General features: G+C 49.2%; 9 protein-coding genes across 14 annotated transcripts; 6 read left to right on the top strand and 3 right to left on the bottom strand.

The window, feature by feature from the left end:
- The first annotated feature begins 2,627 nt into the window (after positions 1-2,627).
- On the top strand, positions 2,628-25,587 carry LOC144949473 (epithelial splicing regulatory protein 1-like). The gene is made up of 15 exons (XM_078879393.1): positions 2,628-2,871; positions 6,633-6,761; positions 12,844-12,984; positions 13,264-13,369; positions 14,697-14,792; positions 16,054-16,108; positions 16,537-16,647; positions 17,093-17,225; positions 17,399-17,441; positions 17,674-17,975; positions 18,975-19,229; positions 19,842-20,028; positions 21,476-21,662; positions 21,966-22,113; positions 24,855-25,587. The coding sequence occupies exons 1-15, from the start codon at positions 2,749-2,751 to the stop codon at positions 25,011-25,013; spliced, it is 2,175 nt and encodes a 724-aa protein (XP_078735519.1). The 5' UTR covers positions 2,628-2,748; the 3' UTR covers positions 25,014-25,587.
- Positions 25,588-30,273: 4,686 nt separating this feature from the next.
- On the top strand, positions 30,274-47,836 carry LOC144949548 (solute carrier family 52, riboflavin transporter, member 2-like). The gene is made up of 8 exons (XM_078879475.1): positions 30,274-30,296; positions 35,797-35,928; positions 37,040-37,167; positions 38,708-39,128; positions 39,527-39,717; positions 40,073-40,266; positions 40,963-41,086; positions 41,332-47,836. Exons 2-8 carry the CDS (start codon positions 35,811-35,813, stop codon positions 41,542-41,544), a joined length of 1,389 nt encoding a protein of 462 aa, XP_078735601.1. The 5' UTR covers positions 30,274-30,296; positions 35,797-35,810; the 3' UTR covers positions 41,545-47,836.
- Positions 47,837-49,676: 1,840 nt separating this feature from the next.
- Positions 49,677-54,999, top strand: LOC144949472 (riboflavin transporter 2-like). Of its 2 annotated transcripts, none has more exons than XM_078879392.1 (4): positions 49,677-51,046; positions 52,930-53,145; positions 53,243-53,366; positions 54,466-54,999. In XM_078879392.1, exons 1-4 carry the CDS (start codon positions 50,184-50,186, stop codon positions 54,682-54,684), a joined length of 1,422 nt encoding a protein of 473 aa, XP_078735518.1. In that variant the 5' UTR covers positions 49,677-50,183; the 3' UTR covers positions 54,685-54,999. The 2 variants fall into 2 exon arrangements, with proteins under 2 accessions (XP_078735518.1, XP_078735517.1); XM_078879391.1 differs by having other exon boundaries at positions 52,915-53,145.
- A 4,490-nt stretch (positions 55,000-59,489) lies between these two features.
- BOP1 (BOP1 ribosomal biogenesis factor) lies at positions 59,490-117,318 on the bottom strand. Its single transcript, XM_078879474.1, has 17 exons — positions 117,155-117,318; positions 115,176-115,266; positions 114,231-114,370; positions 105,209-105,322; positions 70,229-70,383; positions 68,719-68,836; positions 68,075-68,176; positions 67,102-67,314; positions 66,325-66,486; positions 65,937-66,017; positions 65,020-65,089; positions 64,394-64,526; positions 63,390-63,570; positions 62,284-62,572; positions 61,456-61,540; positions 60,420-60,527; positions 59,490-59,877 (listed from the first exon to the last, which is right to left on the bottom strand). The coding sequence occupies exons 1-17, from the start codon at positions 117,272-117,274 to the stop codon at positions 59,724-59,726; spliced, it is 2,316 nt and encodes a 771-aa protein (XP_078735600.1). The 5' UTR covers positions 117,275-117,318; the 3' UTR covers positions 59,490-59,723.
- On the top strand, positions 82,149-87,795 carry SCX (scleraxis bHLH transcription factor). The gene is made up of 3 exons (XM_078879390.1): positions 82,149-82,302; positions 86,061-86,527; positions 87,268-87,795. Exons 1-3 carry the CDS (start codon positions 82,149-82,151, stop codon positions 87,304-87,306), a joined length of 660 nt encoding a protein of 219 aa, XP_078735516.1. The 3' UTR covers positions 87,307-87,795.
- Positions 117,319-120,954: 3,636 nt separating the features above from the next.
- Positions 120,955-191,184, top strand: HSF1 (heat shock transcription factor 1). 3 transcript variants are annotated; one of them, XM_078879469.1, is made up of 14 exons: positions 120,955-122,102; positions 124,429-124,537; positions 125,763-125,890; positions 135,865-135,989; positions 146,607-146,682; positions 147,648-147,709; positions 148,203-148,290; positions 152,677-152,804; positions 153,599-153,913; positions 175,492-175,572; positions 178,031-178,136; positions 188,778-188,837; positions 189,563-189,617; positions 190,746-191,184. In XM_078879469.1, exons 1-14 carry the CDS (start codon positions 121,983-121,985, stop codon positions 191,012-191,014), a joined length of 1,722 nt encoding a protein of 573 aa, XP_078735595.1. In that variant the 5' UTR covers positions 120,955-121,982; the 3' UTR covers positions 191,015-191,184. The 3 variants fall into 3 exon arrangements, with proteins under 3 accessions (XP_078735595.1, XP_078735597.1, XP_078735596.1); XM_078879471.1 differs by having other exon boundaries at positions 190,754-190,961; XM_078879470.1 differs by lacking the exon at positions 175,492-175,572.
- Positions 191,185-202,995: 11,811 nt separating this feature from the next.
- On the bottom strand, positions 202,996-208,417 carry LOC144949511 (uncharacterized). The gene is made up of 3 exons (XM_078879435.1): positions 208,336-208,417; positions 207,122-207,681; positions 202,996-203,313 (listed from the first exon to the last, which is right to left on the bottom strand). The coding sequence occupies exons 1-3, from the start codon at positions 208,415-208,417 to the stop codon at positions 203,299-203,301; spliced, it is 657 nt and encodes a 218-aa protein (XP_078735561.1). The 3' UTR covers positions 202,996-203,298.
- Positions 208,418-211,993: 3,576 nt separating this feature from the next.
- DGAT1 (diacylglycerol O-acyltransferase 1) lies at positions 211,994-255,258 on the bottom strand. Its single transcript, XM_078879467.1, has 17 exons — positions 254,891-255,258; positions 244,154-244,241; positions 243,604-243,644; positions 240,493-240,578; positions 237,242-237,294; positions 230,660-230,765; positions 227,811-227,945; positions 227,125-227,202; positions 224,878-224,981; positions 224,371-224,409; positions 223,114-223,155; positions 222,581-222,625; positions 221,811-221,923; positions 221,054-221,119; positions 219,209-219,296; positions 218,409-218,471; positions 211,994-218,232 (listed from the first exon to the last, which is right to left on the bottom strand). The coding sequence occupies exons 1-17, from the start codon at positions 255,073-255,075 to the stop codon at positions 218,083-218,085; spliced, it is 1,482 nt and encodes a 493-aa protein (XP_078735593.1). The 5' UTR covers positions 255,076-255,258; the 3' UTR covers positions 211,994-218,082.
- Positions 255,259-261,533: 6,275 nt separating this feature from the next.
- Positions 261,534-273,275, top strand: TBC1D20 (TBC1 domain family member 20). Of its 3 annotated transcripts, none has more exons than XM_078879465.1 (8): positions 261,534-262,010; positions 262,932-263,117; positions 264,268-264,348; positions 267,117-267,303; positions 268,246-268,347; positions 268,615-268,756; positions 270,151-270,260; positions 270,877-273,275. In XM_078879465.1, the coding sequence occupies exons 1-8, from the start codon at positions 261,947-261,949 to the stop codon at positions 271,145-271,147; spliced, it is 1,143 nt and encodes a 380-aa protein (XP_078735591.1). In that variant the 5' UTR covers positions 261,534-261,946; the 3' UTR covers positions 271,148-273,275. The 3 variants fall into 3 exon arrangements, with proteins under 3 accessions (XP_078735591.1, XP_078735592.1, XP_078735590.1); XM_078879464.1 differs by having other exon boundaries at positions 261,535-262,010; positions 270,076-270,260; positions 270,877-273,273; XM_078879466.1 differs by lacking the exon at positions 262,932-263,117 and having other exon boundaries at positions 270,076-270,260.
- Positions 273,276-276,537: the final 3,262 nt, after the last annotated feature.

The raw sequence follows: 276,537 nt of genomic DNA, 5'->3' as shown, positions 1-276,537 counted from the left end.
CGGCATTACCCACAGTGGCATCCGCGATGTCACTACATGTGTAATACAGTACATTGTGCGTGTACTCTAATCGTTGTCACGCAGCGGGTCACCCCTGCAGCCGCTAGAATCCGCTACACTCACCGTCACGTTGACGAAATCGAATCTTAAATGAATCACGGCCCTGAATCACTACAATTAATCGAATCGATTGGAAGAGTAATCGTTTCACCCCTTCGTCACGATCTATATTCACTGCTGAATGAAAGCCTTTGAAGTTGCCACCATCTCAAGATTTCTGCGATGCAGCAGTCCAGCTGATACCTGCACGCGAGATGATTTCGTCGCTCCGTCTCTACGGTGGACGTCCTTTTGGCCGCGTTCCCTACTTTGGGCTGCCACTCCACCATTCATCTCGACCACCGTCCGTGTCCTGCCCAACCGCATTTGCACATGATGACTCTCATTTGCGTCTGTCCTCTCGTCCGTGTGTCCCCGTGTCTCGCTGTTATTGCCAGCTTGTGCCTCTCCCTGCTTCCTGCGCCCGAGTCAGTTTTTGCTCCACCTGACCGTTCCGTGTCCCTGTTTTCTGACCCGTGTCATTGCGGTGTGGTGGTTATGGTGGATCACGCAAATGTCGTCTAACTCCTTTCCCGTGGGCGTCGAGGAGGGGCTTACACCCTGGCTCGCCAGCAGGAGGCAATACATCAAGTGGCATAATCGCCATCGGTTTCCATCTGTTCGGGGATAGAGCGTTGCCCCCTCGTGCGCGTGGGCTTTCTCCGGGTGCTCTGGCTTCCTCCCACCCACGTGCATTGTAACATTATTCACTGGCTGACAGCATTTTAGGACTCTCCTGAAAAAGAGTCCTACGACTCAGTGTGGCTGTCCTGGACAAATAAGTAAAGTTGTTGCTTTTCGTCAAAGGATATGGAATCTGTTCTCGTTCGCCTATTTGTTTCATCATTGGTAACCCTCTCCACCTTCATCACCTGCCACAGGTAACACTTTGCGGCTACTGCTGCTGTCGTTTTGCCAGCGTGTGATGATGGCACACAGGTGTGCGCGTGTTGACGTCACGCGCGTGTGTGGGCGATGACGTCGCCAGATGTTTGTGGTGACGTTGGACAGGTGTGGTGACGTCACGCGTGTTTGTGCGTGGTGACGTCCCGCAGGTGAGATCCTCCAGCGGGCGGGCAGGCTGAGGGGCGGGGCTGCTCCCCCCCCCTCAACCAGCGCAGGTGCGGAGGGGAGGGGCGGTGACCCCCCCCCCCCCCGACTGCGAGCAGCGCAAAGTCCCCTCCCTCCCTATTCCCTCCCTCATCCCCTCCCCCCTCCCCTCCCCCCTCCCTCCCTCCCCCCTCCCTGTCCCCTCCCTGTTCCCTACCTGCCCCCTTCCCCCACGGGCTCCGAGTCCACGCCGCCGTCTCCACTGGCGCCGCGGCTCGCGCGAGAGCCCCGCGGCTGCGATCGCCCCCGCCGCTCTCAGCTGAACGCCCCCTGGGGTGGCGGTGCGAGGCGCCGCTTAGTGAGGGTAGAGCTCAGCCTCGCGTGGAGAGGAGGAGGAGGAGGTTGTGGGGGGGGGGCTCTGGGGGTCTTCACGGGGTGGGGGGCGCCACGAGTCAGGGCAGTGCCACGGTGGCGAGGGGGTCCGAGGGGGTGAGCGTGCTGGTGGGTGAGTGAGCCTGGCATCACTGGGCACAGAGCGTGGTGAGTGTGGCCGAGGGGTGAGCGTGCTGGTGGGTGAGTGAGCTGGTGGGTGAGTGAGCTGGTGGTGGGTGAGTTGGTGGGTGAGTGAGCTGGTGGGTGAGTGAGCCTGGCATCACTGGGCACAGAGCGTGGTGAGTGAGCTGGTGGGTGAGTGAGTGAGTGAGCTGGTGGGTGAGCGTGCTGGTGGGTGAGTGTGCTGGTGGTCGGTGAGTGAGTGAGCCTGGCGTCACTGGGCACAGAGCGTGGTGAGTGTGGCCGAGGGGTGAGCGTGCTGGTGGGTGAGTGAGCTGGTGAGTGAGTGAGCCTGACATCACTGGGCACAGAGCGTGGTGAGTGTGCGCAGCGGGTGGATGAGGCGAGGGTGATTAGGCGGGGTGAGTAGGGCGAGGGTTAGATTGAGGTGAGTGTCAGGAGGTGGTGAGTCGTGGCGAGAGTGGACGAGGGTGGTGGATTTGAGGTGAGGACGAGGAGAGTGATTATGGGTTGAGTGTGGTGAGGCGAGTCGAGCGTGAGCCGAGGTATGGGTGAGTGTGAGTAGGGGGTACATTGATGAGGGGTGCGTTTGGACTAACCTAGATTATAAGAGTTTAGCGTTTATAGATGTACTTACTAGGTGGTGAAGTTGAGGTGTGAGTAGGGGTGAGGTGAGTGTGGGTCGGGGGGAGGTGACGCGGTTGAGAGGTGAGTGGTGAGGTTGAGGGGTGAGTAGTGGTGAGGTTGAGGGGTGAGTAGTGGTGAGGTTGAGGGGTGAGTAGTGGTGAGGTTGAGGGGTGAGGTTGAGTGGTGAGTAGTGGTGAGGGTGAGTAGTGGTGAGGTTGAGGGGTGAGGTTGAGTGGTGAGTAGTGGTGAGGGTGAGTAGTGGTGAGGTTGAGGGGTGAGTAGTGGTGAGGGTGAGTAGTGGTGAGTAGTGGTGAGGTTGAGGGGTGAGTAGTGGTTGGTGAGGGTGAGTAGGGGTGAGTAGTGGTGAGGTTTAGGGGTGAGTAGTGGTGAGGGTGAGTAGTGGTGAGTAGTGGTGAGGGTGAGTAGTGGTGAGTCGTGGTGAGGAGGACGCAGCAGCCCATGGCGGCGACTCTGGTGACGCTGTTCGGCGTCACTGGCGGCGCGGGCGGCGAGGCGCGGGGCTCGGACGAGGCGGACGCGGCGCTCGTGGCGTGGCGCTGCGTGCGGCCACAGTGCGGACAGGTGAGGCCCCACAACACGCGTGTGTGTGTGTGTCAACACGTGTGTGTGTGTCAGTGTGTGTGTCAACACGTGTGTGTGTCAACGCGTGTGTGTGTGTGTGTCAACGCGTGTGTGTTTGTGTGTCAACGCGTGTGTGTGTGTGTGTCAACGCGTGTGTGTGTGTCAACACGTGTGTGTGTATGCGTCAACACGTGTGTGTGTGTGTCAACACGTGTGTGTGTGTATGTGTGTCAACACGTGTGTGTGTGTCTGTGTGCGTCAACACGTGTGTGTGTGTGTGTCAACACGTGTGTGTGTGTCTGTGTGCGTCAACACGTGTGTGTGTGTCTGTGTGCGTCAACACGTGTGTGTGTGTCTGTGTGCGTCAACACGTGTGTGTGTGTGCGTCAACACGTGTGTGTGTATGTGTGTCAACACGTGTGTGTGTGTGCGTCAACACGTGTGTGTGTGTATGTGTGCGTCAACACGTGTGTGTGTGTATGTGTGTCAACACGTGTGTGTGTGCGTCAACACGTGTGTGTGTGTATGTGTGCGTCAACACGTGGAGGAGCTGTCGTATCGCGGATAGCGCGCTGCGTTACGAACGCGGCGACCCGGGTTCGATTCCCGCTCACGGCCAACAGTGACGATTATCTGAACCGGTACTGGGCCTCCTCCTAGATCGACTCAACCTCAAATGAGTACCTGGTGCGGAGTGTAGTAAACATCGCCACTGGGGAGACAAAGGCGGTCGGGCGTGGTGCTGGCCACCCACCCCCTCGTGTACTATTCCGGCCTTCGTATGTGCTCGCTAACAGCACTTTCCCAAAATATGTTAAGGCTACACGGGGGGTCTGCGTCAACACGTGGGGAGCGGTAGTGCAGCGGTTATCGCGCTGCACTACGAACCCGGCGACCCGAATTCGATTCAAATATTCATCACCGATCAACACCGAGGACGAATATTTGGAGCCGCATTCTTCTTAGTCGTGGCGCGGCCTCGCACGGCTCGGCTCAGGCTCAGCTCCATGGGAACTCTGAGCGCGACTGCGACCACCATGCTCAGAGCTGGCTCAAGTTGAGCACCGTCTTGAGCCATGGGCTCACTTGACCCAGAGCCGAGGCGTGACTCCAGATTACGGCCCTAAGAGTGACGTGAGTGTTGGGGTTCAGTGTTGGGGGTGAGTGTCGGGGTGAGTGTCGGGGTGAGCGTGAGTGTTGGGGTGAGTGTTTGGGTGAGTGTTTGGGTGAGTGTTGGGGTTGAGTGTTGGGGTGAGTGTTGGGGTGAGTGTTGGGGTGAGTGTTGGGGTGAGTGTTTGGGTGAGCGTTGGGGTGAGCGTTGGGGTGAGCGTGAGTGTTGGGGTGAGTGTTGGGGTGAGTGTTTGGGTGAGTGTTTGGGTGAGTGTTTGGGTGAGTGTTTGGGTGAGTGTTTGGGTGAGTGTTGGGGTGAGTGTTTGGGTGAGCGTTACTCGCTGGATGGAAACGAGGTCTGTGTAGTGATCTTCACTGTCGGGGGTCCTTCGACCCGTGCTGGAAATTCCACATTCCTATGGTGTGGACAAGCCCCAACCGCTGTTGTGGAGAGGGCCTTGTCTTTGTGTGCGTGCGTGACGGTTACCCAGGGCAGTGAGCAAGTGGTGTAATCGCCGTTTGTTTCTATCTGTACGGCGATAGAGACTGTGGATCCCCCGCCCCTCTGGTATAGACACTTATCATTAATTGAGGCTGACAAAATTAAATGAAATCCCAATGCAAGACGCCCATTGAAAGGGCAGTCGTCTGACTCACTGTGGCTCTCCTGGATAAGGAGGTAAAGTTATTTGTTTTAAGTGTGCGATGTGATCAGTGCGTGAGAGCACTATTGTTATGCTTACGATCAACCCCTGGCGCTCCACCATAGCCCTGCTTGCTTGGCACCGTCACTGTTTAAACGCACACCGGTGTACATAGTACACCGCGACGTGCAGCGAGTGCTTTTATCGGATGATCTCAATGTTTAACTGCAGGCCATGCCACAATGTCAATATTGAATTACGCTCACAATGAGATTGTACGTTGGGTTGGAGAAATAGAATACTTGTGTATAGTGAACATGAAGATGCAGTGGCTCGTGTCAGGTTGTCTTGTATTATTTTCCATGAACATTGAGGGGCAGCCAGCCTTGTATCCCGGCGAATCCCCGCATCACCTAAACTCCACACGATGGAGAAGGGGGGACAAATAAAGGCGGAAGAAGTCTGCGACGTAATCTTTCGGCCAAAATTATTTGAGAGCTTAGGATCCATGACAGTGAGGCGTTTGTGTGCAGGTCATCGATCTTCGTTTCAGAAATTATTCAGAATTTCGGTGGAGGTGACTTAAATAGGCAGCACATTCTCTCATCTGCAAAGTACAGTCATGGCCGACTAAGTAATGGCGTCGCCCAGCCACGGGGAGACTCGTCTGGCACACGGCGACAACCACGTGTCGCCTGTGGGCCTCGCGTCTCTCTTCCCCGTGGGTGGCAGGGTGGTGCTGCTGGTGCCGCGGTCACGCTCACACCGCGCGGCAGGAGGGGCCTGGATTCGATTTCGGACTCGGGTGCCTTTCTGTCTGGAGTTTCTATTCCATCCCTCTGTTCTGCCGTTGGTTTCCTGTAGTTTCTCCAGTTTCCTCCCATACCTAAAACATTTTTACCTGATGTTGACCAATAATCCCAAAGCTGTAAATGATCCGCAAATTACTAATTTGGGATTACACAAAGCAGCAGCAACATCGCCCCCCTACTGCTGAAAACCCTGGCTTTGTGGTTGACTAAGTTCACCATCCCTCTGAGCTTCATAAATGAGTAACACTGTGGTGGAAACCAACAATGGATGCCTAGTGAATGGACTGCTCCCTACCACAGGAATGTGGAGTTTCCACCCCTGCAAATGCTCATGTATGCAAGAAGGTGCTTGACTCATTTGACTTGTGGGGGAGCAATGGATCTCTGTTGCTGAAATCATTCTCGGACCACTTCTCTGGAGCCCCTTCTGTCACGCCAGCAGGTGCCCACGTGGTTCTCGTTTGTCCCTGCGTCCAGGCCCGGTGTGGTGCCGTACTGGCCTTCATAGGTGCTACTCGCTAACAGCAGTTGCTCCTACAGCCTGTTCAGGTGCTACTGGCTAACGGCACTTGCTCCTACAGCCTGTTCAGGTGCTACTGGCTAACGGCACTTGCTCCTACAGCCTGTTCAGGTGCTACTGGCTAACAGCAGTTGCTCCTACAGCCTGTCCAGGTGCTACTCGCTAACAGCACTTGCTCCTACAGCCTGTTCAGGTGCTACTCGCTAACAGCACTTGCTCCTACAGCCTGTTCAGGTGCTACTCGCTAACAGCAGTTGCTCCTACAGCCTGTTCAGGTGCTACTGGCTAACAGCACTTGCTCCTACAGCCTGTTCAGGTGCTACTCGCTAACAGCAGTTGCTCCTACAGCCTGTCCAGGTGCTACTCGCTAACAGCAGTTGCTCCTACAGCCTGTTCAGGTGCTACTCGCTAACAGCAGTTGCTCCTACAGCCTGTTCAGGTGCTACTCGCTAACAGCACTTGCTCCTACAGCCTGTTCAGGTGCTACTCGCTAACAGCACTTGCTCCTACAGCCTGTTCAGGTGCTACTCGCTAACAGCACTTGCTCCTACAGCCTGTTCAGGCTATACGGAGGAACTTTGTCTTTGGTGTTCCCACGCGTGTGTTGGTGTGTTGCAGGTCAATGAGATGCACGTCGAGTGTGTCACGCGTGTGTCACGCGTGTGCGTGTCGCAGGTGGGTGAGGTGCACCGCCTGCTCGTGCGCCCCTCCGACGTGGAGCTGGGCGAGCAGCGCCGCGAGCAGACGGGACTCTCCCCGCACGACCTCGAGCGCGCCCCCCTCTTCGGTGACGTCATACAGCAGGTGCAGGCCCTCGGCAGCGCCCCCCCCCCCGCCCTCTTCTCATTCTTCCCTTTCCCTGCTCAGGCGGCTTCGAGTGCTTGCTTATTGATCGTGAGCCACTGCGTTTTACTTCATTGTTACGATGTTGTCTTCCGTTTCCCAGAAACTCTGTGGTGAAACTCCTGAGATCCGTCCTGATGTTGTTGTTATCATCGCGCTTGTTTACCTGGGAAAGCTTCACTGAATTTTAAGACTTTTTTCAGGAGAGTCCTGCCAATTGTTTTCAGTATGGGGCGATTTTGCTGCAGGTAATATTTCAGCATTGGGATGTTGTTTTGCCAATACCAGTTGCATGATGCGGTTGTTTTAGCTTTGGGAGGAAAGCAGAGAACCTGGAGAAAACCCAAACAAAGAGAGCAAGGGAGAACATGCAAACTGTGCACAGAGAGACGCCCCGGTGTGGAATCGATCCCACGTACTTGTTACTGCGAGGCACGTTGTGACCACTGCAGCGTCTCCCCTAGTTCTAGTGCCCACTGCAAAAAGCCCCTGCGGTGGTGTGCTGTGAGTTTCTTGGCCTCTGTCCACTCAAAAGTCCTGAAGTTGAGCTCTCCACCGGTGGCGTTGCCTCTGAGGGCCCGCTGCAGGCTGTGGTCTCGACTGCTCCAGAAGATGCGCGTCGTGCTAGAGCCCAGGTAGCCTCCAAAGCAGTGTGCTGTGAGGTTGCGCCTCTATCAGTGTGCCACTTATGTGCTATGAAGAAGGGCCGTTGCCTGCTTATTATGTATATTCGTTTATTTTAAGGCCACAGTGTTATTGACACATTTGTTGTGTTTTTTTATCTACCAGGAGTTTTTTTTAATGAAATCTCATTCCACAAGCACAATTACACGCAATTGATGATATTAAAAAGTGCGTACAATCTAAATGTCACACTGCTATGTGTGCAGTTGAAATTGTCAATTGTTGAGGTCTGTGTCTGCCAGTGCTTCTGTGCTGGTGTGCATGTTTGCCTGTTTGAATGGGGAGCAGTGGCGCAGTGGTTAGCGCACTGCTACAAACCCGGCGGCCCGACTTAAATTCCCGCTCATGACCAATAACAGTGGCAGCGAATATGTCCACAGGTCCTGGGCCTCCCCTCGGTCGACTCAACCTCATATGAGTACCTGGTGCGGTGGGTAAACATCACCAGGAGGGAGATAAAGGTGACCGGGTGTGGTGTTGCCTGGCCACCCACCACCTCGTGTGCTGTGCCAGCCTGCAAAGGTGCTTGCTAACTGCACATTCTCCAACAACGTGTTGCAGGCTATAGGGGGGATCTTTGTCTTTGTTTGAATGCTTGTGAAGCCAGGTGCATGGGAGCAGCTGTGTGGTTGTGGTGGTTGTGCTGCTGCTGCTGCTGCTGCTGCGATGTTGTGTTGTTGGCTCATGGTGACAATTGCTGTGGCCGCCCGCTCCCCTGGAGGATGTAAACGACCCCTGTAGCTCCGTCTCATGTTGACATTGCCTCTCACCAGCAAAGTATGGTGTATTCACACAGACAATCTAAAGAAACGAGCCTCTTTTACCAAATATTTAATCTGCTTCCACGGAGTAAATATGTTGGCCAAATACACGGTTTCATCATCACATGGGTTTCCTCCAGGTTCTCCAGTTTTTCCCATAGCTAAACAATATACTACCGTGTAACACACACGGAGCCATGCGAGCGCCGCATGGAATAGGCGTGTAACACGATGCCTGCACTCAAGCAGAATGTCTCGGATCCTGTGGCTGGGTGCGGACACTTTCTTTTTAAAAGCAAATCCCCATTATTATGCCTGTTCTTGGCAGATCCCAGAAGCTAAGCAGTCGGTTAGCCTGGTCAAGTCGTTTATAGGAGACTGCCTGAGAATACCAGGCATTGTCGGCTCGAGCTGTGCAGGAGCCAGGAGATGACGGTCTTATCTGAGTGGAGCTTGGAGCAGGACCGGCGCTTGGGTGGTAATGGCGTGGCTCGGCACACCAGTACCAATTCAGGTGGTGGTGGTGGCCCCCACACAACGGCTCCACAGCCCCCCCCCCCCCCCCCCATGCGAGAGGAACCTTAGTACCTGCTCATATCTGGGTTTTCTCCAGCTTCTCTGTTTAATTCCCACCGGAATCCAATGCCTAATTTAATGGAATGGGCCAAACATCTCAAATACTGAACCCTCCTGAAAAAGTCTTGAGAATCGGCGAGGTTCTTGTGGGGAAGTAATTGGTGTTGTTGTTATTATTGGTGTTGTTGTTATTTGTGTTGTTGTTGTTATTGGTGTTGTTGTTATTGGTGTTATTGGTGTTGTTGTTATTGGTCTTGTTGTTGTTGTTATTGGTGTTGTTGTTATTATTGGTATTGTTGTTATTGGTGTTGTTGTTATTGATGTTATTGGTGTTGTTATTGGTCTTGTTGTTGTTGTTCGAATTCGCACTGGGGAGCCCATGGCCACTGGGCGTCCGCTCTGCCGCTTCTCGCGTCCCTTGAGCCACCAGCACTCGGCTCAACATCCTTGAAGGACACTTGTGCGGCGATTCGCCCCATCGCGTTTCAACTGATCGTCACAACCCATGGTCACAATATAATTCATGAATGTAGCAGCCGCTAGTGGCTGGAGGGTTCGTGCGATCGCAGTTTACATAACAGAGTGCACATTTAAAAAGTTGACTTTCCCGCATGCAATTGGATGCACCGATCTTCAAGGGCGATAAACAATGTTAATTGATGGATTCATGCATTGCGGCACCACTTTCCTAAGCATTCGAGCGAGAATGTTTGCGAGTGGCGCTGTCTTTGTGGGTTCCGCGTTTACGAGGCCAGGTCGCCACAGGGCTGGTGTGCCAGCCGCACAATGGGCTGTTTCGTGTTGCACGCCGCTCTGCCTTCATCACAAAGGCTGCATCGCGTGTGGTGTTTTTCTCCGGTTAAACAAACAGGTCGAGTATTTCAGTTATTTAGTCGTGTAGCTCACAGTGCCGAAACCTGCGGCTGCTGCTACTGTGTTTTCGACAACGTTAAAACACGTGTAGCTGCCTTTTCAAAACATGATTTTGTCAGTTTATGTTTTCACCATCAAATAAGTATTTAGAGAGGTCTTTGCGAGGCAGGTATGTTGTCTTTCATACTGGCTGATGGGTTTTACTTGTTTAGCTGCTCTACGGGGGCCATAAGGGACTGTGTGTGGGTTTAGCGACCTGGGTGCCTGGGCTCGCAGTGGCTGGGCCCTTGGGGGCTATGCCTGCAGTGGCTGGGCCTACATTGCCTCGGCCCTCAGTGGCTGAGAATTCAGGGGGTAGGCGCACAGTGGCTGGGACAACAACAGTGGCTGGACCCTCCGTGGTTGCACCTGCGGTGCCTGGCCCTGAGTGGCCGGGCCCTGAGTGGCCGGGCCCTGAGTGGCCGGGCCCTGAGTGGCCGGGCCCTGAGTGGCCGGGCCCTGAGTGGCCGGGCCCTGAGTGGCCGGGCCCTGAGTGGCCGGGCCCTGAGTGGCCGGGCCCTGAGTGGCCGGGCCCTGAGTGGCCGGGCCCTGAGTGGCCGGGCCCTGAGTGGCCGGGCCCTGAGTGGCCGGGCCCTGAGTGGCCGGGCCCTGAGTGGCCGGGCCCTGAGTGGCCGGGCCCTGAGTGGCCGGGCCCTGAGTGGCCGGGCCCTGAGTGGCCGGGCCCTGAGTGGCCGGGCCCTGAGTGGCCGGGCCCTGAGTGGCCGGGCCCTGAGTGGCCGGGCCCTGAGTGGCCGGGCCCTGAGTGGCCGGGCCCTGAGTGGCCGGGCCCTGAGTGGCCGGGCCCTGAGTGGCCGGGCCCTGAGTGGCCGGGCCCTGAGTGGCCGGGCCCTGAGTGGCCGGGCCCTGAGTGGCCGGGCCCTGAGTGGCCGGGCGTTTGCAACATCCATGTTCTTTATTGTTGGAGGGCCACAACTCGCTCATTCAACCGTCAACCCCAAGCTCCCACAGAACTGTGTTACTTGAAGTCACAGTCCCCCGTGTAAGCTGGCGACACCCTGTGTTTTTTTAGGGAAAATTATGATGCGCAGTGTGCGTTGTGATGGTTATACTGTGTCTTGGGATTCACGAGTGTAAGTTTCATATTGTGTGATTAAAATGTTATGATGCAATGCACACAGCCTTGCTAGAAATCTTACATCGAGCTGTAAATGAATGTGATCTCTCGCTCCTTCACGGTGCGAGTGACCACTCCAGCCGACTTTAGAATCGCAGTGGAGCTCCGATGCGTTCACGAACATCGGCGGTTAACGCATCACGGCCGCTGAGTATAGAAGACAGGCATTTAACAGATGTACAATGATTTATTACTTTGTATTAAAGTTTGCATTTATGTATTAAATTTGATTCTCTTTTATGAATGAAAGTTCTGTAGCATAGAATTGAATGTTAAAAATATATTTATATAGAAATTATTGGCAAATTTAAAATATATATTCCGGAGGCACAAAATTATAAAATGTTCTTTGAGTTGCAACGCCTCTCGTGATTCTGGTAGTGCCTGACGAAGGGCCATTGTCTAAAGCATTAACTCATGATTTGTGCTTTTTAGGCAGTGCGCTTGTTGGGTAGCAAGTTGGTAATGCTCGCACCTCAGCAAGAAGGGCCTGGGTTCGACTCCTGGCTCGGGTGACTTTCCGTATGGACTTCGTGTGTTCTCCTCCTGTTGCATGGGTTTCCTCCAGGTTCTCCAGTTTTTTTCCCAAAACTAAAAAATATATAAATATGTACCGCTATTGCTTTAAACATTCCAATGCTGAAAAAATGCCTGCAAATGACTTAATTGGTATTATACACGGCAGCAGCCACATCGCCCACGTACTGTGAAATGGTCTTGGGACTCGGTGAAACTTTCCTGGGCAAACAAGCGGAATAATAAAAATAAATGACGGTGCTGGCCATATAGTGGCCATACATTCATCTTAAAATTGCCTATTTGGTTACTTCTTAATAGCAGGTGGCTCGCCCGGGCACGTCCTCGCACAGATTAACTAGGATCGAGCGACACAGAAACTGGCTCAGAGGGTGAGCGCGGTGTCCACGTAGCCATGCAAACCTGAGCAAGCAACCGTATAAGAAACAATGCCGATGACGATGATTGCTTCGGCTTGTAGTGTGTGTGTGCAGTGCATCTTAGGTTAATAGCATAACGTATTGAGTGCCTATAGTTAATGTGTTTAATCATTGAACACAATGATGTAAGCTAACACTGCGTTGTGTGCGGGGGTCGTGGGGGTCGCGGGGGTCGCGAGGGTCACGGGAGTCGGGCTCTGTGCCACTATCCCTGTGAGCTGCACTGGCTTCCTACCCAAACGCAAGTGGTAAACTCACCATGGCCCTGATGTTTCGCTATGGTCGACTCCACAATGAATACTTTGTGCGTTGTATCCCCCGGGTGGACAAAGGAGGAGATCGGTCGCAGTGCTTTCTACGCCACTCTTAATCGATGCTTGCCATGTACAAGCTCGACGGCGACGGTCTGCAGACTAAACGGCCAGTCAAATAACGGTGCTCATCATTTCTATTGTGTCTTGAGCTCGTGGTGGAAATTCCACAACAATCGCCACTGAATCATCATCCATTGTTACCTATTTAATTACCCTGGAGGGATGCTATCGATAACTAAGTTATATGCATGTTAGATTCATACCCTTGACGCTGTTATGTACCGAGGCAGCGCATTTACTCCGAGTGATGTGCCGGCATGGGGACGTCAGTGTTCTGTCGAGTCCATGGCAACTAAGTTTGTTGCAAAGGGTTTTTGATGAAGAATTATTTGTCTAGAGAGCACATAGAATCGGCTGTCATGTGAACTTTGACTGCGATCAATCATATGACAGAAGTCACGGTGACCCTTGCTTGTCATTTATTTGATTGATTTTTCCCATCCCAGATGTCTGTTATAGGGAGCAGTGATCAGATTTGTCCGGATTTTGGCTATAAAATTTCTCTACATTGAGAAACGGTGCTGCGACCATTGCCAGTGACGTTTGCCGTTAGTGATTCCCACACTACCACAGGCTTGAGGCAATGGCTCCATTTCTGTGCTGAGTCAATGATCCCCAATGCTGTCTGTCTGTCTGTGTCTGCAGTTCCAGGAAAGTGTGAGCAGGGAGCTGCAGCTGGAGAAGGATGCATCCTTCTGCCTCTGCGTGGACGGGCCTTTGTTTCTGCGGCAAGTGTGCCATCCAGAGGCCTCTAGAAAGGTGTGGCGCCCGCCGTGCAGGGAAATGGTGAACACACACGTCTCACAACAACAACAATGACTGCCGCTCACCACTAAGTGGCGTCGACGTCACCACGGCACTTGTGCCTGACTAGGTGCAACTTGAGGCCACGCGAAGTGTCGAAGGTTTGCTGCCAAAAAGAGCAGGAAACACGTGTCGAGCACGTCACGGTTTCTCCTTTTGGGGAGCATCTGCACAAATGCACGCACCACCATAGCACAACAGCTCGAGCGGCGCTCGCCACCAGACACGAAGCATTCTGAGCGGGCCCCTGTGTTCATGCAGGGCGTCTCTCTCCCACACTGCTTCAACTCCTACTACGACCTCCGCAAAGAGTTCGCAAAATGCTGCTCCACCAGCCAAGAGATCAACATCTGGACCATGGCTGATGGTATCCTTCACCTTGGGAGGCGCTCTGCATGTGCTGATTTTAAAGCGAAGTTGATCTGTAACGATAATTTTCCAGGTGCTCGTATCAAGGTTTGGGTGGCCACGTGGCGGCAGTGCAGTGGTGGCACTCGTGCCTCACAGCAAGAAGGTGCTGGGTTTGATTCCCAACCCGGGCGACTTTCTGTGTGGAGTGTGTCTTCTCTCCTCCTGTTTGGCATGGGTCTCCTCCACGTTCTCCCATTTTCTCCCATAGCTAAACACACACAATGTAGCCGGTATTGGCAAAACATTCCATTAGCAAAATAATTTACCTGCAAATTACTCATTTGGGATCACACACAGGAGCAACATGGCCCCCTACTGCGAAAGCTTGACAGGATCCTCCTGACAGAGTCTTGAGACTCAATGACGCTTATAATCAAAAGTGATGACAATAATGTTCGTAAACAATTTTAATTTAACTACGAACTGACAAACGATTTGCATGCGGACGACTTCAAGATTTGCGTGTGAATATAGGTGATCATGTGATAAGCATTGCAGTTGCATATCCAAATACTTTACCATCATCATTTATAATTAATGTTCTAGGAAATGTAAATGCGATAGTGGTGGGATAGTGATGAACACTAGTGCCACCTGAATTCAATTCCCGGCCGCGGCTTGCATCAGTGGCGAGCGACATCTGAATGGGTCCTAGGCTCTTGTGAGGTATCGTCATACAGCCCCAGTGGTCGACACAGCATGGGGAGAGGCATTCATCCAGCAGTGGATTGAGGGAAGGCAGAATATTTTAGTTTTTACTGCGTATCAATTTGTAACTTAACCCCTAGGCATGTCTGCACCCCTTTTTAAGACTGGGGCGTCGCTTTCATGAAAGGTCATGGAAGTAGTTTTTGTCTGGCATTACCTTTTATAAAATAATGAAGCTCATCTTGTGGAGCTGGCTGGGTGCTCAAAGGCCAAAGCACTGGGCTGGCACTGCTGAAGATTTGAGTTCCGTATCGGCACAACCGCCCGTGGTTCAAGTGGGCTCTAACTTGGAGAGTTGATCGTCTCTGCCCTGTTTCTAAACACGAAGCTAAAATCTTGATTTGAAGCTTTCCTGACTGCAGGAATCCATACTCTTTGGTTCTTTCGGTAACGTAGCTAAAGCCACACGTCCAATGTAATTGGTATCGGCCATAAGAGCTGAATAACTACCGCAATCAAAGTTCGCGGCGATGGTAGCGCCCGAGGGTACCTCAGCAGCCACCCCGGGTTGTGGCGCCGGTCTCTGTGCCGGGGTGGCAGCCGTTGGCACTCGCGTCCTTGACGCCTCGTGCCAGCGCTGGGGGTGACGTGCGACGCCGACGCCGAGTTCGGCGCAGCGGAGGCGGCCGCCATGAGCAACATCGTCCTGGCGCTGGCCGCGTCCCCCTACGGTGAGTTCATCTTAAATTTTGACTTAACTTCTGTGACTGCAGGAATTCGTATTCTTTGGTTCTTTCGGTAAAGTCACATAGATAGGAAAATAATAATAAAAATAAAGTGAATACATTTTTTTAAAAATAAAATCTAAATAATAAAAAACTAAAACCACTACTGTAGACTGTAGCCTGGTTATTAAGTTTGGTGAGTATACTGGTAGTCTATAATGTAGACTGTAGTCTGGTTATTAAGTTTGGTGAGTGTACTGGCAGTCTCTAATGTAGACTGTAGTCTGGTTATTAAGTTTGGTGAGTGTACTGGCAGTCTATAATGTAGACTGTAGCCTGGTTCTTAACCTCGGTGAGCGTACTGGCAGGTTAAGAACCAGGCTACAGTGTACATTATAGACTGTCAGTACACTCACCAAACTTAATAACCAGGCTACAGTCTAAATTCGTGTTTTTTTTATAATTATGTAGTATTTTATTATTTTTTATTCACTTTATTTGTATTTTTCTATCTACGTGACTTTACCGAAATAACCAAAGAATATGAGTTCATCTTGGCCGCTTGACCCTGACCGTGTGCTCCTCACATTTGAACCCTGAGATGTTATTATTGAAACCATGTGCTCTAGTTTGCTTTACAGTGCACATGAGAGAACGTGTTCTCTCTGGTCACGGTGATGTCTTGGCTGACGGCCGTGGAGGTCTCCCTCCATTCGTAGGCCTCGACTCTTGGGGGTGCTCGGTGGGACTTGTGAAATAATCGCCGAATCGTTTTACATGTTTAAAACAACAAAACACACATCTCTACAAATGCACATACAGAATGACTGACGATTTACACATGGTGCCATAGATAACTCCGTTTATTTTACATGAATTTTAGACTCAATTCTTTAATTAAAATAAAAAAAGTTCAGTCTCCAACAATGGAATCTTGGTAAATTTAACTCATTGATAATTACATCCATCCTGAAATTAGTTCTAAGAGTAAACATCAGTGGCTAAACCACACTCGGATCCTCGTGATATAACCATAAATATCTCAATTTGAGGCACTTCTGTGACCTGATGGAAGTTCAAAGAGAATATCTCTTGAGCCACCAAATATAAATCACTCCCCTTACCGTTCCACTGCCCACAGCAGGCCCGGGCTCAGGAGCTGCTGGCGTGGGGCTAACGCCGACAAACGTGTCCCACCCCATCCGAGAGGAGCTGGAGCCAGGCCTGGCTGCTACTCGTTGATATTTCACTTTCTTTGTTTTCATAGATCACAAGTTCTCTAACCCAGAGGAAGTGATGAGTCAATTTGAGTCGGGAAATTGGTAAGTCCCGTGAACGCATTTCCACCTTGATTTGTTGCGTTGATTCCTGACCCCACCAGGCCAGGTGTTTTCCTGACCTTGTGCCACGCCGTGGGCCGTCACTGTGCGTGCGTGTGGTGAGCGATGGCGTAGTGGTTCGCGTGCTGCGCTATGAACTTGGCGATCCAAGTTCGATTCCTGCTCCTGGTCAACACCTGTGACGATTATCTGAACCGGTCCTGGGCCTCCCCTACGTCGACTCGGCCTCAAATGAATAAATGGTGTGGTGTGTAAACATCGTCACTGGGGAGACAAAGGCAGCCAGGGCATGAGCAGGCCACCCCCTCGTGTGCTGTGCCGACCTTCATCGGTGCTGTTCGCTAACAGCACTTGCACCAACAGTCTGTTAAGGCTATACAGGGGATCTTTGTTTTTGTGTGCGTGTTTAGCAGCCATTACAACAGTGTGCATGGCGACACGGTGGTGCGTGTGCGGGGGCTGCCCTGGCAGTCGTCCGAGCAGGACATAGCTCTGTTCTTCAAGGGCCTTAACATCGCCAAGTGAGTTCCCGTCCAGCAGTGTGCACCGCGCGATCGGGATGCGCTCCCATTATTTGGATTCGTTCATAAATGAGGCCCAGATACAAACATTTTGACGAGCCTTCAAAAATCAATCATAGCTTTGGATGCTGGAGGCCTTGAGGCACAGTCCCCTGCAGAGTGCCTTCTCCATGAGTGACAAGAACGTGGGCCCGTAGTGGGTGGGGCCCTCCCGCCCTCCCGCCCTCCCGCCCTCCCTAGTGTAAGGACAAATTCCCCCTGCTGCCCCTTCCCCCTCTGGGCAGCCCGGTCAGCGTGGGACACGGAGACGGCGACCGTGCCGTTGAAAATTTGAGCGGCAGGGCAGAGGACAAGAGTTGTCGATGGACTCCGTGCACAGTTGTGGGCCGTGCCGGAGACAATGTTCTTCACCGCCTGCTCTCCCCCTCTCCACTCCTGCCACTAGGGGAGGAATCGCCCTGTGCTTGAACCCGCTGGGCCGGCGCAACGGCGAGGCGCTGGTCATGCTGCAGGACGAGCAGCAGAGAGACTTGGCGCTCAGCCGGCACAAGCACCACATGGGCTCGCGCTACATCGAGGTGACGCGCACCGTGGCCCCCCGCCTCCCACCCTCCGACAGCGTCGAGTGAGCTGGGCCGAGCCACGCACTCACCTCCTCTCCACCCTCTCGCACTCTCACCCTACATCCTGACGAGGTTTGTCGGATGATGTGCGAGACGATGCGAGTGATGGCAACTATGCTGTTTTGCAGGTCTATAGATCTTCTGCAGAGGAATTCTCAAAGATAGCAGTTGGTAAGTTGTTTCTCTGATGGTCCCGGAGCTTGCTTGTTCATGTTTCCTCGCGGTTGGTCACCTGCAATCAGTTGCTCACTTATCCACATACGCGTGTGACCAGTCGCGCTTGACCAGCCATCATCCTCGTGACAATTCCTCAATGAGAATGCTTATCCGTGCGTCACTGTGTCCGTTCATTCGTCTGACCTGGTGTCGGCATTGCGCTTGGCCCGCTATCGCACGTCCCCAGGCGTGTCGAGTGAGGTCTCGCAGTTCCTGGCGCGCGAGGGTCAGGTGATCGTGCGCATGCGGGGGCTACCCTTCGCGGCCGCGCCCGACGATGTGCTGGCCTTCTTCGGCGCGGCGTGCCCCGTGACGGCCGGCCGCCAGGGCCTGCTCTTCGTGCGCCACCCCGACGGGCGGCCCACGGGCGACGCCTTCGTGCTGTTCGCCGGCGAGGAGTGCGCGGCCGCCGCGCTCGCCAAGCACCGCCACATGCTGGGCAAGCGCTACATCGAGCTCTTCCGCAGCACGGCCGCCGAGCTGCAGCAGGTGCCTCCCGCGCACCCGGAGCCACCGCCTCGACGCGCTGGCGCTGGACGCTCCGTCGTTGCGCTCGCCGTTTCTCGTCGTTTAGCCGGGTGGTGCCGGCGGTGGGTACGCTGTGCGTGGTCCGTGATCTGGCGCTGCGGAGGCAGCAGCGAGGGTTGGTGGATCTCACACCGATGTTGTGAAGCTCCCTTCCTGTGGGTGTCGAGGAGGAGCTGGCTCGCCAGCAGAAAGGCGGTTAAGCAGAAATCTTCCGTCTGTATGGGATAGAGTGTTTCCCCCTCGCAAGCGTGGATTTTCTCCAGGTAATCTGGTTTCCTCCGACATGTAATCACTCAATAACTATCTGATAACACCTTAATACATAGAAGACGACAGAGCTTGAGCCACAGTTGGCACCAACTCACAGCGTGGCTGACTTCCCGTTGTTGAGTTTACTCTGCACAATGATGCTATGTCTTGTCTAATGGAAGAGAAGTGAATATCGATGCCAATTTCGAATTATTTGTATCTCACTGTTCTATTCAAGGGGTGGCAAGGGAATTGGTGGCGAGTTATTCTTAATCGTTGGTCAGTGTTGGGCGATGCTGGCGATACTGATGAGTCCATAATGATTCTCGTGATCTATCGAGATCCTGATGTGTTAGCACAAGCCCCTTGGTCAGGTCCGATTGTTCGAGGCGTTCATAGATATTACGGGTCCTCCCTTCAGCGGGCTCTGCCAGCGGTTGTGGCTGCAGTCGACAAATCATTTGGCTCTCACATGCACATACCACTTGCGTTTGGCCAGGGGAGGAAGTAGAAATGGATTGGGCACGGGCTCCAGGACAGTTGGGATGCTCTGCAAGAGAGGGACTTGGAGCTTGGTGGATTTTGTTCTGGCTGGCACAAGCAGCGTCCGGCTCTTTGAAGACGATGGGTGATGGGTGATGCTACCAGGCAGACAAGGGCCACAGCTGGCCGTGCCCGCTCACGGAATGACCACTGCCGCCTCCTTCCCAGGTGCTGAACCGCGTGATGTCGACGCCTCTGCTGCCTGTGGTCCCCGCGCTGCCGTCGCCATTCCCCGGAGGGCCGCTGTGCCCCAGCAGGCCGCTGACGCCGGGAGGGCCGCTGACCCCCGGCGGGGCCCAGCGCGACTGCGTACGCCTGCGCGGCCTCCCCTATTCCGCCTCCATCGAGGAGATCCTCGACTTCCTTGGGGAGTTCGCCGGCGATATCCGACCCCAGGGCGTGCACATGGTGTTCAACCAGCAGGTGGGATCGTGGGTGCAGTCTCGGCCTAACACCACCCAATAGCAGAGCTCAGCTCTGGCTCCGAGGGCCCGCGTGTGAAGTTGAGAAGCCGACCAGCATGGCGAAGTATGGTCAAACAACCTCTGTGACTGAAACAAAAAAATACGTGTTTTTAGAACTGAACTTATAGATAAAGCAGAGCAGTACACACACCGTGCATTATGGGAGCATGTATTTTAATTGATTTTGGTCGACCCATTTAATTATCTGGCCGGATGGCGCACAGGTAAAGCGCTCGGCTCATGACTGCAAGGTCGAGAGTTTGAATCCAAACTGGGGGTCAGCCTTTCATCTCTCCGGAGTCGATACAACGAGTACCACCTGAGGGGGTGTGTACGCACCTGTACGCTGGTCCGCCCGGCAAGGAAGCAGCACCCCCTCGGCTGTGGACAGCGGTGCGGAGAGAGCGCCCCTCAACTTGGTGCTGGTCCACTCGTCTGATTCACACTGGGGCTGCCACCCAAGTAGCCGACGAGTTGAATCAATGTCATTGTCTTCGTGCAGATGCGCCATCACCTCGGTGCGCCTCCACGTGCCTCGCTCTCACCCCCCGTGTCCCCCCCACCCCGGCAGGGCCGCCCGTCGGGCGATGCGTTCATCCAGATGCGTGGTGCGGAGCGCGCGGCGCTCGCGGCCCAGCGCTGCCACCGGCGTTCGCTGAGGGAGCGCTACGTTGAGGTGTTCGCCTGCTCCGCAGACGAGATGAGCGTCGTGTTGCTGGGCGGCTCGCTCAACAGCAACGGCCTCTCCCCACCGCCGTGTACGCATGAACAAATGCACGCACGAACAAATGCACTTACGCGCACGCACGGACACACATGCATGCACACGCACTGTGTCCTCCTGTCTGTCACATGGAGAAATATATTGTACATCGAGACCTTGGGAAACCACATGACAGAGATGTTAGGGGCCAACCGGCCTTCCTGAATGAACTGGACTTGGGAAAGGGTTTTTATTTTAACATTGACCTCATACTGTCACTCACATCCTGGAAAAGACAAATCAGCATCAAGAAGCACAATGTTAGTAACACTGTTGACAAGGAGGTTAAAACTGAGCTGTAATAATTATACAGATTGGTCCAAACCCATTGGCTGATCGCTGCACCGGGATGATCCCGATTGGTCAGGTGGAACAGCCACAAACAATCGACGGTCTGCTCGACCAGCGAATATTTGATTGGCCAAGGGATTCAAAAGGAATTTATTCTGGAGTCTGGTTAACATTGTAATGGCTGAAAGCAGGTTCTAGAAGTATGGGTCGTGAGAGGTATGAGGGATGGTAGAGGAGAGAGCACGAGGTGCGTTCAAGATCTCCTTGAATTAAGCCGACCTTAAGTGTGCGCCGAACTCTTCGGCGCAGAAGTAACAACGATACTCCACCGGCTGGAGACCACACGTTGCCGTGGCACTGTGTTTACTGACGTGCAGCACGGGAAGGACCGAGGTCGAAGGTGGAACACCGATGGCGTTCGGTGGAAGAATGAGCCTTGCCATGAACATGCGACACAAGACGTGCGGTCGCTGATTAAACAAATTATCCTTATGGTGGTACCCCAGGGTACCAAATAATACAAAATGGCCAAGGCAATTTATTTCTGGGACACATTTTTTTCCAGGGGTGTACTTAACTCCGCGACATCCACGATGTCGAAACGCAGCGAGGACGATTGTGCCGAAACCCTGAATGCTCGTACGCACCATAGTGCATCATGTACAGCTCGTCGACAGACTCGAAATGACTGTATCACGGACATTATGCGAGAGCGGGACTACGATGGTACCCCGGGGTACTGCCATAAGTTTCAAATCCTGACTGGGCAGCAGCCAGGAGCTGTGCGCCACTGCTCCTTCTGCATAGATCCCTGTGAGTGAGTGTGTGTGTGTGCTCACTCAGCGACTGTACCGTCCCTAAGGCTGGCAATAGCTTATTTGTGTGTGTGGGAGGAGGAGATGGGAAGGAGAAATTTTACCCAAGTTCGATCCTGGTCATGCACAACATAATTTGCGGTTGATATCTAAACCAATCCAAGTTGTCCTTGGGATTTAGTGACCTATGCCTCGTTGTTGGGGAGATGAAGGGACCCTGCCTGTTGTTGTGTTGGCCATATTACGCTTTGCCTTATAGAATGTGCCCCTCGTGATGCAAGGCTGAGCGAAGCAGCTTGTGTGCACGTCCGCGTGTTTGTGCGCGTGCGAGGACAGGCCTATCGCCGCCGGGCATGCTCACCTTCCCACCGCAGGGGCCCATGTTCGGGCCCGAGGCTGCCCTCTTCCCGCACCCGATGCTGCTGGGACCGCCGCGCCCCCCTCCGTGCACCCCGACGGGCGGCTTCTATCAGCCGGCTACGAGCACGCAGCTCTTCATGAACTACACGGCCTACTACCCCAGGTGGGCACCGCGCCCGGGCCGCACGCACCGTGCTGAGGCCAACGACGCATTCGCCGGGCGGATGTGTCACTGTCTTGTGGAACTGGGAGATGATGCACTATCTCAACTCGTCATTGTGAGGCTTATTGTCTGTGTGTGTGTGTTGGGAGCAGTGGTGTAGCGGTTAGCGCGCTGCGCTACGCTACATACCTGGCGACCCGGGTTCGATAATAGCACTTGCCCCAAGTCTGTTAAGGCTATATGGGGGATCTTTGTATTTTTAGGTGTGTGTGTGAGACACTTGTCCCTGTGTGTGGCGAGCAGCCCCCCGGTGTCGCCGAGCACCATGGGCTTTTTCCCGTCGCCCCCCGGCATGGCGCTGCCCCCACAGCCTGGCGCTGTGGTGCGTATGCAGGGGCTGCCCCATGGGGTTGGGGTCAAGGATGTCCTGGGTTTCTTCCATGGGTACCAGGTGTGTGGCCACTCCACTTTCATCCCTCCTGTGTGTAGCAACGTCATCGTGCTCCTCCACGGTGCCCCTCCATTGCTGCCATGCCACTCTATCGCCTGTCAACAAATTGTCACGATTTGGGTCAGAATCCCAGTGGCTGCTAGTGCTACGGGAACCTTTTACATGCAGCATTTCTGAATTAAATCATTCCACTCGCTCCCAATCCATTCCTGGATACATTTTAAGATCACACTCACCAACTTCAAGATCCTTCATTGACTCTCCTCTGCCTATCTCCCCTTTCATCTCACCATACTTCCCTCCACATACTTCTGCTCCAGCTACGAAGGCTATCTGCCAATGCCGCCAATTAACCTTTGCTCCTTCTCATTCTCCATTGTTGCCCCAAAGTCGGGGACTCCCACACCATCCGTGCATCAACTGCCTGCCCCTGTTCAAGTTCTGGCTCAGGGCCTTCCTCTTTGCTTCTCTCTCTAAAATAAACATGCTCTGTTCCTGTGCAGGGTTTTGACTTGTGGTTACATTTAGACCGTCTGTAGAATCAAAGAACATTGTCTTGCAATGAATCTGGTCTGCAGATTTCTGCTGCTGGATAACATTTGTCTGCAAGGCCCCCATAGCATACTGGACGAGAGTAATATGTGTTTGTTGTGTCGAGAGACGAGTGAAAGCTGAGTTACGAAAATGCTGATGTGGGGATGGTGTAAGCGCGAGTGATGGCGGTGTGTCCCTGTGGGAGAATCTAAACGTGGGCGTCCGCTTGCCGGCACGCCAGGTAATGGCCGGGGAGAGTGCGGGCCACGTGGCGATGTGCGGCCCACCGCGCTCCACCAAAGAGTGGCTCTGTATCTAGGCAAGGGCAGGCCTCGGCAGGTAAGGCGCCAGCTTCTCCCATGCTCTGCTTGGTGGAGTCTCCCCGTCGCGGCTGCGGTGGTGGTGGTGGTGGTGTTGGTGGCGGCGTGTCGTAGGTGTGGCGTTGTAGCTGTGGTGGTGCTCGTGGCGTGGTGTGGCAATTTGCGGGTGTGGCGTTACGGCTGTGGTGGCGGTGCTGGTGGCGCGTGGTGGGCCGAATCCTCGTAGGTGGGGCTGTGATGGAGGTACAGGTGTTTTTTCCATTGGCGAAGCCGCAGGAATCAATACTTTTTTAGCTGATTCAGTAACGCTGCGTCCTTGCAGCGTACTGGCCCTGAGACAGATTTGAACGCTTTGTGAGAGCAGCGCATTACAGGTTGTTTCTGGCTCGACACGGCAAATAACCAGTGGAAGCCACCCATGTTTCAAAGGCCCGTCGCTGCCTTTGCTCGAATGTGCCAGTAGAAAATGGGTATTGGTAAGCTGGGAGTGAACGAGGCCAAAGATTATTTTAATTCTGAATGTTATGATCACTGCTATTTTAATGCAAATCTTTGTTGGACTGTGTTTCGTCCTATGATCATAGACGAGTTGGTGGAGGAATTCGTGTCATGTGAATTGATACAATGGGCTGGGACATGGATGAGAACAATTAAAAGAATTGAAAAAACATCCAAATTCTGTAAACACGAGGTATTGATATTAATATTTTTAAATTGTGCTCATAACTTCCACGCAAAACATTCCAGCCTCATGAAATATGATTGTTTTGTTGGTGTCGAGGCAGAAACACGACCGCATTGGTGTCATCGTCTGGAGATGCATGCAGCCTCTCACCACTGAAAATCGGGGAAAGTACTTTCCACAAACTTGATTCGAAGCTTTCGTGACTGCAGGAATTACTCTTTGGTTCTTTCGGTAAAGTCACGTAGAAAATAAAATCAAATAAGAATAGAATACGACGTTTCGGTTGCAACACAAACAACCATCATCAGGTAAGAATTAATGATGAAAACACAGACACGGGAACAGCATAGGCACACATGCAGAGAGAGACGCACACAAAGACACACCGAGCGAGACACACCATGCATGTGTGGCTGCCTATACTGTTCCCGGGTCTGTGTTTTATCATTCATTCTTACCTGATGATGGTTGTTTGTGTTGCAACCGAAACGTCGTATTCTATTATTATTTTATTTTCTATGTGACTTTACCGAAAGAACCAAAGAGTACTTTCCACAAACAACAGTAAAGACAATCGAGCTTTCAGGCATTAGTATTGAGTGAACATCAGAAATATATTATTCAAAAACATGTATGAATTATCGTTAGTTATCTATTTTACTATTGTGCTTCGGGTGGCGCTAGGAATTTTAATGTGAATGTTTTTTTTAATGTGTTCATCCATTGGTGAATGGACCGAGACCATCCACTTATTCTTCTTCAGTGCCCGGTTATCGCACAGGCATCTATCTGCCTGCATTTGAATCCCAGTTCTCAGCGGCACCAGCCAAGTGCTCCGACGCTCGACCCCCGAGTTGTCACCCAGCCACCTCCACGTGCCGTGCCTTTGGTTGTCGGACATTCAATTTCTCGTGTGTATTCCCCCTCCACTTACCCAAGTGCTGTGCCCGTCTCCACAGCTTCGTGTGTTTTTGTGCCCATCAACTCGAGGGTACGCGCGTTGGCGTGTGGCTGGCGTTTCTGCGTCTTTGAACAAACGTAGCCCTTGTGTCGTGGCGTGCGCCGACTCATTTGTGACCTCTGGCCCTTGCCCTTCCGTCCTCTGCCCTGTCCCACCTCCCCTCTTGCCTTGCGCGGCTTCGGCCTTCCCCGCCGCGACCATGGTGTTCCCTGCCTCGCGCCTCCCGCCCCACGCGAGATAGGTGAGCGCGGACTCGGTGCTGCTGCTGTACGGGCTGGGCGGGCAGCTGAGCGGCGAGGCGCTGGTGTCGTTCCCATCAGCAGACTCGGCACGCCAAGCGGTCGCTCTTCTGCAGCACCATCGAATGGCTGGCCAGGCCATCCAGCTGCACCTCGCCTGAGCCTGCCGCGGCTTCATTGCTTCAGCTCTGTCTCTGTTAAACTAAAGAAATTGGAAAGCTCTGCCTCATCTCCTGTCATGGTGTAGTCTTCTGTAAGCTGCCGGACCTGCCATGGGACTCCACTGTAGGTCTAATCTTCACAGGATGATGGGCCACTTTTGCTTCCATAGGTTGTTTTGCTGATGTGCGCACATTACTGCTCCCTTGTGTTCATGCTACATTTTAAACACCCATCGTTTTAGAATCCTGGTTCATGTATGGCCTGGCAGCACTCATAGTTCGGTGCTCCTGGGCTATGCATTCATATTCCTCAATTACAACAACCTGAGATTTGGATTTGACTAATTTGCCGTCATGTCAGCAATTGGCTGCTATCTGCAGCCGACCAGCTGTGCTCCGCTGCTGCGACTGGAACACTAACAGATGGCAGAGTAGTCCATTGTGTTCAGGCTCTCAAGCCCTTCTCAACATGGCCAGCACTTTCGGACATACACGTGTCATCCTCGCTAAATTTCAGTGATTGAAACCTCCTTTTCCACACCCAAAACTCATCAATTGTCCTCGGTTATGAACTCGCTTTTTCAGTCCCAAGTCCCACTCAAATGCAGAACATAAAACTTTCATCAGCCTTAATGCAGTCCATTCGCCTCCATTTTTATTTGTTTCCCTACAGATTTTAATGCCGCCACCAGAGGGGGTATGGGAAGCCAGCCTCCTTGTTCATCCTCGCGACACTGCCAGGGCCGCCTACTTGACTGGTTTCATTGGGCGAGCTTCTGATTGTCCTCCTCTGCTTATTGGATAGTTTTCACGTGCTGTGAACACGAACACGAACAAAAACTGGTTTAGGGCAATCATCGATTAAAACGTTACAGAAATCCAAAGCACCTAATTCTTTGTGGGTTATAATTCGCAACGCTTTGAGAAAAATCACGAATTTAATATTTCAGGGATAATTTTTAAAATGTTGCTATTCACTTTACTTCACAAGGACACCAAGCGTCATCTCTAAATTTATTGAAATTAAGTATGCAAGGAAAAGACTTAACATTTCCTAAAAAACCCCACCAATTTGATTGCTCTGACTGGTGCATGAATACTGCAAGGTGAAATGTACCGCTGATGTGTGAATTCGGAAACTCCTTTCCTCTGCCACTTTAGCCATCGATATTGCATTTACACAAACATGGCGATGTACAGTGAGTGATGTGCCCTGGTACAGTTTGTTCAAATGCAAGTAGGTATCAATAAAGCATCTTAAAAGCAAAAAAAAGTTAAATGATTTAGAAGCATATGACACCTAATTGTTACGACTTAATTTTCCCCAAAACTATGGCAACGGCGATAGAAAGTGCTGCAGAGCATTGGGCAGCAGCCGCGTGTTTCGGTGCAACAGTGGAGCCTGGAGGTCGCAGGCGTTGCCTGGCTGTGTTACTAGGAAAAGAACTCGTGACCCGGCAAGATCATTCCAGTCGTCCTCCCTTAAGTCCACTTTTGTTTTGCAACGTAAATGTTGACTTAAGAAGTAAATAGTTACAGTGGACTGATAGTCATATATATTTAGACCAGCAACTAATAATGATTTATATAATTAGTTGTATTTGGTCGTGAATTAATGGTATTGAAAGGATATTTTGTTCGTATTTGTAAAGTTACTGATTCATCAAAGTTGGCTTGACACTTTGTGTAACAAAGGTACGCTTGCAGTTTCTATAGCGGCACGGCTTACAATTCGGATCTGAACAATTGGACACTGTTTCATGAGGAACCCTTCACCACCGGATAGACAAACATATAGTTTACTGGTGAGCTGAATCAATAATGGCCCATAAAGGCTTATACACATGATAATTTTGTCCTTAGGTGATGAATTCCTATTGAAGGTTAGATCATTATATGGCACACGCCAAAAATGTATTATGAATCATAAAATTGTCTGTGGAAATCTACACGTTAACCAAGTGCTATGATGTGAATTGCTTAGTAATTTGTAGCTCCGATTTATGTACAGTTGATCGAAAAAGAAGAGCAGGTGTGTTAAATGATTGAAGATGGCTTTTCTAATGGTATCTGTTTATTGGCTGCCATGTTGGAATTTGCTGCTCTGGATGTGAATGACGAGCCAATTGTGGAAATCATGGAAGTTGCACAGCCTTCTCTCCACTTCTCAACAGCTGCCGCATTCAGTTTCTGATGAGGGATGCAATATAACCTTTCTTATGGAGTGTGCCTTCTTGTGAATATTAGGTTATATAAACACTTAACAGTTTTTTTTCTCATTGGATTAAGGTTGAGCGTATGATTCAAGAATGTATCCTGGGGCAACTTGCTCACCTTTTTGACAAATTGTCACTTAATGTGAATGTTTTAATTATTAATTAATTAAAGTGCAGTGTTGCATATTTAATAATTTATAGGCCTCCAATGTCAATGCAAAGGCCTCATTTATTTAATGCAATTGCCAAATTGTCTTATTTTTTTGTAAGAAACTGAAAGTAGGGGGGAAAAGCAACGTACAAGTTTGTAAACGGAAAGTACCACAAATGTATATGTTGTAAGATTATGCAAGTTTATTATACAGGATGGATGTATTTTGCTCTTGAGAACAACATTGGCCAATGTCGTACCCTGCACGTGAATGGATTGTGGACTGAACGCTACACATTGTGAAATGTAGCCACAATGTATTTCGTCCAAACTATATTCTTGGCAAAATGCAAGCCCAGTAGTGCTGGACTGTGCACAGAAACCTGGTGCAGCCAATCTGCCTTCACTGGCTGTACACGCTCTTTTAAATGCGTGTACAAGACAAATCTGCACCTTAGTTTATTGCAGATTGTAATTCATGGGTGCGCTATAGCCATAATACACGACTGCCTCTATTGTGCCTGCTACACAGCAGCTTGCTCTTGCAAACTCTGTTGGGGCCTCTTGATAATGGCGGTGTTAAAGGAAATGTCTTGTGCAAGTGTAATAAAGGACTCCTCGCATTACACAAGAACAGCACCAAGTTGACCAAAAGGCGTTCGTTGTAATTTTGGTGCGATGGATTGTATGATGTAGCCGACTGGCTCAGAAGGCCGATGCTCAGGTTGTTGAGCACTACATCTGCACTCGTGTCCTGGGCTGCTACTCAGAATTTAATTAATAAAATTAGGTCCCTAGGTGAAGTGTGATGAAATGGCTCAGTCCAACCACCCATTACTGCACCAACTCCATCATGTGAAGTAGCTTTTGGTTTAAATGTGTAAAGCTTTGCACGCTTTACTCAGAAGATTTGATGTGTGCACATGAACCACTAGAGTGCAGTCTGATGCTTGTGTAAAACAGACCCTTTAAGGGATATTCGTTGAAACTTGATGATGTTTACCTCCAGGTTATTCCATACCATGATGGCTGGTTCTGCTATGGTGTAGGCATCAGGAATGGAATGTTTCACTATGAAAGCAAATTCTGGGTGAATGAAAATTACAATGCTTTTCTCCGAGGTGACTGCTTGGATCCATCGGCTACAAGCAGGCCTCACAGTCCTTCTGCAGCGTCCTTCGTGCCAAAATCGCATTGTGTGGGCTTGGGTGCATGTTCTCCAGAATAGACAAAACATTCCCCAGAGCAAACATATACGATTTGTAATTTGGTTACAAGAAATATCATAGTTCTGAACTGTTACTTTTTACTTATTAAAAAATATGATGGCAATGTCGATGCGTTTGTTTTCTCCTGGACGTTTGGATAGCATGTGATTAAAAGCGAGTATTCTGAGCTCTAGGAATCGATATTTTACGTGACACGATGAATCGTTTCCATAATTCTTATATCGGATAAATATTTGGTGTATCCTAGGTTTAAGAATAAATGTTAGGCCATTAATAGATGATCTCAAACTCTGAATAGGACCGCTCAGCAGGCCACTCCAAGAGCCACACGTCACCTATGGGCTCGAATTACAGGAAACACATTCTTACGTGAATACTGGATACAATTACCTAATTAGATTATAATAAACCTGGAGTAGGATGATGCAGCTATTGTCAAGAACAGAAATTAAAATTTTGTTTAACCAGGTGAGAACTAAAGAGACCATGATGAGTCTCATTTGCAAGTTTGACTTGGGGTACGCAAAAACGACGAAATAAACAAGTACAGTATAACAAGATATTCATCGAGAACATCCCTAATGCTCAACACCGAAGTACAGGTGAACCGGGCCTGCGTCCTTAGCACCCTCCTCTGAGTCCTGGGCAACATACGCCCATCAAGAACATCGACTAAACACATTCCACCTCCGCTGTCTGGCGTATCCTCGGCATCAGATAGCAAGATCGCGTTCCCAACACCTCAGTCTTCAACTTGGCCAACATTCCCAGCATGTACTCTCTGCTCAGTCAGGCGCCTGAGATGGTTTGGACACCCAAGGACGTCTTGTACGGCGAGCTGGCATCAGGCACGCGGGCCACTGGTCGCCCGGTCCTGCGCTTCAAAGATGTCTGCAAATGGGACACAAAGAGCTGCGAAATCAACCCAAATGACTGGGAGAAAACAGCCGGTGACCGACTCAGCTGGCAGCAGGCTGTGAAAACAGGCCTCAGGGAAAGGCGAGGAGAAAACCCGCACCGCTTGGCAGACCAAGAAAACGCAACAAACACCTCTGGAGCTGCCACCGCATTCACTTGCAATTGCTGTGGCAAGAATTGCCACTCAAGGATTGGCCTACTAAGTCATTCTAGGCGCTGCAAAACCGACAGCTGACCTGCTCAGGCGCTAAATAATGTTCTCGAGACACAAGCCGATTGTAAGAATCGGTGTAAAAGCGACGATGGAGAAATATCATCAAATGAAATACATTTCTTGTGACAATGTTGCTCCAAATATAGTTCGTAAAAAGGGTGTAAAGTAAATATGAACAGTTCCCATTGTTGCGCAATATAGTTGTATAGCGCTCTCCACGCGGTAAGCGCCTTGAATCTCGACGCGGCCATTGCGAGGGCACCCCCAGCGGCAGCTGTCCCCGTGTGGCACTGGGCGACGACGCAGCTGGCTGAGTTCTTTGTGAATTTGGCCAAATTTCGACCACAATGTTAAGTGCGGTGCTGTCCACGTTGGCCGAGTCTCAAGACTCGTGTGTCATTGACGAGGAGGTTCCTGCCCAGACTGTGGCGGCAGGGGGCGATGCTGCTGCCGCTGGCGCCCGGCCGAGGACTCCGCAGGTCACGAGGCCGCGTGACGTCACGTCCGCGCGTGACGTCACGCGGCTCCAGCGTTTGCGCGGAGACGCGAGTCGAGGTGAGAGCGGCGCCGTCGTGCGGGACGCGCGCACACAGAGGACGAACATTACAACACCACTCACTCACCATACACACTCACCATACTCACTCACCACTCACTCAACCCACACACAACACACACAGAGGACGAACATTACAACACCACTCACTCACCATACACACTCACCATACTCACTCACCACTCACTCAACCCACACACAACACACACAGAGGACGAACATTACAACACCACTCACTCACCATACACACTCACCATACTCACTCACCACTCACTCAACCCACACACAACACACACAGAGGACGAACATTACAACACCACTCACTCACCATACACACTCACCATACTCACTCACCACTCACTCAACCCACACACAACACACACAGAGGACGAACATTACAACACCACTCACTCACCATACACACTCACCATACTCACTCACCACTCACTCAACCCACACACAACACACACAGAGGACGAACATTACAACACCACTCACTCACCATACTCACTCACCACTCACTCAACCCACACACAACACACACAGAGGACGAACATTACAACACCACTCACTCACCATACACACTCACCATACTCACTCACCACTCACTCAACCCACACACAACACACACAGAGGACGAACATTACAACACCACTCACTCACCATACACACTCACCATACTCACTCACCACTCACTCAACCCACACACAACACACACAGAGGACGAACATTACAACACCACTCACTCACCATACTCACTCACCACTCACTCAACCCACACACAACACACACAGAGGACGAACATTACAACACCACTCACTCACCATACACACTCACCATACTCACTCACCACTCACTCAACCCACACACAACACACACAGAGGACGAACATTACAACACCACTCACTCACCATACTCACTCACCACTCACTCAACCCACACACAACACACACAGAGGACGAACATTACAACACCACTCACTCACCATACACACTCACCATACTCACTCACCACTCACTCAACCCACACACAACACACACAGAGGACGAACATTACAACACCACTCACTCACCATACTCACTCACCACTCACTCAACCCACACACAACACACACAGAGGACGAACATTACAACACCACTCACTCACCATACACACTCACCATACTCACTCACCACTCACTCAACCCACACACAACACACACAGAGGACGAACATTACAACACCACTCACTCACCATACTCACTCACCACTCACTCAACCCACACACAACACACACAGAGGACGAACATTACAACACCACTCACTCACCATACACACTCACCATACTCACTCACCACTCACTCAACCCACACACAACACACACAGAGGACGAACATTACAACACCACTCACTCACCATACACACTCACCATACTCACTCACCACTCACTCAACCCACACACAACACACACAGAGGACGAACATTACAACACCACTCACTCACCATACACACTCACCATACTCACTCACCACTCACTCAACCCACACACAACACACACAGAGGACGAACATTACAACACCACTCACTCACCATACTCACTCACCACTCACTCAACCCACACACAACACACACAGAGGACGAGCATTACAACACCACTCACTCACCATACACACTCACCATACTCACTCACCACTCACTCAACCCACACACAACACACACAGAGGACGAACATTACAACACCACTCACTCACCACACACACTCACCATACTCACTCACCACTCACTCAACCCACACACAACACACTCAGCACACTCACACTCACCACACTCAGCACACTCACACTCACCACACTCAGCACACACACTCACCACACACTCACCATACACTCACCACACTCAGCACACTCACCACACACTCACCACACTCAGCACACACCGCGCCCGACGGGACCTGCCCAGCACGAGCAGCACAGACGCCATCGTCTGACCGCTCTGCTGCTGCTGCTGTGAATGTCGCCGGTAGACGCAGCAGCAGTGACGAGCTGTCACTGTTGTGAGTGACAACATCAGCAGCCACCTACCATTTGTGTGATTGATAAGTCAGACACGTGTCACTGCGGTGGGTGGCTGCGATGTCGGTGATAGCGATTCAGAAATATGCGTTGAGAGAATTCGGCTACTATACATGTTCGCCACTTCGTTGAGCTATCCTTTATGGCCAGTCAAGAGTTGTGTAGCCCAGTGGGCCTTACCTGGTCAAATAAAACAGTGACACGTCAGTGAGTGACAAATCAGGCCCCGGTCACGAAGGTCCTCTCGTGGAATGGCCGAACCGTGTGGCACGGCCCTGCCGGGTGGTCAGAGCGAGCGGACAGCACAACCACCTGGAATGGCGTCGCATTCGGAGACTACGGGTTTACAATCTGATGGTCTGGAAACACTGGGAAATTGGAACGCAGAGGATCTACGAATCATTTTCTCTTCCTCGATACGAATACGTGAGGCGCATCTGCCCCTCGTTGCCCTCTATGGCTGTGGTCCGTGACACGCGATGGGGATGGTGGTGGTGGTGATGGTGGTGGTTATGGTGGTGGTGATGGTGGTGGTGATGGTAGTGGTGGTGGTGGTGATGATGATGATGGTGGTGGTGGTGGTGATGATGATGATGATGGTGATGATGATGGTGGTGGTGATGGTGGTGATGATGGTGGTGATGATGGTGGTGGTGGTGATGATGATGATGGTGGTGGTGATGATGGTGGTGGTGATGGTGGTGGTGATGATGATGGTGGTGCGCAATCCCCGCCCGGGCTCTCGGCCTGTCCCAACGAAGTGCGCTGCGCACCCGGCTGGCGGTGTCCACCAAGCTGTCGGTGTCCACCCGGCTGGCGGTGTCCACCCGGCTGGTGGTGTCTATTTTGTCTGTCGGAAAGATAAAATGTGTGTTAGCAAGTGTTGGCGGTGCAGTGTTTGTCGTTGTGTCCTTTCGGTTGACCAGTTTAATGTAGAAACGATGGACACACAAAAACATGTACATTAACAGCAGCGTGTCGATTCGAGAGGTGTCATTGAGGACCGCAGCCCCTTGCCGTGGGAATTTGGAGCTGGCAGCAGCAGCAGCAGCAGCTCCTCCTGCGTGAGGACCTGCGGGCGTGTTACTGTCAACTCTGCTCTCTTCGTGCACTGCCTCACCGCCTTGCACTGCCTGCGCTTCTGAGCGCTGTGTTCGTGCTGGCCTCTGTACAGTGTTTTTATTCGTTGTCTTTCATTCGTCCTTGCTTTATTTCCGTCCTGTTTCGTCCTTTCCCCGTCACGTTGCCATACCTCAGTGTCGTGTCATTCTCGGCACAGGAGCGTAATATTTGCACGTATTTGATCAAATTTAAAATAAATAGAATACTTGGCAAGCAATTATATAGATGCCCGTATCGCCAGGGTCAAGGATCGGTTTTCATACAGACATCGTTCCTGCCCAAGGAATAATGGGGCAGGAGCGTGAGCGCTTCCACCGTGACGGGACAGCACCGTCACCTTTGCCCCAGTTGAGGCCTTCGTGCTGGACATGCGGTACCACGGCCGCGCTGGGACCGGCACGGACGCTGGTCACGGGACAGGCTGCCAGACCGGTGCTTCTCAACGCCTCTCAGTCCACGGCACGCTCACTTACGAGCTTGCTCCATGTTTGTGGCATACCGAACCAAAACAATCACTGCGGGCCCTGCCATCCAGGAGTGGATTGATCATGGCCAGTTATGATGCCTGTTAGTCCAGATAATTCGAAGCAAGTTAAAGCCTTGTCATTTGTGCAACACAAATGTAGTTCTCCTAACATCTGCATTTTCAGCTTGTGGCATTAGGGGATTGTTCTGAAGTATTGGGAGTGAAGGGAATCTGTTCTGTACAACATTCCGTAGCAACGCTTCAGATTTCTCCCCCTGCTTTTCACTTGCAAGTTTCAGATTTACTGCAATGCACCCGTCCTTGGACGGGCAAAAGGCGAGTTTTAAAGGTGCGCCTAGAGTCTCCACGACAAGCTCTGTCAAGGAAGTTCAAACTAGTTTACAGCTGAGTTTCAAACATTCAACAGCATCTTTTATCTCCAAGCCCTTTACTAAATACCAGTGAGATAACATTAACCTTTATGAGCCCTAAATCTTGCTCTGAACGGAATCTTTGCACAATATAATTTACCACCTTTTGTGACTGTCTTTGAAAATTCTGCAGCCGAAGCATGCGTTGGCCTTTGGCTCTATTATTGACACTTCTGTAAACTGATACCAAACTGTATTCTTTTTAAATCAAATTTAGGTTATTTTAAAGAAATCACATTTTACTCACTTCCAACTTGTTCTCTCTAACTCTACGCCAATTATGAGTCAAAACGAACGGCATAGATTAGCTCCCGCACCTCCGATTAACACGGTTGGCTACGTACGGTGCGAACAAAGTTCAACATACATATACACAAGTCTGTGGTGTTCACAAGCACAACCCATTTGCCCCGAAGGCTTCCCAGTTCTCTGTCGATATTCATCGTATATTTTGTATTCTCCAAGAGGCAGAGACCTCTACCCGGTTCGCAGAGTGCCATGGTCTTGACCTGCCCACACGTGACTCCACGGGAGCCTTTAGAGCAAACTCGTGGGTGCCCTCTTACCTTTGCCACCAGTAGCAGGTGCCCGGGCGCCCAGACGCGTGACTCTGCGTGGGCCGGCCACTGCGACGCGGTGCAGAAGGCTGCGGGGATTGTGTGCGGGCACCGGTTCCCAGTCTTGTTCTTTGTCAAGGGAAGTGGCATGTGCTGCCCACTCTGACTCCCCAGAGCAAGAGCGTGTAGCAGTAGAAGTAGTGCCAAGCCTTGACGATTCTCGTTAGACTGCTTTCGTAAGAAAGTGAAGAACTTGAAGGAAGCCCATGCAGAACAGGGGGGGACATACAAACGCCACTCTCTCTCACACATTCACCATCTCACTCACACACTCTGCAGAACAGGGGGAGACATACAAACTGCACACAGAAACGTGCCCAATTCGGCAATCATTTTTAAAGCTGGACCTATGCAAGTTTGCTTGTTGAAGTTTTAAGGGGTGCTAAATATTCATTATTTAGTGCAGTAGCAAAAAGGGGCCTGGGTTCGATTCCCTTTCTGTGTAATTTGTATGTTCTCCCCCTGTTCTGCAGAGTGTGTGTGAGTGCGCTGGTGATTGTGTATGCGTGAGAGAGTAAGAGTGGAGTTTGTAAGTTCTCCCCCTGTTCTCTAGAGTGTGTAAGTGAGATGGTGAGTGTGTATGTGAGAGAGAGTGAGAATGGAGTTTTTAAGTTCTTCCCGTATTCTTACAGTATTCCCCCATTACTAAAGAGGCAGTAGGAGATGGGATTGTATAAACTCGCCCCGTTGTCTCAGCTGCCGTGCCGGGAGATGGAATCGCAGACACTCCAATACAAGTTGGCACACGGACTCACCGTTCCACCCCCTACTAGACACTGACTGCGCGCTGCGTGCCGTGGCGCCCGTGTGCAGGAGGAGGCGGCACCATGCGGGGCCGCGGCGTGCTGGAGCACTCGCTAGTGGCGCTCTTCGGCATGGGCTCCTGGGTGGCCGTCAACGCCCTGTGGGTGGAGCTGCCCGTAATGGTCAAGGTGCTCCCAGAAAGTACGTGGTGGTGGCGTCGGCGGCGCCACCTTCTTGCCCTTCTTACCGCAGTGGTGGTGACCGATCGCCCGTCCGCTTGCCACCTCGACGGCTTCCCCGCTCTTGTTGTTTAATCTCGGGGCGGTCACAGTTGCTGCACCGTTGCTTTGAATCCGTTCCCTAATGAGTTAAAGGGCGCTTGTTTAAAACAATCCATTTTATTTAGTGGCATCAACGAAAGATTTAATTCTTCAAGCAAATGACCTGACAGGATATATCCACAAAGTTTATATATTTAGTGACAATTGGTAAGATATCTTCATGGAACGGATTATAACTCTTTCATTCCAGGTAAGATAAATTAAAGGCACTGGTATCTTACACAATTACCCGCAGCATATTAGCATATTGATAGCAATTCAAAGTTGTAAAATAACCCCCACTGTGCCTGAGTATGAACGAAATCCGTGGGCAAGATGTGTGAGTGGACATGAACATTTTAATGCCAATCATAGAACACATGGTCCATTACATTGCTTGTTTATTCAGGAAAGACTCGCAGAGTCGCAATACTTTTTCAGGAGGGTTCTACACGTTTTCGCAGTAGGCAGCGATGTTGCTGCTGTTTGCAATCCCAAATGAGTAATTTGTGGGTAATTTTTTAGCACTGGGATGTTTGGCCAATACCTATGAAAGGAAATAGGAGGACCCGGAGGAAACCGGTGCAGAACAGGGGGAGAACATTCAAACTCCACACAGAGAGAGGCCCGAGTCGTGCTGAGGCACGAGTGTTACGACTGCGAGAAGACGCAGAGCAGACGTCCCACTCAGACACTCGGCAAACGCATCCACTCTAGACGTCGGAGCAAAATACAGTCGGGGAAAACTTTAAAATGCATAACACAAATTAATCGGTGTTTTGCTTGGTGTTGAATCCATGGCGTTGAAATAGGCACTCGAAAAATTCGTGTAGCCGATGGAATCTGCAAAAGGACTCGTGTATTTCTACGTGGAGGTGTGTGAAGGAGGCGTTTAGTCTACTGATTCACCGAGCAGTGGCGGTGTTCGCCGCGTGCGCTGCTTTGTTGCGGAGTTTCACCGCTGGGTGGCGGCGGCTCCGCTCGCTCCGCAGGTTGGGACCTCGCCTCCTACCTCACCGTCATGGTGGCCCTGGCCAACGTGGGCCCCATCGCCGTAACCATCACGCAGCGCTTCGCCCCGGGCCGGCTCAACGAGCGCGTCCTCATCCACGTCATCCAGGTCTCCATGGCAACGCCACCAGCCATGGCATGCACATCACCGTCGTCATCACCACCATCATCCACGTGTCATCATCCACATCACAATCATCTTATCATCTACATGCATCATCATTCACATCCATCATCCATGTCATCCAGGTATCAGCCGGAGGACGAGTGACCAATTGCCTCCCATCCACCGCCTGGGTGTGGATCTCAGGCTTCCACCCAGTGTTACTCATTGGCCCTCTCTCATGTGTTCTTGTTGCATGCGCAGCACACCCTCTGGCTGGCTTCAGAGATATCTTTCTCAAGCCTCGTTTATCGCTCCATTTTTTATTCATTGGATGAGCAGGCACCATTCCTTGCCCAGATCCCTCGCCAGGCCTCCTTGGGCTGGGCTGGTCAGGCAGGAGGGAGGGCTGGCTTCGGGCCTCCCAGCCTGTACTTTATTATACATGGTATCATTATAACAAAGATCCCTCTTGTAGCCTGTAACAGGCTGTTGGAGCAAGTGCTTTTAGCATTGACCTATGAAGGCCAGCACTGCGTGGTGAGCGCCACGCCCGATTGCCTTTGTCTCCCCAGTGTTGATGCTCATACACTAATTTAAGGCAGAGTCTACCTATGGAAAGTGTAATATAGGATCAGATACCCCTTGCCAATACTGTAGCCATGGCCAGGACTAGATCTTGGATGGTTGGGTAAGACACAGCCATGTTTGTGGCTAAAACACAGCAAGTTTACACTGCCAGCAGCGTGAAAGTGCACTGTGCGCTGGTGGCATCACCACCACTTCTTGGCAAATGACGGTCGTTGTTTTGTGTGTGTGTCCGTGTGTGTGGTTGGGGAGCGGTAGTGTAGCGGTTAGTGCACTGCGCTACGAGCCCGAACACCCGAGTTCGAGTCCCGCTCATGGCCAACACCAGTGACGATTATTTTACCAGTCCTGGGCCTCCCCTAAGTCAACTCAGCCTCAAATGAGTGCCTGGTGTGGTGTGTAAACATCACCACTAGGGAGACAAAGGCGGTCGGGCGTGGTGCTGGCCACCCACCCCCTCGTGTACCATTCCGGCCTTCATAGGGGCTCGCTAACAGGACTTGCCTCAACAGTCTTTTAAGGCTATAGGGTGAATCTTTGCCTTTTTGTGTTTGGGAGTGGCAGTGTCGTGGTGCTATGAACCTGGTGACCCCAGTTCAATTCCTACTCACAGCTAATATCTGAACCGGCCATTTGCCTCCCGTAGATCGACTGAACCTCAAATGAGTACCTGGAGCGATGTATAAGCATCGCCACTGGGGATTCCAAGGTCGTTGGGTGTGGTGCTGGCCATCCATGCCCTTCGTGTGACGTACCGGCCTTCATTGGTGCTCGCTTACAGAACTTACCCCACCAGTGACTTACAGGCTACACATCGTGCGTACACACACACATACAGTGCGCACCTGTGTTGCAAAACAAAAGCAGGAAGTGTAAATCACGCGGTGCCGTGTGACTTGCGACAAGAGGGGCTGCGTGCGGGCGGTGGCGCCGCGTGACGCGGCTGCTCTCCCCGCAGGTGCTGGCGGTGGTGGCATGCGCCTGCCTCGCCGTCACGTGGTCCGTGACGGCGCCCGTGTCGGGCCGCACGCACAGCGTCCCCTACCTGGTGCTCGCCTTCGCGCTCTCGTTCGTGTGCTGCACCTCCAACGTCACCTTCCTCCCGCACATGTACCGCTTCTCCACGGAGCACGTCAAGACCTTCTTCGTGGGCCAGGGCCTGAGCGCGCTGCTGCCTTCTGTGGCCGCGCTGGCGCAGGGCGTGGGCGCCGCCGAGTGCGTGAACGGGACGGGGAACGCCTCGGCCCCGGCGTTGCACGTTCGCTACCTGGAGGAGCGCTTCTCCGTGTCGGCCTTCTTCTCGGTCGTGTGTGCCCTGCTACTCGCCTCGGCCTGCGCCTTCGCTGCCCTCGTGCGCCTGCGGCCCGGGGCCCCCGCCGGTACCGTCCCCTCACCTCCGCGTTCCCTCCCTCACCTCCTTCCCTCCACCTCATTCCCTCACCTCTCCTTTGTTTCCTTACCTCGCCATTCCCTTCCTCACCTCATTCCCCTCCCTCACCTCTCCCTCGTTCCCTTCCTCACCTCCTCTGTCCCTCCCTCACCTATTGCATCTGATAGACACAACACCTAGAATCGTTGAAGAGAAGAGATACCATGGGAATTTGTTTACTGATTAAAAAATCGCGTGCATTGAGTCAATCTTGCTGGAAATTCTGATTGTGTAGGTGAACGCGCTGTTGTCTGCTTGCGGCCGGCGTTCCCCTGTCTCGACTGGGGCACGAAACTTGGGCGGCCGAGGCCTGCTTGAACATGGCAGCCTGCGTGTTGCGTGGCTCAGGTGAGGACCTGAACCCGGGGCAGAATGAGAACGCAATCCTGGACGATCGCGAGGAGGAGTCGCAGCTCAAGAGCGACGCGTTGTCCGTCGCGTCTCCCGAGTCGCCCGCCTCCAACGGGGACGTGCTCATGCTGCCCGACCGCGACAGGGGCCGAGCGGTGCTCGCCAAGAGGCAGCAGGAGGAGGGGGAGGTGAGCCTCGCTGCCCGGCGACGGCGCCCTCGGAGTTCACACGTCCAGGGCCGCCCAGCTTTTGCGACGTGACCTCGGAAAGTTGTTTCGGTTGAAAGAGTCTAGACGAAGATAAACTTGGAGTCACCCTGTCACTCACCCTGACCTCTTTTAGTGTGCCACAGAGTGCATCTTTCAAACTGGGACATTACCACTGAAATATTATGATGCTTTATGATGTCTTGGTATGGTATTCTGATGCTTGAGTATTAACATCATCGTCGTAAGTAGCGTTAAAAAAGAGCGAGATGTATTGATTTATGTCCCCTCGTGTGCGATGGCGTGGTGTCGCCACTGCCGCGTGCGTGCCCCGCAGAGCCTGTGCGTGGGCAGCGTGCTGTACCTGCTGACACTGCTGCTGCTGTCCAACGCGCTCGCCAATGGCGTGCTGCCCTCCGTGCAGACGTACGCCTGCCTACCGTACGGCGGCAGCGTGTTCCACCTGAGCGCCGTGCTCAGTAGCATTGCCAACCCGCTCGCCTGCTTCCTCACCATGGGCCTGCCCTGCCGGTGAGGCCTCGTGCCCAGGGGCAGCCCCCACCAGGATGCGCTAGTGGAACTCCGTTTGTGTAATGTATATATGCATAATTTAAACACAGTTGCTAAGCACGGGCGCAAAGGGCCAGGAATTCAAGCGACCAGCAATAAACAATGTTAACAAAGTTGTAACAGTTAAGTGTTCAACATGTATCTCTAATTGAGCAAGGTGATTATAAGAGGTTGAGCAAAGAGATGACGATGGGAAGAGGGAATTCCAGAGTGGACCAGTGCGAGGGAAGAAGCAGAAAGAGAAGTGAGGTGACCTGCAGTGTGGTGAGCGAGTGGGTGAGTAGATGAGTTCGAGAGTGGGTGGGCGAGTGAGAGGATGGATGAATGAGTGTGTTGTTGTGACGAGCAGTGTGTTAGTCGACAAGTCTGGTAGACCATAAACACGGGTGGAGGAATCATTGAGTGAAATTCATGGAAGCTGTAACCGTGGTAGTGATGATAGAAGAGGAGGCGACTGACCACCAGTGAGTGAGTGAGCGAGCGAGTTCTGGATCATCAGTCACCTTGGCTGCTGCTTCGCTCTTGAGTTCTTAAACCCATGGTCTGGACGGTGCTGTTTCAGTGCCCTGATAGCATGCACAGTATCAGCTGCCACTTGCAGAGTGGCCACCTCCTGTCTGTACGTGGTAACATGGAACGAATGACCGGCGCCTGCAGGTCGAGCCCCGTGCTGGGCCTGCTGTTTTTGCTGGGCGTGCTGGTGGGCAGCTACATCATGACGCTGGCCGTACTGAGCCCGTGCCCCCTGCTGCTGGGCAAGCCGAGCGGCAGCGTCCTAGTGGTGAGCGTCGACAGCGCCCCGCCGTGTGCCGCAATTCACACGCGCCGTGCGCCCGCGGGCAGCGTCACATTTTCGATATTCTGCTAATTCCAGTCTGCACCTCGCCTTGCATCGTATGCCTGTATTTCATGATCCAATCTTCATCATCACCATCATCTGCTTATCATGCCGATCGTGATCGCTGCGTATCGGTGACACCGGAGAGAGTGCTTCCCGCTGAGCCGTGAACCTCGCGTGTCTGCCAGGTGTTGGCGTGGGTGCTCTTCGTGGGCCTCTTCTCGTACCTCAAGGTGATGATCGGCACGGTGCTGCACCAGCGCGGCCACGCGGCGCTCCTGTGGTGCGGCGCCGCCATCCAGGCCGGCTCGGCGCTGGGCGCCCTCGCCGTGTTCCCCCTCGTCAACGTCTACCACCTCTTCACGCCCGGCGACCCCTGCTCCGGCTCCTGCCCCGCGTAGCCCCGCGAAGCCTCGGGTTACCCCTCGCGACTCTTTGTGACCCCGCATGACCCCGCGTGACCCCGCGCTGCCCCCGCCCTGACCCCGCGCTGCCCGTGGCACGGCCGCGAGGCTGTAGCGTGGGCGACCAGGCACGGCAGCGCCGGCCCGCATCGCGGTGCTGCTGTTGTTGCCGCGAGGATTTTGGTTCAGAACCCCGTCATGGGTTCTCAGTGCGGCCTGCAGCTCAGGGTGCGACTGTGTCGCTGTAATTTTGTATGTAGTTGCTGAGCACAGGCCCAAAATGTTAAGCCGCCAGGAACAAACTGCACTATCGGAATTGTGGTAGGCAAGAGTTGACATGTTTCTTAAATTGAGCAAGGCAGGAAGAGCTTAAGAATAGAGACAATGGGATGGAATTACAAAGCTGGGCAGGGTGTTATGGCCTGCCGTGTAGCGAGCGAGTAGGTGAGTCTGCGAATAGCTGGGTGAATGGATGAGTGGGTGAGTGTTTTTGTGAGCTGTAGTTTGGTGGTGGAACAGTGTGGATGAGACGAAACAGTCACTCGTGGGTGGAGGAGTCAATGAGTGAAGTTCACAGGAACAGTAGCCATGGTAGTAAGGATAGCAGAGTGATAGGGAGATAACAGACCACTGATGACCGAGTGACTTGAGTGCATCCGAGTTCTGGATCATCAATCACCCTGTGACTGATTTGCGTTGATTTCTATCAAGCGCTGCGAGGTAGGAACTGTCCTCCACTCCAGATGTGACAGCAGCAGGATTACAACTTTGTCCATATTGTGCTTTGTACAGTAGCAGCAGCCATGCTGTAATTGTTCAGAGTTAAAGACGAAGGCCTTTGCACGAAGGAGAAAAGTAGCCATGGAATCGTGGCTAAGAGTGTGAGATGTGGTGGTTCGGGCCCAATGTGGATGGGGAGGGTTACAACAGCATGGCTGTCAAAATGCCGGCCTGGAGGGGAGATGTGACAGGGCTGTTTGCAGGGACGATAGCTGCCCAATTTGAGACCACAGCTCAGATATGCGCTTGTTGTGTGCAGTAAGATGCTTTATAACTCCCTTACCACTGTTGATCTAATGGACCTACTGCCACTCGTCAAACTGAGACGTTATTTCAGAAAATGTTCTTCTCGTTTTTTAACAACAGGTGCAATGTGACAAACCTGTTATCGCTTGATATTCAAAATTGTAATATTTGTTGTTCCAACTAGTAATTTATTTGTACAAACAACAACTAGGCCGGAAGCATGTTGTCAATGTGTGCTGCTGGTTTGCTCGCACGCAGCTGATGTTGGTAATCACGGACGGCTGCGCCATGGCATGAAGGAGGTCGTGCCAACTGGCATTGTAAACGCAGTTTCTCTGTAAAACCTGTTCCCAACTTGAAGCATCTAGGTCAAAGTTCATCCGGCTAATCTTAAATAGTAGCAGCAAGTCTGTTCCTTAAAGATACCCCTAAATTTAAAAATACGTAAAAATATATAAAACATTGTAAAACATGTATGTTAAAATGCCCCGTGAGATGGTATGCTTTTACTCTGAATAGTTATGAAGAAACCAAGTGGACAGTTGTGTAGAGTGCTGGTAGTTTATTTGATGTGCTTGAGGCAACAGACTGCACGTTTAAGGCTCGATTCCACTCAACGGGGTTGGAGACATCCCTCAACATTGATCCTGATAATACACCTCATCACTCATCCACAGCACACATTCGGTAAGAAGGAGACACCAGTTCGAGATATGGTACAAAGTGTCACCTGAAACCTCCAACGATCCGTCAAATTGAATAGCATTGCAGACCAAAAGCAACTTTCAGAAAGCGGATGACAGGATTTCGAGTGGTTATGAAGCGGCTGAGTGCCAGCCACTGTTGGGGTCACGGAGTGGCCGTTGGCTTCCTGTCACCACGCGCGATTCCTGCAGAGAATACCAAATCAGGTGCCCTGGTGACAAGTGGGCTGTGGTGAACCTGTGTGTGACACCACTGGCAGGAGTAGGCCAGCGTAATAACCATTTTTTTTTTGTTATTCGGTGCACCCACAAAAAGAACTCCCACGTGCATGCGCAGTTGTGTCAGACCTCTCTCGCAAGACGGGTCGACAGATGTGGCTGGACGTCTCTGGAGAGCTAATACCCATATCAATGGAGCGAGACCTGGGTTGCATCCCGGATTGAGGGAGAATGGTTATCTTGTTCAAAGGGAGTTTGATGTTTGCATAAAAGTCACAGATAGTAACACAAAAGTTCACACCATGACATTAGCGTTGGCCTTTAATATTTGACCACTTCACCGGCACTTAATCAGATACCTCTTTACATTTCCCATCATAGTATTTATTTGCTTGTGAGTTTGGTGATGTTTTTGGGAGTGTTCTGATGGAGCCGTGACACATATGTACAGACATTAACATATGGTTCAACACACGCTCCTAACCTCAATTCACGTGTTATCAGACCTCCAGTATTGTTATCAAGTTAATCGTCTGTTATTTATACACTGATGGATGAAAGTCTTACGTTGGCATTGCCACAGTTATTATCACTCAACTCGTTACATTTGAAAGTTTTATCTCTCGGTCTACTTAGAAGGCAAATGTCCTGCTGGGTGCCACAAATCTCGGCTTGTCTCAGTGCTCAGTGCCCAAGGTCACGCTTGCAAATGAGACTCTCCTGGTCTCATGGGTAATGCCAGGGCCTGCTTGGTGTAGTTGTGTGGCAGGGAGATGGCATTGCTGAGTGTTGCCCCCATGTATGTGCGAGTATTCCCTGGGCACTGTGGTTTTTAAGATGCTGCCGTGCTGTAATGGGCAGCACATTGAACTTAATTACATTCTGTGAATGATGAGATACCCCCGCACAAAAGTACATGTATGCAGGCCTAGAAAAAAAATCTGATTTAACGACACATGCATGTGTGCAGCATTGCAGGTACACATTCTCTGGGCCTTATCCAGACCACCGGCTCTTAAGAACTGAATGTGTGGCCGTTTTGTCGGTGAGACCACCGACTAATTGAGTTGAGAAAGTCTGGGCATCCCAACAAACGTGTATGATCGTGGGTACACCCATCTCTTCAAAGACATCTGGCCAGCATGGAAGAGTAGGAGGCTCTTACACCAGCAATAGCCTGAGCAAGAGATTACAGGGCTTTACCTTCGGCTGCCTGACGCGTACCAAACACTCATTAGTGACACTGGTCAAACATCCAAATGCAAAATTCTGATAGCAGAGTCTTCAAACTCGGCGAGGCTTTTTTGAATAAATGCCATTTTTGGTTGGCTGAGCATGCACCCTCTAGGCCAGGGGTCGGCAACCAAAATAACAAGAAGAGCCATTTCTTTCCAATTCGGTACAAAATTCAGTATTTCAAGAGCCGCAATGCATCTATGTACATACGTACATATCGTCAAGAAGCAGCTCGTAAAGAGCCGCATGCGGCTCCGGAGCCGTAGGTTGCCGACCCCTGCTCTAGGCAGTGTTCTTGCCAGAGCCTAAGCGTTGACCCATAGCCCGTTCATCAGTCTGCTCACTGTTACCAGGAATTGCAATTCCATTATTAATCAAATACAATTCCGAGCGGGATCGTGGCAAGTTCAGCGGACGTGGAACCGTGCAGGGTGGATTCGAAGGAATGGAATGCGATTCCTGCAAGAATCGCTTGGTCTGCTCGCTCTGCTGAGCTCCAAGTTCCCTCCACAGTGAGAAGGGCCCTTTTGTTTGCGACGTGAATCCGAACTGGAAAGGGTTTCTGGGACCTGTTGAAGTGTAACTGATTAATCCAAAACACTGAAAAAGCTTAACGTTCCTTAAGCATGCGTTTGCCATCAGGTAAAATATATCTTGTTTGTGATAAGTTTTCAAAAATTTAATCGTTTCCTTGAATTCAGCCAGGTATGTATGTTAAACTTCTTTCGCACCGTATGTAGCCAACCGTTGCAATTGAGATTGAGACTCGGCGTTTGCTTTTGAAGGCAGACGCGTGCCAGGAGACTACTGTACGAGAATCAAAGGCAACTTTACAGAAGTGAAGGCGAATTAAGTTGTAAGTGTTTAACTTTGCGAGGGGCAAGACAAAAGGTGTCGTGACACGAGTCTATGTTTGGTTGTCAAAAGGTGAGAGGTAGTACATCCATGTAGTTGCAGGAGCTATTCCGAGGACGGTTGTGAAACACTGCAGGTTGTGACCTCGTGCGCGGTTGCTGAATGGGATGTATATCGTTTTCTGTACTGTTGTCAATTTCAGAGTCACTGCTGTTGAGCCCGTATTCTTAGTTCAAGCGTGGGCTTGGCTCTGGTTAAAGTGAGCCAGCTCAAAGCCGTGCTAAACTCGAGCCAGCTCAAAGCACGGTCTCAGCCACGCTCAGGATTTCCATGGAGCCGAGCCCGAGCGGAGCCAGGATTGAACCACTCATCCGTCTTTGCATGAAGCTGAGCGACTCGAGCGTGAGCCAATCCGTGTGAGAGGCCAAGCCACCGCTAACATTGCGGGCCTACATTTGCTGTCAAATGGGAGCGCGACCTGCAGATGCAATTTATCCCTGGGCCGTCAGTATCCGTAGCTCACGGCCAGGCTTCACAGTGCAGGCTTCACAGTACAGGCTTCACAGTGCAGGCTTCACAGTGCAGGCTTCACAGTGCAGGCTTCACAGTACAGGCTTCACAGTGCAGGCTTCACAGTACAGGCTTCACAGTGCAGGCTTCACAGTGCAGGCTTCACAGTGCAGGCTTCACAGTGCAGGCTTCACAGTGCAGGCTTCACAGTGCAGGCTTCACAGTACAGCTACTGATTAGCAGCTGCCAAGCCACCAAACAGCTCCACAAGCCATGCGTGACACCGCTGCTCCCTGGGTATGCGGCCTCGTTCACCCCACCACACGGGATATGGAATGAGCTCAGCGGATCATCCCCTGCACGTCGACCCCTGCCATCCCCATATCTGTGCTGCACCCCCCCCACCCCCTGCCCCGTGCATCTTGCCTGGGCAGGAATCGTGGCAGGGTCCAGATGGGTGGTCGGGAGGGCATTGTTTCAGAGAGGAAGATGTATCCATAAGAGGTGATGGGGTTAGATCGCGTAAATATATAAATGTGTCGTTAAAACCCGCCACCACCCAACACAGCCAACTAGTAAGGGTTGTCACGTCAACAGAACGTGGCCAATTCGTCACTAGTACAGCACATCGGTGTGTTGGAGAGCCAAGCCACAACATTTACAATCTAAGTACGCCGTTTCACCAGTAATTACAACTAGCTGCATCAAGCGACAGCCAGATTTGTGGAGAAGCCTTACTGTTTAGTTCCTTATATATAGGCGTAGATGTGTTGTGCTGGACTAGTGACGAATTGGCATGTTCTGTTTATGTGACAACTCTTACGAGTTGGTGGTGGCGGGTTTAAACGACACCTTTACGTAGTCTAACCCAAAACCCTTTCATGGATGATATTGGTCGCGAAAGCCTCCATGTTAAACTGAGTAAAATGTAGTTGTGGGCCAGGCAAGGCTCTCTTCAGGTCAAAAATTTAATTTGTAATTTCGAGCTGTGTAATTTTGAAAATGAAAAAGGACGGGGTGGTTGAGCGAGGTGTGTGCCGATGCGAGGAAATCGTTACTTATTGTCAAATGATTTGTTTTAAGACATCAAAGAAAAATCCATACACGTATGTCGATATTGTTCGTCGTGTCCTGTTTCCGGTGTACTGTATTTTGGCTTTGTATTAAGTGTGTCAGTGTAGATTGGCTGGCAGGAAATTGCAGCCTATTAGTTTATGAGAAGAGCCGTCGTCCCGAGCGAGCGAGTGGCCCGATTGCCGTGCAGAGGGAACAGCGCTGCTCGTCTAAGAGAAGACGGCTCCTGGTTGCCCTGCCGCCTGATGGGGGGCAGGGCCTCTCTCCTCTCTCTCCCGGCTGGGGGGGGGAGCTGGGCTGGCAACGTCCCAACGGGAGCTCTGAGATTCCACTCCCGTTGGGCGCGCAGCAATTTGCCTTCTGCTTGACCTATAATTCAATGGACCATGCACTTGAATATTGTAATATTCACCGCCTATTTGCCTTGTTTTTATGATGATGATTGTTGTAGTTTTATTGTTTTTGAAAATAGTTGGAAAGGTTTGTTTAGCGATATCAAAATGATCATTATAGAAAGAATAAAATATTATACAACGGACTCATCAGTGCTTGCGCCTGTTTATCTGCTGTATCCGTTTAATATACCAATAATTCCTGTATAGTAGCAGTACTCTACATTGCCGATGATCTCCAATTGACATGAAACAAGTTTACAGATACTCTACCACAAATACACGTTCACAAATCCAACATCTAATGCCTGTGTGCGACATTGATGCTTTTGACACCCAAGTGGTGTGCATGGCAATGCTCACCAGCTGCAGTTCCATGATGAACAGTTTCGCGATTTGCAGGTTGATTTCACCTGAGCGTCTATCGTGTCTTGCTGTACAATATGGATGATTTTCTGGTTATACAAACACATATCGGATCTCTTTCGGATTGTTGGATCACACACGTTACGTAACGTATCGGTTTGTCGGTGTCGCCCACTGCCAATCGACTCCATTTTTTGGTTGGAAAAAGCACAGAGGCGATGTCAACTTAACGACCTCAATTCTTGGGTTTGGATCATTCCAAAGCCAAATAAATTCGTATCGTCTGAACTTTCATATCGAGCCTTGATATTGGAATGAGTCCTAGAGACGGAGCGCGTCCTGGTCGTGTGTGCACGCTGTCGATGTGAAGCTGTCGATGTGAAGCTGTCGATGTGAAGCTGCCGCGCTATAATCGCGCCGGGGGTGCGATCGCGGTCGCACGTAACAGGGCTCGCGGGGAGCTCGGATCGTGAGGTTTGGCGTGCGAGCAGACGGCTGGGGTGTGGGCGCTGGTAAAATGATTAGTGATGTGCGTGACCCATAGAGCAGTGTCCTTTGACCCTGAATAACAAGTGTTCATCACCCTGATTGGCAGCACACAAACATAGGTTGTGCACATGACAAATACCCAGCAGCGTAGAGTTGACTTGGGGACTGATGTCCATGTCAATGCATGGAGACATCATGAAGGTTGAGTTTTTATTTGGGCAGTTTCCTCGGATAAATCAGCTTCTTAAGTGCGGAAGTTGTTGACTCGGCAGGTCACCTACAAGACGTAAAAAAAAAACAAGAATGTGAACTCGGAAGTTTTCTACAGCTCGACGACACAGAGTAATCATTTGAAGTTTCAATGCAACTCTGGGTATCCCTGGAATGAGAGACTGTGTAAGTGTTGTAGGATACTCTCACACGGTCAAGTTAAGGCCAATGATATGCATGCTGTGGCGCATGAGTGTGCTGCCCCTAATAAGAACATTATTCAGCTGAACAAGATTAGTGAATACTTCACATTCCCCAGTCAAATGACTGAGTTTGAAGAAGGGCTTCTGTGTGTTGTGGCTGTGTGTGCGCCTGTGAGCTCACATACAGTATGTCTATGCTAGGGGACGGCGTGCTTTTTGAACCCAATGATCCAGATGATATTTCTGGTCATGCAAACCAAGAGGTAGCGATTTGGTATCTGAATCCGGCGCAGGTCACTGCCAGGAGGCTGACTACCGAGTGCGGTGGGTCGATGCTACTCTGGCGCGTAATGCGAGAGGGCTTCAGGAGACAGCTCGTGCGCTTTTGCAACTCCTGCGGGCCACGATGTTTATTCTGCAGAATGCACAGACAGTCAAACAAACCCGGTCAGCGAGCACCTCTAAGAAGCCCCAGCGCAATGATTGCCAGGCGCAGGTGGGAGATGGGAGGAAGTCCATCCACTTTTGTCTCCCCCATTGGGGATGGTGTTAAAATTGTGGGTGGCCAAGTTTTAATTCACCAGGGTCATGAAATGATTTTATGACCACTACTCTCTCACTCTTATCTCGCACACAAAGTTTCTCCATATAACCTATAACAGCCTGTTCGGGTAAATGCTGTTAGCGAGCACCTATACTGCGCACGCATGTACGTGCGTGCACGCACATATAGCCGCATGCACACACGCACGCAGCTAACAATCTACACGCAGAGTGCGGCATATCATTCTATCAATTACCATAAACATTAACTAGAGGCGACTTGTGCCAACAAAGTGAGGTGTACCTTTAGTCAGACGATGGCTCCAGGGGCGTTCCCTTCGCCAGTCGCTTGCGAAAGTTCGTGTTTGGCACCGACTGCGCACAATCGTGGCAGGCAGCATGGCCACAGGATCACCGTGGCCGCAGCGAGGAGGCATGTGACCAGACTGGTCGAGTGCTGCAACTGAGACGCGCTTTGTCCATGGCGAGAACCAAGGCATGTGATACCCGCCTTTACAGCGAAGGGTGCCTTCCCTCCAGGAGGAGTGTCTTGAGGGCCTGGCCGGGAGCGGTTGCCTGCGACAGTCTCGTCTGTGACCCTGGGCCTCCCTTCATCATCTTGTCTGCCTCTCAGTCTCTCATCTCATGGTCAGGTTAGTCCACATTTTTCTAACTTCACCTGCCTCTACTGCCACATTCATCCCCTTACCGAGTTCATCTCTCGCCAAGTAAAAACATTCTCCCTAGTTTATCCATATGACCATTTCATCCAACGTTCTCTCCAAGCTCGTCGTAACCGTACAAGTGCCATGGCCTGGCCTGTGCATGCTCTCACGTGCGTCTTTGGCGTGGCGTCGTGGGTCGCCATCAACGGGATGTGGGTGGAGCTGCCCGTCATCGTGCCGCAGATCCCTGAGGGATGGTACCTGCCCTCCTACCTCACGGTGCTCATCCAGCTCGCCAACGTGGGCCCACTCGCCATCACGCTCGCGCACCGCTTCCGGCCGGGCTGCCTGGACGAGGTACCCCTCATCTACGCAATTTTGGCGTTAGGTGCCGTAGCTTGCCTCCTGTTGGCGTTCCTCTGGGACCGCACGACGGTGATCGCCGGCGCGGATCGGAGCACGGCGCTGCTGGCGCTCACCTTCTTCCTGAGCCTCGTCGACTGCACCAGCTCCGTCACCTTCCTGCCTTTCATGATGCGCCTGCAGCCGGGCTACATGACGTCCTACTATGTGGGCGAGGGCCTCAGCGGTCTGCTGCCGGGCCTCGTGGCCCTCGGGCAGGGCGCCGGCTTCTCGACCTGCGTCAATGTTTCCATCGCCGACGCCAACGGAACGGCGGGCGACAACGGAACCTCGATTTACGAGGTGCAGACGGAGTACCGGGCAGCCAACTTCTCTCCGCGGATCTTCTTCCTCATTTTGTGCGGCATGATGGCTGCCTCCATGGCCGCCTTCGTGATGCTCAACCACCTCCCGTTGGCTCGGCGCGAGTACTCACACGAGGGACTCCAGAAGCTGGGCAGCCTAAGGCACGGCGAGGTAACCGTCGCAGGCCCCAGAGAACCATCTCAGCGGGAGTCCAACGGCGCGAGCCTGGAGCCGAGCGCGCTGGAGGCGACGCACACCTTCGACGTTCTTGATTCGCCGTCCATCGCGGAGTACATGGGGTAAGTCGGTCGGTCCCTGTGGCAGATTCCGAGAGCTTTGATATAAATTACGAAAAACAGATTCAGCGTGATCTGATCATTTATTGCAATTACACAAGAAGGCTGTTTTGTGTCCCATCATCCAAATTGATCCACATTTTCTGCCAAAAATGAGAATGCAATTCTGGATTAAACCGATGTAGCTCCCCTTGTGATGACCTTTGGCATAGAGCATCTGTGATCGCTGTGGCCGGTGGAATATGACTGATGTGAGCGCTGCCACATTGAAACCTAGCCTGGGGGCGCAAGGTGATTTACAAGCGCTCAAAACCTTCATTCGAGAATCCTAACCCTCAACACAAGCATCGTTTAAGCGAGAGATTACATATTAACCTTATGATAAAAAATTTCAGTCATTCATCCATAAATAGCATCACACGTTCTTTATCTTCAGAAGTCGTTTCCAAAGAGATTACTGTATAAAGATGTTATAGGTCAGCAAGTCTGAGCTGGGAGTCAGTCTTGTTACATTTGCACTTTGACCTTTGTCATGTACTCTGGCAAAACCTTGCCCTGCAGTGAGTGCCATTTCTTTCCACGAGTGGGTTGTCAAATGTGGAGCCGGTGCAGAGCAAATGTCAATATTTGTATGTCATCATTACGCTTGTTTATCCAGCAAGGCCTCACTGCGTCTCAACATTTTCAGGTTTAAATACATTATTTGGTGATGCCGCTGCATTGGCAGTGGTGCACAAACACAATTAGCAGTTAGCTAAGCACCTACGATTAGCATGGTTGGCCACGTACAGTGTGAAAGAGGTTCAACATGTGTACAATTATCAAACTTAGCACATTCGTCAATAACTGGCCTTAAAATAAAATATATATTAGGCAACATTTTTGACAATGACCTCTCTTCATATCATGTGTTTATCATGTGCGATGAAGTCTATAATGTTTCTTTTAAGGCCACAGTGTGATTACCGAATGTGTTGTCTTTTACCGGAGGGTCCTGTCTAGTTTTCACAGTAGGGGCAACGTTGCTGCTGTGCGTAATCCCAATTGAATAAATTGCAGGTGAAATTTCAGCATTAGGATGTGTGGCCAATAACCATTTACATTGCATGTTGTTTAAGTCATGGGAAGAAACCAGAAACTCCAGAGGAATTTCCTGCAGAACAAGGGGAACACATACAAACTCGGCACATAAAGGCACAAACCTAGTTGAGAATCGAACCTAGAACGTCTTGCTCTGAGGCACGAGTGCTCGCACTGCTCCAACCTGTCACATACCCTGTGATGGTATATTGGTACATGAGCTCAAAGTGTTGTTTTACTCTTCATAAGCACCAAGTCAACACTGCTGAGGTGTGGTGTTGTAAATTGGAGAGCTACCCTCGGTGAGGCACTGCTGCCATCTGTCAGAAATCGAGCACAACAGGGGGTCCCCGCTACTGGCAGATTATATTATCCTCACCTATCCACGAAAACAACCGTTATCCCCACGGTTATCGGTGAATAAATGTCAATAACAGGATACATTTTAGACCATTTCCAGTTCACTCCCCTTACTCATGTGAGCACACGGTGCAATGAGTTTGGGTCTTGCAGCCGGACACTTCTGTGTGATCTTTACCTGCAGCTAAACATGGATGATTGGATGAATTTAACTCCTTATATGTGAAATACACGCTTAATATGAATAATTACCCGTGAATAATTGGGTGTTTTTCAAATCGATCGAAAATAGGGGTTGCAGATAAGTGGCCCGCGGAAAAGAGTCTGACGATAACGAGAAGGAGTCGGGGGACAGTTGTGTCCGCTGAGAGGGCACACACGAGGCACGAGGTCTCGGCCAGTCGAGTGAAACGGCCGAGTGACGCCGCCAGGTTGTGCGTTGGCAGGACGGACGCGAGCTCCTGTCGGTCGCTCTCTCGTCTCGAGTTCGTCGCCATCTTCCTCATCCTGGCCTGGGCCAACGGGCTGACCAACGGAGTGCTGCCCTCCGTGCAGTCCTACTCGTGCCTGCCCTACGGCAACACGGCCTACCACCTGAGCGCCACGCTGGCCGCCCTGGCCAACCCCATCGCCTGCTTCGTCGCCGTCTTCAAACCCAGCCGGTCGGTCTCATGTCAGCACCTTGGCACTCGCTCCACATTCACGGCACCTCGTGAATGGTGATGTTGGCAATGAATGCGTGGCTCTCATTGTGTGCAGGTCACAGCTGGTCCTGTCCATGCTGACCCTGCTGGGCTCTGTCTTTGGTGCTTACATCCTGGCCATGGCCGTCATGAGTCCGTGTCCTCTGCTGCTCGGCACAGACGCGGGCACCATCCTCATAGTAAGGGCCACTGACATCGACCCACAAGTCTCCCTGCTCCGCCGTCTCCCCCTCACACTCGCCATCACTCGGACCGTCGCCATCACTCGGACCGTCGCCATCACTCGGGAATACATATCAAAGTCGGGGTCATTTCACATGGACGGTGGAGGAACTTGTTCGACATTTGACCTTCCAACCTCTACTCCCAACCTGATCGGCGAGGGAATGGGCCAATGCACGTTTGAGCCCACGTGGCTGATTGGATACTTTTGTGTTCACGTGAAAAAACAAACCTAAGGTGAAGTCTCCCCTTGAAATACGGAGCGCTCCCATATCCCCTGCAGAACACAGCATGTAACCTGATGGACACACAACCCCTCGGCTAAAATAATCATGAACTGTAACCGGTAGTGACCAAACATTCCGATTCCGAGTGAGTACCTGCCAGTGGCTCCGCGCACACAGCGGCAGCAGCAGCAGCAGCGACGCCTCCTGCTGCTGCGAAACGTCGGCAGCGCCCCGCGGGGACAGAACAGCGCCGAGATTCAGCGACGCTTTTTCGAAGTAATCGAGTGGCGATCGTCACGATTCCTGGCGACTCGCGATGGAAAACGACGCAAACGACGCAAACGACGCCGCAGGACGCGGAGTTTGTGAGAAGCGGCTTCGTTATTAGCGGAGCTGCCGACTGACTCGATTCAGCAGTAAAAGTACAGCCACAGTCTACAGAGGTCATGTCCTTACTGTTACTGTAACGTGTAACAATACATTGACGTGTACTAATGTAACGTGTAACAATGTAACGTGTACTAATGCAACGTGTAAACAATGTAACGTATAAACAATGTAACGTGTAGTAAAGTAACGCCGCGCCACCCCGCGGGGCGGGGGTTGAACTCGCGCCTCGGCACCTCGCGTGCTGCCCCCCCACCCATCTCCACCCCCCCCTCTCCCCCCCCCCATCTCCACCCCCCCCTCCCCCCTCATCTCCACCCCCCCCTCTCCCCCCCCCATCTCCACCCCCCCCTCCCCCCCCATCTCCACCCCCCCCTCTCCCCCCCCCCATCTCCCCCCCCCCCTCTCCCCCCCCCATCTCTCCGCCCCCTCCCCCCCCCAGGTGTTGGCCTGGGTGCTGTTCACGGGCGCGCTCTCCTACGTGAAGGTCATGGTGGGGGTCGTGCTGCGCGACCAGGGGCACTCGGCGCTGCTCTTCTGCGGCGCCGTGGAGCAGCTCGGCTCGGCCGTGGGCGCCCTCGCCATGTTCCCCCTCGTCAACGTCTACGGCGTCTTCACGTCCGGGGAGCCCTGCGGGGGGGCGCCGTGCGGCGGGGCCTGACCACTCGTCACCCACCTCCTCACCTGCTCACCCACCCACCTCACCCACCCCGCTCACCTCACCTCCTCACCCACCCCGCTCACCTCGCTCACCCACCTCACCTGCTCACCCACCTCCTCACCCACCTCACCCACCCCACTCACCTTCTCACCCACCTCCTCACCCACTCCGCTCACCCACCTCCTCACCCACCTCCTCACCTCCTCACCCTCTGCCACTTCCTCACCTATCCCACATACTACCAGACTTTAAACAAACGAGTTTACTTTTTTAAATGTTTTTTAAAAATTCACATTTGCGATGCGTGGAACATTCCGAAAATAAACATTCACTGTGCTGCCCGGCGTTTACCGGTGGTGCGCATTCTTATTCAGAGCTCATTGTTGGGATCGTGCAGGCTTGTGTAGGATCGTGTAGGGTTGTGTAGGATCGTGTAGGGTTGTGTAGGATCGTGTATGATTGTGCAGGGCCGTGTAGGATCGTGTATGGTTGTAATCTTCAAGACACCTCTGCCTATGGAAGTGATCTTGTGACGCTGCGTCACCGCCGCCGTGTTGGCTCGTGGAGCCCCTTGACGAGGAGCTCCCCCAGGCGAGGGGAGCGATACAGGCGGCCGGCGAGGCGCCGTCGGCCGATTCGAGGCGCGTGTGGATCCGTGGCAGGAGACGGAGCACCCGGAGTGGGGGGTGAGGGGGGGCACCTCGACCCCTGTGGGCACACGGAGCAGCTCGAGTCCACAGGGTTGCCGAGCTTCGCGACTTGTGGTGTCATCCACCACCCACCCACCCTCACTCCCTCCAGACTGCTGCGTGCGCAGCCACCACCGCCTCTGTAATGAGTTGTTGTTGTTGTTTATGATTCGTGCAACTCAACCTCGAGGTGATCTTAGATTCTGGGCAATGACAAGTAGCCACATTTCAACACGAAGATCTGGGAAACAAGAGACGTGATCCCTTTCCGTTTCGAGACGTCGGCATTGCGACCTCACAACGTGACAATTCCCTGCATTGTCATGTGAGTGGGAGGATTGATTTAGTTATAAATCGAGTACAGTATTATTCGCGGGCATGTTTTCTAGGTACCGCGTGTCGGAGATTGCACCTTCGTGTAAGTTACATTTGTATGAACTGTGCACTCTGACTGAATCATTCCAGAGTTGACGGACACGGGCCCACAACCATCCACCCCTCCGCCCCACGTCAGTCTCCCCCCAACACCCTATAACATGCTTATTGTTTAACTTGTATAGCATCGGGGTGGTCAACTAAGATTGTGTTCATATTCTTGGTTCTTTCGGTTAAGTCACGTAGACCGAAAATAAAAATATAATAAATATGAATTCCTACAGTCACGAAAGTTAAGTCAACATTTAGATTGTGTTATCTATTGTTCGTGTCTTTGTCAACTAAACTCCGGGCAGAGTGGATCTCGCTTCGAACCGAAGTAGAACATCGACTCCTCGTCCTGCCAGGAAGCCTTGTGCTTCCAGGGGGCGGCGCTCTGCGGGCAGCGGAGCTCTGCGCGTTAACTGACCAGGGACACCCACGGGACGAGACTTATTTTTTTTTAAGTTAGGAAATACATTTATCTCGGAAAGCCACACCAACACATGGGAATCTTTATCATGAGGGTCCTGCAATAATTGTTTTAAAGATTTTTTTCAGACAATTCATGTTTATTCAAGTGGAAGGAAATTGGAGCACCCAGATAAAACCGACACGCACGACGGACCAACACTGTCCCCCTACATATGGAAAAGGATTGAGATTAGTCCACCATAATTACTTGCCTTCTCCTGACAAGCCAGGTGATGGAACCTAAACGCTCATTCGTGCGACGATCCACGTGACCTGCCATCCAGCACTGGGGGCAGCAGCGAGGGCTGGATGACAGACCACGTGCAGAAATGCCACCACCCCCCCCCCCCCCGACATCCACCGTTGCCATTGTCGAGTCATGCTGCCGGTGCAGACGGGCCCTCTTCATCAAGCACGCATCAGCCCCCACCCCTCAGCGCAAGGGGAATGTCCTACGAGGAGAGTCCCTTCCTCATCTTGCGTCCCTACCCCCACCAGATTTCTTCCGCCTCCCCTCTGTATGATGAACTGGAGCTGTCGATGGTCACTGACAGAGCATCCTCGGTGTACCTGCTCTAATCTGTCCTTTGTGCACCGTTGCACATGTCCTGTCGATGGCTCCAACCACTGCGCCTGCAGTGGTCCGCACTGCTCACTCGTTCAAGATTAACACTTTGCGCTACTCAATGAACTGGGGCTGACAACCAAAATAACAAGATCAGCCATTTTTTTCGAATTCGGTAAAAAATGTACCTAAATATTTCAGGAGCCGTAATGAATTTGAATACGAAACGGTCCTTAATAACGTCATGAAGCAATCCTTAAAGAGCCGCAGGTTGTTAACCCCCGTCCATGAATTACTACTTTCCCCATCTACGTCTGTCCCATCCTTCCTGCATTGCAGCCTTCTCCGTCGCGTATGATGGAGACGGGGAGAAGGGCGGGCACCCAGTGGCTGGTAGCTGACGTGAAATTATAAAGCCAGATGTTTTTTTGCATTGAGATTTTTGACCAATCCTAGCTTTTTAAGCTATGGGAAGAAACCAAACCCAGATGAAATCCATTAACAGAAAATAAAAACTCCACACAGAAAGGTGCCCAAGTCAGGATTCGAACCCAGACCCTTTTGTTGGCAGACACGAGTATTATCACTGCGCCACCCTCAGATGAAATTTCGATTAAGAAGATGCCATGTGAGAAAGCTTGACATGTTTATTGACATCAAATGAAATGTTAACCCATTTTTTTACAACCACACTGGCGTCTTCGTGTAGATTCATGTCTGGCAAAAATGTGCCTTGCAGTTACCACATTCAATGGTTTCCAGAATCTGCAAATGATGAGAAACTCCAACAAGACAGATTAATGCAGGCTGGAAACAAATGAAAGTAAACACGCACAGGTGTGCAGTATTGCATGTGTAGTGACGTAGTAAGGGTGTCACCATGGTGGTAGCACCAGGCACTGTCACAAGAGTGCTCCTGTGCGTCTGGAACCTCTCCCTGGCGCCAGAGTGAGCACTGTAGGCAAACGGGCCCTAAGGGGCATAGTCCTGGTGGCGGCCTGATAAGAGGAAATTCAGGACATGGGGGTTTGGGTGAACCGAGTGGGCACGTGACCAGGACAGGGGAGTGAGGGGGCCCCGAGGGGGGCTTGAGGGACACGTGACGCTCCGTCGAGATCCTTCGGGAAAGGTCTCGCCGGGGGGCGTGGCCGAAGGCGGAGCGAGGCCACGCTCAGGAGCATAAAGGGGCAGTTCGGAGAGCGTTCGTGGCTCGTCAGTGGAATCATCCCGGGGTTCCGCCTCTCGTCGTCCTCTCCGGGTCTTCGCTCGGCATCGTGGGTCAGACGCTGACTGACCCGTTCGTGCAGTTAATCCGCGACTCACATAGTTAACCTTATCACTTAAGATACTGGACCAGTTTATGTAGTTAGCCCTGTTGGGGGTGTTGAAATCAACGTGTTGCCTCCAACTCCAGTGTGTGCCTCCGTACAACGCACGACACAAGTACACAAGCTCTCAGCCTTATCCAGACCACTAGCTCAGAATAACTGAAAAATGTGTGGCCATTTGGTCATTTAGAATGACCGACCCAGAGAGAAAATGTGGCCCATCCCAACAACAGGCAACAGCAGTGAAACGGACACAACTGTAGATCAGCTTCGCCTTCACGAGGACTCTTCAGTATAGAAATATTAATGTTCACCACTGCCATCTACCTCTGGGAGGTTACTGGGAAGTGGGTATGTACAGATGTCGTAGGAGCACATCAGAACTAAAGGAAGACAATGAGGCTGTTTTAGCTGTTTGACTGGGAATGTAAAGAACAGTGGTGAATGCACTGTCAAATGAGCTATCTTGCACTGGTGAACTTCTGTTCGTCGTTTCAGCAGTGTATTATCTGCCCAAATGTGGTGTCATTTGTCCAAGGAAACATTTGTGTGCTGGCATTAGCCCCCATATTCCAAATTTTTTAAGGTGAAAAGGCATTTAACTATTGCTACACGAACAACAATTGGACTAAAATGTTTCTTATTGTAGTATTCTAGTCGGTGTTCATCAGGTGGAGAGACGTTAAACGCAACCATTAGCTCATCACGTCACGCCACTAGCGTAGCGTATCACATGTCTCCAGGAGATGACCTATGTACACGATTTATGATACAGCCTGTCGATAGGAAGTATAAGAAACTCTTACCACACATGACATTTTAACACCCTTTTAAAGTGGGTAATCAATTATTTATTTAAATGTTATCCATTGAAACCCACTGTAGCATTACTTTAAGGGGATGAAGTAGTTTATTAAACATTTTTTATTCCACTTAATTATCCAAGAAAGCCTCACCGCGTCTCGAGACTTTTTTCAGGTGGGTCCTGCTGAGTTGTCGCAGTAGATGGTGCTCCGACTGCGTGTCATCCCAATAGGGGCCATCCATTTAGAGCGTACGCATGGAGGGGGGAGGGGGGTTAACCCGAATGCGTACACTTGCGTATGGGAGGGGGGGGGGGGTCTACTGACAATGTACGCATAGGAAACGGGGGTGGGGGGGGGGGTGAAGCCTCGACAATAATTTGCCTACATCGGCCTTCAAATGAGTTAGATAATCCGGCAGTGGACTAGCGATTTGCTTAAACACGTTAATATTATTAATCCTTGATCGTTTCTGCGCAGATTAAATATCAGCCATTCTATATGATTCGGGGGGGGGGGGGGGGGTGCGTCAGGCGAATGTACACAGGTGGGGGGGGGGGTGTAAAAAGTACGCGTGCGTACAGGGACGGGGGGAGAGGTGAAGTTTTGACAGATTTTTGCGTACGTACTAAATGGATGGCCCCATGAGTAATTTGCAGGTCACTTTTCAGCAATGCAACATTTCAGAACAATGGAAGATGGTCAGTTCAATAACTTGACATTGAAAAACAATGTGGGAGGTGTAGGTTAGCAACGCAGTTGTTGTCTAGGACCAGAGACGGATCGTGGCATCCGAGCCGGCTGAGAAGACCCACGGCTGGCTGGGATGAAAGACGACATCCAGAACGCCAAGGTCTCGCATTACCTGGTGCCCCTTGAGAACCTTCACTGGCACAATCAGCGGGTTCTGCAGCAAGTCACTGGACAGAATAAAACACGGCTTACATTAGTGGAAAGCAATAACATAATAAATCTAATTAATGAGCACACTTGATATCCGTGCCATTCCTATAGGGCAAGGCAATAACGAGGGTACAAAGTATTCACAGACGCATTCTTCACAGCTCGGGGGTGATGTCACGTGTACGCTAAATTGAGTAATTTGCAAGACATGTTTTTTAATATAAGTTTGGACCATGATGTTGACACACAATGGGCTACTCTTGCCGAATGACATCACGGAATCTTCAATGTCCACTGTTAAGCAGACGGCATGAAATTCATGATGAATACAATTGCAGTAATAACCAGGGCGCCTTGATCCAGACATGGCCTTCAGATCTGAATCGTATTTCAAGTCCACAGGCCTGAACAATTTCCATGTTTTGAATGTATAGTTATACCTAGAGGGCGGTTGTGGGGGTTAGAATAAGTTCAGATACTAAGTTGGTGTGCTGACTGGGAATTGAACCCAAGCTACCAGGATGATAGCGCTGAGCACAGACCACGGGCCCACACTTACTTGTAAACCATGCCGTGGCAGACGATGACTCCGCCGTCGTCCGAGGCCGAAGCAAACAATGGGTACCGCTTGTGAAAGCAAACGGCTCGCACGGCCTTCTTGTGGTGTCTGCACAACACAGCAGTGTCGAGGGAAAGAGGGACGATGTTACCACCACGGCAATTTCTGAGAAGCAAACTGTTACAACTACACTTGTTTATCCAAGAAGCCTCAGAGTCTCAGAACTTTTTCAGGAGGATCCTGCCTAATATTTACAGGGGGAAATGTTGCTATATGCAGTTCCAATTGGATAATGCGCAGGTAATTTTACAAGACAGGCAGTCTCCGGATTCCGACAGTCCAATGTACCACGATGCACAGGTACGGCAATGCCACCATGGATCGATTTACGACGCAGAAACTTGATCTACGACTTTTCTGACATGACTCTGAACACATGAACAGTCAGACTGGTTTCCAATATGAATTGGCTTTTGTTATTCTCAAGTGGTTTTATGGATTTTTACCTATTAAATTCTATTAAATATGGCTATGGGAAAACAGGGTCCGATTTATGACAATCCGATTTACGATGGAGTTTCCAGGAAGGCATGGTGTCGTAACAGCGGGGACTGCCCATAAGTGAACCTTATGGAAGTACCCTGGCTCTCGCATAATGTCCGTGATGCAGTCATTTCTAGGTTGTTGATGGTGGGCGATGTGTCAATCGACTCATCTGGACGAGCTGTACACGATGCACTATGGTGCATACGAGCGTTCAGGGTTTCGCGCAATCGTCCTCGCTGCGTTTCACATCGCGGAGTAGCACTGATTTCAGATTGATTGGTACCCCAGTCGCGGAGTGAAGTAGACCCCTGGAAAATATTGTCTCAGAAACAAAATATTTAACTACCTCGGTCATTTTGTATTATTTGGTACCCCGTGGTACTGCCATAAGGATAATTTGGATGCTGGAGAATGAATTTACATAGTGTGTGTTTAATTATGTAAGAAACACATTAATGTATTGTGTGTGTGTGTACAAGTCATTTCTAACCTCAGAACTTTGTATGGCTTTGTAGAGAGATCCAGGTCAAACCAGGCCAGTCGGCGATCGTAGCTGCCGCAGATCACGTTATCGCCTTAAAGGCACACAAAGACACAAAGTTCAGATTAAACTTCGTAGATGACTGGGACTGTTGGCTCACATCACACAAAAGAGTCATAGTATTGCACAAATAGGGTTCACAGCTCTTTAAGCACCACACAGCACTATACGAGCAGCGAACTAGGTTGCCCTTGCCAAAATGTGGTTTAAGTAGGGAGACACTGGCGTGTTCCTCGCGCTCTTCAACACCATCCAGTGCACGACGCACCGTCAGAAATCGACATCCACAGATCTTTCTGGCAGCCTGCAGCAGCCACACAATGCTGGGGCCCTGGTGTCAAATTAGCTCAAGAACAAATTCTCGTTTACCCAAGAAAACCAGAGTCTCAAGGCTCCTCGTGAGGAGGACCCTACCAGTTGTCACAGTAGGGGGTGATATTGCTGCTGTGGGTAATTCCAGCTGAGTAATTTTGGAGGTTACCCTTCAGCATTTGGATGGTTTAGGCCAGTATCAATCACATCAAATGTTGACGTTCGCTAGAGGTGGAAACCGGAGAATCCGGAGGAAACCCATGCAGGACTGGGGGAGAACATACAATCTCCTCACATAAAGGCACCCGAGGCAGAAATCGAACCCAGACCCCCCCCCCTCTGAATGCGAGACACGAGTGTTGCCACTACGCCACTCTGCCGCCCAAAATAAGCAGTCTCTCGCACTACGACAATGCTCCCTGCTGCAAATGCAACTCAATGAAGGTGGTGAAACGTGGAACTCACCTCCCGGGTGCACGGCCACGCTCGACACCCACTTGCAGTTGGTCATGAGCTTCTTGGCGAGAGTCTGTGACGCCAGGTTGTAAACGCGCACGTAGCGCTGCGTGGCCACCAACAGGAAGGGCCGCAGCGGGTGGAACACCGCCGCCTGCACCAGGCCCTTGCTGCGGCGAAACGGGCTTTGCGAGCGGCGCCGCGTCACCTGGTGCAACATCACTTGCTGCGAGCCGTTGTCCGGAACGACGGACACCAGGTAGTCACCACGGCCGTGCCACGACAGCTGACGGACCGACTTTGGGTGCGTGGGAGAACACAAGATAAATTACCAAGTGAGATGCGGTGAGATGCAAGACCTGGCCAAGACCAGCTTAACACTCAAAGGCACCAGTCATCTGTGCAGGGTCAATGGCACAACCCCCATGTGTGGGACAGGTATTGGCACAAAGCATTTTCCCTCATGCCAGGGCATCTCAGAGAGCTTTACACGCAATAAGCAAACTTACAGCACATCTCATCTCAATGATATGTAAAGTGCACCCCATGTGGCCAGTGTCCCTGTGAGTACATTGAGACTCAGCCACCTGGCCCTCAATCAGGCATTAACCTTCCAGTAGGGGGCGATGTTGCTGCTATGCATCATAACAATCGAGTTATTTGCAAGTAATCTTTTCACATTGGGATATTTGGCCAATATCAGACACTTGCAGCGTACAACCACGCGCACACACCCTCCCACGCCGAGTGGTAATGCCGTTGAGCGAGGCTACCCCGAGGGCCATACTCTCGGTCGTGGCTTGGCCTTGGCTTGACTTCTGGCTTGGCACCGGCTCGGCTCTTGCTAACCTGTGCCAGAGCAAAGCCGTACTCGCATTGAGCCGCAGTTCTGAGCATCAACTTCTTTTATAGCGGGGCATCAGCCATGCTCAGGCTTTCCATGCAGCCGAGCCAGAGCCGAGCCATGGCCGAGTCATGGCCGAGCCACGTCCGAGCTGTTCCTGAGTTTTTGAAAGCAACCGAGCGGTTCCGGCCTGAGCCACTTTAGAGGCCTAGCCAGAGCTGAGGCGCGAGCGATAGCTGCGGCGCCGAGAGCTCGTGGAGGAGGCAGCCACCTTGGGGTGCTGGATGAGGAGGCGCACGCCGCGCTCGTGCTCCTCTGCCGTGGCCGCCACCCACACGGTGGGCTGCTTGCGTGCCTCCTCGGGGGACTCGAACCCAGACAGTAGCAGGTCCGTGGCTCCGTACACGAGTTTGTCACCCAGCATGGGGTTCACGATCTTTACCACATTGTTGCTGAGGATAGACAAAATCAATCAAAATAAATCAATAACATAGGAGCAAAACAGAATTTGGTACGAAATAAGGTACCTGTGTAAAGAAATTTGGAATTCCGTTCAGAGGCAGAAAGAGGAACGCACAGATCACAGAACGAACACAACTAGGAGACAAATTGACTGCCAAGGGCGGTAAGCAAGATCTTGCAGTCATTGGTGACTGTACTACACTTCATATCCTAGTTTAACGTACAGCGCGCGTTTGACTTGAGAAATTGGTGACCGCGCTACGCCTTGAACTACTCTTAGTGTCTTGGTTAAGACTCGCGCAGCAGCGCGGTCAGGGACGTGAGTGGGCTTGGACAGAGCACATCACTTGCAGGGATGAAGGCCGATTGACAAGACTGGTGACAGAACAGAAGCCAAGAGGACGATTGCTTTGGAGATGGAGCAAAGAGATCAGTTCGTGTCGACAATCGTTTGTGATTTAACGTGTAGACTTTCACAGCCAATATCATGATTCGTGTTCGACATTCTGGTTCTAGGCCACAATGATCTGACAAAATCTGTAATTAAGAACTCTCCACCACCTGAAACGGCCACGTAAATTATAATAATCAAATTTCGCAATTAAGATGAAATAAGGTATCTATCAGCTACATTTGCTTGTGAGGACCGTTCTTCAACTCACGGTGAGATAAAACAATCAAAATCGGAGTGTCGCTAAACGCGTTCTTGTCAGGTGGTGGAGTGCTCTGAAAACAAATTCAGTCAGATCATTGCGTGGCTGAACGCAAAACCGAGTTGTTACGATCAGTGGGCACCGGCGATGGGGGACGTACACAGTGAAGGCGACGAGGCAGAGAGAAGGGTTCGGGTTCCACGCGATGCTCTTCACGGCTCCTTCCACCTCCATCACCTTGACACAACGGGCCGTGCACACCTCCCAGAAGCGGACACTGCAGTCGTCCGAGCCTGCATTCCCACGCACAGCCAAGATGGAGGCGCCAGCAGTCGTCTCTCTGGGGTACTGGAGTCAACGCTAATCGCACACAGACGACACGATGACCTCTCAACAAAAGCCACAAAATGTGTTGGCCACCTGAGGGACTAATCCCCCAGGTTGGGCGATATTATTATTATTATTATTGCTCTGCCAAGTTTTCACGGTCGACGGTGATATTGCTGTGCGTAATCCCAAAGGAGTGATTTCCAGGCATTTTAAAAAATTTGGCCTGCTTTTTTTATGGATGTCACAGGATGCTTAACGTCCACTGTGAAGCTGATGGCACGTTGTATATTACAATTCATACACCACAGTAATAACCAGGGCGGCTTGTTGAACTCGAAACCATAAACCTCCGATGGCGAACGCGCTACGTCCAGGTCTATATGAACAATAGATGTTTCTGCACACGTGTGTTCATGTTCTCGTGCCTTGCGTTGTTCAATTATCAAAAGCACTTACCCGATACCAACCACTGACCAGTGGGGTCGGTACTGATGCACCGCACCAAGTTCGTATGACCTTTGTAAATCTGTGAAGTCACAAGTGAGAACAAGGGTAAACGTCCGTGCGCGCATGCAAGAGCGGCCCACACACATGCTGCATAATACCACCTTCAAATGACATACTCATCGCCATTTTGGGTATTGTCTATCCAATGCTGGATGAAGGCCTCCCTACTCCATCTCTATCCTTCATGGTCATGCGATGCCACAATCCATCTCGCTCTTGGACACGAGCTGATCTCATTGCTCTGCGTCTGTGGTGGTGGCCCACTCAGGGATGTTCACTCCTTGGGCTGACATTCAGTCGCAAATCTCACCCATCGTCCATCAATCAAGCCCACTTACTTTCCTTTACAAATGCCCTCCGCCTGAAGTTAAACTAAGTTATTAAGTGTGGTTCGCCAATGTTCGTACACCCAGTGATGGATTCCTACGCAAAAACGCCAAACTTACAAAGATTGGTTTTGCATTGAATGTTCTTTTCAGCTATGGGAGGAAATCTGAGAAAACGGGGGAAACCCATGCACAACAGGGAGAGAACATACAAACTCCAAACATGCCATATAGGCTTCATGTTCTTAACATACAAACTCCACACACTCACTAACATGTACTCATTCACGGACTCACTCACATAGCCATAGGAGAATGTACAAACTCAACACAGAAAGGTGCCCGAGGGGGGGAATCTGCGCCACCCTTGTGGCCCATTCACTTGCACAGAAAACACTGCAGCCGAAGGAAGGCAGCCATTGGAGGGTGCGATGCAGTAGCTCATGTTTGGAAGTGATCTCAGGCTCACAAATGTTGTGTGGCGACAAGGGCATAGAGAGAGCAAATGGTGAGGCGAGGCCTGTAGAGAGAGGCTCTTACAAGGGACTGCACAGTCGGGAAGGGCTGAAGGTCCTTGGGCTTGGGCAACTTCGGGATCAACTCATCTGGGTCAACGTTCACCTGGAAACACACACATACACACATACACACACAGACACACAGACACACACAAACACACACAAACACACACACATACACGCACACACACACACGCACATACACGCGCACACACAGGCAGCGGTGAGCACACAGGTCAAGAGGCCATGCAGCTGCTGATTGAACTCGTATTACGCCGGCCTAAAAAATTACACAAATTTGTAACGCCGCACGCAGTTTACGTTCGATTCAGAGGCGCGGGAAACCACAAACAACCAGGAAGGCAGCCAAAACTGGCGCCAACAACCGCCCACGGGAAGGTGCCACCCACCCGCAGGCGCCGCTGCCGCGGGCACAGGTAGAGGTCGAGACAGCGCTCGAAGCGCTCCTGGATGAAGCGAGGGTAGGCGGGCACCGTGCGCAGGTTCGGGTAGCTTGCCGGCAGGAAGGGCAGCTTCCGCTCCTCGGGCTCCTGCTGCTCCCAGGCCAGTTTCTGTCAGGACACGGGGGTGAGCGCGCTGCACGCACCGAGTGTAACAACACGCGCTTCTCACACCCAACATTGCGATTGAGTTTTTAATTTGCACCGGGGCGTCTCAGGGCGCTTCACACGCGATGAGCGACCTGCATCGCGTGTCATCTTAACGCACTGGACAGGGCACCCATGGTGGCAGTTCTCCCTGTGTGGTGCAAGGTTAACGAGCACCTGGCCTGCAATTTGTAAAATTTGGACTATGATGCAGGCAGACAGTAATTTGGGCAAGAGGTGGGCGGTGGTAACACTCGCAACTCACAGTTCAAAGAGCCTGGGTTTGATTCCTGACTCGGGTGCATTTCTGTGTGTAGGTCTCCCCCTGTTCTGCATAGGCTTCCTCCAGATTCTCCAGTTTCCTCCCAAAACGAAAAAAAAGTGTAAACAGTATTGGCCAAAACCACATCCCAATGCTGTCAAATTACCTGCAAATTACTCAATTGGGATCACACACAACTGCAGCATCGCCCCGTACTGAGAAAACTTGGCAGGACCTTCTCAAAAAAGTCTAGGGAGACTTCTTGGGGTAAAAAAGCAACAACAAAAAACCGATGCGACTCCGTGGTGCGGTGGCACCTCCTCCTCGGTGAGCAGGTACTCCGGCGGGGGGTTGTAGGACTCGGCGTGGCCGGGCAGGCGCATCTTTGGAGCCGGGACGTGCATGGAGTGGCGGCCCAGCACGGCGTTCGGGTCCTCGGTGGCCCAAAGGTCAAAGAAGACCGGGCCCCGTTCCCGCGGCCGCCGGGGTTTGATCCAGCCCATCTTGATAGCGTGCACCAGCTTGGACACCTGCACACGCACGGCACAGAGGCATCTTTGCCATCAATCACTTGACCCTGTTACAGAAAAAAAAATTACGTAAAATATGAAAGATGATGGGACAGAGAGAGAACACCGACAGCAGTAGGAGAGAGAATGTGATCCCTTCAAAGCGCACACAGGATCTGGACAAAGTCCAGGCAGGAAAGCACGAGATAATCCCTGCGGCGGATACACGATTACTCTTCCTCGTGAAGCTTGGGTGGCTGCTCGATTTGGAACGCGATTCCAGACGCAGGGGGCCCTGGCTCAGTGAGGAGACGTCACGGCACGAGGTCCCTGCCGGAAGCAGCCGTCTTCAATGGTGCCGCTTCCTCAGGGTTACGATTCGTTTTATTATTCTACTATTACGCTTGTTTACCAATGAGAGTCTCGCTGTGGAGGCTCCTGCCAAAATTTTGTATAAGGGGGTGATGTTGCTGCTCTGTGTGATCCCAATTGAGCCATCTGCTGGTAAATCTTCAGTGTTGGGATGTTTTGCTAAGTACCGGTTCCACTGTGTGTGTATAGATTTAGGAGCAAACAGGAGAAGCCAGAGGAAACCGATGCAGAACAGGGGGAGACACACAAACTCCACAGAGACCAGGCGAGCCTGGGGCGCTTCTCGCCGTGAGGTGCGAGCATCACCGCTGCGCCACCGCGCTGCCACCCATCTCGGTGTTACGAGGAAATGCAATCCACAAGCGGCGTCACAAATATCCGTGGCGGTGCTCATCACGCGGCCACTCACCTTCTCCTTCTCGATGAGCGAAGGGATGAAGCTGCGCTTGTCTGCGGGCCGGTTCGTCACCGGGTGGATCATTTTCTCGTGCGTGAAGAAGTCCACGGCGGGCTGCAAGCAGGAGGCACAGAGGGCGTCACGCACCGCTGCTGAGCAGCAACCGGGCTCGGGCGGGAGGGGAGGCAAGGGGCAATGTTGGCGCTCTCATCGCTCCACAATTATTGGTACCGCCAAAATGTCGTAGGGAAAAACAATCGCGTGCGATGTGCATTTCACAGAGTGGCCTCCTTTACTCCAAGCGACTCGCATCTCACCAACACATTGGAAAGGTGACTCAGCCGCAGGCCTGCAATCGGGCATTAGTCTGCTGCCAGTAGAGGGCAATGTTGCTGCTCTGTGTAATGGCAATTTGAGACATTTGCAGCCAATTTTTGAGAATTGGGATGTTTTGACCGATTCTGGTCACATTGCAAGGTCATTTAGTGAGTGGAGGAAAGCGGAGAACCTGGAGGAAACTCATGCAGAACACCGGGAGGTCATAAAAACTCCACACAGAAAGGAGCCGAGTCGGGAATTGAACCCAGGCCCCTCTTGCTGTGAGACACGAGTGTTACCACTGCACTGCCAGCCTGCAGAACTCCTCGAGCAAGCACCTCATAAGGGTCGTAGTTCACATCGGCCAGCTGGCCTCGCTGCAGACGATGGATCAGCTGCACTTGCTCGTCCGTCAAGATCACGTCCGTCCCGGTCATCTTGTCACGGACTGTTCGCCTGGAGAGGGGAACAAGGGGATGAGGAGAGAGGGCTCAGCGAGGAGGAGTCTCTATTTAGGCCATCGCCCGTATTCTTAATTCCCGGCTCAGGCTCCACTCTGCTGACGTGAGCCTGCTCTGGCTGCACTCAGGATTTCCATAGAGCCGAGCCGGAGCCGCTCGTAAAGTCTTTGGAAGCAATTGAGTGGCTCAAGCCTGAGCCAAGCCACAATGTACAGTGCGCAAGAAGTTCAACGTGCGTACAACCAAGACTACGGCTGTGAATGCTCCCAAGGCAGACTCCATGCGGCACCGTGTGCTCAGTCGGTGCATGCACAGTGTAGATGATGATTATTAATGACCGTTTTTGAACAGTCATCAATAATCATCATCTACACTGTGCATGCACCGACTGAGCACACGGTGCCGCCTGGATTCTGCCTTGGGAGCATTCACAGCCGTAGTCTTGGTTGTACGCATGTTGAACTTAACAATCAAATTTGTTAATGTCATCAGTAGTGTCATAAGCCATCATCTATCCACTGCTGGGTGAAGGCCTCCACAAACAGTCACAATCCCTCACGATAGCCCAATGCAATGATCCATCCAGATCTTTCACACGAGCCGATCTCATCACTCCATCTCCGCGCTTCCCTGCTTTGGCTGCCACTCCATTATCATGTTTAACCACCCACCATCATCCCTTCTCGTGATGTCTCCTGCCCATTGCTCTAATAGCATCAAGCTCATTTGGTTTCAACAGTGCTATTGGGGTCAGGTCACCAGATTAAAATGTATTCAGATCTCTCAAAGCAGTGCAAATGGGCCACAAGTGCATATCCCAGAGCTACCTTTGAAATTCCTTCCAGTGAACTCGTGTCCAAGCAGTAGGGAGCAGTACACTCTCCGTCAAATTTATATTTAATTATCAGAGCTGGATTCGAATCCAGGATCTCAGCGGTGGCAGCCCAGCACTCCGGCGATCTCACACAGTAACTTTTATGAATCATCAGATACTTATTTATCCAGAGAGGCCAGACTTTTTTTCAGGAGGGTCTTGCATTGGGTTTTCATTTTATGATGTTTTCAGCCAATCAATTATTTGAGTGTTATTATACAAGTAGGAGGAAACTGAAAGGTGCCCGAGTCAGGAATTGAACCCAGGGGTCCTTCTTACTGTGAGGCATGAGCATTACATTTCCTACGTGGAAAAGTGAACTATGTAAACATCGGCACCGAGACAAAGGTGGCCGGGCATGGTGCCGGCCACCCACACCCTCGTGTGCCACAGTGCCGGGCTTCATAAGTGCTCGCTAACAGCACTTGCCCCCAGTCTGTTACAGGCCATACGGGGGATCTTTGTCTTTGTATGTGTGTGTGTGTGTACGCGTGTGTGCGTTTGCTGGCTCACCAGTAATCAGGATTGTCCATCTTGTCGAGGAACTCGTCCAGCTCGTCCTTCGAGCGGATGGGTTTGATGATCTTCTTGCCGTCCAGGTCGTAGCCAATGTGAGGGTAATCTTCGTACCACTCCAGGGGGATGTTTCCCACAGTGTTCCGTATGTCCTGAAGTGCGCGCACACACACATTGCAATCACAGTAACATGCAGAGTGTAGCTTTTACGGTGAAAGTCTGGAACACAGCAGGCAACGCTTGCGTACTTGGTGGCTGCACAAAGTGGGGGATTGAAGAAACTTGCCGCATTGTTTCAACTGCCGCATCGGGAGATCAGATCGAACCTACGACCTCTGGATTGCAAGTCCAGTGTGCTGCTGAACGTTACCCCACTGTGGCAGCTGCCTTAGCTTCTCGGTTAAAAGATAAAGATTTCACGTTCATTGCCGAGTCTGTGTGTACGGCAACCCGTTGACCGGTGTTACTGTTTGTTTTCTATGTGGTGACCTGGTAATGCACTAAAATGTAGGGCGACAACCCTAGCGGACCCAACTACTCGCTGCAGAGTCAGCACTGCCTACGTCCTCGGTGCCCAGCCAATGACTCTCTGTTGTAAACAAAAACCATCACAGAAATGTAGTCCAGTCACTTTTTAAGTATAAATTATTGTATTAAGAAGAATGCTTCTCAACAGCCAAGTTGGAAAATAACTTAATGAGTTGGAACATTTTGAGTATTGGCTCCACTTGTCTTCCCAGCACTGTACATATGTTGGTTTAAAAGTGTTAAGAATTATGAGGCTTTAAACACTGACAGAAGTCACGCAAAAGCCACAAAACCTCAATGCCTGAGAATATCAATAATACCTTCCTCTCCCTCACCATCTCCTCATTGTTTTACATAATTCTTGTTTTGATATAATGCTTCCAACATTTGATTTAGGGGCCATCCATTGAGTACATTCGCATGGAGGGGAGAGGGGGGCTTTACCCAAATGCGTTCCCTTGCGTATGGGGGGTATACTGACAATGTTCGCATAGGAAATGGGGGGGGGGGGGGTGATGCCTCGATAATAATTTAATTTGTCTACATTGGCCTTCAAATGAGTTAAATAGTCCGGTGTTGGACTATCTGTTTGCTTTAACACGTTAATATTATTAATCCTTGATCGTTTCTGCGTGGATTAAATATCGGCCGTTCTATAGGATTCGGGGGGGGGGTGCGTCAAGCGTACGTACGCAGGTCGGGGGGGGGGGTGTAAAAAGTACGCGTGCGTACAGGGAGTGGGGGAGTGGTCAAGTTTGACAGATTTTTGCGTATGTACTAAATGGATGGCCCCTTAGTGCAAACCGATGCACTGCTTTCTAAACTTGGCCCACGCCTCCCGAGTCTCCTCAGTCAGCACATCGTGCCGTGCAGTCAACACGGCCCCCAGCTGGTTATGGCCAACTCTCGGTAGCGACGACGCTTGTGTTAGCCTTTAGAGGAGCTTGCTTATATCCCTTGCCCTTACAGCATCTGAGGCTAAATGGAAGATGTTTCTCTTTTGATGATGAAGGCCTTCTTAATAGGCTTGGCTAACAGGGCATACGGCTCAAACGACAGTAGGAGATCATGTTACGGCGCTGGGCCCATGGGCCAGCACCTGCCCACACATCCATAACGCATTCGTCATGCATTGCCCCTCCTCCCCGCCTCCGCTCGGCGCTCGTATTCCTCCACGAAGGCCCAGAGCACACACTCGCAGAGACACGCGCCGACACGCCGACGCAGCACAGGGCTCGCATGGTCGATGCTGACATTAGCGAGCGTGGGTTCACAGCTTTCTTGACTGTATCGACCTTTGCATCTGTATCAACTCAGGTTGTTAAACTGCTGAACCGGTCACCGATAACCGGCACTGCAAGTCAGGAACCGGTCACCGATTCCCTTGCAGTTTTGGTCACGAACCCACTGATTGCCACGCGTATAAATGACACTGAGAAAGAGGTGGGCGAACTCACGCTTTACCCCACCTCTCCGATATCGACTGTGGGGTTACCACACTGCCGGCTGGACAGGATGGGGGGCCTGCCCCCATCATTTCCACTGCCACGCCGGGAGATGATTTGAGCTTACCCTGAACTAAAGACACAGTGTGAAAGTTAGAAATGTCTGAGACATCTCTCTCTACACTGTCGATTTGCTTTATACAACCAAAACTTTTGAGCATGAGATGAGCGGGATTTTACTGGATTTCTCGTGCCCCATACACTGATGAAATGATCCCATTTGGGGTCGCGATTCAAAGTTTGGGAGCTGCCGGTGTAAGGACGGAGGAAAAACACTCGGGCCTTAGAAGCCACTTGTAAAACTAATAGCAACTTTTACAACGAGGTGATTACCCATTGAAGCTAAACACCTCTTTTGCAAGGGACACATGGACCAATTCCTGAAACGGGCACCCTTTTGTGAGTAGAGTTTGTACGTTCTCCCACTATTCTGTGTGGGACCCTTCTGGGTTCTCTGGCTTCCTCCCATAGCCATGGATTGGCAAAAGGTTTGCAAATGTTGACCAACCGGTTGCTTCTGGAGGAAGCATGTGACTGTTACGATCGAGGTAGATTTAACAATACACAAAAGTCTGCAGAAAGGCAGGTACAATGTTCTCAGCCTTATCCTGGTCACTCACCCAAAATCAATGTCTGGCCGTAGTCATTTGGACCACCAACTCGCAGAGTTGAGAGAGAATGTGGCCATGCCTACGGGCAGCAGTGAAGTACAACTCGAGACAGAGTTAGTCCCCATGAGAACTCATCACTACAGTCCAGTGCAGTGGTCAATGTCCGCTGTTGCCATCTACCTCTGGGAGCGCCATGAAGGGAGCGGGGATTTCACATTACACTGCGGGGACTCCGTTAGAAGCGGCATCTCCAGGTGTGCATTGTCTTAGAGGTCCTCATCGGAAATGCTACCTGCATATGGACAGTGCGGTGGAGACGCAAGCGGTGGAAGTGTAAGGAACAATATCCGTTGCCCAAGCATTATTGATGAAACTACAAAATGTAAATAATATTTTAAGATGTTTTCAGCCAATTCATAACACGAGTGTTTATTATGCACGTGTCGGAGGGAACCGGAGCACCTGGAGAAAACCCGCACGTAGCGCTCAGCACATTCTACACAGTCCCAAAAAAGCATTTCTGAGTTTTGTCTCGGTCGGAGCTCGATGCAAATACCCTCGGATGCGGTCCCTAAACTGGTACACAAGTCGCTGGCCAGTGGTATTATTATTTTACAGAGGAACATTCTTGGCCGTTTTTCACTCTAGGCTGCAAACATTTACCGCGTCTTCAGGGACGACTTGAGCTTTTTCTAGTTTTAGACGTTTATAGCTACGGAGAACAAACTTTTCTAAGACATTCAGTGGTTTACAGTCAGTGCTTTGTATTAGCAGGTTTTTCATATACACACATACACGTATATTTGCCCTGTTTTCATGAAGTCGACAACCATTATAAAAGCAGTAAGAACTATCGTGTGTCAGAAGGGGTTGGTTGTGTCTGGGATCGAAGCACTGGGCCGGCACAACTGGGATTCGTGGTCCCAGCCACCGCCGATTAAACAACAAAACTAACGACCTCCGTCAGTAACACTGCATGGAAATGTAACACATGAGCAACGTTTAGTGCAATGGCCCCGATTAAACCGGGTTCTCAGGTAGCGAGATGATCGTCTCAGCACGATCACCGATGACTGCAAGACGAAGCCCATGAGGAACTTTGGTTTTTAGTTCAATGGGAAAATTCCAGCTCTGAAAATAAAAAAACAGTTTGGCTGCCATGCAATTAGGGTTTCTATAGCGGGACACGTGGGAGAGTGAAGTGTGTTGAAGAAGTTGATGTAGTTCTGTGAAATCACCTTCCGTGGACTTTTCATGAAGATGGGATATTTTCCCATGTCGAGACCGGTAGCACAAATTGCATAAAATTGTGCAAAATAGTTTTTTTATTAAATAGGGTATAAAGATTGATCAGTTGCACGACTAAAAACAAGACGTGAAGTGTAAGGACACAGATCCAGAGATATTGTTACATCGAGACATATAGCCAGAGACACAGATAAAATCAACAAATTCACAAAGAAACTTGAGAGAGGATTATTACGCTTGTTCTCAAGACTCTTTTTCAGGAGGGTCCTGCCCAGTTTTCGCAGGTTATGTTATCGTGTGTGCAATTCCAATGGAGTAAATTTCTTCAGCATTGAGATGTTTAGCTAAGGGACAAAAGCGGAGAAACCAGAGGAAGCCAATACAGAATAGGGGGAGAGAGCATACAAACTCCATAAAGAAAGGTAACCAAGTTGGGAATTTAACCCAGGGCTTTCTTGCTGCGAGGTAGGAGTGCTATACCACTGTGCCACAACGAGCGCGAGCTGGAGCCAGACAAACTGAAACAAAGACCAAAACGGATGTTGGCAGAGAGAGCGGGATGGAAAATAAAAATGAAGAGACAAAGTAAGACAGGAACAATCCGCAGAATCGAGAGCAGGAGTGGGAGCAAGAGGGAGCGAGCGATCTGCTGGGGCCGAAGGCATGCACCTCCCCAGTGGCCAGGTCTGGCTGCAAACATCTGCCGCACGGCAAACAACGCGGCAGCCCCATGCGCACAGCCCCACACTCGCCATACGTGCACCACACACCCACGACGCACCGCCCTCAACGCACACCGCCCCACACCCCCCAAACACCCCTCCCCCCCCTCACGATGGGCGCTCCACCGTGAGAGTGCACGCCGCGCGTCTACCGCGTGCTTGATCCTCTCCACATTTGTGCGGTGACGCAGTGGCCCAGCCGTGACGCGTTCTCCGCTTGTCGCAGAGTTTTTAAATTCGACACCAGCAGGCCGCCCTGGTTAATGCTGCGGATGTATTAGTATTATGTTTGTTTACTCAGGAAAGTCTGAGTCTCACGACTCTTTGTGCGTTTTGTCTCCCTAGTGGCAATATTCACACCTCGCACCGGTACTCATTTACTGCGAAATCGACTGAGCGGAGACCCAGGACCAGTTCAGATAATTGTCACTGGGTATTGGCCATGAGTGGGAATCAAACTCAGGCTACCCAGTTCATAGCACAGCGCGCTAACCGCTGCACTAACCGCTCCTCGCCACACTCCATGGTATTCACAGCAACACGCGCTGCACGGCTGCCACTAAACAGGCTAACAATTCACGAATTGCCAGGCAAGGAGGGTACAAAAACACAAGTTTGAAAGGAAAAAATTACAACAAAAACTACAATCGAAAAATAAAAGTGTTTAGTTTGAACATGATGAGAGTACCATGAAACACCACTCGTGGTGTGACGATGTCTCAAATGCTCACGAAATCAATTTATAAATGTCATCAAACTGCTAGGAAAGGTGAAAGTCGTTTAATGTTTCAGTAAATAAAAATTTACTCCTATTCAGACGAATTCACTTGAAATAATGTTAAGCATCAACTTCCCCTTGTGTGACGAGTTACATAACCCCCAGGTGTTCAACAGTCACCCATCAGAGGCCGTCAGGGGCCCAGGTGGTCAGAGCCCTGAGCCAGCACCATCAAGATCCCGGATTCTATCATTATCATTACTGCGCTTGTTTACCCAGGAAATCCTCACGAGCCTCAAGAATCGTTTTCAGCAGGGTCCTGCCATGTTTTTGGCAGTAGTGGCCATGTTGCTGCTCTGTGTAATCCCAATTGAGACATTTGCTGGTAAATTTCAGCATAGAGATATTGATTTGACCAATATCGGTGCTATTTGTAGGGAGTGTGTGTAGTTTATCTTTTGAAGAAAACTGGAAAACCTGCAGGAAACCCATCCAGAACAGGGGAAGAACATACAAACACACAAACACTACACAGACGTGTGCCCAAGTCCGGAATCAAACCCAGGTTCTTTGTGCTACGAATAACGAGTATTACCCACTGGGCCATAATACAAACAAGAGTGGACATGAAAAAAAAACATTCTTGAATAACATGACAACCCCCAATCAAAACAAATCACCGAATCGCAGTGGCGGTGAATGGACGTACGGCTTTGACCGCGCGACTCGCTCGACCGTGGAGGCCACTCCAGGCTGGCGGACCGCGCCGCCCTGGAAGAGCGAATGGAAAATCCGGACAGTGCTCTCCGCTCGGCTTCAATGGCGCTTGGCCAGCTATGAATTACGCTCGCTGTCCCAATGGGCTCTCAACCGATCTCTATGAAAAATAAACTCCATCGGTGGGACGCTGAGATAAAAACTTCGGTCATCGTTAATAGTTCACCATCTATACCAATGCCAAGGTATTATTATTATTTGCACAAAATCGCATATCCACATATGTCTGAGAACACTGCTGCTGCACATCGAGGACTCCGCTGGCACGAGGGTGCAAGCTGCTAGCAACGCGGCTCCAATGGGACCACCAAAAAGAGTTTGCACATAATCCAGACAGAGCACTTCCATGTTGCATGTAAAGAGCAGATATGCATTGTGCACTCTCACCAAGCCGAAGACAAACAGTTGACTGGCAGAACAGAAGGCTGAATTATGGATTGGACTGGCCTTTTCATTCCATCTTGTTGTTGGCCATTTTCCTTGGCCCTCCTCACTTCTCTGGCCTCTGATGGCTGCCGCGCCCATTTTGTGCACACCGAGCTGGGCGCTGGGCTGGGCGCTGGGCTGGGCGCTGGGCTGGGCGCTGGGTTCTAACCCGTCCCCTATGTCAAGCGAGTGTCTTTGCCAGCTCGCAACCAGCAGTCTGGTGACGTATGATCACACATCCCCCAACGCTCGTTGCAACTTCAAACCCGGTGCTCAGCCATTTACTATATTCCTGATTTTATCATCCATGGGTAAGAACGCGACCCCTTTGTGATTTCCACATTACCACATTGGATGTGACTTAATAGCATGGAGGGGAATAAAAGTGGATGCAGACGACACAAGAAGAAGAGTAGCAGGTGCTGTAGGATGGGGCTGATTGTGAGATGGCCAGGAGATGGAAGCACAGCAAAGGATTCTTAAATCCGTCTGTCCAGAACGTTGAGGCTCACCCCCTCCTGGTCATGGTGGATTTTCTCTGGTTTCCTCCCACGAGTAGCCAATCACTCATTATTGGAATTGTTGAAACATTCCAATGTAGCAGGACCCTCCTGAAGAAGAGCCTTAGAGACTCAGCAGAGACTTCCATGCATTAAGGACGTTATTACCATTATTTAAAAGTGCATATAACCCATTGAGACAATATCCTTGTTGCATTCAATGTTATTTTCAGTTATTTATCTATTATTTGAAGGAGGCCTCATCATGTCACATAAGTCATGAGGATTTTTTGACCATACTTCACCGCGCTGGTCAGTGCAAAATTGCCGAGGGTGGTGATGCGGCAGAGGAAGCGCTTTCATCGCTTGTTGCAGAGGTTTGTGGTGCGAATCTGGCAGGCAGCCTGGTTAACACTGCGGTGTATTCACAGTAAAATATTACTACACAGTCTGCTTCACAGTCGATGTTAAAGATCCTTTGACATCATTAGAAGAGTATTGGGCCTTTGTGCACCAGCGTCATCTTCCAAATGTTCCAAATGTTTATAACATTAACTGCAACTTACTGAACAGCGATTAGATACGGTAACATCTCAACAGCGATTAGACACAGTAACATATCCCCCGACTGTGAAGCAGACTAAGTGACGTGCAGACTAAGAGACATACAGATTAAGTTCCGTACGGAGTCTTCCTTTGTCATAGCCTTGCACTCTGAGAATGGCGGGAATACAAAATGTAATCATTTATAAGAATTATTAACGTTACTATGATAGGATCACTGTCTAGATTTTTATATTAATATTCACACTTGTCAAACATTACTAATATTAACCGTCTCAATTAATAGTTGTTAATATCTGTATCATATCCGTTATGTTATAGGTCACATCATTATTAACGTGCGTATTTATCTGTACATTGATTAGATATCAACTCACGACAGCCACCATATTTAACAAAATAAACGAACACTTTCACGGAATTCAAAGTAGAAGTAAACATTCTGAAGATATTTTAAAGCTCAAAGGAACTGACGAGAAAGTCACAAACCTGGCACTCTACGCAGTCTGCAGAGCATTCTCAGCTAAAGGTGTGTGCTTGGAAGATTCATTTTTGGAAACTAATTTCTTTAGAACTGCTATTTGTGTTTAGTTTGTTGTCCATCCCCTGTACCTCCGATTAGCACGGTTGGCTACGTATGGTGCGAAAGAAGTTCAACATACATACATTCTGTACTGTACTTGTGAGGCACCAATATTGAGGAGTCTGCTTCATCTCATCCACCACAATATGCAGCCACCACTATTACTGCAGGCCACAACAACTCACCCAGTCACACACCCACCCTGTCTCACACTCACCAAACCACTCAAACACCGACTCATACACTCACACATTCACCCATTCACTCACCGCACTGCAAGTTACAACAACACTTCTCTTTCTGCGTCTTCCCTCACACAACTCCACTTTGGAATTCCCTCCGATCGTGTCTTTCTGAAGCCCATCTAATAACCTTGCTCAATTCAAGAAACCTGTTAACTCTTATCTAGTGCAACTTTGATAGTGCTCGCTGGGCGCTTTGCGTTTTAAGCCTTTGGGCCTACAGTCAACACCCTGATAACTGAGTACTTAAAACATATACAGGGTGACCCAAAAAAAACGGGCCCCAACTCTAATTAGGCCCCGTTTCTTAGTGTTTTGTCCGAATGAAATGAAACTTTGGTCATAACTAGTTTATTATATTCAAAACATCAAATCAAAACACTAGGGTCTTTGGCCTTTTTTTCTCCGTTCTACAGCATGTGCTCTAGATGGCCTCCATTTAGCTCCGTGCATTTCTTGAGGCGCAGCACGAAGTTGTCCATGACGTTCTTACAGACTGAATTGGTAATGGCTCTCATCTCCTCCCTGATGGTTTCCTTGAGTTCCGTGATGGTTCTGGGTTTCCCTGCGTAGACTCTGTCCTTAAGATAGCCCCAAAGAAAAAAATCTGGGGGGCTTAGGTCCGGGCTATGGGGTGCCCACTCAAAATCAGTCTTGAGACTGATCACTCGGCCTCCGAAGTTCTCTTTCAGCCAATCTCGGGACAGGTTTGAGGTGTGAGAACTTGCTCCGTCTTGCTGGAACCAGAACTTGCTCATGAGCGACGGGTAGAGGGTCTGGAGCTCACTCTTGAAGGTTTTGAGGACCTCCACATACCGCTCCTTGGTGACTGTCACTGCTGCGCCAGATTCTTCGATGAAGATTGGTCCGATGATGCCTCTGGCCGAGATTGCAGCCCACACCGTGCACTTAGGAGAGTGCAAGGGCTTGGTGGCTACTTCATTGGGTCTGGAGGACCCCCAGAAGACATTTGTCTTGGAGTTCGCCTTTCCGTCAAGATGGAAGTGGGCTTCATCTGAGGTCCAAAGGAGGTTAAGGAAACTTGGTGTCTCCTCGATCTTCTCGAGCATCTTGACTGCCATAGCGCTCCTCTGCTTCTTGTCTGAGGCTGTAAGGGTCTGCAGCGTCTGTATTTTGTATGGGTAAGCCCTGACATCGTTCACCAGCACTCTCCTGCAAGTCTCACGGGACATACCGAGGGACTGACTTCGCTTACGCACAGAGCGTTTCGGACTCTGCTGGAGAGACTCTCTCACACTTTCGACCAGCTCGGCTGTTCGCTTCTTGGGACGTCCCGAGTGGCTTGGACGGTTCTCACTGGCAGCGTTGAGGTTCTCCACGGTCCCATACTTCTCGAAGTGGGCCACCCAGTTCTGAATTCTGCTTTTGGATGGAGCCTTTTCACATTCGAACTGACGCATGAAACTGTCCTGGGTTTTCTTAAACGAGCCTGTCTTGTAGTAAAATTTAACACAGTGTATTCTTTGTCCCAGCTCCCACTGGGGTCTTGGTGTACTCACGGTCGTTGATTCTGCCATGTCCTGTAAAATAAGGGCACTCGGTGAATAAATAAAGGAGATATCACATAAAGTGTACACGGGGCCCGTTTTTTTTTGGGTCACCCTGTATTAAGCACGATTGCTGTGAGCGATCTCTTTCCACCTCTCTAATAAATAAACGTCTCAAGTTGAGGGGAGAGTGATTTTTTGTACGAGCAATAACGCACGAGGTCGTTTTCCCAGCTGGGATCACGGGAGGTCTGCGGCACATCCGGGAGCTCGCTCACAGCTGCGGCCACTCACACGTGCACGCTCACACACAAAGACGAGGCTTCCCCGGATAGTCTACACACGTTGTGGGGCAAGTTCTATTAAGGAGACGACTACCAAGGCCACACCGCACTGCGGCCGCATGCGCACGCACGCACAACAACCGCCATTCGCCACTAAGTGGCGGTGACATCACCACGACGCTTATGCCAGGCGATGTGCACGTTGAGGCCACGTGAAGTGTCGAACGCCCGCTGGCAGGAGGTCACGGGGCAGACCCAGATGCCACAAGTCGACTGACCGAGATTGGCCGATGCACCACCTGTGCCCTCCCCACCTACTGTGCCAACTTGCCGTGCTTTAGCACGCACACCGGAGGACATCCATAAGCCCCATTTGGAATATTAAACACACAGGTAGGGCCACACATCAGCTCTTGATGAAAAATCAACCTTTCTCGGCAAAATAATCATTAGAATGAGGCAGTGAGGGTGCTAAACCCCATCCAGAGGAACACCGGATTAGTGTGGGCAGCAGGGTGGAGATGCAGTGTTCACACCCGCATCTCACAGCAAGATGAGTCTGGGTTCGATTCTGACTCGAGCATAGTTCTGTGTGGAGTTTGTAGGCACGGGTTTCCTCAAGCTTCTCTGGTTTATTCCCAAAGCGATATAAAACTAAACAACCTAACCAGTATTGACCAACCATCTCAATGAAAATAAATACACAGTAGCAGCATCGCCCATTCCTGCGAAAACTGGGCAGGACCCTCCTGTAAACGAGTCTTGCGACTCGGTGAGGATTTTCGGGGCAAACAGGTGCCAGAGTCGGGAATCGAACCCAGACTCTTCTTGCTTGTGAAGCACGAGCGTGAGCATCGTGCGGCCGCCCGTCTGTTTCCCTCGCCTGCATCGCTTCCCCCTCGCGCGCCGCTCTCTACTCCCCATCCCCTGCCGCCCCCACGAGACCCCCCTCCCACCACGTGACATCGCCGAGCCAGGGAGCGCCCGGATTGGCCGAGGTCTCGGTGTATTTAATCGGCGCAGCACGCGCTCGCGAGTGTGGAGCTCGGTGAGCGTGCGTGTGCACGTCGACACGTCACACCGACACGCACCCTGACACCGACACACACACCCTGATACCCGTAGCCTAGGAGCCCGAGCCGTGAGCCTGCTCCTGCCGAGACATTAGAATGGCAGCGTAGACGGGAGATGTAACCCAACTACTCCTCTGCGTTGATGTGTGCGAATCTATGCAGAGAACAACGCAAGCGCATACTTTTCAATATAAGTGGCTTCAAGGTTGCTGAGAAAATACAACTTGAAGATTCTGGAAGAGACTTCAACTGAAGAACAGGAGATTTATAGATTTCAATATATATTATAACGACCGTTAACTCAAACCGAAACCATTTCAAAACTTGATTTGATGCCATTAGTGTCAAAAGTGAAAGAGTTGAAATAACAATTTTCTTTATTATTTTACGTATAATCGTTTACTGGTAAAATGAATCGCCTGGAGGTTATGGATTCCGAATAAATTACATTCCAAATTGAAATTAAAAACACTTAAACCTGAGGTAGGCATGCGACTCTCGCTCGGCGCGGACCTGCGCGGCAGCGCTCGTCGTGCTACGGCCGTCGCGCTCCGACCCTGACCGCGCGTGCCGTCGTCCACGCGAGGGGCCGCCGGACCGCGGCGCGCGACGCCGCCGGGCCGGCGCGATGGCCTACGCGGCTCTGCGGGCCTCGGGCGGCCTGCGCTATTTCACGGAGGAGCTCTCCGGGGACGAGAACGAGAGCGGCAGTGAGGACTCGGAGCGCTCGCTCCCCTACGGCGCCGGCGGCGCCCCGAGCAAGCGGGCGCGCCACATCGCCGGTGAGCACTCGCTCGGTGCGATCCCACGGGGCGGCCACGCGGAGGGAGCCGGTCGGCTCGCGCTGCCGCTCGCGATCCCCAGGTGGCCGGCTCGCCGATCCCATCCCTCGGCGCGGCAGCTCAGTGGGGTACAGTTCTTACGTCGGTCGCGCTCGTTACGTCGGTCGCGCTCGTTACGTTGGAATCGGTTTCCGGAACCCGACGTTTGGAACCGGTGACCAGTTCGGAGTGCGGTTTAGCGGTTGAACAGCCTGACGTTAAGGCCGGTGCGGGTGCAGGGAGATGTGCGGCGTTTGCGTGGGAGACTCGAGGCCAACGCATGAACGGCAACAATATTATATTTTACAAGAAGAGTTACATGCGCCACAGTACAAATAAACCTTTATACCCGTACAAAAAAATAACAGCTGAAATTTAAAAGCAGTAAATTGCATTTTGCTTAAAAAAATTACCTTAAATTAAGTTGTTAATGTGAAAAGATTTGTTTGTTAACAAAAGCGCACGTAATGTACTGTACTTATGAGAAAATAAGTACGGTATACAAATCCATAAATAAACCAGGAGCGGGACGCAATGGCAAATAACCATGAAGCCAGTGACCCGAATTTGATTCCCAGTAACGGCTAATATCAGTGGCGAGCAATACATCAACTTGTCCGAGCCTCTTAATTTCACCAACTCACACTGACCAGCAAGGTGACGTTTGGGTAAACAACCCCCATGATCGACATGACCGAGACGATGTGGGGGATGCCTTCGTCCGGCAATTGATGGACAAACAGCTGTAAATTACAAGTGATGTGGTGTATACGATAAAAACACGTGATTATTAAAATATAAAGGCTGCGCTGTAACCGAAGGGAAAAAATTACAGGAACGGCGTAAGCCATCATAACAAGGGCAAATAGACATTCACAAACAAAGAAAATCCATTCATGTGATAAGTAAGCATTCAGAATTAGGGAGGTTGTAACGCAGTCACACACATTGCCAGGGTACGGAGAGTTAGCCTACAGATAGAGTATAACCCGACAGCACCATCACCACGACAGCCACAATGGGGAGTTTCCCTACAATTAGTGGCAACGTACGGCATGGTGCAGTATTAAGTTCGGTATTCAGGGCAATGAAATAGGTACACTTACACACACGTAGACCAAGATCCCCCATATAGTCTTTACCGACTGCTGTTGCCAGGGCTGATGGCGAGTACCTAATAAGGCCAACACGGAGCATTTTAGGCTGAGTCAACCAGGGGGAAACCCAGGACGAGTTCGTATGTCACTTGCCAATGGCGATGGCTGTGGCTGGGAAACGAAATCAGATCCCCAGGTTCATAGCGCAGTGACGGACCAATGTGCCACCGGTTTCCACGATACACACACACACAGACAAAGATCCCCCGTATAGCCTCTAATAGGCTGCTTGGGGAAAGGGTGGCCAGCACTATTCCCGGTCGCCTTTGTCTCCCCAGTTTTGATGTTTACACATCACACCAGGTGCTTATTCGAGGCTGAGTTAACCTAGCGGAGGCCCAGGACCAGTTCAGGTATTCATCAACGATGTTAGCTGTGAGTGGTAATTGAATCAGTTGGCGGGTTCATAGCGAAGTGCGCTAACCAACCGTACCATCATTGTCAACACAACAAACACAAAGATCCCCCGCTCACACCCAGCAATAAACACACGCATACATACACGCACACACACAAGTTCACACGCAAACTCACGCACGTTCTCGTTTCACCCCAGCTAGCTCCATCATGTGGGACAAGGCAAAACTATTCTGAAATGTAAATGAAATGCAAAAAATACATACGTTATGTTACGTAAAAAATCTAAAGTAAGGTAAATGTCAAGACCATGTTATATTGTGTATAATGTAAACAATAAATAACGTATAAAAGGTATCCAATGATTCGTGATGCAGCAATCTGCAAATCGCTGTCAATCTTCACTTCAAGCTTTCGTGACTGCAGTCACGTAGATAGGTTCAAAGAAAATAACAAAAAACTGCGACGTTTCGATCCTGATGACGACTGCTTGTGTTGCGATCGAAACGTCGTAGTTTTTGTTATTTTGTTATTTTATTTGAACCTATCTACGTGACTTTACCGAAAGACCCAAAGATTATGAAATCCCTGTAAGTCGCGGATAGCCCGCGGCTCGCGACTGCTCCCGTAGACCCGCGGCTCTCCGCGGCTGACTGACGATGCTTGGCAGAGTTGTGGGAGCAGACCTTCATTTGTATGATATTCATTTTGCTTTAAAATTCTTTTTGTGGCTTTTATTTTTTAAAGAATTTTGCATTAGCACAGAACAGCTGAAAAGACTTGGATATCAGGTGTACAAAAATCTAAAACATCGATTTAACATCGAACCAGATGGGATGTTTCCACCATTTGGGTCTAAGATAATATCTTGACCGTATAATTCAGGACTTTACCGCAGACGAATTCAACAGCAACGTGCCGCACTTCCCCTGTAATCCACAAACCTTTTGCCAATTAAAGGAATCGTGTGGCTAATTTCTCGGCGCATTGCATTGGCGCAAAAGTTTATTTTGCAGACTTGACGTCTAACCTCCGCACAACGCCGCGGATCAAAGACTCTGGGTTGATACGATGGGGGGGGGGGGGGGGACCATACCAATGCGGAGCAATGGAGTTCTCTTGTAGTGGGCCAACAAATGGTGTTGCTTTACGTGCTATTAATAAATTACTATCAAAGTCGATTGTCCAGGACACCATGGCAAGGTGACCCCGATGCCTGAGACTCAGTACTCAGGAATAGTTGTGGAAATAACTTTGCCATAAAGGGAGTGTAGGGAAAGCCCTCCCTGAGCATCATCGGCAAATGCCTTTCCCCGAAGCCAATCGATTATGCTCGGGCACTTGTGGGCATTTTAACAACCGTAACGCCATTAAGGGTTCTTTGGGTTTCAGCGCTCGCCACCCGTTTGAGATAGAGCTTCTTGGTGCTGTAACTCGTGCAAAACCGCAAGGCAGCTGCGGTCACGCGTGTCTAAAATGCCAAGTCGCTCTCGCAGACAATTCGACCGTGCTCACTCATCGCCGGAGCCGAGGTTGTGGGGTAACGAGCGAACGTCCCGTTAAAGCGCAGCAGAGCTTTGAGCACGCTCCTCACTGGCAGGCTCTTCATCATAGTGACGCTCATCCAGGAGATTTGCTACGGGCGCCATCGTTTGAAGAGCACGGGGCAGTCGCCACGAAGGAGCTACTGCTGTGTTTCACAGCCTCTGGTGGTTTCAGGCGAGGGGGCGATGTGGCCGTGTGTGATCCCAATTTGAGTATTTTTCAGGAAATATTCAAATTTGGCACGTCAAAAAAATGGGTTTAAAAAAAATAAACTGCAATGAAAGGCGGGGATATAAGAAGCTGATTATAAACAAATCAAACTGATCATCATGTACACATGGCTCTGGAGGATTCTGATCAGATGACCACTACCAGCCAATTACAATATACTTACCCCTCCTAGCCAGCATTCCAGATTCTGTACGATTGGGGTTTACAAATATGCGCCCGCTGAAGCTAAATGTATCTCCTGAATAAAACGCAGTGGACTTGTATCCAAACATCCGGTGCTGGTTACAGAATAGTTGGCTACATATGGTGTGAAAGATGTTCAGCATACAATGTACATACTCATTCACGTTTCTGTTGCGATGGCGTTTCTGATCGCGCACAGATCATGTCGTTCTGATCGCGCGCCCCCCCCCCCCCCGCCCTCCCCAGCAGACGGCTCTCTCTGCAGCGGCGGTGCTGCTGCGCCGGGCGAGACGCGCCAGCGGCAGGCGGCCAACGCCCGCGAGCGCGACCGCACACACAGCGTCAACACGGCCTTCACCGCGCTGCGCACACTCATCCCCACCGAGCCGGCCGACCGCAAGCTCTCCAAGATCGAGACGCTGCGCCTCGCGTCCAGCTACATCTCGCACCTCGGCAACGTCCTCCTGCTGGGCGAGCGGTGCCCCGACGGGCAGCCGTGCCACGCCCCCCCGCCGCCCCCCTTCTGCGGCGGGGCGCGCCACGCCGAGAGGGCGCAGCGGGCCGGCGCCGCCGCGTCCGCGACGCAAGCTCTGGCCGGGGCCCTCTCGGCCGATCCCGGCGCGCCGGGGATGGCGGCGAGCGGAGTATCGGGCGGCCAGGCGGCGCCGCCAAAAGTCATCTGCACGTTCTGCCTCGGCAACCAGCGCCGTTTGGTGAGAGCTGGCGGTGTTCTGTATCTGCCAAACCCGCCGTGTCACAGGCAGCAAAAGTTGAGCTGGTGACGCACTGCTCGCCACAGGCGGCAAGCCCCTTGTCATGTTCAGAAATCGTTACGTAGCCAGAACAGACTTATCAACGAATTCACATTTGGGCAGCGGGGTGGCAGCGCAGTGGTAACACTCGTGCCTCGAAGCAAGAAGCGCTTGGGTCCGATCTCCGACTGGTGCTCTTCCTGTGTGGAGTTTGTATGTTCTCTCCCAGTTCTGCATGCGGTTCCTCTTGATTCGTCAGTTTCCTCCCATCGATAGAAAATGCAATGTAACTGCTATTGGCCAAACATCTCAATGCTAGTAGGGGCAATTGCTTGTTCTGTGGAATCCCAATTGAATAATTTGTGGCTAATTGGCAAATTTGGACTAGGATGACAGCACACAATCGGCTAATCTTTTAAAATTATGTTGGGGGATCTTTAAACCTCCACTGTGAAGCAGATAGCATGTATTCATGATTATTACATGCAGAGTAACAACCAGCGGGGCCACATCACTGCTTGATAACTGAGACTGTGAGGCTCCTGGTTTGGTTGGATGAAGATTTGATACCTAAACCCAGGATATTTCCACAGTCCTGGCTTGGTGGTCAATGTGACATGGAAACAGCATTCGCGACTTAAGATTTCGTAGCCAGACGGTGAAAAAAATGTATCTCACTCTGCTCCCTCTCCCTTTCACAGGGCCGAGAGAGGGAACGCAAATCTGCCATGCGTTGCTGACCAGCGGACACGAAACCTAGGCAAGAATTATGAGGCGGCCCGAGAAGGTTTCTGTACCAGCTTTCCTGGAACATTTTGTAAACTTTACAAAACCAATTCCAAGCCCTTCCCTGAACATGTCACCCAACTTTGGCACAGCGGGACTTTGCCAGAGATCGGCAAAACAGATTGCGTGGCTGGACTGTGGGCAGTGGCGCACAAGAGGAAGGATGCCTGCACACAAACCCGAGCCATGGCTGCTTCTCAAGGAGTGAGGCTTGCCCAAGAACCTTCACAGATTATCTCAACTCAACAACCAAAGACTCGTGTTCTACTCATTACGGACACCTGTTCCTGTCGTATGTTTTGCATCCCTTTTTAAAACGTAAAAAATATGTTTTTACATTTCAAGCTTTGTGCCTGGCAAGAAAATATAAAAAGGCAACTTCTTAAATCTAGGAAAATCGTATTTTTGTAATAAATGATCACAAGTGACCCCACATTTACAGATGAACTAAACGTATCGTGATTCTGAGTATAATCTAACCCTTGTTTTACCGAACAGCTCACCCACATTGTCCTCTGCTCAGTCGGTGGATGAGATCGCCTCGCTTAGCGGCCGTGAACAACTTTTCACAAGAGAATCTCAGAGAGCGATATCCACGTGAGAACTATTAAGAATGATCACCACAACCCACACACCAGCGCATGGCAGGGCACACAGTACATGGTTTTTGGGTGACTATTGCAGGAGTGCGTGAACAGTCAATGGTGGCAGCACAGTGGAAATACTCGTGCCTGGCAACAAGAATATCCTGTGTTCGATTCCTGCCTCAGACAGATTTCTGTGTGGGGTTTGTATGTTCCCTCCACCTGCTCGGCATGGGTTTCCTCCCCCTCCCCCCCGAGCTAAAATAACCACAATTATACCAAATAATGCTGCACTACCAAACAACACACGGAATGAGTGGCAAGGTGAGGGCTTCAGCGCAGCTTCAGATGCTGTCTTACAGATTCAGACTGGGCACTACAGCAGCACTGCAATTTGCAAGCTGCCTAAACGTAAATACTTAATTATATCGATGAGGCCGTTATGACGCACATTAAGACACGAAATAATTGCTAACATTCATAAACCGAGCGATTTCTACATCGCGTTTGATGTCAACATAATTGAAGGGGCACCCCCAGTGGCAGCTGGCCCTATGGACACTGGGTGACAGCACCGAGCCTATCGTCAGGCATTAATCTGCCAGTAGGGAGCAATGATTGGCATGTTTAATCCCAATTGAGTATGTGTCAGTCAAGAATGCATAGTCAGTCTATCAGTTAAACACAACGTGAAGATTGGTAAATCTGGCGGAAACCAACATGGCACCCATGGCATTAGGGCCCATGGAAGTCTGCTGCACAGGTAAACGCAAATTCTTCCCCGAGGCCGTGCACAGCAGCATGGCCTCACTCACAAAACACGGCCATAGTTCTCTTCAGAGCAAATGGGATTGTGGGACAGTTTTCACGTCGGCCATCTGGGAATGCGCAGAGTGCTCAAAGCGGGCTGCACGTGGGAACTCAATCAGACAAACAAGTTCAGAGGGTGGTGGGAGCAAGATGGGGGTATTTTTATGATTTGATCGTGAGCCCCAGCAGATCGGACCGAGCGTCTCAAGAGGTGCTGCCAGGAGCGTCCGTCCCTCGAATCGCCAATACACGGGAAGGGGTGGGGAGGGGGAAAACGGAGATCGCCACGCGAGGCTCTGTCGAGGCTCTGTCGCACGGCTGGGTCACACAGCGGCGCGCAGCTGGCAAACAGCAGGGGAAGGGTGAGCGCACGCCCAACTGCTGCACACCGATCGCAGAGCGCAGCGCGACTGGGCTGTAGGGCGGTGGCGGCGCAGTGGGAAAGCTCGTGCCTCGTGAGCAAGAAGTACCTGGGTTCGATTCCTGAATCAGGCTCCCCTTTCTGTGTGGAGTTTGAATGATCTTACCTGTCCTGTATGGGTTTGTTAACCTAAGCTATGAAGACACACACAATGCAACTGGTATTGCCAAAACATTCAAATGTTGCAAAAATTATCTGCAAATTATTCAACTGGGATCACACACAGCAGCAACATCGCCCCCTCCCCGCCACCTCCCACCGAAAACATCCCAGTGCTAAAGAATTACGCACAAATTACTAATTTGGGATTGCACAGAGCAGCAACATCGCCGCCTACTGCAAAAAACTTGGCAGGATCCTCCTGAAAAGGTCTTGAGACTCGTCGAGGCTCTGCTGGGTAAACAAGCGGATTCATAATAAATAATATTATGAACCCGTAGCAGGGGCCTACCACCATTAGCATGCGCCTGCTGCACTGTACGCGCAATGCCAGGGGTAGTTGGCAGCTTCGAAGATTTACATTTATGATCTTAAGAGTTAAGAATTTTTTACATGTAAATAAATATGCTCGTACATCCAAAAGTTTTGCCGACTTGACTTGAATGCTACAATGGCCCCATCAGCCCTCAGGGCCGTTATATCACAAATCAAGTATTTGTGCACACACACACGTACACACACACACACAAGGGTTGGTCACAAAACTATGTTTGTACATTCGTTACCTAAAGTGTACAATCAATACTGATAAGAGTTTATATTTCGATTTAAAGCTTTCGTGACCACAGGGATTAATCTTCTTGGTTCTTTCGGTAAAGTCACGTAGAAGGGAAATAAGAAAAGAAAAAATGTATATTTATTATTTTATTATTTTATTATTTCCCTTCTACGTGACTTTACCGAAAGAACCAAGAAGAATAGTTTACATTATACACCAGCATCTAATGCAACCACATCTCCGAACAGTTCACAGGGGAAATAAAACAAATGATCTCTGTGCCCACAAAAAACAACAGGGGCCTAAGCAAATGACTTGAACGAGGGCACCGGCAGCAGTCCCACATAACCGAGTTCAACAGCACGAGACTTCCACGTAGAAAGATGCCCGGGTCAGGAATTAAAAACCTAGGGACTTTCTGGGTTTCTGCCGGTATTGAGGGTTCAAGACGGCGGCTCAAGCAGATGGCAAGCAGCCGTCACAGCGGATGACTCAAGATGTTGGCGTTGGTCATCAATGGCATCCATCAGTTAGCGTCCGTGGCGACAAGAGGAAGCGGAGGAATTTGTGGGGAATATTCGACCAACGCAGCGGGGAGTGTGGGGCAAAGCGTCACAAAGGGTCGGCACCTGGAACAAATCTCCCTTCTCGCTCGCCACCGGGGTCAATGAACTGTTGCGGTGGCCCCCTTTACTGCCAAGCAAGTGAAACACTTCGCACGTGATGGAAACCAACAAGCAGAGCTGGTCTCTGGGTGCTTCGACTCCCGGGTAGGGTGCAGAGTGCTGCTCGTGATACAGGGGACCTTTGCAAGGACTTCTCTGGCCGTGGAAGCACGCGACCGCCCAAGGGATGGCGCATGGCGGAGCCAGGACCCATTCAATAAGAATAAAGCAACATCCACAAGTTGACCCGAAATTAATACTCATCCAGACCACAGGCTAAAAATAACTTAACATACGACTGCTTTGTCGTTTCGACCACCAGTTGAGAAAACGTCGCTATCCCACCAAATATGTATGATTAATTATTGCTGTTAGGAAGTGCTAACAGGCACAAACTGGTCTATAGTTGTGTCAGTTTGTTTTCTTCCAATAGCGGATGTTGATGTAAAGGAAAAGCTGTCCTTTTACACGGATTTGGACGAGCCAGATGGTTGTGTCAGGAGTAGCGGAGTGTTGAATCATCGCGATGATGCCTCTTCCTTCGTGTTCGTGAATCGAGCATGGAGTCCAAGTTTATGTTCCATGGTTCTGTTCTGTTCAGTATTATTGCTTCTGGTTGGGGATAGCCACATTTTCTCAACTCTTTGGAATCGGTGACTAAATGTCCACATTCAGTTCTTGAGATGGTGGTCTCGAGAAGGCCGAGAGCTTTTGCACGTGCATCGCTGCATCACCCGTGCCCTGCGTTGTAAAATAAATTTGTTTGCGGTCGGTATGAATGTTTCTGTTGCGATGGGGTTCCTCCTTATCCTCACTGTAGCTCGAGGCTCAGCGGCACCGCCTGCAAAGGCCCGCGTGTCACCATCCCCCGTGGTCACCGGTGCCCGTCGCCTAGGCCCAGGCTGGGTCGTCCAGCGGGACACCGTCCGCGAGGGCGATTTTCCACCCTCTGGATCACATTTCGCAGGCCAACTCCTCGCCACGCCGCCATCAAGCCAGGATAAAAATGTAACGTGAAACTTTGCAAGGCCGGGACATTTGATACCGTAGATCAAGTCCAAAGTTCAACCCCATTGATGTTCGTACTCGTTTGAAGCTGCAGGATAACACGGATATTCTACACTCATGATGTAGCAGCTTTACTTCATGAGTTACCATACAGGGCAGATCTACGCAACCTGCTCTATCACCTAGCTGCAATTGGAGGTCATTCAGCCACGACTCTTAATTGTGAATTTCTCGCCATTATGCACATTTCTGATCCTCGTTCTCTGACCACGTGGCCGGAGATCAACCGTGAGGGTGGATGTACGGCTCGGCAGACCCCACCATTTAATGCGAGGGCGTTGGCTTAAAGTGGCGGTCGAGGTCCTGCAGCAGCGCGGTGAAGCGCGTGCGGGGTTGCAGCGAGGCACGGTGTCCGCTCTGCAGTGGAGGTCTGAAGCTATCACCCTCCACAGCAGTCCATGGGACACTGGGCGCTCAAATGTAAGCATCATCATCCACCACCAATTGATCTGCAAAAGAGGCAATGGACCTCAATGGGAAATCTACAATCTAGCATCTTCACCTAAATTTGATCGTGAGAATGAGCAGAGCCATGCGAGCCTGACGAAGAGCGAAGCCACTCACCTTGTACGGATCGGAGGCGCAGACGCTGACAAACAATTGGAACAGATATGAGCAGTGTGAAGAGGGAGAAGCGCGGAGGGAGAAGCACGGAGGGAGAAGCGCGGAGGGAGAAGCGCGGAGGGAGAAGCGCGGAGGGAGCAGCGTGGAGGGAGCAGCGTGGAGGGAGAAGCGCGGAGAGAGCAGCGTGGAGGGAGCAGCGTGGAGGGAGAAGCGCGGAGGGAGCAGCGCGGAGGGAGAAGCGTGGAGGGAGAAGCGTGGAGGGAGAAGCGTGGAGGGAGAAGCGTGGAGGGAGCAGCGCGGAGGGAGAAGCGTGGAGGGAGAAGCGTGGAGGGAGAAGCGTGGAGGGAGAAGCGTGGAGGGAGAAGCGTGGAGGGAGCAGCGCGGAGGGAGAAGCGTGGAGGGAGAAGCGTGGAGGGAGCAGCGCGGAGGGAGAAGCGTGGAGGGAGAAGCGTGGAGGGAGAAGCGTGGAGGGAGAAGCGCGGAGGGAGCAGCGCGGAGGGAGAAGCGTGGAGGGAGAAGCGTGGAGGGAGAAGCGTGGAGGGAGAAGCGTGGAGGGAGAAGCGTGGAGGGAGCAGCGCGGAGGGAGAAGCGTGGAGGGAGAAGCGCGGAGGGAGAAGCGCGGAGGGAGCAGCGCGGAGGGAGAAGCGTGGAGGGAGAAGCGCGGAGGGAGAAGCGCGGAGGGAGAAGCGTGGAGGGAGAAGCGTGGATGGAGAAGCGCGGAGGGAGCAGCGTGGAGGGAGCAGCGTGGAGGGAGAAGCGCGGAGGGAGCAGCGCGGAGGGAGAAGCGTGGAGGGAGAAGCGTGGAGGGAGAAGCGCGGAGGGAGAATCACAGAGAGAAAAGTGTGGAGGGAGAAGCGTGGAGGGAGAAGCGTGGAGGGAGAATCACAGAGAGAGAAGTGTGGATGGAGAAGCGTGGAGGGAGAAGCGTGGAGGGAGAAGCGTGGAGGGAGAAGCGTGGAGGGAGAAGCGTGGAGGGAGAAGCGCGAAGGGAGAAGCGCGGAGGGAGCAGCGTGGAGGGAGCAGCGTGGAGGGAGCAGCGTGGAGGAAGAAGCGTGGAGGGAGAATCACAGAGGGAGCAGCGTGGAGGGAGAAGCGTGGAGGGAGCAGCGTGGAGGGAGAAGCGTGGAGGGAGAAGCGTGGAGGGAGAAGCGTGGAGGGAGAAGCGTGGAAGGAGAAGCGCGGAGGGAGAATCACAGAGGGAGAAGCCTGGAGGGAGCAGCGTGGAGAAAGAAGCGTGGAGGGAGCAGCGTGGAGGGAGAAGCGTGAAGGGAGAAGCGTGGAGGGAGCAGCGTGGAGGGAGAAGCGTGGAGGGAGAATCACAGAGGGAGAAGCCTGGAGGGAGCAGCGTGGAGGGAGAAGCGTGGAGGGAGCAGCGTGGAGGGAGAAGCGTGGAGGGAGAAGCGTGGAGGGAGAAGCGTGGAGGGAGAAGCGTGGAGGGAGAAGCGCGGAGGGAGAATCACAGAGAGAAAAGCGTGGAGGGAGAAGCGTGGAGGGAGAAGCGTGGAGGGAGAATCACAGAGAGAGAAGTGTGGAGGGAGAAGCGTGGAGGGAGAAGCGTGGAGGGAGAAGCGCGGAGGGAGAATCACAGAGAGAGAAGCGTGGAGGGAAAAGCGTGGAGGAAGAGGCGTGGAGGGAGCAGCGTGGAGGGAGAAGCGTGGAGGGAGAATCACAGAGGGAGAAGCCTGGAGGGAGCAGCGTGGAGGGAGAAGCGTGGAGGGAGCAGCGTGGAGGGAGCAGCGTGGAGGGAGAAGCCTGGAGGGAGCAGCGTGGAGGGAGAAGCGTGGAGGGAGCAGCGTGGAGGGAGCAGCGTGGAGGGAGAAGCGTGGAGGGAGAAGCGTGGAGGGAGAAGCGTGGAGGGAGCAGCGTGGAGGGAGAAGCGTGGAGGGAGAAGCGTGGAGGGAGAAGCGTGGAGGGAGAAGCGTGGAGGGAGAAGCGTGGAGGGAGAAGCGTGGAGGGAGAAGCGTGGAGGGAGAAGCGTGGAGGCAGAAGCGTGGAGGGAGCAGCGTGGAGGGAGAAGCGCCACTTGAAGCAACTCCGGCACAGGGTACGAATGCAAATCGGAGATTATTTTGAGCAGCAAGTCAAGTAAATTAGACGTCAATTTAGGTAGTGACACGGCTGTGACTGCAAAATATTTCCTTTCTCCAAACATTTTGACTATTTACCCTCGTAATACCTGTTTTTTATGCTTTCCAACAAAGGTTAATTAGGACTGCACGACCCTCCTGAAAGAATCTTGAGACCCGGAAAGGCTCTGCTGGGTAAACAAGTGCAGCAACAATGAATGTAACGCCAGCACTTTGTCCCGTTCAATGAAACGCACACTTCCTTCTGCTACTCAGGAGCTTTCACACCTCCCTCACGCCTCCTCCTTTCCACACCCATGGCTTCCCTCGCCCTCCCACGTGCTCCGTCTCCCCAGAGCGATCGCGCTCTCTCTCCCAGACCGAACCCCTCCTTCTCCAACTGCAAGCTGCTACCTCCTCCCACGAACCCACATCTGTCTCGCATCATCTGAGCTCTCTTAAAAATCCCCTGGTTTTACACAAAACTTTGCAATTACGCTCCCCATGGACCACACCTGTGGCCGTTAAGGAGCGCGGCACGTTTCTGGTTTTTCGGAGCGTGCTCCGCCCACCACCCCCCGCGCGCCCGTCTCCCCGTATCGCACGCGGCGCCTTTGAAGTGAGCTGTAGAGAGAGCAAGAATTTACACCGGGCCCGGTTGCGTTCGGCACCTGTGGCTATCGGTCTCGGCGCGTAACTCCGCCCGCCGCCTGTCACCGCCGCTGATGGAAACTCTCCGAAGCCAAGCCCTCTACACTTAACAAAGGGCTGCCAGCCGCTCTCCCAGTCGGAGGGTTGTGCAAGAGCGCCGGTGTCTCCAATGAGGCCGACGCGGTGTGGAGAGAGCACCTGGCGGCACGCGTGTGGTTGTTGGGAGAGTGGCGGCGCAGCGGTTAGAGCGCTGCTCGATGAAACCTGGCAACCCGAGTTCGATTCTCACTCGCGGCCGACACCGGTGACGATCATCTCAACTGGACCTGGGCCTCCCCGAGGTTAACTCGGCCTCAAATGAGTACCTGATGCTATGTGTAAACATGGCCAATATCATTGGGCGTGGTACTGGCCACCCTCCCCCTCGTGAGCCGTGCCGGCCTTCATAGGTGCTACTCAGCATTAGCCTTTGCCGCAACAGTCTGTTAAGGCTACACGGGGGATCTCTGTCTTCGTGGTTGGTAAAGCTGCCGAGCTGCTCTGCTCGTGAGTCATCGTGAGCGCTGCAGCCAATAAGTCGTACGCGTGAGCACGTGGGCGGCCTGCAGAGCGCCTCCAGCACCGCCTCGCGTGTCCCCTCTCCTCCACGCTGCTCTTCTGTTGCCAGCGCTATTTTTCACCAAACACTCGTGCCCAGAACATTTACAACCTTCGGCCTTTGAAATTCAGCTTCGTGGCCAAATTCTCCTCATTTCAACTACTTCTTTTAGCAGTTGGTGTGCAAACCACGTCACCTGTTCCACCAAATGTGCATTCAATCAACGCGGGATCCACATAGCAGCTACACCTCGCAAACTCATTTACCAAGTATCATTATATTTCTGTATTATTATTTAGGAGGTACTACCAGATTTTTACATGAGGGCAATGTTGTTGCTGTCTAATCCCAATTGAGCAATTCACAGGTAATTCTACCAACATTGGGATGTTTGACCAATACCAGTTACACAGTCTGTAATAGGAAACTGAAGAAGCTGTGCAGAACAGGGGGAGAACATACAACTCCATCATCTAGCAAGGCATCCAAGTCGGAGATGGAACCCGAGCACTTCTTGCTGCAAGGCACGAGCGCTTCCACTGCGTGTTCCTGCAACGATTCATTCTACTCAGGAGTGGTCAAACTCTTACGATGTATGCTTTGTGATTCTCGTAAAGAATTCATTTATTGTTATAACATCGTAGTTGATGTAGCACCTGCAGTGGCCGCAGGGTCACGTGAACAAATGACAAACACCCAAAGTTAACATCATCAACCCGGCACGATTGAGACGCGTCGCTGCGACCACAAACCCTGAACCCGTCCCAGCTCCCCACCCCAATACAGCCCCTTCCACGTGAGCCTAAGTCATGGAAACGAAACCCGACATCTCAACGGATACATTTCTCCGCCCTCTCAAAACCCACAAAGGCATTCAAAATACAGCCCACGGTTCTTGCAAAATGTAAATCTAATAAAGCTTCTCTTCCCTCCGATAGTGGGAGGTGGTGTGAATGGTTTAGCGGATAATGTTCCATTGCGTCTGGCATGTCACAGCTGATATATCATCCGTCTTAATTGCTACACAGCAGGTTTTCTGATGCCACTTTTTCGCTATTAATCAGAGTCTGTGATTGCATCACACAAGTAAAATTAGCAGGACAGGCTCGAGCGATTTGGTCACTCCCAGCAACTAGCAAAAGTTGTTTCCATTATTCTGGCCTTGATTGTTAAGTAAAAAAAGACACAAATTTGAAACACAGCACAGCAATTCTTTGCGAATCAGAGGTACAGGAAGGCGCAGACAAGCGCAAAGGAGGCCAGAACCGGCGCCAACAATTCCCCAAGCTCTGTGGTCCAGTATATATATTAACTATTTGTATTTTACCAGGTAAGGCCCACTGAGCTAGAAAGATCTTTTCAGAAGCAACCTGGCCACAAATGATAGCTCAACGAAGTGGCTTATCGTGTGGAAATGTATAGCAGCCAAATACTCTAAACGCACGTTGATTCTAAATGTGGAGGGAAAAACCTGAAAATCCGGACAATAATCCAGGCGACCATGGTGAAAACATGCCAACTCCAAATATACAGGTGTCAGGGTCGGGAGGGAGTTGAGATCTCCTCACCGTGGCACCCATATAGGGATGTTTGGCCAACTCCATTAATGAGTGACAGGAAACCGCAGAATGCGGAGAACCCCCACACGTGCAAGGGGACAAGATTCACTTCCCTTATGCATAAAAATACGGATGAACATTAACCAACTTGCTGCACTGCCATCACACCCTGGCAAGCCAGGTGGCGACCTCGCAGCCCAGCGGGAGCTTCCAGAGCACGCGCGTGAACCGCCAACCCTCGCCGCTGCCTCCACACGTGCTTGTTCACCCAATGGAGCCAAGTGAGCAGAGCCTCAAGACTCTTTCAGGAGGGTCCTGCGAAAGATGAGCAACAACGCCCCCTACTGCAAAAACTTGGCAGGACTCTCCCCGAGTCTTGAGCCCGAGCGACACTTTCCTGGGTGAAAAAGTGTAACCATAATGATATCACCCTCGTCCTAGCTGGAGCCGAGATTAATTCAACAAAACAGATATTGACGTGCAGACACCTACACGCGATCAAATCGCCATAAATGTGCTCGATCTCGTCACATCTCGGAAGCCAAGCAGGCATGAGCCTGGTTGGTACTTGATGGGTGATAACAAGGGCTAGCCAGGAATTGAAGGTGCGGGAGGCAATGAGGTGGGACCTGTTGAAACACCCGTTGATGGAATTGGCCAAACAACCCAATGCAGGACCGCCCTGAAAAAGTCTCGAGACTTGGTGAGGATTTCCTTACTAAATAACTGGCATGGCAATATTTTACAGAGTTCAATGAGCAAATCCTTCAACCCACGGTATTTTTCCCCGAACCGCCCCCTAAATTACGTGCACAAACTCGTGGAATCACGTGTGCTGCTCTTGGCCGTGCCAGCTGCTGCCCCCAAGCTAAAGCAGAAGATTTTCCAAGCCGTGGCGAGCAGCACAGTGGCAAATCATAATGTTAGTAGAGCCAGCGCCGCGCGCGGGCCAGGACGCGCCGCCCCCCCCCCCCCCCGCTTGTGCATGTGGAACGCATTTACCGCACATTCTTACACAGACTCAGCACGCTCTGCGTGGTGGGGGGGGGCGTAGCGCCAGTGCCGCAGCCAGGACTTGGCACCGGCGCAATGAGCGGCGAGCGGCTGTATTCAGCTCCCGCCCCGACGCTCAATCCAGTGGCATTCGGTATTTAGAGCTGATACGGGCCACCCCTAAGTCAACTGGGACGAAAATTAGCACTTGGTGAAGCTCTTTGGCCCTGGGTTAAAGCTGATCCATTGTGTCCTCGGGTGACCTCAAGGTGCTCGCGAAAGCATTTACGCCGAGGGTGCAGACGATTCAACGTTAGGGACACATCCATTTCTTAATATCGATCCTTAAGCAGCTATAAATAAAATCTGTAATGACGAGAAACCCCATAACAGAAACATTAAGGCAGCCTAGAAATGAACAGACTTATCCATACTCTTTGGTTCTTTCGGTAAAGTCACATAGGTATACAAATTAAATTAAATAAATCACGACGTTTCGGGCGCAACACAAGATTTAACAAATGCATGTGTTGCGCCCAAAACATCATGATTTATTTTATTTTTCTACCCACGTGACTTTACAGAAAGAACCAAAGAGTATGGATTCCTGCAGTCACGAAAGCTTCAAATCAAGATTAGACTTATCCATAACAGAGGATTTTTTGGGTTAGATCGTGTAAATATCAATGTGTCGTTAAACCACCCGCCAATCAGTTCGATTTGTCAAGTAAACAGAACATACCGATTCGTTACGAGTACAGCACACCAATGTGTTGGAGAGTAAATCCAAAACATTTACAATTTGAGTACGACGTTTCACCAGTAATTACAACTAGCATCATCAGCCGACAGTCAGATTTGTGGAGAAATCCTCCTGAACAGATTTAACAAAGCACACACAGGTGTGCAGCACTGCACGTGCAAAACCTCTCGGCATCATCCAGAACACCAGCTCAAGACAACCGAATGGGTGGCCATTTTGTCGTTTAGACCTCACAGAGCTGCAAAACCGTGGCTGTCCCAGCCACAATACACGGATCGAATTGCATGTTGAGGCGCGATGGGGACAGCGCAACTCCTAAACCACTGGAGACCGATACACGCGGCCCGGCGTCTCTAGCGGGGACTGATTCGCCACTCCCCATCATGCCGAGCGCCGGATTCTCAGTCGCAGTTCAGCTCAGGCTGGAGCCGCTGGGTTGCTTCTAAAGAAGCACGAGGGGCTTAGCCGTGGCTCGGCTCAGCTCCATGGAAGTTCTGAGTGTGGTTGGGACCATGCTTAGAGCTGGCTCAAGTTGAGCACGGCTTTGAGCCAGCTCACTTGGGTCAGAGCCAAGCCTGCCCTGCACCATGACGAAGAATATGGGAGCCTTAATGTTCATGAGCCACTCATTAATTTGATTTCGTGACTGCAGGAATCCATACTCTTTGGTTCTTTCGGTAAAGTCACGAAGGTAGAAAATTAAATAGATCACGACGTTTCTGGCGCAACACAAGCGTCCGTCATCAGGTGGGAAAGCACGGCCTGCTACTGAGGCAGACTGTTTAAAAAAGGTTTGAAATGGGAGTAGCTCAAGGGTTATAAAGAAGTGGCCGGGGCTGGTGATGTTAATGTGAGAACTTAGCATGTAGCTGTAAGATAGAAGAGCGACTTCCTAAACGAGTGCACGGAAGTGGCTACATTAATGTGAGGGATTAGCATGATGATATGTTAGTGTGAGGGATTAGCATGATGATATGTTAATGTGAGGGATTAGCATGATGCTATGTTAGTGTGAGGGATTAGCATGATGATATGTTAATGTGAGGGATTAGCATGATGCTATGTTAGTGTGAGGGATTAGCATGATGATATGTTAATGTGAGGGATTAGCATGATGATATGTTAATGTGAGGGATTAGCATGATGATGCTATGTTAATGTGAGGGATTAGCATGATGTTATGTTAATGTGAGGGATTAGCATGATGATGCTATGTTAATGTGAGGGATTAGCATGATGTTATGTTAATGTGAAGGATTAGCATGATGATATGTTAATGTGAGGGATTAGCCTGATGATGCTATGTTAATGTGAGGGATTAGCATGATGTTATGTTAATGTGAGGGATTAGCATGATGATGCTATGTTAATGTGAGGGATTAGCATGATGTTATGTTAATGTGAAGGATTAGCATGATGATATGTTAATGTGAGGGATTAGCATGATGATGCTATGTTAATGTGAGGGATTAGCATGATGTTATGTTAATGTGAGGGATTAGCATGATGATGCTATGTTAATGTGAGGGATTAGCATGATGTTATGTTAATGTGAGGGGATTAGCATGATGATATGTTAATGTGAGGGATTAGCATGATGATGCTATGTTAATGTGAGGGATTAGCATGATGATGCTATGTTAATGTGAGGGATTAGCATGATGATGCTATGTTAATGTGAGGGATTAGCATGATGATGCTATGTTAATGTGAGGGATTAGCATGATGATGCTATGTTAATGTGAGGGATTAGCATGATGATGCTATGTTAATGTGAGGGATTAGCATGATGATATGTTAATGTGAGGGATTAGCATGATGATGTTATGTTAATGTGAAGGATTAGCATGATGATATATTAATGTGAGGGATTAGCATGATGATGCTATGTTAATGTGAGGGATTAGCATGATGATGCTATGTTAATGTGAGGGATTAGCATGATGATGCTATGTTAATGTGAGGGATTAGCATGATGATGCTATGTTAATGTGAGGGATTAGCATGATGATGCTATGTTAATGTGAGGGATTAGCATGATGTTATGTTAGTGTGAGGGATTAGCATGATGATATGTTAATGTGATGGATTAGCATGATGTTATGTTAATGTGAAGGATTAGCATGATGATATGTTAATGTGATGGATTAGCATGATGTTATGTTAATGTGAGGGATTAGCATGATGATGCTATGTTAATGTGAGGGATTAGCATGATGATATGTTAATGTGAGGGATTAGCATGATGATGTTATGTTAATGTGAAGGATTAGCATGATGATATGTTAATGTGAGGGATTAGCATGATGATGCTATGTTAATGTGAGGGATTAGCATGATGATGCTATGTTAATGTGAGGGATTAGCATGATGATGCTATGTTAATGTGAGGGATTAGTATGATGATGCTATGTTAATGTGAGGGATTAGCATGATGATGCTATGTTAATGTGAGGGATTAGCATGATGTTATGTTAGTGTGAGGGATTAGCATGATGATATGTTAATGTGATGGATTAGCATGATGTTATGTTAATGTGAAGGATTAGCATGATGATATGTTAATGTGATGGATTAGCATGATGTTATGTTAATGTGAGGGATTAGCATGATGATGCTATGTTAATGTGAGGGATTAGCATGATGATATGTTAATGTGATGGATTAGCATGATGTTATGTTAATGTGAGGGATTAGCATGATGATGCTATGTTAATGTGAGGGATTAGCATGATGTTATGTTAATGTGAAGGATTAGCATGATGATATGTTAATGTAATGGATTAGCATGATGTTATGTTAATGTGAGGGATTAGCATGATGATGCTATGTTAATGTGAGGGATTAGCATGATGATGCTATGTTAATGTGAGGGATTAGCATGATGATGCTATGTTAATGTGAGGGATTAGCATGATGATGCTATGTTAATGTGAGGGATTAGCATGATGATGCTATGTTAATGTGAGGGATTAGCATGATGATGCTATGTTAATGTGAGGGATTAGCATGATGATGCTATGTTAATGTGAGGGATTAGCATGATGATGCTATGTTAATATGAGGGATTAGTATGATGATATGTTAATGTGAGGATTAGCATGATGATGCTATGTTAATGTGAGGGATTAGCATGATGATATGTTAATGTGAGGGATTAGCATGATGATATGTTAATGTGAGGGATTAGCATGATGATATGTTAATGTGAGGATTAGCATGATGATATGTTAAAGTGAGGGATTAGCATGATGTCATGTTAATGTTTTCCCACCTGATGACGGACTCTTGTGTTGCGCCCGAAACGGCGTGATTTATTTTATTTTATACCTACGTGACTTTACCGAAAGAACCAAAGAGTATTAATTTGATTGTTTAACAATCAAATTAAGTAAAACTATGCACAAGACAGATTAAAATGGATACAAAATAGATGGTAAAAATGGGACAAAGAATTGATTCTTGAATCATATCATGGCTAAAAACAGCAAAAAAAGCACTATACAATGTAACCGGTAGTGGCCAAGACATCCCAATGCTGAGAGATCACGTGCAAATTACTCAATTGGGATTACACACATAGCAGCAACATTGCCCATCTACAACAACTTGGCAAGCCTCACCGAGTCGTGCATCTCAGTGAGGCTTTCCTGGGTAAACAAGCGTAATACTACCTATGGGAGGAAGCCGGGGAACTCAGAGGATAGCCATGCAGAACACGGGGAGAACATACAAACTTCACACAGAAAGACACCCAAGACGAGATTGGAACCCAGGTCCCCGTTGCTGCGAGGCACAGGTGCTAGCACTGAGCTGCCACCCTGTGACACAGGATTCCTCGCAAGATCTCCGTGGAATTAAATCAGTTTCACCATCGAGCTGGGCACCGGCGCCGCTCCCACGAGCCACCAGAGACGTTTTCAAAAGCGTCACTCGCAGCCTCCTTTCCTCTGCTCGGGCGCGCGCGGGCGGCCCCATCCCGGGCGCGGAGCGGACTAAGCGCATTACCACGTGGCGGCAGTGGAAACGCTGTGCAGCGCTGTGGAATTTCAACGCATTGAACCCAAGCAACAGACGTGATTCATGCCCATAAGGGGGCAGAGGGTAGGTGGGGTGGTGCAGACGCGCACTCCCATCCATCATCCTGCCTTGCCACGGACCCTGTCGTGTTACTACTTGAGTGACACCGCCTTTGATGGACTCGGTGCTTCAAAGTCTCTGGTCACACACACCTGCTCTTCACAACGTGACCGATCGACAAGGCTACGACGGGAAGCCACGAGTTGTACGAATGCGTGGACTTGAAGCCGGCTGACATTAGCAATGAGCAAGGACGAAGGGCAAATCAGACGATAGGGCGAAGGGGGTGGGGTGGGGGGGGGGTACGAGCGTGAGCAGCATAACCAACCGTCTCTCCTCAAGTGCTGATATCGCACGACCGTATCAGGACATCAATGGAATCAATAAAGTGGAGGCCTGGGTGTTCAGGCAAAAGCAAGTGGGCTTCAAACTGACGCCGTCTTGCATCCCTGCAAGTTCCACCAACCCACCGTGGCTCCTGTGCGTGGCTTCTTGCTGTGAGGTGCGTGAGAGTTACCGTTGCACTGCAGCCCCTTGATTTTTTTGTCATTTTTATTTTCACAATTTTTCCCAGTATCTTTTTAAACAAAAATCAGTAATAAATAGCAAATTCACTGTGTATTATAAAAGATAAGCCTGGAGTGGGTGAGGGTTGCAACTGAGAAAAATGCAAACACGTTTGTGATAAGGTAATGTGGGTGATATTACTCGGCAGTTAGCTGCTGACCGAGTCAAATAGGGCGAGATCCAGGAAGCCACAGGAACAATCTGGTCAGAATCACTGCATCACCTGACACGGCTTCTTCAACGGGTGTCACGACCGTGCTGTGGCCTGACCCAACAATCAATTACCAACCAAAACATCGGCCGTGAGAGCCGACGGAGGTGCGGTTATAGGAAATGCCATCGCTCTCCGATCCCGAGTTCCGCAGTGTGCGCGAGGTGTTCGTTCAGCACGTGCCGCTGTGCTCAGTGCGTCGTCATCGCTCGTGTGCACAGCTGCAGCATCAAAAGTAAATTAAGTGGCCTGAGATAGACGCGCCGCAGAGACATCCGACGGCAGGGGGGGGGGGGGGGGAGAGGATTTCCTTGTCGACGCATCTGGCCTGCATTACGAGGCTTTGTATTTCCAGTAGCAGGACCGAGAGCCAAGCTCCAACTCCCTCGCTGCTGCACCCCCCTCCTCCATCCCTCTCGCTCCATTCGCCCCGTTAATATCCGGCTCGGAGGTACATATTTTGCTCTTTCCGGGGCTCAATCCAAGCCCTATAAAATTATTACCAATGCTTGTTCTTTTTTGTTCATTGTAGACTTCTACAACTGGAACTAAACGAACCTGTGATGTTTCGATATTAGCCACAGTCCAAAAAAATGTACCTGTGATGAGTGCTCAAGCAGACACAAATCGCCAAACGTCACTGTCCGCACCAACAGCGTACAGTGCCGTACAGTGCCGTGCATGAAATTTGTGTCTTATGATGACCATCATTATTGTGCTCAAGGTTCATCTTCAGGAGGGTCCAGCCGTGTTTTCGCAGTAGGGGGAGATGATTGCTGCGGAGTGTAAAGTCCCAATTGAGTAATTTGCGGTGTCATTTTGGAATTTGGCAACATTTGTATGGTGACGCTGGCACAGTGGCCCACTCTTGCGAATGCCGTCAGGGAGATCTTTAGCGTCCGTTACGCATTAGACAGCATGTTAAGTACTGTTAATGCACCCGCAGTAATGACCAGGGCAGTCTTCCCGATTCGAACCTCGAACTTCTGCAACAAGCAGTGAACGTGCCGTCGCTGGGCCGCATCACCACCCGCAAAAACTGGGCACGACAGTGGATGGTTTCTAAAGCACAGAAATATTGACACACGCTTGTACCACGCTCACCTGATGATCAGGTCCTACCTGGTCAGGCGATGGCTCGGCTCGCCGTTGGTTGCTCTCCCCTGCACTACGGACGCAGTGGGGGAGCCCACAAAGCCCCCTCGGCCCACAAAGCCACTTCCCAGGACAATTTGGCCCAAAAAGGACATTTCACCAAGTTGTGACATTTGTGGTGTGTGGAGAAAGATGCAAATGAATATAACAGCGCAAGACGAGGAATAATCTCGATTTAGCTACAGATGAGTGGCTTGAGTTAACAAAGTAGGGCATTGCATGGACATCAGCTGTCAGCCTTGTCCAGACCACCATCTTAACAGAACAGAATATTTGTGACCATTTTTGGTAAGCAGCACAGAGTTGGTATTGAAGGCTAAACTTGCAAAGCAGGATACATTTTACAAACAAAAACGAGCGGAGTGATAGTGGGGGGACCTCACCTCCTCATCAGATGTGTCGTGTTCATATTCATCCACCGCCGGCTTCTGATTGGCTGCTTCGACCGGAGTCGCAGAAGGCAATGTTGCACTACTCGAACCATCTCCTTGCTGCTCCTGAACACAGGGAAGGAGGACAGGGGATGAACGTCATCTCATTTACACGACAACAGCAAGAGTAAGTTTCCCATACTGGGCTTGGATGATCGGAGTGAAACCAAACCAGATACCAATCGTCATCATCACCCACGAGGCAGGATGGCAGCGCAATGGTAACACTTGTGCCTCACAGCCAGAAGGACCTGGGTTCGATTTCCAACTCAGGCAACTTTGATGTGTGGAGTTTGTTCTCCCACTGTTCTGCATGGGTTAACAACTTGGGGTCCTCTGGTTTCCTCCCAGAGCTAAACAAACATGAAATGAAACCAATATTGGCCAATATCCCAATGCTGAAAATTTACCCACAAATTAATCAATGGGAATTACGAATAGCAACATCGCCCCCTTCAGCGAACACTTAGCAGGAGTGCTGAAACAGTCTTGGGAGTCAACACGCATTACAACAAAGAATATGAACCCATCTCTAAATCCATCTTGCTCATGTGCTTGATTGGCTTCTAAACCGTCCATGATTCGCCACTCTGATTTTCAGGGATACGTTACAGGAATTGACAGCAAGCTAAAGGGTCTGTGATTCTTCAAATAAGGTCTCGCTCTCTTTAAATAGAAGAAAACCTGATACACCATTCCGTGATAGAGGCATTCAGTTATGTAGACATTTAGTGAATAGTTCATCTCACTCTGTGCCAGCACCTGGTCCCAATTCCTTGATGATGCCCACGATTGTATCTTGTCCTGGAACTCCTTGTTTTTATTCCACAAAGAGATTTTTGGGATCGCCCACGTAATGATGTCAAAATCTGTGTCGTGAAAAACCCTCCACCACCCAACACAAACAAACTGTCTCGTGTACAAGTGTTTATCGCAGAAATTGGCGTTGGTTCATCTCAACGGTGACTTGAACACCAATCTTGACAACCAAAGTCGTCAATGAAGAGATACACGATGTTTCATTTTAAATTGTTGTGAAACATCATCAGGATAAGAACCAGGAAGCCAGAATCACGGAGTCACCTGACCCTGCGTCTTCAATAGATTTTGTGTTGGGTGGTAGAGGAGTCTTAACGACACAAATTTTATCAGATCATTTTGTGGCCCAACCCGAGAACCAACTATGAATCATGATCGTGCCAGCGACAACCTGCATGTCAGGTTCAAAGGGTCGTGGTTACTTCTTCAAGTGCAACATCTGTAACACCCTCCTCCTCCCAACCTCGTAATGATCCACATAAGCTACTTCGTTGGGCTATAATTTGTGGCCAGGTCGCTTTAAAAAACAAAAAGCTATAAAGCTCAGTGGGCCTTACCGGGTAAAAAAGTTTTTTTTAGTTTCGTTTAGATTTCTTTCCTATGGTATATTACTATTACTAGCTTTACTACCCGGCTTCGCCCAGGACTTGGATTCACCACGCCCGGCCGCCTTTGTCTCCCCAGTGGCGATGTTCACACACCACACCAGTTACTCGTTTGGGGCTCAGTCGACCTAGGGGAGGCCCAGGACCAGTTCAAATAATCGTCACCGGTGGTGGCTGTGAGCGGGAATCGAACTCGGGTCGCTGGGTTCGAAACGCAGCGCGCGAATCGCTACGCAGTCGCTGCCACCACCACACACACAGGATAAAGACAAAGATCCCCCGTGTAGCCTGTGAGACTGTAGGGGGCAAGTGCTGTTAGCGAGCACCTATGAAGGCCGGCACAGCACACGAGGGGGTGGGTGGCCAGCACCACGCACGGCCGCCTTTGTCTCCTCGGTGGCGATGTTCACACACCACACCAGTTACTCGTTTGAGGCCGAGTCGACCTCGGGGAGGCCCAGGACCGGTTGAAATAATCGTCACCGGTGGTGACCGTGAGCGGGAATCGAACTTGGGTCGCCGGGTTCGTATCGCAGTGCGCTAACCACAACACTACCGCTCCCCCCACACACACAGACACACAGACAGCGCGCTAACCACTACACTACCGCTCCCCCCACACACACACACTTGCGCGCGGGTCCATAGGTACACATACACGTGCTTGCAGCACACACACAACTTTCAGGGTGCGTACGGCAGTAAAGGACTGAAATACTAAAGCAGCAATGCTGCACGAAGAACGCCTTAGACCTGCAACACATTTGTATGGCACTTTACTCGTGGAAGGTTGGGGGGGGGGATGCGTGATGTCAGCAGGCACACTGCGTTACGCTTCCGCATACGGGTCATATGACAGATGTGACGTCACAGCTCACTTGCCGTGCAAAATATATGCATTATTGCGCCCCCCCCCCCCAAAAAAAATACAAAAGTCTATTTTTATAATTTTTGCATGGTGTACAGTCTGGAAAGTACTCACATGGCAAATTTCAAGTTTGTTGCATGTCAGGAAGTATGCTAAACATTTTGAACAGACACACATTCACAAATTTCCCTTTTACATAAATAGATTATTTCTGTAGAGATTTAATTATAATTTCTCTCCTGTTTTATCATTCCATCTATTATCATGCACCACAGTCCTCAAGGACAACTCTCTGTAATGTAAAATCAACGTCCTCTCGGCTGTCATGGTGCTCACAGATCGTTATGGTCTGGTTTGTCAATGACGGCAAGGGCACACCACGACCTCACACCTAAATCTTGACTTAAAGCTTTCGTGACTGCAGGAATTCATATTCTTTGCGTCTTTCGGTAAAGTCACGTAGATACCTAACACCTCTCTTTGAAAAGAAAGACGCGAGGTAAAATTAAGAACAATATAACGGTTTCAAAAGAAAACAACAACGAACGGGAGAGAAAGATGTATTAAATGCCTGCAAAAGTAGCACGCAGTTGTTGAACCAAACAGTTCGAGCGGCACCCCAGGCTTCGACTTGTCACAGACAAACTGAGGAACGTTTAGTTGGCAGTGAGTGAACTGATGTCGTCATGAAATAAAATCTGTGCTTCAGGCGAAAAACAGGAAAGAATTGCCGAAGCCGCCAATCCCTTGGGAACAGCCTCCTCCTCCCCAACACCCCTCACGACAAGAACACAGCAGACGCGATCGCAGGGCGGTGGTGGTGGCAAAGTGGCAACAACAACACAAAGGCGAGCGCAGGGCGGTGGTGGTGGCACAGTGGCAACAATGCTCATGCCTCACAGCAAGAAGCGCCTGGGTTCCCAACTTGCTGTGCAGAGTTTGTATGTTCTCCCCCTGTGCTGCATGGGTTTCCTCTGGGTTTTCTGGTTTCAGTATAGACAATTTAAATTATATTGGCCAAAACATAAAAAAAATTACCTGCAAATCATGAAAATGGGCATCACATAGCAACATTGCCTACTACAAGGAAAACGTGATAGAACCCTCCTGAAACCAAGTCTTACATGTAATTTTTCAGCATTGAGATGTTTGGCTAATACCGGTCACATTGTATGATTTTTTTAGCTATGGAAAGTGGAAAATCTGGAAAAAAACACGCAGAACAGGCGTAGAACATACCAACTCGGCACAGAACGGCACCGGAATTGGGAATAGAACGAGGCCCTTCTAGCTGTGAGGTGCGAGCGTTACCACTGTTACCCTGCCACCCAGCTGATGAACGGATTTAGGCTTCCTCTGCCATGTCAGCCAGAATTGACTGAATAAAGAGCAAATGAAAGTGATGCATCAGTTACGGTGAATTAATTGGGGCCATGGCAGAGCTGGCTCAATACCCAGCGCTATCGTCTTAGTCCAGAGACACTGAGAAACCTCTATGGTTAAATAAGTCTGAAGCACACACATTTTCAAGGTATATAGCTCCGACATATAAACAAAAGAAATTCAGAGTGATTACAGGAAGAAAAAACCTCAACTCAATGACAGCAAGAGTTTGCTCTGGCAATGAGGGACAAAAAAAATACCACTGACGCTCAGCCATAACCAGTTATGGAGCCGCTCCAGGAATTTGTGATTTGGGTTTCATGGTATTTTCGTTATAATGCTTTAAAACAACACGGCTATTAAAAAAAAAACTCCTTCGAGACCAGGCTGCACATCATGCCCTCTAAGCAGTAGCTTGTGATGCAACGCTTCTGAAATCCATGACACCATCTGCATTTTATTATTATAACTACCTCGATGAAGCGTACGCCATCATTATATATTTTTTTTATTTTCGTGCCGATGCACAGCCGTGCGCATTGCCTGGGAGCACGAGCGGTCGGCGAGCCGACGCCGGGCACGGCTTAAAGAGCGTGCGCAGAGCCGACCGGAGCTTCCCCGTCCACACCAACCCACGGCGACCCAAAAGAGACCTTCGCTGCGAGAGCCCAGAAAGAATCCTCGGCGAACTCCTTCCTGCGTTCAGCGGAGTGCTCCCTCCCGGCTCACGCGGTCCGGGAGGAGTCGGGCTATGGGGAATTAAGTTTAAAATATAGTCTGCTCTGTAAGGAATAATTTACATTTGATATTCATCACAAATGAAGGCGATGCTCTGATTTACAAATGGATAGTCTGCCAGTAGAGGGCGATGTTGCTGCTGTGAGCGCAATACCAATTGAGTTATTTGCAGGTCATTTTGCCATTTGGATGTTTGGCCAATATCAGTTACATTTCTTGTTTTTTTAGCGATGGAAGGAAACCAGAGAACCAGGAGGAAACTCATGCAGAACAGGATGAGAATTTACAAACTCAGAAAGGCGCCCGAGTGGGGAATCGAACCAAGGACCCTCTTGCTGCGAGGCACGGGTGTTACCGCTGCGCTGCCACCCCCCGTCGGCCAATGACGATTCAGGAGTGTTATGCCAAGGCGCATCGTCGTCATCATCAGGTGCAACACAGCACTTGAACTCGTCAGATATTTACGGCTGTAAATTCTAGATTTGAAGCTTTCGTGACTGCAAGGAATCATATTCTTAGGTTTTTTCGGTAAAGTGACGTAGGTAAAAACATCAAAATTAATGAAAATAAAATAAAACAAAAATCACGACGTTTTGGCCCCGCCCCCTCCCCCTCCCGATGCGTTGTATTAACACTCCGTGCTGTCTTTGAGCCCCGCCCCCCTCCCTCCCGATACGTTCCATTCATTGGCTACCACATTCTGATGAGCCCCCCCCCCTCTCCTCCCCCCTTCAACTTGCTTATAAGGGATTACATCTTGAATCATTGCCTCACTTGATGCAGCTAATTGGGCTGTGACGGTCCCACCTGATGACGGAGACTTGTGTTGCCTCCGAAACGTCGTGATTTTTGTTTTATTTTATTTTCATTAATTTTGATGTTTTTACCTACGTGACTTTACCGAAAAAACCTAAGAATATTTACGGCTGTATTTGTGCCCATCGCAGAAACCGGAGGCGTAGCGCCAGCCATCTGTAACGCTTCACTCCCACTAACCCCCCCCCCCCCCCATTCTAGTTTTATTTGTGACTGTGCAGTACACAGAGAGAGAGAGAGACGACAATAATGTACAGACAGCTGCACACAGATCTTGCGGGTCACACTCGAGCCAGGAGCGCTACAACCTCGGCCGGAACTTTACACCGGAATAAAACGTTAACAAAAAACCCCCCACCTGCTTCAAAGGGTCACTCTCCGACCCGTGGGGACGAGAGTGTCTAGACAGCACTTGTTCCACAGAGCACTTGGGGAGCGAGCGTGGGAGGAGGCCTGGGGGGCCCTGCACACGCAGCATCACCTGGCTCTCATTTCATGCTTGAGCCAACGAGGGAGGACGATGGCATGAGATGCACGCAATCGCACGAAGCTTGCTTCATGGATCTCATTATTATTACGACAACTGCGCTTATTTACCCAGGAGAGCCTTGCTGAGCCTTAAGACTCTTTAGTAGGAGAGTCCTGCCAGGTTTAAGCAGTAAGGAGGCAATATCGCTGTGTGTGTAAAATCCAAATTGAGTAATTTGTAGTACATTTTTTAGCATTGGGAAGTTTGGACAACTCCAGTTACATTGCATGGTGTTTTAGCTATGGGAGGAAACTGGAAAACCTAGAAGAAAAAATCTATGCAGGAAAGCGGCCATGTCAGGAGTAGAACTCAGGAGCTTGTTGCTGTGAGGCATGAGCGTTACCACTGCACAAAATGTGAAAGCTCAAACTGACTTCTCGCTTGGTTTTTGGTGTCAGTGGTGGAAATTCCTATTTACTACACAGCAAGGGTGAAGTCTATCCATAGGCTAGCCATGGTTAGAGATGTGACAATGATCCACGATTTAATTAAACAGAAATAATCATAAAAACCACACGTCAAAAATCTGGATTTTTATGCAATGAAAATATCCCAAGGCTCTCTTTAAATATAATAGTTTTTCAATGGGTGCGCCTCTAAGCAGATAATATATATAAAAATATATATTTGTTTATTTCGGTAAAGTCACGTAGATAGAAAATAAAAAAACAATGAAATAAAAATTTGTATTTAAAATAAAAGCTTTATTTTCAATGTAAATGTTTTATTTGTTTTAATTTTCTATCTACGTGACTTTACCGAAAGAACCAAGAATATGAATTCCTGCAGTCACGAAAGTTAAGTCAAAATACGAAAAAAATAATGGAAAAAATACTGATCTGAGCTCTCAAGTGACCTCTGCTGGACACAATCAACAACCGCATGCAAGAATTTAGTTAAATTGCTGACATGCCGGACTTGCCAAGTCAAGTTTCTTTTGGGACAGCAACCAAGGAAGGGAAGAACAAAGTTTCAAGCTCATGTGCTGGATGTTAGGATTTGACCTCTTGGGTCAGCCACTATTTTAGCTCTGGTGTGAAATCAAATGTCAAAAGTGACATTTCTTGACTTCTCGTGACTCGAAGGCCCTGGGTGAAACAGTTTGTAGTTCCAGTCCATTAAGAATATGGTTAGAATTAGTGTCACTAAAGAACCACCTACATGCTGAACTACACGTTGTTTATAGACTTCTGGAGCGTGGAAAATTTGAACTGCTTTTATGAGGTTCTATAAATTACAGCTTTGGGCAGAAGTGGTTTCTTATAAATCAATTATAACATGCGTCACAGTTGCGTGGATTGAAAAAGCAATTTTATGGGACCACGATCTGGGTTTACCATCAGCACTTGCAGAAAATGATACGGGAGAGGGGGTCATCGTTTACGCAGCAGCAGTAGAAAGGCAATGGTGCTGCGAGGCGCACCACCGTATACATATTATATGGCGATAACCATCCTGCGCAAGATAAAAACCCATCTGATCCAAGAGCAACAGTGATAAAGGAGTAGGGAACTTGAGAGCATGCTGTTCATTTCTCGTTCCTGAACCTCTGCTAAGCTCATTACCAGAGCACTTGCCAAGGAGCCCAAATTCCTTTCCGCCCCATGCACAAAAATCCCATTTTCCCTGCCAACCTGAACAAAACTAAAATAAAACTCCGAAACCGGCTCAAGTTTTCAACGGAAAGGCTTACCTATATTAATAATGACTTACAGCCTTTTATCAACACACTGTTGGATGACGGCCTCCCTACGCCGTGTCGGTCAAGTTGGTTTGATTATACCTCCCCACGCTGGTCAGTTCGGGCTGACGAAAGTTGAGAGGGGGTGGATCAGGACTGTTTCAGATATAACTTACCACTGATGTTTTAAGTGGTCAGGAATAAACTCATGTAGACGGGTTCACTGGGCAGTGCACGAACCAGTGCCACCGCTCCCCCCAGTGACTTCCTTGAATACTTCCCACTGTCCTCCATACGAGGTTCATAAAGGACCCTAACCTGACCCCGAGTCACCGCTTCACGCGTCTGCCTCGTCACAGCTCGCAGGCTATGCAGTCTCCCTCAGCCGGGTCGGGGTGTCCACGGCCAAGGCTCGCTCCCAGGAGCCGTAGGCGCGGAGCTGCATGGCGTGGCCAGATGGCTGTGACGCGTGCAAGCCCTCGCACGCGGCACTCCACTCGGTGAAAGTCCCAACGCAGCGCCCTTGGCACAAGAAATCCTCGAGTTTCAGTGAGGCTTTCTTGGGTAAATACCGAGCATCATCATTATTGTTAAAGCATTCTTATTTTTATTGTAAAACAGAAAGAACATGGGCATTGTGAAACAATGTCACATGAATTTAGAGATGCGAAGAATCGCGATGAAGTCAAAGTCTCCACATGCTCAAACATCTATTTATTACTACGACTAGTCGGCCCGTTTACCCAGGAAAACCTCACCGAGTCTCAAGACTTTTTCTCAGGAGGATCTTTACCAATTTCGCACGAGTGGTGGTTGTTGCTGCCATGTGTAATCTCAATAAAGTACTCTGCAGGTTATTTTTCAGCAATGAATTATTTTGACCAACACCAGTTAGAGGGAATATTTTTTTCTGTTCTGTGAGGAAACCGGAGAAATGGGAAGAAACCCATGCACAACCAAGGGAGAACGTACAAACTCCACACAGAACGGCATCCGAGTCGGGAATCAAACCGAGCAGCTTCTTGCTGCGAGGCGTAAGTGCAACCACCGCGCCACCGCCGCCATGCCACCGTCACCCTGTCACAGGATGAAAACTAAAGCGGTGAGGATACTGGCAAGGAAGGGCAGCGGGTCCTCGCCCAACAGATACTACACTGCCCCCCGATGGAGGCAGAGTGCACAGGCCATTCTGCGCCCTGTAAATGGAGAATTGTATTTGGGACAATTGCGGGGTCCGTAATTTCTTGGCTACGAAAGCTGCAACATGCAGGAGGAGGTTCTCGCAGTCAATAATACCAATACAAATAGATTTTTTGGTTTGACCACTAATTTGGGCATTCGTCTGCAAGTGGGGCGATGTTGCTAAGTGAAATCCTAATTGAGTAAATGGCGGGTAATTTGGACCATGAAGCAGGCACACAGTGGCCTACTCTTCACAAATGGTGCGAGGGGATCTTTAATGTCCCCTGTGAAGCAGACGGCAGTAATGAGCCAATAGAAAACGTGTGAGCTCTGGTAAAATGTGTGTGACTCACATCAGCTGGATCGGAGTGAGTTCCCTCATGCGCCGAGGACTTCCCCTCAGCTGTCACGTCACCATCTCCATCATCACTCTCATCACCGTCATCATCTCTATCGCTGTCCTCCGTGTCACTGGAGCCAGAGTCCTCCAGGCCTGCATGGAGTGATTGACACAGAGTGACGCATTACAAATGATGCAAGCTCAACAGTACAAACACAGTAGCGAAGAAAGCATCATGATACCTATGATGACATGCAAGCAATCACTACGGCACTCATCCACAAAGCCTTACATTTTAACAAGTGAAAATAAAATGGCTAACAGTTTGCTGCACACATGCACACATCAATAGAAATAAACGTAACATTGTGACATTTTCAATTGACAAACTAAGCAAGTTACTGTGGTGTAGCGGTTAGCGCACCGGAGTTGAAATGCAAAAATCAATGGTTTCATGTTCAGGCGGCGTGGCAGTTGAAACAATAGACTTTTATCTTGACTTAAAGCTTTCGTGACTGCAGGAATTCATATTCTTTGGGTCTTTCGGTAAAGCCACGTAGATCGAAAAAATAAATAAAAGTATTTTATTTTTTCTAATAATAAAAACAATACAATTATTTTATTACTTTTTCAATCTACGTGGCTTTACCGAAAGACCCAAATAATAATATAAAAGACTTTTAATTAAATTCCCCTCACTGGCTCTATCCACCCAACAGTCGAAACGGGTACAAATCGATTGGCCAGTTGTTTGTTGGGGGTAAAACGTGGATACTCCCACATCTTCTAAGACTTTTATGGTCAGCATGGAAGAGTAGGCCAAGATTCCTTCTCGAGGAGCTCCCTGCTAAGGAGCTCGCAGAAGCTGCCAAGGTGTGGTGCCATCATCAGCACTGGTCATGATGACCTCCGGATCTTGACTTTATAAATTCAGACTACTACGTTCACCATAACATACCCGAGTAGACGCTCTCTTCGCTGTCACTCGCATCTTCATCGCCTTCTTCACTCTCGTCCTCCCGCCGATCGTCTTCCACTGCAACAGGGGCCTGTGTGCACACCCACAAACCTTGAGATACTGCCATGTTTCTATGCCCACAGGGAAGCATGTGGACAATTCCATTTTAATTTTCTCCGCATCTGTTGCTTGTGCAGCAACGATGCGGATTTCAATGGCAAAGTCAATGAAATGAAAAGTATCTCCACTTCGCGCAAATACCCTGAAGACGGAGTGAGCAGGGTCTACTCACGCGCATCTTGGAAGGACCTGCAGTAGCCGAGCAACCGGTCAAATGGAAGGGTGCTGGTTAACCTCACAAATCACACATCAAACCCGGCTGTCGAAAATATCACCATCAACAATTTTCATATCTGCCCATATTTTTTATAAACCCAGCTCTCTGTGCATTCTACAAAATGACAAACCTCAGGGACCTGCGAATACACGGCTCGATGCCAAACGCCAGCAATAACAGTATCGGAGAAGAGGCAAACGCGTGCATCTTCACATTAACCGATATGCGGGAAAAACCCGCATCTTCGGTTTGCATGCACCCCCATGGATTGGTTTATTGCACAGCGTGCAAACGTTGTGACCGCCACTACATTGGAGAAATTGCTAACGCCTAGATGCCAGGTTTGCCCAACATCTTCTGTTAGCTCGCCATGAAAATAGATCACGTCCAAGCCAGTGGCTTGTGGACTCGTCTTGATCTCTGGTGGGGGAAGTGAGACCAGGACGAGGAGACGGCAGCTGCCTCGCATTGAAACTGAACTCGGTTCAGCTAGCAGAAGTGAATGAACGCCTCACCTTCTATGAAGACAGTTTCACTATTGAGCGCTAGACAAACCGAATCCCGACTTAGTTTCATATTGTTTCATTGTCTCAGGAGCGTCAGGCGGTAACATTGCTATGACGACGCTGGTGATTGGGCAGACTGTGCCTTGTGCTCACAATCATTCCCATAATGCAATGCGCAAGTAACATCTACAACGTAACTTTTTGTAGAACCATGGTTAAACACACATTTAGATTATTTAAGGGTTATTAAAGGGTGTGTCTGTTACCCAAGAGTTACTATACAGTAACTATACAGTAACTCTCCATACGCCTGTTTAAAAACTGGTAAGGAAGCATGGTGGTAAGTGCAGTCTCCCCACCATGTTGACGTCGACTCTGGCCTCGGTTTGCGCTATTCAGGGGCCACTCTCCGAAACGTCGTCAATTTTATATTTTATTTTTGAAGGCGACACCGTGCGATTAAACACGTGTTCAATTGCTTTGGATCAGCAATATGAGCTGCTTTCACCCTCGAGACATGACGGGGTCAACGTGGCCAAGAGATGCGTGGTCACTCGCCCCTAGCCATGCACTTGCCCCAATGTCCCCCAATCGCATCTGGCCCCCCAAACGCCCATGGCCCCTCACTCGCTCCTGACCCCGCACTCACAGGGGGGCCTCGCACTCACAGGAAGCCTCGCACTCACAGGAAGCCTCGTACTCACAGGAAGCCTCGCACTCGCCCCGAGCCTCGCACTCGCTCCTGTCCCAGCACTCGCCCTTTGCCCCGCACTCGCTCCTGGCCCAGCACTCACAGAAGGCCCCCCACTCGCCCCAGGCCCCCCACTCGCCCCAGGCCCCCCACTCGCCCCAGGCCCCCCACTCGCCCCAGGCCCCCCACTCGCCCCAGGCCCCCCACTCGCCCCAGGCCCCCCACTCGCCCCAGGCCCCCCACTCGCCCCAGGCCCCCCACTCGCCCCAGGCCCCCCACTCGCCCCAGGCCCCCCACTCACCCCAGGCCCCCCACTCGCTCCTGACCCCGCACTCACAGGGGGCCTCGCACTCACAGGAGGCCTCGCACTCGCCCCGAGCCTCGCACTCGCCCCAGGCCCCCCACTCGCCCCAGGCCCCCCACTCACTCCAGGCCCCCCACTCGCCTGCGCGGCGTCCGGCTCCTCGTCCTCCGCGCGCCGCTTGCTGCTGCTGCTGCTGTTGCTGCTGTCGCCGCCACTCGCCCGCGCCGCCGCCGCCGAGCAGGAGGAGGAGGAGGCCGCCATGCTGCGCACATGTGGGTCTCGCTCTGCAGTGTAGCGGAAACGACGTCATCAGACGACTCCACTGTACCACGTGCATTGTCCCTACGCAAAATGGCCGCCGCCGCAGCGATGGCACACGCACGCGTGATGACGTGGAAATTACTTAAAACTTTCGTGATTGCAAGAATTCATATTCTTTGGTTCTTTCGGTAAAGTCACGTAGATAGAAAAATAACTAAAAATAAAGTGAACAAAAATAAAGAAATAAAAAAATACTAATGTAGCCTGTATGTAGCCTGGTTCTTAATCGGAGTGAGTGTAATGGCAATCGAAAATGTCGACTGTCGCCTGGTTTTAAACTGGTGAGCGCATTGACAATAACTTTTTGGTACCAATAATAAGTCAACATTATAGACTGCCAGTACGCTCACTCAGGTTAATAACCATTGCTACAGTCTACATTATCGATTGCCAGTACACTCACTCCGATTAAGAACCAGGCTACAGTCTACATTAGTTTTTTTCCATTATTTGTATTCTTTAGGTCTATTTTTATTTTATTGTTTTCATTCACTTTATTATTATTATTTCTTCTATCTACGTTACTTTACCGAAATAACAAAAGAATATTAACACAATGTATTATTACACTTGTTTAGCCAGGAAAGCCTCACTGAGTCTGAAGGTTTTTGTAGGGTCCTGCCAAGTGTTTGCAGTAGGGGGCGATGTTGCTACACCTAAACCCAATTTAGTATTTTTGGTTCTTTCTGTAAAATCACGTAGATAGAAAAAACTAACAATAAAATAATAAAAAAGAAAGTAAATAAAAAATATCACGACGTTTCGATCGCAACACAAGCGGTCGTCATCAGGCAACGGAGTCAGCCTCTAAAGGAAAGTATGGGCGGTGCACGAGTGCCAATGCAGCAACAATGCCAATGCAGCAGAATGCCAATGCAGCAGCAAGCATGAAAAGAGATCCCACCAACAACCTTGTTACAAAAACGAACAATATCATCACTGATTCAGCTTCGTTAATTGAACAGACCAAACAGTTTTCCTTAAAACCTTCTGCTGCCAGACCACCCAGATTATATGGCTCACCAAAAATCCATAAAGAAGACATCACTGCAGACGTGACAAGATCTGAAATCGCTGCAACCCTCAAAAGCGCTAAGATCACAGCAACATCAGTAAGGAGGAGCGCTTTTAATTATTTCAATTAAAAAAGAGGGAAGATATCGTCATCCTCTCAGCCGACAAGGGCAATGCCATGGTCATCATGGACAAAAACGTGTACAACAAAATTCAGGACCTACTTAATGATGGTAGCTACACAAAAATTTAAAGAGATCCCACCAACTTCCTCATTACAAAAACGAACAGTATCATCACTGATTCGGCTTCATTAATTGAACAGACCAAATAAGTTTCCTTAAAACCTTCTGCTACTAGACGACCCAGACTATATGGCTTACAAAGAAAATCCGTAATGAAGGTACACCCCTTCATCCCATCGTCTCCACCATTGGCTCACCCACCTACAAGCTGCCCGATATCTGTCGGAGACCTTGCAGCCATTCACTGGTAAGACCACCTCTTCTGTTCTGAACTCAGCTCACCCGGTTTCGTCAATGAAAGACATCTCACTGTCCCCAGGTGATTTACTCGTCAGTCTCGATGTAGTTTTTTTGTTCACCAAAGTTCCTGTGCCCGATACCATTGTAATCATTGAAGACCTGGTCCAACAAGGATTGAATGCTGATGTACCGGCCCTGGTGAGACACTGCCTCACCAATACATACTTTCCTTGGAATGTAACATTCTACGAACTGAAGGCACCCCAATGGGTTCTCCCTTATCTCCGGTTGTAGCCAATATTTTCATGGGTAATTTGAGACGGACGCCATCCAGGCATTCACTCTACGCCCGTCCCTGTGGAAGAGGTACGTAGATGACACGTTTGCCATCTGGCCACATGGCCGACCGGCTCTAAACCAATTCCTAAACCACGTAAATTCCATACACCCAGCCATCAAATTCACCTTCACCATGGAGAAAGAAAAGGATGGCATGCTACCCTTCTTGGATGTCCTAATAAAAAAAGAGACTAGATGACTCAATGAGCCACTCTGTCTACAGGAAAGTAACCCATACTGACGCCTACCTAAAACCTGATTCCGACAACCATCCATCCCAGACTTCCCTCCTCAAAACGCTACACCATAGAGCTCAATGTATCTCCGACCATGAATACCTAACCAGTGAACTCAAACACGTACACCAAGCTCTCAAGGCGAATGGATATTCTGACGACACAATCCGCAAAGCCATCACCCCAACCGTGAGGAAGGAGCTATCTGAGGATCCAATCAAAACCATCACCCTGCCATACATAGCTGGGATAACCAAAAATATTTCCAAAATCTTGAACAAACACAAGATCCAGGTCCGATTTAACACAATGCATAACATTTGTGATCTGATCCCATCTGTGAAGGACAAGATTCCTGACATGCAATATCCCCGTGTCTACAAATTAAGCTGTATCTGCGGCAGCAGTTACATTGGGGAAACTAAGCGACATGTCTTGGACCATGTCCGTGAACATAAGGCAGATTTGAAACATGGTAGAACCAATACTTCTGCCGTGGCTGATTATTTTAATGCGGCTGGCTCACACGAAATTGATTTCTCTAAGACGATGGTACTTTGCAGGCCTACTGGCTGTCAACAAAGATTCGTTCATGAAGCCATCCATATATACAGACACAGAGACAATTTCAACGAGAGGATGGTTATAGACTCAGCAATCATTGGAAATGTCATCAACCACTTTGGGTCATGACCGTCAGCAGTGTGGTGTGTGGAGCGGGGTGCAGGGAGTTTTGCTGCTGCATTGGTATTCTGCTGCTTATTCTTAGGTTTTTTTGGTAAAGACTTTACCGAAAAAACCTAAGAATATGAATCCTTGCAGTCACGAATACTTCAAATCTAGAATTCTGCTGGTTGATTGTTTTACTTCTCCAACTTGTTTACATTTGCCTTTAATCTGTCTTGTCAGGTCTATTGTGGTACCGTACGGATGGCAACGCCGAATGGGGTTTGGCAAGGAGACGTCCATCCGCCTGTATACCCCCCCCCCCCCCCCAAGCTTGTCTGCGTGGTTGTCCTAACTGCATTGAGTGTGGAGGAGTTACCAGCCCCTCGGACACGTCCAGAGCCCTCCTTGGCCACTGTGGCCCACGGCTGCCAGTGCCATGAGGTTGAAAGATAATCAGGAACAGACTCCCCCCCCCCCCCATGGCACTGCGGACGGCCACCAGTGTTACCAACTGGTAGTCACCAAAGAGGTGGGGATTGTTCTGCTGATCATCATCTGGAAATTGCTGCCCACTCTGAGAAGGCGCTGGAGACTGCTGCTGCTGAACGTGGAACACGCCGCGAAGAGCAGGGCCCCGGTCCTGACATCGGTCCTGGCCACGATCCTGGCATCGACCACACAGAACCACTTGACCCCTGACCCCGTCACTTCCCGTGCAGGGGTCATAGGCCAAGGTGCAGCGTTATACACAATGTAATTATTGTATGAATCCTTTATTCCTGGCGCACACACGCGCGGGGATTGCGAGTAGGGATGAGGTGTGGTGAGTGTGAGTGAGTGTGGTTAGTGTGGGTGAGTGTGGGTGGGTGTGGGTGGTGAGCGAGTGACCCGGACGCGGTTGTTCGTGACGCACTGCGAGTGGGGTGAGGCGCTCTCACGACCACCCCTCGGCCCAGCCACGGCGAGGATCAACTCTCTCAGCCAGCGACACACACAACAACAACAACTACACACACACGCAACATACATAATACACGCAACATACATAATACACAACGCACAGCGCGACACACACGTGTGTAACACGCGTGCACATCTCACACTATTACTACAGGCGCGAGGCCCAGTGTGCTTTCTCACGACATACTAAACACGCGTTAAACATACACACCATACACCAAACACGCGTTAAACATACGCTCCACACACTAAACACGCGTTAAACACACACCACATACACTAAACACGCGTTAATCACATTAGAAACTCAACACGCGCGCCGCGCCTGCCTCGCTCCCAGGCGGCGAGGCCTTGGCGCGCGAGCCTCGCCTTGCACACAAACCAACTAAAACACTATACACTACACTATACACTACACTATACACTACACACTACACTATACACTGCACTATACACTGCACTATACACTACTACACTATACACTACACTATACACTACACTATACACTACACTATACTATACACTATACTATACACTACACTATACACTACTACACTACACTATACACTACACTATACACTACACTACACACTAAACACTACACACACAACACTACACACACTACACTACACACGACACTACACACACTACACACAAAACACCGATACAGATTAAAAACAGGCACCTACCAAATACAGTATACACGGATTCAATCCCTTGATTAGCACGGTTGGCTACGTACGGTGCGAAGGAAGTTACATTTACATATTGTACAGATTACATTAAATATATTCCACATTAACCATTACACTAAACATAACCACACACGAACCACTCTACACCCAAGTAGGTAGGGAGGGAGGGAGGCGGTGCACTCAAGACGCAAACGCGCAGAGGCCGCAGAGTGGCAGCAGCAGCTGCCGGGCCCGGCCCGGGTCGCCAGCCATGGACGGGGGGGGGCCCGGCAGCAGCGGCAGCGGCGGCGGCGGCGTTCCGGCCTTCCTGAGCAAGCTGTGGACACTGGTGGAGGACCCCGATACTAACGAGCTCATCTGCTGGAGCCCGGTCCGCTCCTCACACACTCACCTCACACACACACACACCCCACTCCTCACACACACACTCCTCACACACACACCCCACTCCTCACACACACACTCCTCACACACACACCCCACTCCTCACCCACACCCCACTTCTCACACACACCCCGCTCCTCACACACAAACAGACACTCACCCCACTCACACACACACACCCCACTCCTCACACACACACCCCACTCCTCACACACACACTCCTCACACACACGTACACTCACCCCACTCATACACACACACCCCACTCCTCACACACACACACTCACCCCACTCACACACACACACTCACCCCGCTCCTCACACACACGGACACTCACCCCACTCCTCACCCCTTTCTCCACTTCGCTTCTCACCGACAAACCCTCACCAGGGTCTGGGGAGACGCAAGCGTTGGCAGCATCATTAATCCATCCTCGTATATCACTATCAAACCTTAATTAATCCATCATTCCATTATAAGCCATCGTTCCATCAGCATCACGATCAAACATAATAAACCATAATAACTCTTTTGTTATCATTCTATCATCAGACATCAATCCATAAATCCTTCCCCCGCACCTCCCATGACGTTTGGCTGGGTACGGCACGATAGAAGTTCAACATACATGCATCAACAATCCATCCCCATCAAAGATTGGCAGTTATGATTTCCAAAGAGTGACAGCGAACTGAAACATGAATTTGGTGGAATGGGTGATAAATGTAACTTAGATGCACAAGTGAGAAACATAGATGTAAGATTTTGGAAGATCATAAACATCTAAAATCACGAGTTTCTTCCCTGTGAGCCTCATAATTGAGTAAACTGGCATGTCCAGGTCTTGGGATCTGGTGTACGTATGCTTTAGGAACATTTATAAGAGTGCAATGTATTTATTTACACGTTGGTTGAGAAGTTTACTTTTTGCAATGTCGAATTTAGGATAATCTGTCTAATTTTTAAATGTTTATCTGAGAGTAGTGGGGTTTTATTTTATTTACTTTAAATCTGCGATGCAATGACACTCCATTTTTATTCTGTTTGAAAATTACATGGTCCATACCACTCGAATTACAGCGATGCAAATTTTGGTCACGCAACCTATTATGATTACTGTATACTTGTTTTCCCAGGAAAACCTGACTGAGTTTCAAGACTTTTTTTCAGGAGGGTCCTGCTAAGTGTTTGCTGTTGGAGGCGATGTTGAAGCTGTGTGTAATCTCAATTGAGTAATTTGCCAGTATTTTTCAGCTTTTGGATTTTTGGCCAATACCAGTTATAGTGCATGTTTTTTTTTGTTGTGTTATGAAAACCTATAACCCAGGGAAAACCCATACAGAATGTGGAGGACATGCAAATTTCCTCTTGCTACGAGGCACACCCTTAAATCCGAGTTGTATTGGTTTTATTTATGTAAGAAGCTGCCCCAACGCACTTTGTCATCTGCTCACCCCCTCAGTTATCAGGTGACCCAGAGGCTAAATGCAGCTTAATCAATGTGGTCTGTCTACGTATCCCGAGCCCTCAGCTGTCTGCCGTCTGCCTAAACATACTTTCCACGGGAAGCTATATTGTACTAACCAATAGGATTACTCAATCCATGGATCATCAATAAATTGATGCAGTGATTCATCCTCCAATCTATACTCTAACATGGCTGTTGGATCGACTATGAACAGAAACAATACAATAGACACCTCGATTCAGGTATCACAAAACAATATATGGGCAAAGACACGCCTGTATGGGCAACGCCACACCTACTTTCCATAAATGGGTTGATCTGCGCAGGGATTTTCCTCCTGGATAAATAGCGTTATAGCAAAACAGCATTATAAGAGGCAGCGTTATAAGAGGTAGGCCTGTAAAGTTTTGTTTGTTGAAGGGTTTGTTATTCAATAGCTATCAATAGCAAACTATGCATTTTGCAATTTAAAAACAGTGTTTCAGGAAACATCTAAAATATGATCAGGCTACATCGTGTAAAGTGCAGTCCCCAACTCTTATCCACTCTCTGACTGAGGGCCTCACTTGTACAGTAATCATACAATAATGTTCAAATTTGTTATTTGGCTATGAATTTGACATGCAACAATGTAATTATGTAAATGATATAATCTGGTTTTTAATACACAATATATAAAACATGGAATCTGTGCATACTGGCTTGGTGCTACGTTTGCTTGTGTATAGGTGACTCATCCACTTTCATGTTACTGCAATAGTGTGGTCTCTTGTATAGAAACATGTTTTAACACGGGTAAACACGGGTCAATTGAAGGAAATGTGTGCAATCCTGTCTTTTCAGAATGGACTCAGCTTCCATGTGTTCGACCAGGGTCACTTTGCCAAAGAGGTGCTGCCCAAGTACTTCAAGCATAACAACATGGCCAGCTTTGTGAGACAACTCAATATGTGTACGTATATCTACATTACCTGACCCACGGACAAACGCTGGCACGTGGGATTGCCTGCCTACACAGGGTAACGTTAGCACATGTGCAAATGCACTCCCGCTGGAGTAAAACTTCACGTGTAAGAACTATACATATCATGCGGGTTTTGTTATGAAATTTTTTTCATTTGTATTGGTTGATTTAATTGTAACGTACAGGGGATCCCTGGTATACGTCAGAGTTAGGGACAGGAAAGTTGCAACTCATAACGAAGCAACGTATAACGGAGAATTTTCCCCCATAAGAATAAATAGCCACCAAAATACTTACTGTACATGTACACTACTTGTACCATACTGCACAACACAATGTACACATAACCAATTATGAGTTCAAAACCTTTAAACAGCATTTACATTTATGAAAAACTTACTTGAAAACCATTTTTATGAGCACTTGGAAGCAGCCCTATACACTTTAAATAATTTTACTTTTTTAATAGAAAACGTATGTGACATTTTTAAGCAATGACTCAAACAGAAAACATTTTTAGTGTAAAAAAGCACACTTTAACATTGTAAAAATATTTTACCTTGACCTATAACTTTTATGACCTTGCCTTGAGGAGTGGATTAGTTGTGTTGATGGGTTGACGATTTTTTGCGATTTAGTTCACGCAAATTACAATGAGCACTTAGTACGTACGTGAGATATCACGATAGGACTAAAGATATTGGGGGCGCATGCACGAATTGTATAGTACCTCTGTGACGTGAGTGTGAAACAACCTATTTGAGATGACATATATCACGGACCCCTTGTACTACTACACTTCACAGCTCTATGGATACAAATTGTGGAATTGCATATTAAATATAAACAATTTGGACATCAGGATGGTGCAGTGGTAACACCTGTGCTGTACAGCAAGAAGGCCCTTAGTTCTATTCCCGACTTGGGCTTCTTTCTGTGTGGAGTTTGTATGGTCTCTTTGGCGTGAGGTTCAAATTTGCCAAATGAAAAAAACAACCCCCAGTTCTCATACTCTTTGGTTCTTTCGGTAAGTCATGTAGGTAGAAATAAAATAAAATAACACGTAGCAACAGTGCCCCCTACTGTAAAATTACAAAAGGCTGTGCAACATAGTGTCTTTATCAGATCATTGCACTATAAGAATGGTGTAACATATCAAACATTCAAATATATTTTTCTCTGACGTGGTGGTGGTGATGCTGTGATCTCTCAGATGGATTTCGCAAAGTGGTCAACATTGAGCAGGGAGGGCTATTGAAGCCGGAAAAGGATGAGACGGAGTTCCAGCACCCATACTTCATCCGAGGCCAAGAGAATCTGCTGGAGCACATCAAGCGAAAGGTACATTCACCTCCCATAGCGGAGCACCTGCCCTGACCAGACCTGGCATAAGTTTGTGTGGTAGGGTGGCACAGGGATAACATGTGTGCCCCACAGGAAGAAAGGGTTAAGTTTGATTCCCGACTCGGTTGTTGCCTTTCGTTGTGGAGTTTGTATAGTCTCCTGTTCTGCATGGGTTTCCTCCGTGTTCTCAGGTTCTGCTCCCATTGCTGAAAAAAATAGGAGTGCATCTCAGCAGCATCGGACCAATCCTAACTGACACCATCCCTCTTTGAAGGAAACCTAAAATACATATTAAATTATACAATTCTAAACGGTTACTATTATAATTATTCTCGTGATATAATTTACATATTTAGGCAATATAATGCAGGACACCATACAGTGATTACTGAGGTTCCTAAGAAGTGATAACTGATTTTTCTGAAAATAGTTACCGTTGAGCATGTTATACGGCAAGGCTGCAAGAGCTGGATCTGACAATGAAGAATGTTCTGCTTTCTTTGCATTGGAACAGGAAGGTTATGGAATTATTTGCTTTTGGTCTGTGTTCTTTGTCATAGCTTTGGCTCAGGCTTGGCTCTGGCTCAAGTGAGCCGGCTCAAAGACATGCTTAACTTGAGCCAGCTCTCAGCACGGTCCCAGCTGCGCTCAGGATTTCCATGAGCGGAGCCCGGCCCGAGACATGGTTGAGCCACACGTGCGTCTTTGAAAGCAACCAAGCGGCTCAAGCCTGAGCCGAGCCAAGTTAGAACCAAGAATATGGCCCTAAGAATATGGTCCTAAGTGCATTAGGCATTACCGTTGTGAGCCAGTTCCAGTTAGAAACGGAACTAATTAATTGAGAGGTTGTGACAGGCGCCATATTGCGTAGTGAGGTGCTGGCAGAGTCGGGCATAAGATGTGGATGGTTGCAGGTTTTGATATAAAAACTTGAGTTCTATTGGATTCGTAATAGATGTGTGGGTTAGGCCATGTAAAGAATTTGTATCATTTAGGGGTGTGGGAATGGGACAATCAGTTAAAATGTAACTTTGACCTTTCATTTGTTATTATTAACAGGCTCTGTAAGTTTGCAGTGGCAATTCGAATAATTCTGTATATTTGGCATTCGCGCCATTATTTTAGCGTAGGTCTCTCACGAAGGCGCTGCTTTGTTTTACAGACAGTCTGCAGTTATTTCACAGTTGGGGGCGGTGATTCCTATATGTAATCCCAATTGAGTAATTTGTAGGTAATTTTTTTAATTTCACAAATGTGGACCATGATGCTAGCACATAATGGCCTATTCGTTTTTAACGACTTCAGGGGAACTTTAACATCCACTTTGAAGGAGACAACACACATTTTATGGTGATACACCAGCAGTTATAAATATTGGATCCTGGAGTGTCAGGACCCTCACAGACAACCCAAACTCGCAACGTCCAGAGCGCCGAACAGCTCTTGTGGCACGCGAGCTGAGACGTTTTAATATCCATATTGCCGCCCTCAGCGAAACCCATCTGGCAGATGAAGGCCAACTGACTGAGTTAAGTGGAGGCTACACCTTCTTTTGGAAGGGTAGACCAGCGCATGAACGACACCTGCATGGCGTAGGGTTTTCAATAGACAACGTGCTCATCAACAGCTCAAGTGAGCTCCCAATTGGTAGCAATGAGCGTTTGATGACCCTACGCCTGAAACTCGCAAAAGACCAACATGCAACCATCATCAGCACCTACGCACCAACACTGGACTCTGAAGAAGACGCCAAGGAGACCTACTACAGCCAACTCGACCAAATCCTTCAGAGGACACCAACAACTGACAAGATGATTCTCCTCGGCGACTTCAATGCTCGAGTTGGGAGAGACCATCAAATGTGGAACGGTGTAATTGTTAAATAGGGAGTTGGAAAGTCAAACTCCAATGGCCACCTTCTTCTTACAACCTGTTCTGAGCACGACCTGACAATCACCAACACCCTGTTCAGGCAGAAGAACAGCCTTAAGATCTCCTGGTGCCTCCCTCGATCACACAATGGCATTCACTGGACTATGTGATTGTCAGGAAGCTTTACAACAGACGTCCGCATCACTCGTGCCATGATCAATGCAGACGATTGCTGGACTGACCACAGACTAATTCGATCAGTGATGACTCACAAACTAAACCACAAACACATGAACTGACCAAAACTACAGAGGAAAAGACTCAATGTAACCAGATTAAAAGACCCAGCTGTACAGGCCCAACTGAAAGAACAACTAGCTCAAAGACTCAGCACCAACCAGGCTTCAGGAAATGTCCATGAGTACTGGACACAACTGAAGATGGCAGTCATAACCAGCTGTGAAAACACCATTGGCTACACAAGAAGGAAAAACTGTGACTGGTTTGATGACAACGACCAGGAAATCACAGGCCTCATTGACAAGAAGCGGAAAGCATTCATCACCTGGCAACAACACGGTCTAGACAGAAAAAACAATCATAATGAGGCCAAATCGGAAGTACAAACTAAAATCCGGGAAGTGAAGAATGATTGGTTCAGAAACAAAACAGAAGAAATATAACATTTTGCAGATTCCAATAACTCACATTATTTTATTAAAGCAACCAAAGTCTTATATGAACCATCAAAACAGGGCCTTGCACCACTTTAGTCTAAGGATGGGACAAAAATCTTTAAAGACAAAAATGCAATCATCTACCACTGGCAGGAACACTTCACTCTTTTCAACTGCAACGCTGTTGTAGACGCTTCTATCTTTAGTGAGATTCCCCAACACTCTACCACTGATGATTTAGTTGGAGAACCAACTATGTTTGAAGTGGCTAAAGCTGTCAAGCAAATGAAAGAGAACAAAGCTAGTGGGCTCGACCAGATTCCTGCTGAAATGTAAAAACATGAAGGACAATGCCTACTAGAACACCTGCACTCCCTCATGGCCAAGATCTGGAATGATGAAGACCTTCCCAACGAACTGAAATATGCCATCATTGTCACCGTCTTTAAAAAAGGTGACAAGTCAGACTGACAACCACAGAGGAATCTCTTCTTGCCACCGCTGGAAAAATACTTGCAAGAATCCTACTAAACAGACTTCTACCACTTGCTGAAAAACTCCTTCCTGAATCGCAGAGTGGCTTTTGACCTGGCAGGGGAACCTCAGACATGATCTTCTCAGCCTGTCAACTCCGAGAAGTGCCAGGAGAAGAGACTACCATTGTACATGGCCTTCTTTGATTTGACTAAAGCTTTCAATTCTGTTAATCGTGAAGCACTGGAGAATCCTTCTGAGATATGGCTGCCCAACAAAATTTGTTAACGTACTCCGTCTTTTGAATGACGGTATGAAGGCTGTCATCCTCTCTGATGGTGAAACCTCGGAGCCAGTCGAAGTAAGGACTGGTGTGAAGCGAGGCTGCGTTATTGCACCAACTCTTTTCTCCATCTTCCTGGCGGAAATGCTTCATCTGACAGAAAACAGACTTCCCAGAGGCATAAAGGTCACATATAGGATAGACGGGAACATATTCAACATCAACCGTTTCAGAGCCAAGTCGAAAACATCAATCACATCCGTTATTGAATTCCAATATGCTGATGATGCCCAAGTCGGTCAGCTTCTGAGCAAGCACTTTCAGGTGATCATCAACATATTTACAGATGCTTACAGCAGGATGGGTCTAACATTGAATACCATCAAAACAAAGATTTTTTTTCAACAAGCTCCGGGAGGATACCTACCACCCCCTACAATCATTACCAACAATGCAATACTAGAAAACGTTCCCAGTTTCCCATGCTTAGGCAGCCATCTCTCTATCAATGTCTTAATTGATTATGAAATCCGACATCGGATTGCCCGAGCTGGTGCTGACTTTGGCAAACTTAAGAACAGGGTCTTTGAAGACCACGACATTACCGCCAAGACCAAAGTGGCAGTGTATAATGCTGTCATCATTCCAACCCTCTTATATGGTGCAGAAACCTGGACCACCTATCGTAAACACGAAATCGAAATATTTCATCAACGCTTTCTCAGGAAAATACTAAACATCACCTGGGTAGAAAGACAAACTAATATCAGTGTCTTAAATATCGATTTAAAGCTTTCGTGACTGCAGGGATTAATCTTCTTGGTTCTTTCGTTAAAGTCACGTAGAAGGGAAATGATAAAATTATAAAAATAAAACGTAATAAAATACAATTCTCACGACGTTTCGGCCACAACGCAAGCAGCCGTCCTCAGGTAAAGAACAGGTCTGTCGGAAAGACAGCGTCTGAAGACGTGACTTTACCGAAAGAACCAAGAATATAATATCAGTGTACTGGAGCGATCAAACTCATCCAGCAGAGGCCATCATCATGATGAAGTATCAACTCAGATGGGCAGGTCACCTTGTGAGGATGAATGACTCGAGGCTTCCTAAGCAAGCCTTCTATTGCCAGCTCAGCGATGGATCACGTGCCGCCTGAGGTCAAAGGAAGCATTTCCGTGACAACCTTAAAATGCACCTCAAGCGAAGTCACATAGATCCAAACTGGAAAATCCATGCTCTTGATAGACCATCATGAAGGGCCACAATAAACAATGTAACTCAGCATTTTGAGGCCGAGCGAAGAGAATTGATAACCAGGAAAAGAGCACGCCGCAAGCACGTACACCAGAGAGAGAGAGAGAACAAGTGGGAGCTCCAGAATGGACCATCCGTGCCCCCACTGTGCCAAGATCTGCAGGGCATGGATTGACCTATTCAGCTATCTCCGGACCCATGGGCAGCCAGGTCCACCTCACAACACAAACAAGTGACACCTGGAGGGAAATCATACTCGACTACGAGGGATCCCAGAAGAAGATAACCAAGGTAGCCTGCCGGATTCAAACCACGAACCTACAGCAAGTGGCGAATGCTCTTCCGTTCGGCCATATCACCGCGCCATAATGTAACTCAGAAATATCACAATCCATGCTCGTGAGCCTCTGATGCAGTACCGTATTTTTCCGAATATAACCCGCATACGCATATAACCCGCAGACGCATATACCCCGCAAAAATAGATAGCCCGTACCTCCATATACCCCGCATGCATGCATTCATGTATTTAACGTCGTTACCGCAGCTTAATTCCATCATATTAATACGAAGTTTACATTTGTAATACATTCCACTATCAATTGTTAACATTAAAATCATAACATGCACAAAGAAAACAAACTAACCGGAAACGAGTGAACTTAAAACAGTAAATAAGTAACAAAAGTATCCAATAAATAAGTAACACACAACTGGTAGACAAGTAAGTACAGTTTTAACACTGGTAGATTGCGCACTGCGCAGACAATAGCACTACGGTAACTCCGTCGCCTCCCCCCCCACCTCTCTCTCCCCCCAGCTGCCCCACCCCCCAACCCTCCGGGGGCCCTCTCCCTCCCCCCACCTCTCCCGTCGCCGGTAAACAGTGCGCACACGTCAAACATTGTCGTTTAATAGTACAGTATAAACAATTCATTTAAAATGTGATAACAAGTGCAATGTTAGTGTGAGTGGTTTATTCAGCAGTGCTTTGGTCAAAGGTAAGTGTTGCATAGTGAATAGTCCTACCATGAAAAAATGTAACGAGTTATGACAAGTCACACGTGTAAAATATGTTTGGGATAGCCCGCACCTCCATATACCCCGCAGGGTCTTGTTTTGTTTGTAAAAGTGGTCTACCCTGCGGGTTATATGCGGGAAAATACAGTAATTTTAGCTGGAGAAACTTTGCTTGCCTATGTAGGGGTGTTAGAGAGAGAGAGCCCGTTATGCATGGCAGCTTATGGCAAACAAACACAGTGGGCGGGGCTACGTGAGTGCACGGGGAGGTGCTCTCTACGACGTCCGCGCCAGGCACCCCGGGGGGGCCCCACCCCTCAGCGGGGGGTTGGGTATAAAAGGGGATGTATCGGAGGGCTCGGGGTTCTTGTTAAGCTAACCAGTGAAGACTGAAGACGTCTTAGCTAGAGCCCTGGACTCCCCTGGTTCGCCGTCCTTATCAGGGCCGTACAGGACCGAGCCAGCGGCGTGGTCCCGGGATCCAGAGCCGGTGCTCTTGTCAGCGCTGGTCTGGGACTCAGGGTACCGGGCCCGACTTACCAGTGTCGGGCCAGATAGCCTCCCCTAGCCCGTTAAGACTAGGAGGCAGGCTAGGAAGTAGCTAGCGCGTGTATCCCCAGCTAGCCGGGTGAGGGGGCCGACACCCCCTCTAGTGTTGTATGCCAGAACCGTGCTGTGTGAATAAAACCCGTGTGCCTCCAACTCCGGCGTCCAAGAGACGTGAACTCTATTACACCTACATGATGTGGCTGCCTTGTTGCTTGTGTTTTATCTCGCTGGGTGCAGGAAATTGTAGTATTACAATGTAATCTGAGTTACTATTAATGAGGGCTTTATGGCAGGTCGTGTGGCATGGTAAAAAGTATTAATCAATCATTTTGACTGCTTTATCACCAGATGTGTGCTCTTTCGTTGTTTACCAGTGACTGCAATGACGGGTAACCTACTTTCTTGTGTGTGATGTTGCGCATGAAAGTAGGCCACCCTTGATTTTCTCATTACACTATCAAAGTTCAATTTCACACGCACCATGACCAGGGTCAGCCCATTGACCTTGTAGACGTTTGCACAGCACACCTAGCCACCTTTGTATATCCAGCAGTGATGCTAACATGCGACATGTCCCCTTGTTTATTATCTCCCCAATGCAGAGCATAGCAAACAGCAGATGCCAGCGCACCATAGAATATTTTGAGTTATTTTTGTTTGCGCATTTCACAATTTAGGTAGGGTGATGCAGTGGGAATACTTGTGCCTCACAACGAAAAGCCTAGGTTCGATTCCTGACAAGCATAATTACTACTATAATGAGCCAAGACTGTCTGTGTGTCCTGCACGTGACATCACTCCACATGCCGCACCCACCCCCGTCATTAATATTCATGAGCGGGTGGATTTTTACACTCACGCAGAAAAAGGTCGAGCAGAATTTTTTTTCGCAAATTCACTTTAAGTTTCACGTTTCTTTATTGAAAGTGAATCTAATAAATAATTCTACGCAGCGACAAAGTGGATTTGGTGTCTTTATTTATTTCTTCAGCACTTGAGACGAAAGGTAAGTCTAATTTATGCTTCTACATTATGCTAAAATAGACATTTCTTGGTGATTTTCCAGATATTGTATCGATTTCCAATTTATTTTAACCCCAGCGACCGAAAGTAGAAGAGAATAAAGAATCAGAAGAGTAAATTTGAACAAATTGAAGGTCAGTTATATACAGTGCTAGTTACGTAGTTTTGTGCAAGAATCACTGCCATTAATACAGTGCTACAGTGAACTGCAGTGAAGTGTTTTATGACTTCGTTTTGTGGCAGATTCACTGCTATTAATACAGTGCTACAGTGAAATGCAGTGAAGTGTTTGATGACATACTTTAGTGCAAGATTCACGGCCATTAAATTTACACAAGATACAATGATACTCTGCTCAATTTTTTCGTAAATATTACAGCTTCCGTCCTAGGACGGACAAAGAAGCGAGTTACTATTAATTAGGCAGAAAACCCACCTAACCTACAGAAATAATAGAAACCGTTTAATCTGAAATAGAACAATTCCGTCAGTCCAAATTACAATTGTCAACAGGGTATCGTATATGATAATGCAACCATATCAATGCAATATCAGTTAATTTATTATTCACTCTATCATAATCCATGGTAGTCAATCCACTGCTGAATGAAGGTCTCCCCAAGCCACCACCACCTCTCACAATCGTGCAGTGGAACAGTTTGAATTATGCCATATTTTATTGAATCCATGCGTTCCCCTTTCTCTCATTGTAATTCCAAGCTTACATTTATCTATACTTTTCACACTTTCCACTTCATTAACGCCCATATATTGATCCATATGTCATCACGGATTAGACACATCCATTGAAATACTCAATGTTCTGAGGGCAATTGCATGTTGGACTGTGTTACAGAATCCGTAAACATGTATGATTCAACGTTGATTCTCAGGTTGAGCCACGTAATAATCTAAGAAAACGTAATAATCTGATAAAATCCGTGTTGTTAAGACCCCAACACGAAATCTATTGAAGAAACTGGGTCAGGTGACTCGGTGATTCGGACTTCTTGATTCTTATCCTGGTGATGTTTGACACTGTTTCCAATGACACGTCGCGTATCTCTAATTGCCGACTTTGGTTGTCAAGATTGGTATTCAAGTCAAACAGTGAGATGAATCGACAGCAATTTCCGCGAGAAACGCTTGTACACGAGACAGTGTGTTTGTCGGTTTAAAACGTTGGCTTTCGCGACCAATATCCATAATATATAGGTTTTTTGGGTTAGATCGTGTAAATGTAAATGTGTCGGAATGTTTTTACCCTTTTATCTGGCAACAAAACGGACACCTTTATACAAGGGATCATGTTTGCATTAACCACAAGACTTGCGGTCAAAATGCAAACAAAAAAGACAACTCTGATAATGTATGCACTGTCCTTGAAATTGATTGGTCCACACCCGAGACAGCTTTTCTTAGAGCCTAGTCTGACATGGTGTTGGACCAGATGACGCCAAAAGGCGCACAACTCAAAGATAACGCACCATCAGAGTATTGAGAGCTCGGGGAAGCATTTACATTATGAGACGGTGCATACATTATCAGAGTTGTCTTTTTTGTTTGCATTTTGACTGCAAGTGTTGTGGTTAATGCAAACATGATTCCTTGTATAAAGGTCTCAGTTTCGTTGCCAGATAAAAGGGTAAAAACCTGTTACTATATCTTGCTACTGGCAAAGGAGGTCTCATAATGTAAATGGGTCGTTAAACTTGCCACCACCCGACACAGCCAATTAGTAAGGTTTGTCACGTAAACAAAACGTGCCAATTCGTTACTAGTACAGCACTAACCGGTGTGTTGGGAGAGTAAAATCCACAACATTTCAATGTGTGGATTTAGTCAGATAATTGAATGGCCTAACCCACAAATATATTATGAATCATAATGTTGGCTCCTTAAACCGAAGTGTTATGACTGTTCATTGTTATGTTGTACGTTTTGCAATGTTTCCCTTGAAAAACTGATTCGCTGACACGTTTATGGCCAAAATTTGAATCCACTTTTTCAAATATCAACAAGGCTTGCCAAGGCTTGCCAAGGCTTGCCGGCATTGGATGTATGATCTGTCTTGCACGGTTCTGAATGCTTAAAATAGTTGAGGTATCTCATCGTGAAATGCTGCCACTTTAAACTCAATGACCTACCAGCTGTGCGAGTGTAAGCCTTATATCATAATGGCCCACCGGCCTTTCACAATTGCTTGGTATCTGTGTATGTATATGTAAGGTTTTTAAGAGTAGTTTTGAAATATTTTTTTTGCCCGGGCAACGCCGGGTACTTTCCGCTACTATATATATAAAAACCACACATTTCATACATGCAATTTTGGTATAATATGTATTTTATGCATGCTTGTTTACCCCGATAAGCCTCACCGAGTCCCAAGACTCTTTTCAGGAGGGTCCTTCCAAGTATGCGCAGTAGTGCTGCTGTTGCTGCTGTGCGCATCCCAATTGAGCAATTTGCAGGTAATTTTTCCACATTGGGATGTTTGGCCAATACCGGTTACAGAGTATATATGTTGAGGTTATGAGCAGAAACCCAAGAATCCATAAGAAACCAAAGCAGAACAGGGGGAGAACATATAACTCCACGCACGAGTGTTACCACTGTGTCAACCTGCCACCCCCCAAATGTCTCCTGGAGTCATTCCTTTGTGTTGTATTCAGGGATTGCTGCATTGTGTTGCTGGCCGCATTACATAAATAAAGATGTTAAAACGTATTTTGACATGTAACTCCAAAAGCACGATTGTATTGAAATCTAAACATTAAACAATGATCTTGACACATGTGCTTACTTCTCGCTTGTAGGTCTCAGCAGTGAAGCCTGAGGATATGCGTGTGCAGCAGGGAGACATGGGCAGGATCATAAGCGATGTCCAGCAGATTCGCGGGAGGCAGGAGAATATGGACAACCGACTCAACACCATGAAAATGTGAGTTCCTGCCTTCCTTTCCATTGATGTTTGGGCAGTGACGAGGCCCATCGGAAGCACATGAATCCTTGTTGTTTAGGTTAGCGGTTCGCATCAGGCAGGGCTGCCTTTGTTAATACTGCACCTCCAATTAGCATGGTTGGCTATTTACGGTGAGAAAGAAGGTCAACATACATACAGGTGAATAACCAAAAAAATGCACATCGTCTGCTTCATAGTAGAGATTAAAGGTCCCCTGATGCCATTCGAAAATAGTAGACAATTGTGTCCCGATGTCATGGCCCAATTTGCCATATTTACCACCAAGATACTCAATGGCATGAAATGTACAATTTTCGGCAGACATACATGATTTACAGTGTTGTGGTGCAGAAATTAATTTCATGTACATAATAAAAGAGGGCAATTGCAATAGAATAGGGATTTGTATTGGGTCTTATTGCGAATGCATGTCAAGTTTCTGTACTAAACAGTGGGATTGTTTTAAACATTGGGACTTTTTTGTACAGTGGGGCTCTTTTGTACAGTTGGACTTTTTTCAGGTGGGACTATTTTGGGAGAGAATGATTCAGAGGTGTGGGAAACCACAGACACGCTGGCATGCAGCCAAAGCAGCTTAAACAGAGTTATCACGTTGCCTTTCCACCAGGGCTGCGGAGCTGGTGTTGGACCACTCAGACCTGGCTGTTAGGGATGTCAGTGTTTATTCCTACATGAGCTGACACCAACCACCCCAAGCAGAGGAGCTATAGCCTGGTAGCAGGCTACCACAAAGAAAATAAAACCAACAAAATAAAAAAAAACACTCATCTAATCACACCTACAGTGTTCCTAGCTTTCCCGAGACTCACACAGAAGCTTTGGGGGGTCATACACCACCTCCCCTACTCTCCCAGAGTTGGACCATCTCCCCCCTTATTCTCCCACACACAACTCTGCATTATGGACGGCCCAGTGCACCTCCTCAGGGTTTCCACCCCTTACCTGCTAACCATGCGCGATACAGTACGGAGAAATTCGGAAAAATCGGGTTATGGATAATTCTCTGGAACCTCTAACCCTTCCCTAACCCGGGGACTGCCTGTAATCATTATAATAATAATAAGAACACATATCATCTGTTAAATTATTCATTTGCAGTACAGTAACATGTGGGGGGAAATGCAAACGTGAACAGAAGCTGGATACGGTTCCAGACGAGATGAGTGGATGTGACAGTGTTGTAGCAAAGTTGGACCTCATGAATGTAAAGTTGTCGTGGAAGGAATCAGGTTTTGCATTTCAGCACAGGAGGAGGTGGATTCTAATTCTGTCCTTGTTCAATTAGTGAGCACTGCACATGGGTTTCCTCTGGGTTTAGTTTCCTCCCATAGCTAAAGAACAATGCAATGTAACTGGTATTGGTCAAACATACCAGTGCTGAAAAATTACCTGCAAATGACTAAATTTGGATCATACATAACAACATTACCCCCTCCTTTGAAAACATGCAGGACGAGTTTGGTAAAGAGTCTTGAGGCTTCCTGGTTAAACAAGTGTCATAAAATTAAGATTAGGAAGTGTCATAAATGCGAGCAATCAAGTAAATTACAGAAAATCACTTTGATTTGCTGCTTTCGTGACTGCAGGAATCCATACTCCTACGTGACTTTACCGAAAGAACCAAAGAGTTTCGAAACTAACTTAATAAATAGGCTGCAAAGTTTGTCTTTATATACATATGAAGTATTGGAAAATGACGGCAGGAAACTCCTTGACGGGAACACACTTCTTTTATTAAATCTTGACTTGTAACAATACAACGCGTGGCCTCTCTTCTTCACAATGCGGTCACCATACAACGGTACAACTCGTGACCTCTTCTTCTTCACCCTACGCTTCTCTTGACTCTCTGGATTCTGTGCTGCTGGCTCTCTGTGCCTCGTGTAGACTCCGCGCCTCGGCTACACTCTTCTCTCGCCTCGTGTAGACTCTGCGCCTCTGCTACACTCTCCACTCGCCTCGTGTAGACTTTGCATCTCTCTCTCTGGCTACACCGTATGCATACTCGGCTCGTGTAGACCTTCCTCTCTCTCTGGCTACACCGTATGCATACTCGGCTCGTGTAGACCGTTCTCTCTCTCTGGCTACACACTATACATTACTCAGCTCGTGTAGACCGTTCTCTCTCGCTGGCTACACACTATACATTACTCAGCTCGTGTAGACCGTTCTCTCTCGCTGGCTACACACTATACATTACTCAGCTCGTGTAGACCGTTCTCTCTCGCTGGCTACACACTATACATTACTCAGCTCGTGTAGACCGTTCTCTCTCGCTGGCTACACACTTATACCTTACTCTCCTCTACTCTCCATTACTCTCCTCTACTCTCCTCTCCGGGCTCTATCTCTGCACCTTCGTCTTCATTCTTAGATGGTTCCACTTCTGCCCCCTGCTCCTCTGTGCATCACCTTATATACCTCTTCTTCCCGGGAGACGGAGCGGATGCGGACCTCAACGTCGGCACCGCTCCTCAGTTACCCAATCCCCACGCGCTATCCCTACGATCCGGTTCCGCTCAGCGCGTGTTTCCACTCCCCGACCAATCACACCGCGCTGCTACCCGATCACTCCCTCTGGGCGCGTCACCGGCACACAGCCAATCAGCAGCACTACCCCCACCCGCGCACTGACGCCTGCTCCTCCCCGTCAGCGCGCGTCACCACACACACACCCGTACATACGCGCTGGCACACGACATATACACCCAGCGCGTATCACCACTACATCACCCCCTCCCACATAGCTCGCAGCCGGCCCGGCTGCTAACAACAACCAACCGCGACGATAAAACGACAACCAACAAAAAAAACCCCGTAACCCCCCGAGTGTGCCCCATAACATAACACAACAACAACAACAACAAGAATAACTATGTACAGATTGACAATGAACACGAAAAGTCAACAATAACACGATACGAGCAAATTTGAAAACGAACACGCCCCACGTCCCTACGACTACACGCAGTGACGAGGCGCTCCAACTGCCCCGACTCCTCACGAGGCAGGTCATGCAAAGTAGCACGACCTGGCACGAGTCCGTCTGGTTGGTCCATCGTATGGGGCGGGACACTGACGACCGTCCGGCGGTTCCGGCTGCTCCAGATGGCGCGGAACGGGCCTGAAAGAGCCGGCCCCGCCGCGGAGATCCGGCCGCCGGTGATCGGCAGCTGTCAGTTCCGAGACACCTGGGAGCAGATCAGGCGAAAATACGTGTGGATCAGGCAGAGACATTTCCCCCTCTGGGTCGCCGGTCACGTCACACGCCCGGCCATCACGACACAAGGGGAGGCCATATGGAGGCGAGAACGGTTTCAGTCGGGAGGGGTGAACGTACCAACGGCGCTTTCCCCACTTTATCTGAACGCACTGGGGCCGTGCAACGCGCACGACCTCCACGGGTCCCCTCCACGGTCTCAACAATTTAGGCGACGTAGCCAAGGGTGCCTGAGGGCAATGCAGCCAGGCCCTGTCACCTGGTTTCCATTCGTGCATGGACACCTTCCGCGCCCGCAACCGTTCATTAGCAACTTGGCGAGCCCGCGAATTAAGCCGTGCGGCCTCCCTCGCCTCTGTCAGCTTGTGAATATTAAACTTAATATGTTCTGCCAAATTAGAATTAGTTCGTGGAGCGGACAGGCCAAGTTGCGTTTCCATTGGCGGGTCAGCTTCCCGACCGTACATCAAATAGAATGGGGAAAACCCCGTAGCTGCATGGGGGGCCATTCTATACGCGGCAAGGACTCCCGGGACCTGCAGGTCCCAATCTACATGTGCCTCGCACACCTGCTGGCACAGCATGGAAGTCAAAGTTTTGTGGAGTCTCTCCACCATCCCGTCAGTCTGCGGGTGGTACGGGGAGGTACGCACCTTCTTGGTACCCAACAGATCGCACACCTCTTGCAACAATTTACTCGAAAAATTTTTACCTTGGTCGGTCAGCAGGCGTTCGGGAGCCCCCTTGTCCAGGACATAGCCCTGGACGAAGGCATCCGTCACAGCCGCTGCCGACTGGTTAGCGAGAGGCCACGCCATAGGCCATCGGGTAAAGTATTCGACCCCCACTAACAAATATTTATTCCCTCTCGGCGTGACTGGGAAGGGCCCCAAAATATCGAGTGCAACGAGCTCGTTGGTACGCGAGACCTGAATAGATTGCAGCGGTGGATTAGCTGCCACGGCCGGTGGTTTACGCCTGGCGCACTCAACGCACCCCTTCAGAATATGTACCACATCACTTCCCATTCCCGGCCAGTAATAGTCACGCTGAAGCAGGGCAAGCGTCTTGTTAACTCCCAAGTGCAAGAGGCGTTCGTGTGCCGCCAAGACAACCCTCCCCCTCACAGCGGAAGGCACCACGAGTGCGTTCCGCCAGGACAAACTGTCCCATCTCAATAACACGCCCTGCTCAAGTACATAGGAGCCGGTACGCTCCTGGTCCCCCTCGGGACCCCCAACCTTGCGGCGCAATGCTAGCAGCGAGCTGTCCGCCATCTGGAGGCGGCCCCATTCGCTGAGCGACAGCGAGAGCAGCGAGTCCCGACCCTGAGAGGCAGTGGAATCATCCCCGATCGGTGCGCCCGCTGTCGCAGCCAGTGCCCCCATCTCCCCCGCAAGCGTCGGTTTACAGCGCGCCGATCCCGACAAACACGCGCATTCATCACAAGGCAACAACCGCGACAAGCAATCGGCATTCGTGTGTCGCAACCCCTTACGGTACGTAGTCGTAAACTGATAGTCCTGGAGGACTTCCAACCAACGCGACAACTGGCCCGAGGGCTGGGCGACCCTCAATGAATACTGTAGCGCCGCGTGGTCCGTTCGGACTGTAAAGTGACGACCATAGAGATATGGCCTAAACTGCTGCACAAAAAAAACAATGGCAAGCAGCTCGCGACGGGTGACACAGTAGCGCTGCTCCGCCGGAGACAACACCCTACTGCCGTAGGCGACAACTCTTTCGACCCCCCCAACGACTTGGGATAGCACCCCCCCAATGCCCGTGTTGCTAGCATCCGTGTCCAGCAAAAAGGGACTGGCAAAATCGGGATAACACAAGGGTGGGGCACCCACCAAGGCGTCCCGGAGGGAGCGAAACGCGGCCTCCTCCTCCGGTCCCCATTTGAACTCCACTCCCTTCGCCGTTAGAGCGTGCAAGGGTTTTGCAATAGTGGCGAAGTGCTCAACGAACCGCTGATAATAAGAAGCAAACCCGATGAAACTACGCACGTCGGAAACGGACGTAGGTGTCGGCCACGAACCGACACAATCCGTCTTCGCGGGATCGGTGGAGATCCCCGAAGAATCGACAATGTGACCCAAGTATCCAACGGACCTACGAAGGAGGTGACATTTGGCCGGTTTAAATTTCAACTTAGCCGATCGCATTCGCAAGAACACCCCTCTCAATCGCCGGAGGTGTTCTTCAAACGTTTTACTGAAAACAATGACATCGTCCATATAAATCAAGCATGTATCCCACTGCAAGCCCGACAAAACCAGCTCCATAAGTCGCTGAAACGTCGCTGGAGAGGAGTGAAGTCCCATGGGTAACCGGTTAAACTGGAACAGCCCCCCTGGAGTCCGAAATGCTGTCTTAGGTTTCGACTCTTCGTCGAGCGGCAACTGCCAAAACCCCGATAACAAATCAAGAGTCGAAAAATATCGCGCACCAGACTCATCCATCCTGGGGAGCGGATACGCGTCAGCCACAGAGATCTTATTCAGGCGACGGAAATCAACGCAGAATCGCAGGGACCCGTCCTGCTTCTTAACCAGCACAATAGGCGCTCCCCACGGGCTAGAGGAGGGCGAAATAATATCGGCTTCTAGCATATCGTTAACAGCCGACTGAACATGTTCCTTCTCCACGGGACTCAGTCGGAAGGGATTTAGCCTGACCGGCGCCGCATCGCCCGTTTCAATGTGATGGTGCAACAAATCCGTGCACCCAATGTCATACTTATGTTTACTGAATACATCAGAGAATTCAATGAGCAACTCGCGCAGCGCACCCAACTGCGCCGCCGACAAATCGTCCGAGGCGGCACATAGCGAATGGACCCACTCGAGGTCTTCCCTTGGCTCAACGTTCCGCGCGGGGCTCGAGCCCACCTGCGCAACCCACCCATCATCCCCAGGGACCTGCGCCGCGTGAGCCAGTACGGTGCCCTGCGGAATGACAGCTGGTCGCGACCCCGCGTTCAAAACCATCACAAACGGATCCCTGTCAGCCCGCACCAAAGTGTGAGCCACCGATAAATCAAGACCCCCGACAGCCTTGTTAGAAGGACCCAAAAGCATACTCTGTCCCGAAGCCTCCCTCACCCATGGTTTCCGCAACCGGAGGGGAATCAACATCTGTGAACCCGGGGGCACTTGCACTGTCTGCGTCGCCACCGCTTGTATCGTAGCGCACGCCGTCCGAATGTCAGTAGGGCCCGTCAAAAATGAAATCCGGCGACCCGATGGCAGTTCAATGCATCGTTGATCGATAAGAATTTTAATAGGCATTTTAGCCAAAAAATCAGTGCCCAAAAGACACGGAACTGCCAAAGAAGACGAAACGAAAACGGGTCCCGACAATTTGATATCTCCAATGCAAATGGACGCCCTAACCTGACCGATAATGCCCAACGATCCCCCATTAGCGGCGTAAAATGGCACATCCACTGGAAGCAGCGGACGACATTGGACTGGAAGAATATTATAAATGAGGTCCGATATAATAGTTGCCGATGCCCCCGTGTCCACTAACACCCTAATCTCAACCCCATCAATAGATCCCGTAACAACGGACGAACCCGCCGAAGCAGCCACAATTCTATGCCCCAATTCCGCCCATTCAATGTCTCCCTGGTCCCGGCCGAACCCCCCTCGCCGAACCGAATCCCCGAACCTTAACCGGCCCTCCTCCGCCGCAACGCGGCGTCCCATGTGTGCCGAATAAACAGGCCGAGCGTGTGAGGTGCCGCGACTTGCCGGGGATTGTAGAGATGGCTTGGGCTCTCGGTCGTCGTCCAGCCGAGCTCCCATGGCGCGCTGCCGCGGAGCGCGGCACCCGGACGCCACGTGGCCCCGGAGGCCGCAGTTATAGCACGTGACGAGGGTCGGAGTAGATCTTGGTTGCTCCGACTTTCGGCCCGATCGCAGAGGCGACCGGGCCCCCGGCCTCCAGTCCCCTGGTCGTCCCGTGGCGAACGCCTCCTCTCGTGGGCTGACGACTTGGGGTTCGGCGACCACCAAACCCGGGGCTGCGACGACAGCAGCGTTGCAACCAACGCCTTGCTTCCGTTGTAGGGCCTCGTGCGCTTGAATACTCGTGGCGACTCTCAAAGAAGAAATATCAATCTCGTCAGCTGTGTTGATAGGGACCCCCAGGTCCTGCGCCAACTTGAGCAGCTGCTCCAAAACCATCGCGTCTTGGCCCTCCTCGTCCATCCGAGGGAACGCAGCATCAGCAAGAGCCAGCAACGCCGTGCGATAGGCCAGCGCGGTCTCCGTGGCCGCTTTCCGTCTTGCGTAGAACTGATGGCGGCACGTAGAGGGAGGTCCGTAGACCCTGGCCAACAAACCCAGCGCATCCTTCAGCGTGGAGCGGTCCGACTTCCGTGCAGCCCTGAAGGCCGCGAGCGCATCGTCGTCCAGCATGGCGGGCAATGCCCGCAGCGCCGTAGCATCGGACCACGCTGACATCTCTTGATGCGCCAAAAACCTTCGCTGAAATTGGCCCCAGTCTCCGCCTTCCGCCTTGAAGGCTGACAACGTGGGCAGGCGCTGCTGAAAAATGAAGTCATCCGCCTCGTGGTTCCTCTCCGCCTGTCCGTCGGTGTCTAAGATGGCGGCTCCAGCAGCAGACGTAAGATGGCGGACCCCCTCTCGCGCTGATGACGTCGATGCGCTCGCCGTTCCCGCCAAAAGTAGGCCCAGGCGCAATGGCGGGAATCCCCCATTCGTTTTGGCGGGAATCTGCGGGGCGACCTTGTAAAATGTCCCCCACCGTCCCCGCTCCTCCCGACGAGCTGATCTCCGCCAAGATGGACGCGGCGGCGAGCAGCAGCTCCGCCAGTCGGGAGTGCGCCTCACGAAGCTCGGCGTCGGTCCCCGGTCGCTCGGCCGGCGCCGTCGACGGACCCTGTAGCGTGGGCAAGTCCTCTTCCTCACCCCCCGCCACCAGCGGCCCCGAGTCGTCCAGGTCTTCCTCGCGGTCAATCCCGTGGGTCCTACGGGTCTTCCTTGTCTCCATACTTGGAAGCCCGTTTCACTTCTGACGCCAGATGAAGTATTGGAAAATGACGGCAGGAAACTCCTTGACGGGAACACACTTCTTTTATTAAATCTTGACTTGTAACAATACAACGCGTGGCCTCTCTTCTTCACAATGCGGTCACCATACAACGGTACAACTCGTGACCTCTTCTTCTTCACCCTACGCTTCTCTTGACTCTCTGGATTCTGTGCTGCTGGCTCTCTGTGCCTCGTGTAGACTCCGCGCCTCGGCTACACTCTTCTCTCGCCTCGTGTAGACTCTGCGCCTCTGCTACACTCTCCACTCGCCTCGTGTAGACTTTGCATCTCTCTCTCTGGCTACACCGTATGCATACTCGGCTCGTGTAGACCTTCCTCTCTCTCTGGCTACACCGTATGCATACTCGGCTCGTGTAGACCGTTCTCTCTCTCTGGCTACACACTATACATTACTCAGCTCGTGTAGACCGTTCTCTCTCGCTGGCTACACACTATACATTACTCAGCTCGTGTAGACCGTTCTCTCTCGCTGGCTACACACTATACATTACTCAGCTCGTGTAGACCGTTCTCTCTCGCTGGCTACACACTACATTACTCAGCTCGTGTAGACCGTTCTCTCTCGCTGGCTACACACTTATACCTTACTCTCCTCTACTCTCCATTACTCTCCTCTACTCTCCTCTCCGGGCTCTATCTCTGCACCTTCGTCTTCATTCTTAGATGGTTCCACTTCTGCCCCCTGCTCCTCTGTGCATCACCTTATATACCTCTTCTTCCCGGGAGACGGAGCGGATGCGGACCTCAACGTCGGCACCGCTCCTCAGTTACCCAATCCCCACGCGCTATCCCTACGATCCGGTTCCGCTCAGCGCGTGTTTCCACTCCCCGACCAATCACACCGCGCTGCTACCCGATCACTCCCTCTGGGCGCGTCACCGGCACACAGCCAATCAGCAGCACTACCCCCACCCGCGCACTGACGCCTGCTCCTCCCCGTCAGCGCGCGTCACCACACACACACCCGTACATACGCGCTGGCACACGACATATACACCCAGCGCGTATCACCACTACACATATAATAAAAAAAAAGTAATGTACAGCGTAGAGCTGAGGTGTTGATTCGTCGATTAAGTCGATTAATCGACTAATAATTGTAATTGACAACATTTTTATGGTCAATTACTCGTCGGGTGCCCCCACATCCTGGGCTGCTGAAGGTGTGTACAGGATTAACTGCACGGGTGGTAAATGTGATGTTGGGCAAACAGGACGAATGATCAGCACGAGACTAAAAGAACATCAGAGGAATATTACATTTTCCTAAATATAACTGTCAGCAAGAGCAGAACGCGCGTCCCAACAAGGACACTCAATTGATGTTGATAATGTGGAAGTATCGCGCAAAACTAGCTACGACTGGCCAAGACTAATTAGATAATCTATCGAAATAAAAATAAATAAAAATAATTTTAACCGTTCAGATAGCTACCGGCTTAGTGCTGCGTGGAAGAGAATAATAAAATAATACATTAGTTAAATACATGCCTACAAAGGGCAGCGTACTTCAATAGGTATTGCCGTTGGTCAGGCTATTTTAATTAACACAATAGACAGAAAGGACAAGTTGAAAGTGCTCGTATAATATACATGCATAATGTTCGTTGCCTCAGTAACCCCCCCCCCTCCACATTGTGCAAGAGCGCAGAAGCGTGGTCACCACATCTATGCCTCTATATAAGGAACGAAACAGTAAGACTTCACAATATTCTTTGGGTCTTTTGGTAAATTCACCTAGATAGGTTCAAAGAAAAAAAAAAACGTGACTTTACCGAAAGACCCAAAGAATATGAATTCCTGCCTGATGAAGCTAGTTGTAATTACAGGTGAAACGGCGTACTCAGATTGTAAATGTTGTGGCTCTCCAACACACCGGTTCGTGCTGTACTCGTAACGAATTGGCCACGTTCTGTTGACGTGGCAACCCTTACTAGTTGGCTGTGTCGCTTGGTGGCGGTTTTAACGACACATTTATATATTTACACGATCTAACCCAAAAACCTCTATTATGGACTGGTTACAATATGTTTTTCTTTTTAGCTATGGGAAGTAACCAGAGAACCTGGAGATGATCCATGCATTATAGGGGAAGAACATACAAGCTCCACACAGAAAGGCATCCGAGTCAGGAATCGAACCCAAACCCTTATTGGTCTTAGACAGAAATGTTACCACTGTGCCACCATGTAATTGGCGACTTTAAAGAATCCCATAATTTGACTTTGCTCACGTTATGTGCATATTGTGTGTGTTCTGTGTCAGGGAGAACGAGGCTCTCTGGAGAGAAGTTGCCTCTCTGCGCCAGAAGCATGCGCAACAGCAGAAGGTGGTGAATAAGGTGAGGAGCTGAGGTGTCAACAGGGCTGGGTGCAGCTACAATGATAATACATCTATTGTGTATCAATTATCATTGTAATGTGGTAAAATCCAACACAGCCAAACAAATTAAACTAATGAAATGATCATGTGCACAAGCATTTCACGTGCCAAACTTCAACTCACCGGTGAGGTGAAACCATAATAACTGGTGCCTTAAATGCTTGTATACCAAGTGACATTTGTTTGGCTATGGTTTGGGTGGTGGAGGGTCCTAATTGTTACATGGCCACTCGTAAATTCCATTGTGAATCATATTGGCTGGGAAAAACAAGAGTTCAATCACGTGTATATTGTATCTAAAGGGTTCACGTCACCCCTGCAGCCACGAGGGTTCATGTTACCCCGATTAGCGCCTTATGTTATGTACGGTGCGAAAGAAGTTATCAAAGATAGTGGTCGCTATATTCACAGCAATGTAAAAAAAAATTACTACCTTGAATTGCAACAATTTATCAAATTAATGGAGGAGTGATTCACCACAACTCCCATGCCCAGTCTGGAGCCATTTTAGCCCGGGATGGTGACACGGCCCAGCGGTCGCGCATTAACCGCTTGTTGTAGAGGTTTGTAGTTCACGTCCAGCAGGGCGAAGTGGTCATTACTGCGGGTATATTGACCGTAATATCCATACTGTATGCTTCACAGTGGATGTTAAATATCCTGTGATGTTATCTGAAAAGAGTTGGAAATGTGTGCTGGCATCATGGTCCAAAATAGTTAAATTTTGAAAATAATTAACAAATTATTTAATTGTGATTATACATCACAATCATTGCCCCCTTACTGTGATACTATTACCGATTGTGATAATCCATAACTATAAGAATGTCGCACGTATGAAATGTATTAAATTAGTCAATTATTTTGGTCTTGGATAATCATGGGAGTGCTCCTATTAACTTTCTTCTTTGTGCATCTGTGCAGCTGATCCAATTCCTCGTTTCCCTGGTGCAGTCAAATCGAGTCATCGGGGTCAAGCGGAAGCTGTGAGTTCTGCCATTGTTGACCCTTGAGCCGAGGGTGTTAGAAGAGCGTTAGCAGTGGCAGGGTGGTGGCGCAGTGTTCACACGAGTGTCTTGCTGCAGCAAGAAGGTCCTGGGTTCGATTCCTGACTTGGGTGCTGTCCTGTGTGGAGTTTTGTATGTTCTCCACTTGTTCAGCATGCGTTTCTTTGGAGTTCTCTGGTTTCCTTCCAAAGCTAAAAAAAACATACAATCTATCTGATATTGGTCAAGCATCCCAATGCTGAAAATGTACCTGCAAATTACCGACTTGGGTAGCAATGCCACCCCGTCTGCAAAAACTTTGTCAGGACCCTCCTGAAAAATTATCTTGATACTCTGTGGTGCTCTTCTAGGTTAACAAGTGTAATAATAACAAAAATAAATCGTTGTAAATGCAGCATTGTGTGATCATATTTTTCCCATTGCTTACGCCTTACATGACCTCTTCCCCCCTCTCGTTGTGCACCGTGCCCAGGCCTTTGATGCTCAACGACAGCAGCTCGTCACACTCGCTGCCCAAGTACGGCCGTCCCCTCTCCATCGAGCCGCTCGACGACTACACTGTGAGTGCCGCATCTCCCCAAGTCACGACTAGCGTTACAGTGTAACGTGGTCTGCGGCATTTCACTACTTGTGGAATGCGTAGGAGGTGACTAATCCCATATCTGCATTTCCCATAAATATGCTAAATTCCTCTTGATATGCAAATTCATTTGTCAAGGCGCCCCCTCCAACCCAGCTTAAATATACGCTGCCAAGCCTGGTGGTGCCCATTCAGACGCTGTCTTTCCAACAGACCTGTTCTTCACCTGAAGACGGCTGCTTGCGTTGTGGCCAAAACGTCGTGAGAATTATTTTATTATGTTGTATTTTTATTATTTTATTATTTCCCTTCTACATGACTTTACCGAAAGAACCAAGAAGATGAATCCCTGTAGTCACAAAAGCTTTAAATTGAGTATTCTTAGTCACAGTTTGGCTCAGGCTTGGCTGTAGCTCAAGTGAGCCGGCTGATTGGCAAGTGCAATGGAAGTGATGGATGACACCATCCTAGCAACTGCTGCCACGTCCAGAGTGTTGTGAACTCAACAGTAGGGTCATACATCTTGGTTCTTTCGGTAAAGTCACGTAGAAGGGAAGTAATAAAATAATAAAAATAAAACACAATAAAATAATTCTCACGACGTTTCGGCTACAACGCAAGCAGCCGTCTTCAGGCTACAACGCAAGCAGCCGTCTTCAGGTGAAGACGGCTGCTTGCGTTGTAGCCAAAACGTCGTGATAATTATTTTATTGTGTTTTATTTTTATTATTTTATTACTTCCCTTCTACGTGACTTTACCGAAAGAACCAAGATGAATCCCTGCAGTCACGAAAGCTTTAAATCGAGAAGTAGGGTCATAATTCCTACATTTTTTTTTTACATTTTTTCTCTTTACTTTTCATGGAATTTCAGATCCTACTAAAATCCTTCTAAATCACAGCCTGCCAGATTTCCTCTCATAGCTAAAAAAATACATGTAACAGAATTGTTATTGTCTGCTTATTGCTCAACTAGCCTTTTCCCATCCAAGGACTGGTGTATTGCAGTAAATGTGAAACTTGCAAGCAAAAAGCAGACTGCGACGTGATCTTCATTGCATCCATTCGTGTGAAATTTGTAAGGCCGCGGTGACACAGACTTAGTTAATTTAAAGGTTATAATCCCTTGATCATCATGACGTCCTTTTTACTTCGATGTCTCAACAGCATGACGTGAGGGTCTGCCTTCATAGTGAGGGTTATAAGTTGACGCTGAGGAGGGGGGAGGAGGCGCCTCGCCCCCCAATGTGGAGTGACGTCACCCGCTCATGATTATTATGAATGGAGGGAGGGGTGTCCATGTGGAGGACTTAACCTGTTCATGATTATTAATGAGGGGGGCTGGTCGACGTGGAGTGACGTCACGTGTGGGACAGACATTCTTGGCTCATAGTAGTAAATTGGAATTGTACATTGCAACATCACCCTGTACGGCAACAAAGATGTCATAGACTCCTTGAAAAGGTTTTGAGGCTCGCTGAGGCTTTCTGGGTAAACACACGTATTGATGATAATAGTTCTGCAATTATCCCCTGCAGTCCCACTCTTGGTTTTAGTTTTTGAGGCTTTTTTTTAGTTTAATAATTATTTGTCAATGCACGGTAAGTAACCCCCACTCCTCCATAATCATCAGTAAGTAACATATCCCTTACAACAGGCAGCAGCATGCAGATTTCGCTTCCAAATAATAAGTCATTTTGATGATTTGCATTTTAAGCTTTTTGGAGCAATAGAGAAATGAAACAAACATTGTTACCGTACTGCGATTACTGGATGAAGACACTGCTTACAAATTCGCTGTTTACAAGCTTTTCAAAATTGCTCTACTTTATATAAATAAAGACTTTAATCTGTATGTATATATGCATGTATGTCTCAAAAATATCTAGCGTACTTCCCAACAAGGTAGACAGCTGAAATGTGGTAGATAGGTAGCTTTTAGGACACAAAAAACAGGAAAAATCCGAGCCTTTTCATTTCAAAGCCCCAAAATGTCGATTTTGAGTGCCACGTGAACATGTTTATGCGTGTCATTCAGAAACCGTTCAAAATAAAAGATTTAGGGGTATTTTTCGTTTGATAGAGCGCTAAACAGCAAATAAAATGAAATTGAGAACCATTCTTCTGTCTTTTATTTATTTTTAGATATTTCGGATTTAAGCGGTTTTTAATGTCAAAACTACACTTTATGATGTTCAAATGCGAATAATTCGAAAAAGGGAAGAGATAGGAGCTTTCCCCCATAAATGTTTGTTCTTTATAGAAAAATAACGAACAGAATCTTCTAAATTGAGTGCTTCCTGATGGGTATATCATTAAATATAAGAAGTTAAATCATGTCAACAAAAAAATTTTTCCGGAAAATTACAAATTTTTGGAGTACTTATTAGTGTAGACTTAAAACTTTCGTGACTGCATGAATTCATATTCTTGGTTATTTCGGTGAAGTCACTGAGATATAAAACAAAAATCTAAATTAAAAGCAAAAAACCCATGACGTTTCGATCGCAACACAAGTGGTCTTCATCAGGTGGCGAGAAACGAGGGGGCAAACCTCCAAATGTAGCTGCTTATGAGGGCTCCAGAGTGAGCGGGCGGGGGAAAGGGCAAGAGACAGGGGGAGAGAGAGGGGGCGGGGCAGATATGGGGGTGGGGGAGAGATGGGAGGGGGGGAATTGACAGGGGGAGAGAGAGGGGGTGGGGCAGAGATGGGGGGGGGGTAGAGATGGGAGGAGGGAGGAATTGCACTTGGTAACACCCATCAGAAAATGGGGGGGGGAGGAATGGGGCAGAGATAGGGGGAGAGAGAGGGGGTGGAGCAGAGATGGGGGGGGGAGCGGTAGAGATGGGGGGTGGGGAATTGCACCTCGCGACACCCATCCACACTGCTGATGGTAGAGGTTGAAAAGGAAACACAAATTCAAGTCATGATCCAAAGTGGTTGATGACATCTTGCCAATGATTGCTGAGTTTAAAACCTTCATCTCGGTTGAAATTGTGTTTGTCTCTATATATATGGATGGCTTTGTGAACAAATCTTTGTTGATAGCCAGTTGGCTTGCAAAGTACCATCATCTTAGAGAAATCAATTTCATGTGAGCCAGCCGCATTAAAGTAATGATCAGCTACGGCAGAAGCTTTGGTCCTGCCGTGTTTCAGATCTGCGTTGTGTTCACGAACACGGTCCGCAGTTACATTGGTTTCCCCAATGGTTTCCCCAATGTAACTGCTGCCGCAGATACAGCCTAGTCTGTAGACACCGGGATATTGCATGTCAGGAATCTTGTCCTTCACAGATGGGATCAGGTCACGAATTTTATGTACTGTGTTAAATCGGACCTGGATCTTGTGTTTATGCAAGATTTTGGAAATATTTTGGTTATTCCTGCTATGTATGGCACGGTGATGGTTTTGATTGTATCTTAAGATGGCTCCTTCATCACAGTTGGGGGTGATGGCTTTGCGGATTGTGTAGTCAGAATATCCATTCGCCTTGAGAGCTTGGTGTACGTGTTTGAGTTCACTGGTTAGGTGTTCATGGTCGGAGATACATTGAGCTCTATGGTGGAGCGTTTTGATGAGGGAATTCTTCTGGGATGGATGGGTAGGTAGGCGTCAGTATGGGTTACTTTCCTTTAGACAGAGTGGTTCATTGAGCCATCTGGTCTCCTTTTGATTAAGACATCCAAGAAAGGTAGCATGCCATCCTTTTCTACCTCCATGATGATATTTGATTGCTGGGTGTATGGAATTGATGTGGTTGAGAAATTGTTTCAGAGCCGGTCGGCCATGTGGCCAGATGACAAACGTGGCACCCACGGACCTCTTCCACAAGGACGGGCGTAGAGTGGATGCATGGATGGTGTCCGTCTCAAATTTTTCCATGAAAATGTTGGCCACAACGGGAGATAAAGGGAGAACCCATTGGGGTGCCCTCAGTTTGTTTGTAGAATGTTACATTCCAAGTGAAGTATGTATTGGAGAGGCAGTGTCTCACCAACTTCATTCGTATGATAAGCACTTGTCATAAATTGCCAGTTTGCTGTACAAATAGAAATATCTAGACCAATAACCATAACATGTTTAGGAGCTGACGAGGTATAACAGTCGGCACATTGGACTTGCAATCCAGAGGATGGCGGTTCCATTCAGTCTCCCACCACGCCTCTGTCCACCCAGCGGTATAATAATGTCTACTCCACCACGAGTCAATCGGGAGATTGACTAGTTGTGGTGGGGTCTTGTGTAGCCACACGCGGTGTTGTCCAACATATCAGGTGAGTGTGCAAGGGCAGATTAAGAGCTTTAGAGCTCCGTTAGCTTTCCTGGGTATTTACGCTACAAATTAGTTACATGTTTCTTTGCAGGTAACAACTTCATCTGGTAACGGATTTGGTGACAAGACCCTCGCGTCGAGTGGGCCCATCATCTCGGACATCACGGACATGTCTCACAGCAGCCCCTCAGCCGGCGGCTCCGACTACGAGGAGTATACGTGAGGACTTGCACAGACCCATTATTATTCACAATCATTCAGCTTATTGCACTTCTTTAATTAATTTTATTGCATTTTAGTACCTTTCAGCTTTGGGACGTTTGGCCAATACTGGTTACATGGAATGCGTTTCATAGCTATTGGAGGAAACCAGAGAACCCGGAAGAAACCAATGGAGTGGAACAAAAAACAAACTACACACAGAAAGGCACCAGAGTTGGGAATCGAACACAGGCCTTTCTTGCTGCTGCCTGATTGGCTGAACCAATTTTAAAGGGCTACGGTGGCAATCATGCTTGGAGACTTTGACCACAATCGTGGTAACTCTGCATTCCTCCCAAAGGTAAAAACACAGGCAGTGTAACTAGCCAAACATCCCAATGCTGAGCAATACAGTTACTCAGTTGTGATTGCCTACAGCAACTTAATCCCTTCCTGTGAAAATTGGCAGTACTCTCCTGAAAAAGCGAAACCAATGATAAAAATAATAATTAAAATGTGGTTATCTAGTCAGAAAGACAAAAAGGAATACATACTCTTTGGTTCTTTTGGTAAAGTCACGTAGGTAGAAAAATAATAGATCACGACGTTTCGATAGCAACACAAGCAATCGTCATCAGTTTTTCTTTGCTTTGGTTGTCCCACCTGATGACGATAGCTTGTGTTGCGATCGAAACGTCGTGATCTATGATTTTTCTACCTACGTGACTTTACCGAAAGAACCAAAGAGTATGGATTCCTGCAGTCACGAAAGCTTTAAATCAAGGAAAAATGGAATTATTGTTTTGTTGCAGACCGGTCATCATTAAGGACGAGCCCCACAGCCCAAATCCGGTGCTCGGCCCTGACGACTTGCTGCCCTTGGAGCCGCAGGATGAGGTCGCCGAGATTCCGCTGGGCTCCGCCGAGGCGGTGTGCAGCGGTCTGCTCTCCCCGTCGTCCCTCATCGACACCATCTTGGAAGAAGACGACGGCGGTGGTGACGGCGGCGATGATGGCCGCGGTGACGACAAGCCGGTCACCTTGCCCCTTCCAGAGGAAGTGCTCCCGCCGGCCAATCCAAACGCTGCCACCGATGAGAAGTGTCTCAGCGTCGCCTGCTTGGACAGGTATTGGCTTTGCTGCGTTCACTTGCTGCACGACTCGTTGCTGGAAGTGTGCTCTGTTGCTTTGTTGCCTTTCGTGGTAAACTACAATGGGGATGAATGGCGGTGGAGCAATGGAAGCAATCGCGCCTCGCAGCAAGAGAGACCTGGCTTCGATTCCAGACTCGGTCGCCTTTCTGCGTGGAGTTTGTATGTTCTCCCTTTTCTGCAGGGGTTTCCTCTATTTTCTCTGGTTTCCTCTCATAGTTAAAGCCATGTACAATGTAAATGATATTGGCCAAACATTGCAATGCTGAAAAATTACCTGCAAAATACCAATTGGAATTGCACACAGTAGCAACATTTCTCACTACTTCGTAAACTCGGCAGGACCCTCCTGAAAAAGTCTTAAGATTTAGTCATGCTTCCATGGATAACAAGCGGAATGATAGGAGTAGTAGGAATAAAGTAGTGAAATGCATCGATGGTGAGGTAGTTATCACACCCCCATTACAAACACGTGACAATAATAGTTTACTACATTTGTATTCGCACCATTCTTATAGTGCAGGGCCTGCACGGAGGAACGTGCTATGTTTTATAGATGGTGCCAGTAGTGATGGAAAACGCAATTTGAGTAATTTGCATTTTATTTTTTTAAAATTGGACCGTGAGTCCGGCACACAATGGCCTCCTCGTTTTGAATGACGTCAAAGGACCGTTATCATCCACTGAAGCAGATAGCACAAAATACTTTACGCTTAATACACCTGCAGTAATAACCAGGGCAGCCTGCCAGATTTGAACCATAAATGTATTCAACGAATGGTGAATGCGTTAAGTTGTTGAGCTATGTCTCCCAAAGCAGCAAGGGCTTTCTTTACGTAGAGGCTGGTCCTTAACGTGCTAAAGCACAAACTTTATTCTGAGCTCGGACATGGCAATTATTGTGTTTCCTATTTGTTTAAATGATACCTTTAATTTTCCATATTTGCAGGTATTTTTAAAGTTACACTTATACCATGGGTATACAGAATCGATATGGCTCAGCTATTTCTTCACCTTGTTTGATGTTCGTCAGGGACATTACTGTTATCACTTAACCTTGTGCTGTACAAGACAATGTTGTAGTGATTAACACATCAGTAATGGATGGTATGCTTTATTGTTTTTTAAGGTAATATTGCTGTGGAGTCTGGCCTATTACTATCTTGCCTGAACATCTTCAGCAATAATGGTTTGAGAATAGAGAATATTAAGAAAATTTAACAAAATTCATAATTTATTTTTGGGTTAGGCCCCATAACGATCTGACCAAATATACCACCCAACACAGCCCCCCCCCCCTTCTCTCTCCCCCCCTACTGCTGAGGCCTATATAACCTCGTGCCACGGCAGATCTCTCGCCTGCTTCAGCAGTTTTTTCTTGCTGTGGTTGTCCCACCTGATGGCAATTGCTTGTGTTGCGATCGAAAAGTCGTGATCTATTATTTTTCTACCTACATGACTTTACCGAAAGAACCAAAGAGTATGAATTATTTGTATGACATACTGGATTTTTACTTTAACTTCCTTGATTTTATCCCGATGGTGTTTGACGTAGTTTCGAATTAAACATTATATATGATTGCTACATTATATTCGATGTTCTTTGGTCAGCTGAAATAATCCGAATTGGCACGTTGAAAGCTTATAAACGTGACGGAATCTAAATATATTTATTTAGACTGCAGGAGGAATCCGATGAGCTATAAAGCTCTTATTCACAGATGTCCAGTAGGGGCACGGGGTAAGAAAAACATTTGTTTGGCTGTGCTGCGTGGTGCTGCGTAGTGCTACGTGGTGCTGCGTGGTGAAGGGTTCTTTCTGGCACAGATTTGGTCAGATCGTTTCGTGGCCCAACCCAAAAATCACTTATGAATCGTAATATTAGCTGCGTAAACCAATGTGTTAAACTAACATTTAAAATACTTGTGCATTGTAACTTTCAAGAGTGGTCTAGCTCTGATGTAGGGACTCTGGCTAGCCACTGGCTGTGTGCCCATGGGAGTTTTAACCGCAGGCAATAATGCGCAAGGCCTGTTGCATCCCACCACCACCATCAGCAGCCATTCAAATGCACATCTTGTTATACATGCCCCTCCTGGCGCAACAGTTGAAATGATAGGGCAGGTTTATTTAAACGGCAGTCTCCGACACTCTCCGACTCCTTACATATAAGTTAGTGTGCTGGTTTATAAACCCATCTAATTCTTCCTGTCAGCTTGCATTGGAATTCAACGCTTTCGTGACCAGTACAGCTGTATAGAAGGTTAAAAGTTGACTTTGTTCATGCTGCTGCTGGGCCGTGGACCAAAATTTTAACATAGCCGTGAGTTGAACAGGTGTGGAGAGTGTGGGGCAGCTCTTAAAATGAACATTCCACACACAAAGAAGGGCCTGGGTTAAATCCCTGACTCGGCCACCTTTCTGTGTGGAGTTTTTATGAGCCCTGTTCTTTTTGGGTTTCCTTCGGGTTCTCTGGTTTCTTCCTATAGCTGAAACACATGCAATTTAACTAGTATTGGTGAAACATCCTCATGCTGAAATGTTACCTGCAAATCAATTGGGATTACACAGAGCAACATCGCCCCTACTGAAACAGTTTGGAGTCTTCTGAAAAAGAGGCTTGAGACTCAGTGAGGCTTTACTGGGAAAAGGTTGGATTTGAGGTCGGATTAGCATGGCTGGCTACACACGTGTGTACGTTAAACTTCTTTTGCACCATACATAGCCAACTGTGCTAATCGGATGTACTGATGTTGTATGTGTCGGGTTATGAAATTTTGATAAAAATAATAAAAATTAATAATTATCCGAAAAATGCGCAAATCGCATTAATTATGTTAATGTGTGAGTTAATATGCATAACTTATGATAATGTGAGTAATTATATGCATAAATTGTGATAATCGCGGAGATAATCGTAATTTATGCAGATGCTTGCGATTATGTTAATGTGTGCAGTTATGATAATTAGGCTCAGCTTCGTTTATCCAGAGTTATCAATCAGGATAACACGATTATCGTCGATTAAACGTTTACCGATTATCCTAGTGTGTGTTATGATATTTTAGGTCTCCATTTTCATATCTCATCACAGGATACAGTTATCAAGAATAAGATAGTTTTGCATGGACTTGGAAAGAAGCACTCGAACAGTTGGTGTTAAGCAATTTTATTCTAAACAAGCACATGACACTCTCTTATCCGAAAGCAAGTATACGTCAATAAATTAATGGACAAGATTATGCAGTAACGAAAATGAATGACTAAAAATACTTATTCATTGGCGTAATTATGCAGTTAACGAAAATGAATGACTAAACATTTTTTATTCATGTAACTCGACGGCAGCAACTGCTTTGCACGATCAGTTGATATTGAACGCACCACCTCGAAATGGCAACCCTTTTTGAAACGCAAAGACAATTTTTTTTTTTTATCTTATTCGTGTGCGTGCTGTGTGTGCGTTGTCCCCTTGTAATATTAATTAATTCTTAGAGCCGGGAGTTGTGTCGTTAGCTTGTGTGGTGTGGGAGGATACAAACAGCGGCCAGAAGTTTTCTCTGGGTTGGGCGTGGCCGCCGCGAGCCCCTGCTGCTCCCTCGCTCGGCGCTCTCTCTCTCCACTGCTGGACGACGAGTTGGCACGACGCTCGGTGACGCCCGGTGACGTCCGAGTCGTGCTGCTCTTGCGCTCTCTCTCCCTCTACTGCTAGATGACGAGTTGGCACGATGCTGTCCTTGAAGATGCTCGGTCGCTCGGTGTCGCTCGGTGTCGCTCGGTGTCGCTCGGTGTCGCTCGGTGGTGCTCGGTGTCGCTCGGTGTCGCTCGGTGTCGCTCGGTGGCGCTCGGTGGCGCCCGGTGGCGCCCGGTGGCGCTCGGTGGCGCTCGGTGGCGCTAGGTGGCGCTCGGTGGCGCTCGGTGGCGCTCGGTGTCGCTCGTTGTCGCTCGTTGTCGCTCGGCGGCGCTCGGCGGCGCTCGGCGGCGCTCGGCGGCGCTCGGCGGCGCTCGGTGGCGCTCTCCTTCTCTTTCTCCCGGCTGATTGTTCGTTAGCGCAACTCCAGCTGCAGCTGTTGGCATTCGCTCTCAAAATGTATAATTGTATTTGCACACCTCTTAGCCGACTGTGAAAACTTAGTACAATCAACTTATCGCAATCCTTGACTTTGCGAGCAACTCAACACATCAGGATAACTGTAGAAGAGAACTTTCAGCGATACTCTCTCGGCTCATGCCGACACCTCCCTTGCGAGCCCCGTCGCACCGCTGAGCGCGACTCGGACTGACTGCACTCAGACTGTCACCTTAACGACGTCTCGTCGTCCCATCTCTCCTCGAGGCACGATCTGCCCCAGTTCTCTTGCGAGCCCTGTCGCAACGCTGCGTCGCAAGCCGAGTTGCGAGACCGAGCACGACTCGACCCAGACTGCCTGTTCTCTGTGTGCGCCCGTGCCTAACTCAAAACGTGACTCCCCTCTGCGCATTCCTTGCGAGCGGGCAACAAAAAACACAAACAGAGCGAGAAGAAGCAGACACCCCCGCGACCCCTCCTCGCGACCTTTCCTAACCCTCCAAGCATTCATGGGCCATCTGTTTGTGCAGTTTAATGGCCGTTTCACAGATTCCTGGTGTGCTTGTAGTGGGTTGTTTTCATTATTTAATTTAAAATATATATATAGATATAATAAAAAAATATATATTTTTTTCTTAATTATTCTTAATATTAATAACGGAAACAGGGCATAGATACAACAATCCGTCCTTTTAAAAATTATCAGTGGTTGATTCGGCCACTGGCGAATTTTTAAACAAAGTAAATGCCCTGTTTTTTTTCGTTATAAATCCATCAGCCGCCCTCACTCTCGGCGGTTATTTCTCACAACGCGCGCGTATGTATCACAATCTTAACATGGTTACATTTGAAATAAGCAAAGAAATAAAACACAACGTTAAACATCGGTACTAATCCATAACGCATTCCTTCCAAAGTGCGCGCATATGTATCACAATCTTAACATGGTTACATTTGAAATAAGCAAGGAAAATACAACAAAACGTTAAACATCAACACCACAAGTTACATTGATTCTCAACCATCATAACTACGGCGGATATTAATTTTTTTGTTTTTGTTAAATCCTGGGAAACGCTAGGTAGCGGTTTCGAACGCATTTATGCGTTACCTTCCTCATATTACCTCGTCGCCATAATTTTTCCAAGCTCCGAGTGTCTGGTTTACCACTTATCACTTTGATCATTCGATCACGGTTTTCCGGTTCGTTTTTGTAATTTCCCCTCTCACTCTCTCGCGTCGTGGGAGTGTGTGGTGTAAAATTGTGCTGCACATAATCAGAATTCGCGCACACAACCAACTTCTGTACTCCGTTATCAATGGCATTCGCTCTCTCTGTGATTACATGCACATTTGCCGAGTCAGCGTGTCGATTTAATTCCGTGCCTCGTAATGTTGCCCTTTTGGTTTGTACGAGTGAGTTGGATTTCAACACCATTCCCGATACGTCATGGACATTCGTCTCCATTTCAGCACTCCGATCCACATTAATTTTTATTTCATTTGGATATTTTCCATTCAGAGGCTCACGCCTGTACTTCCCAGGGTGGGTCTCTGTGTTCCCTCCCCCTGCACTATTATCGCTCTCTTTTGCGACGTGTGGCACTGTTTTTCCTGTGCGCTCTCTCTGTCTCTGCTGTCTGTTATCTACTGTCCGATCACGCTTCAATTCCGCCCTGTCCTTGTATTTGATCCGCGCGTCATTTACAAGAGCACTGTCCGCGTTTCTTATCGCATCGTATGCATTTGATGTTTCCCGGTTGTGGTGGTATTTGCCCGCCCTGTCACTTGCAGCCTGCTTGTATTTCCCATTGAGCTCAGGGTTTAACAAAACCTCGGCGGGTGGGGCGCGTGTTGGCCGCTCGCTCGCACTCACTGTGGGTGGTTCATCATGTATTTGGACCGCATTCTGTGTTATTCCTCTATTCTCTCCTGGTATAACCGGTGGAGGAATTGGTCGGAATTGGACTGATTGTGTTTGACCTCCCATCCTGCGATTCTCCTGAATGTTCGCCTCCATACCTCCGCTGTCTGTGTACCACCTTCTCGCTAGATGGTTATCTCGCCATCTTTGTGTGTAATTTTGACCTTGCGTGTGTCGTGGCATGGGGTGTTGATATGGTTCTGCTCTGAACCTCTCCCTCCTGCGATTCTCGTACATTTTTGGCCCAGTGTTTCTCCCATTTGGGTGCCAAATTTTTCCTGGATCGTTACTTCGCCATCTTTGTGGGTAATTTTGACCTTGCGTATGTCGGGGCATGGGGTGTTGATATGATTCTGCCCTTAGCCTCCACATTCTGCGATTCTCCTGAATATTCGGCTTTGTGCCGCTCTCATTCTCGTGCCAACCTCTCTCTGGTTTATTTTGCCACAGGTGCGTGCGTGTTTGCTCCTCCCTGCATTGTGGGACTGCTCGGTGATTTTTATTCCTCTCTGAGAAGCTGGGTTCCTTATCCCTCTCCCTGTGTTCTGGATCCGAATTATGATTCTTAGCTCTGTATAACCATGCCATGTATGCCTTGCTCTCTATGCAGCGTAAGGATGCGGTTTCTGGATTCAAAACCATTCTCACCCTTTCTGTAATCTCTGGGCTCAAGGATTAAAAAAACATAATTTTGAACATTTTATCTCCTTCGTGGTATTGATTCACATCGCCTGCGTAATACGCTCTTTTAAATTGTAAAAGGTAGTCACGTGGGTCTTGGTCCATGCCCTGGGTCATCGATTTTACAGCATAAAACCCCTCAGTGAGTGTAGAATATTCTCCAAACTTCCGAATCACTGCCAGGCTCAGTTGTTTAAAATCATTTCTAACCTTGTGTGGTAGTGAATTTACCCATGGTATAGATTCTTTATGTAAGCTTCGTTTCAACAAACTCGCTTTTTCATCCCGTCTCATCAGCCCTCTAATCATTACCTCCTCTTCTACTGTTGCGATATGTGTGTGTATATCCATAGTCTGATTGTGTGGGTCAAAATCGGGAATTCTGACTAGAGCCTTGTCCATCAATTTAAGGGTTTTACTGTTGAATAAGTATTCCGAAAGTTGATCGCCGTCAGCGTCATCATCAAACAAGTTATCATCAGGCAATCTGTCACTTTGATCTGTACTGTGTCGGGCGTATTTCAGCGGCGTACATTTTTTGTGTGCGCGCCCAGTGCTGTGTCGCTCGTGTTGCCATTTCCCTTCAGTTTTTGCCTCTGCCCTCTTTGTACCATGTCCTGGCGATTTTACTTTAACTTTTGTGCAATCAGTCCCTGGACTCTGTCCACGTACCCAAGAGTGTGATTTAATGTTACTTCCATATTTATTCTGTGGATCAACGTCTGTGAGTTTCGCTGGTGTCGCGAGCACTGATTTCTCTTCCCTCTCGAGAGTGTGAGGACATTTCTCCTCGTTTATTAGAGACGATTTCTCTCCCGTTTCCTTTCCAAAATTTTCCTCATTCCACAATCCCTGTCTGTATGCCTGTATGGGAAGGCATGAGTCCTGTCCTGCCTTCTCTGCAGCTTTTGCATCGTGTTCGCCTTCGTTACATTTTATCCAGTCAATTAGTTTCCCCAGAGGTGTGTTCGTGTTATCGATACAGCTCCCTTCCCATATGTCTCTCTGACTGTACTGCTTTGTAACAGATCGGTTGGTACGTTTTAATACGAGCTCCCAGTATTCCGTAATCCATTCAAAAATTATTCTTAATCCTATCATCTCAAGTGGCAGGAGTTACTTTGACCTTTCCTTTCAGAGTGCATATAAAACAATTATCTCACAGAGTGTGGTCAAATTTCGATTTAAAGCTTTCGTGACTGCAGGGATTCATCTTCTTGGTTCTTTCGGTAAAGTCACAAAATAATAAAATAATAATAAATAATAGTAAAAGATGTGGTTCCAGACATACAGTACCCTGGTGTCTACAAACTAAGTTGCCTCTGTGGTAGCAGTTACATTGGGGAAACCAAACGACATGTCTCGGACCGCATCCGTGAACATAAAGCTGACCTGAAACACTGTAGGACAAACACCTCAGCCGTGGCAGATCACTGTTACAACTCAGTGGGCTCACATGACATTGACTTCTCCAAGACAGAGGTTCTCTGCAAGCCATCTGGCTATCATGAGAGATTCGTACATGAGGCGATCCACATTTACAAACACAGAGACAATTTTAACCGAGAAGATGGATTCTGGCTTAGCAATCACTGGAAGGACGTAATAAACCATTTTGATACACATTAGGGTGGGTAGAATAATACATAGTGTTATATTAAAAATGTATAAGGTGGTTTATAGCAATACAGTATGTAATTTAATGTTGGTTTTGCCTATGGAAGTATATAGTACGGTATAGACGCGTGTGATGTAACAGAATAAAGTTTAGATGGAAGCATATTATATAATTTTTTACAACGTAGAATTTTTCATGTATTACTTACTGTTAGTAACTCAGCTTATTGTAGAGTATAGTAAGTTTACTGATGATGCTATGTAGTTTATACTTTAGTTTGTCATGCAGTTTATACTGTAGTTTTTTACGTGGTTGTTTAGTAACTACAGCTACATACTATTAACATTCCTTTCCTTTGTTAATGCTCCCCTCCTTCCCCCCCCCCCTTTGATGCTGCTAATCCTGCATAATGCACGGGCATAGTATTGATTTGGAACCCCCCCCGCCCACCTCCTACGCATTTTCCATATGCTGAATTCCTCTTGATATGCAAATTATTTTGTTTAGGCGCTCTTCTTCCCACCTCCCCCCCCTCTAACCCAGCTTAAATATACGCTCCAAGCTTGGGGTGTTTCATTCTTCGCCTGAGGATGGCTGCTTGCGTTGTGGCCGAAACGTCGTGAGAATTGTTTTATTATGTTTTATTTTTATTATTTTATTACTTCCCTTCTACGTGACTTTACCGAAAGAACCAAGAAGAAGAGTGTGGTCAGTTTGACTCGAGCTATTCTGTAATTTTCCGATTCAGAGTGCGTACCTCTAACACCATTTATCACAGGATGCAATCGGTTTGATACGATATTATCTTAATTCCACTGTCTCTGTTTCAACCTGCTATTCTGGGTTTTAACCTTAGAGGGCGTTTTTTTTGTTTTACGCCCGTTTACAATCACCATGCAATGTTCGATCCCGATATTCTGGTTAACACGTAGTGATTCATTCCATCATCCATGCAAAACACTGTCTGCGAGAGATCCCGGACGACGCCACCCATTATGTTGTTTGTGTCGTTAGCTTGTGTGGTGTGGGAGGATACAAACAGCGGCCAGAAGTTTTCTCTGGGTTGGGCGTGGCCGCCGCGAGCCCCTGCTGCTCCCTCGCTCGGCGCTCTCTCTCTCCACTGCTGGACGACGAGTTGGCACGATGCTCGGTGACGCCCGGTGACGTCCGAGTCGTGCTGCTCTTGCGCTCTCTCTCCCTCTACTGCTAGATGACGAGTTGGCACGACGCTCGGTGACGCCCGGTGACGTCCGAGTCGTGCTGCTCTTGCGCTCTCTCTCCCCTCTACTGCTAGATGACGAGTTGGCACGATGCTGTCCTTGAAGATGCTCGGTCGCTCGGTGTCGCTCGGTGGCGCTCGGTGTCGCTCGGTGTCGCTCGGTGTCGCTCGGTGGCGCCCGGTGGCGCCCGGTGGCGCCCGGTGGCGCTCGGTGGCGCTCGGCGGCGCTCTCCTTCTCTTTCTCCCGGCTGATTGTTCGTTAGCACAACTCCAGCTGCAGCTGTTTGCATTCGCTCTCAAAATTTATAATTGTATTTGCACACCTCTTAGCCGACTGTGAAAACTTAGTACAATCAACTTATCGCAATCCTTGACTTTGCGAGCAACTCAACACATCAGGATAACTGTAGAAGAGAACTTTCAGCGATACTCTCTCGGCTCATGCGAGCCCCGTCGCACCGCTGAGCGCGACTCGGACTGACTGCACTCAGACTGTCACCTTAACGACGTCTCGTCGTCCCATCTCTCCTCGAGGCACGATCTGCCCCAGCTCTCTTGCGAGCCCTGTCGCAACGCTGCGTCGCAAGCCGAGTTGCGAGACCGAGCACGACTCGACCCAGACTGCCTGTTCGATGTGTGTGCCCGTGCCTAACTCAAAACGTGACTCCCCTCTGCGCATTCCTTGCGAGCGGGCAACAAAAAACACAAACAGAGCGAGAAGAAGCAGACACCCCCGCGACCCCTCCTCGCGACCTTTCCTAACCCTCCAAGCATTCATGGGCCATCTGTTTGTGCAGTTTAATGGCCGTTTCACAGATTCCTGGTGTGCTTGTAGTGGGTTGTTTTCATTATTTAATTTAAAATATATATATATAGATATAATAAAAAAAAATTCTTAATTATTCTTAATATTAATATCGGAAAACAGGGCATAGATACAACACTGAGGAAGGACAACAAATTAAAGACAAAAGCAGTTCTAAATAAATTAGTTTCCAATCTAGATTTAAAGTGCATAGCTCCAATGGCTTCCTTATCAATACAGTGCGAAAGAAGTTCAACATGCATACGTATAGAAAATGACAGTAACACGGTGCACATATCTTGCACTGGGTGGGGGCGGTGAATTGGTCAGGGCGCATGTGTGACGATTGGATATGCGTTGTATGCATAACTCTGTTGCGGCTTGCTGCTCAAGAGCCATGTCTCATTCGTCTGCACTGAGTGACGCCGGGTCATTGACACCTTTCCCGCATTTATTTTACAACGTTCCCTTTCACACTGCTCACAACCTCCCATTCTAATGCACTCTCCCCATCTCTGGCTTGTCTCTGACGTGCCCTTTGGCACACATGCCCCTTTGGTGGTGCCAGCTCATTCATATATGGTCTCTCCATTGAGAGGGGAAGTAGAGTTTGTGTATTCCATTCTTCATGTGTGATCATATAACTGTTTTCCGCAGATGTCAGTTGTTATGGGTGGCAGGGTGACGCAGTGGAAACACTCATGGCTCACAACAAAACGGACCTGGGTTTGATTTCTGCCCTCGGGCTCCTTTCAATGTATATATTGGTTTGTTTTGCCCCTGTTCTGCAGGGTGTGTAAGTGGAGTTTGGATGTTTTCCCCCTCGTCTGCATGAGTTTTCTCCCGAGGTCTCCATTTTCATTCCATAGCTCAAACACATACAATGCTACAGATATTGGCCAAACATCACATTGCTGAAAAATGACCTGCAAATTATTAAATTGTCATTACACACAGCAGCAGAGTTGTTATCCAAAAACTCAACAGGACCCTCCTGAAACAGTTTTGGAATCCATAATAGAGGTTTATTTGGGTTAGATCGCATAAATATAATAGTGCCTTTAAACCCGCCACCACCCGACACAGCCAATTAGTAAGGTTTGTCATGTAAACAAAACATGCCAATTCGTAACTAGTACAGCACTAACCGGTGTGTTGGAGAGTAAACCCCCACAACAATTACAATTCGATTATGACGTTTTGCCAGTAATTACACCTAGTATCATCAGGCGACAGCCAAAGTTGTGGAGAAATCCTCTTGTTTCAGTTTAACGACACATTTATATTTACGCGATCTAACCCAAAAACACCTTTATGGATAATATTGGTCGCGCAAGCCTCCGTGTTAAACAGTCTTGGGACTCAGTGAGATTTTCCTAGGTAAATCAGCATAGTAATAATAATGATATACCATCTAGTTAGCGGCTGAGAAACACAAGCACGGAAAATATATAAAAAACAGTTATGGTGTGACCTAAACAAACTGAAATATATGATGTCTCATCACATTCTCAATATTTGTACATTACATTGTTGCATATTTCTGAATGTTTAGTTTTACATCATACGTTATGAGTGAAACGATGGACTTGCTTAAACAAACACTAAGTATTAGAAACATTTTGGCTTAGTAGCCAGATACAGATATATTAAATGTTACTGTAGTTTATTGATTGAAGAAACATTACATGTAAACCTCGCTGAATGCAAGGGTTATGTTCCTGGAAAACGCCGTGTTGGGCAAAACCGCATTTGACATACAGACCTCGTGGATAAAATATGATTGCGTCCTTGGATCCAAAATACCCCCTCCCTCTTTAACGAATTCTGCATGATTTTCCCCCACTTGGTATCATGTACAAATGAAAGCAAATACATAATGCATGTAGATAGAAACAACATATATTAAGACATAGAATAAAATAAAGTAATTTAAACTGATCATTATATATAACCTACTAGCGGGAAGTACCCAGCGTTGCCCGGGCGAGAAAGACACACACACACATCGACTTACACACACGCACAGACATCGACCCACAAACATACAAACACATCGACTTACACAAACACACACATACATAAGACACACACACATGGATTTACACACAAATATGGACCCACACAACAACAGCAACCGCCATTCGCCATTAAGTGGCAGTGACGTCACCACAACGCTTGTGCCAGGCTATGTGCACCTTGAGGCCACTTGAAGTGTCGAACGCCCGCTGGCAGGTTGTCACGGGGCAGACCCAGGTGCCACGGGTCGACTGACTGAGATGACCGAGATGACTGGCTGTGCCAACTTGCTGTGCTTTAGCCACCCGGCGCTCCGCTCGTTGTTGTGAGCGTCGCTCCTCCGCCCTCCGTTGTTGCTGACGGGCGACTGCCTCCAACTGCCCAGTAACGTCCTTCACGAGCCTTCTCCACAGTGGCCGATCTTGACACCGCTGGTACCAGTCATCGGCAAGTCCACTCAGCTCCACGTCCTCCTGTACCACATCACTCCGTCATCTTCTCTAGCCCGTGCCGCGCCCGTTTAGCCCCCTCGATCCGGCCGAACAAAAGCTGTTTAGGCATGCGGTGGCTGGGCATGCGGGCTACATGACCCAGCCAACGCAGCCTTGCCTGCCGGAGGAGCTCACCAATGGGACTTGGCCCAGATCTTTCAAGGATTTCTGAGCTCCTCACACAATCCAGCCTGGTTAAACCCAGGATGGATCGTCGGCAGGCCAGCCTAAATGTCTCCAAACGGCGAAGACGCTCCATCAAGGGGGTCCACGTTTCGCAAGCGTAGAGAAGGGAGGGAATGACTGTGGCCGAGAAGACCTGAAGCTTCGTGCGGAGTGACAGACCAGGTAGTGGGGGGAGAGGGCCAATGCCCATTGGCCCTCTCCCCTCATGGCGTCTGTGACCACCACAGTGGTTAAACGGGGGCTCTGGACGGGAGTGAGGGGCTGATAACCCCTCCACCTTCAATTAATTACCACTAAACCACGACTTAAACATCACTACATACACAGCGACTCACACACACATCGACTTACACACACATATGGACTTATGTGCACACATCGACTCACACACATATCGACTCACACACACATATCGACTCACACACACAGACATCGACTTGCACACACATGGACTTACACACACACAAATGGACTTAAACACACAAATGGACCCACGCACACACATCAACTTACACACACATAGCGACTTACACACACACATCGACTTACAAACACACATCGACTTACAAACACACCAACTCACGCACACATGGACTCGCACACACACACACACACACATCGACTCACACACAGACACATCGACTTACACACACATCACTTACAAACACACAGCAGCTCACACACGCACATGGACTTACACACACACACATACATTGACTCACACACATCGATTTACACGCACACACAATGTATTTTTATTTTGACTAACACAATCACACATCGACTTACACACACACATGGGCCTACACACAAAGAAATGGACGTACACACTCACATGGAGCCACACACACACATCGACTAACACACACATCGACTGACACACACATCGACTGACACACACATCGACTCACACACACATCGACTCACACACACATTGACTCTCACACACACACATCGACTCACGCATGGACTCACAGACACATCGACTTACACACACACATAGACGCAGACACGCACACAAACGCAGACATGCACATCGACTCGCACGCACAAATGGACTTAGACACACATTATTATTATTATTTTAAAAATGACTAACTTGATTTTTAAATATTTGCTTAAACACACACACCACGCACACACATTGACTAACACACACATCGGCTGACACACACACATATCGACTCACACACACATCGACCTGCACACACATCGACTTGTACACACGCGCACATCGACGCACACACAAACACATCGACTTACACACACACATCGACTGGCACACACATCGACTCACACGTACACAAGGACTTGGACACACACATTATTTTAATGTTTCCAAAATTATTTTTTACATATTAGTTTTCTATCTATGCGAGTTTAGCGAAAGAAGCAAGAAAATATTACTTAACATTGCTGCGGTGAGGCCTAGTACCATGCAGAGCCCCCAGCCTCGCCTAGATTGCCCAGCCGGCCGAGGTGGCACCTTGGCAGGCTGGGGGCTGAGCCGCTAACCCCCCACCATTACCCAGTCCACGCTACAATAATGCTATCTAAGCGCTATAATATTAGCATCTACCGACCCTATAGTAGTAAGTGCACACATTGGGGTGGGGGGGGGGGAGAAGAGGACATGACACTTTGATGAATTTACCTCAGCGTTGTGTATTTTTTTTGCATTTTGAACGCGAATTAGAAATCCCCCCCCCTCCACCGATGATGCTGATGCGTGTGCGTTGCTAGGGGCAGCCCCTGGGCATCTTTTGCGCTCGTGGAGCGGCGCGAGAAAATAATTAAATAATAAATAGCGCTACATTGCTTATTTAACTACTTTTAAGTTGACGGATGGGAAAACTGAATAGCGCTAGCTCACCCACAGGGCTTATTGCGTGGTACCTGGCTACTTTTTGTAAACGTAAACCCGACGGTTTGCGAGCCAAATCCTTCGCAAGTTGCGTCCACACACATAGATACAGACAGACAGACAAAAAATTATGTTTATAGGTAAGATGATGAATGATGATTGTGAAGATGTAGCTCGACACATGCTCACGCACCACGCACATGTTCACACATTTCCACATGCATCTCGATTCAGTGTTAGGGGTGAGCATTGGGCGTGAATACATTAAGCAGGAGAAGTGATGGAGACGATGGTTTGGTGTTTGAGGTGAAATTTTTGAAAGTATAAATACACAAATGGAGAGTGACTCGGCAACCTTCATTACAAAGATGATGTTGGGGGTATTGAAGGGGGTCACAGGGTTGAGAGGCCCTCTTCAGGTTAAACTGGAGACCCGTGGGAGCGTTTGGGAGGAAAGGGTAAGCTACCTGGAGAGCTGATAGGTGTACAGTACGTGAGGCTGAGCGATTTGACGATGGTGTTGGCAGTCGGGCTGATTAACGTAGCGTGCCATTGGTGAGGTCTGCCTTCGAAAAATACATGGCGATGGACCTTTTTCTGCAGCAAAGACAGTACTTTACAGTACAAGCAGACCACGCAGCATATACAGTGAGGGGAAAAGTATTTGATCCCCTGCTGATTTTGTACATTTGCCCACTGACAGAAATGATCAGTCTATAATTTTAATGGTAGGTTTATTTGAACAGTGAGAGACAGAATAACAACAACAAAATCCAGAAAAACGCATGTCAAAAATGTTATAAATTGATTTGCATTTTAATGAGGGAAATAAGTATTTGGCCCCCTCTCAATCAGAAAGATTTCTGGCTCCCAGGTGTCTTCTATACAGGTAACGAGCTGAGATTAGGAGCACACTCTTAAAAATCTGTGGAGGGAGCTGAAGGTTCTTAAAGGGAGTGCTCCTAATCTCAGCTTGTTACCTGTATAAAAGACACCTGTTCACAGAAGCAATCAATCAGATTCCAAACTCTCCACCATGGCCAAGACCGAAGAGCTCTCCAAGGATGTCAGGGACAAGATTGTAGACCTACACAAGGCTGGAATGGGATACAAGACCATCGCCAAGCAGCTTGGTGAGAAGGTGATAACAGTTGGTGCGATTATTCGCAAATGGAAGACTACACTAAAAAACGTCAATCTCCCTCGGCCTGGGGCTCCATGCAAGATCTCATCTCGTGGAGTTGCAATGATCATGAGAACGGTGAGGAATCAGCCCAGAACTACACGGGAGGATCTTGTCAATGATCTCAAGGCAGCTGGGACCATAGTCATCAAGAAAACAGTTGGTAACACACCGTGAAGGACTGAAATCCTGCAGCGCCCGCAAGGCCCTCCTGCTCAAGAAAGCACGTATACATGCCCGTCTGAAGTTTGCCAATGAACATCTGAATGATTCAGAGGACAACTGGGTGAAAGTGTAGTGGTCAGATGAGACCAAAATGGAGCTCTTTGGCATCAACTCAACTCGCCGTGTTTGGCGGAGGAGGAATGCTGCCTATGACCCCAAGAACACCATCCCCACCATCAAACATGGAGGTGGAAACATTATGCTTTGGGGGTGTTTTTCTGCTAAGGGGACAGGACAACTTCACCGCATCAAAGGGACGATGGACGGGGCCATGTACCGTCAAATTTTGGGTGAGAGCCTCCTTCCCTCAGCCAGGGCATTGAAAATGGGTCGTGGATGGTATTCCAGCATGACAATGACCCAAAACACACGGCCAAGGCAACCAAGGAGTGGCTCAAGAAGAAGCACATTAAGGTCCTGGAGCGGCCTAGCCAGTCTCCAGACCTTAATCCCATAGAAAATCTGTGGAGGGAGCTGAAGGTTCGAGTTGCCAAACGTCAGCCTCGAAACCTTAATGACTTGGAGAAGATCTGCAAAGAGGAGTGGGATAAAACCCCTCCTGAGATGTGTGCAAACCTGGTGGCCAACTACAAGAAACGTTTGACCTCTGTGATTGCCAACAAGGGTTTTGCCACCAAGTACTAAGTCATGTTTTGCAGAGGGGTCAAATACTTATTTCCCTCATTAAAATGCAAATCAATTTATAACATTTTTGACATGCATTTTTCTGGATTTTGTTGTTGTTATTCTGTCTCTCACTTTTCAAATAAACCTACCATTAAAATTATAGACTGATCATTTCTTTGATTTTATCACTTGATATATCTGTACTCGTGATACCCTAGCATCTTCACAGGATATAACTCAAGTGAAATGCAAGCGATGTGGATTAGTTGCTGTTTGTTCCTCATTGGTCCTTGCTGGCCTACTCTCAAAAACATGAACAAAAATAAAATAACAAATCACAACAACATCAACACCAACAACGATTTGACATAAACAGTACCAGAATCAACCACATTAATCACATTAACATCAACAACAAGAATATTGTTTATTTCAATAACAATAAGACATATCAATAACAATATCAAAACAATATCAATGTTAATATCACCAATACCACCCGACAGCCAACTAGTAAGGTTTGTCCCGTAAACAGAACGTGCCAATTCGTTACTAGTACAGCACACCCGTGTGTTGGAGAGTCAATCCACAACACTTACAATCTGAGTATGGTGTTTCGCCAGTAATTACAACTAGCATCATCAGGTGACAGCCAGATTTGTGGAGAAATTCTCCTGTTTTGTTTTTAAATACAGGGATAGATGTGATTACGAGACATGTGAGTCCCTTACGTGCGAAGGCCAAAGGGGGGGGGGGTTAATGAATGTATATACATTGCAATAGTTAGCCATTACCGGTTGGGTTATTCATATGGTAATCAACGCACGTGATGCATGCACATTGTTCTTGTACATGCTGTCGTTTGTGTGCATGACAAAAGCAGTACCTATTATTGTCTGCTTACAGGTAATCACCATCGACATATGGTAACTTGTATAGGGATGCAGTTAAACATTGTATTTACTTGATGATTCGCTTCCAGCACCACTAAGCTTGTAGCTATCCGAAAGGTTAAAATTATTTTTATCTCTCAATTTCGATAGATTCTATAATAAGTCTTGGCCAGTAGTAACTAGTTTTGCACAGAACTTCAACATCAAAATCAATAGAGTGTCCTTGTTGGCACACGTGTTCTGCCACTGCCAACAGTTGTATTTGGGAGTATTTAATATTCCTTTGGTGCTCCTTAAAAACGCTAAGACGCCTATTAGCAACATCAGTAAGAGCAATGCCACAGTCATCATGGACAAAACCACATACAATAACAAAATTCAGGACCTACTTAATGATGGTAGCTATATAAAAATGAAAAGAGATCCCACCAACAGCCTCGTTATGAAAACCAACAATATCATCACCGATTCGACATCTTTAATCGAACCAACCAAGCGGTTTTCCTTAAAACCCTCTGCTGCTAGACCACCCATTGACTCATCCACCTACAAACTGGCCTGATTTCTGTCTGAGACCTTACAACCATTCACTGGTAAGACCACCTCAGCTCTACTTAACTCAGCTCACTTGGTATCGTTAATTAAGGACATCTCACTATCTCCAGGTGATTTGCTCGTTAGTTTCGATGTAGTCCCTTTGTTTACCCAAGTTCGTGTGCCTGACACCATGGCAATCTTTGAAGATTTGGTCCGACAAGGACTGAATGCTGATGTACCGGCCCTGGTGAGACACTGCCTCACCAACACTTCACCTGGAATGGAACATTCTACAAACAAGTTGTAGCCAATGTTTTCATGGAAAAATTTGAGACAGATGCCATCCAGGCATCCACTCTACGTCCGTCCTTGTGGAAGAGATACGTAGATGACACGTTTGTCTTCTGGCCACATGACCGACCAGCTCTGAACCAATTCCTCAACTACATCAATTCCGTACACCCAGCCATCAAATTCACCATAGAGGTGGAAAAGGATGGTAAGCTACATTCTTGGCTGTTTTAATTGAAAAGAGACCAGAAGGCTCAATGGGACACTCTGTCTACAGGAAAGCCACCCATACGGATGCCTATATAAAACCTGATTCCCACCACCATCCATCCCAGAGGAATTCTCTCATCAAAACTCTACACCATAGAGCTCGATGTATTTCCGACCATCATCACCTAGCCAGTGAACTGGAACATGTACACCAAGGTCTCAAGATAAATGGATATTCAGACTACACAATACGTAAAGCTATCACCCCAACCGTTAAGAAAGAACCATCTGAGGACCCAATCAAAATCATCACCTTGCCATACATAGCAGGGGTCACCAAAAGGATTTCCAAAATCATGAGCAAACACAAGATCGAGGTTCGATTTAACACAGTACATAAAATTCGTGATCTGATCCCATCTGTGAAGGATGTGATCCCTGACATGCAGTACCCCGGCGTCTAGACACTAAGCTGTGTCTGCGGCAGTAGTTACATTGGGGAAACTAATTGACATGTCTCAGACCGTTCGTGAACATAAGACAGATCTGAAACATGGTAGGTATATTATTTTACTTTTATTAATTTAAATATTTTACCTACATGACTTTACCGAAAAAACCTAAGAATATGGTAGGACCAATACCTCGGGCGTGGCTGATCATTGTTTTAATGCGGTGGGCTCACACGAAATTGATTTCTCTAAGACGAAGGTACTTTGCAAACCCACTGGCTATCAACAAAAATTAGTTAATGAAGCCATCCATATATACAGACACGGACACAATTTCAACCGAAAAGATGGGTACAAACTGAGCAATCATTGGAAGGACGTTTTCAACCAGTTTAAGTCATTACTGGCTGTGATGTTCCCATCCTACCACCTTCCCATGTTAGTTGTTATTTTCGGCTCTCTGATTTTACGTTAACTGGTTAAATTTCTCACACAGGCACCGTCGCGCGCCGACCTCGAGGTGGCGGCGGCGGCTCTGCGATCTTCTATGAACATGCTAATCTCTCACATTAACATGCTAATCTCTCACATTAACATGCTAATCTCTCACATTAACATGCTAATCTTTCACATTAACATAGCCACCTCAGCGCGCTCGCCGTGGAGGCCGCTCACCGATCTTACATTAACATGCTAATTTTTACCTGGCAGCCCTTCAATTGGTGTAAGACTCACCACTTACATTAACATCAGCTGCCCCGCCCATGCTGCTGACATTTGGGCTGTGCCCATTTCAAACCTTTATAAACAGTTGCCTTTAGAAGCTAACCCCCTTTTCCTGATGACGACCGCTTGTTTTGCGATCGAAACGTCGTAGTTTTTTGTTATTTTCTTTTAACCTAGCTTCGTGACTCCACCGAAAGACCCAAAGAATATGTTAATTTAGTCTCATGCTAATCATTCGTCCTGTCTGACCAACATACCAATTACCACAAGGGCAATTAATCCAGTACACACCTTCTGTTGATAACTTCGGTAATACATCTTCAGTACCAAATATTAGTTTCTGTATTTTATGTACCGTGCCAAATCTGTTTTTCAAAAATCCGCCTCGTTTATCAGTTACTCCCGCAATGTACGGTATTTTAATAGTTTTAATTACTTGGTCAGTTTCAACGCTTGTGCTATTTGATTTGGTTTTGGCATTCAGTGCCCTGTTGATTTGTGCATCATTGTATTTTTAACGACACATTTTTCTTTAACGACACATTTATATTTACGCAATCTAACCCAAAAAAAACCTGTATTATGGATCATATTTGTCGCGAAAGCCTATGTGTTAAAATCACCAACACCACTTGTATAAATATTACCAACACAGCCGTAAAACTATTTTACAACCACAACTCAGAGCACAATGCAACCACAACCATTATAAGAACCATATCCACAACCATAATTATTACATAACCACTACCACTACAATATAATAACAACAGCTGCAATTTAACCATAACCACCACAATATAAACACAACCATAACTACCTCATGTATTGACCCTAAAATCTGGACAATTCCAACTGAGCCCAAGCAAGGGGGGGGGGGTGGGGGGATGGTGAGTAGACATGAGCGTTGACAAATAAATCCATACATTTCTTGTTTCAGCAGGGACATTTACAACAATGTTTTATATATTCGCACACCTTTTACACAATTCCCCGGGAATGACCTCGGCAAGAGATTAGTTTGTTTTATGAATGTTTCCCTCCCTTGTAGCGAGCGTTTGGGAAATCGAGAACGTGACGGACGGACACTTGCACGTAAAATATCGATCACTCTTTAAATTGTATTGTGTATATTTGTGTTTAATTGTGTTTATGTACAGTACATATAAGTACATTCACTCTGACATTGGTATTGGCCAAGCCTTAAAATGCTGAAAAATTACCTGCAATTGCTCAATTTGGATAACACAAAGCAACCTCATCCCCCGTCTGCAAAAACTTGGCAGGACCCTCTTGAGAAAAATTTCGACAAGTGTAATTATGATAAAAGCATTAAACAACACTTTTGAAATATAATGTGTAGAACTCGGGTGTAGTCTGGGGAATGGATTTGTAATTTTAAAGGAGGCTTTAGTCCAGGCCTTCCCCTCCCCAATGCCTGCCCCTGTGCGTGCCTGTGCGCCGGTCCATGACTTGCCCCGGCGTCTTGTAGGAGTAACGCCTTCCGTTTTTTCCCCCCATTGTGTCTTTTCAGTGCCGTGCAAGCCCAGCTGCTTCATGATGCCAGTAGGGTCATGTCCTCTGGTCAATCCTCTCCCTCCTCCTTTTACACAGGGTCAGAGCAAACACCCCTCCTTGCCTCCGACTTCCCCTATGCCCTCCAGTCCTGTGTGCACTGTCTCCATCGCTTGTGTTCACTACCTGTCCCGTTCTCACGCTTGCCTCGTACACGGCTTGAGCTTAGTTGGTAAACTGTGGAAACAAATCGGGCATTGCGTCCATTTTAGAATTGCAGCAAATTGTCAACATCAACATTGACAGTGGTAACACTTGGACCACACAGCAAGAAGAGCCTGGGTTTGATTCCCGACTCGGGCACCTTTCTGTGTGGAGTTTGTATTTCTCCCCCTGTACTGCATGAGTTTCCTCTGGGTTCTCCGGTTTCCTCCCATAGCTTAAAAGAAACAAAACCTTACAATGTAATCGGTATTGGTCAAACATCCCAATGCTGAATTGATTGCCTGCAAATCTCAATTGGGAATACACACAGCAACATCTCCCCCTACTGCAAAAACCTGGCAGGATCCTCTTGCAAAAGGTCTTGAGACTTGTGAAGGCTTTCCTGATTAAACAAGCACAATACTAATAATGCATTACAGCTGTCCCCAAGGAGCGCACGGGAACTTCTGCAACTTTTTTTCTGAACTCACGGTGTTGAAAATGCAACGGTCATATCAGTTGTAAATTTATCATTGAATTCAGTTGTGCGCAACAATATTCTACCGCGCTTGTGTATGTGTGTGTGTCTAAATGTATAGTATGTGGGCAGCGGTGACCCATGGATTCCCAGACGCCCAGTAATGCAAATGCTCGAACTGTGACAGCAGTATCCCTCTGCAGTATTCTGACATGAGCTGGTGGTTTTCTTAAAGAATGGAGCTTCACAGTTTTGTTTTCACGAGGCAAATGAATGGTCTGTCATTTTACTAACTTGCAAGCAATTCATGCATCATCACATGCAGCCGCTGTCATTTTGAATTGCGAGTGTTGACTCCATGCATAAACCCGATTACAAAGCAAGCATAGGAGGTTAGAATCTGCATTTTAGTAGCAAATTGCAGATTATCATTAATGTTTGGAATATATTTTGACATCCTTGAATAATTCATAGTTGGTTTTTGGGTTAGGCCATGTAATGATCTGACCAAATCTGTGGCATTAAGAGCCTTCTATCACCCAACACAGGAAAACAAATTAATTGTCATGTGTACTGGCCAATTGTTGTTGTGTCAGCTCACCAGTGTATCTAATTGCTACATTTGATTTCGAGGATTGTTCTTCAACTAACTGGCGAGGTGAAACCATAATAACTGGTACGTTGTTCAATGCGTGTACACCACGTGATATTCGTTAGTTCCTGTGTCGGGTGGTGGAGGGTTCCTAGCAGCACAGAGTTGTGTGTCGAACCCGGTCCAGAGTCTGCTTGTACTAAATGAATACTGCTGAAATTATGCAATTCCAGAAGGCTGTTAAGCCAATGGATTGAGCAAAAAATACTTCCATTGTTTACGCGGAGAGACGGATATGTGAGCGAAACATACTGCCTGCTTGTAATGTGGTCAGGGAATTTCTTGGTCTCACAAAAAAAATCTATGAATAACATTGGCTGTGAAAACGTACAATGTTAAGCTAAGTTCAAGGATACGGGGGCTATCGCAACATTAACTATTTAGAGAAGGGACAAGGAGAGGAAATTCCCTGTTTCCAAAAGAGGCCTGAATAAAATAAAAGGGAGGTGACATTGACGCCATAAAATGCAGTGCTTGAACCAATTGTAATGGTGTAGCCATGTTCTGCTGATGATGTTGAATTCTCATTTCTGTGTATTTAGAGTGGTTGTGTTTGTAATGCGAGTTGTCCTTCTGTGCACGTTGCCATTGTATTTGTGCCCGAGGTCGCCTTTGAAAAGGTGCTCTCACCTGGTTATGAATATGTTTGTCTTTTTGGAGCATCGATCATGCTAAGTGGTTGGTTCAGCTGTCAGTCTTCTTTGGCAGGTGACGAGTCCAATATAATATGGTATGATATATTTAAATGCATAATACGCACCATTTTATTTTGCTTCTTTACCCAGGAAAGCTTCACTTAAAATTATTTTTCAGGAGAGCCCTGCCTGTTTTTGTCAGTAGGGGGCGATGTTGCTCTGTGCAATCCCAGTTGAGTAATTTGCTGTGTCACGTTTCGAAATTGGCATAGCTGTACTATGTTGCCGGCATACAGTGGCCGCCTCATTTTGAATATTACGGGATCATTTAACGTCCACCGTGAAACAGACGGCACGAGTAGTAGTATTTTACGGTGAATACACCCGCAGTACTAACAAGGGCTGCCTGCCGGATTTTAAAACGCGAACCTCTGCGGCAAGCGGCGAACCGGCTACCGCTCTGCTACATTACCACCGCTACATAGCCAAGGTGTTCTCTGGTTCAGACCTGAAGTAGTATAAGGCGCCGATGGCGCGATCTGCGAGGCGTCGCGGGGCACAACGTGCAGTGTGCGCGCGTGTGCTGCAGGGGGGAGTTCTCCGACCACCTGGAGACGATCGACGCGAGCCTGGACAACCTGCAGGCGCTGCTGTCAAGCCAGCAGCTGAGCTACGAGTCCCTCACTCTGCACGACGTACGAACTCAAGCGCACCCCCCTCCACCCTCACCCCCCCTCCACCCTCACCCCCCTCCACCCACACCCCCCTCCACCCTCACCCCCCTCCACCCTCACCCCCCTCCACCCACACCCCCCTCCACCCACACCCCCCTCCACCCTCACCCCCCTCCACCCTCACCCCCCTCCACCCACACCCCCCTCCACCCTCACCCCCCTCCACCCTCACCCCCCTCCACCCACACCCCCCTCCACCCTCACCCCCCTCCACCCTCACCCCCCTCCACCCTCACCCCCCCTCCACCCACACCCCCCTCCACCCTCACCCCCCTCCACCCTCACCCCCCTCCACCCACACCCCCCTCCACCCACACCCCCCTCCACCCTCACCCCCCCTCCACCCTCACCCCCCTCCACCCACACCCCCCTCCACCCTCACCCCCCTCCACCCTCACCCCCCTCCACCCTCACCCCCCTCCACCCACACCCCCCTCCACCCTCACCCCCCTCCACCCACACCCCCCTCCACCCTCACCCCCCTCCACCCTCACCCCCCTCCACCCACACCCCCCTCCACCCACACCCCCCTCCACCCTCACCCCCCTCCACCCTCACCCCCCTCCACCCTCACCCCCCTCCACCCACACCCCCCTCCACCCTCACCCCCCTCCACCCTCACCCCCCTCCACCCACACCCCCCTCCACCCTCACCCCCCTCCACCCTCACCCCCCTCCACCCACACCCCCCTCCACCCACACCCCCCTCCACCCACACCCCCCTCCACCCTCACCCCCCTCCACCCTCACCCCCCTCCACCCTCACCCCCCTCCACCCACACCCCCCTCCACCCTCACCCCCCTCCACCCTCACCCCCCTCCACCCACACCCCCCTCCACCCTCACCCCCCTCCACCCTCACCCCCCTCCACCCTCACCCCCCTCCACCCTCACCCCCCTCCACCCGCACCCCCCTCCACCCGCACCCCCCTCCACCCTCACCCCCCTCCACCCGCACCCCCGTCCACCCTCACCCCCCTCCACCCTCACCCCCCTCCACCCTCACCCCCCTCCACCCTCACCCCCCTCCACCCGCACCCCCCTCCACCCGCACCCCCTCCACCCTCACCCCCCTCCACCCTCACCCCCCTCCACCCACACCCCCCTCCACCCACACCCCCCTCCACCCGCACCCCCCTCCACCCGCACCCCCCTCCACCCCCACCCCCCTCCACCCGCACCCCCCTCCACCCGCACCGCCCTCCACCCGCACCCCCCTCCACCCTCACCCCCCTCCACCCTCACCCCCCCCACCCACACCCCCCTCCACCCTCACCTCCCTCCACCCACACCCCCCTCCACCCTCACCCCCCTCCACCCACACCCCCCTCCACCCACACCCCCCTCCACCCTCACCCCCCTCCACCCGCACCCCCCTCCGCCCACACCCCCCTCCACCCTCACCCCCCTCCACCCTCACCCCCCTCCACCCACACCCCCCTCCACCCACACCCCCCTCCACCCACACCCCCCTCCACCCTCACCCCCCTCCACCCTCACCCCCCTCCACCCTCACCCCCCTCCACCCACACCCCCCTCCACCCTCACCCCCCTCCACCCTCACCCCCCTCCACCCACACCCCCCTCCACCCTCACCCCCCTCCACCCTCACCCCCCTCCACCCTCACCCCCCTCCACCCTCACCCCCCTCCACCCGCACCCCCCTCCACCCGCACCCCCCTCCACCCTCACCCCCCTCCACCCGCACCCCCGTCCACCCTCACCCCCCTCCACCCTCACCCCCCTCCACCCTCACCCCCCTCCACCCTCACCCCCCTCCACCCGCACCCCCCTCCACCCGCACCCCCTCCACCCTCACCCCCCTCCACCCTCACCCCCCTCCACCCACACCCCCCTCCACCCACACCCCCCTCCACCCTCACCCCCCTCCACCCGCACCCCCCTCCACCCGCACCCCCCTCCACCCCCACCCCCCTCCACCCGCACCCCCCTCCACCCGCACCGCCCTCCACCCGCACCCCCCTCCACCCTCACCCCCCTCCACCCTCACCCCCCTCCACCCACACCCCCCTCCACCCTCACCTCCCTCCACCCACACCCCCCTCCACCCTCACCCCCCTCCACCCACACCCCCCTCCACCCACACCCCCCTCCACCCTCACCCCCCTCCACCCGCACCCCCCTCCGCCCTCACCCCCCTCCGCCCGCACCCCCCTCCGCCCTCACCCCCCTCCGCCCTCACCCCCCTCCACCCTCACCCCCCTCCACCCTCACCCCCCTCCGCCCACACCCCCCTCCACCCTCACCCCCCTCCACCCTCACCCCCCTCCACCCACACCCCCCTCCACCCACACCCCCCTCCACCCTCACCCCCCTCCACCCTCACCCCCCTCCACCCTCACCCCCCTCCACCCTCACCCCCCTCCACCCTCACCCCCCTCCACCCTCACCCCCCTCCACCCTCACCCCCCTCCACCCTCACCCCCCTCCACCCACACCCCCCTCCACCCTCACCCCCCTCCACCCTCACCCCCCTCCACCCACACCCCCCTCCACCCTCACCCCCCTCCACCCTCACCCCCCTCCACCCACACCCCCCTCCACCCTCACCCCCCTCCACCCTCACCCCCCTCCACCCTCACCCCCCTCCACCCTCACCCCCCTCCACCCGCACCCCCCTCCACCCGCACCCCCCTCCACCCGCACCCCCCTCCACCCGCACCCCCCTCCACCCGCACCCCCGTCCACCCTCACCCCCCTCCACACGCACCCCCCTCCACCCGCACCGCCCTCCACCCGCACCCCCCTCCACCCTCACCCCCCTCCACCCTCACCCCCCTCCACCCTCACCCCCCTCCACCCGCACCCCCCTCCACCCGCACCCCCTCCACCCTCACCCCCCTCCACCCTCACCCCCCTCCACCCACACCCCCCTCCACCCACACCCCCCTCCACCCTCACCCCCCTCCACCCGCACCCCCCTCCACCCGCACCCCCCTCCACCCGCACCCCCCTCCACCCCCACCCCCCTCCACCCGCACCCCCCTCCACCCGCACCGCCCTCCACCCGCACCCCCCTCCACCCTCACCCCCCTCCACCCTCACCCCCCTCCACCCACACCCCCCTCCACCCTCACCTCCCTCCACCCACACCCCCCTCCACCCTCACCCCCCTCCACCCACACCCCCCTCCACCCACACCCCCCTCCACCCTCACCCCCCTCCGCCCGCACCCCCCTCCGCCCGCACCCCCCTCCGCCCGCACCCCCCTCCGCCCTCACCCCCCTCCGCCCTCACCCCCCTCCGCCCGCACCCCCCTCCACCCTCACCCCCTCCACCCTCACCCCCCTCCACCCACACCCCCTCCACCCTCACCCCCCTCCACCCACACCCCCCTCCACCCACACCCCCCTCCACCCTCACCCCCCTCCACCCGCACCCCCCTCCACCCGCACCCCCCTCCACCCGCACCCCCCTCCACCCGCACCCCCCTCCACCCTCACCCCCCTCCACCCGCACCCCCCTCCACCCTCACCCCCCTCCACCCGCACCCCCCTCCACCCGCACCCCCCTCCACCCTCACCCCCCTCCACCCGCACCCCCCTCCACCCGCACCCCCCTCCACCCGCACCCCCCTCCACCCTCACCCCCCTCCACCCTCACCCCCCTCCACCCACACCCCCCTCCACCATCACCCCCCTCCACCCACACCCCCCTCCACCCTCACCCCCCTCCACCCTCACTCCCCTCCACCCACACCCCCCTCCACCCTCACCCCCCTCCACCATCACCCCCCTCCACCCACACCCCCCTCCACCCTCACCCCCCTCCACCCTCACCCCCCTCCACCCGCACCCCCCTCCACCCGCACCCCCCTGCACCCGCACCTTCCTCCACCCTCACCCCCCTCCACCCACATCCCCCTCCACCCTCACCCCCCTCCACCCACACCCCCCTCCACCCTCACCCCCCTCCACCCTCACCCCCCTCCACCCACACCCCCCTCCACCCTCACCCCCCTCCACCCACACCCCCCTCCACCCTCACCCCCCTCCACCCTCACCCCCCTCCACCCGCACCCCCCTCCACCCGCACCCCCCTCCACCCACACCCCCCTCCACCCTCACCCCCCTCCACCCACACCCCCCTCCACCCTCACCCCCCTCCACCCACACCCCCCTCCACCCTCACCCCCCTCCACCCTCACCCCCCTCCACCCTCACCCCCCTCCACCCACACCCCCCTCCACCCTCACCGCCCTCCACCCTCACCCCCCTCCACCCGCACCCCCCTCCACCCGCACCCCCCTCCACCCACACCCCCCTCCACCCGCACCCCCCTCCACCCGCACCCCCCTCCACCCTCACCCCCCTCCACCCGCACACCCCTCCACCCGCACCCCCCTCCACCCGCACCCCCCTCCACCCTCACCCCCCTCCACCCTCACCCCCCTCCACCCGCACCCCCCTCCACCCGCACCCCCCTCCACCCTCACCCCCCTCCACCCGCACCCCCCTCCACCCGCACCGCCCTCCACCCGCACCCCCCTCCACCCACACCCCCCTCCACCCTTACCCCCCTCCACCCTCACCCCCCTCCACCCACACCCCCCTCCACCCTCACCCCCCTCCACCCACACCTCCCTCCACCCACACCCCCCTCCACCCACACCCCCCTCCACCCTCATCCCCCTCCACCCACACCCCCCTCCACCCTCACCCCCCTCCACCCGCACCCCCCTCCACCCGCACCCCCTCCACCCGCACCCCCCTCCACCCGCACCACCCTCACCCCCCTCCACCCGCACCCCCCTCCACCCGCACCCCCCTCCACCCTCACCCCCCTCCACCCGCACCCCCCTCCACCCGCACCGCCCTCCACCCACACCCCCCTCCACCCACACCCCCCTCCACCCTCACCCCCCTCCACCCTCACCCCCCTCCACCCTCACCCCCCTCCACCCACACCCCCCTCCACCCACACCCCCCTCCACCCACACCCCCCTCCACCCTCATCCCCCTCCACCCACACCCCCCTCCACCCACACCCCCCTCCACCCTCACCCCCCTCCACCCACACCCCCCTCCACCCTCACCCCCCTCCACCCACACCCCCCTCCACCCTCACCCCCCTCCACCCTCACCCCCCTCCACCCTCACCCCCCTCCACCCACACCCCCCTCCACCCTCACCCCCCTCCACCCACACCCCCCTCCACCCTCACCCCCCTCCACCCTCACCCCCCTCCACCCACACCCCCCTCCACCCACACCCCCCTCCACCCACACTCCCCTCCACCCTCACCCCCCTCCACCCTCACCACCCTCCACCCACACCCCCCTCCACCCTCACCCCCCTCCACCCGCACCCCCCTCCACCCGCATCCCCCTCCACCCTCACCCCCCTCCACCCACACCCCCCTCCACCCGCACCCCCCTCCACCCGCACCTCCCTCCACCCGCACCCCCCTCCACCCTCACCCCCCTCCACCCGCACCCCCCTCCACCCGCACCCCCCTCCACCCGCACCCCCCTCCACCCGCACCCCCCTCCACCCTCACCCCCCTCCACCCGCACCCCCCTCCACCCGCACCCCCCTCCACCCGCACCCCCCTCCACCCGCACCGCCCTCCACCCGCACCCCCCTCCACCCGCACCCCCCTCCACCCTCACCCCCCTCCACCCACACCCCCCTCCACCCTCACCCCCCTCCACCCACACCCCCCTCCACCCACACCCCCCTCCACCCACACCCCCCTCCACCCTCACCCCCCTCCACCCACACCCCCCTCCACCCTCACCCCCCTCCACCCACACCCCCCTCCACCCTCACCCCCCTCCACCCACACCCCCCTCCACCCTCACCCCCCTCCACCCGCACCCCCCTCCACCCTCACCCCCCTCCACCCGCACCTCCCTCCACCCGCACCCCCCTCCACCCGCACCCCCCTCCACCCTCACCCCCCTCCACCCACACCCCCCTCCACCCTCACCGCCCTCCACCCGCACCCCCCTCCACCCGCACCGCCCTCCACCCGCACCCCCCTCCACCCACACCCCCCTCCACCCTTACCCCCCTCCACCCTCACCCCCCTCCACCCACACCCCCCTCCACCCTCACCCCCCTCCACCCACACCTCCCTCCACCCACACCCCCCTCCACCCACACCCCCCTCCACCCTCATCCCCCTCCACCCACACCCCCCTCCACCCTCAACCCCCTCCACCCGCACCCCCCTCCACCCGCACCCCCTCCACCCGCACCCCCCTCCACCCGCACCACCCTCACCCCCCTCCACCCGCACCCCCCTCCACCCGCACCCCCCTCCACCCTCACCCCCCTCCACCCGCACCCCCCTCCACCCGCACCGCCCTCCACCCGCACCCCCCTCCACCCACACCCCCCTCCACCCGCATCCCCCTCCACCCTCACCCCCCTCCACCCACACCCCCCTCCACCCGCACCCCCCTCCACCCGCACCTCCCTCCACCCGCACCCCCCTCCACCCTCACCCCCCTCCACCCGCACCCCCCTCCACCCGCACCCCCCTCCACCCGCACCCCCCTCCACCCGCACCCCCCTCCACCCTCACCCCCCTCCACCCGCACCCCCCTCCACCCGCACCCCCCTCCACCCGCACCCCCCTCCACCCGCACCGCCCTCCACCCGCACCCCCCTCCACCCGCACCCCCCTCCACCCGCACCCCCCTCCACCCTAACCCCCCTCCACCCTCACCCCCCTCCACCCTCACCCCCCTCCACCCACACCCCCCTCCACCCACACCCCCCTCCACCCTCACCCCCCTCCACCCACACCCCCCTCCACCCTCACCCCCCTCCACCCGCACCCCCCTCCACCCGCACCCCCCTCCACCCTCACCCCCTCCACCCGCACCTCCCTCCACCCGCACCCCCCTCCACCCACACCCCCCTCCACCCTCACCCCCCTCCACCCACACCCCCCTCCACCCTCACCGCCCTCCACCCGCACCCCCCTCCACCCTCACCCCCCTCCACCCTCACCCCCCTCCACCCGCACCCCCCTCCACCCTCACCCCCCTCCACCCTCACCGCCCTCCACCCGCACCGCCCTCCACCCTCACCCCCCTCCACCCTCACCCCCCTCCACTCTCACCTCCCTCCACTCTCACCCCCCTCCACCCACACCCCCCTCCACCCGCACCGCCCTCCACCCGCACCGCTCTCCACCCGCACCCCCCTCCACCCTCACCGCCCTCCACCCGCACCCCCCTCAACCCTCACCCCCCTCCACCCTCACCGCCCTCCACCCGCACCCCCCTCCACCCTCACCCCCCTCCACCCTCACCCCCCTCCACCCTCACCGCCCTCCACCCGCACCCCCCTCCACCCGCACCGCCCTCCACCCGCACCCCCCTCCACCCTCACCCCCCTCCACCCTCACCGCCCTCCACCCGCACCCCCCTCCACCCTCACCCCCCTCCACCCTCACCGCCCTCCACCCGCACCCCCCTCCACCCACACCCCCTCCACCCTCACCCCCCTCCACCCACACCCCCCTCCACCCTCACCCCCCTCCACCCACACCCCCCTCCACCCTCACCCCCCTCCACCCTCACCCCCCTCCACCCTCACCCCCCTCCACCCACACCCCCCTCCACCCTCACCCCCCTCCACCCACACCCCCCTCCACCCTCACCCCCCTCCACCCTCACCCCCCTCCACCCACACCCCCCTCCACCCACACCCCCCTCCACCCTCACCCCCCTCCACCCACACCCCCCTCCACCCACACCCCCCTCCACCCTCACCCCCCTCCACCCGCACCCCCCTCCACCCGCATCCCCCCTCCACCCTCACCCCCCTCCACCCGCACCCCCCTCCACCCGCACCCCCCTCCACCCGCACCCCCCTCCACCCGCACCCCCCTCCACCCTCACCCCCCTCCACCCGCACCCCCCTCCACCCGCACCCCCCTCCACCCGCACCCCCCTCCACCTGCACCCCCCTCCACCCGCACCCCCCTTTACCCTCACCCCCCTCCACCCGCACCCCCCTCCACCCGCACCCCCCTCCACCCGCACCCCCCTCCACCCGCACCGCCCTCCACCCGCACCCCCCCTCCACCCGCACCCCCCTCCACCCTCACCCCCCTCCACCCACACCCCCCTCCACCCTCACCCCCCTCCACCCACACCCCCCTCCACCCACACCCCCCTCCACCCACACCCCCCTCCACCCTCACCCCCCTCCACCCACACCCCCCTCCACCCTCACCCCCCTCCACCCGCACCCCCCTCCACCCGCACCCCCCTCCACCCTCACCCCCTCCACCCGCACCCCCCTCCACGCTCACCTCCCTCCACCCGCACCCCCCTCCACCCACACCCCCTTCCACCCTCACCGCCCTCCACCCGCACCCCCCTCCACCCTCACCCCCCTCCACCCTCACCCCCCTCCACCCGCACCCCCCTCCACCCTCACCCCCCTCCACCCTCACCGCCCTCCACCCGCACCGCCCTCCACCCTCACCCCCCTCCACCCTCACCCCCCCTCCACTCTCACCTCCCTCCACTCTCACCCCCCTCCACCCACACCCCCCTCCACCCGCACCGCCCTCCACCCGCACCGCTCTCCACCCGCACCCCCCTCCACCCTCACCGCCCTCCACCCGCACCCCCCTCAACCCTCACCCCCCTCCACCCTCACCGCCCTCCACCCGCACCCCCCTCCACCCTCACCCCCCTCCACCCTCACCCCCCTCCACCCTCACCGCCCTCCACCCGCACCCCCCTCCACCCGCACCGCCCTCCACCCGCACCGCCCTCCACCCTCACCCCCCTCCACCCTCACCGCCCTCCACCCGCACCCCCCTCCACCCTCACCCCCCTCCACCCTCACCGCCCTCCACCCGCACCCCCCTCCACCCTCACCCCCCTCCACCCTCACCCCCCTCCACCCTCACCGCCCTCCACCCGCACCCCCCTCCACCCTCACCCCCCTCCACCCTCACCGCCCTCCACCCGCACCCCCCTCCACCCGCACCGCCCTCCACCCGCACCGCCCTCCACCCACACCCCCCTCCACCCACACCCCCCTCCACCCACACCCCCCTCCACCCTCACCCCCCTCCACCCTCACCCCCCTCCACCCTCACCCCCCTCCACCCACACCCCCCCTCCACCCTCACCCCCCTCCACCCTCACCCCCCTCCACCCTCACCCCCCTCCACCCTCACCGCCCTCCACCCGCACCCCTTTCCACCCTCACCCCCCTCCACCCTCACCCCCCTCCACCCGCACCGCCCTCCACCCGCACCCCCCTCCACCCGCACCGCCCTCCACCCGCACCGCCCTTCACCCTCACCCCCCTCCACCCTCACCCCCCTCCACCCTCACCCCCCTCCACCCGCACCCCCCTCCACCCGCACCGCCCTCCACCCGCACCGCCCTCCACCCGCACCGCCCTCCACCCACACCCCCCTCCACCCTCACCCCCCTCCACCCACACCCCCTTCCACCCTCACCGCCCTCCACCCGCACCCCCCTCCACCCTCGCCCCCCTCCACCCTCACCACCCTCCACCCGCACCCCCCTCCACCCTCACCCCCCTCCACCCTCACCACCCTCCACCCGCACCCCCCTCCACCCGCACCGCCCTCCACCCACACCCCCCTCCACCCACACCCCCCTCCACCCTCACCCCCCTCCACCCTCACCACCCTCCACCCGCACCCCCCTCCACCCGCACCGCCCTCCACCCGCACCCCCTTCCACCCACACCCCCCTCCACCCACACCCCCCTCCACCCTCACCCCCCTCCACCCTCACCCCCCTCCACCCTCACCCCCCTCCACCCTCACCCCCCTCCACCCTCACCACCCTCCACCCGCACCCCCCCTCCACCCGCACCGCCCTCCACCCACACCCCCCTCCACCCACACCCCCCTCCACCCACACCCCCCTCCACCCTCACCCCCCTCCACCCTCACCACCCTCCACCCGCACCCCCCTCCACCCGCACCGCCCTCCACCCACACCCCCCTCCACCCACACCCCCCTCCACCCACACCCCCTTCCACCCTCACCCCCCTCCACCCTCACCCCCCTCCACCCACACCCCCCTCCACCCGCACCGCCCTCCACCCACACCCCCCTCCACCTACACCCCCCTCCACCCACACCCCCCTCCACCCTCACCCCCCTCCACCCTCACCCCCCTCCACCCTCACCCCCCTCCACCCACACCCCCCTCCAAATTGATGGTAAACTGGCGTCTGCATCGATTGCGTGGACCGCTTCCCCGTGGCCTTGCGGACCGCCGATGGCCTACAGGCCACAGGTTGGAAGCCACGAAATATGTTGAACTTCTTTCACACTGTACATAGCCAACCACGCTAATCGGACTTCCTTTAAGCTGTATTCCTTCTTCAAGGCTGTCGGTCTACACCTGTGATTTATTCATCATCTATCTTTTAAAATGTGTTCTGGACCCATTATCTGCTTTTCTGGGTCTCGATTAAGGGTGGCTCAAAGCTTGCACAAAATGGCAATAACCACCAAGGCTCCACACACTACCACCATCACGGCCACTACTAAACCCTCCTCAGTTATTCCAGTCATGGTTAACTGAGTATTTAATGTCTTCCTGTTTGTATGGACAGCTCTTCAGTTCTTCCCACCATGACCTGGGGCTTCCGGATTTCTATGGGAACCTCACCTCGGTGAGTCTAACGATAATGTCCGCCCTTTCATCAGGACATCACAACAAGCCACTTACATCACATTCCATCTCAACACATTTGAAAGCGCTTCTCCAGTGTCAGTTGTCCCAGTAAGCACAAAGTGAATCAGGACCTGGCCTCCAATCGGGCATTAGTCTGCCAATTGGGGGCGATAATTTCTTTCTAATTCATCTCAATTAAATGATTTGTGGATACGTTTTAGACTTTGGCTAATTTGGACCATGACACTGGTGCACAATGGTGTCCTTGCAAATGGCGTCACAGGGTCTTTAACATCCGCTGAAAAGCAGACGGCGCATAGTATTATATGGTTAATGGACACTACAGTAATAACCAGGGCGGCCTGTCGGATTCGAATTCACGAACCTCTGCAGCAATCGGTGAACCGGCTGCCACTGGGTCACATCACGGCCCCAGTTACATTGGATTGTCCAACATCCAATGACCAAAGAGTGCTGAGAAGGGTACTAGCAACAGATGACTGGATCAGTTTAACACGTAGGCTTTCGAGACCAATATTATTCATGCTGGATGTACAGCGAAACGTCGTACTCAGATTGTAAATGTTGTGTTTACGTGACAAATCCCTAACGGATTGGCCGTGCCGGTGGTGGAGGGTTTCAACACATTTACGCGATCTAACCCAAAAACCTTTCTTATGAGATGACTGGGTTTCTGACACATTGGTTGTGCCACTTGCCCAGGAGCTCCTGAACAGCCCAGAGCAGAGGATGCTGGAGCCCGACGTGTCTGACTCCAGTAAGTGTGCACCATGCAGGACCCAGCAGCAGCAAGTCACACACACGTGCACAAGCAAAGACCCCTCCTATAGCCTTAACAGACTGTTGGGGCAAGTGCTGTTAGCGAGCGCCTGTGAAGGTCGGGACAGCACACGAGGGAGTGGGTGGCCAGCACCACGCCTGGCCGCCTTTGTCTCCCCAGTGGCGATGGTTACACACCACACCAGGTACTCATTTGAGGCTGAGTCGACCTAGGGTAGGCCGAGGACCGGTTCAGATAATCGTCACTGGCGGTGGCTGTGAGCGGGAATCGAACCCGGGTCGCTGGGTTCATAGCGCAGTGTGCTAACCACTACACGGCTTTGAGCGTGGCTCAGCGCCTTGCTCAACTTAAGCTGGCTTTAAGCATGGCTCTGAGCCGTGCTCAGGATTTGGATGGAGCTGAGCCTTAGCCAGGCCATGGCTGAGAAGCTTTTACCTTCTTTGAAAGCAGCCAAGCAGCTCAATCTTGAGCTGAGCTGAGTGTGCAAGGCTGAGCCCGAGCTGAGCTGACAATCTGGCCCTTAGAACTACAGAGATAATTAATGTCATTCTTGGGAAAGAAATATGTTATGCACATTTAGGATTTTTCCATACTCTTGGAAATCAGGTGCAAGTGAAACTATAACATCTTATATGATACTTGGATCTCACAATGTGATTGCTGTTTTTGGCTGCTCTCAGTGCACATACCCGCAGTGACGGCTTCCTTTGTCACACAGTGGATGAAGGCACACACTTTATTCCATTTGCAGTGTCATCCTCGTACTGCATCCTGGATTGTTACTTTGACTTCCTGAATCTTGTCCAAATGATATTTGACGCAGTTTCAAACAAAACGTCGCATATATAATTGATACATTTGGTTGTGAGGATTGTTCTTTAACTTACCGATGTGATGAAACAATAATGATGTGTGTAGTTAAACGCTTGTACACATGACAATTCCTCATATCGTTTACTGAGAAAATCTACGTGTTAAGTTTCGTTCGTCCATTTTCAGTTTCTGGCTCGTCTGGCCGCTAGTGAAAGGATCCACCGCGTTGTTCAAACGTCTTGGTCACCTCTACCAAGTCACCTCCTGAGCTCTCCCTCCTCTGTGGCACAGGGAAGCAGGTGGTGCAGTATGTGAGCTCCCCTCTCATCCTCCCGGATCCAGACCTCGGGCCACCGGGCCAAGGTGACCTCAGTCCATCTGACCTCTTTGATCTGGCCTCTGATTGCAATTACTTCCTGCTCGGCAAAGAGTCATCCCCCAGCGCACCGGGGTCTCCCACGCCCAACGCGTCGACGGCAGCGATGGGTACGACTGCTGCTGCTGCTGCTACAGCTCCGACCACCTCCCCAAGCCAGGTTCCCGACCCCGCGCTGTCCTAGCCCTGCCTGCCGCTCAGCTGTTTTAAACTACACGCGAACAATGTGGTGGAGGGCTTTACAAAAAAATGCTGTTTTTGTACATGAAGTAGATGTCAGTGCTGCTGCACGTTCCTGGCCACGCTGGCAGTCGGGCAGTGTGTGTGCGCGTTAATAAAACATGTTTTTTGGAATGTAATAGCCGACATTCATTGCTGACGTTAAAACCTGCATTTATAAGAAATGCTTCCTCGTGGACACTTGCGAAGTAAAAAAAAGCGTTTTAATGTTCATTTGAAGACTAAAGATAATATTTTGGTCCACAAAAAAGAAAGCGAACAGGATATTTTGTCTCTGTTCTGCCATTCTGCCATATTTAGCGAGTGGAATGGAGCATGGGAATTCATGGGGTGTGAGCAATTTCAGCTGCAATTGCTGATGGCAGGGTTTCTAATTACCTCTTTTACAAATCCTTTGCAGAGGAACGACCTAGTCGCCCTCTTATCCTCTTGCCATAGTGACATGTCGCTAGTCCCAGTTGTGAAAAACATTGTCCCAGAAGTTTTGAAGAAATGAACACAGCTGGGAGAGGAGCAATGCCATTGCTGTGATGAGTGATGAGGGCTGCAGGCTTTTGCAGGTGGCTCACTGATTCACACAGCACCACTCGGAGGAATGTTCTTGACGTTATTGAGATGAGCGAACAGAGACTTCAGCGCAGCCTCGTGTGTTTTCGTGGGTCAGAGCCCATCGAGATGTCGGTTGCAGATGGACGCTTGTGATTTCTTGTGTAGTTGCAGGTAATTTTCATACAGTACAATGTCGCATATCCGACTCATGTATCCGCCCTGACCAATTAACTGCCCCCCCCCCACCTAGTTCAGGGAAAATGTCATCTGCCTTGTCTGCAGTATCTGCAACGGCTGGAGAGTTAGGCCCAGTGATATCTGTGCTCATGTAGCCATGGGTTAACGTGGCTCAAACACAGAGATCCTTGACAAAGAGAAGCAGGGATGACTTGGTTGGGAGTAGAGGCCATTCCATGTCAGCTACTGTTCATGGAGTACCTTTGGTCTCATATTTATTTTAATACTTTGTTTGGAGGTTTCTTGTATATTATAAACTGCGTAGTAACTTTTAATAAACGTCCATTGTTTAAAGCAGTTTGTGCTTTACCTTTGTCTAATAATCTAGTATATTTGGTTTTTGCTCTCCATCCTTATAGTCGTAGCTATCACTAAGGAAAGCACTGCTAAGTTCAGTCTGCAGTAGTTTCACTGTAGGGGGCGATGTTTCTATGTGTAATCCCAATTCAGTACTTTGCAGCTTGGCAAATTTGGAACATGGCGCCGGCGATGGCCTCGTATTGAATGACGTCAAGCGATCCTTGAACATCCACCGTGAACCAAGTTTTATGCATTTTATGGTTAATGCACCCCGAGTAATGAACAGGGCTGCCGCTTGATTTGAACCACGAATCTGTGCAACAAGCGGTGAATGCACTGCCGCTGGGCCGCGTCACCGCCGTTAACTCGTCTTATCTATTCACATTTCTGCCAAGGCCTCGGTTTCCAGAGATTCGGATATGCGACTTTATGCTGTGTTTAGGTTTTGGGCTATAACGCCACACAGAGGAAAATGTGTAATGGGAAATTTTTATTCTTTGGTTCTTTTCGGTTAAGTCACGTCTAAAAATAAAATAATAAATCAAAATAAAACAACACATTACGACGTTTCGATTGCAACACAAGCAATCATCATCAGGCATAAAAGAAAATAGCAACAAAAATCTAACTAGAAAACTATAGACCGACATACAAGCAGACAGACATCACAACGGCACACATAGAGAGGAGTATACAGGCACACGAAAATTAAATAACCTAGTAAAATATTGAAATGTGATGTAATACAACACAGAGAGTCGGTTAACACACAATTAACGCATGGCCTGGTTGACTACGTGTTTCAAAATTTGCTAAGTTAGAATTTTAAGTGTGAGCAACAAATATCCAACTAGAAAACTATAGACAGACATACAAGCAGACAGACATCACAACGGCACACAGAGAGAGGACACAAATCGGCACAAAGAGATGGTCGTTTCTGTGACGGTCCCTTAAATATAGAGAGGAGGGGGAGGGGACGGGGGGAGGGAGAGGGCGGGGAGATCAATGAGTGCACGCCAACGTACTACCATTGTAAGTGAGATGATAGACGCGGCACGGGAGGCAAACCTGAAAATTAGGACAAACGCGGCACGGGAGGCAAGCCTGAAAATTAGGAGACAAGCACACGAAAATTAAATAACCTAGTAAATTATCGAAATGTGATGTAATACAACACAGAGAGTCGGTTAACACACAATTAACGCATAGCCCCGTCCCCTCCCCCTCCTCTCTATATTTAAGGGACCGTCACAGAAACGACCATCTCTTTGTGCCGATTTGTGTCCTCTCTCTGTGTGCCGTTGTGATGTCTGTCTGCTTGTATGTCTGTCTATAGTTTTCTAGTTAGATGTTTGTCGCTCACACAGCCGATTTGTGTCCTCTCTCTGTGTGCCGTTGTGATGTCTGTCTGCTTGTATGTCTGTCTATAGTTTTCTAGTTAGATATTTGTTGCTCACACTTAAAATTCTAACTTAGCAAATTTTGAAACACGTAGTCAACCAGGCCATGCGTTAATTGTGTGTTAACCGACTCTCTGTGTTGTATTACGTCACATTTCAATATTTTACTAGGTTATTTAATTTTCGTGTGCCTGTATACTCCTCTCTATGTGTGCCGTTGTGATGTCTGTCTGCTTGTATGTCGGTCTATAGTTTTCTAGTTAGATTTTTGTTGCTATTTTCTTTTATGCCTGATGATGATTGCTTGTGTTGCAATCGAAACGTCGTAATATGTTATTTTATTTTGATTTATTATTTTATTTTTAGACGTGACTTAACCGAAAAGAACCAAAGAATAATTCCTGCAGTCACGAAAGCTCCCAAATTAAGGTTGGGAAATTTTTATTTGAGCAGCAAAGCCACAAATACAGACGTTTAGATGGAATTGATGGCTAAAGTTTGGCTCTTGGTGGGTAAACACATCGGCATGCATGTGAGAGCCACACGTTGACCCAGCCCTGTGCTTGCGCTTCACGATGCTGTGGGCCTGTTGACGAGTGTAGTTGCCGCTTGTTCTTTTACTCCCCTCAACTCGAATCCTAAACGCCTGGGTCTTCTGCAAAGAAGGCCTACTCAAAAGTATAAGTAGAAACCCATTGCCTTTGGTTACTTCTCATTTATATAATAACTTAGACTTGTTACATGCACAGTATTCGCTCGCTCTTAAAAAGACAGAAGGACTTGGATGCGTGAGGTGAACCACAGACGAGTGGAAAGGCCACGTGGTGAGCCGCCATCATCAGTTGCTCAACCTCTTGGGTCTTCGATAAAATGTTTTTAACCAGTGGAGTGTTGTACAGTGGGAGAAAACTGGATCACCCGGAGAAACCCACGTGTGCAAGGGGGTTGGGGGGAAGGCAACAATGTTCCGTACAGATGGAAACAGATGAAGATGAATCCACTTGCTGTACTGCCTTCTGGCAAGCCAGGAAATGGCAACCTCGACGCCCGTACTTTAAAGTGCAATTGCTCTCCGCAACACCGGCGTGCGACTGGTTTCACAACTCACAAGTGGACGAGGGAAGAGCTTTTTACTGTATCGTTAAGCTGCATTGATAATGTTGCAGTGTTAATCATTAGGAAATGGGATTTAAAAAAAAATAACTGAATGTTTTTGTGCTTTGGTTTTTTCCAATTCTGTAGTTGCAGTGATGCATTTTGTTGACGTGAGTAACATTTATAGTTCCCTGTAATTGCAGCAGGCCCAATGTACATAAATGCCTTCAAGTCAACTGGATAAAGTGTTTGAGTTATGCAGTAACCAAGTGTTAAGCGTAAAGTTGCAATGGATGACATTTCTAGTATAATTGCTTTTCATTGAAAGTACACTTGAAAAGTTTAACCAATAGTAATATAGCTGTGCCAATCCAAAATATGTATACAAATAATACTATACTTTTCTATATTAATTTACTTGAATTGCGCATTTTTTATATACATCTCGAGTGTGACTCCGCTATATGGCCACGCACGGGGGCGGCTCGGGTTCTCTGCATGCGGAGCTCACTCTCTTGCGCAGTAATTACATCATCGTCAAGCACTCTCGTATCCTCAGGCCTCACATGCGACCGCCGCTGGAGAATTCTATTTCGGTGAAGCAAAGGCTCAGTGATTTGACTTGCTTGCCCAGCAAAGCCTCACATGACTCTTTCAGGAGGGTCCTGCACAGTTTTCGCAGTATGGGACAATATTGCTGCTGTGTGTAGTCTCAATTCAGTAACTTTTACTTACTTTCCAGCATTGCCATGGTTACAATTGCCATGGTTACGTTGTTTTAACGATGGGAGGAAACCGGAGAACTTTGAGGAAACCCATGAGATGTCAGTGAGAACATTCAAAGTCGTCCACACAGCAAAGCAGCCAAGCTAGAAATTGAAACTAGGTCCTTTTTGCCATGAGCCACGAGTGTTACCACTGCACCACCCTCCTCCATGAATGCCAATTGAAATACAAGGAAGCAATATTAGTCAATGATGCGATTGTGACGTTTCCGTGGGCTGTATATTACAGCTTAAACAGTTGGATAATGTGTTGTTTTGACTTATAAAATGGGTCATCTTGGATGCATGCAGTCAAGACGACAGTTTAGAGTGAAAATCACACACTACCAGCCATTGCTGCTTAGCACAGAATTCTCGTCCATTGGTATGCGCCACTTGTGCCCCATGACGATTGGTATTTTACCCCATGTACAGTACACGTACTGTCATTTCGTCAGTCCACTGCCAGAAGAGGGCCTTGCCATGTATTGCAGGTGAGGGTTAAATTACCATACTTGGCTTTGCTGGCCATAATAGGCTAGTGAAGGTAGGTGAGCATAGAAGAGCATTATTACAGATACATTTAGTACCCTCTACTGCCAACCTTTGTAGCCCAACAACCTATAACAATCTGTTGTGCATGGTGGTTGCCCATCCAACAACTATCCATGCTCATATCTCCTTAGCTTCTGAGATCCGGCGAGAACGAGCCGGGCACATTCTCGGCAATTTGGTCACAAGCTTTTGTAACTCGTATCATCTAAGTCTCTAACTGTCCTGTACGTGTAAGCAAAAATATTTTTTTTAATTTTGCAACGACATGACTTCGTGTCGGCTAAAACGTAGCTTTAGGGAATTCAGTCATTGCTTGCAGCCCTCGTGTGTGAGGTGTGTACAAACAAATGGTGTAAAACTCGCCTCGCTCTTTAACTGCAAGGCATGAGACTTGTACATTGATGCAAGATGAGACAAATGGAATGAGCAGTGGGAATTTACAACTTCACAGGTTTTCACAGCCAATGTTTAGCTCGGAGTGCGTGAGGCTCCGATGGACGAGTAGAAGAAGCATACCCTTTGGGTCTTTGGGTGAAGTCACGTAGATAGAAAAATAATAGATCACAACATTTCGATCGCAACACAGGCAATCGTCAAGAAAAAGCGTTTTGTCTCATTGAAAAGAAAAGAGAAGAAACAGCAGGATTCAAGAACACCGTGATAATTTAACACAAACCCTATCTTTGCCAGACAGCACAAAACAAGCATTTTAACAATGCACACAAGCTCTCAGCCTTATCCAGACCACCGGCTCAAAAGAAGAGTTGAGATAATATGGCCATTGTAACATCTTCATCAGATGTCGATTCATAAAATGTAGCACCACAAACCAAACCTTGTCCCACGGTGTTATTCCCAACCACTTTCCACCAGCATCTGATCCAAACTCCCCACATCTCCAGAAACACCTCCACAGTACGGTTATGAAAAGCTCATGCACGTTGCTAAGTGCAGAACTGTCCTACAAACAGGCGTCTTGAAGGTGACCTGAACCTGCATCCCCAAACTCCGGTTCTCAGGCTCCATCTCTGCTCCACGGCAATTTTTCATGCAGAAACTTCAACAGATGCACATGCATCTCAACAAGCACCTGCGGTCTTAACATATCTTGCATACAGCCATCCCAATTGAGTGTTTTGTCTCTTGAGCAAGCCACTTGCATTATTAGTGAGGTCATGTGACCTTTAACAGAGAAATATGAAATTTGGTTTGCATCAACTGAACCTGTCGACAAAGTTGTCACGTTTTATATTTTATATGTTAAAGAACTGTAGTGAACCACTGGTTGGCGAGTGAGTCGGCAGGCTTGACAGTAGTTCCGCTGCTCTGCATTCACAAATTAAAAGTATCAACTCAAGAGGCCACGCTGTGTCGGTTGCTCTGCAGGTTGATGGAGGGGTGCGTGTTGGGATTGTGAGCAGCAAAGGGGACGTTTTTCAGGGGTGCCCTGTTCAGGGATGCGTTTTATAAGTTAAAAGGAGGAATTAGGACTAAAGTACATTTAGACAAAAAGCTTAAAATGTGTTTAACATAACATTTGCTTGCTGGTTTAGTGACATTGAATTTCTTCACAATGACTTGATAAATTGTTGACGTATATATAAAAAGAAAATAAATGTCCGCAAAAAAGATATACCGAATGAGTTGTATTATTGCTATTACTTCTCTTGTTTACCAAACAAAGTCTCAGTCTCATGATTATTTCAGGAGGGTCCTGCCAAGTTTTCAGTCGGGGCCAATGTTGCTGTTGTGTGATCCCAGTTGAGTAACCTGCAGGTAATGTCAACATTGGGATGTTTTGGTCAGTTACATTCTTTATATTCTTAGGTTTTTTCGGTAAAGTCACGTAGGTAAAACATCAAAATTAATGAAAATAAAATAAAACAAAAATCACGACGTTTCGGAGGCAACACAAGTCTCCGTCATCAGGTGGGACCGTCACAGCCGAATTAGCTGCATCAAGTGAGGCAATGATTCAAGAAGTAATCCCTTATAAGCAAGTTGAAGGGGGGAGGAGAGGGGGGGGGGAGCTCATCAGAATGTGGTAGCCAATGAAAAAACAATGGACTACGGCTTGGACGAGGTTGCTGCTGTACACGCCAACACAATGGACAGAGAGGGGGGAGGGGAGGTCTGATACACATGATAGACAAAAGAACGAAAATGCCCATGTTTATACCAATGCTGGCTGAACAATGAAGAGAGCACTGCCAAAAAATAACTGGGGATGTTAACACTCGGTAAAGTAAAGTAAAATAGTGCCTGTCAGATAAGATGGTCCAAAAAAGTGTAATTAAGTCTTTTTTGCGTGGTTGATAACATCTTTCCAATGATTACTAAGTTTGTACCCATCATCACGGTTGAAATTATGTCTGTGTTTGTATATTTGTATGGCTTCGTGTACAAACCTTTGATGGTAGCCGGGAGGTTTGCAGAGAACCTTGGTCTCGGAAAAGACAATTTCATGAGAGCCCACCGAGTTGTAGCAATGATCGGCAACGGCAGAAGAATCAGTTCTGCCGTGTTTCAGATCTGACTTGTGCTCGCGGACACGATCAGAAACATGACGTTTCGTTTCTCCAATGTAGCAATCACCACAAATGCAACTCAATTTGTAGACTCCAGGATACTGTAAGTCAGGAACGACATCCTTCACAGATGGAATCAGATCACGGATTTTATGTACTGTACTGAATCGGACATAAGATCCAAGTCCGATTCAGTACAGTACATAAAATCCGTGATCTGATTCCATCTGTGAAGGATGTCGTTCCTGACTTACAGTATCCTGGAGTCTACAAATTGAGTTGCATTTGTGGTGATTGCTACATTGGAGAAACGAAACGTCATGTTTCTGATCGTGTCCGCGAGCACAAGTCAGATCTGAAACACGGCAGAACTGATTCTTCTGCCGTTGCCGATCATTGCTACAACTCGGTGGGCTCTCATGAAATTGTCTTTTCCGAGACCAAGGTTCTCTGCAAACCTCCCGGCTACCATCAAAGGTTTGTACACGAAGCCATACAAATATACAAACACAGACATAATTTCAACCGTGATGATGGGTACAAACTTAGTAATCATTGGAAAGATGTTATCAACCACGCAAAAAAGACTTAATTACACTTTTTTGGACCATCTTATCTGACAGGCACTATTTTACTTTACTTTACCGAGTGTTAACATCCCCAGTTATTTTTTGGCAGTGCTCTCTTCATTGTTCAGCCAGCATTGGTATAAACATGGGCATTTTCGTTCTTTTGTCTATCATGTGTATCAGACCTCCCCTCCCCCCTCTCTGTCCATTGTGTTGGCGTGTACAGCAGCAACCTCGTCCAAGCCGTAGTCCATTGTTTTTTCATTGGCTACCACATTCTGATGAGCTCCCCCCCCTCTCCTCCCCCCTTCAACTTGCTTATAAGGGATTACTTCTTGAATCATTGCCTCACTTGATGCAGCTAATTCGGCTGTGACGGTCCCACCTGATGACGGAGACTTGTGTTGCCTCCGAAACGTCGTGATTTTTGTTTTATTTTATTTTCATTAATTTTGATGTTTTACCTACGTGACTTTACCGAAAAAACCTAAGAATATGATTCCTTGCAGTCACGAAAGCTTCAAATCTAGAATTTACATTCTTTAGTTTACTAGCGGGAAGTACCCGGCGTTGCCCCGGGCGAAAAAGACACACACATCGACTTACACAGAGATCGACCCACGCACAAAGATCCCCCATATAGCATTTAGCCTTAATAGACTGTAGGGGCAAGCGCTGTTTGCGAGCACCTATAAAGGCCGGCACGGCACACGAGGGGGTGGGTCGCCAACACCACGCCCGGCCGCCTTTGTCTCCATAGTGGCGATGTTTATACACCACACCAGGTACTCATTTGAGGCTGAGTCGACCTAGAGGAGGCCCTGTACCGGTTCAGATAATTGTCACTGGTGTTGGCCGTGAGCGGGAATCGAACCCAGGTCCCCAGGTTCGTAGCGCAGCGCGCTAACCGCTACACTACCTCTCCCCACACACATGGACTCACACACACAGACTCGCACACACATCGACCTACACACACACATATGCACTTACACACACATTGACTAACACACACATGGACTCACGCACATACATACATCGACTTACGCACAACAACAACACCAACAACCGCCATTCGCCACTAAGTGGCGGTGACGTCACCACGACGCTTGTGCCAGGCCATGTGCACCTTGAGCCCACGTGAAGTGTCAAACGCCTGCTGGCAGGTCACGGGGCAGACCCAGGTGCCACGGGTCGACTGACTTAGATGACCGAGATGACTGGCTGATGCACCACCTGTGCCCCCTACTGTGCCAACTTGCTGTGCTTTAGCCACCCGGCGCTCCGCTCGTTGTTGTGAGCGTCGCTCCTCCGCCCTCCGTCGTTGGAGGGCGACTGCCTCCAACTGCCCAGTAGCGTCCTTCACGAGCCTCCTCCACAGAGGTCGATCGATCTTTACACCGCTGGTACCAGTCATCGGAAAGTCCACTCAGGTCCACGTTCTCCTGTACCACATCACTCCATCTCTTCTCTAGCCCGTGCCGCGCCCGTTTAGCCCCCACGATCCGGCCGAACAAAAGTTGTTTAGGCATGCGGTGGCTGGGCATGCGGGCTACATGACCCAGCCAACGCAGCCTTGCCTGCCGGAGGAGCTCACCAATGGGACTTTGCCCAGATCTTTCAAGGATTTCTGAGCTCCTCACACAATCCAGCCTGGTTAAACCCAGGATGGATCGTCTGCAGGCCAGCCTAAATGTTTCTAACCGGCACAGATGCTCCATTAGGGGGGTCCACGTTTTGCAAACGTAGATAAGGGAGGGAATGATCGTGGCCGAGAAGACCTGAAGCTTCGTGCGGAGCGACAGACCAGGAAGCTTCCACACAGCGTTACGCAACCGATGAAAAGATATTGCCGCTCGACTGATTTGGAGTGAGACCTCTGGTGTTAAACTGGAGCCGGTCATAAGCACACTGCCCAGGTATGGGAAACTCTCCACTCCACAACTGCCCCATCACCGATTGGGAGTTGTGGGGGTGGAGTGTCCGATGGTACACACGCACATCGACTCACACGCGCACACATGGACTTAGACACATTATTAGTGTAAAAATTACTAACTTAATTGTTAAATATTAATTGTCCACACACGCACCAGGCACACACATTGACTAACAAAGATCCCCGGTATAGCCTTAACAGACATGGGGCAAGTGCTGTTAGCGAGCACCTATGAAGGCCGGCACGGCACACGAGGGGGTGGGTGGCCAACACCACGCCCGGCCACCTTTGTCTCCCTAGTGGCGATGTTTGCACATCGCACCAGGTACTCATTTGAGGCTGAGTTGACCTAGGGGAGGCCCAGGACCGATTCAGATAATCGTCACTGGTGCTGGCCATGAGCGGGAATCGAACCCGGGTCGCCGGTTCATAGCGCAGCGCGCTAACGGCAACACTACCACTCCACATACACATCGAATAACGCACACACATGACTTGCACACACGGACGTACATCACACATCTACTGACACATCGACTGACACACACACACCTACTTATACACACACGGACGCACACACACACATCGACTCACACATAGACCTACACACACATATAGACGCACACACACATTGACTTATCGATTCACACACACAGACATCGACTTCCACATGCACATATCGACGCACACACATTCAGACTCACACACATGGAACTACACACACAAACATAAGGACTCACACACACATATCGACTAATCACACGTGGACTTACACACGCACATATCGACGTACAGACATAGCGACTCACACACATACACGTGGACTTAAACACACACATACATGGACCTACACACACACATATGGACTTACACAAACACACATCGATTAACACACATGAAGTATTGGAAATGACGGCAGGAAACTCCTTGACGGGTAACACACTTCTTTTATTAAATCTTCGCTTATCTCGATACAACGTGTAGTCTCTATTCTTCCGCGTACGGTCACCAGACACCGGTACAACTCGTAACCTCTGTTCTTCTTATAACACACCGTACTGAACTCGTGTAGACTCCAAGCCTCTGGCTACACACGCCTCACTCGTCTCGTGTAGACTCGCCTCGTGTAGACCCTATGCCTCTGGCTACACACACATCACTCGTCTCGTGTAGACTCTTCTCGTGTAGACCCTATGCCTCTGGCTACACACACATCACTCGTCTCGTGTAGACTCTTCTTGTGTAGGCTCGTCTCGTGTAGACCCTACGCCTCTGGTTACACTCATATCACTCGTCTCGTGTAGACTCTAGGCCCCGGCTACACACTCGGCATGCTGACACTGCATGCTCACACTACCCCCGCCTCTGGGTTACACAGAGTCCCGGTCCTCGCAGGACAGCGGGACTAGGTACCGCAGGGCCCTGGCTCTTCCTCCCGTCTTCAGTCTTCGCTGGTTACACTACCCCCGTGCGCCTGTGCGCATCCCCTTATATAGTCGTTCCTCCCGGGAGACGGAGCGGATGCGGACCTCGATGCGAGCATCGCTTGTTAGTGAACCAATCACAACGCGCTATCTCTACGATCCTTTTTCCCCAACGCGTGTTTTCACTCACCAACCAATCACACCGCGCTGCCACTCGATCACTCCCACACCAGCACGTCACCGGCACCCAGCCAATCAACACCACACAACCCACGATCCCGCGCTGACCCCTGATCCCTCACCGTCAGCGCGCGTCACCACCCACACATCCAATCACAACGCGCTGGCACCTGCTCGCTACCCCAGCGCGTATCACCACTACATCACCCCCCCCCACATAGCTTGCAGCCGTCCCGGCTGCTAACCAACAACCTCCCACATCGTTAACACAACAAAAACTCCCCCCCCCCAGTGTGCCCCGTAACACAACAACAACACAACAGCAACCTATGTACAATCTGACAATAACCGCAAGAAAAGGTAAGAATACCACACACAACACCTTATATATAAAAAAAAACTATATACAGCCCGACGAACAACATAATAAAAGCGATTTCTAGAAAACGAACGCGCCCCGCGTCTCTGCAACTAACGAAGTGACGAGGCGCTCCCCCTGCCTCGACTCCTCACGTGGCAGGTCAAACCAAGTAGCGCGACCTGGCGCGAGTCCGTCTGGCCGGTCTGTCATACGGGACGGGACACTGACGACCGTCAGGCGGCTCCGGCTGCTCTAGACGGCGTGGAACGGGCCTGAAAGGCCCGGCCCCGCCGCGAAGATCCGGCCACCGGTGGTCGGCAGCTGTCAGTTCCGAGACACCTGGGAGCAGATCAGGCGGAGACATGTGAGGATCAGGCAGAGACATTTCCCCCTTTGGGTCGTCGGTCACGTCACATGCTCGGCCCTCACGACACAATGGGAGGCCATATGGAGGCGAGAACGGTTTCAGTCGGGAGGGGTGGACGTACCACCGTCGTTTTCCCCATTTTATCTGAACGCACTGGGGCCGTGCAACGCGCACGATCTCCACGGGCCCCCGCCATGGCCTCAACAATTTAGGCGACGTAGCCAAGGGCGCCTGAGGGCAATGCAGCCAGGCCCTGTCACCCGGTTTCCATTCGTGCACGGACACCTTCCGTGCCCGCAGTCGTTCATTAGCAATTTGGCGAGCCCGCGAATTAAGCCGTGCGGCCTCCCTTGCCTCTGTTAGCTTGTGAATATTGAATTTAATATGTTCCGCCAATTTAGAATTGGTTCGTGGAGCGGACAGGCCAAGCTGCGTTTCCATGGGCGGGTCGGCTTCCCGACCGTACATCAAATAGAATGGGGAAAACCCTGTCGCTGCATGGGGGGCCATTCTGTACGCGGCAAGGACCCCCGGGACCTGCAGGTCCCAATCTACATGTGCCTCACACACCTGCTGGCACAGCATAGAAGTCAAAGTCTTGTGAAGTCTTTCCACCATCCCGTCTGTCTGCGGGTGGTACGGGGAGGTACGCACCTTTTTAGTACCCAATAAATCGCACACCTCTTGCAACAATTTACTCGAAAATTTTTTACCTTGGTCGGTCAGCAAGCGTTCGGGAGCCCCCTTGTCCAGGACATAGCCCTGGACAAAGGCGTCCGTCACCGCCGCTGCCGACTGGTTGGCGAGAGGCCACGCCATAGGCCACCGGGTGAAATATTCGACCCCCACCAACAGGTATTTATTCCCTCTAGGCGTGACTGGAAAAGGCCCCAAAATATCGAGTGCAACGAGCTCGTTAGTGCGCGAGACCTGAATCGATTGCAGCGGTGGATTAGCTAGCACGGGCGGTGGTTTCCGTCTGGCGCACTCAACGCACCCCTTCAGAATATTTACCACGTCAGTCCCCATTCCCGGCCAATAATAGTCACGCTGAAGCAGGGCAAGCGTTTTGTTTACTCCCAAATGCAAGAGGCGTTCGTGTGCGGCCAAAACAACTTTCCCCCTTACAGCAGAAGGCACCACCAGCGCATGCCGCCGGGACAAACTGTCCCATCTCATCAACATGCCCTGTTTAAGTACATAGGAGCCAGTTCGCTCCTGGTCCTCTTTAGGACCACCCACCTTGCGGCGCAATGCTAGCAGGGAGCTGTCCGCCATTTGGAGGCGGCCCCACTCCCCCAGCGACAATGAGAGCAGCGAGTCCCGATCCTGATAAGTAGCGGGGACATCCCCGATTGGCGCGCCCGCAGTCGCAGCCAATGTCCCCTTATCTTCCACAACCGGCGGTTTACAGCGCGCCGATCCCGATAGACACGCACATTTCTGACACGGCAACAATCGCGACAGGGCATCGGCATTTGTGTGTCGCAACCCCTTACGGTATGTGGTCGTGAACTGATAGTCTTGGAGGACTTCCAACCACCGTGACAATTGGCCCGAGGGTTGGGCGACCCTCAATGAATACTGTAGCGCCGCGTGGTCCGTCCGGACCGTAAAGTGACGCCCATAGAGATACGGTCTGAACTGTTGTACAAAAAAAACAATGGCGAGCAGTTCACGACGGGTGACGCAGTAGCGCTGCTCAGCCGGAGACAACACCCTGCTACCATAAGCGACCACCCTTTCGACTCCCCCAACGACCTGGGACAGTACCCCCCCAATGCCCGTGTTGATAGCATCCGTGTCTAGCAAGAAGGGACTCGCAAAATCCGGATAACGCAAGGGTGGGGCACCCACCAAGGCGTCCCGGAGGGCGCAGAACGCGGCCTCCTCTTCCGGTCCCCATTTGAACTTCACACCCTTCGCCGTGAGAGCGTGCAAGGGTTTCGCAATAGTGGCGAAGTGCTCAACGAATCGGCGATAATACGAAGCAAACCCAATGAAACTGCGCACGTCTGCAACTGACGTGGGTGTCGGCCATGAACTGACACAGTCCGTCTTTGCGGGATCGGTAGAGATCCCCGAAGAGTCGACAATGTGACCCAAGTATCTAACGGACTTACGAAAAAGGTGGCATTTGGCCGGTTTAAATTTCAATTTAGCCGATCGCATTCGCAAGAACACCCCTCTCAATCGCTGGAGGTGTTCCTCAAATGTTTTACTGAAAACAATGACATCGTCAAGGTAAATCAAGCACGTCTCCCATTGCAAGCCTGACAAAACCAACTCCATAAGGCGCTGAAACGTCGCTGGAGAGGAGTGAAGTCCCATGGGTAACTGGTTAAACTGGAACAGGCCCCCTGGAGTCCGAAATGCTGTCTTAGGTTTAGACTCTTCGTCGAGTGGCAACTGCCAGAATCCCGATAACAAATCAAGAGTCGAAAAATATCGCGCACCAGACAATGCATCGAGGGACTCGTCCAACCTGGGGAGCGGATACGCGTCAGCCACAGAGATCTTATTCAGGCGACGGAAATCTACGCAAAATCGCAAGGAGCCGTCTTGCTTCTTAACCAGCACAATAGGTGCTCCCCACGGACTGGAGGAAGGCGAAATAATGTCGGCTTCAAGCATATCGTTAACGGCCGACTGAACATGTTCCTTTTCGGCAGGACTCAGCCGGAAGGGATTTAACCTGACCGGTGCCGCATCGCCCGTGTCAATGTGGTGGCGTAACAAATCCGTACACCCAATGTCATATTTATGTTTGCTGAACACATCAGAAAATTCCATTAGTAACTCGCGCAGCGCACCCAACTGCACCCCTGACAAATCGTCCGAGCCCGCGCAAAGCGAATGGACCCATTCAAGGTCCTCCCTCGGTTCAATATTCTGCGTGGGGCTCGGATCAACATGCGCAACCAGCCGTTCCTCCGCAGGAACCCGCGCCGCGTGAGCCAGCACGGTACCCTGCTGAATGACGGCTGGCCGCGATCCAGCGTTTAAAACCATCACAAACGGATCCTTGTCCGCCCGAGCCAAAGTGTGAGCCACCGACAAATCGACCCCTCCTACAGCCCTGTTAGAAGGACCCAAAAACATGCCTTGTTCCGAAGGCCCCTCTACCCATGGTTTCCTTAACCGGAGGGGAATTAACATCTGTGAACCCGGGGGCACGTGCACGGTCTGCGTCGCCAATGCTTGTATCGTGGCGCACGCCGTCCGAATCTCAGTAGGGCTCGTCAAAAATGAAATGCGGCGACCCGAAGGTAGTTCAATGCAACGCTGATCGATTAGAATTTTAATGGGCATCTTAGCCAAAAAATCAGTGCCCAGTAGACAAGGAACCGCCAAAGAAGACGAAACAAAAACGGGTCCCGACAATTTGATATCTCCAATGCAAATGGACGCCCTAATCTGACCGATAATGCCCAACGATCCCCCATTTGCGGCGAAAAACGGCACATCCACTGGGAGCAGTGGACGGCACTGGACGGGGAGAATGTTATAAATGAGGTCAGATATAATAGTCGCCGACGCCCCCGTGTCCACCAATACCCTGACCTCTACCCCATCAATAGAACCCGCAGCGACGGATGAACCCGCTGAAGCAGCCACAATTCTATGTCCCAACTCCGACCACTCAATGTCTCTCCGGTCCCGGCCGAAACCCCCTCGCCGTACCGAATCCCCGAACCCTAACCGGCCCTCTTCCGTCGCTCCGCGACGGCCCATGCGTGTCGAGTGTGTGGGCCGAGCATGTGAGGTGCCGCGACTTGCCAGGGTTTGTAGGGATGCCTTGGGGCCTTGGTCGTCGTCCAGCCGAGATCCCATGGCGCGCTGACGGGGAGCGCGGCAACCGGACGCCACGTGGCCCCAGAGGCCGCAGTTGTAGCACGTGATGAGGGTCGTCGGTGATCTCGGTTGCTCCAGCTTGCGGGTCGATCGCAGAGGCGACCGACCCCCCGACCTCCAGTCCCCCGGTCGTCCCGCGGTGAACGCCTCCTCTCGCGGACTGACGACTTGTAGTTCGGTGATCACCGGACCCGGAGTTGAGGCCACAGCAGCGTTGCAGACGACCCCCTGTTTGCGTTGAAGGGCCTCGTGCGCTTGTATACTCGTAGCGACCCGTAAGGAAGAAATGTCGATCTCGTCGGCCGTGTTGATGGGGACCCCCAGGTCCTGTGCCAACTTAAGCAGCTGCTCCAAAACCATCGCATCCTGGCCCTCCTCGTCCATCCGAGGGAATGCAGCATCGGCGAGAGCCAGCAACGCCGTGCGATAGGCGAGCGCGGTCTCCGTGTCCGCCTTCCGCCTCGCATAAAAATGATGGCGGCACGCTGAGGGAGGTCCGTAGACCCTGGCCATGAGACCCAGCGCTGCCTTAAGCGTGGATCGGTCCGACCTCCGAGCTGACATGAAGGCCACGAGCGCGTTGTCGTCCAACATGGCAGGCAATGCCCGCAGCGCCGTAGCATCGGACCAGGCCGACATCTTCTGATGCGCCAAAAACCTGCGCTGAAACTGGCCCCAGTCCCCGCCTTCCGCCTTGAAGGCTGACAATGCGGGGAGGCGCTGTTGAAAAATGAAGTCGTCCTCTGCATCGTGGTTCCTTCCCGCCGCGCCGTCGGTGTGTAAGATGGCGGCTCCAATGGCGGACGCCTGATGGCGGTCCGCAGCGCGCGTCGATGACGTAAGATGGCACGCTTGGAAACCCCCAACCACGTGGCGGTCGCCGTTCCCGCCAAAAGTCGCCACCGATGAAATGGCGGGAATCGCCAAGTCATTTTGGCGGGAATCTGCAGGGCGACCCTGTAGAATGTCCGCTGCCGTCTCCGCTCCTGCCGACGAGCTGATCTCCGCCAGGATGGACGCGGCGGCGAGCAGCAGCTCCGCCAGACGAGAGTGCGCCTCTCGGAGCACGGCCTCGGTCCCCCGCCGCTCCTCCGGCGCCGCCGGCGGATCCTGCAGCGTGGGCCATTCTTCGTCCTCACCCCCCGACGGCAGCTGGCCCGGGTCGTCAAGGTTGTCCTCGCGGTCACTCCCGTGGGTCCGAACGGTCTTCCTCGTATCCATGCTTGGAAGACAGTTTCACTTCTGACGCCAGTTGAAGTATTGGAAATGACGGCAGGAAACTCCTTGACGGGTAACACACTTCTTTTATTAAATCTTCGCTTATCTCGATACAACGTGTAGTCTCTATTCTTCCGCGTACGGTCACCAGACACCGGTACAACTCGTAACCTCTGTTCTTCTTATAACACACCGTACTGAACTCGTGTAGACTCCAAGCCTCTGGCTACACACGCCTCACTCGTCTCGTGTAGACTCGCCTCGTGTAGACCCTATGCCTCTGGCTACACACACATCACTCGTGTAGACTCTTCTCGTGTAGACCCTATGCCTCTGGCTACACACACATCACTCGTCTTGTGTAGACTCTTCTTGTGTAGACTCGTCTCGTGTAGACCCTACGCCTCTGGCTACACCCATATCACTCGTCTCGTGTAGACTCTAGGCCCCGGCTACACACTCGGCATGCTGACACTGCATGCTCACACTACCCCCGCCTCTGGGTTACACAGAGTCCCGGTCCTCGCAGGACAGCGGGACTAGGTACCGCAGGGCCCTGGCTCTTCCTCCCGTCTTCAGTCTTCGCTGGTTACACTACCCCCGTGCGCCTGTGCGCATCCCCTTATATAGTCGTTCCTCCCGGGAGACGGAGCGGATGCGGACCTCGATGCGAGCATCGCTTGTTAGTGAACCAATCACAACGCGCTATCTCTACGATCCTTTTTCCCCAACGCGTGTTTTCACTCACCAACCAATCACGCCGCGCTGCCACTCGATTACTCCCACACCAGCACGTCACCGGCACCCAGCCAATCAACACCACACAACCCACGATCCCGCGCTGACCCCTGATCCCTCACCGTCAGCGCGCGTCACCACCCACACATCCAATCACAACGCGCTGGCACCTGCTCGCTACCCCAGCGCGTATCACCACTACACACACATGGACTCACACATATCGACGTACACACAGATCGACTGACACACAGACCCACACACAAACACATCGACTTACAAACACACACATGTCGACTTACAAATGCACATGGACTCACGAAGACACATTTCGACGTACACACACACACATCGACTGACACACATGGACACACACACACATCGACTGACACACATGGACCCAGACACACATTGACTAACACAATCACATCGACTTAAACACGCATACATAGACTCACACGCACATGGAACTACGCACACACATATGGACTTGCACACATCGACGAACACACACACATGGACTTACACACACACACGCATCGACTGCAACACACCGCGCACACACACACATGGACGTACACAAACAAACACAGTGACTGACACACATCGACGCACACACACGCATGGATGTACACACGCAGACTCTAACTTTTACATACACTAAATAAGTTTGTAAATAATAGTTTTCTATGTATGTGACTTTAGCGAAAGAAGGGAGAGGGGGAAATGCACGCGTGTGTATAAGTAGTAAGTAATTAGTAAGTAATAAGTAAGTAATTAGTAAGTAATAAGTAAGTAATTAGGAGCGACTGTGAGGGTGTTCCGCCACCTTGGTGCCAACATTTGCCGCGAGGAAGAGCGACACATGAAATCAAAATGAGCCGAACCCACCAGTAACTGAGCAGAAGCGCACCAATCAAGCCGAATTGACATGACGTCACTGCTCAACCCCCCCCCACCCTACTGAGGGGGCAGGTGTAAATATGATAGAATGAAGACGTAATTGAGAATATTTATTGGTTTGGCCCTGTGCAATAAGCGATATTGCGTGGCTGCTTATGCCTCAATAGTACAGAAAAAGGATATTATTCATAAACATTGGTTCATCCCTGTCATTAAATCTAACCTATAGAAGGCAATTTGTAATGAGTAAACAGTCATGGTAATAAATGTCTGAAGGTGTTTGTAAAATGTGTGTTACCTTGCGCAGTGTCCACACGAAAGAGAATTCCCCTCCCCACACCGAATGCGTGTGAGCTCGTGTGGTCGAGCGCGCGCTAGATAATAAACAAATACACGAAAACGGCACTAAATCGCTAATTAAACTACTTTGAAGGTGACGGACGCACAATCGGAATAGCGCTGGCTCAGCACGGGGCTAATGGCGTGGTACCTGGATACTTTTTTTAAAACATAAACCCCACGGTTTCGGCCGCACATACAGACATACAATGACATTTATAGGTTAGACGAGCGGGAAGTACCCGGCGTTGCCTGGGCGAAAAAGACAGACACACACATCGACTTACACTTCCAGACATTGACCCATACACAAACACATCGACTTTCACACACACATGGACTGACACACACATCGACTCACGCACATATCGACTTACACACACATCGACTTACACACATGAACGCAGACACGCATATCGACGCACATGCACACATGGACATGATGGGCTGTCTCACTGGCACGACCACTGTTGCGTTGGTTCTCCTGCGTTACACATAGACATATTAACTTGCTAATCCCCCTAATCTCTCCCATCAACATATTTTTAATATCCCATTAACACTGCTGTTGTGCACATATGCGGGGATGATACTCTTATGTGGCGAAATAAGCTCATTTCATGCTAATCTCTCTCCATAATCTCTCACTCCCTAATCTCCCCCATTAACACAACTTACGTGCTTGCGTGCAGGGATGGAATTCCTTTCCAGCTCAGACTCCGCCTGCTTGCCCTTCGCCAACATATATAACCTCTTGTTATAACAGCTCTCTCGCTGTGTTCTTCCTGGTTCAGCAGTTCCACTGCTGGGTTATTTTTTCCGCCTGAGGACGACCGCCTGTGTTGCAATCTTAACGTTGTGATATCATTTTAATTTGTATTTTAAACCTATGTGACTTTACCGAAAAAACCAAAGAGTATGGATTCCTGCAGTCACGAAAGCTTCAAATCAAGAAAAGAGTACAGTAGAACCTCGGAGATCGAACGCCTCAGAACTCGAACAATTCGGTGATCGAGCAAAATTTTCGACCATTTTTTGCCCCAGACATCGAACAAAAATTCGGAGGTCAAACAAACTGCAAAGAACCTGTTTGGGCCGAGACGCATAGCCAGGGCGACCGAGACAAAGGCGAATGGTCCAGTTTACGCGTAGCTCTCGCCCAATGCAGACCTGCAAAACATCGTTCCGTTAACTTTTTCGTTAATTTAATTTATTTGAGTGTTTTTTTGTGTTTATCCATACACAATGGCTCCTAAAAAGGTTAGTTTATGGAGGGGGACTCCCCTTCCAAGCAACATTGACAACTCCTCCTCACCACCTTCCACTCAAGCCATCCACTCTCCTTACTACAGGTAAAGTGAAGAGTGAAGTTCAATGTTCATTTATTCTATTAATTATAACTGTGTTTCTTGTTTTTTGTATGCTTTTATGTACTGGACTGTATTTTAATATTGTAAACTTTGTGTAAAAATGGCCCATAATAGGAGCATCCTTGGGTGGGGAACCAGACAGACAAAAATAACATTTTTGGTAAGATTTAGCTATGGGAGGAAACCAGAGGAAACCATGTAGAACAGACTCCACACAGAAAGGCACCCGAATCGTTAATTTTATTTTACAGATATTTTGAATGTGCGTGTGCCTTGCAAACTGAACAGACGCCAACAAATGTGTGAATTGCGCGACGGCAACTTCAGTGGTCACATTTCAGAGCATGGCACGACCATTACAAAACGTATAAACAGCGTGGCGTCTCATGCACTCATACTTTTAATTACATTCGTTGTTAGTCCTGAGATGAGCTCACTATGAGGAAGAGTTATCATATTGACAAATTTCCCCCGAGTAGCTGCCCGCGATCGTTGATAAGGACACACGCGTTTCGCCCTGGCTGCTCGATGTGGGGACACGGACGACCCGGGTGCCGGTGGCTGTGCCGCCTGTGGCCGGGAGTGCAACGACTCGGGGCAGTGGATCTCGCACGCCCACTCGTCAAACTGAAAGTGTATTAATTTCCATCCGTACTGAGATTGAGTGTTATCCCCTTGCACGTGTGGTGTTTCTTCAGGTTCTCGTGTTTCCTCCCACTCGTATAAACATTCATGGAGTTGGTCAAACATCCCAATATAGGGCCACAGAGCTTGGGCAATCTTTGGCGCCGGTTCTGATTGCCTTCCCGCTGGCCTCTGCGCGTCACAATTTGTTTTTATGATGTTCTAGATGCAATGCGGTGGTCCAGAGGTGGAAACACTTCCTCGCCCCCCCCCTCCACCGCAAATTAACTGCTTTTGTTGCCACATCTTGTCATTGACGGATTCCTATTTTGCATCCCACTGCTAATGTAGATGTCCCCTTGGAGGTTGTGAGATTTGTACGGTTGATGATGCAGCCTGGATCAGCAAAAGGGGCGTTGCCCATGGTGGGGCTGTTCGGCTGCCGCTGCTTTTGCCCCACAGGCACCAGGGCATAGCCGCTCACTGAGTTTTTCAGGAAACTGCAAACTGCTGCCTTTGGTGACGTGAAGCTGCTTTAAGCTGTGTTCTAAACGACTGCAGCCATATTTATGGCCTCCATTGTAATGCCTCCAATTGTCCCTCAGATGTGCCCACAGTGTGGGGGGGGGGGGGTGCCCTTTTAGACTGAGATGCGATATAAAGCGCCCCGGCGTATAGGAGGGCACTATACAAAAGCAAATCTTGATGATTCAGGGCAATCTTTCTTCATCGGCTACGCAGCAAGTCACTCACCCTGAATCCACATGTCAGCGAGGAGCTGGCCTAATGAATAAAACAAATCAGATAAAGTGCAAAGCATCCCAAAGTGGTCTGCACAAGAGCAAAGCTCGAGACACTGGCAGAGGACATGGCAGAGGAAGCCACTTCATAAACTCTTACAGGGTTGTTCACGTTGTATTATTATTACAATAGTCAGTGTCCCCACGGTACGAATGGACATAGCTGACACACAAAACACTTTCAACCTCGGTTGACGTGTTGACAAGAGTACCTGAAAAAAGTTGCGAAGACGACGCAACCACGCCTGTGATTTTATAAAATGTGAGATAGCTTTTGGTAGGTATGCAAAATAAAAATAATTGTCCAGTACAAACGTGCAAATATGCACATTTAGTTTGCAGGGACGCTTCAGATATGTTGCTTATTACTTGGTGGGCACCACAGGGACATTATTCCATAACATGCTTTGTTGTTTGAATAGAAAACGATGAGTAGTATTACGACTATGCTTGTTCACCCATGAAAGCATCGAGTCTCAAGACTTTCAGGAGGGTCCTGCCAAGTTTACACAGTAGGGGGCGATGTTGCTGCTGGGCATAATCCCGATTGAGTCATTTGGAAGTAAATATTCAGCATTTGCATGTTAGGCTGATACTTATTACATTGTGCATCTGTAGGAAACACAGAACAGAGGGAGAGAATACAAACTTGGCAGAAAGGCGCCCGATTCGGGACTGGAACCCATGAGTGTTACCACTGCACCACCCCGCCACCCACAAAGTGAAGCTACAATTATCTGGGCACACAGACACCTACAACCCATGTGGCCCTTCCACGTCGACTGGCAAGTGGGCTCGGTGGCCCAGGGATGGCCCTGGGCCCTTCCAGGATCGGCGGCAACACCGCCCACCCCGCTTCACGAGCCACAGGGCGGCTCCTCTAACCCCAACAAAAATGTATTTTTAAACAAAATGGTTTTTAACAAAGCTTAAGAAAGGCTAAGTTAATATGTATTCAGGCAATCCATATGATTTTAATGATTCACTATTTTTTCTTAACAACAAATTTGGGACGTTTAATGTGGCAGGGTTGCGCAGCGGTAACACTCTCGCCTCACAACAAGAGGGACCTTGGTTCGATTCCCGACTCGGGAACTTTGCTGTGTGGAGTTTGTATGTTCTCCCCCTGTTTGGCATTGGTTTACTCCGGGTTCTCCACTTTCTTCCCATAGCTAAAAGCATGGAATGTAGTAACTGGTACTGGCCAAACATCCCAATGCTACAAATATTCCTCCAAATTACTCAATTGGAGTTACACAGGCACAATATTGACCGTTACTGCAAAAAAACTAGAGGGCCCTTCTGAAAAAAAGTATTGACACTTAGTGAGGCTGCCTAGGTAAAACAACCAGAATAAACTAACAATATTTATATTTCCTATAGCAGATGCATGGTTGGACTCAGGCGCATCATGTATACGAAAGGCATGGCCCACTTCTTAGAGCACCATGAGTTTGTAACCATACCCTATCGTCTCTCCAGACTGAACAGTGCATTCAAAGCCACAACACTGGGTTTTTGTCAATGTGCCGTTATAATGCGAGGCATTCATGGGTTGATGCACACGGTGGCAGAATAGCATATTTATCAAACTTGACAGAAAAATGACAAAACCAGTTGAAGTGGACATTGATTTGGGTTTTGCTACAAACTATCAGTGCAAACTGCCTTTCCACCAACACATTATTTAGGGTCCAGGCCATGACTTGAACCTCCTCAAAATTAATATACTTCAGAGAAACATCAATCCAAATAACAAAAAAACATCTTGGGAAATACAAGAAATACAGATTTAACTATATTATTGGTCCACACAGGTTAGGTGGCCAAACATCTCAAGCAATCACATTCACCGTCCACTCTTAGGCCTATATTCTTGGTCACAGCTCAAGGTCCACTCTGGTTCAACTGAGCCGGCTCAAAGCCACCGTGCTAAACCGGAGCCAGCTCTGAGCATGGTCCCAGCCACGCTCAGGATTTCCATGAGCTGAGCCTGAGTCAATTCACGGCTGAGCTACTCATGCATCTTTGGAAGCAACGAAGCAGCTCAAGCCTGAGCCGAGGCCGCATTTGAGGCCGAGTCAGATCCAAGCCGTGACTGTGAATGCGGCCCTAACGCTGCACTACTCACATGCATATTCACCCCACAAAGCAATTCTAACAGTCAAATGAAGACATTAATAATTAACAAACAAGGCCGCATTCCTGGTGCTATTTCCTGTTGCAACAAATACAACAATTACACAAATAAATTCAGCAGCGTTCATCACATTCGTAAAACATTGCAACGTCTGCACACATGAAAGTCCCTTACAGTACAATTCCATAATTCCGTTAAAAATAGTTTTACCATCACCAATATCTCAGCGAGTCATTAATAGTGGAGCCCCGTATTACATCGGTTCCACTGCTACCACATCAATAAATCCCTTTCCCACGTTACAGGGTGAGACGCTCAACCAAACTGTAATGGCTAAAACATCTCAAGAAATGACATTTACTGTCCACTCTTAGGCCTTTCGACCTCATGGTGGCACATTCCAAACAGTGTCCGTATCAAAACAGAGCAACTTCAATGGCAAACCGTGGTGCAGCAATTTTGGAAATCGCCACTTTCACTGCATTTAATTCCGTACGCGTCTTAGCGAGTCGCACGCGGTCGGTGATGCCATTTGGCACGGGCTTTGTATCAAACACAGCGCCACACCTGGACACAGATGAGATGCAAAACTTGCCTCAATTAAAAACGCTCGAGAAACTGTCACGCTTGCCACAGTCGAATGATTGCTGCTGCTGGCGGATCCAACTTCATTGAGAGATACAATCCGTAATCATCGTGGCCATTTGTAGAATGTGACAAGCATTGTTTCATGGGATTGAGATCGTAGAGCTGCTGAGTAGGTGTTTAAAATAATCACTCAACTAAGAATTAAGAAACAGATGCTTCTCTTCTTGACCAAATGCTTGTGGACTGTTGTCCAGTCTGCCTTCAGTTAACTCATGCGATTATACCGTGAACGTGGTGATTATTAAGAGGACGACTATGCTTGTTTACCCCAGAAAGCCTAAGTCACCAAGTCTCAAAACTATTTTTGAGGAGGGTCCTGCCAAGTTTTTGCACAGTAGGGGGTGGTGTTCAGTAGTTTGCCAGTATTGTCAGAGCTGGAGTGTTTGGCCAATGCCAGTAACACTGCATGGGTGTTTTTTGCTTTGAAATGTAATGATTAATTGGGGTTGTAGCATTTGACGGGGTGGGGGGGGGTAATGAGAGCGATGACGCATGGTGCGCACGTGAAGTTAAACGGTGTCTTCTACAGGGTTATGTGCATTATGTCATAGAAATTACCAATATTAAGCCGCACAAATACACCTTAGAAAGACCTCTGGTGGAATTTAATAAATCCACAGACATAAAATGTGGTGTGGCTCATTTTGTGTGATGCCAAGTCACATTGCACATCAGGCAGGGTGGTACAGTGGTAACACTCACGCCTAATAGCATAAAGGAACTGGGTCTAATACCCAGCTCGGGTGCCTTGCTGTGTGGGTTTTGTATCCTGTACCCATGTTCTACACGATTTTACTCCAGCTTCTCGTTTCTTCCCATGGCTAAAGACAACACACAATGTCACTGGTATTGGCCGAACATTGCAATCAATGTAGTAGACCCTCCTGTAAAATTATATTTGGACTTGGTGTAGCTTTCCTGGGTAAATAAGGAATATAACATACCCCAGACATCGTGTTATGTTAACAGGATGGAGGTTATTAATCTATCCTAGACCGGCAGAATTTTGTACTAGAATCTCATTTAACTCTTTGTGACGGCACATGGCAAGCAAAATGAGATTAAATTATACTGCATCATCTGGCCAATACGTCCCTCAAATTAATCCCCTATTTCTCTGGTGTCATTGATATAAAGGTCATGCCATCAACCACTGAAGGGCCTCGATACAATTCCTGACTGGCGGTTTGTGTACTCCTGTTTCCTCCCATAGCTAAACATCCCAATGTTGAAAAATTGCCTACAAATTGTTCCATTTGGATTACACACAGTAACATCACCCCGCCATTATTTTTTATAACAGGAACCATTAAGCTAATCGGTGTTAAATTAACAAATGCAAAGAAAATCAACGCTTACAAGCATTAGAGCGAATATGTGAAAATGAATAAGCCTGTGGCCTATAAAATAAAACCATAACCACGTCAGAATACACATGCAAAAAAACGAAGAATATGCAATTAAAATTTTGGTGGTCCTCAGGACATCTATAACAGAAGCCAATACCAGTGTTTGATGTTTAAAACAGAATAAAACGCCACTAATACGTCCGTCTACAATTCACAAGCAATTACAATGACACCTTCACATTCAGCCACGTGAGTTCCAGATGTTAGTCTCTTTCACAATTAAATAAAAAGTTCACCATTATCAAGTCTATTGTAATTGTCTTTGTTCTATATAACAATAAGTCAGACCCACGATACCATTAACCCAAATGAGGAGGCCGTTCATTAGTACTCCCGGATCGGTTAATTGGCATCGTTGCACGGCTATTGGTTTTGGTGATAGAGGACGGAGAACGAAACAAATTACTATCTCAATTACTTAATCGGTACCTATTCCAATCGGGGCGACTCACCCAATCACCACCGCCCCTACAATGGCGAATTCCCAAACGCGCGATGACACGGCTCGAAGTGTACTGCAACGTCACAGGGCCCTCGGCACCCGCTCCGCAGAAACTTCCTCACGGCCTGGAGAAGCACGAAGCCCCTGCTCGGTGGTACATGCCGCCTGATTGACCACACGGCCGGCATCCGAGATGGAAAAATGTTGAGGCCGTGCAGAGCCGGGAGGCGCTGTGGATGGCGAAGAAGGGGCGCCTCACTGCGCGGCGTCCCTGAAGTTGAGCACGTAGTAGTCGTGCACGTACATAAACACTGCCACCGGCTGCCCGAGGATCAGGCTCAGCCACACGGCCGAGTTTCCGTAGTTACCGCTCAGAAAGCTGCCGACAAACCATGCCAAGGGGACCTGCAACCGCATAGCGACAATCAACCTCACACCACCAATCTACCGTACACCCCACACAAACCACCAATCAACCACACACAACACCAATCAAACACGTCAGCAATCCACCACGCACACACACAATTCTCATCTTTTTCACAATCCTTGTCATGTGCATGACCTTGCGATGACCCCACCTGTGCCATCATGCCCATGAACGCCCAGATCCGGAACATTCTCAGCGGCACGCTCACCAGGTACTGGAATCGGAGAGAACACACACTGCACTCCCATCCGAGTCCACAGCTAACTAGTGAAGTGTAAAAGGGACTCATATTCTTGGTTCTTTCGGTAAAGTCACGTAGAAGGGAAATAATAAAATAATATTAATATAAAACAATAAAAATTCTCACGACGTTTCGACTGCAACACAAGCAATCATCATCAGGTGTTAAAACCACAGCAAGAAAATGTTATATTTATATAATTTTATTATTTCCCTTCTACGTGACTTTACCAAAAGAACCAAGAATATGAATCCCTGCAGTCACGAAAGCTTTAAATCAAAATGTAAAAGGGACGTTTAGGGAACATTTGTGCCTCGCAGCAGGAAGTTCCTGGGTTCGATTTCGTCTGTGGCGTGTTTCTGCGTGGAGTTTGTATGCTCTTCCCCTGTTCTGAATGAGTTTCCGGCTGGTTCTCCGGTGTCCTCCAATGGTGAAAAATCTAACTGGTACTGCACCAATATCCCGATGCTGAGAAATTACTTGAAAATTACTCAATTAAGATCACACACTGCAGCAACATCGCCCCCTACTGGACATATTTGGTAGGACCACGCTGAAAAGGCTTGAAACTCAAGAGGCTTTGCTGGTTAAAATGTTTTAAATAAATGTTTATAATTCACCCCTGATGGTAGGCATACATTTATACAGAAAGCTGTGTCAAACGTATGTCACTGAACTTGTCCAGTGGCGTTACTGGAGAGCAGACAAACCTCGTGGAAGAAAGCGGAGAGGAGGAAGACGCCCAGCTGCGCGTGCATCTTGTTAAAGCCCCTCTTGAGCAGTGGCTTGTAGAAGTGTCTGCGTGACATTCAATGTGGACACACATGAGCACGACCACGCGTGTGTTCAAACGTTATTCAACTGCGTCATAACGGATTTCACAGGTGAGGCCACAATCATCTGACCACATCTGTGTCGTTAAGAACCCTCCGACCGCTCCACATAGCTAAACAAATCATCACGTGTTGTGCAAGCGTTTAACGCATGCAAATCATTGTTTCCGCTCACCAGTAAGTTGAGAAATCCTCACAACCAGATGTGTTCTTCAGCTCAACAATGAGCGAGCCGAATCAATAACAATTGTACACCACGTGCAATGTATTTGTCTGTAGATTTGAAGCTTTCGTGACTGCAAGGAATCATCTTCTTAGGTTTTTTCGGTAAAGTCACGTAGGTAAAACATCAAAATTAATGAAAATAAAATAAAATAAAAAATCACGACGTTTCGGAGGCAACACAAGTCTCCGTCATCAGGTGGGACCGTCACAGCCAGATTAGCTGCATCAAGTGAGGCAATGATTCAAGATGTAATCCCTTAAAAGCGAGTTGAGGGGGGAGGAGAGGGAGGGGGGAGCTCATCAGACTATGGTAGCCAATGAATGGAACGTATCGGGAGGGAGGGGGGGCGAGGCCAAAAGGGTGGGCGACGGCGTGCAAGCGATTGTGCGCAAGCGGCTAATTACTGCACACGCCAACACAATGGAGCGATTATGCGCAAGCGGCCAACTGCCGCACACGCCAACACAATGGGCAGAGAGGGGGAGGGAAGCTCTAATACACATGATAGACAAAAGAACGAAAATGCCCATGTTAATACCAATGCTGGCTGAACAATGAAGAGAGTACTGTTAAAAAATAACTGGGGATGTTAACACTCGGTAAAGTAAAGTAAAATAGTGCCTGTCAGATAAGATGGTCCAAAAAATTGTACACGAAGCCATACAAATATACAAACACAGACATAATTTCAACCGTGATGATGGGTACAAACTTAGTAATCATTGGAAAGATGTTATCAACCACGCAAAAAAAGACTTAATTACAATTTTTTGGACCATCTTATCTGACAGGCACTATTTTACTTTACTTTACCGAGTGTTAACATCCCCAGTTATTTTTTAACAGTACTCTCTTCATTGTTCAGCCAGCATTGGTATTAACATGGGCATTTTCGTTCTTTTGTCTATCATGTGTATTAGAGCTTCCCTCCCCCTCTCTGCCCATTGTGTTGGCGTGTGCGGCAGTTGGCCGCTTGCGCATAATCGCTCCATTGTGTTGGCGTGTGCAGTAATTAGCCGCTTGCGCACAATCGCTTGCACGCCGTCGCCCACCCTTTTGGCCTCGCCCCCCCTCCCTCCCGATACGTTCCATTCATTGGTTACCATAGTCTGATGAGCTCCCCCCTCCCTCTCCTCCCCCCCTCAACTCGCTTTTAAGGGATTACATCTTGAATCATTGCCTCACTTGATGCAGCTAATCTGGCTGTGACGGTCCCACCTGATGACGGAGACTTGTGTTGCCTCCGAAACGTCGTGATTTTTGATTTTATTTTATTTTCATTCATTTTGATGTTTTACCTACGTGACTTTACCGAAAAAACCTAAGAAGAGTATTTCTCTGTGTTGGGTGGAGGGTCTTAACGATACAAAGATTTTAGTAGATATTTACGTGGCCTAAACAAACAATCAAGTAATAATACTATTGGGGGGTTCCCCTGCGGATATAATTAAAGCAATGCTCAATTCCCTGACAGGTGATTCGGGGAACCAACGCACCGGACACACCACTTGTGCACCGGAATGTTCCAGTTGGCCCAGAAGTAGGTGACAGTCTGCGCATTCCTGCAGAACTCGCACGCACGCACACTCCAGTGAGGCTGCCCGACTGAATGTCACAGCAATTTTTAGGCTCAAGCTTCCACTTATTACATTTTTAGTTATTTTAGTAAATTAGTTTTTAAATGTATATTTTTTTCATGCTGACTGCTGCTCTTGTGTCCTGTACAGTGCTTTGAGATCCTTCATGAAAAGCGCTATATAAGTATAATTATCATTGTGGAAGCGCGTTCGCCGTTTGTTGCAGAGGTACGAGATTCGAACCCAGCAAGCCACCCTCGTTATTGCTGTGGGTGTGTTAACCATAAAATCTTGCACTATTACCTATAGTAAAATAAAAAAAAGCGATCACCATTTCCAATGGGATGTCAGTGACGAATGCACCAATGGCAGGCGCTCACATCCAAACCGCCCAGCATAGGCCCAAGTCACAATTAGTACATTTGCCCTCGTTTTTCAGTTGGAGATAAACCTGTTAATTGTATGTCTATAGACATTGATATGTGTGGAAAACCGATATTAACCGGGTTGTCACAATTTGTTTTAATTTGGTTACTTGCAACAAATCCGGTTTAACCATCGTAGACCAAATGCACAGACACAAAAGACCCCCATCTTGTGAATGCCACCCTCCTCACAAACGGTTGGAGAGGAAAGTTTTTTTTAGAGGACATTTCAGAAAAAAGTCGTTCATCACCACCAATCGCGGTAAAACTCTCGGTCGCCAAACTTCATGATCTCCGCCAGCAAGTTCAAGCAGGAGTGGAAGAACCAGTAGAAGAAGATGAGCCAGATGAGGTGATTTGGGACCTGGTGGGAGGCAGCAGTTAACGAGGTGGTATAAAACGGCACAAAACCTGGCAGATGCAAGTCATCTGATTAACCACGATTAACGGCCTTCTTTATCTGGCTCAGTGTGCACAAACATGAAATTCTACTCTGCAAAGGTGACTGATGACTACAGAGAACTTTTAAAAATAGAAAATGCACTATATCATTTACTGATTGTGACTGCAGTAGAGTTTTGCTATTTATTTGCAAATGTACTCATGTGAATAATGCAAATGTACTAATATGATTATTAAATTAAGTTGCAAACGATAAAAATGTAATTTCCTAAGACACTACTCTGTGTTATTATTCAGTAAAATGTATCTAACTTGTCAACAAAATAATCCAAGCCCAGACAATGATAAACAGGTCATATTTATGCATTCAGAATATAATTTTTGGTTGAGGCCATATGGTCTCACCAAATCTGTGTTATTCGGAGCCCTCCACGACCTGACACAGCCAAATAAATTACGTGCAATTACCATGCCAGTCGCTATTGTTTTATCTCACCGGTGAGCTGAAGAACATTACAGGCCCTAATTAATCAAATTGGTGGCCAAAACATGCGCGTTGAATATATAGTGCGTTCAGTGGTCATAAAAACACTCCAGAAGGAAGTGATGAAGAACTTACGGCAAGTTTAAGCAGCCGTTCCACTACACGTGACACGTCCATCTCCTGCAGAGAACAATCATAGTCGTCGTCATCATCATAGTGCTGATTGGGCGAGGCTGCGAAGGTGCTGCAGTGAAGAGAACCATCGGGAGCCGTTTGTAATGCAGCCTTCCTCTCTGCTTGGCATTTCGGGGCTTTTCACATGTGCTGAACAACCAGCACTGCATCTCATCTCAAAGCATTTGCAAGGGCACTGCCAGTGGCAGCTATCCCTGAGGACTCAGCACCTGGGCTACAAGCCTGCTGCGAGTAGGGGGTAATGATTGCTATGTGCCATCCCAATTGGGTAAATTTCCAAATTGATGAAAATGGGCCATGCCGCTCGTACACAACTGCTTCCTCATTTAGAAGGACGTCAGGGGACCTTGAATGTCCACTGTGAAGCAGACGGCACGTCGTAGAATGTTTACAATTAATTTACCCACAGTATTAAGATGCAGCGCAGACTGATGTACAGAGCGCTGTGTGTAGCCCTGCAAGGAAAAACTTACGATGAGTGGCTTCATCGAGTTGCGAATACTTGGAACGATCCACTGGGTCAAAGGTCACAGGACAAGCATGACGAGGGCAGGGTGACAGAAGACACGAGGAGGGAGAGAATAGGTCAGAGGTTACATGACGACTTTAGGGCACACGGGAAAAAACGTTAACATCACAGAGATATTTCTGTACTTTGCATGAGGTCACCTATATTGTGATGGCTTTGTACGTGTGGGCATATGTGTCTGCCGCTATTGCAAGCACGTTCTCGTGTTTATACGGGACGACGGTGCTGTGTGGGGGGCAAGGGCAGTGGCGGTGAGGGACTTTACATGGAGGGTATGGCAAGGGAAGGAGGCTCATCATGCACATCCATTCTTATCAGAGACCAGACCCGGCGTCGGGCCGGGCTTGCCACTGCTCAGCCTGGATCGTTAGATGTAATGCATTGCTTGTGTAACGAAGAGCCGACACAAGGTTGCAGGGGGTTCGTCTTTTATTGCTCCCCCCAGTCTACACTCGTCCCCAGCCTTCTCGATCCGGTTCCTGCCAATTCTCCCCTTTTCCCGCCCCTTCTCTCTCATATATCCTCGCCTGTTCCTCCCCCTTCCACTGTCACCGTCCCACTCCCCTCCTTTTGGTGGGAATCCCTCCCCTGACATCCCTTACACTTGGGTTAGTTTATTGCTTTCGTAAGATACAATCTGTTATTTTTGTAAATGTTCAGCTGTTTACAAAAATAAACACAAGGTAATAAGTCGATCTAGGGCAGTGCTTCTCCATCGAGGCCACGCCGAACCACAAACTCAGTGGGTGGGCAGGCAGGCCGGTGGATGGGTATGAGTTGTAGCCAAGAGTGAATTACGATGCCTTGCTCATGCTGATGTCATATTGAAAACAAGAAAATCAATAGCTCTGCCAAAAACAGTGACAAGAATTTTCTCAACTGCTTGAGTGTCTCCGTGTTTGTGCCTCCGTGTATCTCTATATGTCTCCGTGCACCTCCGTGTTTGTGACTGTATTCGTGTATATGTCTCCCTGTGTCTGTGCCTCTGCATTTGTGTATCGGTGTCTGTGTGTGAGCATAACCATGTCTGTGCTTGTAGGTATCTGCGGGTCTCTGTGTATTTGTGTCTCCATGTCTTTGTGTCTCTGTGTGTCTCCACGTCTGTGTGAATATATTCAGGTCTGTGTGTTTCCGTATCGTATCCATATTGCAGTGAGGCATGAGTGTCATCACTACCACCCAGGTTAACCACAGATTATACCTGTTGGATGAATCCCAGCATGAGCTGCATGAGAAACAGCTGTGGATCAGAACATACACATAATTACCACCCAATGTGTAAAGAGTATACATTTGTGCAAACAGCATATGCGAGTTAATTTTTATTTTCTGCATTTAATGCCCATCTTTATTATTCGTATTAACAACAGCAGTGGTCTTCAGCATTTGATAGTGAACAAGACATCAATGCCCCAGAAGAACATTTTCAACCAGAGCCCAGCTATGACGTATGGATCAGAAACACGGACACCGACAAAGGCACCGGAACAAGAGCTGAAAAGTGCAAAGAAGCACGGACAGATGCAGGCTGGGAAGTAGACCGAGAGACAAAACGAGGAACACGTGGATCAGAAACCTCAGAGAGACTGATGAACAAGGAAGAAACATTCGCCTCTCCTGGGTAAACAAGTATAGTCATAATAATGATGCATGACAAAATTGCTGCTGCTGCCATGAGTGAGCGCGCGCAGTGCTGCTCTGCCCTCACCATCTCAAATATCCTGCGCAGCAGAAAGCGCTTGCGAATACGCGACGTGCGAGGGAAGTTGAGCTCGTAGCAGAGCGTCGGTGCAAATACAAAGTAGTAGAGGTCTGCAAGCAACAAGAGAACATAGGGTACGCGACACACGGTAAGCACACGGTGTGTATTAGTCACACGGTGTGTATTAGTCACACGGTGTGTATTAGTCACACGGTGTGTATTAGTCACACGGTGTGTATTAGCTGTCACTGTGTATTAGCTATAGGATGTATTAGCCATAGGATGTATTAGCTGTAGTGTGTATTAGTTAAACGGTGTATATTCTATACAGTGTATTACATAGATGGTGAGTTAGCTATAGAGTGTGTATTAGCTGTATGTGTGATCGCTATATGGTGTTAGCTATACACAGTCTCTAACTTACAAACATCCAAACTTAAAATGAACCTCCATAAGATATAATTTTTTTAACCATCCAACTTGTCAATCGAACCACAGAACTATTTTGTTCGGTGGAGCGATCCTCCGCGAGATGTAATAAGTCCCAGAATCCCGCTGGGAGTGAGTGTGCACACACGTGTGAGTGTATGTGCGCACATGTGTGTGTGCGCTAGTGCGCGTGCCCCCGTGTGTGTGCATTTGTGATTGTGTAGTGGTTAGTACGCTGCGCTCCGAACCCAGCAACCCAGATTCAATTCTCCTGCATGGTCAATAGCAGTGATAACTATCTGAATCGGTCCTGGGCCTCCCCTAGGTCGACTAAGCCTCAAATGAGTACCTAGTGCGGCGTGTAAACATTGCCACGAGGGAGACAAAGGCGGCTAGGTGTGGTGCTGGCCACCCACCCCCTCGTGTGCCATGCCAACCTGAATACGTGCTCGCCAACAGCACTTGCTCCTACAGTCTGTTAAAGGCTATTTGGAGGCTCTTTGTCTTTGTGTGCGCGAAAGTGAGCATGTGCCACTGTGTGTGTACAGTAGGCGGCAAAAGTGGTGCATCGGCCAGTCATCTCAGTTCGTCGACCCGCGGCACCTGGGTCTGCCCTGTGACCTCCTGCCAGCGGGCGTTCGACACTTCACGTGGCCTCAATGTGCACATAGCCTGGCACAAGCGCCGTGGTGACGTCACCGCCACTTAGTGGTGAATGGCGATTGTTGTTGTGTGGGCACAGTCGTGGGGACTCATTACACCTCTTCCAACAAGCAAGCCAGCATCAGGACTCAAGATAAGAGATAATAAAACAGATTCATTTTTCTTTTCATGTTACTTTATTTAGTTTTATTTACTACTAGCTTTACTACCCGGCTTCGCCCGGGACTTGGATTCACAATGCCCGGCCGCCTTTGTCTCCCCAGTGGCGATGTTCACACACCACACCAGTTACTCGTTTGAGGCCGAGTGGACCTAGGGGAGGCCCAGGACCGGTTAAAATAATCGTCACCGGTGGTGGCCGTAAGCAGGAATCGAACTCGGGTCGCTGGGTTCGTAGCGCAGCGCGCTAACCACTCCACTACAACGCGTTACGCTTCCACATGCGCGGGTCACGTGACAGATTTGACGTCACAGCTCACTTGCCGTGCAAAAAATATATGCATTAATGAGCTCCCCCTCCCCCCCAAAACGAAAATAAGTATTTTAATAGCCTTTTATATATATGGAGATACAGTATTTTTTTAAGTATTACATGCCAATGTACAATATTTATTCTTACGAGTTTAACAATGTTTCCCTTTTTTGTTGAACTGCGACACATTTTATAACACTAACCGTATGTACAATTAAATACAAGTAAATACGGTACATTAGTGAATTCTGAGATACGAACCAGTCGATTTACGAACGGGTCTTGGGAACGAGACCCATTTGTAAGTCGAGGACTGCCCGTAGAGTTGAGCGACTGGACATTTGTGAAAAAGAGCTTCATAGCTCATCGGATTACTCCAGTATGAAATTAAGATTCAGATTCTGAGCTATATAGTGTGTATTAGCTATGCTATGTGTTAGCTACGCTGTGTGTTAGCTACGCTACGTGTTAGCGATGTAGTATTAGCTACGCTATGTGTTAGCTACGTTGTGTATTGGCTATATGGTTTGTATTAGCGATGTAGTATTAGCTATACGGTGTTAGCTACGCTGTGTGTTGGCTATATGGTTTGTATTAGCGATGTAGTATTAGCTATGCTATGTGTTAGCTACGCTGTGGATGTGTATTCATGGGTAGTGCTGTGATGCCAGCTGTGTGTGAAGCCTCACCTCTATAGTTCAGGTTGTCAGGGTAATGCACGACTGCCACCTGTTTGGCTTCTCCGTTCACCTTGCCAACTGAGGATGCTGCGGGGGCACAAACACCATGGTACAACGGGACACCGGGTGTTATTGTGATTACCGTGATTACGTTTAATTTTCCAAATGTCACCCACACTTAGTCTCAATACACTATTTCAGCAAGATCCTGTCTAGTTTTGGTAGTCGACGTTTCTATGTGAGATCCCAAATGGAGTAACTAGCAGGTGATTTCACCGTACGGTAAGACCTGGACATACGCGAGGGTTAGGCTCTTGAAAATCTCCGACAAAATATAAATCGCAAATGTAGATACTGGGCATATGTCCCCATGTACGACCCAATTTAGAGGAAAAATGTAAATGGTTAACATTAATCCTATACTGTACACATAAATAACATCCCCTTGTTCTGCGTGGGTTTCCTCCAGGTTCTCGGGTTTCCTCCCATAGGTGAAGAAACATGAAGTGTAACTGGTATTGGCCAAATGCTGAGAAACTGCATGCAAATTACTCACATGGGATTACACGTTAAAGTTGCAAAAAACAGGACCCTCCTCTAAAATAATCTTGAGACTCAGCGACGTTTTGGGTAAACAAGCGTCGTGTCAGTAGGAGTGAGGGCGAGGGTGTCGGCGTGGCGGAGAGCGTGCGTACTGGAGAGGGAACGCGCGATGCGGCGCCCTGCGCCAGGTTTGCCACGCTGCTCGCGGCACCAGCGGTTGACGTCGGCGTACGAGTAGAGCTTTAGGAAGAGCACCGTGTAGACGAACAGCATGATGGCGGAGCAGACTGCGAGCAACAGGGGGTTTGACCAATCCACCAGATGTGATCAATTGCATACTAACTGTAATGTGAAGAACCGACATTGCAGAGCTCCCACTTTTGACAGAACCATTACTTCTGAACATCACGTGTCAACACGCAGCCTTAGATTACTGCCAAAATACACACTCGGCTGCCATCAAATCATACTCAACACTCGGCCTGGAGCGAGTCGCCCCCTCTATGTTTAGATAGACTGTGAAGATGTGTTGACAAAAAAATGATGTTCTAACATTGTGGTGGACGTCTGTCAAGGAGATAGAGCGTGGAGTATTACATTGCAGACCTTCATTCCAATAAGCACTTTTGAAATGCCACAACATCTCGGTCACTTTCATATACAAGGGGGCAGAAGTATTTTACGGTAATTAACGGAGGTCAGACGTGCCAACTGGTGAAGTAACATCAACGGTGTGTGGAGTCAGGCCAGAAGTCAGGAACAGATCTAAGGTAGTGGGCCAGTCCAAGGCGGAGTCTGGTAAGCGAATACCAGTGCTACAGAGATCTCAAGATCATCGCAGTCTGAAACACAGATTCTACCTCTGGTGAAAACACAAACTCCACTTTCAACCGGAGAGCGTGAAAGAGGCTGTGAGCTGGGAATATTGAATGTGTGTGAGGTCAGCTGACGGTGAGATCTGAGTTTCTGTTCAGAGCAAGAGGTGGGATTTGGTTGTTTCAAAGTGATGATGAATGCCATGTGATGTTACTGTTCATATCCGGGACATTACAGAAATGAACACTGAAAACACTTATGAAAGCGGCAGCTTTCCAATTAGCACATTTGGCTACGCACGATGCGAATGAAGTTCAACATACATACATGCATACAGATAAAAACAAGATTAATCAGGAAAAAAACATTTCACTATAGCTATTTGTTCAAGTAGAGTCAGCGTCTATTGCCAAATCTGGCAAGAACGACGGGGTAGCTACCGTGCTCAGATGGTGACGCAATGAGATGAGCCCATTGCAGGCGTTATGTAGAATGTTGCTTTGCTAGATTATGGGGAACGAAGACAACTTCGCCCTGCCCTCATCACAGCAGCGGCTGATCATGGTTAACGATGAATACAGAGGTTGACAATTATTTTTGCAAATTCGAAGCATTACATCAGAACAAAAGTCACTTGTTTTTTAAATGGTTCCACATGACCACGTAAGACACTGCATTAATTATCGTCAAGCTGCGATGTTTACGCAAAAAAAACAAAATACCGCAATATGATAATAAACGTAGTGAACAGACCCAAACATGTGCTAACGATGTCGTCAATCCTCGTGACCCCAGAGCATGTCTTTAACGATGAAAGTATGATTTTCTGCTCTTAGATTGCCAGTTGTAAAGTTTACTTTATTTATATGTTGAGTAAATGGATAAATGACAAGCAAAACATTGACTAAAGATCAATGAAGAGTGCTCTTGCGTAAATGCTCTGGACAAAGTCCAGGTGGCTTTACGGTAGTTTTGAGCTATTAACGTGTTTACACATGATTCCCTGAAATAGCAGAACCCATCGGTGCTCTACTTCACATGGATCCACTTCACAACCTCAGCAGTTTGATTTGCAAAATGCAGCATCTTCATGTGATCTCAATAGTTCCCACATCTGTTTACTATGAATACACTGGCCCCCATCATGGCAATACGGAGTTTCCACCACAGTGTCAGGGTCCCCAATGGAGATGGGTCCTGCCTAGCTCCATTGATTTATTTTAACAATGAAGAAACCTCTCGAACTGACCTTGAACATACTTTATATGCAATAACTATGCAGCAAGTGCTGTCAAAGCCACAAGAGTGAGCTCGAGAGTTTATTTTACAAACTGCTAAGCGGATGTGTGCGCAGAGGCGAGGTTGGGTGGTGTGAAAAGTGAGTGTGTAACACGACTGAGCCGAGGGGGCTTGGGCTATGTGCTCTGACGCATGTTGCTAGGGATGGAAAGATGCATTGGTTCACCAATTTATATTCAAGTTAAAATAATTCAACTTTAAAAAACAACTATTTGCCATCTCCAGTTCTTAAAGACGAAGAAAGAAAAAAGCAAAGGAATTCCCAATGGGGCCACTCTTGGAGCCGGTGTGCTGATCTGTAAGTCAGTCAAAAATGTAGCCACGCAACGTTCAGAATAACAGCAATAATGACGTCCCACATTCTGGTCAGTTGAAAATAATAAACCATCTCTTCTGATTTGTATAAAATGTATTTCTTGGCTGAGGTAAAATTTGGTGATGAAGGTTTGTATGCATGTCCCTGTGTGTATGTGTCCTCGTGTGTGCGCACGCATCACTGCGTGTGTGCGCGTCTCCATGTGTCCCCTTGTGTATGTGTGTGGATATCCCGATGCGTGTGTGCGTGTCCCCGTATGCATTTGTGGGGAGCAGTAGGTTTATGGTTAGCTCACTGTGCTACGAATCCCAGGACGTCAGTTAAATTCCTCCACAAGCAACATTGGTGACAAATACCTAAACTGGAACCGGTCCTGGGCCTCCCCTAGGTCAACTGGGCCTTAAATTAGTACCCGACATGGTGTGTAAACATAAGCATTGCAATGTTGGCTACCCTCCTCCTCGCTCGCTATACCAGCATTCATAGGTGCTCGCAAACAGCACCTGCCCCAAGCCTGTGTGGGCTACACAGGGGGTCTGTTAATTTGTGTGTTTGGATGCGAGCACGTACTGGGATTCATAGACGAGACGAGGAGCGTGACGACCACAGGCAGCGTTAGCTCTGTTAGCAGGTTCAGCCAGTGCAGCCATTGGCCCGGCCGCTCTCCCAGAATTCCCTGCAGGCAGAGACACACACAGTAGCTTCTTCCACCTGCACAGAGCAGCGTGAACATTGAGGGCGGTATTCAAGTCTTGGCTCTGACTCGAACGCAGGTCAAGCTCAGGCATCAGCCGCTTGGTTGCTTTCAAAGATGCACAAATGGTTCAGCCGTGGCTTGGCTGAGGCTCAACTCATTCAAATCCTGAATTGAATGTGGCTAAGACCATGGTCAGAGCTGGCCCAAGTGAAGCGTGGCTATGAGCTGACTCTCAGAGCCAAGCCGGAGCAGAGTTGTGACAAAGTATATGGCCCCGAGGCTACGTAATACAGTCAAACCTCAATGTAATGTTGTTCAATGGATGGTGATGGTGCAAATGAAGATGATACCAAGGATGTATTTATGACACTACTTTACACTACACTGCAATAGGCTACACCACCACACTGCAGTACCATGCACGACACCACTACACTGAAATGCAGTACACTACACGGCAGCACTGTATGCTACATCGCTATACTGTAGTACAGTACACAGCATGGCTACACCGGACCTCAGCTTGTGGATAACATTCACGATCTAGGACCCCGTGCAATGCTAACCTATTAACCACACTCATCACGAGTAACAGTGGTGGATGAGAGGAGCTGTAATCGTGGATAACAGGGTGTAAGGTTCTTCTAATCTGTAGCTTGGATTTTACATGACAAGTGCCCGTGGCGTTATAGCAGACGAGAGGAGTGTCACTGCATCCGTGTTTCTTGTGTAACACGGGCCTTAACACCACTAAACAAAACTCACATGTGGGTCTGCTACCAAAGTTATTAATGAACGTAATTTAGATAGTTTTCTCACGTTGCACATGCGCCAACGCGGAGAGTGAGAGAAAGTGTTCATGCAAAGCACACTAAAGTGGCAGGGTGAGAACGGAGTAGTAACGCTCGTGCCTCACAACAAGAGGTCCTCAAGGTTCGATTCCCGACTCGCGTGCCTTTTTGTGTGGAGTTTGTATGTTTCTCCCCCTGTTCTGCATGGGTTTCCTCCAGGGTCTCCAGTTTAAAAACAAAATAGCTTAAACAGTAATTTGCAATTCCTTGCAAATTACTCAGTTGGGACTGCACACATAAGCACCATCGTCCCCTACTGCGAAAACATGGCAGGGCCCTCCTTAAAAAGAGTCTTGAGACTCATGGAGGCTTTCCTGGGTAACCAAGTACAATATTAAATCAGTTTAAGACGTAGGCTTTCGCGACCAATATTGTTCATAATCAACGAGTTTTGGGTTTAGATCGCGTTATTTATAAATGTGTCGTAACCCTCCACCACCCGACACGGCCAATCAGTAAAAAAGTGTCACGTTGACAAAAGACAAATAGTTCACTGCTTTAGCCCACCGGTGTGTTGAAGCGTGAAACCACAACATTTACAATTTGAGTACGACGTTTCGCTGGTAATTGCATCCAGCATCATCGGGCAATTCGCCAGAATGGTGAGGCTCTGCTGTGTCTCCCGTTCTTATATAGAGCAGCAGCAGTGTGACGTCATCATTAACTCATTAACTCATCAGGTGCAAAGATTTGAGGGGGGGTTATTGTAATTATATACTTGATTAGTAATAAGGCTATTGTTACGATGCGAGTTGTAGATTAGTAATCATTTGGAATGTGTTCTATTGTGATTATGCTACATTAATAATCAGTTAGTGCTTGTTTCCCTTATAAGGAATTGTAATGCATCTTATTTAATAATACGCTTCCAGGCCGCACTAAGCCTGTAGCTGTCTGAGCGATTAAAGTTATTTCTGTTTCTCTCAATCTCAATGGATTCTCTAATTAGTCTTTGCCAGTAGTAACTAGTTTTACACAACACTTCAACGTTGTCAAAATCAATTGAGTGTCCCTGTTGGCAAGCATGTTCTGCCACTGCCGACAGTTGTGTTTGCGATAGTTTAATATTTCTCTGGTGTTCTTTTAGTCTTACACTAACGTTACGCCCTGTCTGTCCAATATAGCATCTGCCACATACACAATTAATCCGATATACACCTTCTGTTGATAATTTAGGTAATTCGTCTTTAGTGCACGTTACTAGTTGTTGAATTTTGTGTACTGTACCAAATCTTACTGTAATGTTTTGCTTTTGCAAAACACGGGCTAATTTGTCAGTTACTCCTGAGATAAATGGTATTTTTATTGTTTTAATAATCTGATCGCTTTCAGCAGTGTTGCTTTGCGATCGTGATTTGGCATTTAGTGCTCTGTTAATTTGAGCATTATTGTAGCCATTCTGTCTTAGTGCTTCTTTAACATGTTTAATCTCTCTCACTAGACTTTCATCATCTGACACTGTTTTAGCCCGATGTATGAGCATCTTGATAAGAGAGGATTTCTGAGCTGGGTGATGATGCGAATCTGCATTCAGATAGGCATCAGTGTGCGTTTGCTTTCTGTAAACGCTGTGTGTTATTTTACCATTTAGGCCATGCCCAAGTAAAATATCCAGGAACGGGAGTGTGTTATTCACCTCCATTTCCATGGTGAACTGAATGGCCGGGTTTTGTGCATTGAGATGATTTAGAAAATCGTTAAGTGTATCTTTACCATGTGGCCAGACAACCAAAGTGTCATCCACATATCTAAACCAAAAGGATGGTTTTAATGTGCTCGAGGCAAGTGCTCTGGTTTCAAAGTTTTCCATGTACAAATTTGCTATAGCAGGAGATAAAGGAGAGCCCATTGCTGCTCCCTCCCTTTGTTTAAAGAATTCGCCTCTCCATAAGAAGTAAGTGTTATTTAAACAATGGTCAGCGAGTTTCGGAATATCTTTTGGTAAATCTGTATTCTTTACCAGTGTATCAAGTAATTTAAGCGACTCGCTCACTGGAACCTTAGTGAATAGTGAAATCACATCAAAACTCACCAAAATATCATTAGGGTTAAGTTTAATATATTTGATCATATTCACAAGATGTTCTGAATTTCTTATGAATGATGATGTCCTACCGATGTAGGGCTGTATTTGTTTAGTTACATATTTTGCTAATTTATATGTGGCAGAGCCAATTGTACTGACTATGGGTCGTAAAGGGATTCCGATTTTATGGATCTTTGGTAGCCCATACAGTCTAGGTGGTTTTGAAGCCCTTGGCTTAATTAGGAATTGCTCATTTTTTGGGATTAATGAATTTGCAATGATTGCAGTAGTCTTACGTTCCAGAGTATTAGTTGGATCTCGTTTAATTTTAATGTAGGTACTTTCCTCTAATAAATCTTTAATTTTATTATCATAATCGGCTCGTGACATCACTACAGTAGTGCGGCCCTTATCAGCTGCTAGGATTTGAATATCTTTATTTAGATGAAGCTCTCTTAAGGCTTTTGCCTCGTTCGAGCTAATATTTACTTTCGGTACTTTACTATTCTCAATTATTTTGGCAACCTCGTGTCTAGTCATCTCTGCCTCATTATGTGGAAGGAGTCTTACTGCTGATTCTACCTCAGCAATTATCTCATCCACTGGAATTGTGCGTGGGGTAACGGCAAAGTTAAGGCCTTTAGAAAGGACAGAAATCATGTCAGTGGTTAAATCAGTGTTAGTCAAGTTCATTACGGTTTTGTTTTTAAATTGTTCGTTTTTAATACGGATTTGTTTATTGTAAAGTCAGAAAATTTGTTAATTTGGTTAGCATTTGTTAGATTAAACACATTATCAGCCGATTGTTGTGTTATAGTATCGATTATATTCCAATCATGCATGGACACACTATTGCTTATATTTAAATGTAAATGCTTTAGCGATTCAGAAATGCTGGATAATTCACTCCTGTTGTGTTGTATTCTCTCTATTAATAATAATTCGCTAGCTTTGTGTAGTATTTTGTTAGCTTTAGAATACTTTATGTGATGTGTTATTTTAACTGCGTTTGGTATTACCTTCGAATCTCTGCACCTTTTGAGGAACGCCAATGAAGATATCAATTTCATCCGCTTAATGCGGAGCTTCTCCAATTTTCTGGTTTTAAGAAAAGTATCCTCCCCATAGAGGTTAGTCAGTTTAACACGTAGGCTTTCGCGACCAATATTGTTCATAATCAACGATTTTTGGGTTTAGATCGCGTTATTAATAAATGTGTGGTAACCCTCCACCACCCGACACGGCCAATCAGTAAAAAAGTGTCACGTTGACAAAAGACAAATAGTTCACTGCTTTAGCCCACCGGTGTGTTGAAGCGTGAAACCACAACATTTACAATTTGAGTACGACGTTTCGCTGGTAATTGCATCCAGCATCATCGGGCAATTCGCCAGAATGGTGAAGCTCTGCTGTGTCTCCCGTTCTTATATAGAGCAGCAGCAGGGTGACGTCATCATTAACTCATTAACTCATCAGGTGCAAAGATTTGAGGGGGGGTTATTGTAATTATATACTTGATTAGTAATAAGGCTATTGTTACGATGCGAGTTGTAGATTAGTAGTCATTTGAAATGTGTTCTATTGTGATTATGCTACATTAATAATCAGTTAGTGCTTGTTTCCCTTATAAGGAATTGTAATGCATCTTATTTAATAATACGCTTCCAGGCCGCACTAAGCCTGTAGCTGTCTGAGCGATTAAAGTTATTTCTGTTTCTCTCAATCTCAATGGATTCTCTAATTAGTCTTTGCCAGTAGTAACTAGTTTTACACAACACTTCAACGTTGTCAAAATCAATTGAGTGTCCCTGTTGGCAAGCATGTTCTGCCACTGCCGACAGTTGTGTTTGCGATAGTTTAATATTTCTCTGGTGTTCTTTTAGTCTTACACTAACGTTACGCCCTGTCTGTCCAATATAGCATCTGCCACATACACAATTAATCCGATATACACCTTCTGTTGATAATTTAGGTAATTCGCCTTTAGTGCACGTTACTAGTTGTTGAATTTTGTGTACTGTACCAAATCTTACTGTAATGTTTTGCTTTTGCAAAACACGGGCTAATTTGTCAGTTACTCCTGAGATAAATGGTATTTTTATTGTTTTAATAATCTGATCGCTTTCAGCAGTGTTGCTTTGCGATCGTGATTTGGCATTTAGTGCTCTGTTAATTTGAGCATTATTGTAGCCATTCTGTCTTAGTGCTTCTTTAACATGTTTAATCTCTCTCACTAGACTTTCATCATCTGACACTGTTTTAGCCCGATGTATGAGCGTCTTGATAAGAGAGGATTTCTGAGCTGGGTGATGATGCGAATCTGCATTCAGATAGGCATCAGTGTGCGTTTGCTTTCTGTAAACGCTGTGTGTTATTTTACCATTTAGGCCATGCCCAAGTAAAATATCCAGGAACGGGAGTGTGTTATTCACCTCCATTTCCATGGTGAACTGAAGTGATGTCACGAGCCGATTATGATAATAAAATTAAAGATTTATTAGAGGAAAGTACCTACATTAAAATTAAACGAGATCCAACTAATACTCTGGAACGTAAGACTACTGCAATCATTGCAAATTCATTAATCCCAAAAAATGAGCAATTCCTAATTAAGCCAAGGGCTTCCAAACCACCTAGACTGTATGGGCTACCAAAGATCCATAAAATCGGCATCCCTTTACGACCCATAGTCAGTACAATTGGCTCTGCCACATATAAATTAGCAAAATATGTAACTAAACAAATACAGTGTATGTGGCAGATGCTATATTGGACAGACAGGGCGTAACGTTAGTGTAAGACTAAAAGAACACCAGAGAAATATTAAACTATCGCAAACACAACTGTCGGCAGTGGCAGAACATGCTTGCCAACAGGGACACTCAATTGATTTTGACAACGTTGAAGTGTTGTGTAAAACTAGTTACAACTGGCAAAGACTAATTAGAGAATCCATTGAGATTGAGAGAAACAGAAATAATTTTAATCACTCAGACAGCTACAGGCTTAGTGCGGCCTGGAAGCGTATTATTAAATAAGATGCATTACAATTCCTTATAAGGGAAACAAGCACTAACTGATTATTAATGTAGCATAATCACAATAGAACACATTCCAAATGATTACTAATCGACAACTCGCATCGTAACAATAGCCTTATTACTAATCAAGTATATAATTACAATAACCCCCCCCTCAAATCTTTGCACCTGATGAGTTAATGAGTTAATGATGACGTCACCCTGCTGCTGCTCTATATAAGAACGGGAGACACAGCAGAGCCTCACCATTCTGGCGAATTGCCCGATGATGCTGGATGCAATTACCAGCGAAACGTCGTACTCAAATTGTAAATGTTGTGGTTTCACGCTTCAACACACCGGTGGGCTAAAGCAGTGAACTATTTGTCTTTTGTCAACGTGACACTTTTTTACTGATTGGCCGTGTCGGGTGGTGGAGGGTTACGACACATTTATAAATAACGCGATCTAAACCCAAAAATCGTTGATTATGAACAATATTAAATAGCACTCAAAACACAAACCTGCCAGTGATTTCCCAACTAAAGCTGCACGTACCGATGCAAGAAGCTTCTCGATGAAGAAACCGGCCATAATGAACAGATTAGACACTGCAAAGACACAAAACAGACCCGATTTAGCAAGCTCTCTGATGAGCAGACATGTGGCGAAGTCAAGCATGGGAATTTGGGGCTGTGACATGGCCTAAAGAGTGCGCGTTTGCTGCATGTTACAGAGGTTCACATTTGAATCTGGCAGGCCGCCCTGGATACTACCGCGGGCGTATAATCGCATAACAGGTGTCGTCTGCTTCAAAGTGTATGCTAACGATCCTCTGATGTGATTTGAAAAGAGATGGCCATTGTGTGTCGATGCCATAGTCCAAATTAAAAAACTTACAATGATTTATGCAGTTCGGATAACACGCAACATTGCTCTCTGATCGTGAAACTATTGCAGACTTTGTCTGTGAAACATATCACTTTAATGACATTCTTGCACGATAAGGACGGAAAAAACCAAATGTGTATTACGATTGCACTTGTTTACCCAATATATTGTCAATGCCAGTGATTGGACTGTGGTCTGAAAGTCACCGTAAACGTTAACACAATCAGTTAAGATCACGTTTACGGTGACTTTCAGACCACAGTCCACTCACTGGCATTGACTATATATCCTTTGTATTTTCCGCAGGGAATGGAGTCTTTGCTCCATTGCAAGTCTCTTGTCACCACTCTCCCATTGACATATTTCATTGCTTCCTCTTAGTACCTTTCACGCGACGGTCAATGGTATAGTGCAGGGGTCGGCAACCAAAATAACAAGAAGAGCCATTTCTTTCCAATTCGGTACAAAATTCAGTATTTCAAGAGCCGCAATGCATCTGAGTACATACTGTACATACGTACATATCGTCAAGAAGCAGCCCGTAAAGAGCCGCATGCGGCTCCGGAGCCGTAGGTTGCCGACCCCTGGTATAGTGTATAGCAGATTGTATAATCATAAATAGTATAAAAGTGTAATGTTTAATATAATGTATAAGGTAATATATAGTATCGTAATTGTATAGTGAATATACAGCAGTGTGGTATACAGTAGGGTGGGTAGAATAATACATAGTGTAATATTACAATGTATAGTCTAAGGTATAGGGTGGTGTATAGTAATGCAGTATATTATTTAATGTTGGGTTTGTGTATGGCAGTATATAGTACGGGGTAGATCCGTGTAATGTATGGAAAAAGTTTAGCTGGAGGCATATTATATTTTTTGCGACGTAGAATTGTAATGTATGACTTACTGTTAGTAGCTCAGCTTATTGGAGAGTATATTTAGTATATTGATGATGTTGATGTAGTTTAAATTTTAGTTTTTTACGTGGTGGTTTGGCTGCTGCAGCTCCTTACTATTAAAATTCCTTCCCTTTATTACTGCTAACCCTACCTCCTCCCTTTGTTGCTGCTAATCCTACATAATGCACGGGCATATGACTTTGAGAACCCCCCCTCCTCCTACGCATTCCACAAGTAGTGACTAATCCCATATCTGCATTTTCAATAAATATGCTAAATTCCTCTGTTGATATGCAAATTCCTTTGTCAAGGCGCCCTTCCTCCCCTAACCCAGCTGAAATATACGCTGCCAAGCCTGGTGGTGTTCATTCAGACGCTGTCTTTCCAACAGACCAGTTCTTCACCTGAGGACGGCTGCTTGCGTCGTGGCCGAAACGTCGTGAGAATTGTATTTTATAATGTTTTATTTTGATTATTTTATTATTTCCCTTCTACGTGACTTTACCGAAAGAACCAAGAAGATGAATCCCTGCAGTCACGAAAGCTTTAAATCGAAAAGCTTATGTACTATTACTGTACAGCAGGTGGGGGGGATAGTGGAGGGGGGGATAGGAGTGGCCCAGCCCCAGCCTGCCAAGGTGCTACCTCGGCCAGCTGGGCAATCTAGGCGAGGCCGGGGGCTCTATACGGGACTAGGCGTCAATATATACTAATGTAGTGACATTGCGGGATGTCACTGTGTAATGCTGGCCCTAGAGAGGCACGGCGTGCGGTGTATTGATATCGCGGACATCACTAGGATGTGGGTGCAGAACCGGCCAAAGAGGGGCTCGGTGAGCGCTGATCGATTGCGCTGGATGGCACCACGCTTTCGTGCAGTGCAGTGCCGGCCCCTACAGGATAGGGTGTGGGAGTACCGGCCATGGAAATGGGGTTACTAAGGGACGTGGCACTCTGGTTGACCCCAGAGGACACGTGACCGGTTAAGTCTACAAAGGGGCCCCAAGTGGGGGCTCGGGGTGGTCACGTGGTCGAGGTCGAGATCCTGCTCGAGGATTCTGGAAGGTGGGCGTGGCCAAGGGTGGAGCCAGCCACGCCACAGAGACTATAAGCCAGGTCCCCCGGAGGGACCGGCATTGTTCATCCTGAAGAAACCTTCGTCTACGTTCTACCGAGTCTCCAACACGTGGACCTGGACCCAAGCTGTGGTCCGGTCTGTTGTCGCTAGTTACGGTGTAATTAGTGTAGTTAGCCTGGTGGTCACCACCATAGGTTGTTATTCTGTTAAGGGGCAGTTACCCCGTGTGTTGGTGTTAATACATGTGTTGCCTCCAAAAGTATGTATGAGACTCGGTTGAACTCACTATTATAGAGTCAGTATATACAACTATGGAGTGGGTAGAAACTACTGTAGAGTAGGTAGATACTACTGTAGAGATCCTTCATCTTGGTTCTTTCGGTAAAGTCACGTAGAATGGAAATAATAAAATAATAAAAATAAAACATAATAAAATAATTCTCACGGAGACAGAGTCGATGTGTGTGTGTGTGTCGATGTGTGTGTCGATGTGTGTGTGTGGGTCGATGTGTATGTAAGTCTATGTGTGTTTGTGCGTCAATGCCTGTGTGTAAGTCCATGTGTGTGTGCAAGTCGATGTCTGTGTGTGTAAGTCCATGTGTGTGTGTGTGTGTAGGTCGACGTGTGTGTGAGTCTATGTATGTGTGTGAGTCGATGTATGTGTGTAAGTCAATGTGTGTGTGCAAGTCCATGTGTTTGTGTGTAAGTCGATGTCCGTGTGTGTGAGTCCATATGTGTGTGTGTGTATGTAAGTCGATGTTTGTGTGTGTCTTTTTCGCCCGGCCAACGCCGGGTACTTCCCACTCGTATCCAATAAGCGGTGAATGCGCTCCCGCTAGGCCACGTCACAAGAAATAAAATTACTCTAAATATAAGAGCACGCACTGATGACGACCGGACAGACAGTGTGGCACCGAGTGGGTGGTAGCGCTTACCGATGACCAGGCAAGTGGCAGGCCAGCTGTACGGATCACTCAGAAACAGCGAAACGATCTGAATTGGGTCAACGAGTATTCCATATCTGTGCACACACACACGCACAAACACGTGCATTTATGCTGGGGAAGTACACCTTTTAATGCAGGCATGACACCAGGCAGTGGCCTCGTCAATAATGCTTGGGTTCAGATGCCAATTGCCACCGATAGGCTGGCCAAGGGCCAGAGTACAGAAAGTTCTTGCAAAATTTGTCATAAGTCTGGCAGGCTGCAATTGTAATAAGATCTGAAATGTCGTAAGAGAGACCGGATCAAAATTCGAAGGAAATTTAGCGGTGTGCTCATGAGATAGCAATGCTGTAAATGGCTGTGGTTGCCAGGGGTGAGGTCATTGCTCTCACTGCATCAGCCAATCAGCGTCCAAGCAGGCAACACCCATGCAACAAGGCCACCAAGAAGTCATTGCTCTGTAATTCAGTCTGTGGCTGAGGCAAGTAAATTTATGTTATGCACGTTGATTATGTTAGTTATTAATGTTATGAATATGTATTTTGCCAATAATTATGTTATTAATTTTTAGCTAACTTTTTTTTAGGAGTTCTGACCACCCCTAAGATATATCCTAACTTACGTTGTTTGATTTCCTTAACTTCCTCATTCAAACAGAATCACGACAAGCTCTACCTTTAACCCAACTTACACTATTTTGAGAAATGCGCAAGTCGTTCTGTACTCAGGCCCCAAGTATTAAACCTGAGTGCTTGGGACATCAGCACAGGATGCGGCCTACCCACAATGCCACTGTCCTATACATACAAATTACGGGGCTGGCAGTCAACTCAACAACTATAATTTCCCGTACAAACTCCAAATATCACATATACACACATGCACAAGAACAATGATGCTGTCTCTTAGTGATGTGTGCAATTTCCAAATTTAAATGCTCATCATGCTCCATATTCCATACCGCTGCCTAAACATCATTAATTATTGCCCTCTCTTAAGCCAGATAAGAACCGTTAGTAAGCTGGGAAGTCCAATGTTACATATGTTCTGCTGATGAAAACGAGTCTTGAGACTCAGAGGCTTTCCTGGGCATACAAGCGTTAATCAAATGTTTATAATAATAAAACAGTAACTTGCACTACTAGCATGTGGGCCTGGACCCAAGCCCAGAGAATCCCCCTCTTGTAAATAACCTCGCACAATGGGCAGTGTCCACTTCACAGCAGGCAGCAGCGCTCCTGTAAGGCTCCACCACAAGTAACATGGGGGCAGACACGGGAATTCAATACCAACACGTAGGTGCAGTTGGGAGGGCAAAACTATTCATACTGATCGGGGCAGTGACACAGCCCAGCCATAGCATGCTTGCCACTTGTTACAGAGATTCAGGATTCAAATCCAGCAAGTCGTCCTGGCTATTACTGCGGGTGTGTTAACCATAAAAAACTACTACTAATAATAATGACGACAATTTAAATAGTGTCGTAACATGACAAGCCATCTTCTTGGTTCTTTCGGTAAAGTCACGTAGAAGGAAAATAATAAAAATAAAACATAATAAAATAATTCTCACGACGTTTCGGCCACAACGCAAGACTCTGCCTTCTCGACAGACATGTTCTCCACCTGAAGACGGCTGCTTGCGTTGTGGCCGAAACGTCGTGAAAATTATTTTATTATGTTTTATTTGTATTATTTTATTCTTTTCCTTCTACGTGACTTTACCGAAAGAACCAAGAAGATGAATCCCTGCAGTCACGAAAGCTTTAAATGACAAGCCATGACAAGAGTGAAACCGGCAGGCCGCCCTGGTTATTACTGCAGGTGTAGTAACCAGGGCAGGTGTAGTATTGTAATGCTAAAGATCCTGTGATGACATTCGAAGTGAACAGGCCATTGTGTGCTGGCATCACGGTCCAAAATTGAACAATTACCCGCAAATTACTCTATTAAGCTAAAAACGAAATTATTTTTTTATTTTAACGAGCTTTACAGCTCTTTTTCACAAGTGACCTGACCACAAATGATAGCCAACATAGCAACATTGCCCCCACCTGGTAGCAATCCAATGCCCGCTTGCATGTCAGGTACCAAGTCACCTTGTGTCCACATAGAAACAGCTGCCACTGGGGATGCCCTTTAAAAAATCGGTTGCGATGAGATGTAAACGCAAATGTGAAGTGTTCTGAGATGTCCCGGTGTAAAGGGCGCTCTGTCAAAAAAAAACATTACCATTACAGGTGTGTCTCGCTTAACGAGCGTTCTATTTACGAGAAGTCGCTATAACGAGTTATTTGAAATTAGCCTAATTTGTTCACAAAATTAGTAAATGTTCACGTAACGAGCGGAGACGATCAATCAAATGCGTCCCGTGATGGCAGGGGGCGCACCACTGCCCGCCGTTGTTTGTTTATGAGGCTCCTGTGCTTATGATTCGGGAAGGAGTGGGTGACGGGTGGGGGCCTTGTGGTGTCAGTGTAATGGGTTGGTGGATGGTGGGGTGGGTGTAGGGAGCGGTGGCGCAACGGATAGCACGCGGCGCTACGAATCCGGCTATTAGAGTTTTGTTCCCGCTCACGTCCAACACCAGTGACGATAATCTGAAATGTTCCTGGGTCTCCCCTAGGATCACCTTGACTCAAATAAGTAGCTGATGCAGAGTGTAACATGCCACTTGGCGACAAATATGGCCGGGCGTGGTACTGGCCACCCACCACTTGTGTGTCATTCCAGCCTTCAAAGGTGCTCGCTAACAACACTTGGCCCAAAAGTCTGTTAAGACTACATCGGGGTTTATTTTTATTTGGTGGGGGGAGGAATGTGTGTATGTATGAGATGGAGAGAGTGAGATAGCATGAGAGGGCTGTGTGATTGAGTGGAGAGAAAATGTGTGTGCGAGTGATTTCAAATGTATCTGTTTCACATTAAAAGAGTTGGTCAAGAGTGCAAAATGTTGCGTCTGAAACGTATCTCAAATTTGTATATGGGAGTCAATGGGAAAATGATGATCGTTTATCGAGTGTTCGCTTACCACTCCTTAAGTGAGACACACCTGTACTGTTATTATTATTACAGTTTTCCTGAGCTGAAAAGTCTTACTTCATGAGGTTCTCTAGGAAGAGACGGGCGTTTCCCAGCACCTGGGAGGGTGGGCACAGGGGGTTCTCGTGAGTCGCAAGCGGCTCAAGTGAGACATAACCGGAGAAGTTCTCACAACCTCAGAGAGACGTGAAAACAACACGCGCATAACAATAACAATAATATTGCAATCCTGCTACGACCAGAACATGCATGAGCAGTTATCAGGAATAATGCAGATAATGTTCATCATTTGGCCCAGATAAACTGTAATAAGAATTGCTTTGTTTATGATGGTTAATATTTAGTTTTAATCTTATTGGCACATCATTAAATGACTTTACAGGTGACAATTAAGTTGTTTTGCTGTGTCAGGTGCTGGAGGTATCTTATCGACACAGATTTGATCATTACTTGGCCCAAACAAAAAATCTATCGTAGGCTACGAGAACCTCCGCGTTAACAACGGGCCTTCTGAGACTTGAGCAGAAATCGCATGAGGGCCAAGCCACCATGCTGTCGCCCACATCACACATCTATAATCATCACACATGCACACACACGCCCATACCAGCATGATGACACACCAGTTGATGATGCCTCTATAGTTGCTGAAACCACTGGAGGAGCTCAGGAGTGAGTCCTGCACTCGGTGGCATCTACAGTGCAAGGTGAATGAAGAACACGGAAGGGGCAGAGGGTAGAGCGAGGTGGGAAAGAGATATTATTATCTATGATCGTGTCCGCGAGCACAAGTCAGATCTGAAACAAGGCAAAACTGATTCTTCCGCCATTGCCGATCATTGCTACAACGCTGTGGGCTCTCTTGAAATTGTCTTTTCCGAAACCAAGGTGCTCTGCAAACCTCCTGGCTACCATCAAAGGTTTGTACACGAAGCCATCCAAATATACAAACACAAACATAATTTTAACCGTGATGATGGGTACAAACTTAGTAATCATTGGAAAGATGTTATTAACCATGCAAAAAAGATTTAACTACACATATTTGGACCATCTTATTTGACAGGCACCATTCTTCAATTACCGTATAGTTTCTTCTTCTTTTTTCACACACTGGTTTTCCTACTTTAAGTTTTACCATACATATTTGGCAAATCTAGAATTAATCCCAGCAACGTAACAAAAGTGCTGTTTCATCTACATAACAAAGGCTCAGTCCCATTACCAGCAGCCGCACCTTTACATCACCCGCACCTTAACAACTCTTAGAACCTCCCAGTTCAACCATTCTACACAACAAAGACTCATTCCTGGCAGCGTTTTCAGCCGCACCACCTCTACATAACAAAAGGCTCAGTCCCATTTACACGCACCTTTACATCAGCCGCACCTAGTTTACACAACAAAGGCTCATTCCTAATAGCGTGCTTCAGCCGAACCTCACAATAAGTATAACCCGTAAAAACAAAGTTTTTCACTATAAATCCTTTATATGCGTGGCAGCGAACTTAATATAAAGGATTTAAAAATATATTCGCCTGTGGAGGACGCGGGGATCGATACCGCGACCTTTGGCATGGGAAGCGAGGGCGCTACCAACTGCGCTACTCCGCCACGGCCTGTGGAGGGGTTACGCTCTGGGCTCTTACACTGTTACGTTCAGCCAAAGCCATGAATGAGTTCTATTTGAATATATGTAAAATAAATATTTTTTGCCTAAAAAGTGTAAAATTTTGGGAATTTTTTTTTCACGAACATTAATTGTCTCGCACAACGAGTCTGTGTAGAAAATGTCAGCTCGATTGGATCACGGGAAGTGGGTTAAAAAACGACCGAAAGATTTGCACGGTCGTAAGCAAGCACGCAAGCACGCAAGCACGCAAGCACGCAAGCAAGCAAGCACGCAAGCACGCAAGCACGCAAGCAAGCGAACTTAATATAAAGGATTTAAAAATAATATTCAGGGCCCACCTTGGCTCCTCCCAACCTCAACCAGTATATATACAAGGACTGTTTTCTTGGAATTTCTCTTACTTGATACAGCTATCGTGCTGTGACGGTTCCACCTGAAGACGGAAGCTTGTGTTGCCTCCGAAACGTCGTGATTTTAATTTTATTTTTATTAATTTAAATTTTTTATCTGTGACTTTACCGAAAACACCAAAGAATATGAATCCTTGCAGTCACGAAAGCTTCAAATCTAGAATTATTATCATTGCCCTTGTTTACCCAGGAAACCTTCACCGAGTCTCAAGACTATTTCAGGAGAGTTCTGTCAAGTGTTTTTAGTCGGGGATGATGTTGCTATGTGTCATCACAATTGAGTAATTTGCAGACTTTTCCAGTATTGCAATGTTTGGCAAATAACAGTTACATTGCATGTGTGTTCATTTGAAAGAAACTGGAGAACCTGGAGGAAACCCATGCAGAACAGAGGGAGAATATACCAACTCTACACAGAAAAGTGCCCGAGGCAGAAGCTGAACCCAGGCCCTTCTTACCTTGAGGCACTACTGCCCATATGACAAGCTTTGTCTCCGGATCAATGCTGCTGTTCTGGCTTCAGGCAAGTCCACATCTTCAGGCAGCGCACTATTTATACGAGACCTCATAGGGCCGGCTATGTGTCAAGCGTGGCCCTCCTCTGCCACACAGCAATGGCATACGTCACCACCCCCCTTGCCAGCTATTGCCCACCCCATCAAAGGTGCAGGCTTACTCTCCCCTTGACAACCGCAACAGTGTTTGTAGAGACCCTAAATATGCTGACCCATGCCCAGTAACCTCCAGCCAGCTGCCCCACCGCAGCCGCCACCCACCTCGTTCACTCCCACCCCTCTTGTGCAACCTCAACAGCTGTTGCCACTCGTGCATTCCCAGCCGCATTCCAGCATGGGCACCCACACACGCGGTGCTCGTGCAGGGTTCATCCACACGCAGGGCAGGGTTCGTGTTTCTCGCGTCCGTGACTGCGGATGCGTCTGTCTGTATTCGTATCATTGCACACTGGTGCCGTTTTGTGTGCACATACAGCCACTAGCCACCAAACTGACAACACATTCCACCGACTACACAAGAGATATATGCAATGAGAAATGTATAAAAGTGATGGAGATGTAGAATAAGAGATGAGACACAAGAGACAGAGGTGAAGTGAATTGAAGAGAGACGCAGATGAGACAGAGGTATCGATATTAGGGAATAGTCAACGCAAGACAACGGTTTGAAAGATGTATCCAGATAAGACCAAAGAGAGTATAAGGGATGCATTTTGATGTGATAGAAGGAAGATGGAAGAGGATGCATCAGAACCAGATATTCTAGGACAGGGGTTGGCAACCTGCGGCTCCGGAGCCGCATGCGGCTCTTTTGAACCTTGACCGCGGCTCCGGGGCGGATGCTAGCGAGGGGAGGAGGCGCACTGTGACACCTGCTCTGGCGTTGCCGCTGCTGACAGGTCGCCGCTCCGCTCCACACTGCCCGCCCGGTGACAGGCAATAACGTTGCCGTTGCTTTGTCACATGTTTGGAAGAAGTAAAAACCTTCCTGGGCAGCAAAGAGCTCACCTTTGCTGAGCTGGAACAGCCAGAGTGGCTGGAAAAATTACATTTTATGGTAGACATGACAGCACATCTAAACACGCTAAATACAACCCTTCAGGGGAAAGGAGGCACAGCCCTGCACATGCTGGAGGAGGTTTTGGCATTCGAGCGCAAGTTGACAGTGTTTGTCAAAGATTTACAGAGAGGTACACTGTCTCACTTTCCCTCTTTGAGAGAGTTCAAACAAAGTCATGATACGATAAATTTGGAATATTTCAAGTCTGCAATCACCACAATGCAAAGTTCGTTTGGGAAACGATTCTGTGAGTTCAGAGAGGAAAAAACGACATTATCCTTCCCTGTCACTCCCCTGGCGATCGATCCATCCCTATTGAATATGACTGCATTTGCAGGTGTAAGTCAACCTGATCTTGAGATGGAACTGGCCGATATAGCCGACAAAGATATATGGGTGTCCAAGTTCAAATGCTTGACCGCTACTCTTGAGGATGTTGCCCGTCAGAAGGCCATTCTGGCTCAGAATCATAAATGGAGTGATATTGAAAACCTTCCCAAACAGGACAAACTTGTATTCGAAACATGGAATGCCATCCCCAACACTTATATAAACATGAAAAAGTATGCATTAGGAGTCCTGTCGATCTTCGGCTCCACATATGTATGTGAGCAGGTCTTCTCCAACATGAACTATATTAAAAACAAACATCGATCACGCCTCACAGATGACAGCTTGCAAGCCTGTGTGAAAATGAAGGTGACGTCTTACAGCCCTGATGTGCAGACACTGTGCACTGAGGTTCAGGAGCAAAAATCCCATTAACCAGGTAATTTAGCTATTAATTTGCAAAAATATATTTTACATTGTTAAGTGAAAAAGTCCTTTTTTTATTCAGATTGACAGCTGACTGCACGATCCTATATATATAGCAATAAGGTAAGAAACAATATATGCAGTGTTATATTTGTTTTAAATGTTGCAATGGTTTTGCGGCTCCCAGTTTATTTTTTCCTTCGGAAACGGGTCCAAGTGGCTCTTTATGTCTTAAAGGTTGCAGACCCCTGTTCTAGGAGATATATTCAGATACAATAGAAAAGACTTGTAATATGCAACACTGCATGACACTACTACATTGCACCACCACGCAACAATGTGCCATGGAACGACACTGAGGCTGAGTGGCGCAGTGGTTAACACCTGTGCCTCAGAACAGAAGGACCTGGGTTTCATTCCCAACTCGGGCCCCTATCGGGGTGGAGTTTGAATGTTCTCCCCTTGTTTTGCATGGCTTTCCTCCGGGTTCTTCACTTTCTTCGCATAGGAAAAAAAAGTATAAAACAACAAGCTTATCAATGCACACACTTTTATTTGCATTCAAAAGTTAGAAATATTTGTTGACCCCGGAAAAAATTAGATCTGCTCAATAAAAGTGGGTGGCCTGCATAATGAAAATTCAACGTATCAAAAGAAAGCCACCAACTTTTATGTGTGCATTGAACAGCTTGTTGTTTTATATCTATTGTGTTATACTTGTCGCCCTCGCTGTAACAGTCGACCCGGCGCCACAAGTGGCGATGTGAGCGCCTCTTTCATTGGTTACGGGCTGGCCAGCAACAGCCGTCGTCATTGGACGATACGAGCGCCTCTTTCATTGGTCACAGGCTGGCCAGCAACAGCCGTCGTCATTGGACGCGAGATCTTTGCCGCCGTAGGTGGGCGCGACCATTCGTGATTCCAAAAATGGGGGGGTACAATGTACGATTATGAATTATTAAAATGTAGTTGTAGTTTTTAATGATTCAAATGTAGTAGTTGGACCGGTAATTATATATTGATTTGTCTGTGTAGAAAATTTCAGCTCGTTAGGCTGCGTAGATCAAGATATTAAGCGTCAAAGATTCCAAAAAATATAAACCGACAACATGGCAAGTTCAACAAAGTGTGTAAATACCAGAGGTGGGACAAAGTCATTGTTATGCAAGTCCAAGTCGAGTCGCAAGTCATCAAATTCATGACTCGAGTCTGACTCGAGTCCAAGTCACATGACTCGAGTCCACATCTCATAGGTGGGACAAAGTCATTGTTATGCAAGTCCAAGTCGAGTCGCAAGTCATCAAATTCATGACTCGAGTCTGACTCGAGTCCAAGTCACATGACTCGAGTCCACACCTCTGGTAAATACAATAAAAATGGTATTAGCCAAACATCCCTAAGTTTAAAACTTACCTGCCAATTACTCAATTGGGATTACACACAGCAACATCATCACCTCCTTTTGAAAAAAACCTGGCACGACCCCGCTGAAAGTCTGGACTGGGTTAGGCTTTCATGTGTAAACATGTGAGAATCATTATGACATGTACTCCAGTTAGCCCAGTACACTGCAGCCCCACACTCCTCCGCTTCCATACCCTCCTGTGGTTCTCCATGCGGAGTTCATAGACCACAGGGGCACTGTATTAGGTTCAACCAATAGCAGAAAATCCTGTTCTGATGCAACAGCACTCATAATACATCCCGCCCAACCAAACCCAATTAACCCTTCCATTTAAATTCTGCAATCAAAGCCAGATCCTTGGTCTTGGCTCAACTACATTACACTCCGCAGCCACGTCAATACCGTGTGAATTGAAAACACGCGTGGCCTAATGAAGGCATGTGGACATACAAATGGTCCAGGCCGCATTACTTGCAGTAACATTGTTAAAATCTTTGTTTTGAGTCACCACTAACTGCATGAAACACAATGGTAAAGACCAGTTAGCGGTCTGCCACACATGGAGACGTCTCCATCAATAAGCATAACTATTTCACCTTTTAAACTAATACACGAAGGGAGTTGCCACAGGGGTGTAAGATGCCCCACACAGTTTCTCATCCCATAAATGGTACTGAACTGAAACACAGAAGGCAGGATGTCACAGTGGGGACACTCATGCCTCGCAACAAGAATTCATGGGTTCGATTCCCAACTCGGACACCTTTCCGTGTGGAGGTTGTATATTCTCCATCTGTTCTGTACATATTCTACAGTTTCCTCCCTTTTATTAAAAAAAACCCTCAAGAGTGCAACTGGGATTTAGCGAAAACATCCCAATTTGAGATTACGCATTGCAGCTAAATCTTGGCAGGCCCCTCCTGAAAGAGTTGAGACTTTCTGGGTAGCAACAGGAATAGAACACTTAATTCACACACGAGTGTTCTGGTCAGTGGCGGCTCCTGCAAAATCTCTCAGGGGGGGCAAATGTCTGGATGATTGATAAGGATAAGGTCCACCCATGCAATGAATAAATTAACAGCTTAAGCATGTAAAGGCAACTTCACTTCTTTAATATTAATAAAAAATAAAGTGACTCTTACAATACATCTTGTTTGTTTCTATACTCACTATTAAAACAAACCACTCAAGTTTCTTTTATTAAAGATTCCACTAGGTGGCGACAAATTATATTGTTGGATGAAACGTGCTTACGTATGATGACGTAAGCACGTATGATGATGTAAGCACGTTAGGGCGAGCCCTCCCGGAAGCCATAGAGAATGCATTGCAGCGCCCCCGTTCGAAAAAAAACATCTTTGAATGTAAGTCTATGGGGCCACTCGGGGCGATTCTCAGCCGGAGTGAAATCGCCCAAAAAGAGGCGGTACTCCACAGAACGTGACATGACGCTGATTGGACTATATCCAGAGGCACAGTGACGGCTAGCGTGACTCTGTGGTTGAATGACATTGGTGGTGCGTCGCCCAATCGCCCTAATGAAGAAACCGCCCCTGGTTCTGGTAGGTGTTTGTTTACGCGTTTACTTCTTGTATAGACTTGGCCTGCATGGCAGCTCACCTCACATTGCTACTTTAAGCGGTTTTACCAGCAAACTAAATAGTCGGCCTAAAGGGAAGCTAAGCAGTTAGAGCCTGTTTAGTGATTGCAAGGGGATTTGTCTGGAATACCAGGTGTAGGTTTGGTGCTGGAGGTTTGGTGCTGGAGGTGGCCAGGAAATGGCAGTACAGAAATAGATTCCTTAATCATTCTGTGCGACGCTTTGAGTGCCAACCCTCATCGGTGCGGGTTTTCTCCAGTTCCTCCCACATGCAAACTATCAATAATGGAATTAGCCAAATATCACAATGCAGTGTACTCATTAAAACGTTCCATGGATGATTGGCATGGATATTTTATTTATTTATTACCATGCTGAGATCAGACAAGATAGTTTGTCTTTGCATTGCAAGGCAGTGCTAGTTTTATCGCAGAACATCTTGACACAAGTATACATGTTAAGTTTGTTTATGAAAAGGTAAAATATTTTAATAGATTACCTTTTTACAGGATATAGCAGAATGTCAAAGACCAACATTATGCCTTACAATGAACGTTAAAATAAATTACATATTTGTATATAGAACATACAGAGTTTTCCATTAATATTTTACTGTTTACTGTGGCATCATGAAAAAAAATACTATTAGTACTTTTCCTGCCATTGGTCTCATCTGGGAGCCATATCAGGTAAATATTTAGTGACCTCTCAAATAAAAACCGTTTGACCTCGAGACGCGAAACTTGGGGAAATCGTATATCTCTATGGCAACGACGTTCCTGCCAAATTGAATCAAACTTCAGACCTTTGGTTGATGGTGACTTATCGACTCAATCCTGTCAGCTGGTGATGGGTTAATGACAAAACGAATGGCATAAACTACACAGCCAAAGCCAAAATGGACCAGAGTACTGGCTATGAAAACCTACCAAGTTAACAAACAACAACATATGACTTCATCGCAAAAAGACAGCCAGAATAAAACCGTGCCAGGTTGCAGCAGGATGCCGAGTGCAGCCGTTGAGATCAGCACGACACGAGAACCGCCTGCAATGTGGCAAGAGCAGCGACACAGCCGATACAGATGTAGTCTCATGCAGAGACACAACTCTCTACGCTCATACCATGTTCAGATAAATAAATGAACAAAGAAATTAAGTTTGTGGAAATGTAACTCTTATCATTTAACCCTTGTCTCCAGTCTCCAATAAAAGGAATATTCATGAATCCTAAGCCGTTATGAATAAAATCTATACGTTAAAGCAAATCAAAGGTAGGCTTTGTGCTTTTGGATTTAAAATATATTTTTGGATGAAGCCATGTAATGATCTGACCAAATCTGTGTTGTTAAGACCCTCCACCACCTGACACAGAACAATAACTGAATTGTTACTTAAACGAGTGTCAAACCGGTGAGCTGAAGAACAATCCTTACAATCCTCAACCAAACAACAACCCAGGAAGTCCTGGATTTGTATTCTGACTTCCTGGATCTTGTCCACATGTTTGTCGTCGTCTCCAATATAACCTCGCGAATCCAATGAAACCTACATTTGGTGAGCGAGCTGAAACAATAACAATAGGTGCATTAAGCGCTTGCACACCGTGGCAAATCCTTTGGCTGTGTCAGGTGGCTAAGAGTACTCAAAGTGGCGACAGAGGTGCCATGGTGGCAAGATGTTAACTACCTCACCTGGTATACGGAGGTCGTGATTTCGATCCCGACCCTGACGCCCGTATATTTAGAGTTTGCATGTTCTCCAAGTGGTCGTGTGGATTTTTGTCCGAGTCCTCCGGTTCTTCCCTCCACATTTAGAAACATGCGTTTAGAGTATTTGGCTGCAAGAAATGTCCACGTAATAAGCCACTTCGTTGAGCTATCATTTGTGGCCAGGTCACTTCTGAAAATAGCTATATAGCCCAGTGGGCCTTACCTGGGAAAATAAACATAGTTTAGTTTTTAGTACTATCAACACAGATGTATTTTCAAGTAGTGGGGAGTCATATGGCGAGTGTAACTCGCTCGTTCACACAAAGTCAATGATGCCATTTCCGCGGTCTCTCGGTGACTTTCTAAAAGCCTCATTGCTACAGTGTGCACTGGCTGCTGCAAGCAGACGCTTTCAGCTGTGCTATGACATCACTCACCAGACCACACAACTGTGAGCCACCACCACGGTCCAAATTCCAAATCTCCCGGGATTACGAAACGCATTCGTTTCAGGTGCGGAAGGGTGGCAGTGCAGTGGTTAACACTCGTGCCTCCCAGCAAGAAGGGTGAGGGTTCGATTTACAACTCGGGCATCTTTGTGTGTGTAGTTTGTATCTTCTCATCCTGTTCTGCATGGGTTTCCCTCCAGGTCAAATGGTTTCCTTCCATAGCTGAAAAAATACAATGTCACTGGTTTTCTCTGGGTGCTCTGGTTTTCTTCCACATAGAAACACTCATTAATTAGCTTATAATTATTTATAATAGAGGACCACAGAGCTTGGGCAATTGTTTGCACTGGCTCACTGCATCACTGCTGCTGTTTTCCCGCTTGTGTGTGGTTCCTTCTCGTGCCACCGAGTCATCCTCTCTCTTTGCAAGTGGACGAATACCATTCGGCGGCGCGTTACAAGTTGACATCATGATTATGAACGAAGGGGCTTGTTGCTGTGATGCACAAGTGCTGCCACTGAGCCACCCTGCTGCTGCACAGCTAAGAACAGTGTAAGAGCCTTCCAAGTGGGGACACTATGATCGGTGCTGTTGGGCAGAGGTGGTGTGCAGGAGGCAAGCGGCAGGCCTATAAGCAGAAGTTATCCTCTTAGTGCTCACTAGACGTTTAACATCAAAGTCACCATCATAATCACGCTTCTTCATACATTTCGTCAAGGAGAACCACACGATGTGCTAGGACTATTTCTCAGGAGGGTCCTGTTACAGTGTGTTATTTGTTTTATTTTAGCCCCAATTAATCTGTTTATGCAAGTGGGAGGAAACCAGAGCACCCAGAGAAAACCCACGTGTGAGAGGGGGCAACAGTTATATCCCCGTACAGACGGAAACAGATGGCGATTAGTCAACTTGCTGCACCACCGTCTCCTGGCGAGCCAGCGAATGACACTTCCGAAACACCAACGTGAAGGGGTTGTCACGATCTTTGCGATCCACCAATTCTCGCTGCTGCCTCTCCAGCACTGGATGACAACCAAGCTCGTGATATACAGCATCGAATTGCTTGCGTGGAGCATTACAGTTAAACGATAATCGAAAAACCGGTAACCGTTGTCAGAATAATTGATTTTGAAAGTCACGAACTTGGAATCGTCTTCGGTTGGAATTACGAATGAACGCACCGATTGGCGTGGTCAATTGTACAAACATCTACCTGTTCATAAACGTGCCTATAGGAGGAAAACAAGTATTTCCCATTACTTGGTAATGTGAAATAAAACTGATGTTTACAACTCTGGTGGCCATGGCGAGACTGGGGGGTGCGGGAGTTTGGCGTCACTGGCCCGGGACGACCTCCTGACCTTCATTTACGCACAAATCTGGTCTCCTCGTGCCGTGGGCCTCACCACGTGTCTCACGAAACCAATGGTGCTATTGGTGACCATTCCACATTGCCATGGCAGAAACCAATTTGATCCACAGGTGGAAAACTTTCTATTTGCCAGAGTTGCTTCTCACCTTTCACCTACTCCGCGCCCACACCATGTGGAAGCTCAGCAGGCTGACGCCTGCTGACCGCTCGCTGCAGGCTGGGAATAATGCCACGTGAAGGTGTGCGACTACGAGGAGGCCAGGAGATGGCAGTAACAGCTCTGGACTCTTGAATCAACCGGTGCTTCGCTCCGAGCGCCACCCCTTCTTCGTATCGCATGGGTTCCCTCTGTGGGCAGGCGCTGCTGCCCAAGGACACAGCCCCGCACCCTGCCCCGCTGCGTCCACCCTCCCCCGGGTGAGCGCCACTTACTTCAGACTGCCGCCGCCGCCCTCCTCCTGGTTGTTGTCCCGGAGTCCGCGCGGCGCTTCTCCCGCCGGACTCGCGCCGGGGCCGCTCGAGCTGGCGCAGCGCCTCCTGGCGCCGCGAGCTCGCGGAGGGGGCGCGCCGTCGCCCTCCGTCGCCTTGGGTTTGTCGGGGGTGGACGAGCCCTTCATTGTCCTCCCCCTGCTCCTCCTCGCTTCAGCGGTAACGAACAACTCCTGGCACCTAGAGGCACAAGTCAAGCGCGGCGAGAGCGCGATAAAGGAGCCAAGTTGCCTCAACCCTCAACCACCACCAACTTGCTGACTGCTGCTGCCTCGTAGGCGCCGCACTTCCCCCCCTCACGTCTCTCAACCCTCGAAGCCCCGCCCCTCACACCCAGGCCCCGCCCCTCACACTCAGGCCCCGCCCCTCACACGCAAGCCCCGCCCCTCACGCTCAGGCCCCGCCCCCTCCCACTCAAGCCCCGCCCCTCACACTCAGGCCCCGCCCCTCACACTCAGGCCCGGCCTGAGTGTGAGTATAAAAGTGTAATGTTTAATATAATGTATAAGGTAATATATAGTATCGTAATTGTATAGTGAATATACAGCAGTGTGGTATACAGTAGGGTGGGTAGCATAATACATAGTGTAATATTACAATGTATAGTCTAAGCCTCTGTATAGTAATACAATATATAATTTAATGTTGGGTTTGTCTATGGCAGTATATAGTACGGGGTAGACCCGTGTGATGTAAGAGGAAAAAGTTTAGCTGGAGGCATATTATATTTTTTGCGACATAGAATTGTAATGTATGACTTACTGTTAGTAGCTCAGCTTATTGGAGAGTATATTTAGTATATTGATGATACTGATTTAGTTTATATTTTAGTTTTTTACGTGGTGGTTTAACTGCTGCAGCTCCATACTAATCCTGCATAATGCACGGGCATAATATGACTTTGAAAGCCCCCGCCTACCTCCTACGCATTCCACAAGTAGTGACTAATCCCATATCTGCATTTCCCATAAATATGCTAAATTCCTCTTGATATGCAAATTCCTTTGTCAAGGCGCTCTTCCCCCTCCAACCCAGCTTAAATATACGCTGCCAAGCATGGTGGTGTTCATTCAGACACTGTCTTTCCGACAGACCTGTTCTTCACCTGAGGACGGCTGCTTGCGTTATGGCCGAAACATCGTGAGAATAATTTTATTATGTTTTATTTTTATTATTTTATTATTTCCCTTCTACGTGACTTTACCGAAAGAACCAAGAAGATAACTAACAACTCTCAACTACAAATTAACATTTTATAAACAAAGCGGTTATCAACATGACTAATGTTGGGGCCGCTGGTCCCCGAAGTCCCTCCCTACTCCGTGCCTATGGCAGGGGCTCCGCCGTGCGCCGACCCCTCGCTGCTCTGCGAGCAGCTGCTGCCGTCGCTGGGCTCATCGCCCGACGGCTCCCCTCCCTGGTCCGTCCCTCCGCGAGCTCGTGTGAGAGGCATAGCTCGCCGCACGCCCTCGTTCACCTGCAGACGCTGCGTTGTCTCTCCACGGATCACGCGTTATTAAACGGGGGTCAGGGGTCGGAGGGCGAACGACGCTGCCCTCACACTGCGCGAGTCCTGGCGGCGACAGACGGAGCGGGGGCCTGCGGACGCACCGACCCCTTCCCCCCACACTACGAGCGCACACACCTGCACACACGCGACACCCACTCGTGCGCTGCTCTACGCAGCGCTCACTCACGTGGCGAACCACTGTGTACACACGCGCACCCACACGTTCCCACTGCTCGACAAGATCACGCGAGGCCACGCTTCGCTATTAATGATTTATTATTCGCTACCTGGTAACTAATGTTGAATCAGTGAGTCGACGAGGCTGGCCTATTCCACTAAACCTGTACCTATTCCTTATCTATCGGCTATTATCCTACTTCACCTTCTTACTCCCTGTTAGATGCCCACGGCGGTTCGTTGATCCCGTACTCGCAGCGTGCCTCGATGCGTCTCACGGACGTTCGGGTCGCTGGACTGGAGAGCGTCCTGTCGCCTGGCGCTGGAGAGAAGAGCGTGATTTCCCCCTTTGCGCTCCCTATTTATCCTCCCTACCTCAAAGGGAATGTGGCTCTGAACAATAGGCTCGCGACCCTCTGGCACACGCACGGCGGTTCCGGGCGCTTTTGATATGCTACTTAATGCTCAACCTGCGCGGCGCAAATTCCAATCAATCCGCTTTTGATATGCTAATTAATGCTCAACCTGCGCGGCGCAAATTCCAATCAATCCCTTTCTCACGCAGGCCCCCCCATTATTGCAGTTCATGCGGCGGCGTCCGTCACAAAGGCTCGCCGTGGGAATCTGTGCACGGGCTCCCCGCGCGCCTCCCCTCTCCCGATCTATTCATACCTTCAGCTCAATCATTTACCCTCCCCAACAATTGTGCCTGCGCGCTCAAGCGCAACTATCCCAACCTTCCGTGACTATGCGCAAGAGCCCCTGCGGTCCTGCTACTCATGCTGTCCCGTCCTTCCCCTGCTGGCCTCGGGGGCGGTCATCCAATTCCCTGATCGCCGGAAACCGTGAGAGTTAATCCCGATAAGGGTTTCTTGGATAAAAACCGGTCGATCAGGTGTCCTCCCCTTCCTGCTCTATGGGGGGGGGGGGATGCGTGCGGGTGTGTTCATGTGAGGTGAGGTGAGGGGGACGTGGGGTCGGCTCCGTCGCTTGGTGGTGGCGAGGCTGCAGATGGGGCGCCTGCCGAACGGCTTCATGGCGGCGGCTTCACACCTGACACCATCGCAATCATTGGAGACTTGGTTCATCAAGGACTGAATACTGAGGTACCCCCCCTGGTGAGACACTGCTTAACCAATACATACTTCACCTGGAATGGAACTTTCTACAAGCAAACTGAGGGCACCCCAATGGGCTCCCCCCTATCTCCAGTTGTAGCCAACATCTTCATGGAGAAATTTGAGAGTGACGCCATCCAGACTGCCACTCTACACCCGACCTTATGGAAGAGGTACGTAGACGACACTTTTGTCATCTGGCCACATGGCCGGCCTGCTCTAGACCAATTTCTTGACCACATCAATTCCATACACCCAGCCATCAGATTCACCATGGAAGTCGAAAAAGATGGCAAGCTACCCTTTTGGATGTCTTAATTAAAAGGAGACCTGATGGTTCAATGAGCCATTCTGTCTACAGAAAAGCCACCCATACGGATGCCTACGTAAAACCGGATTCCTACCACCATCCATCCCAGAAGAACTCCCTCATCAAGACTCTATACCATAGAGCCCAATGCATCTCCGACCAGGAACACATTGCCAGTGAACTCAAACACGTACGCAAAGCTCTTAAGGCTAATGGTTACTCCGACTACACAATCCGTAAAGCCATCACTCCAACCATCAAGAAGGATCCTGTTGAGGAGCCTTTCAAATCCATCACCTTACCCTACATTGCTGGGGTCACAAAAAAGATCTCCAAAATCCTGATTAAACACAAGATTCAGGTCCGATTCAACACAGTACGTAAAATCCGTGATCTGGTCCCGTCTGTAAAAAACGTGGTTCCAGACATACAGTACCCTGGCGTCTACAAACTAAGTTGCCTCTGTGGTAGCAGTTACATTGGAGAAACCAAACGACATGTCTCGGACCGCATCCGCGAACATAAAGCGGACCTGAAACACGGTAGGACGAACACCTCAGCCGTGGCAGATCACTGTTACAATTCAGTGGGCTCACATGACATTGACTTCTCCAAGACAGAGGTTCTCTGCAAGCCATCTGGCTACCATGAGAGATTCGTTCATGAGGCGATCCACATATACAAACACAGAGACAATTTCAACCGAGAAGATGGATTCTGGCTCAGCAATCATTGGAAGGACGTAATACACCATTTCGGATCTTAACTGATTGTTGTTCACGTTTACGGCGACTTTCAGTCCGCAATCCACTCACAGGCATTAACTGTGTATCTTGTGTTCTCCACAGGGAATGCATTACTTGCTCCGCTGTTGGTGTTCGGTCACCGCTCTCCCATTCACATGTTTCATTGCTTTAACATTCCATCCCTTTGTTATGGCTACCCCCTGCCCCCTCCCTTGAAACCCCCCCGCCCACCTCCTATGCATTTCCCATTTGATATGCACATCCTTTTGTTGAGGCGTTCTTCTTACACCCCCCCCAACTCAGCTTATATATAAGCTCCCAGCTTGACAGGTTCTCATCCTTCACCTGAAGACGGCTGCTTGAGTTGTGGCCGAAACGTCGCGAGAGTTGTTTTATTGTTTTATTTTTATTATTTTATTACTTCCCTTCTACGTGACTTTACCGAAAAAAACCAAGAAGATGAATTCCTGCAGTCACTAAAGCTTTAAATCGAAATTGTAAATTCTGTTTGACTTCGTTAGGAGATTTACGCGATATTTAATTCAGAGTTATTTAAGTTTAGTCCAACATTTTTCAAATAATAGAACACAATTGGACCCAGCACGGAGGCTCGCTGGCAGGAGGGCATGGGACAGACCCAGGTGCAATAGTTTGACTGTCTAAGATGACTGACAGATGCACCAACTGTCTGGTACTTCGCTTGTTATTGTGAGAGTTGCTCCTCTGCCCTCTGTTGTTGCTGAAGGGCGACTGTCTCCAACTGCCCAGTAGCGTCCTTCACGAGTTTCCGAATTTGACACCGGTGTTACCGGTCATTGGCAAATGCACGCAGCTCCACATGCTTATGCACCACACCAAGGCCATCTCTTCTCTAGCCCGTGTTGTGCCCATTTAACCCAACTCAGAATTATAATATTTATTTAGACTGGAGGAATCCGATTAACTATGAAGCTCTTTTTCACACATGTCAAACCAATCAAAAGCTGCCTAGGCATGCGGTGGTTGAAAAAGAGTATTTAAAAAAAGTATCGAGACTCAGTGTGTACCGGTGTGTGGCAAACCTGGGAGGAAAGCTGGTGGATAAGTCCCGTGTGGTGTGCGTGGTGGCGCTATAAAGCGATCTAGTCTGTTAAATAAGTAGCAATAAATTATCTTAAAATAAATTATGTTTCGAGAACCTTTCTATGGATGTACCGGTGGAATTCCCCTCTGGTACAGATGCAATGGGAGGGTGATCGATACCCAGGTGCGTTCAAGGAATGGCTCTCTATTGGTCAATAATAGTACGTATGCGGATAAGCTAGTGATTGCTGCTCACTCTCAGGAGTTAGAGATGCTACTGCTGAATTTGGAGCATGCTACAAAGCGATGGAGCCTTACCATCAGCCCCACAAAAACGATGCACCTGCCTCCGTATTTTATGCCGACAAAAGGGGCAGTGTGCTTATGATCACCTCCGGTTTGGCAGGCTAGGTCTCACTCTGAATCAGTCAAGCGGCATGATCTTTTCATCAGCTACGTAACACTGTGTGGAAGCTACCTGGCATGTTGCTCCATACAAATCTTCGGGTCTTCTCGGCCACAGTTATACCCTCCCTGCTCTGTGCTTGCAAAACGTGGAGCCCTCTAAATTAAAATCTGCGCTGGTTTAAAACATTCAGGCTAGCCTTCCTACGATCCATCCTGGCTTCAACCACACTGGATTGTGTGAGGAGTTCACTAATCCTTGAAAGATCTGGGCACAACAACAGCCACCATTAGTCATTCAGTGGTGACGCCACCATTATTTGTTCCAGGCTATGTGCACTTTAAGGCCACGTTAAGTGTCGAAAGCCCGCTGGCAGATCACGGGACAGACCCAGGTGCCATGGGTTGACTGACAGAGATGACTGGCACCACCTGTGCCCCCTACTGTGCCAAGTTTGTGTGTTTTTGCCGCTGATGGACACAATCCCGATCAGTGATCTGCGTTGGCTGGGTCATGTAGCCCATATGTCCAGCCACCGCATTCCCAATCAGCTTCTGTTTGGCCGGATAGATGGGGCTAAATGGGTCCGGCACAGGCTGGAGAAGAGATAGATTGCCGTGGTACAGAAGGATCTGGGGGCTGATTGGACTTTCCGGTGATTGGTACCAGCAGTGTCAAGATCGGCCTCTGTGGAGGAGGCTCGTGAAGGACGCTACTGGGCAGTTGGAGGCTGTCGCCCTTCAGCAACAACGGAAGACAGAGGAGCGACGCTCACAACAAAGAGCGGAGTGCCGTGCGGCTAAAGCGCAGAGATTTGGAACAGTGGGGAGCACAATTGGTGAATCTGCCAGTCATCTCAGTCAACCCATGATACCTGGGTCTCTTCCGTGACCTCCCAGCAGGTCTTCAACACTTCACGTGGCCTCAAAGTGCAGTAAGCATGGTGGTACAAGTGTGACGTTACCGCCACTTCGTGCTAAATGGCGGTTGTTAATAAGTTGTGATAATCCATACGCGTGGTGGCGGGTTTTATCGACACATTTATATATTTACGCGATTTAACCCAAAAAAACTCTATTATGGATGATTTTGGTCGCGAAAGCCTACTGCGTGTTAAACGAATCGATGATAATGTCACAGTAGTAGGTGTGGCCGTGTGGGTCGTGCACTAATGGGGAGTCACCGCGGCGGAAGCGTCAGGCGAGGGGGGCTGGGCTACGCGCCACTCCCCCTCGCCCCAGTCGCGTCACGTGACGCGCGCGGCCCGCACGATTTGTGCCGAGTGGCGGTGCCGAGTGGTAGTGGCGGTAGTGGTGGTGGTGGTGGTGGACGCGGCCGCGAACTCTCCTCTCACCCGGCTACCGCTGCGCTCTCTTCGCCGCAGCTCCTCGCGCGTGCTCTCTCTGCACGGGCACCGCCAGCTGCAGATCCCTTGGGAGCTGCGCCCCACGATGAGGCCAGGGACACCCAGGCCTTGACGGAGCCCACGTCTTGCCTAGCGGGTCCGCGGCGCCAGAGCCGTTTTGAGGGCCGCGGAGCCGGACCGGACCGCTCTTGTCCACGCCATCTCACCGCTCTTCAACAACCTCTCACCCCCCTCTCATTAACTCCCCACCAGCCCTCTGCCTACCCCTTCACCACCAACCTCGGCAGCACTCGACGCGCCTCCAATGAGCACAAAACAGACGAAGAACGGGGCCGCTCGGGGCCTCGCACCGGCGGTGAGGACACAAGGTTCGTAAGCCACTCGGAGAGTCGCCGAGCCACTCAAAGACTCATTAGACCAGACTCAATCAGAAACTCATTGAGCCAGACTCGGAGACTTTCTGAGTTCGACTCGGTCAGCGACGAGCCAGGCACACCTCAAAATCAACCTCATCCCCCACTCACACCACCACCATCATTGCCACCATCACCACCACCACCACCACCCATATCGTCATGACTCCCATGACACCATCATCATCCCCATCTTTTACCCATTCATACTTTATTTGCATTGTTAGCCACTAGTGAACGTGCTTCTATTACCCAGCGACAGTGCGCCGAGTGCGCAATTTGGCCTACACTGGTTTTGTTTCGCTGCTGTATGACGACGCCTTGAGATGATTTTGGTATTTGTACGCTTTTATAGACTGAAATAAATGTTATAGAGTTGAAGGAGATTTGATTTCGTTGATTTGTAAATGAAATAATGTCGCCCTTGGGCAACAGGATTGCGCAATTCCTGTGCCGGGTGCCCCCCACCCTTTCCTAACATCTCATTCCCTCCCTTCTCCCTCACTCCTCTCTCTGCACGCAACCTCGGTATCGTCTTCAACTTCTTCCTCTCCAATCACATCTCTGCCACTTCCCGCACTTGCCACTTTCACCTATACAATCTTCGTAAAAGCAACATCAACCCCCAATAGGAAAAACAAATTGGCAGGATCCTCCTGAAAAATCGTTTTAAGGTTAAGCGAGGCTCTACCGGGTAAGCCAGCATAGTAATAATAATATTTGTACCTTCCGATGGTCATAGGGATTTAATGTACAAGCCATAAGTTCAACATTGAAATTTCGGATGTTAAGTTATTATCTTCCCAGTCACTGTGACCACGAGTGGCGGAACACGGCAGTTTGTCGGCAGTCAGTGCTGCTGCTGCGTGATTCCAGATGCCGAGTCGAAGCGCCGCCGCAAGTTGGCCGAAGTGCGTCAGGCGCTGGCGCGCGAGCCCGTCGACGTGGCCGCCCTGCGCCGCTCGGCCATCAGCGAGGGCGGCCTTCTCACCAACGAGCTGCGTCGCGACGTGTGGCCCAAACTGCTCTCCATCGACGCCCACGCATTGCCCCTCACACCAGGTGCCCCACCACACATCCACACACCCCACGCACTGCCCCCCCCCGCCACACCAGGTGCCCCCACACAAACCCCTCATACAGTATAGTCTTAACAGACAGGTGGGTAAAGTGCTGTTAGCGATCACCTATCAAGGCCGGCATGGCTCACAAGGGGTTTGAAGCCAACTCCACGCCTGGCCGCCATTGTCTCTCTAGTGGCATTGTTTACACACCGCACCAGGTACTCATTTGAGGCTGATTCGACCTAAGGGATGCCCAGGACCGGTTCAGATAATCGTCACTGGTGTTGGCCGTGAGAGGGAATTGACCTCGGGTCTCCAGGTTCGTAGCACAATGCGCTAAACGCTACACTACCGCTCTCATGCACGCACGCCCACACATGCCCACGCGCACTAATACATACCCACATACGCCATCACGTGCCCACGTGCGACCACGTCCGCCCACATGTCCACATTATGCCACCGGTACGTGTCAGTACCTCTGTGCGTCCATGTGTGCTGTCAATACTGCAGGGTTGTAGATGTATTTACCAGATGGGTTAGACACCGCATTTCTGTCATGAGTGTTATAGGAGTCTGTATAAAAGGTTTGATTCATCATTCTGTCAATTTTTTTAATGTATTTTGGTTTATTTTTGCATTTACAATGGCTTCTCATGGTTAATCACAGTTTACCCTCCATTACCTGATATGAGTCTGCAGCGTCCAAAGACACTATAATAATGTATAACATTTTGTATTTGCGCCATTCTTCTAGTGCTCAGCCATCACGAAGGAAGGCGCTACGTTGCATACAGTCTGTAGTAGCTTCACAGTTGGGTATAATGTTGCTGTGTATAATCTCAATTGAGTAATTTGCATTGTCGTTTTTTTCAAAATTGGAAGATGTAGACCATGATTGGCACGCAATGGCCTACTCTTTTCGAAAGACGTCATGGGATCTCAAATGTCCACTGTGAAGCAGATGGCACATAGTAGTATGTTATGGTTAATACACTTGCAGTAATAACCGGCGTGGTCTGCCGGAATCAAACCGCAAACCTTTGCAATCAACAACGAATGTGCTAGTGCTGAGCCGGGTCACTGCCCCAAACTTTTGTGCTTGAGTTATCATTTGTAAAAAAATGTGCTTGCGTCCTTCCTGGCAGGCAAGGACCTACGTGAGAACAACAAGGACTACAACCAGGTCTTGCTGGACGTGCGGAGGTCTCTGCGCAGGTTCCCTGCAGGTAAGGATGCGCCACAGCACAAATACAAAGATCCCCCGTATAGCCTTAACAGACTGTTGGGGCAAGCGCTGTGAGCGAGCACCTGTGAAAGCCAGCATGGCACACGAGGGGTTGGGTGGCCGACACCACGCCTGGCCACCTTTTTCTCCCCAGTGGTGATGTTTACACATCATACCAGGTACTCATTTGAGGCTGAGTCGACCTAGGATAGGCCCAGGACCAATTCAGATAATTGTCACTGATGTTGGCCCTGAATGTGAATCGAACGTGGGTCGCTGGGTTTGTAGCGCAGTGCGCTAACCATTGCACTACCGCCACAACACACAACACCTACCACACGCAACATACAACATACAGCCACACCAGATACATAACATACACTACACATACAATATACCACATCTACTACACCACACACACACCACATGCAAGATACACAACACGAGTAAAATACTACACCGGCAAAATATATCACGTGCAACATACAACATACACTCTACACAATACATATATACCACACACCCCATATGTGCAACATAAAACATACAGCTTACACAACACACAACAAACTGCCATTCATCACGAAGTGGCGGTGACGTCACCACGGCACCTGTGCCAGGCTATGTGCACGTTGAGGCCACGTGAAGAGTCGAATGCCTGCTGGCAGGAGGTCACAGAGCAGATCCAGGTGCCATGGGTCGACTGACTGAGATGACTGGCCGATGCACCATATGTGCCCTCTACTGTGTCAACTTGCTGTGCTTTAGCCGCCCGGTGCTCTGCTCGTTGTCCTTCACGAGTCTCCTCCACAGAGGTTGATCTTGACACCATCAGTCATCGGCAAGTCCACTCATCTCCACATCCTATTCTACTACATCACTCCATCTCTTATCTAGCCTGTGCCACACCCGTTTAGCCCGCTATATCCAGCTGAACAAAAGCTGTTTAGGCATGCGGTGGCTGGGCATGCAGGCTACATGATCCAGCCAACACAGCCTTGCCTACCGGAGGAGCTCATCAATGGGACTTTGTTCAGATCTTTCAACGATTTGTGAGCTCCCCACAATCCAGCCTGGTTAAGCTCAGGATGGATTGTAGGCATACCAGCCTGAATGTTTTTAACCGCCGCAGATGTTCCATCCGAGGGGTCCACATTTCGCAAGCTTAGAGAAGGGAGGGAATGACTGTGGCCGAGAAGACCTAAAGCTTCGTGCGGAGCGACAGGCCAGGTAGCTTCCACACACCATTGTATAGCCGATGAAAAGATAATGCCGCTCGACTGATTCGGAGTGAGACCTCTGCTGTCAAACCAGAGCCGGTCATAAGCACACTGCCCAGGTATGGGAAACTCTCCACAACTGCTCCATCACCAATGGGAAGCTGAGGGGTGGAGTGTTGGTGGCACAAAACAACCCAGGCAGGTGCTTAGTTTTGATGGGGCTGATGGTAAGACCCGACCTCTTAGTGGCACACTCCAGGTTCAGCAGCAACGCCTCCAACTCCTCCTCTGAGTGAGCAGGAATCACCAGATCATCAGCATACATAAGATGGTTAACCAATAGGCAGCCATTCCTCGACCACACCTGGGCATCGATCAGCTGCCCATTGTATCTGTACCAGATGGAAATTCTTCCGGTACAGCCATGGAAAACTTCTCGAACTATGTGATCAAAGATGATGTTAAATAATGTGGGAGCTAGAAGACATCCCTGTCGCATCTCAAGGTGAACAGGGAATGGCTCCGACTCCTGGCCTCGAAGCTTTACCCGGGCCTGCCCACCATCCTGATGAAGGCCTTTAATGGTTATGAGCAGAGTCAGGGACTGCGAAAGCATGAAGACCTGCCCACAGCCCTGGCCTGTTGATGGTATCATAGGCCTTGACCAGGTCAATAAAGCAGAGATGTATGTCTTGTTTGAATTCCCTCCACCTCTGCTGTAGCAGACGGACAGAGAATATGGCATCTGTGCAGGACCGCCCTGGTCTGAAACCACATTGGGGCTCCGCAAGCCTCTCCTTAGTGTGCCTGGCAAGGTGATGTTGAATAATCATTTCCATGACCTTTCCTGGCACACTGAGAATAGAGATGCCCCTGTAGTTTCTACAATCTGTGCGGTCCCCCTTCTTAAAGAGGGGGACCACCAGGGCATCCTTCAAATTCTGTCTTGTTGTCCAGACAGTTGTGATGATGTTATGTAGGGCAGGCTGCACACAGATGCCACCCTCCCTCAGCATTTCACTTGTAAGATTCTCTGCCCAGCACTTTTCCTGGTCTCAGACTTCGGATCGCCCCTCGCACTTCCACCACAGATGGCACCTCAGCCAACCATTCAGAAGGGGTGGCTACTTCTGATAATATTTGAGCTCTAGCACTCTTTCACACACACACTCACAGACTCTTACACCCATACTCGCACACTCTGTCACACACTTACGCATACATTCACACATATTGCAGAACAGAGGGAGAACATTTTATATTCACCTGAGGACGGCTGCTTGTGTTGTGGCCGAAACATCGTGCGAATTTTTATTAGGTTTTATTTTTTTATTATTTCCCTTCTTTGTGAGTTTACCGAAATAACCGATGATATCGAGGGAGAACGTACAAACTCCACACAGACAGGTTTCCAAGTCAGGAATCGAACCCAGGTTTGTGTTGTTGTGAGGCACGAGTGTTACCATTGCGCCACCCTGCCACCCTACAGCCGGCTTGCCTGGAGCTCTTTTAGCAACGGGTGTGTGTGTGTGTGCCCTGGCTGGTGTAGGTATGCAGGACGACCAGCGAGCCGTGCTGCAAGAGCAGCTCATCGACGTTATTCTGCACGTTCTGCGCCGCAATCCGCAGCTGCACTATTACCAGGGCTACCATGACATCGTGGTCACCTTCCTGCTAGTGGTGGGCGATCACATGGCCACCGCCATGGTGGACAAGCTCTCCACGCACCACTTGCGGTAGCCTCTGCCTCCAGACACAAGCAGCAGGCATCCTCATAGCGAATAATAATAACAGGATCAGTCAATGTCTTGTTCAGAAAAATGAATGGAGGAATGTCTGGTCATGATAATGTTTGGCAGAGTTGCGCAGTGGTGGGAACACTTGCGACTCGCAGCCTTGCTTCAACTTCATGCTTGAGCGCTATTCTCTGTATGTTCTCCCCCAGCTCTAAAGTTAAAGCTACAATAATTTAACATGCACATTTTTGTAGAGTAAAGCACAGGACCCCACAGACAAGCAGGAAGGCAGCCAGAACCGGTGCCAAAAATTGCCCAAGCCACATAGGTTTTGTCTGGGTTTTCTGGTTTCATCCCATAGCTTTTCAAACAAAAAGTGTAACCGGTATGGGATTACACGGAGCAACATCGCCCCCAACTGAAAAAACCTAGTGGGACCCTCCTAAAAAGAGTTGAGACTCAGTGATGATGATGATAATAATAACAACCTGACAATATTTATACTAATATCCCAGCATGGTGGGTATGACTGTTGGCGACGCACAATGCTAGAGCATATCTGAACTTCACCAGTACTCCTGTAGGTTTACTCAACTGGAATTGCACCTTGGAATCATCGACCTCTTTCTGGCAGACCAATGCCTGTTTGCAGACCAGTTACTGAGTCTCCTTGTGTCAGACAGTGATATCTGCCCACAGAGTTGCTCTTTCAAAATATTTGAGATGCAATGTAAAGCACTTATTTCATGTTAAGATCTGTCAAACGCCCTGGTGTAAATCCAGTCATTATTAACATTAAATAATGAATTGGAGTAGGGTGACGATACCGGCTTAGCTTAGTTTTAGCTATACCATCCTATCTCCACGCTAACCTTAATAGGTGATCTCAGCATCTGTCTAGTAGTCTGTTCTTGTGTCCTTTTATCCACGCGTGGGTCTCAGAGACTTCATGGACCCGACAATGGACAGCACCAAGCACATTCTCAACTACCTGATGCCCATTCTTGAGAGGGTGAACCCAGAGCTGCACGACTTCATGCAAAGGTGTTGACCCACAGCAGTGCCTCTCACCCTGCCCTTGTCTCTGTAGTGCAAGGGCAGACTGGTGCTGTTTAATGTTTAAATGCGTTTTCTCCTATTTAATCTCTGCAACATTTTGTATTGCTTGACTTCCACTTCGATTCATTCATCATTGATTTTTGGGTTATGCCACGTAATAATTTGACCACATTGTGGCAGTAAACACAGACTTGTCCTAACTGACGGCGTATAGTGACGCCACAGCTTTGGATGCTGCATCTGTGTGAGCAGCGCAGAGGTGGGAACCATATTTGCGCTGAGTTGGCTCATCACTTGGTACGGCCATGTGCTCTCCGACTTCCGCCACGTCGTGCGGCTCTACGACTTCTTCCTCGCCTGCCACCCACTCATGCCCATCTACTTCGCTGCCGTGGTGAGCGGGCCATGGCCTCTCTCAACATGGACGGCAGGGTGGCGCAGTGGTAACACTCTTGCCTCACACCAAGAAGGACCTGGATTCGATTCCTGACTTGGGCACCTTGCTGTGTAGAATTTGTAGTTTCTCCCCCTGTTCTGCATGAATTTCCTTTGGGTTCTGTGGTTTCCTCCCATATCTAAAAAAACATACATTTTAACCGGTATTGGTCAGACATCCCAATGATGAAATATTACTCTTTAGTTCTTTCGGTAAAGTCACGTAGAAATAAAATAAAATAAATAATAGAATACGACGTTTCGATTGCAACACAAGCAACCGTCATAAGGTATAAATGAATGCAAGCCTCGGAAAGAGACACATACAGAGAGAGAGACATACACAGAGAGAGACAAACACAGAGAGAGACACACATGGGGGAGAGACACAGAGACACTCGCAAGAGAGAGACACAGAGATTAAATATTACCTGTAAATTATGCAATTGGAATTTTATAGTGCAACAATATTGCCCCCTACTCCAAAAACTTGGCAGGACCCTCCTGAAAAGGAGTTGAGGCTCGGTGAGCTCAATGAGCCTTTCCTGGGTAAACAAATCACATTACGAGCATGAGTAATTATCAGACTGCATACTGTGACCAGTGGAATAAGCACGTGAATTATAATAAGGATTTTTGTATTTATTTATTATTAAGCTCAGTTCCACATTGGGGAGTGCTCAAGGTCACTAAACTCAGGGTATTTGGTGCCCTCCCATGTATGACTCCTCCCGTTTCATTTCTCATTGCTAAAGCCAGTATTTTCTTAAGTGCTACTCTGAACAAATCGACACTAGTGTGCATCCTTTTTTTTATCACGCTGCCCTTACCCACATGTAGGGGTGAGCAGTCTAAATGAGCCACTGAACCCTGAGCCCTTAGGCCGTTTACCTGCAGCGAAGCGGGGGAGACATGTTGCCTGGCATGCATGTTGCCAGCATAACTGCTCTTGCAGTGCTGCCTTTAGAAAGCACCTTCCATGAGTCAAATGATTCCAACAGTGAATATTCTTCCTGTATTAGTCACGGCTCGGCTCAGGCTTGGCTCTGCCTCATGCGAGCTGGCTCAAAGGCGTGATTCACTTGAGCCGGCTCTGATCATGGTCCCAGCCACGCTTTCCATGGCGCTGAGCCTGAGCCGAGCCATGGCTGAGCCACTTATATCATCTTTGAAACAAACCGTGCAGCTCAAGCCGGAACTGAGCTTGAATGTTAGAGGCCAAGCCAGAGCTGAGCCGCGACTCAGAATACGGGTGTCTGTGTGCCTGTGCGTGCGTAGATAGTGTTGCACCGAGAAGAGGAGGTGCTGGCGAGTGACTGCGACATGCCCAGTGTACACCACCTGCTCTCACAGATCCCACAAGACCTCCCGTACGAGACTCTGATCTCCCGCGCCGGCGACCTCTTCGTACAGTTTCCACCATCAGAACTGGCCAAGGAGGCATCACTGCAGTTCCACCAGAGGTAAAGATAATCATTATAAGTTGTTTTTGATAGAACCGCCCTCCTTTACACTGAGGTGTCTCTGGGCACTTAACACGTAGTAAGATAATGGCATCATGTCTCATAGTCTTTGGTTCGTTCGGTAAAGTCACGTAGGTATAAAATAAATCACGACGTTTTGGGCGCAACACAAGAGTCCGTCATCAGGTGGAAAAGCATGGTCTGCTGCTGAGGCAGACAAAACAGTATTTAAGATTTGAAGTTTTCGTGACTGCTGGGATCCATACTCTTTGGCTCTTTCGGTAAAGTCGCGTAGGTAAAAAATAAAATTAATTAAATCACGACGTTTCGATTGCAACACAAGCAATCAGCATCAGGTGGGAAAACCACAAGCACAGTCTTTGAAAACAAATTGAGTGGCTAAATCTATTTTAGAGCTAAGCCGAGACACGTCTAACAATGCAGGCCCGAGTACATGCCATACAACTACAAAAGTCAGATGGTGACCTACAAATACTGGGAGATGAGTGACAACCACCCACCGTCTTGTCAGCCACCAACCAATGTGCCACAGTGTGCATTCTGTGGAAAACCCTTTATTAATGCTAACTTCGTTATTCTCTCCCATCTCCGGCAGCACTGCCATTTCCACGTTCAAGGACTTTGAGCTGGCCTCCACGCAGCAGCGGCCGGACAATGTGCTGCGCCATCGCAGGGCTGCGGCGTCACCTGCGGGGGGAGCGGAGGGGGGGGGCGTGGGCCCCGTGGCCGCCGTTGTCCAGGGCCCGAGTCGCATGCTCAAGCTGGCCGTGTGGGGTCTCACAGCCACGCTGGGTGCCGCCGCCATCGCCGCGATGAACACCGCGCTGGAGTGGGCCCCGGAATTCGTGCTGCGGCTCTTCCCGTGACCCGTGGCTTGAAGCGCGTCGTGCCAGATCCGATCCGTTTTATGATTGGACGTTTACGACGAATGTGGTTGTATTTGGAAATGAGGCAGGTCACTGGCATCAAGTCTGTCGGCGGCACCACTGGTAATTGGATAATGCGCAGAGCGACTCATGAGCTGGAGCATTTACAATAGGATTCACCTCTGGGTGGCAGACTGGGAGAATGATGCTGATAACGGTGCTTCATCACCACACCGTGAACCACGACTTTCAAAATCAGAATTTTGATTTATACTGGAGGAATACAATGACCTATGAAGTGCTTTTTCACTTGGCAGCAAGATGAAAATGCTGAACTGAGTGTATAAAGCCAGTCTTGGATTAGTCACCTTTGTGTTAAGACATTCCCCCTCTTGATGCAGACTATGCCTTGGATAACGTAGTCTCATCACTCAAATGTAAAAGTTCATATTAAAGGGAAAAAATATCTTATTCCTTCCCGTCTTGAATGTATTCCATGTTTCCTGCAAGTCTTTTGCATTATCTATCCATGGTTTGAAGGATGCCTTTTTATGAAGGAACTCATCCAGTTATAATTTTACGAATGATCCAATGGATCGTGCCTCTTTAAGTTGCAGTGGCTACTACGGCTGCTCATTGCCCTCAAGCCAATTCTATATTAAAGTAATTATCTCCTGAACGATAGATTTTATTCTCACGTGGTCTATTTTTCCCACTCAATAATTGGCACTTGTGCATCCCCTCGTGCTTTTACAAATCATTCCGTTGTAAAGCGAGTGCACTTGATGGCGCGTCTTGAGCATATTCTAAAGTAGAGAATTCTGCATGCACGGCATCAAGGAGCAATTTCTTTAAAAACAACTAATTATATGCTGTACTGTGCAGCAACTGCTAAACTTTTGAGGCATTCTTTTTAATGTAGCCACCACCTTAGACTGCCATCTTTAGCCTTTGGATAACAAGTTCCTGGATGTCTGCAGACAGTTCTTAGACACAGCTTTGCTGCAGCATGTATACTTATTACATGGCCAACGGGCATTTTTCACAAATGTAATGCCTCTTGTCCTTTCACACCCACTCATCTGCACTCTGCTATGGCAATTCTGAAATGGGCAGGAGGGTGGTGGCGCATTGGTAACACTCGTGCCTCACAGCAATGGCCCGGGATTTGATTTCTTACTCGGGTGCCTTGCCATATGGAGTTTGTTCTCCCTCTGTTCTGCATGGGTTTCCTCCCATAGCTATAATTGCATACAGTGTAACTGGATTGCCCAAACATCTCAATGCTGAAAAATACCTGAAAATGTATCGATTGGAATTGCACATAGCATTATCGCCTCCTGTGAAAACTTGGCAGGACCCTCATGAAAACTTCTTGAGACCCAAGCTCTCCTGGGTAAAAAAGTGAAGAATAACTTTCATCAGGAACAACCTGCGTTGTGTGTGCGGTGGATAGCATTGCATTGGGTATTATCTTTAAAAGTTTGTCTTGGTGGAATTCACCGAGTTTCAGGAGGTTTTTGCATTGAGATCTTTGTCCAGCATGACTAATGGCTTCATTTTTTATATGTCGGCTATCATGACCAATGATTCATAAAAATATTTAACGTGTTCAGTCGTGCAGGTATGATGGCAGAGCTACACCGTCTCGGTGGCTGTCGGGTGGAGGAGGGCTCTAACATACCGACACGACCTAACCCAAAAAACCATGCGTGAATCATGACTGTATTTGGAAGGAAGGCTGAGTTTCTACAGAAGATCCCTGTGTTTGAGGGGTGTTGAACTTTTCATTTGAATCCCTGTGATGTAAATGTGTTGAAATGCATAATTAATTATTTTTGTTTATTTTTCCCATGATTAAAAAAATATTATTTGGGTGCAAATATACTTCTAAATTATTTTATTAAGAATTACATATTTTAAAGCACCAGTCAAAACATTGCAAAATATATACCAAAAACGTCACAGACTTTAATAACAGGATATCCTGTTCTGGTAACTTAAAATCAGCGTTAAAAAGGGTGTAGAATATAGTGGCGAATGTAAACCTGTTTGTATTTTTTATTATATTCTTAAACAATGTTGACTGGTCCTAAATCCATTTCATATGTTGATGTAAAATAAATATTTACTACACTAAGTTTCTCAGACTTTTATGTTCCAGAACAAGATTAATAACTGCCCCATGTCCTTTTTTATTTGCAAGGAATGTAATGTTTATTCACGTACATTTTTTTACCTAAATAAGAACTAAACGAGATTACCAGGTAGAGCCCACGAAACTGAGCTCTTTTTAAATCCTTTATATTAAGTTCACTTGCTTGTTTAGGACCGTGCAAATCTTTCGCTCGTTTTTTAACCCACTTCCCGTGATCCAATCGAGCTGACATTTTCCACACAGACTCGTTGTGTGTGACAATTAATTTTCGTGAAATTTTTTTTCCAAATTTTACGCTGTTTAGGGAAAACAAATTAAATATTTAATTACCAATTGCTTAATACTGGCAGACAATCATCTGACCCATAGGTGGCAGCCATCTCAAGCCAGAGGACGAGAAGACTCTAGCCGCCACGCATATAAAGGATTTATAGTGAAAAACTTTGTTTTTACGGGTTTACTTGTTCAGAGGCGACCTGGCCACACAATGATAGCTCATGAGCTTTGAGGCACTTTTTCATGGATACTATGAAGTTCATTTGGACAGATGTCCAATCGGGATGGGTCAGAAAGTTACAATCCAAAAAAACGAATGGAGTGCAAAGTATAGGAAAGGTAAACAAATCATTAAAAGAAAATGAACTGAAACTAAATAAATGTTAATTTAGGAGCTTTCGTGACTGCAGGAATTATTCTTTGGTTCTTTTCGGTTAAGTCACGTCTAAAAATAAAATAATAAATTAAAATAAAATAACATATTACGACGTTTCGATTGCAACACAAGCAATCATCATCAGGCATAAAAGAAATAGCAACAAAAATCTAACTAGAAAAAACTATAGACAGACATACAAGCAGACAGACATCACAACGGCACACAGAGAGAGGAGCAAGCTGACAACGCGGCACGGGCACGCAAGCCTGAAAATTAGGAGGCAGGCACACGAAAATTAAATAACCTAGTAAAATATCGAAATGTAATGTAATACAACACAGAGAGTCGGTTAACACACAATTAACGCATAGCCTGGTTGATTACGTGTTTCAAAATTTGCTAAGTTAGAATTTTAAGTGTGAGCAACAAAAATCTAACTAGTAAACTATAGACAGACATACAAGCAGACAGACATCACAACGGCACACAGAGAGAGGACACACATCGGCACAAAGAGAGGGGTCGTTTCTGTGACGGTCCCTTAAATATAGAGAGGAGGGGGTGGGGACGGGGAGAGGGCGGAGAGAATCAAGCATATCAAAGACTGCACGCCAACGTACCCTATTGTAAGTAAACTGACAACGCGGCACGGGAGCGCAAGCCTGAAAATTAGGAGACAGGCACAACGAAAACCAAATAACCTAGTAAAATATCGAAATGTGATGTAATACAACACAGAGAGTCGGTTAACACACAATTCCAAGGAGAATTAACAATTCTCCTTGGAATTTTCACACTTAAAATTCTAACTTAGCAAATTTTGAAACACGTAATCAACCAGGATATGCGTTAATTGTGTGTTAACCGACTCTCTGTGTTGTATTACATTACATTTCGATATTTTACTAGGTTATTTAATTTTCGTGTGCCTGCCTCCTAATTTTCAGGCTTGCGTGCCCGTGCCGCGTTGTCAGCTTGCTCCTCTCTCTGTGTGCCGTTGTGATGTCTGTCTGCTTGTATGTCTGTCTATAGTTTTTTCTAGTTAGATTTTTGTTGCTATTTCTTTTATGCCTGATGATGATTGCTTGTGTTGCAATCGAAACGTCGTAATATGTTATTTTATTTTAATTTATTATTTTATTTTTAGACGTGACTTAACCGAAAAGAACCAAAGAATAAATAAATGTTATTTTACCAGCGAAGCTCCACTGAGCTATTAGTTATTTTTCAGAAGTGACCAAGCCACAAATATTAGCTCGACGAAGTGCTTTGTGGAAATTTATAGCAGCCAAATAAGGCAGTCTTCGATTTACAAACAACCGACTTAAGAACACCAGAAATTACAAATCAGCTTACGTGAAATATATTTTTTAATATTGACTTAGAACGCGAACTCACATTTGCAAACCTAACCGTGGAACTATTGTGTTAATCGGAGCGATCCTCCGCGAGATGTCATGAGTCGGACTTGCGCTGGGAGAGTGTGTGTGTGTATGAAAATTAGTATGTGAGGAGGCTCCTGAAGGACGCTGTGACTGGGCGGTTGGAGGCAGTCGCCCTCCAACAACAACGGAGGGCGGAGGAACGACGCTCACAACAATGACCGGAGCGCCGGGTCTAAAACAGCAAGTTGGCACAGTAGGGGGCACAGGTGGTGCATCGGCCAGTCCTCGGTCAACCCATGGCACCTGGGGGTCTGTCCCACGAAATGCCAGCGGGCGTTCGACACTTCACGTGGCTTGGCACAAGCGCCGTGGTGACGTTATTGTTACTTAGTGGCGAATGGGGGTTGTGTGTGTGGGGTCGTGTCGTGGTACTGGTAGGACCCTCCTGGTTACACCAGCCCACAGAAGATTATTGTATCCGTTTAACACGTAGGCTTTCGCGACCAATATTCATAATCAACGTTTTTGGGTTTAGATCGCGATATTTATAAATGTGTCGGGTGGTGGAGGGTTACGACACATTTATAAATAACGCGATCTAAACCCAAAAACGTTGATTATGAATTATTGTATCCGTCCGTTGTGCAGGGTGGGATGGGGAGGGGCTGGGTGGGGAGGGTGGGGCGGGGCTGGGTGGGAGGGGTAGGGCTGGGTGGGGAGGGGCTGGTCACCCCGTGGTGCCCTTATAAAACTCAACGTTTAACCCACTCACGCCGGATTGTGTCCGCCCTCACAGTCGGGCATATTTGCGGAATACACCACGCCGCCGTTGACCCTGGCCATTGACCGAGCAACCCAATGTTCCTACCAGCTCCCTCCGCAGGAATGTGTTTAATGCGCTGCACTACAAACCCGGCTACCCGAGTTCGATTCGTGCTCGCGGCCAACACCAGTAGCGAATATCTAAACCGGTTCTGGGCCTGCCCTAGGTCTACTCAGCCTCAAATGAGTACCTGGTGGGGTATATAAATATCGCCACTAGGGAGAGATAGGCGGCTGGGCGTGCCCTCGTGTCTCGTGCCGGCTGCCATAACTGCTCGCTAACAACACCCGAACAGTCGGTTACAGGCGACACGGAGGATCTTGTTATACAGGTAGGAACAACAGTTCCACACTGCCCACCAGGGAGTAT

This window comes from Lampetra fluviatilis, chromosome 54 (assembly GCF_964198595.1).
Source record: "Lampetra fluviatilis chromosome 54, kcLamFluv1.1, whole genome shotgun sequence".
NCBI classification, from domain to species: domain Eukaryota; kingdom Metazoa; phylum Chordata; class Hyperoartia; order Petromyzontiformes; family Petromyzontidae; genus Lampetra; species Lampetra fluviatilis.
This window is presented reverse-complemented; position numbering and strand designations above follow the sequence as displayed.

Coding starts and splice junctions, on each gene's coding strand:
- LOC144949473 (XM_078879393.1), top strand. CDS start 2,749: ATGGCGGCGACTCTGGTGACGCTGTTCGGCGTCACTGGCGGCGCGGGC. Junction 14,793..16,053: donor GCTGGCCGCGTCCCCCTACG/GTGAGTTCATCT, acceptor TTGTTTTCATAG/ATCACAAGTTCTCTAACCCA. Junction 19,230..19,841: donor ACATGGTGTTCAACCAGCAG/GTGGGATCGTGG, acceptor CCACCCCGGCAG/GGCCGCCCGTCGGGCGATGC.
- LOC144949548 (XM_078879475.1), top strand. CDS start 35,811: ATGCGGGGCCGCGGCGTGCTGGAGCACTCGCTAGTGGCGCTCTTCGGC. Junction 37,168..38,707: donor TCCTCATCCACGTCATCCAG/GTCTCCATGGCA, acceptor CTCTCCCCGCAG/GTGCTGGCGGTGGTGGCATG. Junction 40,267..40,962: donor ACCATGGGCCTGCCCTGCCG/GTGAGGCCTCGT, acceptor CGGCGCCTGCAG/GTCGAGCCCCGTGCTGGGCC.
- LOC144949472 (XM_078879391.1), top strand. CDS start 50,184: ATGGCCTGGCCTGTGCATGCTCTCACGTGCGTCTTTGGCGTGGCGTCG. Junction 51,047..52,914: donor TCCATCGCGGAGTACATGGG/GTAAGTCGGTCG, acceptor TGACGCCGCCAG/GTTGTGCGTTGGCAGGACGG. Junction 53,367..54,465: donor ACGCGGGCACCATCCTCATA/GTAAGGGCCACT, acceptor TCCCCCCCCCAG/GTGTTGGCCTGGGTGCTGTT.
- SCX (XM_078879390.1), top strand. CDS start 82,149: ATGGCCTACGCGGCTCTGCGGGCCTCGGGCGGCCTGCGCTATTTCACG. Junction 82,303..86,060: donor GCGGGCGCGCCACATCGCCG/GTGAGCACTCGC, acceptor CGCCCTCCCCAG/CAGACGGCTCTCTCTGCAGC. Junction 86,528..87,267: donor TCGGCAACCAGCGCCGTTTG/GTGAGAGCTGGC, acceptor TCCCTTTCACAG/GGCCGAGAGAGGGAACGCAA.
- BOP1 (XM_078879474.1), bottom strand. CDS start 117,274: ATGGCGGCCTCCTCCTCCTCCTGCTCGGCGGCGGCGGCGCGGGCGAGT. Junction 105,323..114,230: donor CTCACTCCGATCCAGCTGAT/GTGAGTCACACA, acceptor CCCTGTGTTCAG/GAGCAGCAAGGAGATGGTTC. Junction 68,177..68,718: donor TGAACTACGACCCTTATGAG/GTGCTTGCTCGA, acceptor TCCTGCTTGCAG/CCCGCCGTGGACTTCTTCAC.
- HSF1 (XM_078879469.1), top strand. CDS start 121,983: ATGGACGGGGGGGGGCCCGGCAGCAGCGGCAGCGGCGGCGGCGGCGTT. Junction 147,710..148,202: donor ATCGGGGTCAAGCGGAAGCT/GTGAGTTCTGCC, acceptor CACCGTGCCCAG/GCCTTTGATGCTCAACGACA. Junction 152,805..153,598: donor TCCGACTACGAGGAGTATAC/GTGAGGACTTGC, acceptor GTTTTGTTGCAG/ACCGGTCATCATTAAGGACG.
- LOC144949511 (XM_078879435.1), bottom strand. CDS start 208,417: ATGGATACGAGGAAGACCGTTCGGACCCACGGGAGTGACCGCGAGGAC. Junction 207,682..208,335: donor GGGCCAGCTGCCGTCGGGGG/GTGAGGACGAAG, acceptor GACCTCCCTCAG/CGTGCCGCCATCATTTTTAT.
- DGAT1 (XM_078879467.1), bottom strand. CDS start 255,075: ATGAAGGGCTCGTCCACCCCCGACAAACCCAAGGCGACGGAGGGCGAC. Junction 227,203..227,810: donor CATCGCGCGTTCCCTCTCCA/GTACGCACGCTC, acceptor GTGCCCCCGCAG/CATCCTCAGTTGGCAAGGTG. Junction 221,120..221,810: donor GAGTTTTACCGCGATTGGTG/GTGATGAACGAC, acceptor CGAGTTCTGCAG/GAATGCGCAGACTGTCACCT.
- TBC1D20 (XM_078879464.1), top strand. CDS start 261,947: ATGAGCACAAAACAGACGAAGAACGGGGCCGCTCGGGGCCTCGCACCG. Junction 263,118..264,267: donor CGCATTGCCCCTCACACCAG/GTGCCCCACCAC, acceptor CCTTCCTGGCAG/GCAAGGACCTACGTGAGAAC. Junction 267,304..268,245: donor CTCTCCACGCACCACTTGCG/GTAGCCTCTGCC, acceptor CGTGGGTCTCAG/AGACTTCATGGACCCGACAA.